Source organism: Alligator mississippiensis, chromosome 1, assembly GCF_030867095.1.
Source record: "Alligator mississippiensis isolate rAllMis1 chromosome 1, rAllMis1, whole genome shotgun sequence".
Lineage (NCBI taxonomy): Eukaryota > Metazoa > Chordata > Crocodylia > Alligatoridae > Alligator > Alligator mississippiensis.
Window position 1 is genome coordinate 191,572,182 of NC_081824.1, and position 253,277 is coordinate 191,825,458.

Sequence of the window (253,277 nt, forward strand, 5' to 3'; positions counted from 1 at the left end):
AACTGGGTGCAGAGAGGGCCACAATTTAATAAAACAGGAGCAAAATTAGGCGGATTGGAGATAATCCTGCCCTGGAGTAGAGTAATGGTTAAGCCAAATAAAGAGTGCTTTAAAACACTTAAGAGGTGCTAATGTGCAGACAGACCAGGGGTTAGGTGCTCCAGAAGCCACTTAAACTTACAATGTGACAAGGCCCTAAAATCAGAAATCCACACCATCAGTATACACATGTGCAAATAAACATTTGCATATAGGTCTTTATGACATTTTGAAACATTTTAAAAATAAAACTCTGTATGTTATTTATAAAAACTGTAATCCTTCAATTTATCATTAAAGCCATAAATGTTTGTCAAGCAGCATTCCCAGCTTTTTGCATTGTAAATTCCATTGCATCACTTTACAGCTTTTGTTCTTTTGATTGCAGCATTCACAAAGCAGGTTTAATTTGGATTGCTTGGAATGACAATGAACAGTTTAAGTGCATTCTGCACTTCACACTCTTGTTGTAATAGATCTTAGGCAGAGTGTCTGCCCCCTGAGAAAGCTTACAGTGAAACGTTATGCATAATTAGGCAGGGTGGGATATACACCAAGCAAAAAACAAGTCCTTAAAACATTTCTGCCTGTAAAAAAAATCTTTGCCTTAGGCCATATCAAAACACACAATAAAAGAAACATGTGAAGGGAGGCAGAGGAAAAATTCCCAGGGGGTGGGATAAGGTGTTTGGGCTCTACCAGCTTTGGATCTCAGGGGACTGTCTGGAGCCTGACTTCAAATTAGCTCCAGGGATCCCCTGCCTCCTCCAGCTTTCAAACTGTGTAGCTCCATTACAGCACCTAAGCCATGCACTGATACATACCCCCTCAAATGGTTCTCCCTGGAGCCCAAGCACAAGCAGGGAAATGTTCTCATCCAGGGATCCCTGTGTGAGATGGTTCCAATAGGCCACCTAGCCTCTTGTAAACAGTAGGGCTGTGCAAAGCTTCGGTCCCTGATTCGATTCAGTGGAGATTAGGCTCAATTCAGTGGCCGAATCTCCAAATCTGAATCGAATCAGGAGACCCTTTAATCTCACCGAATTGAATCGGAACCCTCCAAATCGATTTGGAGAGATTCAGAAAGATTTGGCCATAGACACAGCTTTAAATATTTTTTCTACATACCTCAAGGTACCAGGCAACTCATGAGTGCTGTGAAGCTGGGGCAGATGGAGCGGCCCACAGGAGTGCGGGGGCAGCAGACCCAGAAGTGGACCAGAATCACTTCCGGTCCACTTCCAGGTTTGCCGGGGAGTGTGCTGACCCCCCACTCCCATGCTGTCCTGGCTCAGCGACTGGTGCCTCCTAGGTCTGGGGTACCCAGGGTCCCCCCACAGCCAAATGCCAAGCTGGGGGGGGGGCGAGGGCCCCCCCAGCACACTCCCCAGTGGCTCCGGAAGTGAACCGGAAGTACTCCTGGTCCACTTCTAAGTTCACCACCAAGCATGTGGGGGGCCCATCCCATGCTCCTGTGGGACACTCCATGCATCCCAGCACTGCAGCAGTCACGAGCCACGCCTGGTACCTTGAGGTATGTCGAAAAAACATTTAAAGCTGTATCTATGACTGAATTGCTGATTCTCTGAATTAGCATTGAATCTTCAGATTCGCATTTGGCCGAACTGAATCGGGGACAGTGATCCAAATCAGCAAATCAAATCACTGTCCCCGATTCAGACCAAATCCAAATAAAAAAGGGCTCATTTCACAAACCCCTAGTAAACAGGTTGCAGGAGCATTGGTGTAGTAACTTCTAGAAGTTTGGGAGAACCCTTAATAAGAAAGTAGCATAGAACTCAATAAAAATAAATTAATCTTTCTACATTTTTAAACCACTTAATTTTAAATAGAGACGTCTACCTCAGCTATAGAAAGCTGTATGATGATCATACACATCAAATAGAATATCATTGTCTCAATTTTCATTGTGATTTCTGTCAGGCCCTATTAAATTTCTATTGGTTTAATTCCTATTAAGTTTATAGGACCTTTCTAGGAATGAAGCGCTACATGGATTCATTATAGGCAGCAGTCTGCAAGATACAATTTGTCCAAGTTAATACAGCGGGGATTGTAGAGTAGTTTTAATTGATTCTTGATGAGTCTGAGGCTTACAAAAGGACTCTATACTGAGCTATTTAGCATGATGGAAATTAATTTATAATTTGTATCTTTAGGCATAAATACATCTATGACAGCCCTTCCTTTTCATGCAATGGCACATAAAGCAGCTTTCACGTACAAATGCTTTACAGACATTCTCTCATTTTCTTGTGAGAATGGAAAGCAAGTGTAATTATGTCTATTTTACAAATATGTATAATAAAGCAGAAAGGTAAGGGTCTGGATCCTTGAGGTCACTGCCAAAATCCCTGTTTCCTTCGGTGACAGCAGGAACAGGGCTAAAGCAATTTACCAAAGGCCACGAAGTCAGTAAGTGTCACAGCGGAAAGTAGAATTGAGATGTGGCTAATTCCCAGTCACGTGCTTAACCCAAGAGATCATGTATGTCTTTCATCACACTGTATGACAGGTTCCATCCAGCGTTCTAGAGGGAACCAGATTAGCATTTTCAAGTCATTTCTGAAGGATATATATGCAGCTTTCGTCAATCATAGTACTTCATAGTGGCTGGCAAGTCATCTTATTGTTTTGTTGCTGCTTTTGCAATTTCTATCTTACTTTTCTGGGAAGTACAGTTGAGGTCCTGCAATGTGAAAGCAAAGGTAGCATAAAAAGAACCACTCCTAAAACTGGTATGAATTGTCCAGCTTGTACACACGGCTGAGGACGAGGAATGACTGGACTAGAGAGAGCAATGTGTATTTTATAGCTCTAAATATAGCCTCTTTCAAACAGGATCACAGCAGTATAGAAATTACTCTGTTTTGACACTGGCGTAACAGACCAGAATTTAATTTTTGCATAGTGTAATGAAATCATTGGTGGGGCTAACTACAATATCTGACACTGCATTTCCAGGACATGTATTACTTTCCATGTGATTTTATCCACTTCGACAAAAAGATTTTAAATTATTAGTAAAAATAAAATGTAAGGCTCTAATTAAATGGAAAATGAACCACTATAAACTACATTCACAACACATTAACTAGATTTTTGATTTAATAATAAATAATTTATCTAATTCTCAGTTCATTTGTTATATGATCTGAGTTGATGAGATTTATTTCATTCATACATCCTTTCTAGTCTCATTTATTTCCTTCCACCCTTAATATTTTAATCCTGTTCTAAAAATAAATTTGTTTTTATAATCACAGCATTGAAATTATCTATACAAAATGATTAGGCAGATAATAAAAGAGACAGTTAATGTTTCTTGTTGTTTTGGGGGAAAGGAAGGGTAATAATTAATCTACAAGTAAAATTAAATATATAATACTTATCAAGCACTAAATTAGGACTGCACTGGGGGCTGTAAAAAACAAACCACTAGAGGGGAAAATTACACTCTGAGTTTGTGCAATAAGAACATGTTAAATAGCCCTAAATCACAAGAGCATCTAGAACCAAGTAATTAGCTACTTTAAAAAGCTCTTAAATACTAACTAACATGGAATCCACAACATGATTTTTCTCGTTTTCCATGTAGAACATGCAGCTATGCAGAAGGTTCAGACAGTGTGTCCAAGAACATCTGTGTGTAGGTATGATTCATACTTTAGAAAAGTATTTAATAATTATAACCAGTGCACGTATTCCTGCTCTTGTACCTCTACACAGAGACTTTGAAATGCTGAACAGACATGACCAAAAGCAGAACTCTCTCTTGTGTTGGTATTTTTCTACCACTTAGTTTTCATGCTCTACTCCAGGGGTTGCCAACCTGCAGCATGGGCACCACAAGTGGCACAGGCAGTCCGCATGCGTATGTCTACATGAGACTTTTACTGTGGAGTTGACTAATTAGCTTCATAGTAAACATCTTGGCATCTACATCGTGGCCACAGGAAACTAATAAACTCCACAGCATGTTAGTACTACAAAAAAAACTCAGCAGTATGTGCAGCAGTGCATGTGTAGATGCTGACTCAGCTGGCTGGGGCACAAGGGTGCTTCAAGTGCAGGGGCTGCCTGCTGGCTAGCCTTGCACTGAACCACCCTCATGCTCCAGCCAGCCCCTCCACAGCAGGTTGAGCCAGGCTGGAGCAGCCCTGGGCTGGCAGGCAGACTGTCCCAGTGTGGACATGTCCAGTGCATTCAATGAGGCTTTCTTGTATGTCAATGTAAGATGAGAAACTTTCTTCCCCTTGCTGATTAGGTGGGAAAACCTTCGCTTATATTTGAGTATATATGCTATTTTCATAATCATCACAGATCTACTAGAACAGTGGTTGTCAACTGGGGGTATGCATACCCCTAGAGATACTTAAAAGGGTCGTAGGAGGTACGCAGAATGGATGTGGCTGATAAATGCTGCGTGCATGCACACTGCTGCAGCACAACACGTGAGGACCCCAGCCCAGCCCTGTGGAGAGCAGCCGGGTCCAGCTGGTAAGTCTGTTGTGAGGGAAAGGGTGTGTGGTGGGGGAAGAGGTAGATTGAGGCCCCCGCAGTGGGGGAGGGAGTGGGGCTGAGGCAGAGGCTGCACAGCAGGGGCAGGGCATGGGACAGAGCCATGAGCCGCTTATCCAGGGGGCCAGCTCCCACTGCTATGCACACCCCAAGAGGGCATGGAGGGGTGCTTCTGGATCTGCACAGGGCAGAGTGGGTTGCCCCAGTGGTGGGGCAGGGACAGAGGCAGAGGGTGTGGGACTAAGCCACACAGAGTGGGTGGGGGGCAGCTCTCTTTGCTATGAGCACCTCTGGGAGAAGGGGGCAGTGTGTGCCCCTGGATCTGCGTGGGGCAGGGCAGGCTGCAGCTGTGGGCTGGGGCCAGGGCAGCACTGGGCTCTTCCCAGAGGAGGGTGGGCTGGGCTGCACTCAGGGCGGGTGGCAGTGGTGCTGTGAGGAGGGTTTGGGGGGGCTATAGCAAATTCTGGAGTGGCCGCAGCCCCTCCTGTAGCCCCGCTCCCATAGGCCCCCATGGTGAGGGAGCGAGTGAGGCTGGAACTGGAGCTGAGGCAGGCACTGCACAGCTGGGGGAGCATGGGACAGAGCCATGAAGGGCTCAGCAGAGGGATGTGGGGGGAAGGGTGGCTCCCACCATTGCACACACCCCACGAGAGCATGGGGGGTGCATGTCCCCAGATCTGTGCATGGGGCAAGTGCAGGCTGTGGGCCACTATGGACTGGAGCTGGGGCAGTGCCAGGCTGTTCCCGGCAGGGGTGTTTGGCTGGGCTGAGCTGGGAGCAAGGGGGGAATTATGGCAAATTCTGGAGTGGCTGCAGCCCCTCCTGTAGCCTGCTCCTAGGGCCACCACTGCCTGCCCTGAGCACAGCTTGGCCTGGGGCCCCCCGCTGGGAAGAGCCCATGCAGCCCCAGCCTGCCCTGCACGCAGGTGTGGGGACACGTGCCCCCATGCCCTCCAGGGGTGCGCATAGCAACAGGAGCCACCACCCCTCCCAGCACCCCCCAGACAAGCTGCTCACAGCTCTGTCCTGTGCCCCACCCCAGCTGTGCAGCACCCGCCCCAGCCTCACTCCCTCCCTCACTGTGGGGGCCTCAATCTGCGCCCCCCCCCCTTAAAAACAAGAAAAAAAAATATAAAGACGTACAGGAGCTGAAACTGAGTCAGAAGGGGTACACATTTAAAACAAGTTGAAAATCCCAGTACTAGAAATTATGGAAATGACCATAATTATTACTGTGCATTAATATGCAACATGTAGATGCACCCTGTGTGTGGCATGCAGCAGATTGGGGAGGGCACAGGCAGCACAGAGGCAAATAAGGCAAGGAACAGAAAACAGAACAGCAAATCAGACAGGGAGCAGAAAGCCAGTTGGGCAGAGGAAGCGGGTGGGAGTGGCATTCAAGGAAATGACAGAACTAAGCTGTGAGACACATGCCAAAAAGACTGGCCCCCATTGATCCACTCATCTGCAAGACTGCCTGCTATCAGCATATTTCTGATGGTCCATGGTTGTATACCCACTCACTGGTTGTTGGTCTGATTTCCTAGATCCATTATCTCCATGTGGTTCTATATCCTATTCCTGCTCCTAAGCCCTCTTACTCCCCATTTGCCAGGGGTCAAGAAACCATTCGTATGTCCTCTTAGGCAAACATATGGCCTACCTTGTGGCTAGATTGTTCAGAAGACATGGACATGACGTATGCCATTCAGAAAATCCCTTTAACCCCAGACACACATTCTGTTGAAAACTGCAGCATTATCACAGACAAGGGAAACATTAACTTATTCAGAGAAGGCCCTATGGTTTGCAGATACGATTAGGTTGGGTTAGGAAAATGGGAATTGATGCAATAGAGATGCAAGTGGCTTCTGCACTCTCCCCTGCTTAAAGGAATCTGAACTGTGTTTCAGTCACCTGCAGAAATGGAGAATAAGGGCCCTCTATTACAGCTTCCTTGCTCTAGGTTAGAGGAAATTGTTTGTTCTTTATTTTAATTATCCTAATTGCTCCTTTTCACTTCCCTTTTTTGCCAAGTGAGCACTTCGTATAACAAAACATCCAGTGTACTCCTACATGTTCAGTTAATCAGAGATACCAGAAGGTTCACAGTTTGACTCTAATGTGCACCACAAAAATCAAGGTGTTGTAGAGTAGGGGTGGCCAACCTGCAGCACACATGCCACAGATGGCATAGGCAGCCTTTGTGAGTGGCATACAGAAGACTGAGGAGGGAGCACAATGGCAGATAAAGCAGGAAGCAGAAAGCAGAGCAGCAGAGAAACAGGGTTACAGTGGTACTCGGGGAAGGAAGGAAAAAAGGGCCTTACCTTATGGCACATCTGCCAAAAAAGTTGGGCCCCGCAGTTGTAGAGCATGTTTGTCAGGTTTTAGTGCAAATGTTAGTATTTGACTGCTAAGTCTGTTATGTGTGACAAGTATTTAAGTGTGTTATTTTAAAGCTCAAATACCTTAGGTTGTTTAAACATTTTATATAAAACTTGAGCATAATTACAGAGGGGGCAAAATAGAGGAACATTTCATCAGCTAAGTAAAGAAGATGCATAAGCTTTCATGAGCTGCAAAACCCAGAGAAAGTCTATAAAGTTCTTTCCAGAAGCCAAGCCAATCAAAACCATCACAGAAAACATCCTTTTATTTGTATTAGAAGGTACTCTGTTAATGGTCACATCATAAATTCCTTACTTAAAAGATTTGAGGTACAGGCAGAGACTGCAAGAGAAGCAAAGGGAACTGAGCAAACTTGGAAAGGCACCAACCAGAAGGAAATATGTTGTCTCCAGCTTAGTAAGAGAAGAGCTCATTCTTTCCTTGCAATTCAGACTGTCAACCTGCTCTCACCATCGACTTAACCAGTAACACCCAAACTTCCAGCCCTGTGGGCCAGATGAGTGGCATAGCATCGGTCCACAGGCTGGAGTCTGCAGTCAGCATGCAGGGTTGGCCCACTGGTGAGATCCAATGTGCTGGAAAGACCCCATACACTTGGATCTAGTTATGTGCCAGGGTGACCCCATGCGCCAGCCCAATCTAGCACACAGGGCCACGTTATTTTGCCCGCAGGGCTCCCGATAGTTTAGAAATTTGGTGATTGCAGAATAGCAATTAATGCTGCTACTTCTTCACCACCACTAAGTTTCCAAACCTGTGGGGAGCTATACAACCTGGATGGCAGGGCTCCATGAGCAGAATCTGGCCCCTGGGCCAGAAGTTGAGCACCCTATTCTAAATAATAGCTCATTATATTTGCACCGGACCTAGTGAATTCCAAGGTAAAAGTAACACAATTAGTTACTGCCAATGATCTTCCTCTCTTCCAAATCTTTTTCAGTAACTGAAGTTCAAATATAAAGTACTGGATTCCTTGGGTAGAAACTTAACTTTCAATTAACAAAGGAAACCCATGCAAATCCTGACTTTTGCAGAAATAGGTTAGAGTGATCAATAAGAACACCCCCCCCACACCCATAAATTAGTGTGTATGGTGTAGTTACAAGTACATGATGAAAATTTGTAGTCATTTTTTCCTCAAACTTGGAAACCGTTCTTTTAAAGCAAGATGTGTTAAACCACATTTTGCTTTTTATAGAAGGATAACAATATTTTTTGTACACTGCAGTTCCTCAGGGTTAATGTATGCTACTACCAAATGTCATAGTAGTTTTTAGCTAATGATAGGGGAAAGAAAACAAAGCAACAAATATCTGACAACACACAATTTGAGATGCTGCAATACAGTGTGACATTTAATTATAAATCCCTGTCTAACATAAAATGTAGAGAACACCCCACAATTGGACACGCAATATGGAGATCAGCACATTCATCATGAGAACTCCATTTTTGTCTATGTACAGCTCAAATGCCGTGACAAAAAATAGTCCTTATCTAGACGATAATGACTGTTTCACACAAAGCCCCAAGTATATACTAAATCATGTAAGCTTTTGAAAATGGAATCATTATTCTTTCTTTAGATGTTACCATCAAGAAAACAGAACACTGCTTTATAGAAAATATTAATTTCTGCTTATTCCACCTAAAATATCACATAAGAGAGAACATTGATGACAAGGGGTAAAGTCAGCTGCAGGCATCACTTAAAAGGTCCCTGTTTCTAGCTGAAAATCAAAGGGTACCGTTCAAGTCTACATTTCCAGTTTGAATATCAACAAAAAAGATCAACTGTTTTCAGGAAAGAAAAGCCCCTTTACTTTGACACTGATATCTCCTTCAAAAAAAATCATTAAAAAAGACCTCTCATTAATTCATGGAATTATAGATTGAAAGGTTAATGCTTATTTGATAATAATATTCTGATTTTAATTTTTGTTAGTTTTACAGTCTAATATTTAACATCCTCTCTCACATGCTGAATTAGTCTTGCATAGTATTTACTGTATGTTGTCTTTAAATTATACTTGTCTTAAATTTTTGGTAAGGGTGTGCAAACTATTTGTAATAAAAGCAAATGACAAACTTCCTGTAACTTTATAGACTGAACATCTAATGAAAATAATTTAAAATAGAAATAAAACAGTATCAAATTTGGTTATATTACTGGTATAATTGATAACAATAAAGCACACTTAATGTGAAACAGTCTCTATTAAGGTGTTATAGGGTCTATAGATACAATAAGTTATCTTGGCTCCTGAAATGAATGTGTGTGAATCTTTTGGGCTACTTGAAATTGCACAAACTAAGGTTAAGGATAAAACAAGGTTAAAATGATTGCACTATTTATGCTTTTGTTAGTGTTGTGAGCAGATTTGATTGATACACACACACACACAAAATTTTGCTACTGAAAATAATATACAACCAGTCAGAAAAAGGTATCGTTCATTCCCAGCAGTGAATCAATCACATTTACAGATACTGATTTTATATTTGTTCAGCAAGATTCATAATATCACTTCAGTCATGACATGGTAGCAAGTCCAAATGTTATCTGAATAAATTAGAAAAAAGGGTTGGTTCTTTGGTTAACACCATGTGACTAACATCAGACACGAGAACTGTAAAGTACAAACAATCACATGAAAAGGCTTTTCTGGGAGGGAAAATGAATAAAGAAGGACAACCTTTAACACAGAGAAAATGCATTATGTTAAGCTGAATTGCTGTTTAAAACCTCCTGTACTAGGAATAACCTGGTTAAAATATTATCAAATTACAGTGACATTGTTTACACTAGAACATCAGTTCCTCTACATCAGTTTTATACAAAAGAAACAAGGCACCGAGTGCTTCGGTGGTATACAGGCAGTATAAAAGTATGTAAATAAAATGCTATATACTGTATATTTAATACACTCATAAAAAAATTGGTGGATGTGTGCTATATCCATATAACATACTGCTTCACAAGCCCATGTTTTTATATCTTTTATATGAATGAATTAAAATGTGAAATACATTTTAATAACTGCTGATACCAGTATAATTCAATACATGTATTCAATAAGATCAGTTATTAGTTTATAGTCACCAGCAAACAAGTTTGAAATCATTTAATATCAAGAGAACTATAATCTATAACTATAATTCTGGGCAGATCCAGCAGCCTTAACTCCTGGGAGATACCCCATTGACATCAATAAGCTTGCTCATGGAGGGCTCTGTTCTGCCACTGTTTCTCATGTTAATAGTACCTTACTCTGCAAATAACATAGCTGAAATTGATGGAACAACTCAAGGAATAAGGTATTGCTCAAAAGGAGAAAGCGTGGTAGAGTCAGTGCCTGAATAGGGACGGCAGGTTCAGGCCCTTGATCAGTAGTATAGCACTTCAGATAGCTAACAGAGACATTGCTTTGCTCATAGAGCATTTAACTTTAAATTGTAAGACCAACTTTTATAAAAATAGGTAAGAAAGCTCTGTAAGAAAGTATACATACTGTGTAAGGAGAGATCTCTCCTTAAAAAAAACAAAGAAAGGGAAAATTGAATAAAAGATTTCACTAATTGCGCTTTATCATGAAAATTACATTAAAAAGAGTTGTAATAAAGGAAACAGTACCAAGCATTAATGAACCTTGTGGTTTACTGGAAAAGGACAGCAAACCAGCTGTATAGTAATAAAAGATCATTGCTTTTTTGTGTTTTCCTAATATTTCCTAAAACACTCAAACTGCTTAGAAATTTTTTTAAAATAAACAGTTGCAAAATTTACTATATCAAAACTTGTTCAAAGATCAGCTCCTTCAAAGCCTCAGCTCCAAGCTCCTGGGCCAGTACCATGGCTTAGAAATGTCCACGTATTTCAGTGCTACAGTAATGCTTCCCACTGTGCAGATTCACTCAAGTTCATACTTTGGAAATCAATCAAAAGTTACAAGTCAACCCATTTTAAAACTCTAGGGATACAGTGGATGATTGGAGGATTTGGGAAAAGCACATTGCTAGATTCACTGGATACAGGGGAAATTTGATTGCAATTTCCACACATATCCACTGGGGAAGGCAGATGATAGACAGCACTGCTACTTCCTTCTTGTCTGTTGGGGTTCTGCCACTGGTCACCAGTTTGATGGCTGGGTCTCCACAGAATCCCACCAGCAGATGCTTCACAGGAGATGGAGTGAATTAGATAGCTGGCATGGCTCGCTCCTACTGATAAGCCTCTCAAATCCTGGCAGATTTACTCCCTAAGATATTTACCCTCAGTCTAATTCCATGCTTCAAATTTACTATGCTAGGCAGTGGCCCTCAAACACACCATTCTACTCCATGACAGCTACTTCCCCAACTGGAAACAATGAAGTTACATTTGCATAGACCTGGATGGGATGGGGGGCTAATTAGCACTGTCACTCTGGAAACAGCTACATTGCTTTCACTTGAAGACCTAGCATGTTTGAGGTTTGAGGGCTACTGTCTTGTACAGTAATTTTGTGCTATAGACCTGCTCCTTTGACTGAGTTGTACCAACAGAACCAACATAATCCCTGGAAAGAATCCAGCCTAATCCAATCTAATCCTAATAATATATGGGATCATGCTATGTGTTCCATCACACCATTTTAAAAACAAAATTAGTTCACTGAAGTCAATGGAGCTGCTCCACACTTTTATATAGGGAAAACATAGGTAGCTAGCTTTTGGTCCAGGAACTGTATGCAGGACCTGTGGAAGGGAAGTATTCCTAGTCCCAAAGGGTAGCAGTGGGTTTTCAAGGCTGCTGTAATTCTTGCCATTTAGGTGACAAAAATGGCGAATGACTATATACACCATCCAATACATAAATGTCTGCCCTTCCTATATCCCTTAAATATGCTGTCTTTAGAACCCCAGAACCACCCCAGAGAGCAGGCCCATCGGGTATAACCTCACAAATCCTGCCCCATTTTGTATAGCAACAAAAAATTGTTCTTCCTGTGTATGGTTGGTTACCCATGGTTGTAAGATTTGATTGTACAGCAGAATTTGACCCATGGAAACAATAACAAAAGACCATTTACAAATTCTTTCTAAATCTTATGTGCATTGATGACATCATTTTATCAGGTTCTCATTTCTGTAGATCCTCCCTGCAAAAAAATACTAACAACCCACCTCCCCTAAAACTGACATCCAGCTAAAGTCCATTACAAAACCTGGTAACAGATTAAACAGCATAGAAACCTCAGTAAAGTCTTAAGGCAATATTTCAGGAGATGGAGGGGGAAAAGAAACAAGAGGAGAGAAAATTATTAAATACTTAAATTTGTGACTGAAACTATCTCCTGATAGTTGGATTTAGACACATTTGCTTGGGTTCCAAATACCATGCTTTTTCAGTGCTCTAATCTGATGATCCTATTGCACTTCTGGGGGCAGGTCTATTCTCCTGTTGATGACTATGAATTCCTCTCATTAACATTAATGGCAGTTAAGCATGCATATCAATGGGAGGATAGACCCCTTTTGAGTATATAAATGTCTAGCTGTTCCTAAAAATTCAACATAAAGAGGGAAGGTAGTCTGTTTTACAACTGACAAACCATAATATTGCAGAACTGCTTTAGACAAGAGAACAATCTTCCAGACAAGTGTGATGGATAGGTAGAGAGCCTGATCCTGCTCTCAATTAATTCAATGGGAGTTCTGAAACTAACAACAATTTAGAGAAGATTCAGGCTGAAAATAAGCTAAAAACCTATCACATTAGAAATTTCTAGAAGCAGGTTATTTTTTAGATTTTAATGCAGTTCCTACATGGAAATACCTTAATCCTTTTTTTTTTTTTTTAGATCAAGTTTTCCCAACTTCCATCCTTCTCCCCCATGTAAAACATCGGGGAGCTTTCTATTTCACTAGCAGTAATCTCAAAGGGCAGTATGCACATAATAGAAAGAGAAATTTATAGAAATAAAGAAGAGTAGTAACAAAGCTGAACCACTGAATCATCATAAAAGGAATTATTTGGTCATTAATCTAAAAAGACAATTTGGTGAGACATAATGTTTGATAAATGCAGATTGTCTATAGAATCTAATGGTGCAATGCACCTGAAACCGAGAAAAACATGGCATTTTAAACTCAACCTTGGTGCCTTGTTTTAATAAGTGCTGCAGGCCTTGCACTCCCAAAGTCCAAAACCTGACAAAACTGAGGGTGTCTCGCACCTACCTCACAGAACCTGGCCCTGAGAGAAAAGGGGGAAGGAATACGTTATACATAAAAAAAAGTGCAGGTAGAATAATTCTCTAGCTTAAAAATTCCCCAAGGCAGTTGATTTAGTTTATAAACAGAGCCTAAAATTGTAGTAACAGGACATATACTGTACAACAAATCATTGTTTCAAAACCTTATTAATGGGTTCAGAAGATTTTACTTAGATGTAGAAACTCTGCTATATTTCTCAAGTAGATAAACCTTTGGCTGTTGTACACAGCACAACCTTACCTAGCTGCTATACCAAGAAGAAAGCTTGACCTTACTGTGGCTTCTGTCATAAGACCTGAGCAAAGGGCAGTATATAAAAGTGTTTCTACAGGAGCAGTCACAAGTTATATCCGCCAGGTTGCCCCCTTGATTAAAGGAAAGTAATCTACACCAGACCTAGCCTAGGCTCAGATTACTTCCCCCAGCGCACCAGGTCAACTGAGCAGGCTGGCTAATTGGAAGAAGAAAGCCAAGGACCTGCAAATTCCTTACCCACAGGAACAGGGGTACAAGCCTCGTGGAAGCTGTTCTCCCTCTCATGCTTAGTTCACAACTGGCCTTTAATCTTTTGTGCAAATCCAAGTATGAAATTAACCTTTCTGTGACTAGGTCATGGGCTTTGTGGATACGGGGAGTGCAGTGGATATGATATACCTTGACATTAGCAAGGCTTTGAATGCTGTCTCCTGTGACATTTTCATTAGTAAGCTAAGGAAATTAAGCTAGATCAGGAGTGGACAATTACTTCAGCTGGAGGGCTACTTAACAAGTTTTGGTGAACTGTTGAGGGCTGCAAGGGTAGCCCAACCCCTTGACAGGCATCCTGCCCCCTGGTTGCCATCTTGGGACAGGAAGTCCCACCCTTAAAACATGACCTTTGCCACCAACCTGAGGTCCCCCTCCCCTTGCCCTGGAAGTACTCCTTTTGGGAGTTGGGGTTATCATCCTGAAACCAGGAAAAAAACCCCAAATCATATACTTAAAAAACCCAACAAATATCTACTATAGCTTATTTTATTTTTAAAATATTTTAGTCCTGATTTGTGTGCGTTTGTGTAGTGTATCTAGAGGTGATTGCATAATAGCTCAAAATACACTCTTATTGTGGAGGTGGGGGGATAAAGGGGTGTATGTGGGGGCTGTGTGTTTGGGGAGTGGGTGTAAGGGTTTGGTGGGTGTGGGTATGGTGGGTGGGGTGTGTGGTTGGGGTGAGGGTGTGTGGGAGGATGTGGGTGTGGGTATGGTAAGGGCATAGGAGTGGGAGTGTGTGTTGGGGGTATGGTGAGAGGTGGGGAACCAGCCCTGCCTGTCCTGTCTCAGCACATGGAGGCACAGAGCCAGAATCCCATGAGTCCCACGGAGGCGCTGGTAGTCCCCCCATCTGTTCGTATCTGAATTTCAACTCTCGGATGAGGGAGGGCTGCGGAATAGGCACAGGGTTGCCAGGGCAGAAGCCTCTGCTAGCCAGATGCTTCTGGTCTCCAGAAGCTTGTAGGGGGCAGGGGTGGTCAAGCTGGGGTTGGGTTGGTTGCACTGCAACCAGAGCCTGAGCTGCTTGCTGCTGCAGCCGATAGCTCATGCTGTCAGCACCTCATCAGCTTTCCAATAGGCAGCCACCGGGAGGTAATAATGGTGTAAATTTTAGAAGGGTGCTATGGGCCAGTTAGAATGCAGACCTGCAGTCTGTATTTTACCCACCCTGGTCCAGATGAAACTGTAAACGTGGATATACAACTGGTTGGATCACTGTATTGAACAGTAGCCAGGGTTTGTCCTGGGTCTGGTACTGCTCAATAGCTTCATTAATGATTGGGAGGGTGGGTTTGAAGACACACTTCATAAACCTATGGATGGCAACAAGCTGAGTCAAGTTGCAGACAACCTAGAGCAGCAGTTCCCAATCTGTGGTATGCGTATGCAGACAACCTGTCAGTGGTACAAGTTAACAGATTTATTATAATTATAGAATTTACATGAGCATAGTACATTGGATATTTGATTTCTATATATGCCCTCTTCCTCATTTGGTTTTTGGCACCATCTAGTGGTCATCGTAGAATGCTGCTCGTGTGACGACAGTCGAGTAGGACAAATCATAAAGGGGAATAATGTACACATAAATATGCCAGCACTTGAAGCCTTACATGTAGAATCGTCCATTTTCTCTTGAACTTGCTAAAAGGTCTGCGCAGGTATGCCATCTTGGCTTTGGTTGTGTGAGAGTAATTTTCTATGGTTTGAGCTCCTGTAGTGTTATGCAAAGCAGGTGTTAGAATCAAAAGCTGTTGCATAAATACTAGTAATACCACAATGGAAAGGTGGCTGACTTCAACTTCTCTGAAGTGAAAGTACACTGAAACACAGGGGACCTCTGAGGAATCAAGAGAGTTGGACCTATGAGAAGCTGCTGATTTACTGGGATGCTGTATAGCTCACATCATTGGATTAAGTGAGGAGGACACTCGCACTTCCGAAACATGCCTGACTGCTGCAACAGTTGATAAGCGCAAGATTACCAGAAGGTATGATCCCAGTTATTTGGATTTACCAGGAGTGGTGAAGAAAGTGAACCAATACCTCTGCAAGATTTGCTATGAACTCCTTTCAAACGATTGCATGAAACCTTCATTTCTTTAGCAGCATCTTCATACAAAGCATAACTTTTAAAGACAAATCTCTCTTGATTTTTTAAAAAGAAAACTAAGGCAGTTCCAAGACAGTAAGAAAACTATAACTGCTCTAAGTGGTGTTAATGCAAGGGCTTGGGAAGCATCATATAAACTAAATCTAAGGATCGCTCAGATGGGGAATGCACATACGATAGCTGAGACTCTCATGCTTCCTGCTGCAAAAGACATTGTTTAATCTGTTCTTGGAGAAAAATTCGCAAAACAGTTGGACATTGTTACTTTGTCGAACAACACAGTATCAAGAAGAATTGAATATAGGGCTTGTCAGGTGAAAGAAAAACTAATTGAAAGCATCAAGAAAAGCAAGTACTTTTTGTTGCAATTAGATGAAAGTACAGATATAACTAATTTTGCTCAACTTCTTGCATATGTAAGGTTTGAAGCAGATATGGCACTTAAGGATTTTTTTTCATTTTGTGAAGCTCTGCCAAGTTCTACAACAGCAGAACTGATATTCAAGAAACTGGATTGCTTCATAATCAATAACAGATTAGTGGCAAAATTGTATTGGCATGTGCACCAAGGGGGCACGAGCCATGTCTGACAAGTCAGGAGGTGTTGTGGCAAAAGTAAGAGAAGTTGCACCTGTTGCCAAATTCATGCACTGCAGTATACATAGCGAGGCTCTAGCAGCCAAAACAATGCCTGCCAATCTTAAGGCTGTTTTAGATCTGGTAGTAAAAGGTGGTCAATTTCATACAAGCAAAGCCACTCAATTCATGATTGTTCTCCCTTCTGTGCAACAAAATAGGGAATGAGTATGAAAAGCTTCTCCATACCAAACTGAGATGGCTCTCTCGTAGGAAGTGTTGACCTAGGTGTTTGAATTCCATTCTGAGTTGCAGATTTGTGTCGGTGACTTTAATTTTGAGTTTTCAGACCATTTCACGGATGAGCTGTCGTTGGCAAGGCTTGCCTAGTGCCAGACATATTTATACATCTTAACGAACTGAATGCTAGTCTACAAGACCTGAAAATAACCACTTTAACCGGTCATGACAAAATAAGAGCTTTTGTTAAAAAACTTCTGTTTATTATACAAGAGAGAATAAATTGTCAGTCATTTGCAACATCAGACTTTTCTCACTGAAAACGAACGCAAACTTCACCTTGACCTGATCGCTGATATTAAAGAGCACTGCCTTTCTCTGATCTCAAATTTTAGTGACTATTTCCCTGAAGATGTAACAAAAGAAAACTGGATCAGAGATCCATTTTCACTTGAAGAAAACTGTTTGCCCAACCACTTCTCAGCTAAGGAAAGGGAGCAGCTAAGAGAAGTTTCATGTGATGCTGAGCTTCAGCTGGAATTCAGAAGAATCCATCTTGGTGATTTTTGGCTGAGGAGAAGAGAGGATTATCCCCAAATTTCAGACAGGGCATTGAAATTTTTTATTTCATTCTGCACAGCCTATTTGTGTGAAACTTGACTTTCTGGATTGCCATTAAAAACAAATACTGGATGAAGCTAAATGCAGAATCAGACCTCAGGCTGAAATTAACCAAGATTTCACCAGATATCCGAATATTGTGCTCTGCTAAGCAAGCTCACCCCTCCCACTAAAGACATCTCCAAAAGCATCTCTTTTTTCCAATGTACAATTGTTTTATATGGCTACCATAACTGATAAAACATTGTTTTAGGGTTACTAAAAGGGTTTGATGTTGTTTTAATACATAGTCTGTTACCTATGTGTATGAAAAATTTGCTGATGGTACTTAAGGCTGTATCGTTTTAAAATGCTGGTGAGCAATCTGTCAGAGTTTGGGAACCGCCGATCTAGAGGACAGGATAAGGATACAAATTACTTTAATAAACTAGAAAAATGGTCCAAAATTAATTGAATTAAACTCAATCAAGAGAAGTACAGAGTCCTGCACTTAGGACAGAACAATCACATGCACAAGTACAGTATAAAGAATTACTGACGAGGCTGCAGTACTGCAGAAAAGGATGAATATGAACCAACAGCATGCTCTTATTGCAAACCGAGCCAACAGAATACTGGGTTGTATTAATAGAAACATCTCTTGCAAGTCCAAGAAAGTGATTCTTCTGCCCTATTTAGCACTGGGGAGGTCCTCACCTGGAATACTATGGGCACTAACAGAAGTGACAGTTTGTCACACGATTAGGATCCTGAAGTGCTGTACAGCCATGCACTGACAAGTGCACAGCTGCAGAACACTTAAAAAATGCTCAGTTGTGTGACAATCTGAACCCTCATTATATGAGGGTTCAAATGAAAGCACTCCAAAGCAAAGTGTCTTCATCAATATCTGTCAGTGTGCTCCAGTAGCAGGGCTGCGGGCCCCATGCCACAGTACCATCTTCAGAATGGAAAGGGAAAAAGGGAACAGAGGAAGCTCCATCTGGGGTTTGCCCAGCCTGCACTGGAGGGTGGGGCAGGTGAACTGGAGCTCCCCCAAGGTGAGGGGGCTCCAATCCACCCTTCCCAACCTCCAGCACAGGCTGCGCAACCTCCCTTCCCTCCCTCCCATTCTGAAGACAGCACTGGAGTTGGGAAGGAGGAGAGGCAGGGCTAGGGGTGAGTAGCTGCAGACATACAGTCACTCTAAACTAGAGCTTGATCCCCCAACCCACCAGACCCAACAGCCAACATCTGTTGGGTCAGGGGGAGTGCTATAACACACGGCGCTTCCTGCAAAGCACCATGAGTTGTACCGGGGAGCTGCATGTCTATTAGCACCTTGCGTTCAGTTTCATGCACTGCACTTCAAAGACGACATGAACAAATTCAAAAGTAGAGTGCAACAAAAGTGATTACAGGCTTAGAAAACATTGCATTTAGAAGGAAAGGCTGGAAAAAACTGGAATTAGTTACTATAAATAAGAGAATTCTGAGGGGAGATCTGATCAGTGTTCGCACATACCTGAAGGGTGGTATTATCACCATCCATAAAGTGGATGGTGGTAGACTATTTTCTGTAGCCACAGGAGATGGGACAAAGAGTAATGGTCTTGAATTGAAGCAAGGGAAATTTAGGTAGGATATTAGGTAGAACTTTCTTGTCACGAAGATGATTAAACATAGGAACAGATTATCTAGAGAGGTTGTGGAATCTCCATCCTTGGAAGTTTTTAAGAGCAGGCTAGACAAACATTTATCTAGGATGGTTTAAGATAGGGATGATTCTGCCTTGAGCAAGGAGTTCACCCAGGTGATCTCCTGAGGTTTCTTCCCACCCTACTTTTTCTACGATTGTCTCATGTTTTATCATTCTATTTGAAAGGTATAACTCTTAAGAACCAAATATATATATCTATATATACACAGGTGTTTGTGTGCGTGTCTATAGATAGATAGATCTATATAGATCGATAGATAGAGATCTATATAGATCTATATCTCTATATAGATCTATATCAATAGATATCTGTGTGTGTGTGTGTGCGCGCGCGCGCCTGCGTGTACGTGCGCGAGAGAGAGAGAGTGAAAGAGAGAGAGAGAATGGAGAATTCTAATTCATTCTTCATATACTGAATGTATATGAAAAGAAAATATATTTGAGTGCAGTTTCTGCAAAAAACCTTGCTGTTTTATGTCAATCCAAGGAGTAAAACACCATTTTGGTGCTTTATGAAAAACAACACCGATACCAAAACAAAGGTTGTAATCCGTACATAATACACTGAAGCGAAAATGACTGAATAATGCGTTAAATTCTTACAAGTACTAACTACCTTTAAAACAAAGATCTGCAAGGTAAGCAACAACAAAAAGAAGAAAGAACAAAAAAGAATCATGCATTATGAAGAAAGCACAAAGGCCCTCTTCTGATTTGTTTCTGGTGCATGCCAATTTTTTTGTTCTCTGGAATGTCTGTTCCTTGGTTGAGGTTTATTCTCTATGAATGCATACAAATTACTCTGCACACCAGTCACCGAATATATTAAAAAAGCTTCCTCTAAAGGCAGGTTTCAAATATGGAAGGATAATGTCATACAGAGCCAACAAATAAAACAAAACAAGCAGCACAAATCTTAACACTGACCTAGGAATAAAAAACAGCATGACAGGAATCTTGCTAGATGTATTCAACATGCACTGATGTAAACCTGTTTGTCTAAATTAAAATTCTATTACATATGTGAGTTGTGTATAAAAATGTAAATTCTAACCAATGTGATATACAGAAAGGAATTTTTGCAGTAACAGAGGTTAGTGTATTTTGGTTACTTTTTACACATTATTCAACAAATTAACTGAATTTAGTTTTATTTTTTAGAGGTGACCTGAGATCTCTCTGAGTCTCTGATGTAATGCCTTTGTTCAGAACTGATGACAAATTTCAAAATAATATTTCACTACTTTATAGTGAAACAATTCTTAATAGCCTCCTAAGACCAAAAGTTGTTTGTCTCAAAATATCCAGAAACGAGGACAATTTTTATTAGAACAGCTCCATTCGGCAACTGATTTTTATCTGAACCTTGTTATCACTTAAGATAGGTTTCACCGCGGTAACTCAGCGAACAACATATGCCTGTATTGCAAATAAAACTAGAATGAAATGGGAAGTGTGTAGGTGGGTAAAGAGTAGTCTTTATGTATATAAAGTTAGTACAGATTGTCATTTAAAAATGTTTAAGTTCACACACTTAGCAACAAGCAGAGCCAGAAGGAACATTCAATTCTGTACGATTACTAACAGTATTTCTGGTTAATCAATGATACTGGATTGTTTGTTACCCGTATCATACACAAAACAGCAACATGCAATAAAGGAAAATTGTGAGACCATTCTGAGAAGTCTTAACCAATAAAGCTGAAGGCCCAATTCTGCAAATACAACCATCAGATTGCATTAGCAACTTCAACTGGTATGGTATGAAAATGACAAAAAATTAAAACTTCAAGTGGAGATTCCTTAAGAAAGGGCTGATGAAATCACTGTGAGATTTTGAGAACTATATGAAAGAGCTTTAAAACCATATGCCCTCTGTATCCAATCACATAATACTTGACTGTGTATCTTACATTTCTTTCTCAACAAGTTTAGGAGAGTTCAAGCTAAAAATATTTATTTTCTTAACCTGAATACATTTCAATATATTGAATCACAAATTCTCACCAAAATTATCCAGGACTTCGCCCTACCTCTCACTAGGCACATCTACAAGTCCAATTAATTTGCAGGGGTAAACTCTGGTACAGTTCGTGCCAGAGTCAGCTGCTCCTGGGTGCAGCGTCTTCACGTGCACCTGGGACCACAGCAGTTAGAGCCGGGGCGGAGCAGCCCGAGCCTGGCAGGGACTCAGGGAGTCAGCCCTGGACTCCAGCTACTGGTGTTGAGCAGCAGATAGACTGGCCTGGGTACCAGGGTGCTAAAGTGCAGGGCTGGGCAGTAGACAGCCCCAGCACTTATGCACCCTCATGCCCCAGCCAGCCCCAGTCACTGTCTACACAAGCATTTTGGCAGAGATAATTACTCCGCCATAAAATAATACTGTCCCCGACAATACTACCTTATGGCAGAGTTAACATACTGTGCTCTAATACTGGCCATTTTATAGACAGTGGCGCTTTACTACAGAGCTCATTAATCAGCTCCTCAGTAAAGCACACCACTATGTGCTACAATGGCCAGGGAGGTTTCATGGTAGTAGGACTTCGTTACTTCTCAGAAATAAAGTAGGGTACATTTACTCACATACCATGTAGCAGCAATTAAAATTAAATGAACTTGTTATACTGGGAGGGAGGGGAAAAGGAGTAGAGCAATTACGTTTTGTGAATTCTGATTTTTTTTTAAAATATGTGTCAGTGCTTACTCAATAATTAACAACTTTCAGTAGTCTGAATTGGATCTGGCAGGTAGTGTGAATTAGTGAGACTTTACAGTACTAACAATAATTAGGCCAAATGCTACTCTCAGAAATAAATATATCCTCCTCACTTCAATGGAAGTTAGGAGTATTTATCCAAAGGCAGATTCTGACCACACTGTATAGCTGCTTTGCCAAGACAGTGTTGAAAAGCCAGTAGTGCTGGTCTTAAAAATGCAAGCTAAGCACAGTCTGTCTCTTGGGCAGCTCAGTTTTCCATTCAAGCCCTGACAACTAACAGGGAAATAACTCACTACTAGATTTTTATATCCCTTCTCCAGCAATAAGAGTGGAAACTCCAGGTTTGATCCGGCACACCTGTTCCCTGGAACCCAAACATGCTTATGACCAGTCACAGGAGACAGAAGTAACATACTTTTGCCCAAAATCATAGAATCACTCTCATCTTCAAACACTATTACTGTTTCATTTGTGGTCAATTAACATAATCTTCACAGTACTGACAATCTTCACTATTTCCTGAAAAGATATTTTAGGTAAAAACATGCCCTATGTGTTTCCTATATTGGAATACAAGAATACAGGAAATGCTTTCAACAGAAAGTTACATAGTTTTACAGTACAACCTGTCTAAGAAGACGTGCAAGGGACCAGAACAGTGACCTGGTCTCTTTGCATTAGGCAGAATCACAAGCAAACAGGGAAAACCCAATTTATGCCATAACACAGATCTTGCTCCTGTCAAACTATAGAAATATTTATTTTATTTCAAAGCTCACCCAATGCCACAGAGTCCTAGTGTTTTTCAAACTAACTTCATATCAGAAATGAAAAGTGAAATCAACTAAATGCCTTGAAGACAAAATCAATCTAAAATAAAATATTCATATATTCAATAATATTAAGCTTCCTTCCCAGTGGTGATTTTTGTTTCACAGCTTAATTTTTCTAGCATTAAACGTCAGTGTCCCTAAATCTGAACGTTAGCAGTTTTTAAGCTACATCAGAACACTAAAAACATGGTAGAAAGATTTTACAATGATTTGGAGATTTTTACATAAAATATTTCTGAATTGCTAAACAGAAAATCAAATCAACACAATACTGAAAGCATCAGATAGATGGAGGGATTCCTGTCTCGTCTGTGGATAGTACGGTTTATCTGACACCAGTGAGGTATCTGATAATTAAGAGAGAAAGATGTATAAGATGCTTTGCTCCGTAGCATGTTGTGCATTCTTTAAGGTGGAATGTTTACTTTTTCACTTCTGCAAGAGATCCCTTAGTCACGACTAAAGGACAATCTTGTTGAAACACAGAACTCCCTGGAACCACAACTGCCCCTTGTGCTGTCCGTTAAGATTCTAGTAACGTGTGCCATCTACATACTTGCTGTCCTTTCGATTCCTTCATTTCAGTCCAATGATTTAATTCCTCTTCTCCTGAGCTGTTGAGACCTAAAGAAATCCAGCCTATCATTTCTTTTCGTTTCATGCTGCGTTTATTGTACACAGACAGAATGAGCGTCACATCTGAAAGCTGAAATAGTGCCACTTGAAAAATGAAGGTTTCTTTATACACAGGGTTTGGCTGGCCTCGTCGAATCGACGTTTTGCATTTGGACATCTCCTGACCCATGGAATTCAGCAGAGTTAACTTAACGTATGTATCTACAAAATAAATAATATTTCAGAATGTCAGATATCTTTGACCCAAGAATATCTGCTAAAAACACATTATATAAGGATATGGTGTATACCATGTGGATTGAATATAGCTTAGTCTGGACACGTGTTGTTATAATGTGAAGATGATGCTAAATAAACAAAAATACTTTCAATATAACAACAACTTAGCAGGTATTTGTACTATATTAATGAGTGAAGATTAAGGTATACCTCATAATCCTTTCCCCTCCTCCCCTGCACCAGCATTCCCAATTTATTTGCACTAAGCAGATTTCTATAGCATTAACACTTAGCAAGCTCCAACCAGCCACAACACTGTAAAGCATACCATGGAGCTCTCAGATAATAAGAATAAACAAAATGGAATGAATACAACTAATGAAGAGGAAAAATGAATGTTGGTATGCAGCGATGACATTAAAACAGCTCAGGGTGAAATGCTTAAAAAAAAAATCTCTGCATGGATGTGGTTTCTTACTTAGAGCCTTTTGGGTCTGTTCACATTTAAAGACCAAACTTTAGCCAAATGTGTCAAATGGAGCATATCACTCTTATAATTCTTAGTTTCATGCAAGAGTACTCTGAATATACTTTGGGAGAGAAAATACATTTTAGCATAATTTCAAGCATCTCTTTAAGATGTAGCTTGTCTGGGGCTTTTAGGAAGCACTTTTAAAAATGATGTAATGTATAAAATATAAAATGTAAAATGCATTTTGTACACCATGCATTTGAGTGATAAAACCTCGTTCTTAAAACTGCATTTTTTCCTCATTTGTCTTAAAGCACCAACCAATGCTACTGGATACAGCATGTCCATTTTACAAAGTTATAACTGATTTTAAGAAATATAAAATTATCTAAAAAGTGTTTTTTTTATTCCTGTCATTTAAATGAAAGGAAAATTATTCAAAGACTATATTCCATATAGAAAAGAACTCATTGCATGTTTCCACTTTGTAGATACTCTGAAATACCATCATCCATAATCAGAGATAAGTGCTACCTCTACTTTTAAAAGTACCACGGATAATAAATGTACATTTTTTGGAAACCAACATAGACAGCCGTGGACAGCTTTACTGCTGGCAAGTTTTCTTTTGCATGAAAAAGACAACATCCAATTAGTTTCTACTGGAACTCACCTCGGATTATATAAACCTGTCCACCTATCAAGTGTTTTAGACAACAGAACAGTCCGTCTGACAACAGGGGGTGGAAAGCAGTAAAAGAAATAATGACCAGATGTCAATAGTTGGGTGAGAGAGGATCAAAGGTTAAAGTTTAAGAGGAAACACTATTCACTGGAGTAGGAGAAGACAAAACCTTAGCAGTTCAGTTTAGAAAGAGGGTTGAACAAAAGGATTGCTGGGTAAAATTTAATGAAATGAGAAATTTGTACGGTCATTGTGTAATCTTTACCAAAAAAATTACACTGCTTAAATAATGGGCTATCTTAGTATTAACAGCTGTTGGGTTTAAAGCACATTGAACATAGAAAGAATCATGCAAGTGATAAGGTTATAAAAGTTGAAATCACTGACTTTTTAACCAAACCTTATGCTTTTTCATGCAAACTCCAGCATATTAAGGAAAACTACATGCTGTTATGCTCAATATATACAAACAATAAAATGAAAGACTACCAAACTGAAAAGTTAACCCTACAGATGCATACTATTCTTGGCCAGGCATTATGTTAATTAATGTTATGTTGTTTGAATCAATGCCTTACAGCTTGCTTAAAGTAGCTGTGAGCTTCAGTGAATCTCACCTACATGTCTCTAAAACTGAAAGTTGCTCAGACCTAAGATTCAATTGAGGTTTTCAATATTGAAATTTTAAACACTCACCTATTCAACTGACCAATTAAAATCAATTCACACAGTTATTTAATATATCACCTTCTGTGTACTCATAATATTTTAGACACGAAATTTTAGACATGCATAAAATCTCATCAAGTTCATTACAATCTTCCCCATCAGACTACAGTGAAGACTACCCCAAAGTACTGCAACAGACCACGTTCTGAACTCAGCATTAATTGTTTGCACTAGTTGGTCTATAAGCTTGATGGAATACACTACAGCTCTTACACACAGTAGCAGAGTAGGCTACACAAGCTAGTAGTAGAAACATGAGAACGTATCCAAATTTGGTCTGAATGAAATTCACAAAAATTAGGTTTACAATCCTTGAAATACGAAGAGCCATGTGTGACCCAAATGCTGCTTTTCATAATTGAATCTTATTGCAACTTATCAGACAAGCTTCGACTTTACGAGATCACAAGGGGTTTTTTGTATGGTCTTATCAAAACTAGAAATGAGCTCAAGCCTCAGTTTTATGGAAACAACAGAACACTGATGTCATATAGATATACAGCTAAAGTTAGATATATAAATATACATATATCTCTGCATATATAGAGATAATATCTATATACACACATACCTGAAATACTAGGTTATCATCATTATATAAGTTAAAGTACTATAAAAAAGACATTTCCCAACCACTAGGGAAAAACAGAAGGTGGTATTACTATAGAGCTACCTGACTTGCCTTAAACAGCCCACTGAAAAATCCTATCTTCTACTTTAATGTATTTACTCAAATCCAAGATGAGGCTTTTCCCCCTCAGTTAGCACAGAGGAAAAAAAGGCCTCACCTTTGATTTAAGTACCAGTCCGGAGCAGACGGCAGCTCAGCTCCTGGCTCTGGCCCTGGGCTGCAGGCTGAAGCCAAAGCCATTCCACTACCTACCTCTTGCTGGAATGGCTTATTTGGAGGCGGAGGGGCCACACAGCCAGAGGGAGAATTTGGGGGTGCGTGAGGGCAACTTGCAGCCTGCCCCTCTACCCTTTTCCCGCAAAGCTTGTGCTTTCCCCTTCACCCTCTGGTCTTCTCCACCTCTTCCTCCTCCCTGAAGCATGCCCTGACCCTCCAGCTGCCTCCTCCCCACCTTACCTTCTACTCCATTCTGAGTCCCTCCATCCCTGACCTGGCCTAGCTGGGAGCTTTCGCCATTTCTCTGTGGCTTGGCTAGCCCTGGGCCAGGAACTCACTGCTGCTATTTCTGCTATTTGAATGCTCTGAAGCTGAGCAGAGCTGCAGCAGAAGGTGAGGTAGGGTGGGCAGGGAGTGGGGGGGAGGCAGGCAGCAGGGGTCAAGTATAGACATGGGGGGCAAAGAATGGGGCAGCAGGCTGCAGTGGGGACCAGTGGGTGGTGGAGGCAGGAAGTGAGGGGGCAGACACAAGCATGAAGGGCAAGGGTAGGGGAGTATATGGTGGGGCTCGGGCACGGGGGAGACAAGGGGCAGGAAAGGAGGTCAGGGGAGCAAAAGCATGGGTTTGGCCCCTTACCCCCAGCCACTGCTTTCCCTGCCACAGCAATAGAGGGGACAAATTTAAGATGATCTTCCACTAATTAGATTCTATACATGGAAAAGTATAAGAAAAATAGAGTCTAATCATGGGGGAAGGGGTGGTGTCACAAATGTTTTACATTTGAAGTCATCTTGGATTTGAGTAAACGAGGTGTATATTATTACATACCATGCTTTATAGTGAAATGTAGCTTATTCCATGCCTTTGGAAACTTCAGGGTCCCTCCTACTTATGCTCTTCTCCAGGTGAGCCTAGGGGCACCTCTCCCCTTTTCTTGATTTAGACATCCTCCTTCCTTAATTCAAGCTTTAGTTTTCCCTCTCCCATTCATCCTTCTCTTTTCTCTGAGATCCTCTGCCTCTTCAATTCTTTTTCCTCCTTTCCTGTCTTTGCATCAGGCTTCCCTACCTCTTACTCCCTAACTCCTAATAAACTCTACTATACGTTGATTCCAAACAGGTATGTCGAGAACAGTTATTTGGCAACAGGCTAACACTTCTCATCATCACCCTTCTCTAGACATGTTAACTAAATTCAGCTCCATCTCTGCAGAAAGAAAATGCCATGCAGAATGGTGAGCCAAGGTAATGAATGGGGTAAGTAGTGGGCCAGGGAAGGGAGAGGAGATTCTCAAGTCCTAGGCATACACTTTTAACTCAGACGTCAGAGGAGAGAACAACCCTCTGGGGCGAGAGGGTAAAGTGAGAAAGCTGCTTTTACACATTGGGAACCTGTTAGCTAGACCAGCAATGTAGCAAAAGGAAAATGAAGGACTCTTGGACAGAAAATCTGTCCAAAATCTGAACTTCCAGATAAAGCTTTCAAATAAACTAGACTAAAAATATAAATTTATAAAGCTTGCAAATATTTTTAGGCATAAATTTCTCTCAAACTAAATGTGACTGAGTGATTTTTATGGACTCAGATTGAATCCAAAAGTTTGCCCAAATGCATTTGGTGATTAATTTCCCAGTGTAAGAAGTGAAGTGTACAACATCCCATACCAAAAGTGAGACTTTGGTCTTATCCGATCCTCATCAGCATTTTAAAATTTAAATAATGCTTTTTAAAAACATTATTTACACATACATACACATATACAATTCAGTCTCCCAGTAACTGCAGTAACTTCACCAATTTTACATTAATATTAGGTTGGCGCACACTTTTTCTTTAAACACTAGAACTTGTATTTTTGGCCCATGATGCAAGGCATTAATAATTTAGCAATTAATCATTATGGTAAAAATAATTTATTAGGCAGTCATCGTAAAAAATTAAAATAGTCTTGTCAACTTACAATTAATATTTTCAGTTTTAGATTTGCACTATTTCCCAGGTGACTAGAAATATAAAACATGAAACAGATTAGTTGATTATAGCTCTATTTCGTTTTGATTGGGTAAGACTAAATGATAGGATTGAAGTCCCCACCACTGAGAGTGTCACAAGTGTTGAAGTATTAGGATGAAGAAAAAAAAAAAGATTTTCACTCACTGGGTGGTCTGTTTGCTGCCAAGTTTTTGAAGTGGCTGCCTTTTATCACTTCTGCTGATAGTCTTCCAGTTGTGGCATTATAAAGCAGGCCAATGAGGATTTCTGGAGCTGAGCCATGTACCAGAGACTGACAAGAGGAGGTACTTTCACTACAGGACATTTCTGACATGCTCATTTGGGAGTCACAGCCCTGTAAGCAAAAAAAATGAAACATTTCTATGAATTTTACAGAATGAAATTACTGTGGGAATTGTCAGTGTAGTGCATAGGACAATACGCAGGTAACTCGCAGTAACAACAACAAGAGTTATACAGCAAATGCTCTTAAGCACCACATGAGAAATGCGGCCCCTTTAGCTCAGGTTTATATTAGAGGTAACAAAGAAAAACATTCTGGAGTTTAAGTAATTATTAGTAGTGCTTCTATTGTTAACTAGTCATGGAGAATGATAGGCAGAGCATTTATGGTCTTTATTTAATTGGTAAGATAAACCAAAGCAGTTTGTTGACATCCTGGAGCCCACTAAATTTAGGGGTACTGGTGTTTTCACATAGATGGCAAAATGCCCTTGAGAATCTGAGAAATTATACATATATACATATTTCCCTCCTCCCCCCTTATAAAGGTTGTTTTCCCCATTGAAAACTGATAAGCATATAGTACAAGACTTGAGCAAAGCACAATATGAACACACACACTTTCAGGAAGTGTGTGGAACATGGCAGATTGAACCAGTCACACACAAGTGTAACATGCCTCTGTGCTCTGGGCAGGACAGAGAAAGTGGTGACTCAAATGGGGGTAGGCAGTTATCTCCGAGTGTTCTCAAGTATGATCCCTGCTGGGGGAGGAACCACGGCAGTTTTGGAAAGATGTGTACTCTCAGCCACCATCATGTCCTCTCCCTAGTAGGTGCTGCACAGATAACCTTTTTTTCCACCCCTACAATGTGTTTCCTTTCTGGGCCCCATGGGTTACTATCATCTCCCTGGGGTCTTCCAAACTCTGTACATGTAGTTACACCTATGAAAACAGGATCCTGAACTTAATTTTGGCTACTGACTAAACTATTTGCTAGAAGGCTAAGAAGAGAATGTAGAACCCCCAATATAACCCTTTAAACTTCTGCCACAATGCCCCTAAATTATGCTTATGGATGGATCTAGGATTTTAAGAAAGGAGGTACAGATGGTGAGAGGCATCAGTGCAACACATTTTTCTCCAGTTAAAGAGAAGCTAGATTTACTAATATGCTAGGGGCCCAGAACTATATTATTCAGTTTAAGATCAAAGAAAAACAAAATACAACTTGATTGGAATGTACACTATTTTGCTAGAATATACATTAAGTTTGAAAACCACAAAAAACTAGGCAAAAATAGTCAAAATATACCCTTTTTTTTTTTTTATTAGTCCTGTAGTCCATTATACTTAAATATACATCTTATTCAGACCTGTAATACAAAATCCAACCTCCTTGAGCATCTTGACAGTGTATTCAACACTTCACTGTTACTCATTTCTACACCTGAGTAAATGTATATCTGAATTAATATTACCACACCTGAGTTAAGGTTTTTAGCTAGAACTAAAAACAGTCTGCAGACCAGAGAGATATTACCAGGAATGGCAAAAAGACAGCAAAACTGCAGAAGAAAGGATAACTTGATCAAGACCATTAAAAAGGAGAGAGGGTTGTTAACATCTTTGGCATAAAGGGAGATTAGCAGGAATCGAGTACATTATAATGAGCCATGAAGCCAATGGAACCTCTTCAGCATTGCCCAAGTAGAAAAGCTGCTGTCCCTCCCAGGCACTTGGTTTTAAAGTTTGGGTGAAACAGGGTGGGGGGGGTGCAATTACACCCCCCGACCCCAGATTAGCCCTCCATTACGCTCACCTTTTCTTCAAAAATGGTTTGAAGCTGGTTGCTTTCAGAGTCTGGCCACATTATTATTTCAGGTGTCAGGGTGGAAGAAGAGTTACCCGAAATAACTGCTTCTTCAGGGTTAAACATACCTATGGAATTTCTAACAACTGCTGGTACACATGGGAGGCTAAAATTGAGCCTGGGACCCAAGTTGTGCAGTTTCTAGGTTAGAATTTGTTTTAAGAACAATGAATTTATTGTTTAACATGCAAATGCAGTGTGGAAGCCCAATTAATAGTACACAGTTATCTAGAGACTGCATTTGGAAGGAACTTCTTATCCTACTTGTACTTAAATGGAAACAGTACTGCAAACTAAATGTAAGTACCATAGCAAAGCTTCAAGTTGGGATGAAACTTATCTAAGAAGAATGCGGTGCCTTATAGCTCAATATACAGAGGTGTTAGCAAATGTACTCCCTGCTAGAGGGCCAAACAAACCCTCACACCCCAGTGAGTCCTGTTTATGCAATTCTGCATTTTAAATTCTTGACAATTTTTCCCAATGCTCATTATACAGCAAAAAAAAAAAAAAAAAAGAGCTCCAAAGTATGTTCTAATTTCATTTAAATTTTACTTCTTTGGTATACACATAAAAAGAAAGCCCTGTTTCTTAATTATAAAGAACAAATTATAAAACTGGAAAGATAACTCAATTCCAGCATGTACTACATACACTGTACACTCCAAAAGTATTAACCAACAAAGAAAGAATAATATCGGCTTTGGATCAGCATGGTTTTATAATGTGCTCTTACCACTGCAGGTGTGAAGAACAAGAACAATTTTTCATCGCTTTTAAAACTACATTTAATTTTCCATACTATGTTTATTTGTCATCTTATTTTGTTGGGACCAGAGTTTAATATGAGTAGTCAACACAATGCTAAACAGTTCTACAGCAACCAGGCAGAAGCAAGTCAATTCTTCATAATTGTATTCAAACATGGTATAATTTTGCAATATAGACACGGCCACAAAGAGTGCAACAACCGTACCTGGGTAACAACTTTACCAAGACTGCCCAAAATGCCAAAGTAGTTGTCATCTGAATTGGCTCACCTGATAACACACTGAAGCTGAGATTATCCAGAGATAAAATGTATAGAGAGAAAAGAAGGAAACCTAGGGAGAGCCCAGCAGAACTTCCACCAAAAATATAATGGGGAAAATGACAAGGATTCCTTTGGATACAAGAGCAATTGCAGAGGTACAAGAACCAGGAGAGGTCAGAGTAACAAAATCCAAGATTTCAAGAACACAGTTGACTGTGTCAAAGGCAGTTGGTGGGTCAAAGAAGGTGAAGATACAGTACTAGCTCAGAGTTTTGATTAAGACATGGTCATAAAAGACTTTGGCAAGAGCACTTTCAGTTGAGTGCAAGGACAGAAGCTAGAGGATCTGTGGTACATCTGGAGGAATTCCATGTGGTAATAGAAGATATTGCTTTAAATCAGAGATTAAAAGGAGGAGGGAAATGGGTCACAAATTGGAGAGATAATGTGGGTTTTTTTAGATGGGATAGGCCTTTTTATATTATGAGGGGAAAACAGAGATCGGTCCATTTTGTCACCATTTTTCTGCTAATTTAAATTCAGAAAAATTAGTATTTGCTGCTGAATTAAATTAGCAGAAAATGCTACTTTAACAGAAAAAATGAGGATTCCAAGTACCAAAACATTACACAAATTTAAGTCCATTTCACCTAATTATTTGGTCTAAAAAGTAGGGGAAAGAATTTAGAAACACTGCAAGGTTTTGTTTCAGTATGTTTCAAAACAAAACATTTTTTTCTTTCAAAACAGGGCTCTCATTTAGAAATTGAGTTTTAAGGTTTTCAAAAGGGTTAAATAACCTAAAAATGAAACAAAGTGGTTCATTTTATCTGAAACAAAATACGTGGGGTGTTTTCATTTCATCCAAAAGGTCCAAAAATCAATTCCCAATTTGTGTTAATGCAAACTAATTTGTTTTTTGTTTTGGCCATCAAGCCAAAAGAACCCACTTTGGCACAGCTCTGACAAAGCGAGCAGTTAAGGAAAAAAAAATGATGGAAGGATTAATTGTGGGTGCAAGGGATAGCAGGAGAAGGGACAGGAAGTGATGACCAGAAAAAGGAGGAGGGAGTTAAATGAAGAAAATCAGGTGAGAAAAACTTCTGGATCTAAAACAAGGAAGAAAGAATAGAGCTTTTTAGGAGTCTGAATGGGTAAGAATGGTGAGCCAAAGGGAGGGAGAAAAGATCGTATCACATAATGTCAAACTGTTTTTAAAAATCTTGAAAAGATCCTGCACAGAGACAGAAAGAGAAATGGGTGAAGAGGAGGTTTTGAGGAGTGAGTCAAGGGTGACCAAAAAAAAAAATAAATAAATAAAGGCCTGAGATTGCAGCTGTGGGATTTGAGTAAATTGGAACTACAGCCGTTTCCCTAGGATTATGACAGATGTGAAAGAGGAAATACTGTATTTGTATAAGTCAGCCTGGTCATAGGATATTCACTATAAACACAGCAGTAACGGAGAAATTAGATGTTTGGGGATGATTTAGGTCTGGTGTTTGCAAGGTGGACAGGTCAGGTGGAAGAGATACAAAAGACTCCAGAGTCAAGGAGTGCAAAGACAATAGTCAACCATACCAATGGAAGAAAGAGAACAGAAGGAAAAGAAATCATCATGCCTGATTAACTGAAAATATGGAAAACTTAGTGACAGGTGTGGGTTGTGTGTTGATTTGCAATGCTAAAGCAAGCCAGGTAATGGCTGGAGACAAGAATTTACTCTCAGAGAGGGATCAGTGCTTGTTGAAGAATAAGTCAAAAAACTTTCACAAGTTTAATTGTCCATCACAGTAACCTTTACTGGGAGCTGTTGCTCGATACCATAGTAAAAGCTATGCAAATTCAACAGATAAATTCATGGATATTGTACATTAGTGGGTACCTTTCCTACAGTTTTTTTCTCCAATGTATTTGTCCCTCGTTCAATAGAGTGGGCACAGAACTACATTAAAATTATTTTTAATAATTCATCATCTTCAGGGTGAACCTTGTTATCAGTGCTTATAACGTAGCTCTAGATGCGTAAAGGGACTCGGCATCTCCACTGCAAACTTTTAGGTCCTTGGCCTTATTAGCAGACTCCATAACCATGAGTTAGGTGCTTACTTGCCATAGTTCTCCCCAAGCATTATATTAAAATGGTATTCTTTTCAGTCAGCACACAAGATGGCAGAGATGTGCAACAAAGCCAGTATTGAAATTCCAAAGAGATGAGTGGGTCTGAATTCCTGCCTCTCTCCTAAATGTAGGTGCCTCCCTGAGTTACCTGTGATTAGGGTTCACAGCTCAAAATCCCTTCCCGAACTTAGGCTCCCAAATGTATGCTTTTGGAGACAACTAGATCACGCTTTTCTTTTCAAACACGCCTAAAGGAAGAGATGATGGTGATGTTGGGGCCCATCTTTTATAGAAAACAGTGTTTCATGTACTCTCTCATAAAGTGGTATACCCAGACTGAATGTTTTTTTCAGCCTGAAGAGGTTCAAATTAATCTCTCTGATCTCCCAGGAGAGTGAGTGCCCTAACCATCAAGCTGTAGGCTACTATGGGTAGGAAGGGACACTCTCACACCCTTTTGTTCAAACTGTGCCAGTACCCAGACAGAAATCCAAAATTTATTGAGTCACAAAGAGGAAGTAGACAAGGGAATATAACTCCTCACCCTCATGGTTGGGGTTTTCATTTGCAGGCGGACAGAACTGAATTCTGTCCCAGGACCATTTCCACATTTTACATTCCACAGTTTTTGGATAATATGTATATACTAGCCCCTGAAGAAGGAATCAGAACCTAGATATTCCCACTCCCAGCAATGGTCCTAACCACTAGGATATAAATGGCCACTCTTTCAAGCTGTCTCTTTTTTGGCTCACAAATCTGGACTCCCACAGTACCACAGCTTCAACAGGAGGGCTGGAGGATGTGTCCCCCCCCCCAGTTAGTTGTTAGGATATGTGATAGATAAGATATGATATTTTGAAGATAAGATATGTGGGTTTGATCCCAGTTTAGATTACAGAGAGTACTGAATTTAGATATCTTTTTCTGGATGATTTCTCTAACCACTAAGATAGGGTGGGCACTGGCCTTGTTACCTTCTTCTCCATTCATATTTTTGAACAAAGGTGGCTGAAAGTGCTGTGTTTTGTGTTAAACTCAATGCCCTCAGCGTGTTACATATGTTCAGAATACATTTACTAGATGAAACATCTCCCAGACATAGGTACTAGAACGTGAAGTTTGTGGATCCCAAATAGACTTAAGCCTGAGACAAAGGCTGCACTGTTCAGTCCTCCTAAGATGGCAGCAATGTTGACACACGCAGAAAGAGAATTCTAGGTACCAAAAAAACTTTACTCGTGAAATTTGGGTCCTTATTGTTTTCAGCACCTAAGTAGTCAGACAGACGTTTTGTGACCACATTCTTGTTTAGGTACCTGAATTTCCACTAATTCTCACTTTAGCTACCTCAATCCTTTTGTGCATCTGGGGCTTAATCTTCCTTCCATAGGCGACTTGACTACTTAAAAACATAGCAATATCAATGGGATACTTTCCAATTCCTCTCTTGCATTTTAATCTGCATACAAAGTAGAAAAGCCAAAAAGAGCTCTACCAGACTTTTTAAGAAAAGGGTTGAGGATTTTGTATTACCAGCTATCTCATGAGTACAATATTATGGCAACCTTATACACAAAATCATCAAGTGCCAACTTTTAAATATTAAAATTGAAACTGCAAACTAGTACAATTTGCTATAAAATTAGATACACTAAACCTTTCATTTTATGACACTACTGAAGGGCATCTCCATATTAATTGGACCCACTTGTCAAACCACCCTGCAGGCCACACTGACTCAGCAGTTTCATTGCGAGTACGATTGTAGAGTAAAGGTTATTATTTACCAAAAAATAAGCTGTCCTAAAAGTTTTTGACTGATTTGATAAGAAAGGGTTCCTCCCCTTCTGAAATACTGTTCAGGGATGGCTTAAGTGCATTTCATTCAATATCAGTGCAGGTGGCTGATCTAAATGACTCTTTGAAATACCCTCCACACCTATGCTTCAGTGATAGTTATTTTTCCTAGATTACTGACAAGAAGATATTTGTATAGTACACACAAAATAACAACATTAAGCAGTTAAAATCAAGCAGTGCCCTGGTATGAAGCTTTCCAGTTACATGAAACAGTTGTCCCTGTTGACCTAAGGGCACAAATAGACATTGCCAAATGAAGTGGATCAGCTGTGCCAGGGATGTGTCCTGCCACAGCCGATCCGCTTCACTGGGTGAAACATGTCACCCATTGTCCTGTCCACTGAACCTGCAAGACAATAAGCAACATGTTTCTCTGCTTGCAGAGATGTGCCCTGGGGAATCCCTGGGGTGTCTCTCTAATCTGGGAAAGCCAGGCGGCACTCCCAGGGGCTGGAGAAGCCCAGTCCTCCATGGGAATTCTCAGGGCACATAGGATTGGCCCCCTCAAGCCCCAGGACTGCCTGCCTGGGGTAGCTGGAGAGAGCAGGCAGCTAGCACACACCTGCCACATCAAAGCAGCAGGAACTATAACCACTTTTTGTCAGGGTCCAATCCCATTCCTTTGGGTATTTGTGGCGTAATAAATGGTATAGGCATCTGTTTGCTTTCCCTTTGTGCCAACATAAACATTGCTGTGTCTATTCATACTCTAAATCTTCCCTACATATACCACAAAACAGTCAGGATTTATTTGATCAACATCCTTAAAACAGGTACACTTGCTAGTAATTACAAGAATAAAAAGTTTGCATATATATGTAAGGCCCATCTGGGATTGTTTATCTCTATTAGTGTGTTCTAAATTGAGAACAAGGCTCCTTTTAGAAGTGGTTCAGGTAGAAAATGTTTCCGTTAAATATTATTCATTTGACAGGTTCCTACTACATAGCATTCAATACATACAAAGAAATAAAAGTTAATTCTTTTTTCCTCGTTTAACCAGTAAAAGAAAACAAGGACAGCAGGTGTAGGCAACCCCTGGCACAGGTGCCAGAGCATGTCACGTGAAGGCATTTTGCTTGGTAAGCACACCAGGGAAGGGGGTACACATGCCTCGTGGCTCCCCCGCTGTCTGCCCCTGGCGTGTAAACATCTTATAAGTTGAGGTTGCAGGTGTTTTTGGCATTCTGCTCAAAACTGTTGCTGACCCCTGAAGTACAGTGTTGGTGTTGCAGCACCTGACTTGTGGGGAATATTTTCTAATCATCTGGACCTTAAGACTAGGGCTCATAAATGATTCTCTTGGGGACTTAGTCCTGCATTTTTCCCCATCAGCAAACAGAGCTAATGGTGTGAAGTAAAACAGCAACATTTTGTCCCCTGAAAAGCATCTCTTTGTAGCTCTCATGCATCTCCTGCAATTGAGAATGACAGCAGAGGTGTAGCAAGGCAGCTCTGTGTCCTAGGCAGTGACAGCACACAGGGCAGTGCTGGCTGCTGCACTGTCAGTGCAGACAGCAACTATTTTTGTGCCCTTTGAAAGACAGTGTCCATGGTTGCTGCCCTAATTGCCCTCCCCCATTACTGGATGACAGAGTCAGGGTGTGAGAGGTGCACACATGATGGAAAAGGCCAGTATATGACAAACAGCCTCTTCCACAAATCCCACATCTGTGTGCTCTGAAATGAGTCCCCTGCCATTGTCATTCTTTTTGCCTTATGTATTTTTCTGTCTTGCAAACATGCCCCAGCTATGGACCACATGTATCTTTAGGTGTGATGCATCTCACTTTTTGCCCACTTGTCAGCAGTCAAAGACTCACAGGCCACATCCTGTGACGCACCAAAAATTCACAGGCCATGACATGAGCGTTGGACATTTGATTCCCTGGGGACAACTAGCGGTGGGACACCTTGTGCCGCTGCTGGCTGTCCTGGGGGAACGCCTTTGCCACGTGCCCCCTGGTGCACAGCAGGTTACCCCAGGTAAGGTAGGGGAGGCAGGGGACAGCACTACTGGGCTGGCTCTAGCAGCTTTACCTAGGGTCTTGGGGGCCTTCTGGGCCTACAGCAGCAGCAATCCTGCAACTCAGAGCATGGCTGGCAGCTGAAGCATGGCTTCGGCCAACCAGAAGTTTTGAGCAGCACGTGTGCACCACTCTGCTTCTTTTTTTTGTGCAGGGTTTTTTTTGATCCCTGGATATCCAGGGGTCAGAAAAACCTACCACACTGCTCCTTTGCAGCATGGAGAACAGCTGAATGTGCAGTCTGGGGTGCCACATATCGCATGGCCACACTTGTCTGAACGCAGCCACAGTGGTCAACTGGTATATTGCTTTGTGCCAGATGCCACTGGAAAGCATCCTTCAAGTGCTTCCTAAGGCAGCCATGCTTCTTTTGCCAAGTTCCAGCTCACCATAAAGCAGCTGCTCAGGCATTTAGGGCATTTTTACATGCGCTTTGGGATGCAGCACTTGGCGCTTTAATTAGCAACCCATGCTCATTAAAAGCGCCCGCACATCATGTGTATCAGCATCCTCGCACTGAAAAAAAAATGGTGGCGGAGCACTCTGAACTAAAGCCGATCAAACATGTTTTATTTCAAAGCATCCTGCCACCATTCTTTTAGCATGGGGGCACTGATACATGTGATGTGGAAGGCTGCCGGAGTGCGTTAATTTCCACGCTCCAGAAGACTCGATTAACCGAGTCTGCTCCAATGCGCTGCATTTCCCGCGAGTCTGAGCAGGCTCCCCACACATCTGTAGGAACCTTTATATATTATCCAACTCTACAACGTGTCCAGCACAATGCTTACTGAGTCGTCACAATGAATGCTTTGATACTCAAACATTTACAGCACACTGCAAAACCTCAGCACTTGACATTCTATCACATCCATTACCTTAAGGTAAGATATGCAGGAATAACTGGTACAGTCTCCCTAGCTTCTACGTATGCATTCTTTAGGTTGTTATAGAAAAATAGGAAGGAGGTCTGGAAGGCACTTCAGGTCATCTAATCCAGGGGTCAGCAACCTTTACAAGCTATGAGCCAAAACAACCTGGCTCCAAGGCCAACGTGGGCTGGGTGGCTTCAGTGACATGTCAGCAGCCAAGAGGTAGTGGGTATGTGGTTTGTCTGCACCCAGGCAATGGCCAAGCTGCTGAGAGCTCGACCCATGCTGCTGCCATTTCTCCCAGCCCCCTGCTCCCCAGCTGTAGCCCAGTTGAAGCTTCTAGCCGGTGAAAAACTGAGCTGGGGACAAGCAGCTGGAACCTGCTTCTGCACTGCTGCTGATTTTCCTTCCACTCTTCCCTTGCCTCTTGGCTGCAGCATGAATGCAACTGAAAGCTACCCAGCCCTGGCTCATTTCCCCACCAGCTGGAAGCTGCACTCATGCTGCAGCCAGGGAATAGGGGGCAGGGAAAAGCAGCAGCAACGTGGGCACATCTCCCAGGTGCCCAGCTCCAAAATAGGTGCAGGCAGGGGCAAGGTTTTCTGGTTCCACAGGCCAGATCCAGCCTGCTGGCTGTATGTTGCTGACCCTTGATTTAGTCCAACCCTCTGCTCAGGCAGGATCATCCCTATAAAAGTGTTTGTTAAACCTATTCTTAAGAGCCACACAAACAACCCTCCCACACAACAACCAGGCACAATGTTTGAAACATCAAAAACACCCTAGCACCAGCAGGAGGTCCAAGTGTCACATCCATACAAGAGAGGCATAAATATCATTCCAAATACAATATCACTTATCCAAATCCAGGTCTACATCATCTCATCAATACAAGTACAGGATGCTTCCAAGATAGGTTAACTCAGGAATGATGGGTTCCTGAGTTGGGTTCATTTCTACCTATCATGACATGTTTTGTTTTGTTTTTCCAGAAGCTAATTGGTACAGTACCTTGGGTTTTCTTCAAGATTATAATTAGACTAAAGCTGGCTGCACAGGCAGCAAAGTAGCCCTCCTCAGCACATGCTGCCAAATGCATAATTGTTAGCTTATAGGATGGTCCATTTGGTGACCATAGACCCATTCGGTCTGGAGCATGGATCAGCAATCTACCAGCCAGGGGCTGGATCTGGCCTGTGAAATTTTATCCATCCTGTGAAGCCAGACACCTCAGTAGCAGGGGCTGGCAGCAACTAATGCTAGAGGAAGTGTGCTGGTAGCAAAGGAGTGGCAGGGGAAGCAATAACTGGGTTGCACACACAACAGTGGTGAACATGTCAGAACTGCAGTGGCGGAGGGAGGAATTACTGGCAAGGGAGGTGGCAGCAGCCTGCATTCTGACTGAGCTTTTTTTTTTTGCCCCCCGTCACTGTTAAAAGACTACTGACCCCTAGCCTAGAGAGACCGAACAATTTCCAAGTAGTGCAGAAATGTATTTCAGAATCTACCAGAATGTCAATGTTTGTTACAGCTGCAAAGAACAGAAAATAAAGTTGGCCAAGAATGTGTCTCTATTTCACTCCACTCTGACAAGGGAAAGATTTGGATAAACCACAGTCAATCCCAACTCAGCCATCCATGTAATGTACACATCCCAATGGAATTTTTCATGTGCTAGCTAATAGCATGTTCAGCCCTTTCAAGTGTGAGGTGCTTCTGGGGATGTGCAAAAATAGAACTTCAAGACATCTGGGGATTTTTAATGCTGAAAACTAAGGCACCTATGGACTTCAGGAGCTTCCAAGGTTAGGCAAGGGCTGAGTGGGGATTCTGAGGATTTCAATTTTGTACTATGGTGCTTAAATCCTACTTAAGTTCCATGTTAGGTGCCTAAGTCCTTTTGTGGATCTGGCCCTTATCCTGTCTCAGTTCCCCACCTGTGAAGTGGGGACAACAGCACTTCAAAGCAGTGTTGTGAGAATAAATACATGAATGATCACATTTTTTTGCTAGGGCAATAATGCATCATGCAAGTATTGGAAAACTTCAGAAAAACCATTCTAGAAATCTTCTCTATGGTCCTATATGATGTATACCAAACCTCCATAGAGCAGGGAGAGAAATGTGGATAATATAAAGCATTTGTTGTTACAGAGAGAAACAGTTAAATAAGGAGAATATCTTTCAATGTTTTATATGGTTTGTCAGCAACTCATACCTCTCCTGAACACAATAACTAGCTGCTGGCTTAATGCTAATCCTCCAAAGTCACCAAAAATGACAGACAGGTAGGAACTTTCACCTCTTTGTTTCATGTCCCTCAATACTGTTGTGCCCAGAGGAGGACAAATCTAGCTTTTTCCAGGGCCCAGGGGCAAAATTTGAGCGTACATAACAATTCAGGAAATCCTCCAGATGGTACAAAATACATCAATTAATCATGGTATGTTTTACACAGGTAGCTCCCAGGAAGCCAGTTTAACCTAAAAATAATGAATGGCACTGACTGCTACTTAACTGGGACAGCATTTGCATACATTTTTTGTATCTGGAACACATTCAGCAGAGGCAAGGAGTTAAGCAATACTTAAACCTAATGTTAAATATGTATGAAATAATAAACTTCTCTATTTTAGTATGGCTGTTTCCATATAGCAGTTATATGAAGAAGGTGAAATCCTGCAAATATAGTTTATACTCTACGCGGGGTTTTTTCTAGTACAATCCACTGTCGTTTTAAAACTTTTCAGACTTAAAAATGACTTCTCCTGGTTGACTGGACACCAGGCTATTACAGTTCTGAAAATATTATGATTTTTATGTAGGAAATCACTAACAATTTCAAAACCATAGGAAGACAACTTCCCAGCACATGATAAACTACCACATATACTCATATACCACACTCAATTTCCCCCCCCAAAATCTGTCCACCAAAATTGTGCCTTAAATGGGGAAGCTGTTTTCCTTCACTGGAACAGAAGCATGGAGACGCTGCTACAAAAAGGTTGCCAGCTTCTCTCTCAGGCAGCAAGTAGGTGGGGTAGAGTCCAGTGTTAATCCTTTCACAGCTACTCTCAGACTGGCAGCAGTTTTTGGTTTAGCAGCCAAACCAAGCAGCCAAAAACAGTTGCCAATTTGAAAGCGGCTGTGAAAGGATTAATGCTGGACGCTATCCCTCCTGCTTGCTGCCTGAGAGAGAAGCTGGCAGCCTTATTGCTGTCCTGGTTTTCTATGAAAATGCCATGACTCTAGAAAAATCTTTTGTTCTGTATTCTGCCTTCCATAAACAAGATGCGCGTCTTATTTGGAAGGGGTGGGGGGATGAGAGAAAACACAGTGAATTCTGAAATGGCTGAGGACTAAAAGAAGCTTTGCAACTGACTTCAATGGACTCAAGAATTCATCTTGCGTCTAGGCAAAACCTCAGAGAGATTTTTTAAATATGGTTCTCTTCTGCCAGATACTTGCATACAGACCTATCTGAGGTCTGGCCTACAGCTTTTGCATTGATGTGGAACTGCTACTTCTGACTCACTACTAGATCCAGTCATGTGAAACCAGATGTAGAAGCAAACTATGAGCATGTCAGGAAAGGGAAAAGTTGGATGCCAAGCACTGAAATTGGACCAGCACATAGACAGATCCATTGGAAGCTGCCAGTTGGAGATGGACCACAGTACAAAGATAAGCCTCTGAACAAAGTGACTTAGAAGCTGGCAATGAGACAGGAACAGAAATTAGAAAGCATAGCCTCAGATAGATCCCTATGCAGTTCCATTGCTATCTCTGGCAGAGGAGGACTATAAGCATAAGTATCAAAGTTATTCATTTTAGGCCTCTCATTCTAAGAGGCTTTTTAATAGATGTTCAAATTGTTGAGTTCAAAGTTATTAATATTAAAATGTAAACACCTTTAGTGTCCTGTAGCATTAGCCTATACAAGCAAAGGTTTTCAGTGATAAGATACAAATGAAGGCAATGATCCTGTAAACATTTAAGCACACGCTTAACTTTAAGAACCAGAGTAGTCCCGGCAATTTCAATGTAGATAAAGTATAAAAACAGCTTCCATTTATGAAATTACAGTATGATAAAACTAGTAGAGTATATGCTGTTCCTATTATGATTCCAGCTGATTTAGACTTTTAATCTGCAAATATTTAAGCATTATATAAATTTATGCACAGAAGTTTCCAACTCAGGAAAACATTCTTGTTCAAGAAGGTCTGTAAACAGATGGTTACTGTTTTCCTGAAGTAAGGCCTAACTCAGTGATTCTCAACCAGGGTGATGTGGCACCCTGGGGTGTTCTGCGATCCTTTTAAGTGTGCCAAGGAATTTTAGCACTGTTAAGTGTGCAAATGATTCATGTGATAAACCAAGAGATTTCAAATAGGAACCTACAGTGTTAAAAACATCCTGCCCTGTTGTTATTTTCTTGAATTCTTTGCAGCAGAAAAAACTGCTGTTATATGTCAGTAGACAAAAAATGAATGAAAACTAAGGGATGGTATTTTCTGAGGGGTGCCTTGAGTCAAAAAAGGTTGAGAACAACTGGCCTAACTAAACTTACTAGTCATGGAAATAAAGTTAAGTGTTTAACTTTAATGTTTAAATTTAACTTTTGCAGAGTTGAAGCCTATATCAGTTTAAAGCATAATTATGATACCAAATATTTTACTGTTATTACCTTCCTGTAACTTCAGTTCATGAAACTTTTTTTTTTTAGTAATTTTTAACACACTAAATGTTGCCCTGCTTTCTATTTGTATATCCCAAAGAAAGCCTTTTGTCAATGACATTCTGTATTAATAACATTATTCACATTACGTGTGGAATGCTTTTGATCTTTACTAAGCAACTGGGTTAAAATAAAATTCAAATTTTTAAATTCAAAAATTCAATGTTTAAATAAAATTTAAAATAAAATTCTCATAATGGCTAGAATGAGAACTTCTCATTAAAAAAATCCTTTGTTTTTTTGCTTTCAAGAGAACAAGCTGAAATGCAAAGCAAAAGACAGCTTATTTTGTCATGCACAAAACACTAGGAAGGAATGACCAAATGAAAATGCAGTTCTTTCACTCAGTATTGCCAAGGAACTAAAACGTTTATATACAGCTTTAATGTAGCAAATCTCTTTAAATTTCCATCCTTAAATTTGAAATGGTATTACATTAATTTATCTATGCATATTTTTCTAACAAGAACAAATACAATACTATTCAAAGGTTAGTTTTGTTTCCAAATGTAAGACATTAATAATGTTATAAAATTAAATAACCCAATTGAATTTATACAAGGTCTGTTCAAAAAGTATCGAGACTAAACGTGTATTTGTGGTACAAAGTATTGGGTGGGAGGCATGGCTTTGCTGAACATGTCTGGGCATGTTGGGACTCCTCTGGACAGGTTTGCAGCTCATGGCATTTCCTGTTTTCTGTGGCCAGTGGTTGAAGTAAGATAGTTTGTGTCTCGCCTCACCTTTTGTTATGTCAGTGTCCAGAACAATGCATGTACATTAAATTTTTCATTAAAAAAAAAAAAAATCAGAAAAACGGCAAGTGAAACATTTGAATTACTTAAAACAGCATTTGGCAATGACACTATGAGCCATGCAAGAGTTTTTGAATGGTACCGTCAGTTTAAAGAAGGGCGATCATTGGTTGAAAGCAATGAGCGTTCCAGATGCTCTTCAGCATCACAAAATGATGAAAATATGACAGCGGTTCACAGTTTGGTTCGAAATGATATGCAATTGACTGTCCGAGAGATAGCAGAAGTTAGACTCCCTACACTGGCTCTGCCTTCTAAGCTAGGTGATCTGTTGTGGGCTGGCAGAAAGACATGGGGTCACAAAGCCACATTTTTCATCCTGGATCATTCCTTGGCCTACTTTTTTTTATGTAGCACCCAGTTAACTTGTGAAATTCACTGTCACAGGAGGTGGCAGAGGCAAATGGCATAGCCAGGTTAAAAAAGGGACTGAATAAATTCATGGATGATAGATCTGTTAATGGCTATTGAACAGAATGGTTGGTAATATTTCCTCTGGTATATCTAAACCAATAAGTGGTGGATGCCAGGGAGGGTATTGCATAGGGTATTGACAGATCACTCTAGAGATATCTGGTTCAGCGCTTTCCCTCTAGCATCCACTTCTGACACTAGAGACAGAACGCTGGGACAGACAGACCATTGATGTGGCCCAGTATGGCACATCTGTTGTTCTCCCATGGAGGCGGTGGGAGGGGCTGCAGGGGCAAGTGACCCCAGTTACTGACATGCAAGTTCCCAGAGGAGCAACTGCAGTGGTGGGGGCAGAGAGGGAAAAGAAGCTGGAATGAGCTGATGCCCCTGCCACCCTCACCTGGCACCAGCTTCTGCACCTCCCCTATCATCCACATCCCACCTCCTTCAGGGTTCTGATGACCCACACCCAAGTTCTCCAATCTGCCCATTAAATGACCCCTGCCAGCATCAAACACTGTGCACCACTGCTGTCCACCCTGCCACCCAGTGAGATCTTTTCAAGGGTGAGAAATAAATTAGTTTCCAAAATGGGGTGCCACTAAATTCAGAAAAGTTATGGAGGGGGTGCTTGAGTCTCCAAAGGTTAAGAAGTATTTGTCTAATGCATTTTTTCACAGTATAACAGGGAAAGAGCTTGATTTTGGGTAGACTGACACATTAATACTAAGCAAAATTTATGAAATAGAGATGAAGGTAACTGAAAGGGATGTCCTTCATTAATATTTTTTCTAGTTTGTCCCAACTCCCAAACTCAGAAGGACAAGTAATGGCAGACTTGGACCAAACCTTGGATGAAATCTTCCCTAATTAGTGAGAATGAGAGTAATTTTTTTCTGAATTTCAATTTTTGACAAAATTCTACTTCCTCCTGAACACAGCTTCAGAGCTTTGTTTCCCTTTCCTGCCTTTTCTCACCATCTGTGCAATCACTGATGTCTGTTGTTGCAGGGAGGAAAGAAAGAAAGCCAAAATATACTCAAATGTCCTTAATCCTCCTGACCAGTCCCCTCCTCACTCTATGAACTACTCCCACACACAATGGAAAGAATCAAAGGGCAAAAAATCTTGCTGCTTTTCTACCATTACGACCATTCATTCAAGGAACAAAAATATGACTAAGTGATCTCAACTATGCAGTGAATCCAGTTTACAGACAATCAATGAACTAACATTTGTTTGCATAAAGCATTCATTGTAATAATGAACAATTTGTAATGCTCAAAACCTGTTCACAATATGGAAAAGGGGGCAATATTTGTCAATTAAACTGTTTTCCATGAATAGTTCACCCAATTCTAATTAAGTCTGCTAGTGATGCCCCATATGATTTGTTCAGGTTGTGTTAAATCTCATGGCCTGGGGATCACCATATGTTTTGTTGTTTGAAAATGATCTGCTTTGGCTTTTACAGCTATCAAGTAAACTACAGAGAAGGGTAAGAAGTGGAGATAAGCTGGGTTCTCCTGGGACCCCGCTGCTAGCTGATTAAGCACATCAGAAAGACAGGAATTGTACAGTGAAACATGCAGCTCAAGGTCAGAACTAGATGAGTCAAAAGCACTGACAAAAGGCTAACCTGCTAGGGCTACAAGGACCTCTCTCAAAAGGTACCATATGAATAGAAATGTGCATCTGAAACTGGATTTAAAAAGTAAACACGGATTTAAAAAGTAAACACGCGGCTGAAAATCTTCAGGTCTGAAATGGAGAAAATTAAAGAGTTTCTGTGTTAGAATGTAAGATCCGAGGGAAAGAAAAGAACTCTAGAAGAAGCATGTACTGCAAAATAGAGTCAAAGCACAAGGAAGATGTGAATCCAAATAATGAAAGGCAAAAAGAAAAGAGCATAATATAATATCTTAGCATGTGCAGAAGTGTGCACGTGTGTGTGTGTGTGCACGTGTGCATGAGCGCTCTGTTAAATATTATAATCAATAAACACGGCATCTTGCCTTATCCCCCCCGCATAAGGTCTCGCTCATCATTTGAGCAACTAGTTATTTGTGCAACAACCTGAATCCAAGATGACCTCATTATAGACTTGGAAAATTTATAAATCTGTTACAAATTTTCCTAGGGTTGGTAAGCTGGTCAACTGACTTGTCAAATACTGTCAATTTGACCAGTCAATTGACTGCATATTTTTGACTGGTTAAAGACTATAGTAATTTAAAAAAAAAAAAAAAACCCCACATTTTTTTTTGTTGTTTTCTTGACAGAAATAAATTTATTTTTTTTTTAACATATTTCTTAAGGGAAAATTTGTGTATTTTCTATGCATTATTTGGACCTATTGGCAATTTATTTATTTATTTATTTATTTATTTTTACAAATTTTGAGCAATGTTTGACTAAACGTTATTTGACCAGTCAAATGCAACCCTATATTTTCCATGTGTATAATCCAATTATTGGAGGGTCATCATAAATTCATCCCCACCACCACAGCAACTGGGAAAGCTATGGCAGGGAGGTGAATCAGGCAGTGGGGGGAGGGGGGTAAGCAGCTTGATCCCTGCCCTTTGACTTTCCATGCATTGCCTTTTGCTGTCTGCCCCCCTGTCCTCTGTGGCCTCTGGCCCCCCCCGCCTTCCCCCCCCACACACAGCCTCAGCCCCCTGCCCCTACTTTCACTCATCTCCCTGCTTTCTGCAGCCTCTGCCTACCCTCCCCTCTCAAATCTCCCCCCACCTCTGCCACTTACCCTTGCTCTGGCAGACTCTGACCCCACTCCAGGCTGGGGAACGAAGCACATTTGTACTTGGCCCCAGTGCAACTCAGTAGTAGCAGCAGTAGCTGCAGCTGAGCCCCAGACCTGGTGGCAGAGCTGCCACGTCCCCAGCACTGCAGGAACGAGGTTGGAGCTACAGCATGCTTTATCCATGCCCCCGGCTAGAGCAGGGCCGGGACAAAGGTAAGTGGTGGGGCAGAAGGGGGAGGAAAGATAGGGCGGAGGGAAGGTGGCAAGGGATAGCAGAGGTGGCCCAGAGGTAGGAGCCACAGCAACTGCCTGCCCCTCTGCCACCTCATACTTGATTCCAAAACAAGGGGGTTCCACCCCAATGTTATATGGGAGAAAAGCTTCATTTTGGAATTGAGTAAATACAGTAATAAGCTGTTAAATACAGCCCTACCATGTTCTGTAGAGCCACTATATAGATGGTCATATAGGTCCGAGCAACATGAAACAGAAGCCTTAAACATGATGCATGGAGAAATTTATAATGGCTGAGTAAACACCAACTTCTAAAATGATCAATGTAAATGATCACTATCAGGCTTAACTGATTTGATTCAAACTGGTTTATGCAACGTCTGTCCCAGACCCCTTGATGGTTTAAGATAAACCAGACACTCCCAGCATCCTGGCATGCTCTCTAGGCTGGGTAGGGCTCTCTGCTCCACACCAGGGCTGGCTTCTCCCCTCTGCTCCCTGGCTGCAGGTCCTCTCCCTCCCCCATACCATTCCCTGCTAAGCAGGAATTCCCCCCCCTCCTCTGTGCCTTTCTGAGGAGGTGTCTGTGTATTAGCTACCAGACCACATGCTGGCTATGGTTGGTGCTGAATCAACAGTCAGAATCAATAAGTAGTTGGTAATGTTCCTCTGTTGTTTTTTTAATTAGGTGATATACACTGTTATCAATTCCCTGCTGGGCGAATCAGAGCTCCTGCTAGAGCCTGGCTACACCCTCCTCAGCTCCATGCTGTGGAAAGGAGGGCTGCTCTAGCACCCTCTGGCTTCCAGCCTGAGCCACTGAAGGCATGTGCCTGCATTTCTGGGATGTCAGTCCAGTTACAAAACTGATTTAGCTGGCGCAGGTTCGATTAACCTGCAAAGATTGAATCAATTCAGACTCAGGCTTTTTGAATGTCTGTCCCTAGTATAAAAGACAATGTGAACTAAAATGTTTCTTGGACACTCCAGATGCTGCATTAAGCACCTTTAACTAATACTTGATGCACATACCTGCAAATGCTGTCTAGTCAGTACCATTCAAATCACAGCTAAGAAATCAACATATTTCTGAAAGGAGAATGTCCTGGGGAGTGAGAAACTTAAAAACTGAATTCTTCACAGTGAGATGATTGGCACAGAGATAGAAGATAAAAGATCATTATGCCTGCTCAACAGCACACACGAAATGTATATGTACCAGAAAAGCTATTCATGTAGTATTGCAAGAGCTGCTACCTCTTCTACAAGAAAACTCTCTTTATGGAAGTAAAGAAAACTGATCATTTAGATTCCACATTCTGGATTACGTAGCACAGCAGTTGTGATAATTTCATGTGTACCACAAATACTTGCTATTAGCATGTGGAGATGCAACACTGAACCCCCCTACACAGAATATATACTTGATACAGAATTGATAAAAATAAAAAGAATGTATTATTCAGGTACGTGCTGATTTTTTATTTGGTAACTTCAAATGCTTTAAAATACGGTTCAAAACAAAACTGACTAGCCCCAAGGTATGACAGGTTTGGTTCTGGATTTATAGCCTACCTAGAAGTGGGGTTTACAAATTCTAAGTTATCCTTGCAGCTCCCCAAACTTAAACAGTTATTGCCCTGCTTCTAGGACTCAAAGGGCAGTAGAAAACTGAAATACATTTCTATTTAGTTTGATCTGAACCATTTTCCTCCTTTTCTCTTTGGTTCAGCCATAGAGCCAAACCTATTAATAATTCACATCTTCCTACTTCGAAATTTTTAAAACATGAGTTCAGGCCCCTTCAAGTTTCCCATTTTCTTTATCTATGGCAAAACATACACACCGTATAACAAATTGGATCTAATCAAAATGGAAAGCAGTGGAAAATACAGGTTTTTTTAAATGAAAATATACTGATTAATAGGATGTCTTACAAAAATCATACATCTTATTTCAAGGTGTTACAGTGATTTTATCCTACTCCTCATAGAAAGAACATTTGTACTGTGGAAGTTACAAATTAAAATGTAAAACTATGGGCAGCCTTTATAGGTGACAAATAAATGCAGTGATAGTAGCTATTTTGATGTTTGAATCTGTAAGAAAACTATTATTTTGCATAAGTACACCAGGGGAAAAAAGCTAGTAGATGCACCGACTATAAATATAGACAGTATTGTTACTAAATTCAGGACAATATATATAATATATACTTAACTCTGCTTTGTTTAATACTCACAGAAATACTGTAAGAAGGTTCCAAGATCACTGGTACTGACATCTTCCCTTGAAGATTCAATTTTGTTAAGTAAAAAATCTTTTCCCCCACAATCCTCTCTTTTTTCACACGACGTACACTGTACAGTCTAAAACGAACTGCGTAATTCCCAATCATCTCAGATTCAACATGATTAAATTTGAATGTCTCAGTGAAGACAGGGCATGGTCCCCGCTGGATGCTGGTTTTTGCTCTCTGTTTCTTTATAGGTAGAAGAACTAGGTGTACTTGCCATGAGTTTCCACCTGTCCTGTTATATGTTGGAATGTCTGTGACAGCTGTCACTGTTACCAGAAGCTTCTGTTCTTGTGAGTCATAGTCAAAAGTCACATCCAGTGTGCCATATTTAGCTACTGGCTCAGGATCAAAAGGTTTAGGAAGCTGTGAAGATGATCCTCGAGCTGACATATCCTAAAGAAAAATAGAAATGCTTCTTATTTATTTTTGGTATTTTATTACATCTAACATGGAAATATATGGCTTTTTCTAAGAACATGATTTGACTAGGATCTTTCTGTTCTTTTCATAAACAAGATAATTAAACATCAAAACAAAAAAACAGAGGTAGTTGACTTACAGCCAAGAAAAAACAAGTTACTTCTAGTTGGCCAAAACAGACTAAACCCAGGAGGGAAGAAGAAAAGCAAAAGTTAGAAATAAATAAAATGCTGTTGATGACATTTTTTCTAGCTCCACAGAGTTAAAATACATAACAGTTCATGGCGAAATACAATCCTAATATTTGAGTCCAGTAGGAAGATTTTCACAATTAAACAAAAAAATCCAACCACTTGTATTAATAAATGAGATTTAACATATTAACAATAATGATATCTTATTTGATGGTCAGAGAAAACAGAGAAATGGACATGACTAGAGCTAGCAATTGTTCATACTCAATGAAAAGTGTACATGTGCACAACTGAGCTAATATGGCCTATTAATTTAAGTATGTAAAAGCTTGATCTACCATATAGTCCTAAAGTAATTATTATGATGCTCATTTTTAAAGTCCCCAAGCTACTCTTCAGCTGTTCCCTTCAGGTAGGAATGGAAATTTTAATATATAATTATATGGGGAGGACATACTGCTACTTTAAACTTCAAATAAAATATTTTAATGCTATGTTTATGCAGTAAGCTTTTCTTCAAAAATGGAATAATTTCTTCTACCTAAGGTTAAGAGTAATTTGAATTTACTGTTTTTATACTGTATTGGTACTGTAGTGCTAAGTTACAAATACATTCTAGCTATGGAGCATGAATTAAGGCTATATTTTTTTACTTCATTTTTCATGGATCAACATGTCAGATTTCATGGAGCATAACAGGATCCACTGCCTTGTGGCCTCTCTAAATCCCCCCCTCCGCCACCCCTCTATGATGCAAAAAATGTTTCAATACATACATAAACAGATAAAACTTCTCTCTTTACTATGTGATTTGAGAAATTTCATTTCAGAGTTGTCAAGAATAGGGATAATGTGCATGAATCCCTCATTCAAAAGCACAACAGTTTCTCAGTAAAATCAGCCTTATGGAACTCCTACTGCAGAGGACTTTATTCTGATGTAGCATAATAGACAGATGAAAACCCTTGCATGTAGACCTTTGTATTTATTAGAACATAAGAGTATATGTAGCCCAGAAAGTGACTGCCACGTGTCAAATCACTTGTTTAGGAGAACCATGGATTTCCTGCTACATGTTTAAATTAAAACTGGAGAGAAACCAGCTATAGAATTGTTACACATTTTCAAGAACTAACTTTGTAGCTGGCTGGCTCTTTTCATAGCTAGATAGTCACTTTTATCATGTGATACAGTAAAATCTTTGTTATCCGGCATCTCCGGGGTAAGGGGATTGCCTGTTTTGTAAAAATTCTGGTTATCTAAAATAACCTGGCAGGGGTTTTCAGATAACATGAAGCAGGGGAGGGCGGGTGATGGCTGCATGTGGTGGGGTGGGGGTGGCAGGAGAGCTTTCCCCTGGCCCCTCCCCCCCGCATTGTCTGGCCGGCTGGACAACCGGACATTCCAGTTAATGTCTCTGTAAATTCAACCCATTCTAACCCATCTGAAAACTCACTCACCCCTTATCAACAACACTACCTGGTTCAATGACAATCCACATTTCCCAAAATGTTCCTTTGTGCATGAACAATTTATTTCTGCAAAAAATAGCAGAAAGTCCAAATTCATATAAATAATGGTCACTTCCATAGTTTTTTTGTAGCTCTGTGATGATCATAAAAATAGCATATATATTCAAATATAAGACAAGGTTTTTCCCCCCAGTCAGCATGAGGAAGAAAGTTTCTCATCTTACATTTCCATACAAAGAAACCTCATTAAATGATTGTCTATCATGAAGCTGATGCTAAAAGCAGTATGTGCTTAGTCATGGAAGCAAAATATGTAGTTGATTAAATGCAGTCAACATTGCCCATATTGGCCAAACATGCTGATGGGAACATTTTTTATTTTTTAGTGTGTGAGACTATCGAAAAAATGGACAGGCGTTCTCTCCGCAGGGAACTGGCATCGGGTCTGAAGGTACTACAATACCAGGCCAAAATAGGAAGGGCCAGAGCCAGCCCTGATACCTTTCCCTTCCAGAAAAAATGCTTGGTCTTGCCTAAAAAGGCCAAGACTACCAAAGATACATTAGTGTAACCCATCTGAATAAGAAATGTCATTGTAGTCACTCCCCTTCAACACTGACTTTTTCAAGTCATGGTGAGCTACTACATTACATGCATTTTTACTTCCTCTTCACTCCCACAGCTGAGCTATGCCTTTCCTTCCCATTTCCAATGATTCCTGTTTCTTCATCCATAGGCGCCAACTCTGTGGGTGCTCTGGGGCTCAAGCACCCACCGAAAAAATAGCAGGTGCTCGGCACCAACAACCTATAGCCATTTTGATTTTACACATTAGATTTCTGCTTGCAGACATTATATCATGCCCCCCCAACCCTGCAGAAATTCCACCACACTTTACCGGAAGAAGCAGCGTGTTACTTCAACACGGCTCTGCAGTGTCTGTAATTGGGTGCTTCAGTGGGACTTTTTGATGCTTTTAGCTAAAGCTGATTCAATCAGCTATTAGATAAAAGTGTCAAAAAAAGCCAGTAAAGTGACCAATCTTTACAGATGTCAGGTGAGCTGAATTGAACCCCATGATAGGCACTCTTCTGGGCATGCGCGGGGCTCAACACAGAAATGTGCCAAGTTTAAACTAAAGCATGATTTTTTTAATTTAATTTTTTACATCTGCAAACACCCACCAACAAAAACCAAAGTCAGCACCTATGTTTTCACCAGCCTTAAATGTCTGGCAAACATCACAAAACAGGGCCCCAAACAGTTTGCCCAGAATCCCTCTGTTGTCCTTTTCTTTCAGCCTGTTACATGCATTAGTGTGGCCCTGCCCTCCATGAGGTGGAGCCAGCCCAGATTGTCCTGCACCTCACCTACATATAACTTTTTAGAGGATCCCAGGACTTCACAAGAAAACCCAGTTCCAGTCATGAGTGGGGGGCTAATTAGCACATGGATCCTTTGTGTGCGTGTGGGGGGGCATATCTGGAATATACATACATACTGAGCAATGCTGAGCTATGGGGTCACTATCGCTTGAAACACTGATGACTGTGCTGGGGCCCACCCAATGGACAATATGGTAAATCATGAGCCTTTTGGCTTTGGACTAATATCATGCATAGTTTGTACTATATATAAGTAGGTACAAGAGTGCTGCTTACAAGGCTGTTTATGGATTACCTGTGCTAAAATTTGCAGAGTAAGTCTATGGGTACCCATAGTAATTTGCTTATGTGCAAATTACTACAGGCAAATTTATTTCAAAGACAGTATTTTCAAATTTGCTCCTCACTTTCACGTGCTCAGGAAGAGCAGCGTCTGACAAAGTGGGGGTGGGGGGATGGGAATGAGTTATAGGAGAAGAAGTTGGGGGTAATGGGCAAGGGGGCTATCTGACCCCCCAGATTTATTTTCCCTGCTGTAGAAGTTGGAGGGGGACAAATTCAAGGCAAACCTTCAATAACTGGAATCTATTACTGGAAAATTAACAAATTTATACATTTTCTGTATATAGAAACTAATTATGGGGGATCATCTTATATTCAAGTAAATATGGTAATACAGGCATAATCATGGACAGTGATCAACTTCTAAGAGACCAAAAGTAGTTTTAAGGGTATAGAACTTGGACCTCAAAACATAGTAGATATCAAAGTTGTATTTATTGCCACTTTATTTTTTTGGAGTTGAGGGAATTATAGACCACTGAGGGGGCTGTTTGAACAAAGGCGGAACCTATAAATAATTTCTAATACAAAGTAAGTTTGGCTGTAAGTGTTTTCATGCTCTACATCATTAACTTCAACTCAACGTCTGATACAATTAACAGCTAAATAAATGTAAGAGTTTGGTAAAAAGCTGTTGGCATGGAAGGGTTTTTTGTTTGTTTGTTTTTTAAGTAGAACAGATTATTACATTGTTCACATAACAAAACTTACTCTAAACATGTAAAACCACACTTTAATTTCTGAACTATGATATTACTAAATATGCGACTTGTTCATATAAATTAATACCATAACTTTCCATCTCAGAAACTGGTATGTTCTGTTTTAAGAACTGACACTGTTAGCTGAGTGCACATTTTAGACATCTACAATAGATATAGTAACATTCGATTTGTAAAGAATGGAGTTCATTCCTGTAGAAGTGATATGCTACAAAAGCTGGAAAGTCCCTATCAAGGGATATTAGGCCCTCTCAACTCGCTGATTTGAAGGCAGCATACTAGAAGTTAGGGATATTAGAACCTGGATGCTTAACCTCTTGGACTGTAAGTAGGGGTGCACCAATAAAGATTTTTTTGGCCAATACCGATGGATGATTATTAAGGAGTCATATTGGCGGATACTGATTCAATTGCCAATATGCAGCCCAGAAGCTTGGAAAGCAGCATCTGGCTGGTAAGTCTGTTAGCCGGGAAGGGGCAAGGAGTAGGAAAAGGGTATGGAGGGAGCAGATCGAGGCCCCTACAGCGAAGGAGGGAATGGTAATGGGGCAGGGGCAGGCGTTGCCCAGCCGGGGAGGGGAGGGGGGGAAACAGTGGGCAGGATAGAGCCGCAAGAGGCTTGTCTGGGGGTTGAGAATTCCAGAGCTACGCACACCCCCAGAGGAGCCATGGAGGACGTGTGCCCCCCAGATCCGTGTACAGGTCAAGGGCGGGCTGCTGCTGCATGTTGGGGCTGGGGGTGGCACCGGGCTCTTCCCAGCAAGGGGGTTGGGCTGAGGCTGCACTCAGAGTGGGCAGCGGCAGCACTGGAAGGGGGACTACGGGGTGGGCTGCAGCCACCCTAAAATTCACCATAAACCCCCTGTAGAGCCACCTCACAGTGCCTGGGCCCAAATGCAGCCCTGGCCCAGCCCAATACTGGGCTCTTCCCACCCCTCTTCCCGCCACTGGGAAGAGCCCAGTGCTGCCCCCAGTCCCAGCCCACAGCAGTAGTCCACCCTCGATCTGTGCAGAGATCCAGAGGGCACATGCCTCTAATACCTCCCCCAGGGGTGCATGCCATGGCGGGAGCCACCCCACCCTCCACAGCATTTATCAGCAACATTATTGGCCACATAAGCTAAAAAAAAATTTGCCAATACTGACAACTTTCCTTTTATCAGCGTCAATACAATACGAACCAACGTATTGGTGCACCTCTAGCTGTAAGTTTTAAATATAAATAGCCAACTATCATAGGACAAGGGATTTTGAATAATAAAAATAAATAGATTTTCTAATGAATAATCACTACAAATTACAAAAAGGGGAAAGGAGAAGTTTACCCCAAATTTTTTACATTGCTGATGATAGAAGTATACTCAAAATATATATTTTAAAATCCAGGATTGTTTACAATGTGCTAAGATGGCAGGCTGAGCCCTACGGCCCCCCTGTCAGTCAGGGGTGCACCGACCTGTCTCAAAATGCTGTGGTCCTAGGCATGAATAATATTAAAGATACTAAAAGAAATGTAATTTAAATCGATTTATTGCTAAGCTATAGAATGAAAATTGCAATAAGAACAAACTGTTTCTATTTAGTCCCTTTAAACAATAATATATCACAATGCAGTTTCTATTTTTTACCTAATTATAAAATAAGTCATCCTGAGGAGGGGTTGCTTTCAAATGAAATACCAAAAGATATCAGCACACAAATAAACTTAAAACTACATTGCTATATTATTTCACAAAATATATTCCTCTCTTTATGGGTGATTTTTGCAATTACCCCGCATTTATACGTTGTAAAATGTGTAACAAAAACAAGACAGTCTCAAAAAAATCTTACATTAAGATGCTAACTATATATGAACACTAAACTATCAGTTACCTCTGGGCTAAGGACAGCTGTACTATCACTGGGTACATCCTCTTCATATCCTTTATTATGAAAGCTTTCTATTTCATGTCCAGTGCTTCCCTCACTTGGGCACTTGTATGAACATCTTGGGCTGTTGCTACAGTGGGAAAATTCACATTTACCATCACCAACTTCAGAGGGTGTACAGGAGAGGTGAGGAGAACCACTATCATCCTGATATGGTGGAGGCTGCAGTTCATCCAGCGGAGGTGTTCTTCTCATTCTTTGAATGCAGTTTGCTGTAAATAAGGGACAATTCTTTACTTGCATATTTCCTGAATTGAAAAGATTTCTTGCATTTGGTTATTTACTGTTATCATATTTTAGAAAAAACAAAAGAATTCACATACCTGGACACAGCATTTAAAGGTTTCAAAATAGATACGATACTCCTGAAAACATTTACTACATTAACAACCTGATACAACTCATACATTGTAAAACAATTATTCTTCAGAATCAGTCTCAATCCATTCTGCAGCAAGTCTAGTTTATTTATGCCAAAGATGTTATAACGATATAAAAGTTCTAGGCCTGGTTATGAGAGAGGCAAATTCCTGCACCTGCCTTGAGTATAACCCATTTCATCTCCATGTAAGTCAGCTTAATGGCCTCAGTGCAGGTGGAGTGTTAAACGGTTCAAAAAATTAACCCCATTTTTTCAAGTCCTGATGGAGGACTTCTGGCTTTGAAGTGGCTGCAGCTCCTATGGGCTAGAATAATAACTGTAGTCCCTCCACATCAGCTGAGCAAAGTATGCGCAAATGGATTAATGCATATGAAGATCTGGAGTCCCCCTCCTAGCCTGCATGAAATTAAACTTAGCACACAGTTTTATCCAGCAAGTAATGAAGAACTTCCTTTCCATGGCTCATAGGGAATGCATTTAACCCCCTGAGCAGCTGCTCAGCCTCTGTGCAGAACACTGGGGCAGTTCTCACACAGAAGAATGTACCCACTGAATTTAACATGATAAATATCTTCTCAGGAACAGATTCCATTAGCTATTAAGGCCACAGACTTAAACTTGAGTATCTAGAAGTTAGAAATTCTGGTCTAACCACCAAAGCACACCAAAGTCAGCCAAAAGACTCCTGACTTTAGTGGGCTTTAGATAATGGCTCAATTTTGCTCAGCACCCTTGTATCTTCTGCTTCCACTGACACCGAATCAACAGATGGAATTATTGCTCAGTGGGCATGTCTACACAAGATGCTTACTGAGGAGTACACTAATCAGCTCTGCAGTAAATGTCACGAGTCTATATGTGCGCCCCTATTAGGCTGGGGTAAACTAATTAATAGGGCTGTGCAAAATGGCTGTGTCTTGTTTCAATTTCAGATTCGGCCATTTCAGAGGACAGTGATTAGTTTCAGTGTTTCAGATCACTGATCCATTTCGATTTGGCCAAATCTGTTTCAGACTTTCGATGTTGTTTTGGAGACTCGGATTGGCCGGGGAGAGGCAGGCATAGCTGGGCAGCTGCAGGTTCTCCTGTGGCTCCTCTGGCTGTGCCTGCCTCTCCCCAGGTGGGGGGAGCCACAGGAGAAGCCCCCATGGCTGCTCTGCCCGGCACCATCCCCCACCCGGCCTCAGCCTAGTCCCGGCACTTAAAAAAATTTAAAAAAATAAAAAAATAAGCCCTGCACTCACCAACTCTACCAGTGGGGATCAAGGCCTCTGAGGGCTCATGGCAGAGCCCCACCCCACCCCACACACTGTGCAGGGCAGTGGGGGACAGCAGGGATTGACACCCCTCCCCCCCACACAAGGCAGCTGCCCAATGCAAGTGCAGCTCAGCTCAGCAGGGCACTTCGGGTCTCCGCATACTGTCTGGGGGCTGGGGCAGCTCCATGTGTCAGCTAGAGCCCGGCACCACTTGGTCCCAACGGTCCAAGCTCCCAGACAACACCCTGCCGAGCCACATTGCACCCGTGCCATAGGGCAGCTGCTGTGCAGGTACCGGGGGGGGGGCGCGATCCTCACTGCCCCACGCTGTGCAGGAGGACTATGCCACAAGCCCTCAAAGGCCCCGATCCCCACTGCTGCAGCTGGTGAGTGCAGGGGTTTTTTTGTTGGTTTTTTTTTTAACGTGCTAGGATGCTGGGGCCATCAGGGGTGGGGCTGGGTGGTAGGGGGAAGAGGGATCAGGGAGTAGGGGCTGCGCAGAGGGGGCTCTGCCACATGGCCCTGCCACATGGCCCCAGAGCCCCCGCTACAGAGAGTGAGTGTGGGGCTTTTTTAAGTGCTGGGAGGCTGGGCCACACAGGGCAGCTCTGGGGGCTTCTCTCATGGTTCCCCCGGCTGTGCTCAGCGTGGGCTGCACCGAACAGACTCGAATGCTGGCACTGGCCCCAGCCAGCAGCATGCTGTCATCCCACACACAGATCCGGGGGCCTGTGGTTCCCAGGAGGGCTGCAAGGCTGTGCCAGACTCCTCCCAGGAGGTGCAGGCCCCCGGATCTGCGCACAGGATGATAGTAGGCTGCCATCCCTCCCCCAGAGCATTGGGATTGGAAGGGACCTCAGGGACAGATCACAGACACTGGCCAGCTAAGGATGTCAAGCTCAGAGCAGTCCTTCCTTACCCCACTCTTCCTCCTCACTCTTCTTAGTTTCTGTTTCCCTGCAAGCCCAGCTCCAAAACATTTCCAAAACTTTTTGGATGGGTTCGTTTTGTTTCAGAGACGTTTCCGAGCCTTCCGTTTTGTTTCGGTGTTTCAGGTGCTGAAGAAGGCCAAAACACCTCTAAATCAAAATGTCTGCCGAAATTTTGCACAGCCCTACTAATCAACACTGAGGCAGGTTAATTAATTCTGAATACAAGTACTATCTTGCTGTGGAGTTTCTTACTCTGCAGCAGCACACGTTCAGATGCTGCCCCAGGGGGCTGGGGCACAAGGGTGCTTCAATGCAAGGGGTGCCTGCCGGCTAGCCCTGCACTGAAGCGCCCTCATGCAACATGTTGAGGCAGGGTGAATAGCCCCAGGCTGGCAGGCTGAGCCCCAGAGCCCCCTGTCAGGCGGGGCTGCACCAAGCCATCTCAAAATGCTGCGGTCCCAGGCACACATTCAAATGGTTTACTGGGGAGCAATAAACTCTGGAGCAATAAGCTCAGGAATTCATTGCTTCACATTGCTTTAGTTGCATGTGTAGACGCTCAGTAAGTTGTAAATTAAAACCAAGGTGCCTAATTTTAGGCACTTAATTTTTTAATTTTGGTTTCATACTTTATTACTTGGCACTACAAAGCAAGCTGGTGGGGTGCAAATAAAATATAGCATACATTAGCAGAAGTGGAAGAAATCTCAAGCATACAGATAAAATATGTTCTGGAGCTGTTATGGGACAGTGAAGGCATTTTAAAGTGTGTATCACACCGGTCATAAAACTAACCAATGCAACTAATACAAAAAAAATAACGGAAGTCATGGCAACATTTTTATAATTCATTTTATAAGAATCTATCAGATTATGGGGTTAATGAGACTGCAATGTTAAACAGCACAAGCTTTAAATTCAAATGCAACCACCTTGGAGACTAGATTCTTCTTCACGTATGACTGTTTATCAGGGGACGTGCCTAAAATTAAACATCCTACTTTAATTACAAGGAAGCTAGAGACAGGACTTTTCACCAAGGGACTCTCAAATTATTCATAGGTTTCATACATATTAGAGCTGGAAGGGACCTCGCAAGATCATCGGGTCCAGCCTCCTGCCCAAAGGGCAGGAAGACAGCTAGGGTCAAAGGATCTCAGCAAGATAGACATCTAAATGTTTCTTGAAGGTGTCCAGAGTAGGTGCTTGCACCACCTCTGGAGGGAGTGTATTCCAGGTGCCGGGGACTCGGACAATAAAAAAGTTTTTCCTTATGTCCAACCTAAAACGGTCTTCCAGGAGTTTGTAACTGTTGGACCTTGTCTTCCCATGGGGTGCCCTTATGAACAGACATTCTCCCAGTTCCTGATGCATACCTCTTATGTACTTATAGGATGCCACCAAGTCCCCTCTGAGCCTATGCTTCTCCAGGATGAAGAGTCCCATAGCTCTCAGCCTCTCTTCATAAGGCCTGTTCTCTTGCCCTCTGATCATGCATGTGGCTCTCCTCTGGACTCTTTCAAGCTTCTCTACATCCTTTCTGAATTGTGGAGCCCAGAGTTGGACGCAGTCAAAATTATTATTTCTTCCTTCATTTACCAGAGCCTTAAAAATTGTTCACTTTTCTCACTACACAGAAATTTATTTTATGCTGTGAGGAAAGATAAGGCTCCGCTCAAGCTTCCTTTGGTGGATGCTTACCCAATTGCTATAAGAAGACTCAAATGCTAAATCCCACAAAATCTTAGCTTGTTCAAGGTGGGCAGAGTTTAGAGACTGTTCTTGGCTTTGGACTGGTAAGCATGCATGCCAGGTATCATTAGGGATCAGGGTGTGGGCAATCAGGGATGGACCCCTGACACACAGGTAAAGTCCAGGGACTGGGTTCCAAGGGAGCTGTGAGTCAGGATATGCCACAAGTTGGAACTTGAGTCAGGAGACAAAGCTGGCATCAGAATATGCCAAGAGTTAAAACCTGAGATCTATAAGTGAAGCAAGGAAGAGCACCAGGGTCAAGAGTAAGTGCCTAAATCTTTTCCTGGACAGAGTATTGAAGGCTGGATCTAGCTTTTAAAGCAGAGGTGGGCAATTATTTCAGCTGAAGGGCCACTTAATGAGTTTTGGTGAGCTGTTGAGGGCCACAGACATAAAATCTTTCATAAGATATCATTTTAACAAAGTATAGATAAAACACAAATCATATGCTAAAAATCAAACATCTACTATAACATATTTTAATCACCCAGCATGGTGAGCTGCCATCTGTGGGTGGTGGAGTGGGTAGAAGGAGGCTGGAAGCTGGAGCCCTGTGCGCTAGGGCAGTAGCCACCTGGCTGGGCATGTGGTGCCTAGCACATACCTCCACGGCCTTTGCCCTTCCCCATGCTACCTGCTGCCCAAAATGGCACAGCAGGGGCAGAAGGAGAAAGAGCCACTGGAGGCAGGGGGAACTGAGCAGTACCTGGGCAGCTGCAGCCACAGCAGGAGTAGCCCTGCCAGGAAGCTGTGCACACTGGCTGGGGCAAGGGCTGGGCTTCCCTGGGTAGTGCTCAACTCTATGGGGAGCACCGGGGGGAAGCTGCAGACTAGATACAATCAATTGGTGGGTGTCCAGCTGCAGGCCAGATCTAATCAGTTTGCTGGTCGGATCTGGCCCACAGACTGTATTTTGCCCACCCCTGCTTTAAAGACTACAGCAAGTGGGACCTGTTGCCTAAAGGCTCAGCAAACTGTCTGCCTTGATTGCCCTAGTAACCAGTGCCAGGGGCACTGATCCAAATTTGTTTCAGGTGACACCTGTTTCTGTGAAGCTTCATGGGATGAACTGCCCTGATTCTCTGATTGGGACCAGCTGAGCCCAGAGAACAGATCTGGCCTCACTAGAGTCATAGAGCTAGTGTCTGACCCCTCTTCCTGGCAGTGGAGATTCCACTGAACCAAGTGTTTAAGTCCTAGAACAGTCTCCCACAATCCCCTCTAGTAGTACCTGCATTTTCCATGAAAAAGGTAAACTCTAAACCAGAAAGCTTACATCTTTAGGGATGCGTGATATGTGTTTTCATCTATCACATACAGAGATATGTGATAGATGATCACATATGCCATTTGGATACCATTTTAAAATCTTAATTAATACTTTTTGAGTATTACAGTATTGACAAGCTTTACTATGTAAGAGGGCTTCTACTTTACAAGTGATGCTGCTAATACTATTCTATATCTCAAGCTCTAAAGTTTCTACAACTCATAGTGGCAAAAAGCCTATAAACAACAGGAAATAAGACCGTAATTACTATAGTGCTATGCCTCAATTTCTTTTTTCAAAAGATAAAGTCTATGATGATTTTTTTTCCTAAGTAATTCTTGCACAATTTAGAGAAATGAAACTCTCCATAGTCTGGGTAACTATCAGCACCATTATTGTCTTAAATGAGTAAATAAAATGACTGTATGACTCATTTTTTTTCAGTTTGATGAACTCCATTATATATCCCTATGGGAAAACTGCCTAAGACTCTGTGACAGAAGAGGTGCTCTTAACATATCTGGAGTAGAAGTGAAAAGAAAAAAAATCCTGTTCACCAGCCACAGTGATTCATATAGATCAGAAAAGCAGATGCTACTTGCCAGTAACCGTTATTTCATAAAACCAATTTACCACAGAGAAATACAATATAAACTATTAGAAAAAGATTTTGATTGTCACCATTGAGAATCTAAGGACACATTTGTCTAAACAGGGATAGACTACTTCAGAATCAAAGAAGCTGTTAAATGAACATGAAGGGATAACCAACACTTTTACAGAATTTTTTTTTTACAGTGAAAACGACTTTCAATGTAAATTAAGCCTTTTTTTTTTGGTAAATGATGAACTTTTGTGTGTTAAAAACTGTCTAATAGTATAAACCTCTTTTCAGTTTAAATTGTATGGAAATGATCAACGTTGCAGAATATATAGCCATGTCTACTGTTCAATTCTTTATCAAAGTTCCAGGAGTCAGAAAAGTAGAACTCCCTCCTCCTCTACTGAAAGCTAATTTTATTTGTGTGGCATTAATCTGGCTAGAGCTGGATTAGCAATGCTGCATCCTTTTATAACAACTGGTGTGAAAAATGAAGCCTTTCACATATGCTCACTAAAAACACTTCTCTATCTTTCTACATTTGACAGCAGAATTTTAAGATACACCCTCCTTCATGACTTCAGCTATAACTGTAAGTAAAATCCACTGCTTCTGAAAATCAGGCTGATAATCTCTTGACTGGCCACAAATTTCCTGATCTGTTAGGATAGAGTTCTGCCCCAAAAAAGAGACTGCAAGCAAACACAAGCATGCCTTAGCAACTGCTTGGCACTGTAGGCCTAACTCATTTTTGGTGCAATTCCACTAAATTACACGGAGATATCTCAGGGATAAATTTGGTCCTCTATTTTTCTAGTATAAGCGGCTCTTCCTGTACAATATATTAACTAGAGAATCAGCAACATAGTACTTCTGAATCATACACAGATCTGTAATCCAAATAATACTACAGCAGCAATTAAAGAGAGACAATATGGGCACTTTTCTCAGACAATGAAACAAGTCATTTTAAACAACCCCTTCACAAAAGTGTAGCAGAAACCATTAAAAATTAAGGCAGACCAACTGCTACCACACAGATTCTGCGGATATATCCTATCCTAGTGGCTGTATTTTTTTAAAATGGCTCTCCCTAAGTATGTAATATTGCAAGTCAGAAAGTACTGAGAGAGCTATATGAAGACAAACCAAGCACTGATGGATACAGATCACATAAGAAAGTAGTAGTATACAAAACTGAAAATAAGACATTGGACAATTTCTGTAGGAATTAAGCAGAAACAAAATCTTTATCATCACAAAAGTGCATCAGACCAACCAGATCAACATTTAATATAAAAACAACATTTTGGGATTTTGGCCATTCTTGAAGGATACCATTGAATGGACAATGCAAGAATTACGGGTAAAAGCAGAGAGCCTGCTGCTACAGTCAGAAGACACAGCATGTAAACGGCTATTTGCCAGCTAAAGTGAAAAATCAAACTTAAAAAACCCCAAAAACTTACTAAAGGTGAAAAGAACAGCTCCTGAATAGGCACGGATTCAAAACCAACCAGAATCAGCAAAAGTATTCCCACTGTCTTCAGTGGGTATTCAATACAATTTCGTGGTAGCAAAATGTGTCAGGTGAAATACTGCTATAAATACAAAAATTATAAATATTTAAAATAAGAAAAATTCCAGTTATTTTCCAGAGTGGGATTACACTTTCAAGTTGCAAAAACTTTCTGAATAAAATGCTTTTTTTGTTATTGATGTTGGTTTATAAATCTATCAGAGGTACACTGATACATCAGTCCCATTTCAGATTGGCACCAGGATGAGGAAAATTGACAGAATCAGCAACTGGCTTTTTTTGGTCTGGTGTGGCCAATAGTGTGGCCGATAAATGATGCGTGCATGCGTCCAGCCTCAGTGCAGCATGCAGGTGACCAAGAGCACAGCCCGGCAGCATGGAAAGCAGCCGGGTCCAACTGGTAAGTTTGTTGTCAGGGAAGGGGGGGGGTACAGATTGAGGCCCCCATGGCAAGGGAGTGGGGCTGGGGCAGGTGCTGCCCAGCTGGGGCAGGGCAGGGCATGGGTCAGAGCCATGGCTCATCCTGGGAGTGTAGCGGGGGCGGCTCCTGCCACTGCATGCAACCTGGGAGGGCATGGGGGGCACGTGCCCTCGGATCTGCACATGGGGCGAGGGTGGGCTGTCACTGCGAGCTGGGACTGTGGTAGGATCTTCCTGGCAGCGGCTAGGCCGGGCTGCACTCAGGGCAGGCAGTGGTCGTGCTGGGAGGGAGGGCTGGGGAAGACTGTAGCCACTCCAAAATTCACTGTAGCCCCCACTCCCAGTGCCTCTGATGTACACCGTGAGCACATCCTGGCCCAGCCCCCCTGTGGAGAAGAGCCTGGCACCACCCTGGCCCCAGCCCACAGCAGCAGCCAACCCACCCGGCATGCAGATCCAGAGGTACACGCTCCCCGTGCCCTCCCGGGCAGGGGCATGCAGCAGCAGGAGCTGCCCCATCCCCCCCATCCCCACGACCCCCAGATGAGCCACAGCTCAATCCTGTGCCCCACCACACCCAGGCATCACCTGCCCCTGCTCCACCTGCTCCCTCACCGCAGGGGCCTTGATCTGCCCTCCCACGCCCCTTCCCTGCCCCATGCCCCTCCCCCCACAACAGACTTACTGGCCAGATGCCACTATTCAAGCTGTGGGAATGCATATCAAAATTGGATCAGTATCAGCCAATATGGTTCATTAAACATTGGCCGTCAGTATCGGCCCAAAAAAGCTCTGTTGGTAAACCCCTAAAATACATTTCACCTCCTCATTTGTTAATAGTTTAACTTCCTCATGATCCCTGCCTTTCACATTTGTGTCTACGAAATTATTGGTAAGCTTCAATGTTTGCAAATGCAGAACTTCACAATTTCAACTATTTTGCACAAAGTTTTTCAGTATTTTATGTCCTATTACTCAGTTTTTCCAGCTGATGCCCAAAATTAGACAGACAATCCCTTTTTTAAAACGGCCCAAGCAATATGCATTTGGGTTTTTATTCATAATATAGCAATCTTGGGGAAAAAAAATTCAAATTTAGAGGTTTTTAAAATAAACTGTAATGTCCACATAGCCAAATAGGCATTTGAGATGTTTTAAGAACAATGAATCTTGCATTTGTGCAATAGGTTGAGTTCTCTATAGGACTACATCATTAATCTCCAAAAACTTATTCCTGGTGATTCCCTAGTCTGTAAATTGCAGTAAAGCACACTTTTGAAGGCTACTTTTGAGCTCCTCCTACATATTACTTCTTTAAAATATTCATAACATTGTGGGAGAGCTGCATTATTGTATACTACATAGTAAACCCAGTCCCATGATTTTTTTAAACAATGAACATTGTTTATAAATTCACAATTTTTTGCAAGTCACATTTCTATTCACACTTGGTGGCATCCAATCTTCCTGTAGTTTTTTGACACATGGTATTCTTCATACTTATTTATTTTTTATCTGATGCAAGTTTCAAATTTTAATCCTTCAAGGGGTTCTATGCAAATGTTGAGACAATTTAAATAAAACATAAAATGAAATACATGTTTAAAAATTAAAGAAACCTTTTTTTCACTCTGAATGATTAAATACCCTTAGAGGTTTCTGGTATGCAGCTGAGACAGTCCAAATGGAATTTTCATGTTTGAACTTTTCTCCCATCCAAAATATTAAATTGACTAAATAACCCAACATCACAAGCAGAATATAAAATATAAACATTAAATATTGAATGAAGACTTGGAGCTCTCTTCCTTTTAAAGACTACATGTGTGTATATGAAAAAAAATGTTGTTTCACAATGAGATGGATTTTCTTGGCATGTTAATTTTTACAAAAGAAATTATGTCCATGTAAGTTACTAAATTATAGAGAATGTAATGTATCTGGACATTCGAAAGCCATCCACTTGAACAGTTCTCTTCTGTTAATTGCAGTACAGTAACTACTGATTATCTTTATAAATTCAGAGGGTATTAATAGTAAATTAAAATGGATAGAACATGCATTTAATTGACTGTGCCCATTAAACAGTATGTATGAATAATTTTGGTGATGGCCTTTTTCCTTACCTCATTATTTAAAACATCTTTCTATTCATATATACACCTAAAGAAGAATGCACTGCATTCAAAAGCTTGTTTCAGTCTATTCCAACCATGCAGCTGGCACCATAGAAAAAATATCACTCAAAAATCCTCGCTTCTCAAATTTTCCTATTCATATTCATTCTGAATTTGACTTCCTACTCCTGGAAGTCAGTAGGCATGCCTAAGTTTTTCCTAATATCTAACCTAACTTTAAGACTAATCTATATATATCTATATCTAGATATAGAAATAAAATAAAGTGCATGTCTGTGTCTGCATGTATGTTAGCTTATAACTAGAGAATGGCTGGTCCTATCTACTCTAAACGGTCCAAAATCACTGAATACCACCTGAGGAAAATTATAGGTGGGTTATTTTTCACTTGACCCTTTTTGGGACTTTCAATGACTGGGATTACTTCGCTTCACAGATAAACTAGTACCACTCCATTTTGGATGCAATGAATTCAGTTCAACTGTCATTATTATAAAATAATGTCTGTATGTATGACTGTTCACTTATACCTCAAGAATGGCTGGTCCTATCTACTCTAAACCTTCCAGAATCACTGAATACCACCCAAAGAAAATTATAGGCAGGTTATTTTTCACTTGTCCCTTTTTGGGGCTTCCAGTGACTATTTAAGGGAGCAATGCTTTTCCCACAGACAGTTATATGTGGCTTGCTCCACAATTGGTAGTCGAAGAGGGTTGTATATACTAGTGCCAACAGGAAACACCACGAACATTGTTAACAAAGAAGTTCTACAATAAAGATCATTCATTTGGATGTCATTTGAAATGTCACTTCACATTAAATAATAAATGTTAAATATGTTGTACTATGTTCTTTAAAAATAAACAATATTTTTACCTTAATATGTTACACTAAGTTCTTTGAAAATAAACAAACAGTGCAATTACAAAAATGACGACCTGGGCAAAGAAAGGGTCCTTCCACTAGTCTCATATTATATATATGCAGTGTCCGTCTGTTCACTTATAACTTGGGAAAGGCTTGTCCTATCTACTCTAAACTTTCCAAAATCACTGACTACCACCCGAGGTAAATTACAGGCAGGTTATTTTTCACTTGGCCCTTTTTGGGGCTTCTATTGACTGGGATTACTTCGCTTCTCAGATAAACTGGTACCACTCCATTTTGGATGCAGTGAATTCAGTTCAAGTGTCATTATTATATAGATGCTTGCCTTTTTTTGCTCCCCGTTATATATTAAATATATAGTACTATGTTCTTTAAAAATAAACAATTTTTTAAATCTAAATATATTTTACTAAGTTCTTTGAAAATAAACAAACACTGCAATTTTGAAAATAACAACCCAGGTGAAGAACAGGTACTTCAGCTAGTTTTGTATATAATAGGAGACTATACTCAATGATGATCGTCATGCACATACCATATTCACTCAAATCCAAGACAAGATTTTTTCCCCCCCTAATCAGCAAAGGGGAAAACAGCCTCATCTTGGATTCAAGTATTGGCCCAGGGCAGGTGGTGGTTCAGCTCCAGATTTGGTTCCAGACTTGGGGCTGACTGGAGCTGAGCCACTGCAGGCCAAGATAACTTATTTGGGTCTTAAACACCTCCATGGATGAGGATTCCACAACCACTTAGGGTAACCTATTGCAGTATTTTACTAGCCTCATAGTGAGAATTTTTTTCCTATCTAACCTAAACTTCCCTTGCTGCAGTTTGAGACAAATGTTCCTTTTTGCCATCTGCCACCACTGAGAACAAAGAGTCTAGCTCCATCCTCCTTGGAACCATCCTTTAGGTAGTTGAAGGCTATCACGAAATCCCCCGAGTCTTCTCTTCTCCACCTAAAAACTGGACCCAGTACTCCAGATGTGGCCTCACCACTGCCAAGTAGAGGGGAATAATCACTTTCCTCAATTTGCTGGCAATGCTCCTACTAATGCAGCTCAGTATGCTTTTAGCCTTCTTCACAACAGGGTCACACTGTTGGCTCATATCTGGCTTACTATCCATTGTAACCCCACAGTGGCTTATTGTCCACTGTTTCCATATTTTCAATGTGTTATAATTTTCCATGTATAGAATCTAACTACTGGATGGTCGTTTTAAATTCAAAGACATCTTGGATTTATGTAAATACAAGCAAGTGTATCTACACATTCATTAATGCACTTTTGCTAATGTGCATTAAATTTAGTATCTCCACTGTGATGTACTAGAAAATGGCATATTAGCATACTTCAGTGTGCATTAGCAAAACCACAGTTTCTGTGATGCTTTAATGTGCATTAAAATAGGTTAGTGCACATTAAAATCACAAGTGTAGATACAATGTAATACCAAGAATGTTGATATACTGATTTTTTATTAGTATTAAATGAAAATGCTCAAGTAATTATTTTATTATCTAGAACATCAGATTCTTCAGAAATACTAAGTGTCATTTATGTAAATTCTTGAGAGCTGGTTTCAAATATTCTCTCAGAAGTGAAAGAACTACTACTACTAAGACTGTTATTGCTGGCATAATACATTCCATTTAGCTTTTATCTGTTTACTCTGCAAGCTTATAGAACTGTAGCTTGTTTTGGTTTACTGACAAAATGTGAGAGCCAGAAGAGTATGTTGTATTTTTCTATTAAATTCTGCAGCAACTGCTGCTTATTAAAGTGTTTTTGATTTGCCTAGATGGATGGTTTGAAACATATCATTTCTGTAAGGGATAAACAATGAAAGTGCTGAATCAATTAAATGATTCTAAGCTTTCAGATGCCAAAATGAGCTAAAACCAAACATTTTATAAGTAAAAATACATAATACAAGAGAGGAATGAAAAATAGTTATTTGGTACCCAGCCTCTTTTTAACAATTTTCATTACTATTGTCATGTTTTTTCACCATATCTCCTAATATCACTCTTCAGCAAAAATTAATCAAACTCACCTATATTCTACTCAACTAGTATTCCTGATAGCTTATAATATATACTTATTAACTTGTACATGACTTAGTTCTTGAGTTCTAATTTTATTCTTAGTTTTCTAAAAAACAGTTAACAATTATATATACAGTGCTTTATATGATCGAAGTCCAGCTAAGCACTGCCAGGACTTACTTACTTAATATCCAACCGTTTTATCAGTGTGAAATTGATGACACCAAAAAATTGGTTTGGAAAGTTATACAACTTCTATGACGTTATAACTTCTCCTCTTTGTCAATGAGGTTTATGTTCAAATCCTTAATTTTTTTCTAGCAATTTTCCAGATTGAAGTGGTGCTGTCTTACACAGCACCTTTAATCAGCAATACTCCTCCTTGGGGATGGTAACAAGTACTGAAGATAGTTCTTCCAACAATGCTGCCTTATGTAATAGCACCTCTTGTTTTATGTTCTTTCTTCAGTTGATACAATCTAGACTCTGGTTTCACCTGTCTTCCCTAGTGTTATGCACAGGACAGCTAGTTTTTATCGTTTGTATATGTTACTATTCAGGCATGCTGAATATTTGTCTATTAACATATAATGGTTTGTTCCAATACTAATCTTTTCCATCTTTTTTTAAAGATATTAGAAGAAAAATATTATTTTCTCCAAAAGCTACCAAATCAAAGAAATTCACAAAATGGCACAAAACACTTACAGTGATCAATAAATTTAGTTTCTGGTGTACGCTCAGAATTAGACTGAGGTGATGTTATTGCCTAAAAGGCTGTCCAGCAATCTCCAGCATTATGTCTGTTCTCATTTAAAACATGCTTTTCTGCATTGAAATTTTCCATCCCAGATCTCTGCCCTTGGTTAATCTTTTTATCTGGGGAAAATTTTAGCCAAATAATTTCTGCTATTTTCAACAATGAGCCTGTGACTCAAAATATGATGTTTTCCTATATTTTAGTGACCTTTTGTTTGAAATCCTCTAGATTTTCTATGCTCTGTATCAGGAAGTTGAAATTTAGTAGGACCAGAGTTGGCAACCTACAGCCCACAGAGCCATTGGATCCAGTTCACATATCCAGGGGCCTTCAGTGGTTGTGGTGGTGAGGGGGAAACCTTGCCTTACCATGTCTAGGCAATAGGCTTTATCCATGCCATGGCCAGCTAGTGGGGCAGTGGGTAGAAGTGGTGGCAGCAATGGCTGGGTCCTAATGGCAGCAAGCCTTGCACTCAAGCAAAATCATTATAGCCCACCACCACAAGAGTTGCCAAATGCTATGGTAGGAGATGGCCTTTACCCAAGGCCCGTCTTTTGTATCCACATAAAAATCAATCTTAATGCAGTTAAGTTACAAGCCTTGAAATTGCAATTTGCTGATCTTCAGATCTTACCAGCACTTACTATTGATGCTTACCAGCTAAAATCATTGAAGATTCTGTCCTCACTGTGAAGGCTCAGGCCTCTCATAGCTCCTGTGTTGAGAAGATTGTATATGCTCCATCCCTAGCATGCTAGAGCACAGGTCAGTAACAGATGGCCAGTAGAGAAACTGGATCCAGATGGAGGGTTTTGCCACTGCCCATGCATGCACCAGGGCTGGGCAGCAAGGAGCTGCACCAAGCAGCTAGAAGGTTCTCCCCACACTCCTGGGGCCTCTTAGCTGCAGTGGGGGCACAGGTGGGAAGAAGAGCAGGTGGAGAGCAGGGAGAAGTGGCAGTGGTGGCACAGATGCAGCTTCCAGTTGCCTGGGTGCAGCTGTCCATTGGCTGGAAATTGTACCTGTACCACAGCCAGAGAGCAGGGGACAAGGAGAATGGGCAGCAGCACCGGTGCAGCTCCCAGCTGCTTGGCCCCCACACCACTGACGTGCCATCAAACCCCACAGCAAGTATCAGACTGGAGCTGGGTTGTTCCAGCCCATGGCTTGTAAATGGTTGCCAGCTGCTATACTAGGGTATAAAAAACTTCCTTTGAAATGGCTGCTCCCAGCTGCCTCAGTGAAGAATGGGGTTAGACACTGGAACTGACAGCAGAAAATTTATCTTTCCTGTGTCCTCAGTGAATCCCTGGCTGGCACCCAGGCAGTATAGGGAGGAAGCTGTGAGGTTCAACTGAAGAGTGAACAAATTTTGAACCAGGATGACTGAAAGGAGTCAACTCGTATGACAGGAAAAGAAAGGACTGGGACAAAGTAAAAGTGTCCTTTTTGCCTCCCTTCTAATGCTATTCCACATGGAGCATGACATAGGCTGCATACACACATTCAAATCATCCAGGACAACTCTCCCTGGTTTGTTTTCCTGAGAAAAACTGACCTGTGCAGAAGTTCAGACAGAGAAGCCAAGAGCTTGCAGTGTAGACACTAGGGTGCCAGGGGTCCCTAGAGCTGTTTTTTTTAAGTGAATATAAGCAGGGATCATCAGGGTCAGAGGTGATGCAGGTAGAGTCTGCCCTACACAGAAGAATTTTCCAATCTTTTCTCTCCCGCATGCTGTTGGGAGGGGAAAGGGCATATGCCTGCATGCTTCCTGGCACCCAAGTGCTGCAATGTGATTCAGGCAGGGAACAAGTCGGGAGCACAATACACTCCCTAAGTACTCCAGTGCTGGGCTTTTCCAGGTCAAAGCACTCAAGGAGTGCATTCTCCTCCCTGCTTGGCTGAGACTGACAGCTGTCCCTCCCCCTGTGGGAAAGGAAGAGTAAGGAGAAACAAAGCACACTAGAGGTGCCTGTACACAAACGTGGAGGCTCCTCTGACATGCTGTATTTACAATGCATCGCAGCAGACTCTGTTAAATCGAGTCTGCTGGAGTGTAGTAATTACCGCGCTCCAGCAGCCTCCTGCATCTCATGCATCAGCATCTCTGCACTTAAAAATGGTGGCAGGGGATGCTTGAACTAAAGCCCATTGGATAATTTTAGTTCAAGCGGTGCAATTTTGAAGCGTGGGGATGCTGATACACGAGACACTGCAGCACTTTAAATTAGAACAGCTCTTGGAGCTCCTCTAATTAAAATGCCGCCTCTGTACCCCCAAAGCACACGTAAAAGTGCCCTGGGATTACAGAGGTCAGGTCTTTATCTGCTGCCTGTACAGAAGTTCTGTCACCAAGAGCTATTCTCTAAGAAACCACTTCACTTGGGTTGTTCTTGGGTTTTTTCCTCCCAGTGGCCACTTTTAATCTGGGAGAAAAATTATGAACTTCTATACACTCGTGGTTTCTCCAGAGAGAGCAGAGAGACTCCCTGGAGAAACCGAATGTCTGTCAAAGCCCATAGTCCACACAGAGCATGACAAATAACTACAATCAGTGGCTACAGTAGCTCCAGTAGCAAAGGTCAGTGCTGTGGTTCTAAAAGGCCCCCCATCTTCTAAAGGCTCCCACAAATCCTCCTATCTACAGAAGAGTTCATTAGCTGATTTGCTTTTCCCTTAAGTTGAGCAAGGTTTTCTTTCAACAGCTCAGAATCGAAAAATACAGACTTCACCACATGACATGAAGGGAGGGGTAGTGGGGAGAGGCATGGGGGTGGTGGCCTGGATTCTAATCCTTGCCCCCAACACCATTTAAACAACGTTTTCCAAAGATTGTTTAATGCAAACAACTCATAAGCAGTCTTAGGTGCAGGTATCAGGACCCAGGTCTCATTTGTCCCAAAAGAGTGCTCTCCTCACTGGGCAACAGAATTCATGCACCTCTTGCTTACTCTCTCCCCCAATAAAACTTGAATTCTTTTTTCCCCAGTACACACAGCTTCCAGAAGATGGATGGAGTGCATCTCCAATCCAGGCCAGCCATAACCAGATAGTTAAGTAAAAGATATGGGCTTGAAACCCCTTAGACAGAGGAGAGCCTAGAACTCAGGCCAAGGTGGGCTGTGACAGTGATAGCATTATGATGGCATCTTTAAAGAAAAGGCTGAGACAGTCTGTACCCAAAGGGACAATTTCAGCACCTGAGTCTTGGGCAGTGAACCTCAATCTCACTCACTTTGGCTCACAGCTATAGAAAAGCACCTAACTGCAAATAGGGCTGAGATATCAGAAAGTTTCCTGTTGGGCAGGTTAGTAATCTCCTTGCACAGTGTGATAGATATTGTAATTCCCATTCCAAAAGGCCTAACTCTCTCCATGCATTGCATAGAACAGGGGTGTCCAACCCAAATGAGTTGGTAGACATGTGAGTGGTTAAATCATAGCAATGGTGGCATTCACCCTTTCACCACCCATGCCAACACCCCCCTATTTTCATTCTCCAAATGAAGATAGAAAATTCCAAATACACATGAAAAAGACAAAAGAGACAGAGGAAAAAGAGTGAAAGAACAGAAAAAAACATGAGATGAATCAATGGTATAGAGCATGTAGATCAGTTATAAAAAACTTTTTCTAATCTAAGAAAGCCGGCACCTAGTCAGATAAGGATATATACAGGAGCTGAATATTAAGCAATAATATTGTTTAAACTCTGGTGCCAACACCAGTGAAAAGGTTTTTTTTTTTCCAAAGAGAAATCTGAGACACTTTTGATGGGTAGGAATATCACTATTGGTACATAATCAGCAGCCAGCTGCTTTCCTCTAGCATAGGCAGAATGATTCCTGTTTTGATCATCTGGAATTTACTTTTACTTTTTTTTTTTAAACACAATATTGATTCACATCTCTGATATTACAGATAAGCATGAACTTTCTTTTTTTTTAATTTCTTAAAAATATTATCATTTCAAAAGTTATTGTAAAAATAATAGTTAGCAAGACAGCATGTATAGATATAATCACAATATCCAAAGAGAACAAAAATCAGTTTTCAGAGAGAAGAGTCTTTAAGCCATCCTCAGGGATCTTGAGTGAACACCAGCTTTATAAATTGAGTTGCATATAAACAGCCAAGGTTAATCAGTTTATTTTAGAAAACTCTCTTGTCTACTTAGGCATGAGAATGTACCTACAATAAAACTTTTTTCCCCTTTCTCTCCTGGTGGCACAGCCTTGACTGCTGAAAACAATTCTTGAGAAAAGCAAGCTGGAGGATTCGATGCTCATTTTTTAAAGCCAGATCTGGTAGTCCCACCAAACAACAGCTGAGACCCAAATACCAGAGATGACTAGAATCAGCAGAATCTCCTGCTAACAGGAAGTTCCTGACAGACTACTGTTGGCAACACATACGCCCTTCAAAAAACCCTCAGATTTTAGGGCTGCAAAGAGGATCCAACATTTCATGCTGCCAAAAGCAAAATCTTTAAACCATCACAAAAGAGGTGAGGAACCAAGGGACAAGACACTGCTTGCAAAGAATGAAAAACCGTGTTAATTTTCTTTGCTCTACTCAATCTGGCCTCACACTGGTCCCCAAAACTAACTCTTTTGCACTAGGCATATATTTGAGCTTTTTGTGTGGTCAGAGATATCAGAAGGAGAAAAAGAAACTACATAGGTCCCTTCTCATAACCCAGATTTTTTGCACTTGCCTTTGGTTCACTTGACACCTCCCATTATCAAAAACAGGAAGTCCGATTACATGAACCACTGGGTCAGATCTGACATCATAAATCCAATATTCTCTGCCTATTTAAAGAAGTACTTCAAAACCTGAATCCTGATAGGACTAGACAAACCTGAACTTGCAAGGTGAAGATACCCAATTGCTGCATCACCCAAAAGGCTGCAATGGGGGGACTGCTGAGAATGTGGGGACAGTAAGAGCTTGAGCTTGTAGGGCTTAAAGGTGCTGCAAGAATGTTGCCTCAGCTTTCTTAATACTGCAGGAGATGGAGCTCAGATCACCAGCCTTCCCTTTACATCTAATGAAACGAGCAGGCATACTAGATAACCAGGAGTCACACTGCAGCCTTAATGCTAACCATTCCCTAAATTCAACCTTACAAGATAGAAACTGATGAGTGAATTTGTCAGAAGTTGAGAATATAGTTAAAATTTTATACTTAATATTCTGTGTAACAGACTACAATCATGCATGGACATTAAAAGTTGTCTCTGATAGAGCTGTCTTAGGTTAGCAAAACTGTATATACCTAATTTGAAATTATTATTTGATGCCACTTGTTAAATAAGAGATTTGAAAGTGGTGCACAAACAGCTAATTAGTAATCAAAGTCTGACAGTTACAGCTGCAAAATGTTTGTATGATAATTTCAAAATTGAAAATGGTTTATTGCACTCTACATGAAATTAATGTACACTCGTTCAGAAGCTAAATGATTATCTAGAGAAATACCATTAAAACATTTCAGTATTTGTTACAAAACTTTTACCATAACATCATTTTGGCTCAATCTACACATACCAGTTTTATCCATTTTCTACCAATCATCAATTTGACGGCATAGGTAAGACTTAAGATTCAGTCTACAGCCAAACAGAGACATTCATTTGCTCTGGGAGAGCCCCTGCTCCCATGAATGTACCAATGTTCAGAACATTTTTCCCAGAGCAAAAATGGCCACTCTAGGAGAAAAAATAACCTGGGAACAACTAGGGCTACATCACTCCTAGAAGAGTTTCCCTTAGAAGAGCAAATGTCTATACATATTCTCTTCTGAGAAGCTATGGCACAGTGCTTCAGCATCCCAGAGGGCTTTGCTCCCAGTCCCCACCCCCAGGAGACAGTTCATTCCTTGGTGGACTCTACCGCTCCAGTCAAGCAGGGAGCAGAACACACCCCCTTCAGAATCCCACACTGCGCTACAGAGAGATAGTCTCTGGAGACTATTACACACATGCAGGAAGCCTGTTCCGATGCAGTGGAAACCCAGAGCATCAGAGCAGACTCAGTTAATGGAGTCTGCTGAAGCACTGAAATTGATGCACTCTGGCAGCCTCGCCCCAGGTATCAGCAGCGCAGCACATCTCAGTGCTGGGGAAGTGACGATGGTACTCTTTGAAATAAAACATGTTCAATGTGTTTTTGTTCAAAGCGCATCACTGCCATTTTCTCAACCTGGGGATACTGCGCTGCTGATGCAAGTGACGCGTAGGCGTTTTTAATTAGTCCAGCTTACTAATTAAAAGCACCTGGCACTGCATCAGGAGCACATGTAAAAATGTGCATCAGGAGCACATGTAAAAATGTCCTGGGTCAGAAAATCAGGACTGCCCTGTGCAGTGCTGCCATTCTATCTCCAGCCAGACTGAGGAAGCCTGCAGAGCAATCTGAGATGTATGTCCCTACACAACTTATCACAGCAGTTCACTTCTGATATGCAATAATTCTAGTCTGTTCTTGAAACTGCCAGGAGTGTTGTAGCCTACCAGTCATATTGGTAGATTGTCAAATGAAAAAGACAAAACCAAACAAACAAATGAAATAAAAACAAAATGTGGACCAGAAAAGGTTCACTTGATTCATTAACATATGTGATATAAACTTGGATTCTGCAAGGATCAAATGCAACTGCAATAAATCCTGCTACCACCTAATTTTAGATTGAATATATAGTGTCATCAAGAATTTCATTTCATCAAAATGAACAAAAGCATACTGGTTCCAGGTAACAATGTAATAACTCTATAGATGCGTGTCAGTGTAACTATAAATTCACTACAAAACCAAGCCCTTCATAAATAAATTTCAGCTTTAGAAGCAATTTAAGGTTTATGAAGCATTCTGTGTAGCTAATATTAGACATATAAAGTGATATCTATTACAATATGTTTATATTGGATGGGAAATATAGATCTTTAAAATTTAGCAGATAAAACAAAAAAAACCCCTTCATTTTCTTATAATTATACAATAGTATGGTAGCTTAGATTGCAAAGAAAAAAACCCCACAAAAACATCAACAACATTGCATTAACATTTTGACCAGTCAACAATTCACCAAAAATGAAATGTTTAGTTTAACTCAAAATAAGATAAAGCTATTAAATAACTCAAAATAAGAAATGGGTATTGAAATGTTAGAATTTTGATAAGCGATCACAGCTGCACTAGAATTAGTTTCTATAGCAACAGAAAAGAAATAGTGTGGTGAATTGCACTGCAATACAAGATGGATTCCTTAAAAACAACATAATTCAAACACAAAACTTTAGAAGAACTCACTTTATTGAAATGTTTTTCTTAAAAATATTCAAATAACATATATCTTACATTTCTGTCTGTTTTTATTTTATCTCGTCTTGGTTCCAATCTTGGTTCCAATTCTAGTCTATGCATTCAAACTTTCCATTGTATTTTCTCTCCATAATTTCTAGCCCTCCCTTTTTCTATAAAACAAAAAACTGAAATCACGTTCTAAAAAAATAATGGATTTGGGGTTTTAAACTGATCTGTATTTTAAACCACCTCATATCGTCCTGCAGCAAGACACATAATAAATTTATGTTTCCAGAGGTGCATTTGTAAAACACAATCAAAAGCTCTGCAGACGATATTCATAAGAAGCTTCATCACAGCTACAGGAATGATCATTGCTATGCAACTTCTAAAACTTATAGTCATATGAGAATTAGGCTGGCTTTTATCAGCATGCTCTCTCATGTACTAAGCATGATTAAGAAACCACAACAAATCTATTAGTATTCAGAGTCTGCCTACCCATAAGATGGCAAGATAAAAGTCAATCAAGCGCATCTTAGATTTCAAATGTTGCCTATTTCTAACAGTAAGAAATATTGTTTCATTGCATCTTCTCTGATTCTAGCTATTTTTAGCAACTAATTAAAAGCATATGCCTGAACCTTTTATGTATTTTCGCCCTTATAATGAGACCTATTACTGTGGCTTATTCTATCCCTCCGAGTTCCAAAATATCTTAGGAGTTACCATGGATACAAGTGACATGCTTTCTCTCACAACTGCTTTGTGTGTCTTATCAAATACCAGAAAACTGACACCGTAGGAATCTGAGCCATCTATACAGGATGAATTTCTAATCTCTTGGTAGCATTCCTCATGTTTTGCACAAAAAAACAGCAACCAAAAAACAAAGAACAGTATACCATTCATACATTTCTAATGAAACACAACAGTAAATTGTTTCCTGTTTTAAATCTACCATTTTAAATGGCACTGAAGCAAAACTGTTGATTATATAATGCAAACTTAATTATGAGATAATGTTTGCAACTAGTGTCTAGTAGAGATTTCATAGAACAATTTTGTATTTGCTGTCCATTTTGAACGTAAATTTCAACATCTATGTCAGGAATGGAGCTGCCAACATTGCACTACTATATGTAGTATCTTACATATAATTTCTGAATTTAGCCAAAGCTGATTCGATTCAGCAGAGATTCATTCTGATTCGGTGACTGAATCTCCGAATCCGAATCGAATCAGGAGACCCTTTAATCTCTCCGAATTGATCAGAACCCTCCAATCCAATTCAGTGAGATTCAGAAATATTTGATGATTCGGACACAGACACAGCTTTAAATGTTTTTTCTACATACCTCAAGGTACCAAGCAGCTTGTGGATGCTGAGATACTGGGGCAGAAGGAGCCTCCCACAGGAGCGCGCTGGGGGGGCAAGTGTCAGTGTGCTCAGCAGCAGACTCTGAAGTGGACCAGAAGCACTTCTGGGTCCGCCGGGGAGTGCGCTGCAGCAACCTCCATGCTCAGCGACTGGTGTCTCCTGGGCCTGAGGGGAGCACCCAGGGTTCCCCCATGTCCGACTGCCAAGTGGGGAGGGTGCAGGGGGGCCCCCTGTGTGCTCCCCGGTGGACATGGAAGTGGACCGGAAGTACTTTCAATCTACTTCTGGGTTCACCACCAAAAACACAGGGGGGCCCCTGCACTCCTGTGAGATGCTCTGTCCGCCCCGGCATAATAGCGTTCACGCCTGGTATCTTGAGGTATGTAGAAAAAACATGTAAAGTTGTGTCTATGGCCAAATCACTGATTCTCCGAATCAGCCTTGAATCTTCAGATTCAGATTCGGCCTAATCGAATCAGGGACAGTGATCCAAATCGACAATTACATGCTGGTGCTAATTGCGCATAAGCTAATATAATACATACTCTGTCAGAGGCCAGAAGACACTATCAATCATACTGACTTAGACTTACCAGTGACCTAGTATAATATGGATAGAAAAGTAAAAACATTTCTAATCATCCATCTAGGGTGACGGATGGATAACAGCTTTATTCCGAATAGGTTTTGCATAAGAGCCACCTGCAAAACAGGCAGAGGCACAACAGGATCTGTTCCCAAATTCCAACAATCATATCTCCTGTCATGTCACATATGCACATACAATTTGGGGATTACAGCTCAGATCCCAATCATGCCTTTACCTGGCAGCACCAAGGACCAGAACCCTGGGCTTCCCCTGCACTGGCAAGTTGAAAGCTGGGTACCCGATAATCATCTGAATGAATGAACTGAGACAGGGTCCAGACCCCAATGCAGTCCCGGATCCAGCCACCTAAAGCTGTTCAGCATGGGGTTTTAAAGTCTCTAGTGGGGGAAGTTGAAGTCTTCCTCACTCCTTACCAGAAGCCTCTGCTTCCCAGAGCTGGACACCCAATGCTGCCCAGAGCAGAGTTTAACACCCTCAGAGAGAGAATACCTTTGGCTTCCCTGCATCCAACCTCTGACAGGGCCAAATGTCCACTGATTGTCAGCCACTGGCCACACAGTGAATTTAAGGCACCATACAAAAGTAAGCCATAAAATTGTTCTACAATATATGGAGCTCACTCCCCATTTTATGGCACCTGAAATTGGGTGTGCATGTAGCACCTTTTCTATTTATGTTGCAATTAATACACTAATCACAGAATATATATATAACGGATTGAAAGGACCAGAAAAACAGGAATTTGATCCGTTTGATCTGTCCCTGGTGTTTTCTGCTGCAAAAGACGCCTCAGCAGAAGCTGGGGAAGTGGATCTAGTTCTTGGTATTTGGCCACCTGAGTGGGCGCGCTGCAGTTGATGCCAATGTGTGCCTCCCGTACTTGTCCCCATATTTCTTAGGCATTACCAGGGGGGTTTCAGTAGAATCAATTGCTGGTGCCCACACTTCAGTGCCAAAATACTGACAGGTAAATGGTGAAGACTGCAAATTATGCATTACGGCTGTGCAAAGCTTTGGTATCCGATTCGATTTGACAGAGATTCAGCCCGATTCTGTAGTCAAATCTCCAAATCTGAATCGAACCAGAGGACCCTTCAATCTCTCTGAATCGAACTGGAACCCTCTGAATCAATTCAGAGAGATTCGGACTTAGACACAGCTTTAAATGCTTTTTCTACATACCTCTAGGTAGCAGGGGCTCATGAGTGCATCCCACAGAAGCACTTCCGGTCCACTTCTGGGTCCGCCAGGGAGCGCACTGGGGAGCACCCCCTTGCCCCCCAGCTGTGACTGGTGGGGCTCCTGGGTCGGGGGGGGGGAGGGGGGCAGGCAGCAAGGGTCTCCCTGTGGCCAATTGCGTGCTCCCCGGCAGACCCAGAAGTGGACCGAAAGTACTTCCAGTCTACTTCTGTTTTTGCTGCCAAGCACGTGGAGGGCCTCCCTCCACTCCTGTGGGACACTTCATGCACACCAGCATCACAGCAATCAAGAGCCACACCTGCTACCTCCTCAAGGTATGCGGAAAAAACCTTTTAAAGCTGTGTCTATGTCTGAATCACTGATTCTCTGAATCAGCATCAAATCTTCAGATTCGGATTCGGCCTAATCGAATCAGGGACAGTGATCTGAATCAACTAATCGAATCACTGTCCCTATGCATCTTGCAGGTGGTTGCCATTGGAATCTCCATCAGAGGATTCCCATGGCATGTGTACTTTGCTGCCATGCCCCAATTTCAGGTGCACATCTGCAAGCAGAGAACCCCGATGGAGGTTCCCCCATTTACAGACCCACCCTATATCAAGATGTAGCACTTAGAGCTGTTGTCCTGTAGGATCAGGCCCCTGAAATCACAGGAGCAGCAGGGGCCCGAGCCTGCAAGACAGCAGCTCCACAGAATGTCTGCAAACACCAATGAAGGGGATCAGCTGTGCTGGGAGTCTCTAGAAGTATAATACATAGGTTAAATAGCTCCAAGGAATAGAATTTCACAAGTTCACCTCCTCATTTTTCTTAAAGACACATAATTGGGCCAGATACTTTAAAATATATAGTTAGGATACCAAAACAATTTTAACTGAGTGCTGTTAATGCCTTCGATATCTTAAAACTGTGCAATAACCATATGATTATAATTAATGCATGCAAGAGCTTTGAGATGGCAGTAATCTCAAGAAGACTAAGATCATATACCAAGGGATGAAAGAACCAATACCTGACATCACTCTGGAGGATAAATTTCTTGGGGGTGTTGACGGTTTTTGCTACATGGGTTCTACGATCAGCAGGAATCTTGACCCTCAGACTGAGCAAACAGAGTTGGAAAAGCAGTTAATGATTTCAGGCACTTAAAAAGACACATATGAAATAACAGCAAACTATCACCTAAGGTGAAAATATGAATCTGAGACCTGTGTGCTGTCATCTCTGCTTTATGGTCCAGAAATGAGGACAACATATGCTAGCTGAATAGCTTCCACAGAAGATGTCTGCATAAGATCCTGAAAATAATGCAGGAAGACAGAACACCAAACACAGAAGTACTGGAGTGTGCAGGACTGATACACTTAGAAACCACTATCAAGAAGAAAAGGTTGCAATGGATCAGCTACATCAGGAGAATGGGAAACCGTATTCCCAAGAATATTTTGTATAGTGAAATTCCAGACGGCTCTAGAAAGCAAGGTTACCTTCTAGGGTGGTACCACAATGTGTGCAAAATGATATGAAGTCGTTCAACATCAACATAGAAAGCACGCAAAATCCCATCTGATCTGGAGGAAACATCTGGCACTGAGTGCAGCTCAACATGAAATGACTGATCCAGAGGATGGAAGCAAAGTGCGAAAGAAGAATGCAGCATGCTGTAAATTTGAACTCCAAATTAGACAATGTATTGACCTGTGAAACCTGTTACAAACTGTGTTGCTCTAAAATTGGGCTTGTCAGCCACAAACAGATTTATCAGGTATCTGACTAGACTTCTTATGCATACACCATGATTCAGAAGGTTGACGGTTGTCTATTAGTCTTTCTGGTCCAAGTTTTTAAAATTAAATTCCTCTAATATTACAAGTTTTTACTTTCAACTCACACTTTCAGTGTACATCAGAGTTAAGGCTGTGTGGGTATCATAGGTGAAATACTCTTAAAAGAAATTCAACCTAATTTTCAACCTAATTTTTCAATGCTTATAATGCTCTTTTTTGGAAGAGCTCAACCTCCATCAAATGCTTTTATACCAGGTAAAAGACACATGCACTTAGTTGTAACCATTTTAGCATAGCCTGTTGTCTAGAAATGTCCTTATACTTTAAAATTATTACAATTGCATCAAGTTACGTATACACTAAACAAGGGACTCCAAGTGAACACTACTATAAAATATTTCATGTAAACTGAACAGGTGTGGTACCAATAAAACAATTTTTTAATTTTTGAGTTTGAGGATGCAACAAGAAGTAACTGGAGCATGCTGAGAAGTTGAGATGGATTTACAAAGCTAAATTGCCCTCTTATACACACACAACTATCTCCCCTCCCTACATCTACAAACACTTGTATCAGTTTCTCTGTCCTACCCCGACTATTGAGTAGAACTGCCATAACTTGTAATTTTTTAGAAAAAGTATTTTTGCACCATTATGCTTCAGACCAATACTTATTCTCTAGCAGAAACTAGCATATAAAACCATCTCCTGGAAGAATCTTTCAAAACAGCAAGAGCTTTCCACCATTTTCAATAGGTCTAAGGTAACAAACTGCCTTGAGCAAAGATGGCAACTGTTTCAATTTGTTCCAAAAGGGACTTGAAGCTTTTATGTGCGCCTCTTTTGCTGTCACAAGGCAGAAACCACTGTGAACAGAGGAGGAACATAAGTAATGGACATTGCTAAGGATAGGTTGTACCTATGAAAATGATGGACATTCTTGAAAAGGAACAATGTTTATGGGTTTTCCTAAAGGAGATTATTATTCTTCTGTTTTTGTTGATGAATACATTTATTTTCTGTTATGCTGAATAATCAGCAAAAAACCTTTATTCCAAAACATGTTTGCTAATGCTACCAATTTTACTAGATTTACTCAGTATTTATTTCCTTGCTCGTATCTGTATAGATAGAAAATTCCATAACCCAAATTATTCAGGGTAAAATATCTGACACAGGGAGCTAAATTTCTTGAAAGAGCCAAATGTAAATTAATAGTAACTCCTTAAATAATTGACAGATTTAACTGCAAATTATTATAAAATAATTTTTGTAACAAAAAATTAAGCACTTTTTTTTTTTTTTTTTTTTTTTTTTAAGTACACTGTATTCAGTATACATAGCAAAGATTCCAGCCTGACATCAGTAAGTGTAACAGTGCAAATAAATTCACTCAATAATATTGTTGAGTCAAACAGGAAAGATCAGAAACTGCAAAGCAAATCTAGTTTAAATATAATCAAGTATCAATTCTAAAAATCCGAGGCTCCTTGAAGATCTAGAAAAATACTATTCAAGACAACAAAGTTACTCTGGAGTTACACAATGTCGAGTGACAGTAGAATTTTGCCTTCCGTCTACAAATAGGGAAAATAAAAGTATAAGTGTTTTACCTATTACAAGCGTTTTTTTCACATATTGAATGGTCAACGAGTTATAATATGTGGCAGTAACCTTTTCACCCAGTGAAGGAGAGTGGCACGTGAGCAGTATGTGTTTAGTTTTTTTAAATATTTGTCAACCAGCATGCATTACAAATTGCACCTGAAGTCAGCCTTTTGGAGAGTTCATTCTTCTATAGTTTTATTCTGCAAGATTCACAGTTCCCACATACGCACTCTTATCAGCTCTATTTTTAACCTGTCGCTCATATAGTATACTTAAAATTCTGAACGTGTTTACATTATCCATCCAGCAGCCTAATGGAACTGCACACCAGACAGTCATGCATAATTCAAGTCAATATCCTCAGGCTTGCAACTCCAAGTCAAAGCTGCCTTTAAATAAGCTGGGGTGTGACTTTAACACAAATAAAGTGCATCTAATTTTTACGTTTATCTGACAAATTGATACATTTTGCAAAGAAATGTCATAAGTGTGCTGCTTTTGTATAATAATGCATTTGTAAACCACTGGAAAAAAACTAAAGTACAACAAATACAAATAAGCAATATACCTTTAAAATAATTTTAGAAAAACAGCTTTTAAGGCAAAAAATAAAGTGATTTAACAAGATTCAAATACTGAAGACCACAGAATATAATTTTTTTTTTTTAAAACAAAAAAGTACTAAAATTTCGATAATGGGTACAGTGGCAGAGAAAAAGAATTCAGTAGGATTTCCCAGACCAGGGTTCAAGCTCTCAAATAGATTGCATTTAATTTAATCCACATAAAGTCAATTGGAGTTTAACCACTTGTTTCCATAAGGTCATGATTTCATTGCACGGGAAGATCTTCAGATGGTGTAATTAGTCATCCAGCATCCATAGGGTTCTTATAAATTATCTATCTAGGTTGCAGAAAGAACTGCTTTATCATAACAGATCTTGGTCTGTGGGAGATATGCTGGAAGTCTCACTTTACCAGCAGAAAAATACACCTGCATTCCTAAAAACTAGGATAACTTTCTAACACAGAGTACTGCATCCAGGGGTGTGCAAAATATGGAGCGATTTTACCCAGCTCATGGTGGGTCCCTCAGCCCTGCTGGGTCACCCCTGTCCTGTGCAAGCTGTGGGGTGTAAAGCAGCACGGAGCAGGGGCACTGACAGGAACAGAAGTCCCAGACTCCCTTCCATGCCTGCGGGCCAAGGGAGGAGACAGGCAAAGGAAGTTAAGTTGCTCCTGAACCTTCTCTGAAGGGCTTGCAGCCCTCCTCTCCCCCTCATAGGTGCTGCAGCCCCCCAACAAGGTCCAGCAGCAGCTTCCAGCTCTGCCCCAGCCCCTCTCTATCACAATCCCAAGATCTCAGCCCCAGCCCTAGTCACAGCTCCAGACACCTGTGTAGGCAGGGTGTGTGGGTGGGCAGGGAGCTGTGTCCAGACCCAGAGCTGGGATCATGGGGCAAGGCACAGCTGCAATTCACTCCCTGCATGCCCTTGACCACAGAACCCACATCTGTCACAAGGGTGGTGTGGGCAGCAAATTGTGGCTCTGACCTGGTCCCAGCTCTGTGCTGTCACCATCTCATAACACCATCCAGTTTCTGCCCAGTGCCACCACTGCTCCTGCTGCTCAGGCATGGGATACTCTAGGTCAGGACTGTGTGCATGGGTCCCTGACAGTACTATGGGGCTGGGGGCAGCGGTAGCTGGAAGGAGCCACCCCTGCCCAGGCTGCCTAGAAAAGCAATCCTACCACGGAGCTACCCCAGCCCTAGTGCATGCTCAGGGGCAGGAGGACACACCACAGCCGGGCAGTGTGGAGCAGGCGTGGGGCAGGGCTGGGGCTGCACACTGTTGGCAGTGACAGGGAAATGCCACAGGGTGTGCAGGCTCAGAGCTGTTGCAGGGTTGACCAGGGCTGACCAGCTCCGGGGGGCAGGCACACACAAGGGTTCCCATGCACACCCAACCATACCCACAAACCCTCCCCTGCAAACCCACAACCACACCCTCCCCCACACACAGTCACATACCCACAAACACTGCATTCACCCACACCCTCCCCCACAAACCCCACTCACACCCGCACATCTCTGGGGAAAACCTCACTCACTCACTGCTACACGTATGCATATATACACATATACAAACACACACACCCAGCCACCCTCCTGCTCCACACCCCACAGTCCCCCCGGGGATGGGCCCAATGTCAAGGTGCAGGGCCACTCTTGCAGCCCTCGACAGCTCGATGAAACTTGTTAAGTGGCCCTCTACCCAAAATAATTTCCTGCGCCTGATCTACTAGATAATGATGGCAAAAAACCTGACAAATCAAGACACAGAAAGAGACGTATTCAATAAACATGTCTTTGTTGTATTTAACAAAAAGGAGTCATATTTTCCATGATAATGAAATACTTTCAATTTCTTTTGTAACTATATTAAACAGCAACTATTAAATGCTATTAAAAATAGAAAACCTATATCCAAGAAAATGAAAAGAACTGGACAAGGATCTCTCTGTCTCACTAATGTTGACATTTAAATCTTGGAGCACAGGGAACAAACATTTCAGAATACTGGGAAATAAGATAAAACTGTACCAATATTTTAAGAGAGTAAATGGCATGAGATTGGTAATAATGGGCTGGTTAGCTTGATATCATTTCCATGCAAAATCAGAGAGACTGACATGGGATATGATTCCTAAACGAATTAAAATACGGTAACATAAATTAATGCCAAATGACACAGATTTCATGGAAAAGTACTCTTGTAGAACAAACTTTTGTTTTAATTAGATCACACGTTCAGCTTAGTAAAGCAACTAGCTTGACATAATCTACTTAGTCTCACATAATGTTCTGATAAAATAATTAACACTATAGACAATCTAATCGTCTTATTGAACAGATTAAACTCTGGTTAACAGACAGAAAGGCAGGCAGACAAACACTGACAGACCAACATTAGGAAACTGTCACCTAATATTAGTGGCTGCTTACAGATGTACTCCCCCCCCCCCCCAAAAATGAAATAAACCCCAGCGCTTTACTTTAAACTCCGAGTGCCCCTGCATCAAGCCCAGCACCAAGATATTGCATTAGTTGGACTCGGCTTGCCCAACATCTGTATAGGTTTCCCTTGCCAACCTTGGGGGTTAGGTTCGTGGAAGTTCCTGTGGCTGGCAAAACTGTGGTTGGTAAAACCAGAGGCTTATGGGGAAATTGGGGTTAAAGACTTGAATGGGGCTCTGGATGGGCCAGGTCGTGGGACCATCCGAGCCCAGCAGCAGCGGGAGCTGCCCGCCCACACCCCTGGATAAGCCAGTAAGTGCAGGGAAAGGAGGACTGAGGCCCCTGTAAGGAGGTTGCTGGGCAGGGCTGGGACTGATGCCCAGCTGGGCGGTGCCTGGGGCCAGGGGCTGCAGTGGCCTAGCAAGGTGCAGGACGGGGCTGTGGGTGGCTAATTCGTGGGAGGGCCACTGCACTCAGTGTAGCCCTGCACAGTAGGCGCATTGCCGAAGCAGTGCAGGGTGAGCAGCAATGGGCAAGGAGATCCCCACTCTGTTTCTCTGCTCCCTGCCATGCTGGGTTGCAGGGGAGGGAAGCACAGCAGCAGGGCACAGTGGCAAGCAGGCAGTCTGGCTGCTGTTCCTTGTCACCGCAGGTAGGGCAGCTCTGGCAGCAAGGCTCAAACGCAGGGAGCAGAGGCTGAGCCCAGCTGCAGCCCACCCATGCCCCGTGCAAAGATCAGGGACCCACGTGCACCCCCCAACACACACACACACACACACACACACACACACACACACACACACACACACACTCCTTGGCTCCGTGGCACAGCGCGGTGCTGTCTCTGGAGGAGCCACCGGCCTCCGATTGCCCCACAAGCTGACCCGGCCGGGGCCCGATTCACCATGAACAGCAGTCCCCCCCCACCCATGGCACTCCCACTCCCCGGCTAATGCTTGTAGGGGGGGCACTGGCACTCCTGCCTGGCCCCCTGCCTGTCACCTAAGCAGCAAGCACAGCTAGTCAGGGGGTGCACCGCTGCTGTCAGGGGATGCACATGTACCCCCTATATGTCGCCACTGGCTGGAGGACTACAACCTGGGCGGCTCAGCTGTAGGGAGTGGCCACACATTAATGGAATATGAGCTGAATAACATGGATGAGGGAGAAACCTGCCCTGGAGTGGTGTAACTGCCTAAAGCATGCTTAAAACTAGTTTCAAGTATTAATGTGTGGAAAATCCAAGAGTTAAGAGCTCCAGGAGCCGCCTAAAAATAATGTATAACAAGGCACACTTTAGGCAGCTTAAAGTTACACAGAAGTGTGTGTTGTGTAAACAAATATTTCCTTTTTTTTTTTTCTTTTAAACGTCCAACCTGATTAATTTCATTGGGTGTCTCCATCTTCTATTCTGAGACAAAGGTAATAATAATTCCCTATTCACTTTTTCCAGACCATTCATAATTTAATAGACCTCTATCACACAGGTTCTCAGTTGTCTCTGTTCAAAGGTAGTATCTTAGTTTTTTCAGTTTCTCCTCAAATGGAAGATGTTCCATACCCCTGATCATTTTGCTATCCTTCTCTGTACCTTTTCTAGTTCTAGCATATCTTTTTGAAATGGGGCAATGCTGTCATAGGGATAGCAAAAAAGGACTTTTCCAAGAGCTGGGTCTGCTGATTAAGTTGGTACAGTCATACACAGACAGTATTGGTTAATAGGTTCTTCCACCAAATTGCTATATGATCTTTTTACAAAGAGCCACTGCTACAAATTTGATTGAGCTTAAAGAAATTAAAGTTCTTCTGCTGATGGACTCCTTGAGACTACAGACAGGTGCCTCATACCCAAATCATTATGACAACAGCTAGTATTTTTTCTTGTAGTATCTTCCAGGTACACACCTCAAGCTTCTCATGTTAGGTGATATAAAACTGATGCGTAACTTTCTCCAGTACCTCTAATGTCTCTTTCCAAGTTAGGCTATTATTTGTTTTCAGCTGCCCAATTACCCCCCCCCAGGTACAGGTAACTTCCCTCATGTTGGGGTCTGATTTACTACACATACAACACAGGCAAAAGCAGTTCTTCCCTGTGCTCCCACTAAGGGTTTCACAAATAGTCTGGTCTTTATTAACCTTCTGCCTGGCTATTCAGGAAAGACCCACACCAGGACTTACTTCCTCCAGGGCACAGGAGGGGCCCATGTAAAGTATCTTCACACAAGTCCTTTCATGATTCTGAACCTTTTCCTTTTTTTTTTTTTTCTCAACATGCACAACACCTTAATATATTGTTACTGTTAGTAAGACATTTACTTCTAGATATATGCTCTGAAACTATGGAGTTCACAATGGAACATGTATTTAGGTGCACATCTCTTTCATTATTACAGAATTAAACAGAAGGGAAAAAATACACCAAGTTGAATTTCCCATGAAATGCTATATTGGCCACTGCATACAAACAGTTAAAATCTGAAAAATAAATCCACTGCTAGCAACATGTTTAAGAATAACAGAATCCTGGTTACTTACTTCAGTTGGTATTACATGATAATTAACATTTTAATGGCAAGTAGGTCAGCTATTTATGTTCCAGGGTCAATAAGCACAAGAAGAGCCTGTGCAGGGTGGGCAGCAGCATTGGTGCTACTGCTGGAAGGAGTGGCTACAGGGAACTCCCCCAGCCCCCCCCCCCCCCCCCCCGCAAGCACTGGCAGGGCATGCAGCATGGTGGGGAGCTGCTGCAGAGCCCAGCTGGGAACTTGCAGCAACGACAGCATGGTCCAGAGCCAGGGCAGAGCAGCCTTCATACTTTGGGCAGGGGTGTGCAAGCAGTGGATCAGGACTCTGGCCCAGCACTGGACCATACTGTCACTGCTGCAAGGAACCGGAGCAGAGCCCTGATCCACTGCCTACACATCCCTGCCAGAGTCATGCAGGCTTCAGACTGCAGCTCTGCCCTGGCTCTGGACAATGCTGTCACTGCTGCAAGATCCCAGCCAGGCTCCGGAGCAGCTCCCCACCCTGCCACACACCCTGCCAGTGCTGCTGGAGCCAGTCTTCATGGAAACCCTGGCCTTGCACTATCACAGCGCAGCTGCTGCTGGGGTCTCTGTGGAACCTGGCCCCAGCCATGTGGGTGGGGGCTGCTGAGAAATGGAGTCCAGCCACCAGCCGAATCCGCCATTTTGCCCACCTCTGGTCTAGCTGGTACACATGACTACCCAATTTCTCCATGTCTCAGGTCACCAGGCCTATACTGAAGTTTCCTTAGTGACTTACAGTAAGCTTCAAACCCAGTTTAAGTTCTTGGTCTCACTTTTCAAAGCAATTAATGAATCACGTTCTACCTACATCAATGGGTTAATTTCAACCTATGACCCCCTTCTACAGCTGTGCTCCTCTGAAAAAATGCAGATCATAAAGCATGTGATTGGTAAGAATAAAGCATGGAACAAACTTCCCCGGGAGACCAGCAAATCCAGAGTCTAACCAACTTCAGAAAATTTAACAAACCCTTCATTTTTTAGAAAGCCTTACCATCGCAAGTGCCAAAATACAAAAATCCTTTTTCAGTCCCAAACAGCTCCTAAATTCCACCTCCCACCTTCCCCCCGCCAACCATTAAACATACACATTATTTGTAGCAAGTTACAGCAAGGGAAGTTCAGATTAGATATTAGGAAGAACTTTCTCACTAGGAGGATAGTAAAGCACTGGAACAGGTTACCCAGAGAGGTGGTGGAATCACCATCCTTGGAGGCTTTTAAGACCCAGCTAGACAAACCCTTGGCTGGGATGATATAGCTGGAGATGATCCTGCTTTAAGCAGGGGGTTGGACTAAATGAGACCCTCCTGGGGTCCCTTCCAACCCTCATTTTCTATGATTCTATTCTGTTACTCTGTCAAGGCAGAAATGTCAGAGATCTCATGAAATCCATTTATAGACTTTGCTATTTAATTTATATGGGAAGCACTCAGATATTACAGTGACACCACAGTGAGAAGTGGCAGTATCCAATTGTGAATTAGATAAAATATACACTTTCACTTCTCCTGCAACAGTGCTTGATGCCTTTATTGATTTTAGGTTTCTAAACCACTGCATGATATTTTGCTAAGTACAATAAACCAAGATCTTTCCAAAAATCAGTGGATTGATTTAAGGACCAAATGCTAAAAGCAACTTTGCATCTTTCCATCCATGTAAACTGTGCTGAAAAATAAGAGACATTTAAACTGCATCTAAAGTTTTACTGGACCTTTATATCCATTAGCATTTTTAAAAAGTTTCTCACAATATTGCCAATTGTTACAAGCTCTTATTATCACACCAAGAAAACCATCTAGTTCTCACTGTAAACTTAAAGCATCAGCAAAAGTTCTGGGTTCACTGAGCAAATATTCTTTTAAGTGGATTTTGTACAATATACTATGTTTACATTGCACATGATTTTTGTTTGTCTTTTTAATAATGCTATATGTCCACATACAGTATGGTGTTAAATGAGCTTACATTTTTAGATATAATTACACACACTGGTTTTGCCCAGTTATTTACAGAAATCATAAAAAGATCTTGACCCTTTAAAAAGTCTTGGATCCAGAGAGATGAGACACTAATTAAACTAACAAGTTTTAAGCTAAATGAAAACCTTCCTGTAATTATTAATACATGATTTCCATCACTTCAGGGATGAACACTGCTAGGGGTGACTTTCTTCAAAGCCTCTGCATCATTACAAAGGGTGCTTCTTCAAAGAAGCAAAAATTGCTGGCAGGGGAGGCCTATTTTTTTAGATCACTTTGCTCACTTGTACCCGTCAGGAAGAAATCTTCACATGGGAAGGAGAAATACCCTTCAGAAATTGTTGTGTTGAGAAGGGGGAAGTCTCTTTTTGGCAATTTTTCATATCTTCATCACAAACTTTGAGCTTGGTTACTAATCTTCCTTTGATAGTCAGCTGTAAATACTGTTCAATACTTTATAATGACATATTCCTTTACCATCTCTCCTGTTAATGACCAGATATGCTTGTTGCTTCAGGGTACACTTTTGTATTCATTCAAGTTCTTTCACACATATCAGTGAGAGACATGCTATGCTTGGGGAATAGATTTTTTTCATGCACAGCTCCATATCCTCTGTCTCATTTTTCAACTCAGACTTCTCAACTTATCTTCACTATCTTCAACCCTAATATAAACCTGACCATGAAGTCCCCTTCATCTTTCTCCTATGTTTGAAAATATGTCTGATGCCAACTCTCCAGATACCTAGATATAACATTATGTAGCCACCCCTGCTGCAGTACTTTTCTGTGCATTCAGGTACTTTCTCAAAGTATTTCAGTTCAACTCTCATTCACAGACTATACATTCTAGATCTCCAGCCTCCAATACATATACAACATACTTGCCTGCCACTCAGATATCCAAAGAACTACAATCAGAGTGTAACTAACCATATCAAACAACCTGTGTACCTTTCTATTTGTTTTAGACTCAATTTTAGACACCCCCCCACCCCCCCGAGGCAAATGATGTGGCTGGTCAGCCGTGGCAGCTGGATTTGGACTGCCACTGCCACCACCGACAACTGTGTGGCTGCAGTGGCAAGTTTTTTTTCTGCTCCCATCCTAAGTTGGTGCCCAGGGCAGCTGCTCGGTCACTCTGCCCTAATTACAGCACTGTTCCTCTCTCTTTTAAACACCACATGGACTTGCTCCAGTGTGCCTCATACACTGCTTCTCTTGCTGTCCTCCTTTTAAATCATTGCTTTCACCCAGCTCTAACTTCTTCTCTATAGTCTCTATCACTTGGCTGAAAATATTTTTTTTAATGTGGTAGCTCCAGAAAAGACAGCACAAAAACCCAACTTTTTCTTTTAAGCATTCTCCGTTTCAGATCTCAGCATGAAACATGTATACAATGAACATATTTACTGTGAAAGTGACATTCCATACCAGCATATTCAAATTTATACTTAAACTTCATGAAGAGACTTGCTTCACTCTATTAAACCGAATGAATATCAATCTTTTACTACAATATGAGGACTAGGAATAGTTCTAAAACAGGGGAAACCTAATATTTTCATTGAAACCAGTAATGCCATTGTGCAAGTATCAAGAATATTTTACAGTACTGTATATTGATTTGGAGACAAAATTGCTGACAGTGCAACAGTATTAGTGTCCACACAGTGCCAATGAGATGGCCTATGATAAATATCAAAATGTTATCACTGTATTACAAACACGTTTAAATTGGAAGAAGGAGTAAGTTCCTGAATTTGCTGAATAAATTTTTAATTGATACATTTTCACTACTGCTATCATTTGTCATCCAAAGTTTTCTCTAATTATTTTCCTTTTGCAAAACAGAGCACACGTTTAATACCTTTATACATCACAAATAAATGTAAAGTTGTTCGTACACTTAAGACTTGGCAGAAAGCGCCACCAGAGAAACTGATGCCCCCTTTCCAAAGGAGAGGGGGAAGGGACAGTGTACTTAGTATCCTCTTCTTTGTAGAGGCCAGGAGCAAGTGAAACGGAAGCAAAGGAGGGGGAGGAGTTGAGGAGGAAGAGGCTGTTCAAACAGACCTTCACTGTATGAAATACAGTTCATGATCCTAGCTCAGTGGCAAGCTCATGAACTGTGTGATGTCAGCCAGGCGGGTACCTGGCTTAGAGAGAATCCAGTTCACCATATAATCCCATCCTCATATCACAACACACACAATATAGTAGAAAAATATTTTTCAGTTAGTTTTAGCTAAATATAAACATACTGCAGACTTTAGACTTCTTCAGGAGCCTAGAGTCTGTTGCTGCTTTTAACTTGGCAGCTTGCACTGAGAAGGCTCTGACACTGGCAGTGGAGTGTTTGAAATGGAGGCAGCTGGAGAAGAAGAGAAGACATTGACAAAAGCCTTTTTTTCCTAAGCTGCTTTTTTTCTTGTTTTCCAAACTCTGCTGACAAGAAAGCTGCCTTTAAAAAAATACTCTATTTTCTCCAACTGTGTCAATTTCACACACTCATTAAAATCAGAGCCTTTCTACTTGAAGCTGCTACCAGGCTAAAAGCTTCTGCATACTCCAGACTCTTGGAGGATTTTAAGACTGCTCAGAGCCTTTATTAAGCTAAACTTATTTCTCTGCTATTTTTAAACTAGATTTTAATGGCATACATTTCCTGAAATACAGATAGTTTTTTTCTCTAACATTTGCTACCTGGGATAGCAAATAGACCATGTATTGTAAGGAAGGGTGCAAAGGCAACATCACTGATGTTTTCACAAACAGAGCAAATGAAACAATGAGACTAAAATTCTATCATTTTTACTCCATTGACTTTAACAGAATACTTCAGCTATAAATTTGCCCTTAAAAGCAGCATTCTAACTTTTTGAGGGATTTGCTTCCCTGACAATTTCAGCAGATTTCTATGTACTGCTTTTATTAGACTGCAATCTACAGATAAAGATCACTGGGAGCAATCCACCCAAGTTTCCCAGAGCCACACTACTGGGGAAGAGGGGGAGAAGGAAACTTTTTTTTTTTTTTTTTTCAACCACACCTTAACTGAAGACTTATTCTTGAGACTGCTCTTCTATCACATGCCATCAGGACTATTCTATAAACAAACACTGCAGCCCCTATAGGTAAGGGCCTAAAGAACTTCAATTAAGTATGTTCCACCAATGGGACATTGAGGAAAAAAATATTTGTTTGAGTCTTTTCTCTGCTTAAACTTCAAACACCATTTTTTTTTCATCTTCGAAACAGAAAATTTTCATGGAGACATATTGACATTTGAGAGAGAAAAAAAAATCAGACATTTTGGACCAATGGTTATAGCTTTTGACATGAAAAATATAAGTGCAACACCATGTTCTCCTGCCTGATTCAGAGAAGACTCTTTCATCCCAAATCACAGTGATGATCATAGATTCATAGATGTTAGGGTCGGAAGGGACCTCAATAGATCATTGAGTCCGACCCCCTGCATAAGCAGGAAAGAGTGCTTGGTCTAGATGACCCCAGCTAGATACTCATCTAACCTCCTCTTGAACACCCCCAGGGTAGGGGAGAGCACCACCTCCCTTGGGAGCCTGTTCCAGACCTTGGCCACTCGAACTGTGAAGAAGTTCTTCCTAATGTTCAATCTAAATCTGCTCTCTGCTAGCTTGTGGCCATTGTTTCTTGTAACCCCTGGGGGCACCTTGGTGAATAAATACTCATCAATTCCCTTCTTTGCCCCCGTGATGAACTTATAGGCAGCCACAAGGTCGCCTCTCAACCTTCTCTTGCAGAGGCTGAAAAGGTCCAGTTTCTCTAGTCTCTCCTCGTAGGGCTTGGTCTGTAGGCCCTTGACCATAAGAGTGGCCCTTCTCTGGACCCTCTCCAGGTTATCCGCATCCTTCTTGAAGTGTGGCGCCCAGAATTGCACGCAGTACTCCAACTGTGGTCTGACCAGCGCCCGATAGAGGGGAAGTATCACCTCCTTGTGTTAGGCCCCAACTCAAGTCTGGGTTCGTGCCCGGTATGCAAAGGCCAATAAAGATACCAGGGGTGAAAGTATAAAAAAGATTTATTGCTAGCAATAAAAGGTGCAAGCGGAATAATTTCACAAGACAAGCACACACATATTCAATACTGAGCCCCTTATATACAAGAGGTTGAATCTTCATAAGCATCCTTGTTTGCTAATTGGTTATAAAGGAGTGACGCAAGGAGTTCTTTACTGAGCATGTCTCTATACCTGTGTTTTAGCTATGTATCTCATTAACATACATATATGTTTCATTAGCCTATATCTTCCCCGCCTAGGGGTGTGATTTTTAGTATTATAATGAGCTCTTTGTTCCAGTAACTCTGATTCTGTTTTTTGTTTTCAAGCTTCCTCTATCTAAGACTGTCTGCTCCTTATCATTGCAGATGGGCATTCGACACATAACATTCACTTTTGCTTAGGCTTTGCATAGTAGTTTCTAGGTCAAACCTTACACTTGGACCTATTCGTCATGCATCTGCTGATGCACGATAAAGTGCCATTGGCTTTTCTGATGGCTTCGTCACACTGCCGACTCATGTTCATCTTGGAGTCCACTAGGACTCCAAGATTGCTTTCTACCTCTGTGCCACCCAGCAGGTCATTCCCTAGGCTGTAGGTGTGCTGGACATTTTTCCTCCCTAGGTGCAGCACTTTGCATTTCTCCTTGTTGAACTGCATTCTGTTGTTTTCTGCCCACTTGTCCAACCTGTCCAGGTCTGCTTGTAGCTGTTCCCTGCCCTCCGGCGTGTCCACATCTCCCCATAGCTTTGTGTCGTCTGCAAACTTGGACAGAGTACATTTGACTCCCTCGTCCAAGTCACTGATGAAGACATTAAAGAGTATCGGTCCAAGGACCGAGCCCTGCGGGACCCCACTGCCCACACCCTTCCAGGTCGAAACCGACCCATCTACCATGACTCTCTGGGTGCGACCCTCCAGCCAATTCGCCACCCACTGGACTGTGTAGTCATCCAAGTCACAGCCTCTTAACTTGTTCACCAGTATGGGGTGGGATACCGTATCGAAGGCCTTCCTGAAGTCCAAGTATACGACATCCACCCCTCCTCCTGTGTCCAGGCGTTTCATAACCTGGTCATAAAAAGAGACTAGATTGGTCAGGCACGATCTGCCTGCCACGAACCCGTGCTGGTTTCCCCTCAGCATAATTTGTCCTGCTGGGCTCTCACAAATGTGAGTCTTGATAATTTTTTCAAAGACTTTACCAAGGATGGAGGTGAGACTGACTGGCCTATAGTTGCGTGGGTCCTCCTTCCTCCCCTTCTTGAAAATGGGGACCACGTTGGCCCTTTTCTAGTCCTCCGGGACTTGGCCCGTGCGCCACGAGCGTTCGAATATTCCCGCCAGTGGCTCTGCAACGATGTCGGCCAGTGCCTTCAGCACCCTCGGATGGAGCTCATCCGGGCCTGCCGACTTAAAGGCATCCAGTTCTTCCAAGTGACTCTGCACCATCTCAGGGTCTACGCATGGAAGTCTGGTGCCTTGCTGCTGCCTCTCTACAACCCCAGTGAGAGACTTGTCGTGCCCCTCGCTTAGGAACACTGAGGCAAAGAACTCGTTGAGGAGTTCAGCCTTGTCCCCCCTGTCCGTCACCAATTGTTTCTGCCCTTTTAGCAGGGGTCCTATTCCTCCCTGGGCCTTCCTTTTACTCCCTACATATCTAAAAAACAATTTCTTGTTGTCTTTTACTTGGGATGCCATCCTCAGCTCCATGGTAGCTTTGGCCCGTCTAACTGCCTCCCTACAAGCATGAGCAGAGGAGGTATATTCGTCTTTGGTGATCTCTCCCTGTTTCCACTTTTTATGTGCTCCCCTTTTGGCCCTTAGGCTGCCCTGGATTTCTCTGGTCAGCCAGGGAAGCCTCCTGGCCCCTTTCCCTCTTTTGCCTCGCTCAGGGATCGTCTTGCTTTGTGCCCGAAGGATTGTTTCCTTAAGGCACACAATGATACACGAACACAAAGTTTTGTTTCTACAAAAGATATTTGTAAAGGTTTTGTTTGGTTCCAGTTTGAAACAGAAACAAATTTTGAAACCTCAAAAATCGCCTCAATATTGAATTGTTCTCCTCTGCTCAGCTCAACTGAAGTGTTCTTTTGTTTGACCACATACCCAAAAAGCAAAAAAAAGGGCAAGAAATTTGTATATGCTGTTGTACTCAGTGAAGTCATATGCAGCTTTTATGCGCTTCTCTCACTACCCTGATCATCAGATAACTAAGGCTCAAATCCAGTTCACAGCACTTATTCAGCTAAAGTTAGATGCATTAATAGCATTTTAGGCAACTCCTGCAGATTTTAGATTCCACTCCCTGCTGTGCAACTGCTTTTGCCGTTATGAGCATACTCAGAAGCAATCCACTCCCACTACTTACACTCTGTGATGATACTATTCTGTCCAGGAAAGCACATAACTCTGTTTAAGTTGCAGGAGCACAGAAAGAAAAAGAGCAAAGAAACCTAGGTAGGATGTAAGGGAGGATCCTCCAGGCTTTTGTCCGGGAAGTGGGAGAACCAAGTTTTAAACTGTCTTTGGCCTGAGATTGTTTAAGCCTACATGCTGGGGAGCCGCTTCCCAGCATAGGCCATGAGCTATGCAAGGCCAGGAGCATCTCTACCTATCCTGTTGAGAGTGTTCAGCTGGGCAGCCAGTAGAGGAAGATATGTAATGCCAAGAAAATAGCAAGCGAAAGAGTGCACTGACCAAGTGAGATGGTTACCACTCTAAGAGAAAGGTAGCCCTTGGTTTTGGCTTCCATCACTGACTGCTTCCACTCCCAGTGGTGCAGAAGCTATCCCACTGCTGTCTATTTTGTTCAAGATATTAAATACACAGTGCAGAAATACCACTGAACACAGGAGCTCTCTGTCAAAGATTTTTTTTTTGACAGAGTGCTCTTTGCTCTCCTGTGTATCAAAACACCTGATTTTGGATCATAGTGTCTAACTCCAAATACTCAGCAATCTGAACCATCAACTCTTAAAACCGCCAATCTCCTTCAGGAAGACACCATCATCAGAAGCAACAAAAGGCGCTGTCTTCCAAAACAGCCAGATAAACCTGAGTTTAAAAAAAAGGATAGAAAGAAGAAAAAAATAATAATATAAAATTACCCCAGAATGACAAGAACCCCGAGGACAATCATAGGAGGTTGAGGAAGCACATGAATGTCTAGAAAACTTCAGCTACCTTGTCCAGACCGCTACTGATCCAGGCAGCCTCCAGAGCTGCTATCAAATCAAGACTCAATTACATCCTCCAAATTAAAGGAAGGATATCCAGTTTGTCCCTGCAGCAAGAAAGAGGCATAATACAGAAAAGTGATACCACTGGAGGGACAAGAAGAGCCTTTAGAACTACAGAATCCACCTGAGAAGTTCCTGTGTTCATGGCAATGCTTTTCACTCCAACTCAAGGTACTTCTTTAAGGATTCCCAGGATCTGAACTTCATTTCTACAAATCTAAGGGCTGTATAGCTGACTGAAGCTGATGACACTCCACAGTTTAATTTAGGAAAAAATATTTATAACAAACTAAAGATATGGGCATACAAGAAAATTACTGTCAAGTAAACTAGGGCACGAACTTAAAAGTGATTCAGCTACTTTGCAATAACTCGAGGCATGCACATTCTTATCCCAAGGAAAATGTGAGGGAGCTTACTCCTCACTAAATGTAAGCCCACTCATGGACAAAAAATCTGGTTCGTTTGTGGAAGGGGTATCTTGCTCAGTCACAGGACTCACAATGATGAGAGCAGTGTAAAACGTTCGGCAGACTGAAAAACCAAAGCCCTGAAAATGACACCATCAACTATTTTTCATCCTATCCTGTAGTACAGGGGTTGGCAACCTGCAGCCCACAAGCCAGATCTGGCCCACAAAGAGCTCCTATGATTGTCTTATCTAGCCTGCAGGGCAGCAGCAGGGAGATCAGCAGCATGCAGTGGCATATACACTAGTTCCTTAGAGAGGCCATGTTTTCAAGTTACCTGTTACCTCAACGCTCTGTGCTGAGGGATGGTCTGTCTTGCCCCCCTGCAGCTCCACTGACCCTTACCATCGAACTAACCATTCTCCACCTGCGTTGGCCAAATTTTCTGGCAACTCCAGTTCGAAGCTATGGGAAACCAGCCCTTGGCACAGAGCACGGAGAGCTGTGGCACTATGGAAGGGATGGGCAGCCCACGATAGCAGCCAGGTCATAAGCACTGGCCTGCTCTTCTAGAAGGTTGCTAACTAGGGGTGCACCGATAGAGATTTTGGGGGCCAATACCGATAGGTGATTTTTAAGGAGGCATATCAGCCGATACCGATTCAATTTCCAATACAGCTGCATACAGCTGGTAAGTTCATTGGGGTGGAAGGGGAGGAGGGAAGTTAGGGGTGGGGGGGAGGGGCAGATCAATGCCCCCCATGGTGAGGGAAGGGGCAGGTGCTGCCCAGCCAGGGCAAAGCGCAAGACAGAACCACAGCTTGGGGGGCGAGGGGGGGCTGGCTCCCGCTGCTGCACACACTTGGGAAGGACACAGCAGGGGCGTGTGCCCTGGTAGGCATGTGAGGCAAGGCAGGCAGGCTGCAGCCGTGGGCTAGAGCCAGGGCTGTGCTGGACTCTTCTTGGCAGGGCCTGGGCTTGGGGTGGGGGCTACGGAGGGCACTGCAGCCACCCCAAATTTTGCTGTGGCCCCATTCCCAGTGGCTATTGGTGTGGCCTGCAGCACGCTCCATTGCCCCCAACCTAAGCCCAGCCCCTGCCGAGAAAAGCCTGGCACAGTCCCGCCTCCAGCCTGCAGCTACAGCCCAACCACCCCACCCCACACAGATCCGGGGGAATATGCCCCCCCCCATGCCCTCCCAGGGTGCAAGCAGCAGCAGAAGGTGCCCCCCCCCCCCAAGCCACAGGAAGCATTGATCGGCCCCCCTCCACACCCCTTCCCTCCCTCCTCCCCTTCCACAACAGACTTACTGGCTGCACACAACTCTCCACACTGCTGAGATGTGCTCCTCACTACCTGAATGCTGCACTGCAGCTGCGTGCTGCACTGCAGCTACATGCATGCACAAGCATTAATTGGCCAAATTATCAGCTGCATAGGGCCAATTTCTGATACAGCCAATTTTCTTTATATCGGTACCGATCCGATATCAGACCAATGTATCAGTGCACCTCTACTGCCAACCCATACTACAGTAGTAGTTAATAGTCAGAGGGACATAGCAATCAACACTTGTCAGCTCTGGCAGCACTACTTAGTCCAGGGGTGGGCAATTATTTGGATTGGAGGGCCACTTAAAGAGTTTTGGTGAATGGTTGTTGGCTGGTAGGGGAAGGGGGTCAGGGGTGCTGACTTGACTGGGGGGGGGGGGGGGGGCCACTGATCCTACCTGGTCCTGAGTCTAGTCGCCCCACACCCACTGCCGGGACCACTAGACAGAGACCAGCCTGGGACCCTGCAGGCACAGTGAGCTCAGCCAGTCAGATAGGGCTGCAGGTAGGCAGACAGCAGCATCTGGAAGTGAGATCAGCAGGCTGGGGCTTGGACCCAGGACAGAGCCACAATTCGCTCCCCACAATGGGCTCTGGTTTCATGGGCAGGGATATATGGGGAATGGATCACAGCTTTGCCCTGGGCCCTGGCCCCACACTGTCACGACCCCATAATTCTGGCCCTGACCCAAGCCCCGACCCCCCCATCCCACTCCTGGACACTGCTTCTCACTCACCCATGACCCCATCCCATCTACTTGGCCAAGTGTACCCTGCACACAGGGGTCCCAGGCCAGTCTTCCTGAAGACCTCACCCACCTACCCTCCCACTCCGTCTGGCACTCCCAGGAGTGGGTGCAGGGCAGACTGGCAGCAGTAGCTGGAGAGAATGACCTGCTGCCACCACAGGGTTTACCAGGAAGCTGAGTTCGACCACTGTGCCGCCCTGCGCCCAGGAGTGGCAGAATGGGCCACAAGTGCCTGGGCTAGGTAGGGCTGAGGGACATGCCATGGGCCATATTTTGCCCACCCCCAGATTTAGTCTCTGCCCTTTCCCCACTCTTTGAATTTGTTTAAAGTTATTAATACATTTTAATATTTAATAAAAGATAACCAGGAACAGATTTCAAAAGGAGCCCAAGGAGAGCATATGCCAGCTTAAAGTGAAGGTTGGCAACCTTTAAAGGCTGCAGGCCAGATTGACCCAATTCAGACTGGAGGCAGGCTACCAGGCAGCCAGAATAGTGCTAAGATGTAACCACCACTGCTGCTTTTCCCTGGTGGCAGCATGGGGAAGTGCTTGCCACTACCACTTTTCCTTATGATGGCACAAGGAAAGTGATTGCTGCTAAAGCACCAAGTCCATGGGCCAGATCTAAAGGCTCAGCCCATAGGGCCATAGATTAGTGACTCCTGACTGAAGATGTTTAACTAAACGAACTCTTTGTTGCTATCACTGGAGACATCCTGCTGTAAGGAATCTCCAGGTCTCTTCACAGTGGTCCAGCCATTACACATAAACCAATTTAAGTGATCACAAACTGGTTTAAACCTGTAACAGAACAAATGTTCAGTGCACATAAACCAGTTTGAAAATGGCTGAAACTGGTCTGAGATGAATCTGGTTGAATATAGGATCAGACTTAACTGATTTGGGTCAAACCAGTTTATGCAATGTCTGTCCCAGACCCCTTGTTGGTTTAAGTTAAACTAGACAACCCCCAGCATCCCAGCACGCTCTCTGGGCTGGGCAGGGCTCTCTGCTCCACAGCAGAGCTGGGCCCTCCCCTCTGCTCCCTGGCTGCAGCTCCAGTAGAGACTTGCAGGCTACTCCCCGCATCCCCCTCACCACCCCATGCTAAGCAGGAATTAGCTGTGGCGGGACCCCAGGTGCTCCACCCCAGACCCAGGAGGCACCAGTCGCCAAGCCAGGGAACGCGAGGGGAGCCCCCCAGTGCACTCCCCAGTGAATCCAGAAGTGGACCAGAAGTGCTTCTGGTCCACTTCCGGGTCTGCTGCCAAGTGCGCTAGGGAGGCCCCGGCGCTCTTGTGGGATGCTCCATCCACCCCAGCATCATAGCATTCATGAGCCACCTGGTAGTTTGAGGTACGTAGAAAAAACATTTAAAGCTGCATCTATGTCCAAATCTCCGAATCTATTCAGAGGGTTCCAATTTAAATTTGGGGAGATTAAAGGGTCTCTTGATTCAATTCAGATTCAGAGATTTGGCCACTGAATCGGACTAAATCGAATCAGGAACCAAAGTTTTGCACAGTCCTAATGAACTCTGTTATCAATTCCCCACTGGGCTAATCAAAATGTTCTTCCAGAGCCTGGCCACACCCCCCTCAGCTCAGTACTGTGGAAGGGAGGGGAGGACTGCTCTAGCACCCCCCAGCTTCTAGCCTAAGCCACTGCAGGCATGTGCCTGCATTTCTGGAATGGAAAAGGAATGTCTATCCACCTGCAAACCGGTTCAAGCTTTGCAGGTTAGAACAACTTGCAAAGCTTGAATCAATTCAAGCTTAGGCTTTCTGAATGTCTGTCCCTAGCTATGAAGACATTCTCTGCAAGCTAGTGATAGGAAGAGACACTGTAAAAAGTTATGTGATCAGCCAGACCTCTAAGATCAGATTCTCTGCTCCCTATGCAGAGGCAGAAAACAGGAAGCGAGGAAGCCACAGTCCAAAAAACACACCAGAAGGTACTTAAAACCTAGCTAGGGATAAAGGCTAGGAAAGGTAAACTACAAAAATAACCCCTTGTTCTACCTTCAATGTATGGAAAATCCAGTAGTATCTGCTTGATGGAAGATGGAATATCAGATTCTCGTTTAAAAGAGCTAAAGCTTCCACACTACAATATTTTGGTACTCCCATATGTTTCAAAAAAAGTTGAGAAACGTAAAGCAGTCAGACTCTAAACACATGGATCATTAAGGACAAGGCAGGGCAGGGTGGCACCTTAGAGCATTTAGACACATACTTTTCCATGCTGCAATGTGCCGGAGATCTGACACGCTGGAAACTTGATTAATCTAGTCTGCTCCACATGCGACCTGATGTGCATCGCATTGCATCACTTGCAGTTGTACCAGTGGTGAAATGTGTATCAGTGCAGAGAAAATGGCGGCAGTACACTTTTGAACTAAGACACCTTTGATGCATTTTAGTCAAAAGCAGATTACTGCCATTTTCTGCATACTGACACGCATTTTGCCAACTGTATGCGACACAGCTCTGGGCAACAAAGTGCCTGGTGCTGCAGCATATACATGTGTAAAAAATGGCCCTAGAGACTACCTAATTCAGAAAGGCTTGAGTCATCATAGGTGATGAAAGTAAGGTACAAAAGCATGCCCTTCTCAGCCAAATAGTCTCTAAAGTACTGCCCTGCCTTCTGCCTGACTTCAGGGTGAAATGGCTAACCACTTCTCTCTATGACTGAATCATTTGTCACAGAACTCCACTGAATGTGATGCTATCAAAAATAAATAAAATAAAAAGGAAACGGAATCAGTCATTGTATTGCACATGGTAATCTACAGCTAAGTAGATAACAGTTCTGACTGCTTACATTATCTGTTACACTATGATGCCAGTGGCTTCATCTCACACCTGGAACCACACTCCAGATTTGCTGCCTATCATTTGGAGTTTTGCACAACTGATGAAAAGATCTGGACTAGGGATGCTTAGTCAGAGCCAGCCCAGGGGAACTTAAGACACTTCTGCATGCTGTCATGAATATAAAGAATAGAATCTTTTTTCTCCTCTGGGTGCTAGGGATTCAGAGGATTTGTTGCTTTCAGAAGCAAGGAAAAAAAAAAATCTACAACTAACATCTGTCTGCAAAGTCTCACTTTCAACATGCTTGTCTTAATAGCCTCAACTAAAAAAAAAAACCTCTCATCTTCTGGATCCCTCAAAGTACTGTTTTTCTGAAGAAAAAAAATGACCTCTTTTGTAGAATTGTTAGAAGAGAACAAAGGCATGGGAATTTGCTTGTATGAATGTGTGCAGGTTTTAAAGTTTAGGAAGGAGCCATCAGAGGCAGTAAGACATGATGGATTAGACATTATCTGTTAAGAATTCATATAGTATAGTCTCTGTAAAATTATGACTAAGATATCAACAATTTGCTTCAAGTTTCAAAATATAAATTTTACTGTAAATTTGAAACTTGAGTTTTGTGAACAAACCCATTTCTTCACCTACAATACCAGTATTTTGGATTTTTAGAAATTAAAGTTTTAAAGATCTCAGTTATGTCACTATTTCTGCTATTGGTTTACTTTCTGCAAAGAAACATTAACTAAGTATGAAATATTTACTCTATATTTTGAGATAAAGGATTCCTCTCATGTAAACATGAGCCAGACACAGCAGCTCAGACAATATCATGTAATTAAGGCAGAATATTTTGTATTTAATAGGGTCATAAGAGCATTTGAAATAATTTGGAAAGTAACTACTCTTTCAGGAAGTGGGAGGATATCATCAAAGATGAAATGGCAATCATACTAGGATAGGAACAAAGAAGAAAAGTGATTCCACGCTCTCTGAGTTTACAGTTACTAAAACCCCAGATGCTCTCTCAGCTAATATTTTAATGAGCAAGTTGGAACATAACTATATCCAAAAAAGGTAAAGGATATTATCTGATCCTGAGCTGAACCAAGACATTGACACTCAGGAAAAAAAGAATAAGTGCAAACACAGAACTCTAGAACAATTTAACTTGACTCTGATTTGATCTTCTCTTGATTTTCTACTAAACTAGACTTTATTTAGATATTAAGGAATCTGAGGCTGTTTCTAAGGTAATTTACTAAAGCCTGTCATAAAAAGAAAAATCATCTTGTGCACTCTGAAGGTAAGCATACCTCTAACTGCAATTCAGATGAGAAACTTTCATTAAATCAAAAGTAAATTCAGATTCTGCAGAATTTCAATATAATATATGCTACAGAAGTGATACAGATCCAGTTCCTAGGCAGATGGCTGACATTGCAGAACTAGAGAAATATTTACTAAATTGCTTAATATAAATGTAATGAAGCAAATGAAGAGGTTTAACACAGTACAAGGAAAATATATCATTAGAAAAACAGCAATTGTGCAAAAATATTGGTAAATTATTACTTGTTTTCTTTACTTAAAGATTAAATGTTATATAATGATGCTATCAGCCCTATGCTGCTAGGTAGAAAAGAAAGATTAATATGGCCATCTAGAGGACAAAAGAATAAAATGAAAACATGACACATTTGCTTATGTTTTCAAACTTCAAAATAATGCATTTTGAAAATATTTACATCCTATAAACCTGAAATCAAATATGTTAGCTATTAGCACATGTTTTTCCATTGGCAATAAGCAAATTTTAGGTTATCATGATTGAGTTTTCGTAATTTGCAATTAGAAAACCAAGTAACGTATCAAATAATTCAATTGGCCTTAACCTCATTTGCTCAGAAAGCAAGATTCTGTTTATTATCTATTTTATTACAACTTCTGTGCATGCTTTATTGTTGGGGTTTGTTTGTTTTTTAAACAAAAAAGGAGAGTTGTCAAGAAAAAAATTAAATAAAAAGAAATGTCCAAGGTACAGGAAGATACAGTTATGGTTCCCTTCTTTAAAAAGAAAAGTATGACATGATGCAGGAAAAAGGACAGAACTTCAGATTAATACCAAAAAGAAAACCAGATAACTGCTTCGAAAATGGAAAACCATGGTATTTTTTATCAGCTCGTGCGGTCTTTGATCTGGTGTGGAATTCTTACTGATGTCAACAGGAACTATACATTTTAACGTTTGGAAAATATGACCATAATGTCTAGGATCTAAACATGGGAAAAATAATTAAATTTATGAAAAATTAAGAACATGGGGAAAAATATATTAATAAGTACTACAACTATTTCTTTTATTACACTTTCCCTTTTATACATAGTGAGATGTTTTTGCCCAAATAATTTTTAAAAATCTCTATTATTTTTCTTTACACTTTCTGTAAACTATCCACTGAAAAAAAAATCTCAGGATTGTTATGATGCCTCAAGTGTCAAGGATTGATATTAAATTTCAAGAAACAGCAAAACTTGGTATTGTAAAATTTACAATCAAGCAGCTAAAATGTTCCTTAATGTTCTTCATTTTTAATCTGAGATTAGCAAATTGCTTCTCTGAAGTTGTATGAACTAGCTGGCTACGATCTCCAGCCTCTGTCTATGGATTGCAGATTTGCTTTATCAGCTGCCCACTTTCTCTGTCACTAAAGTTCTAGGACGCATGGCCTGCCTTCCAGGGCGAATAAAAAGCAATCAGGCATACTCTTCCTTATTTTTTCCTGTAATCAAAGCAAATATTTATGAAAAAAATTATTAATGTGGGAACTTTGCCATTATATTTGAAATGGTTTTTGGAGAACTAAAAAGTATCAACAAATTATATATTGCAGTGTACTAAAGCAGTATAAAAAAATATGCTAGTTTTTTACTGCCTTGAATACTATTATTGCACAGCATCTTGGAGACTAACAATAGATCAGTATAAAATAAGGGCCTGATTCTGCAACTGCTTTACACACAGGTGTATCAAGAATTGCAGGTAGATTTCCTGGAACTCCAAACACTGGGATTAAATGTCCACTTACATACAACAGCTAAAGCAAAATAACCAGTCCAAAAATTATAGCTATTATAGTGACAACTGTAAAACTTTTTGTTGTAAATAAAAATATAGAATATATATAAAAGAATGTGAGACACTAAATGTATAACTATTTAAAAAGTTAGTTTAACACTTACATTTATGAAATTTAAAAGTTAGACATTATATCTCCCCTGCCCTTTTTTGTGCATTTGTTTGAATGGAGACAGGATCTAGAAGTGTGGGCATTGATGGCATTTGCAGCAGGACACAGGAAACAAATGGCTGACAAACTCTTAGCTGCTGCACTTTGAGTCTCCTACCACAGACTCCAACCATGCTCAAAAATTTACCAGGATAAAAGGGTAGCTTGCATGAGCTGCAGCAGTTTTGAGGCAGAGGATAAAAGATGATGATTTTAAGATGGAATTTAATCTGCCTATTCACATAGAGAAATTTGACAGCTCTGCAAGACTGAAGCTCAAGAGTAGAGAAGGGAAGATGGAAGAAGAAATTCAGGAGATAGTTTATGATACAAATACAAGCAATTTTGAGATGGGAGGAAGAGGAGTAAGTGTATGAAGAAGTAGCCTCCACTAGTTAGGAGACAGGCAAACACTGCTGGGGCTATAATAGATTCTGCATCTCTTATTTGTTCTTATTCCTTGGTACCAACATCTCCCTTTCTCAACCCATCTAGCATCTCTTAACCTTCTCCATGAAATGGTGTCAGATCAAGCTGGCTCCCCACAAAACTCATAGGAAGGTGGCAAAGAAGAAAGTGTAGATGCTACTGTTGACAAGTATAAATAGATAAAGGAACTGAAACAGAAAGTATTTAGTATACCCTCTGCCCTTATTCCCATAAACCTTTCTTCATGCAAGTGCCTCTTAAGTAGCCAGTACCCATCACTTTCCCATTTTCATCTGTATTGTTGGAACTCGGGCTCACCTATCTCCTAAAGTCCAATTTCAAAGACGAAAAGGCACTAAGGAGTTTTGATGACAAGTCTGATGAAAAGGAGTCAGTCTTTAAGATGGCACTCTGCCCTGCCTTCTGCCTGAACAAGAAAAGAGAATCAACTTACTCTGTTTCAGGCTTCCAATACATGTCATCCATTTTGTCTCTGTGATAGAGATCATCAGTGATTGCATAACTAGTCCCTGTTTTCCAAACCAAAATGTGGGAGAGATCATAAAAACAAAATCCTTAAATTAAGAGATAAACAACCTTTTCAATAGGGAAAAGAAACAAATTAGACTTTCAAACCAGTCAGAGAATCACATATGAGATTTCCAAACTTTCTACATAGTTAAGAGCTGATACTAACCTAGTCTGAAATTAGATTCACTGTTTTGGAAAATACACTAACAATTTTATTATGTATACAATTTAAAATGTAAGATTTCTTATCCAAAAAAGTCTAATTAATGCACCCATGTAAAAATCAGTACCTGATTTTTTTTTTTTACCTGTATCTCAAACAAAACTCCCTTCTTCTTGCTTGTTAATAAATATAAATAAAGTTTTTCATCTTCAGCTATTTTCAAGAATAAATGGTGCTTGCATGCCAACTAGGTCAACTGAAAAGAGGAACTTAGTAGAGATTCACTGATATATCACTTCAGTTTCAGATCTATACTGATATAAAGAAAATTGGCTGTATTGGAAATAGACTCGATGGGGCTGATAATTTGGCCGATAAATGCCCCTGCATGCACACAGCTGCAGCACGCAGGCAGCAAGGAGCACAACCCGGCAGTGTGGAGAGCTGGCTCCAGCTGGTAAGTCCATTATGGTGGAAGGGCAGAGGGGAGGGAAGGGGCAGATCAACCCTCCCCCCCATACTGAGGGAGGGGGAAGAGGCAGGGACAGACACTGCCCAGTCAAGTTGGGGCGGGGTGTGAGAGACCCGCAGCTTGTTGGGGAGGAGGGGGTGGCTCCCGTCACTGCTTGCACCCCGGGAGCTTGCATGTACACGCTGCTTGCATGTACCCTCTGGATCTGCATGGGGTAGGGCAGCGGGGCTACAGCTGCAGGCTGGAGCTGGGGCTGCACCAGGCTCTTCTTGCCAGGGGCTGGGCTTGGGGCAGGGGCTACAGCCACGCCAAATTTTGTTGTAGCTCCCTCCCAGCGCTGCAACTGCACACCCGGTGCAGCCCTGGCTCTTCCCGGCTCAACCCCTGGCTCCCCCCACATGCCGGCAAGAGCCGGGGCTGTGCCAGGCATGCGGCGGTGGCACTGGGAGGGAGCTACAGCGAAATCTGGGGTGGCTGCAGCCCCCACCCCGAGTCTGGCCTCTGGCAATAAGAGCCCGGTACAGCCCCAGCTCCAGCCCATGGCTGCAGCCTACCCACCCCACTCTGCACAGATCCAGGTGGGACATGCCCCCCTGTGCCCTTCCAGGGTGCAAGCAGCAGTGAGAGGCACCCCTCAACCGACCTGCAAGTTCACCCTGCCCCACACTATGCTCCACTCAGGCACCGCTTGTCCTTACCCCTGTTCCCTCCCTCACTGCAGGGGACGTTGATATGCCCCCTCATGCCCCTTCCCTCCCACAACAGAGTTACCAGCTGAAGACAGCTCTCCACACTGCATCAGAAACTGGGTCAGTATTGGCTGATATGGCTCCTTAGAGATCAGATATTGGTATCGGCCAAAAAAAAAAAAAAAAATCTATCTGTATACTCCTAGCACTTAGTTATTTCCATGACGCACTGAGGTTTAAAAAAAAATGTCACGAGAAAAGTAGGGCTGATTTTCAAAAGAAAAGTGACCTTCAATGCCATGGCAGAGTTTTATTAATAAAACACTAACTTTGCTGACCTCTCTTTGAAACAAGAAAGAGGAGGTATTCCTGTAATTTACATAGTAAAAACATAACAGAACAACTTTACTGAATAATAAAACCAACTTCAGAGTTATGGCAGCCACCGAGTGCATATTATATACAGAATCCCGCAATGTCTCATACTTCTGCATTTACACTACCTTAAAATTCATCAGGATTTCCCACAATACAACTTAAAGGCAGTTTTTCAAATAAGTTATTGCTGATAAAAGTTGCACAATATTCTTTCCTCCCATATTAAGTTCCATATGGAGTACTTCCATGAAGGACAAGAACATACATTTTCATCTATTTTTGTAGTGTATTCTGATACAAGAAATATTTAGGAGTCACTAGCAGACAGTGACTATTTCTAAATAAGAGTCTTTAAAGGCAGTATTCTGATCCACATTATAACTTGAAAATGAGGGATGAAGAAAGGACTTTTGTAAACTATACCTTACCTTCATCTATTGAAGCTTCACTACTGTAACCATCATACTCTGCAGACAGAGGGCTATATTTTTGTCTGGTTTCCCAAAGGTAATTTTTCTGCTGCCTGCTATCTACCACTGTTGGTCTGGAACTGTGTGTTCTGGACAAGGCTTCATGGTATTTACCCAGTGCCTCATCTTCACTTTCAGAAGATGAGCCATGCTGGTCTTTATTCATGTACGAGTTGTCTGTTTGGAGAAAACAGAAAAGTAAATGATACACTGTAGCTCAAGAGGAAGTGCAATAAATTAATCAATAAACAAATATTTCAAAAGGTTACAGAAATTTTAGACAAAAGCATAAAATATATTAACAAAGTGGTGTTATACATGTGCCAGACTAAGGGCCGTGTTGCACCTTACACCGTGAGCCGCACAAAAGTCAATTGGTGTTAATGCTAGATCAAAGTCACGCTGCAGGCAAGCAGGGGCCTGGAGGACTGAAAGGTAAGTCTCCCATCTCCCATTCCTACCTGTCCTCTGCTCCCTAAGGTTGCCCCGGTTTCCCCTTGACCTCAGGCCATTACTTACTTATGGCTACCTGTGCTGTCTGTCCCAAGGAATCATGCAAGGAATGTTGAAACTGCTTGCCCAGCCTCTGCTGTTGCTGGACTGTTGCTCTTCTGACTCAGAGAGCAGCAGCAGCAGGAACAGGCAGGCAGTTTAGCCCTTCCCTGCCTGCTCCTAGGGGGACACAGCGTGGGCAACCACCAGTAACTAGGAGATGAGGGAGGCAGTGAGCAGAGATATGGGGAACTGGGAAGGGCGATGGGGGGGGGTAGTGGGCGGGATGTTACTAGGGTTCGAATTATGGGGGAGGGCGAGAGCCCCCTGTAAGATTTGAAAATCATAACCTGAGGGCAGGTCTTCAATTTTATTAGGGCATCGTGATGGGCAGCATTTTTTTTTTTTTTTTGGAGACCCTCCACAAAAGTCAAAGTGTAATTTGAACCCCGGTGTTTACATTTCGATGTAGCCTAGTGTACCTGCAGCTTTGTGTTACATGAGCTGTGTAGAACAGATCAGAGATAATCCTGTCTTGGATTGGTGTAGCTTTGAGCTGCATAACAAGTACTTAAAACTAGTGTCAGGTATTAATATGCAGACAATTTAGGGGTCAAGAGCATCAGGAGCCGCCCAAAATTACTGTGGAACAAGGCCCTAAATTTGTAATAGCTCATAGGAATTTTTGTTATTTTTTGGTAAATGCAGAATGGTTGTACATCTCTAGACAAGAAATAATATTTAATAGGAAATCTAATTTTTACTAAGAAGCAGACATCCAACTTCTAAAATCAATTCTTAATTAAAAAATAAAAAGCTCATTAGACTTTACATAAAGTAATTAGAAATCACACTGCAATGTCATATTTTGGAGTATGGACTGCTGTCTAAGTCAGCTCCCAATTTTCCAAGTGATTTATATCATAGTATTAAGTATAAATAAAATTCTCAAGTCAAAAGGAAAATCTATGACATGATTACTTTAAGCTTTTCAGGTTAACACCACCAAAGAATCCAGATAACTGGGGGGAGTGGGGGGGTGGAATATAGCCTTACTCTTTCAATTCATTTGTTTTTTAAATATAAAATAATCTATTCAGAGTTTAAAACAGGTGCTTACAACACACACAAGAATAGATGTGAAGCTTGTAGGAAAGCATTAATTAAAATGAAAATTATAAATAGATATATAGGACTTCAGTTAATTTACAATGATTGATCCTCATCCAATTTCTGCAATTAGAAACAAAGTCTCCCAACAGGCATTAAGTAACATCTAAGACTATATAATAGTTTATATTCTTGTTTTCTGTTTTTCACCCAGTCTTTACACCTGAAATCCTCTCCTTGATAGCTAACACTTTCCATATTGTTCTCTTTCAAATGTTATTATTTCTGAAAAAATGAACAAATGTTCAGATTTATTTTTTTTAGCCTAAGTTTATTTTTCTACTACATTTCAACTTTCAAACTACAGCCACTTAGTTTTAGGGATATATTTTAAACGACAATTTTTATAACAGGACTCTAACTTGGGAGAGTGCAAACTACATACCACAGAAAAAAAGTTACTTTGATTTTTAAAAGTCACACTGCAATAGACTGATTCCTTTTCATTGGGCTCAGAGCAAAATTATACCCAGTACGCAGCAGAGCAAAATTACCCATTTTCCAAGGGCTGGGAAAAGACTCTTGTGGCTTTTGAAGTAGGCTGGGGCCTGATGCATCATACAGTATACAAAAGACTTGAAAAAGAAATATGGCCAAATCTGTATGGTATGCAGAAACGGAGGAAAAGGAATTCTGTGACTGGAGGACCTATGGAGAATAAAGAAGGGCAGCAGAATCACTGCATGCAACTGCACTGAACTTCATTAGGGTGCAGACAGAAGTGCAGCTCCCTGCTGTGATTGAAAAGGCTTTGCAGGAAGCATTCCGAGTTACCATGATCGTCCTGAGCAAACAGAAGTTTGTTGTTGGTTTGGGGTGGGGGGGGGTAGGAATGGAAGGATGGAAATTAGCTGCTGGTTGGGAGCCTGTAGCCAGTTTTCCCTAGCAATGACCCTCCCCTCTCCCAGCCTGTCCATTTGAGAATGGGAGGGGGAGAAAGGGAGGAGAGGGAGCTTGTTTTAGGGGTTCACCTGCCCCAGCCGACTCTGGAGGGTGATGCAGGTGAATTGGAGTCCCCCCCACCTCAGGGGGCTAGGGGGGCTCCAATACACCCATCCCACCCTCCAACAGGGGCTGAAAAACCTGCAGACTGAACTCCGTCTGCTCCCTTTTCCCCCTCCCATTCTGAAAACAGCTCAAGGCTGGCAGAAAGGGAAAACAAATTACAGAAGACTATTTTGAAACATCTTCATCTGACCTCTCATGCAATGAAGGGTCAGATTTTCACCAGATTGGCCATTTTTAAGCTGTCTGCTGCAGTGCACTTGTATTTGGTTACAACTATAAACTACTTTCTGTGGCCAGTTTGGGCGAACACAGTTACATCTGTCTGGGCCCTAAGTCTTTGTTTTTCCCCATGCTCGCCTTAGTAACTTCATAGCATGAGAAGACACATAGATGAAGGAAATGTTGAAAGGGGTTCTTTTCCATTTTCCCTTTGCTACCATAGACAATAAATTTTTATTTTCCTTATCCAAGTGCCAGAAATTACTTCTTCACAGCAAACCATTTCCAAAAGAGAATGCTGCCAATCACAAACATATAGTTCTTAAAGTGCACAGGAAACAAGCTCCCTCCCAGACTTTTTAATTGCTTCACCAGAGCTGTACCAATAGGCTGGCTGAGGCTGTTTGCCCAGGTAAATTCAATGAACCCAAGCTCCTTAAACTGACTACAGCTTAAAGTTTATAAATGTAAATTGGTGTATGTAGGAAGGTGGTTCCTTTCCCAACAACACCAGTTTTCTCCCAGTCTGAGTGTAAGATATGCACCCACCCCCAAGTTCCTTTTTTCCCCCTCTCATTCTAGTTAGGCATTTTCTGCCTCCACATTGCATGCCAGCTAAGGGGGTGGCAAGTACTGAAAGCACAGGAGAGAGAGTTCCCCTATTTTCTGGTCTGGTGCTTAGCCTCACAGATGCTCCCCAAAACAAAGACCGTCAATTGCGGGGGGGGGAGATCAGCCCCACTGCATACAGCAGGGTACAGCAAGGGGTCACAATGGATAGCCCATGGTTCATAAGGAGGTTGCCAACCCCTGTCCTAGGGTCTAGAAAAAAAAGATCGCTTCCCATAAAAGACAAAATCCTTTTACTGAACCTAAAATCCCCTGTGCTTTATGCCTCTAATTTTGCCTTTGCCTTTTCACATTTCTCTACTCTCTTTACCTGACAACTTACCCAAAAGGTCTCATGTACTTACTGAAGAACTTCCTTTTACTTTCCCCTTTTGCTACCATAGGCAATATATTTTTATTTTCCTTATCCAAGTGCCATAAACTACTTCTCCTTCACAGCAAACCATTTCCAACAAGAGAAAAATATACGTTGTGTTTATGTGGTGCAGTATACTATAATCAAATTCTATATTAGTCGCTTATTAATTCACCCTACAGATGCAATATGAATGGCTGAAATTAGCAAATCAATAAGTGAATACCCACTGAAAAAGTAAGGATAATGCATCAAAAAATTACTTCATTCATGTCCCTGAGGACACAAAGCCCCAAGAGAAGGATTTTGGTCTCACAGCACAGAAATATAAAGCTTAATGCTAATTTTATTAAAACACCAGGTTTTGTCTGTTGCATTCAATCAATACAATTATCATATTTTATAAGCTTACTATAGTAAAAACACTTTGGAAAACATATTTTATGTATTGTTGGTTTATATCTTTCCCCTGTGAGATCATAATCTTCCTTAAAAGGGGGGAAGCTTTTTCACTTATTTTTATTTCTAATGGTTTTTAATTGCCAGTCTTCAAACATTATTTTACTCTAAAATTACCTCCTTGTTAAGCTAGAAACAAGACTTTCCATCCTAAAACAGAGGTATAAGAAATTCACGTTTGTGTGTCCTAAGTAGGGATCCTGCTTTTATCTGGTAAAAAATCCAAAATTCTGATGAAAGGACCAAAAATCTCTGTTTTCCTGCGATTAAAATGAAACACCAGTGTGTGTGTGTGTGTGTGTGTGTGTGTGTGTGTGTGTGTGTGTGTACGTACAGCCCAGCAAGTGGGACTTGGCACAGAAGGGCAGAATGGGACAGAGTGAAGCTCAGTGCCACCACCACTAGGAGCCACACACGTACCTCCCCCACCTGGCTCCATCCTGCTCCCTCAGCTGGGCCCTGTAGCTGTGCATTCCTACCCCGGCCCCTTGCACCACCCCAGCTGGGCAGCGCCCCCAGCCCCAGCTGCCAAACCTACTCTAATCCCTCCCTTACCGTAGCTGCTACTGCCGCCTCGGTCTGTCCTCCACCCCTCCCCCACGTTGCCTATGCCCACCACATAGACTTACCTGCAGGCAGCTAGGAGCATGCCTGCATTCCACCACCCCCAGCCCCAAGCAGCCCCCTGCAGACTGGAACTCTGCCAGCCTGCAAAAGGAAACTTAGATTTTCCTACGTTTTTGTCCTTTAAAGGAGAAAATTGCAGTTTTTCTGTGGCAAGGAGAAAATTGGAGTTTTTCTATGGCAAATGGAAAACCCAGATCCCTGGTCATAAGCTTCCAAAATCCCATCTTAGTCTTTTTATTTATTTATTTAAGTCCTCACATACTATTTTCTAGACAGCCATTTTAAAGACATGGTTGCAATTGCTTACAAAGAATAAATAAAATATATTCAGTCTAGAACTTTGTTTTGAAAAAAAATACTATAATTAATCTCAAAGCTTAAAAACCATATGCATATGGCTGATCCATATGCAATAAGAACAAAGATACTTTGAATACATCCCTTAAGAGAGTTCAGATGACTATATCAAATGTTATATAACTTTTAATCCAGGAAACTGACATGGTAAAAAGAATTTTAGAAGCGTTCTATAACAAAAGCAAAGACTTTCATTAAAAATTTCAGTATCCAAGAGAAAGCACACAAAGCACTTGGGAAAAAGAAGAAATAGTTTTTATTTGGGAACAAAGCAGATTTAAGAATGAGGAAAAGTATTTAACCATGAGTTCTATAGACCAAAAACAAACAAAACTAGCTAGGGTTTTAAGAAACATCATGGCAATTAGGCAGCAAATAAAACATATTATAAAAGATTCCACTGACAAGAAAGAGGTGTTATAGTGAAATCTGTAAATTGGGAAGTAATAGTAGTAAGCAGCAAAAGGTGCAGAAAAGGCCAGGAAGACAATTTGCTGAAAGACTCCTCACCTTTTTCTGTTGTTTTCATACTACTTACTTCTCTTGCATTTTTTTCTGATTCTTTATAGTTTCTTTTTTTACCTTCTTTTGATAGGGTAGTTGAGGCATTTTCTTCATGCTTCATTAAGGGTTGTCCTTTGCCATCAGAAAAAGCTTTACATTTCTTTTCTTTCACTTCTTTAACACGATCTTTTTGTGCCTTTTTCAAATTAGACTCTGAAAAGCTTTGCTTTTGTGCTTCATTTACTTTTGTTTCCAAATGCTTGGACACATGTGTACCATGAACTTCTCTGTGGTCTTTAAAATCAACTGAGGATGATCTTGGTTTACCTTTTTTAGGCAAGTGTCTCTTTGAATTCTCCGATATGACTTGCAACCCACTACTGGGTTTCTTAATGACAGATTCTTCTGCTACAAGTTTACTACTCTTCAGACTATTATCCTTTGAGAACTTCTCATTTACCAAGTACTCCTTTCCTTTCTCTCCTTTGCTTTTAACAGGTCTTCCTACTTTTTCCAAGTCTTCCTTATCACTGAAGTGTTTATTAGCATCACCCTGCTTTAACTGATATTGGTGTTTGTCCTTGACATAATGGGATGATCTGTCTTGAGCTGTATCTTGTTTTGCAACATTTAATGAATTATAATTAGTTTGTTTATTTTTATCTTCGGTAGCACACAAGTTTTCTTTCATATTTGTCTCCTTAGAATCTGGTAATGACGTTATAGCTTCATCTTTAACTGGCACTGCTTTATCTTCCTGTGTTCTAAAATTTTCATCTTCTGTGCGAAAGCCATTAATCATACTCGTTACCTGCTCTGTGACTGAATCAGCTACACAGTAACCAACTTCTCCAACAGCACTGGTCAGATCATCTACAGCACTGCTAAGCGTGTCAACCAGAGAAGACACAGAAGGAAGGTTCAGATTTTGATGAAAGTTTTTAAAAAATGCCATTTGTCTAATTTCTTTATTCACCAAAGCACTTTGTAGAAAAGTCTTTTGTTTTGTGAATTCTTCAAGCACAGCCAAATTCAATATTATGGTGAGTTAGCTTTGTTATCTCAGTTACATAAACCAGGGCCACAGCAGCTTTGCTCTTTCCCCAGATTTTGTAAGCACTGAAAGAATTAATAAATCAAGGCAGAAAAATCCTCAAAATGAAGTGAAAAATCTACTAGCGTCATACAATATTTTTCCACTGTAAAAATGTGAAGTCTTTTGCCATAATTCAGGAACAACTAGCAATAATACAATGGATTACTGGAAAAAAAGAAAAAACAAAACAAAAACAAAATTTGTGGGGAAAAAATAAATGTGTACTTTTATTCTATACCTGCAAAGAAGAAGTTTTAAATAAATGTAAATAATATGGATTAAATTAATTAAAACAACCATGAATTACTTCAGATTAATATAATAGCACAACAGCACATGCCCAAAAGAATTATTTTTAACTTAAAATATTTGTTGATTTTCAAAAAAGGAGGATGAATTTGGCTATGAATACTTGGTCCACAGCAGGCCAACTTGTTAAAAAGAAATGTACTGGTAGCATCCTTGTTTCTCCTGCACTCTGTGGCACACCTTAGAGTTGCTGGCCTTTTTTATATCAGTTGTTTTCTGGCTGTGACCTACAAAAAGAGCCAGAATAGATTTTTTTGTAGAACCTTTGGGACAAATGTTGACTACACCTGGTTGTCTGTGATCACAGGAGACTGGAACAATGACCCAGAAACTCCTTCTCATTCTGTGTTCCTATGTTAAAAGGTTTGACCGCTACAAGAAACCTCACTCACTAGCTCAGAAACCAAAATTAGCCCTGCCTTCTGAGAAGCAGCTGTGAAGGAGGTAGTAGAGAAGAGTCCCAGTAAGCAAATCAATCACTTAATACTCCATAGTCCCTTATTTTAGGCTGGTCTCTTCTTCAGAAGTGAGCTAATCTCAGCTATCAATGGAATAATCATAGCCTCAAAGTAGAAAGGTATCCAGTTCACTGACCCCCAAACTTAGGTATATACAAAACACATATTCCCAACCCTTGAGAAAAGTTTGATAGGTGACATTTCTAAGGGTTTTATTTATTTTGTGTAATATTATTGGGTTATTTGGCAGAAGGAGAGGGGAGGGGCAGGAGTTGGTTGGTTGGCTGGTTTTGTACTAGTCTGGGTGCTATCTTAGCTAAATAGGCGCTTTCTTCCAAGTAGCAAAGGCCTAGAAATAATTTATTAGTCAGTAAAGAGACATATTTCAATTTCTGGTGTTTGATTTCCTTTAAAATCCTTCTCTAACTATATAGCCTTCCTATTCTGCAAAAGCATTAGAAAATTAACTTGGTTTGTTGTGTGCATCCCCCTCAACAATCCTGTTACCTAAATCTATTTTTATTACCGACAACCATGCAGTATTTCAATGTTTCAGGAGACATAAGGAAAGAGAAGCATCTTCTCACATGGAAAAGCCATGGAGACGTGTAGAGTTTCTGTAGGTCAGTAATCAAAGAGGCGGTCTTTCTTCCAGATGGTACACAATTCTCAAATTCATTTACATACAATAACATGCATTTTCCTCCTGTGGACCACTTTATTTACACTAAAAAAAAGTGTATATTAACTTTCCATACATCAAAATCAAGTAGAATAAAGTTCATATACTTACAAATTTTGTCTTGTGAATTCTTTCTTGCGCTGTATCCTGAATCAAGGTCTGGGAAGCCAGCAACAGTTTCAAAACACATTTTTTTATTAATATATAGGAAAAGGAGTAACATCAAGATAATAAACACTCCAACAGCTGAAAGGAATCCCACTGCCTCAGGAGAGACTGAAAGAAATGGAAAGAGAAGAAAAAATACTGCAAAAACCTACTATAAATTTCAAAATATAATGTGTCAACAATAAAATGCTTAAAAATATTTCAATTTTCCAACAATAAAAAGTAACAGAGTTTCAAACATATATGTAAAATATTTAGGGGTGCACAGATAGAGATTTTTTGGGCCAATACCAATGGCCAATTTTTAACAAGCCATATCGGCTGATATCAATAAGACTGCTGCGGCCCAACCGCATGGAAAGCAGTGTCCATTTGGTAAGCCCACTGTTGGGGAAGGGCCATTGGGAAAGGAAAGGGCATGGGTGGAGGGGGGGAAGACCAAGGCTCCTGCAATGAGGGAAGGAGTAGGGCTGGCACTGAAGCTGGGGCAGGAGCTACACAGCCGAGATGGGTTGGGGCACAAGACACACAGCTCATCTGGAGGATGGGGGGGGGGGGGGCAGCTACTGGATGCACCCTGGGAGGGTATGGGGGGCGTGTGCCCCCTGGATTTGCATGCAGGACGAGGGTGGGCTGCCGTTGTGGGCTGGGGATGGTGCCAGGGTCTTCCCAGAGGAGGGCTGGGACAAGGCTGCACTTGGGGCAGGCGACAGTGGCACTGCAATGGTGAAGGTTGTGGCAAATTCTGGAGTGGATGCAGCCCACCCTGTAGCTCCCCTTCCCAGCACCACCACTGCCCACCTCAAGCACACTCCAGTCCAACTGCCCCCCACACCCACCAGGAAGAGGGCAGCGCTGCCCTCTGTCTCATGCCCCGCCCTGGCTGTGCAGAGCCTGCCTCAGCCCTAGCCCTACTCCCTCCCTCACTGTGGGGACCTTGGTCTGCCCCACCCACGCCCCTTCCTTCCCCCACAACAGGACTTACCAGCCAGACATTGCTTTCCATGCCGCCAGACTGCACTGCGGCTGTGCATGCATGTGACATTTATCAACCACATTAATCGACCACATCAGCCAAAAAAAGCTGATTGCCGGTAATGTCAATTTTCCTTTTATCAGTGCCAATATGATATGGGACCAATGTATCGGTGCACCTCTAAAAATATTGTTAAAACAAAATTATACTATGTCAATTTAGATGCTTCGTGCTTATGGTGTTAAATTTCAAAACAGATAGTTTTAAAACCAATGGAACAAGTGTTTTTCTATACTTATCCAATGCATTCTAAACTAGCTCTTATTTAAAGAGGAGTTACAAAAATTTGATAGTAGTTATAGCGATAGCAAACTAGGGTATCCAGATGTACACAAAATTAGTATGGGGTGGGGGGGGAGGACTGTTTCTGCATTTTACATTAACCAATTACTGGCAAAAAAAAATTTCCAGGATTCATAGAGGACTACCTTCTTCAGAGCAAAGTCATGCTCTTTTTTACTTGCTTTCCTTCTGGCCCCATGAATCTTGCCCTCCTATCTGCACAGTGGACTACCCTTAAAAGGCTGGGTGGAAAATCCTGCCTATTCTCAAGCCTTATGTTAGAACACTCTCCTGGAAGATGTTTTGAGTCCCCTAAATTCTGCCCAAGTCCTGTTTAGGAGTCTACAAGATTGATCTACATCTGGCCCTTGATGTCTATGGTATAATTTAGAATTGCTGCTGCACCATGTCAGTGTTATTCAATGTTTTATCAAATCTTCAAAGAACCTCAAACTAATCTACCAAAAATTAGTAGCAAAATAATTAGTTCTTTGGACAGTACACACTCAAATTTGATTTTATACTGTATTCAGGTTGTCACTAAGAGATACATAGATACATGGCAAAGTCCAGAACAAATGCTTTCTCAGAGAGGAGCCTTGGGGGGTGGAGGGAGGCAGCTAAACTTCATGAAATCCAGCTGCTGTAGTTCAGCAGTCAAGATACTGTAGATGTACAGATTTATGATAGATTAATCTAGCAAAAGGACATCAACATTTTTTCTGAGAGAAGGTGGATTTCATGACTATACTACCCAGAGATGGATTTATCAGTTGTAGGCTCCCTGTTAACCATATGCCAAGAGAAACATTTACTGACAGCCAAAGACAGTTATCTGCAGCCATAACAGAAAAAAAAACCACTATAGGTTTTGGATCCAAGTTAATTTGATCCAGAAAAAAAATTACAAAGAAAGAAAAAGAAACTAGTGAAGCTGTTACTAGATTTTTAAGAAAAGAGAAAGGCCATTATCTAAACATATTCCCCCAGCTCTCTTCCAAATAATTGTAACTGGTCTTATAAAAGGTATGAAAGGGTCTTGTTCAAGGGGAAAAAAATCTTTTACTGAGCAAATCAGATGTCTAAGATACTGTCAGCATGAGAGGTGCCTATCTTGCATTATCTTGAATTGAGCCTGAAGTGTAGAATAAAGGAAATTATTATTCAACTAGATAGCAATCTATACTTTATCTGAAATGTACCTGCCAACACTCTATTGCATTCTATGTAGATTCTTACAGAGCACTCATCACAACAGTATCTTAGTGTCTTGCAGCAGTACATTAAGAAACCTGAGTAGTGTATCACGTTTGCTCACCTTCTCTTCATGAAGAGAAGTATTTGAAGTAGAGTGCTTTGTTCTGGGAGATTTTGGTAAGCATTTTCTGTCCATTTGTTTCCTAGCTGTATGTTTGTTTGTTTTTTGGAGGGAGCTGGGGGAGGGGGGGGGTAGTCAGGGGAACAGAGGATTTGACTGTTCTTGTTTTAATTTGGTGTTATTTTTCATAAATATATAGGTTGTGGTATATTAATATATTACCAAGATGACCAAGGCAAAGAAATGTGCCTTGCAGTTGGAATGGAAGATGGAAATGTTTTTGATTCCTGTTTTCAACTGGACAGTCAGAGTGGTAGCCTGAAACAGCCTGCCTTTCCTTGTCACCCTGACAATTTCCATGGGAAAAAATAAAATTCAAGTCATTTCAATTCATCCCTCTTCAGAATAGGTACTGAAAACAGGATGGTTGGCATTGAAGGCAGCAAAGAAGAGAAGAAGGAACCATGTAATGTAAATATATTCCATGAATATACAAGATTAAGGAGAAAGCAGAACTAGCAAGACACTATACTTATACTGTCACACTTGTGAGATTTTATGGAGCCCAGACCTGTTTAAGATAGCAGGTGCTGTGTGGAATACTGTCATAGAGCCTTGTAGAGCCTCCAAAACTGTGGGGGAATATTTTTCTTAAGGAATAACTGAAACATGGAATTCTCTTATCATTGGGATTATGTGTATATTTCCAGATTTTGCTAAACCAAAACACAGTGTCATTATGGAGAATCATGAATATATATTATTAAAGAAAGCATATCATTTAGTGGATTTGAGGTATGGTAGGATAGTAGGACTCTGAGAAAAGTCAAAGAATTATGGTTAAAATGCATTAACACTGAATATAGGATGAGTAATCTCAGTCTAGTTTGAGTATGTTACTACTAAAAGTGATTTCAAAGTCTGGGAACTACAGTAAAAATGCAGATCAACACTCTCCAACTGATCTTGGCTTGCTGTGGTTCATTGAAACAGGTAGCTGGGGAAAAAGTGGTACATGGACCAAAAAAAAAAATTATGGCCAAATGCTAGCGGGCTATCCACCAAATTTCATTGTTTGAGGTTCAGTGGTGTTGAAACAATTGTCTAGTTTTGATAACTAGCCCAAATGCAGCCAAAACACAGGCTAAGGCAGGGGCAGGCAATTATTTCAGGCGGAGGGCCGCTTACTGAGTTTTGGCAAGCCATCAAGGGCCGCATAACAGGCAGCCAGGGGCAGATAAATATTAATTTTCTACATTTTTTAGGGGCCTCGCAGGCTGGATAAAATGGCCTGGTGGGTCGCATCCGGCCCGCGGACTGCATTTTGCCCACCCCTGGGTTAAGGGGTAAAAATGGTGCTCAACTACTGAAGCAGTCAGGTTCTAAAAGTAGTTCTACAAACAGGAAGAACTGCTGGTTTCCCAGAACAAGCCTCTCTGCAGTCATCAATTACTTGCATCCATCAGAGCCATACACCTTTCAAGGAGTTAATAATGGTGCTGCTATTGGCACCATTATCCACTCTGATACCTGTGCCCATAGATCTGAAAGACAGTGGGTAAGCCAAGGAAGAAGATGTAACCAAGGTAAAGACATAGGATCAAAGGAAAGTAGGGATGGAAGGGACCTAACAGCCGTGTCCAGACAAGCCGGGACATGCGGAATGTGGCATCACAAACCTCTTGGCGGTGCCACAAACCACACACATGGAACGTTAAAACATGCCCAATGCTGCAGATTTACAGTACAGGGGCAAAATTTGCTACTGGGATTTCCTGGTAACAAAAAAAAAAAAAAAAGTGCTAGGAAAAAAGTGGTGCAGCACATGCTAACCAAAACAGAGGTTTGGTTCTCCAGTGAGACGCCCTAGTTGATGGCCAGTGTCTCTATGCTCCATCTGTGCTGCAACTGCTCTGCTCCAGCACACTAGGAGCCAGGAGGAGCTGGGCAAGGGCAGCTTGCCCACAGCAGGACGTGGCCCACAACAAAGAGTACATGTAGGGGAGTGCACTGCAGCACAAATTTGTACCACTACTATTCGTGCGACTGCAAGCACACACCTCTGCTCATCTGGACACGACCAATGAAGTCATCTAGCCCAGCGCCCTGTTCAAGGCAGGAGCATCTCTCATTAAACCATCCAAGTCAAATGTCTGTCTAACCTGCCCCTGAACACTTGCAAGCATGGAGATTCCACAATCTCTCTGTGGAGCCTATTCCAATGCTTAACCTTCCTCACAGTGAAATCGTATTTTTCTAACATCCAACTTAGGTTTTCTCTATGGCTTTAGGAGATGGCAGTAGGAGCAGTGGACTCGCACTGCAGCAGAGGAAACTTATTTCCATCTTCTTTATATAATCACCCTTTGGGTATTTGAAAACTATTATCAAATCTCCCCTTAGTCTTTTCTTCTCCAGACTACATAATTCTAATTCTTTCAATCTTTCTAAATATGTCCTGTTTTCCAGTCCACCAATCATTTCTGTTGCTCTCTGCTGGACACTTTCTAATCTGTCCACATCTTTCCTTAAATGTAGGGCCCCAAAATGGACACAGTACTTCAAGAGGCCTTACCACTGCCAAACAGAGCATAAAAATCACTTTGCTTGATTTGCAGATGTTAGTCTGGTTAATACAACCAATAGGATGTTGGCTTTTTCTGCAACAAGAGCATACTGTTGGCTTCTATTCAGTTTCTGATCCACTGTAATATCCTGGCCCTTCTCTGCAGAACTGCAGCCTAGCCAGTCATTCCTCCAGCCTTAAAGTAATGGATCAGAATAATAATCTATTCCATGAAGTGGCTGTCAGTTGAGAACCAAGATTAATACCCTCTCATATCATAATAAAATCTCTCTCAAATAAATTTAGAACAGGTTGGTACAGACTATGGCTGGAATTATACTGTTTCCAGAAGCTACAGGTTCCAACCCAAAATCCTGGGCAAGTGCCAAAATCCCACAGTACTGGTCAAACTTCTTTGCCTAGTTGTCAGAAGTAGGTAAGGGAACAGCAACAGACTACTGCATACAGCACTATGCAAGATGCAAGGGTTTTTTGGTGATATCCTTTGTTGGACCATCCTTATAATAGGGAGAGATGTTAGACAAACTTTCAGGGCAGGGACAACTGCAAAGAAAAAGATCAGATGAGGAGCTAGATAAAGAAGAGAAACTGACACTAATTGGTTGAGAACAGGACAGGGAACCTGGAGAGAAGCAAGACAAATCTGAGGAAGAGCCAGAATGAAGAAGAATCACTTGAATCAGTTGGGAAAGGAGACTGGGAATGGGATAAGGAGCTTGAAGAGCGGAGACTGGGGCTGAAAAAATAAAATGGGACTGAGATAAGGAGACAGGGACAAAGAAGAAGCAGGACAGAAGCCAGCTGAAGGAAACTTGGGAAGAACCCAGGTACATGCCCACTCAAATACACTGCATTCTACAGAAGAAAATGACACGGGAATGACACCAAAAGATCCCGAGTCTCAATTCCAGCAATCACCAAAGGAGATCATCAGTCAATACAACTCTGGTCATCTTTGTTTTACCCAGATCACTAGCCAGATTGAGGCCACTAAATACTGTGCAATAATTGTCTCACCATAACCTTTTCAATAATCATAACCAAACATGAAAAAGTAATAGAACAATACTTGGAAAGATATTGTCAATGATTTCTTGAGCACAGAGTGTACACGAGCTTCTTTTTAAAAAGTAGATATCCTGCCGTCCATCAAGTTGGCAGTGACAAATCTCTAACCACAACAGTCTAGCACTTCCCTACAACTCTTACCCAGCCAAGTTCTGAGAGCTGCCAAGACCACAAAGAATTCAAAGAACTACACACTGGCTAAAACTCAAGAAGAAAAGATGTACATTTGTCCCTTAAGAAGCTGTTTTGCTATCAGACAAACAATCAGATCATTGGAACCAGATTTTATTTGCGAAATAAGGAGAAATTCTTATAAAATGAGGCCCCCCAAACAGTAACTGTAGAAGCAATACAGAATTTCCACTTTCTACTGCTGAAAAGATTGACAGAGCAAGATTTTATGAATGCCACAATAGAAACAAAGAACCACTCTAGGACTCCACTCCAGGACTCATATACAAGGAGGAATCACTGTGATTCAGGCTAGATGTAAATAGCACAGCAATTCATTCTCTGAAATGATCCTTCTTCAGTTTGTACTGTACCAAGTGCCCAGCCAAAAAAACCCTGCACTAAAGCTGGTTCTGCATGCTGGATGTCAGTGACTCATGCAAAATCAGATGCCTTGTTTTACAAAATTAAATTATTACATTACTGGCCACTGGCCCTCCATTAATCAGTCTTCTAGTGCCCTACCTATTCATACAAATTGATCTATTTTCACTTCATATAAGAAAACTGCATAAGGAAAACAAGACAGGCAAGGAGAATGAAAAGGCAAAACAGATTCAACATTACTTTCACTATCATTTCTATACTTTCCCTTTCCCTCCCCTGTTGCGTACCTTGCATGAAAAGCACATAGGTAACTGTCTTATGTCTTTTAGTGTTTAAACATATAGGTAGAATACCCATGCCAACAGCAAAAGCAAAGCAGACTTTTGGGGCCAAATCCTGTTCTATCAATTAGGCATCTCCTATTATCAACATAGGAACGTTTATTCCACCCTGCTCAACACCCTGAAAAAACAGCTTTACTTTTATCACATACCTTCATTTTAAGGTTAAGTCATAAAAAGAGGTGAGGAGAACTCACCTACCTCTTCCACTAATGACTGTTCAGGGGCTTAAGCAAGATGAAATAGGAACACTCTTTTGATACATAAGCACCACTTACTTATACAGTACATCTAATAGTTGGATTAAGATCTAGCCCTTGATGACTAAGTCTTGTACTGTTTCTAAATTACTGAGTGAGGTTCTGATCTTTCCTCCCACATACAGAAAGGAAAGGGATATGAAATTTGTTTTTAAATCAAAATTCTAACCCTCCATGTTAAATGCACTGACTTCATCATAAAAGTGAGGGACAATTCTAAATATTGTCCATGCTGACATTTAAAAATAAAACAAACAAAGTGGCTTACATTATTAACATATTTATAGTTCTCACAATTCAAAGCTGCTTTTGATTTATTCACCATGAGTCCTGAAAAGAAATGAAGCTATAAAATGGTTTGCTCCACAGTACAGTAGGCCTAACATTAAACTAATTAGTACCCAAGAAGTACTCAGGAAAGAATTAAAAAAAAAGTCTACACATGAGCTGTTCAGTTCTCTATGGATACACAATATCTGATGACAGTAGTCTAAAAAAAGACATTGAGAAAAAACCATAGCAGCCAATACCTTGCAAAAAGGCTGAAACTTTAGTCCCAGCAAAACTAATTAATTATTAATGTAATTTAGTACCAACATGGGACTTTAGAAATTATCTTTGTATCAATTTGCATATATGAAAACGATCTTAAAACTTGTACACACAGACTAAATACAATATCAAGTTAAAATATTTTACTTTTAATACCATTAGAAAGCCAACATCATATAACACAATACATTATAAAACAAGTAGCAAACTAACACTAGCAGTACCATCAGTTCTATACTGTGTATGACCATTGGCAATATAGTATATTATTGTTTGTACTGTATTAATCCCTCAATTAGCTTTGTTTAGTTCAAGCACCAACCACCTGTACTCCTTGGACAGAAAAGAATAAGAAACATCTTACCATTATATCTTTGCCACATTCAGCATTGGGATTTTTTTCATTCCAAATAAAAGCGTTAACTTAAATTCTAAATAACAACCTAAAAGAATGTTATTTATACTATGAAAAAGCATAAATAAAAAGATCTGACAGATTTCCAGTACTTCTAGTAGAAAGTATGTATTAAATGTATTTTTACTTGTGATAATTTTGGTACACTGGTCAAATTCATATCTTCTGTTTCACCAAGGTTCTAATTATCCCCAGTTTACAGACTAAACTAATTAGAATATCTGAAAGGTACAATAATTAAAGTTTTCCAGGTATTAAAAAAAAAAAAAAAAAAAAAAATGAACATTTACCACAAAGTCTGTATTAGGCCTAGTGGATTAGATTAAAAAGTTAAAGAGTAGGTACATTTTAGAATATTACAGATATATTTAATTAATATTATACATGTGGCTACAGAACAACATTGATATTTAATTAACACAATTTGATTATCATATTAATGTACAAACTTACCGTCTTCTAGGTGATTCGTATCTTCAAAATAAAAGTTAGTATCTCTCTTTTAAACCTAGTTTCCCTGTTATTAAAATATTTTTGTTACAAAAGTAGTTTCTAATTTACAGTAATTTTCTTATAGTATATGTAAGCATCCTTAGTTATCGTGACATCAAATAAAAATGCCAGATCCTCAGATACATAAGGCTACAAAAAAGTACTTAAACTTTTTCTTTAAATATTTAGTATTTATAATATAAGGCCAATTACTTCCTGGAGCTCCTGAAATGTACTACAGTGCTCATCTGCCTAGTAATGCATGAAGCCATATGGTTGTCTGGCTATAGGTCAATGATGTTTTAATTATTTACTTCACAGATGCAATCCTATCCACCTTGTGCACAAATTAAGTAACTTTGGGCATGATCCAAAGCTTGCTGAGTCGCTATGTGAGGCTCTGTGTGAGAAGTAGCTTGAACAAGAAAAGAAAAAAATAGAGCTGCTCTCTCATTTAGACACTGACTGCCTTACAATTGATCTCAGGGGTTGGCAGCCTTTTGCTATCAGGGGCCGGAACTTGCTATCTGGCCTCCTGCTGAAGACTACAAATCTCCCTGAGCTACCTGTGCTTACCTTTGCCAGTGATCCCCAACCCCTCTGCAGCAAATGTAAGTGCAGGGAGAGAGTAGCAGGGAGAGCAGTGGAGGGGGGCACTGCAGAGGGGACAGGTGGCACAGAACAGCTGCATGCCACCTGATCCCGCATGCTGTCCCAGTCTAGGTCAGAGCTTAATAGCTTAGACCTGGCCAACAGACCATAGGGTACTAACTCCTGAAGGATTCTAGCCTCCGTTTCCCTTATCGTTTTAAAATAAAAATGATAACTGCTATGATAGCTGCACTGAACTAGTTCTGTGGAAGAATTATGCATTGTATCAATTATTTATTAGGGCTGTGCGAAGCTTTGATCACCGATTCGATTCGAAGGAGAATCAGCCCGATTCAGCGGCCGAATCTCTGAATCGAATAGGTAGACCAATTAAAAGACCTGAGTCGAATCCAAAGCCTCTGAATCGATTTGGAAAAGATTCGGAGAGGTTCAGAGATTCAGACAGGCCAGAGAGAGGCAGACAGCCTGGCGGCTGCAGGTTCTCCCACAGCTCCTCCGGCTGTGCCTGCCTCTCTCCAGGCAGGGGGAGCCACAGGAGAAGCCCCCACAGCTGCCCTGCCCAGCCCCAGCCTCCTGGCACTTAAAAAAAAATTAGGCCCCACACTCACCGGCTGCAGCAGCGGACATCAGGGCCTCCGAGGGCTCATGGCAGAGCCTTCCCACGCAGCACGGGGCAGTGGGGATCGCCCTTCCCCTGCACCCCCTGGCACCCGCACAACAGCTGTCCCATGGCATGGGTGCAGCGCAGCTTGCCAGGACACCATGTGCCATCTGGAGGGGAATTCCCACTATTTAAAGCATTTACATTTTAAATACTCCAGTATCATCTTAGTACTTAAAGTTTTTTTTTGCTCTTACTTGCAGAAGCTGCATGTAGGGGACATTACATTTTTACTTGCAAATATATGCATGTTTAATCTTGATTTTTATGTATGAAATAGTAAAAATACTTACTCTGATATTAACTGGAGTTCTTCAACATGTTTTCTCCATGTATATTCCACATCTGGCGCACAAACTCCATACACTTGAGAACATAATAATTACCATATTTTCCTCACATAAAACAGGCACCTTCCCCGTACCTCTCCCACCCCAAACTGTAGTACATGTATTAAGCAGGGAAGTTGTTTCTCTGACCAGGATAGAAGCACCCTACTTTTCTTGCTCCACTGTGCAGCAGCTGTGATTTTACTATCCAGACAGCTAAGGGAGCCAATTGACTTAATAGTTCATTATTCTCCATTTGACAAGTGTTAATAACCGTCTCTACTCAATGTCTCAGTGTTCTACTAATCAAGCTAACCTTTCTTAGGGCCACTTTACTGTCTGCTAGCTGCTCCTGGTCTCTCTCCTCCTACTTCAGAGCCTAAGTAGGAAAGGCAGCTGAGTAGCTGAACCTTATTGTTTCTGATCAATGTAGCCATAACTCTGGAAACATTTTCTCCAGCCTGCTTAACAAGTTGTGTATTATATTCTGGGGCATGTTACAGAATCATAGAAAATTAGGGTTGGAAGGGACCTCAAGAGGTCATCTAGTCCAACCCCATGCTCAATGCAGGACTACTCCCAACTAGATCATTCCAACCAAGGCTTTGTCTACCTGGGTCTTATAAACCTCCAAGGACGTAAAGTCCACAACCTCGCTGGGTAACCTGTTCCAGTGTTTTATTACCCTCCTCATGAGAAAGTTTTTCCTAAAATGTAACCTAAACTTCCCTTACTGCAACTTGAGACCATTGCTCCTTGTTCTGTTATCTGCCACCACTAAGAACTGTCTAGCTCCATCCTCTAGAGCCAGCTCCCTCAGCTTCTCTTCAGAACCATTTTCGTTGCCCTTTGATAGGATATGGACAAATTGGAGAGAGTCTTTCTGTAGTGGGAAGGCTAAAACTGGACACACTACTCCAGATGTGGCCTCACCAGTGCCAAAGACAGGGGAAGAATCACTTCCTTCAATCTGCTGGCAACACTCCTACTAATGCAGCCCAGTATTCTGTTAGCCTTCTTCTTAACGGTGGCACACTGTTGGTTTATATCCAGCTTACTGTCCACTGTTATGCCCAGCTGTTGCTTACTTAGTCAATCCCCAGCCTGTAGGTGTATGGGATTGTTCTGTCCTAAAATGCAGGACTTTGCACTTGTCCTTGTTGAACCTCATGAGATTTCTTTTGGCCCAATCATCCAATCTGTTGAGGTCTCTCCAAATCCTGGCCCTACCCTCCAGCATATCTACTAGTCCCCCCAGCATTGTGTCATCTGCAAACTCGCTGAGGGTGCACTCCATCCCATCTTCCAGATCATTAATTAAACTACTGAACAAAACCAGCCCCAGGACTGACCCCTGAGACACTCCATTTGATACTGGCTGCCAGCTAGACACTGAGCCACTGACTACTACCCTCTGAACCAGATGATCCAGCCAGTTTTCTATCCACCTTATAGACCATTCATCTAACCCATACTTCCTTAGCTTCCTTGTGAGAATGTTGTGGGAGACTGTATCAAAAGCCCTGCTAAAGTCAAGTTATATCACATCCACTGGTCTCTCTGCATCCACAGAGCCAGTCATCTCTCATCATAGAAAGCAATCAATCTGGTTGGTCAGGCATGACTTGCCCTTGGTGAATCCATGATGATTGATCCTAATCACCACCACTTCCTCCAAACACTTAGTACCTTGAAGACCTGCTTTATGATTTTTCCAGGGACTGAAATGAGACTGTAGTTACATGGATCCTCCTTTTTCCCTTTTTTAAAGATAGGCACTATTATTTGCCCTCTTCCAATTATCCAAGACCTCTATTGATCACCATGAGTTTTAAAAGATGGCCAGCAGTTCTGCAATGACATTGGCCAATTCCTTCAGTACCTTCAGGTACATCCTGTTCAGCCCCATGGGCTTATACAAGTCAAACTTTTCTAAATAGTTCCTAGCCTGTTCTCCTGCCACTTGGCTGCTCCCCTGCTCCCCACACTGTGCTGCCAGGTACAGCAGTCAAAGATAATGGCCAGTAGCTCTGCAAACACATTAGTCAACTCCCTCGGGTGCATCGCATTTGCCCCTATGGACTTGTATGTATCCAGATTTTCTAAATAGTCCTTCATATGTGTGAGAAAATAGGGTATCTGGCCATTAATATTTTTTAGGGCTACCCGTTTGTCCTGAGTTATTTCTTCTGTCTATCTAAGGGGAATAAAAAACAGAACGGGCTTACTCTCCACTATTTTGTTTCCAGTGAGAAATACAGGTGTGAAAAGGAGTAACGTCACAGCAAGGAAAGAAGGTAAACCGCAGAATAGATGTGGACTACACACTTCAAAGAACTCCAGTTAAACTAAACCTAATCGCTTGAAGAAGAAATTGCTTTTTATCTCAATATATATTCCACTCTTGACAAATCCTAAACAGTGGCCAGATGTGAGGAAGGAGGCTCCTAGAGGCTACTTAAATAAAGATTGTAATACTCCTCTTTCAAACAAATGTAAAAGGCCTCAATGCTTCCATTATGGTACAATGGTAGAGACCAAATCCTAACATTTCCCTCCATCCCCCTGCAGAAGGTATGGACAAATATAACACTGTAGCACTCCAAGTGCCTTTAAAGTACTCTAAAAAGTGGAAGTACAGAAGACAGAGTAATTAAGTGCCCCTAACCAACCTGGAACATATCAAAACCTGGATGAAACAGGAACAACTTTGAAGTGGTTCACTGGAAAGCACTTCAAGCTACATTTGTATTTTCCAGCAGAGCACAACAGGAAGTTGTTTGTCGACTGGCATCCCATAGTACCCTGCTTCCTGCCTCCCAAATCACCAAGGTGGCTCCTCTGACTTATTCACAGCTCCACTATTCTGGGGTCACTATCCCTGCCCCTGCACATGGGCTCACCTTTTTAAAGCTGGGTACAAAGGCAGCCATTTTCTGGATCACAACCCAAGCATCTGGGCTTCTTGAGTGCAACCCACTCATTCACATTAGACCACCTGCATCTGCAAAATATTCTAATTGGAGGCGAGTGGAGCACTCAAGCATCCTGGGGTGGGTTGCTACCATCTCCAAGGCCATTAGGACCTTGAGCTACTAAAGCCTATTGTGGTCTTTATTGTAGAGAGTTTGGTTGTGGGTTAACTCTTCTCCAATCCAGTCCATTCATATACCGCAGGAGCAGAGAGGGGAAGTCCTTTCAGGGGTAGGAAACAAGAACCATAGAGAATGCTATTAACTTCTTTGGAGTCATTAAAGACTCCTCTCAGTCCATTTTGTCACCGAGTCCTCATTGTAGCAATTTCAGATGACCAAGGAAAGTTTGTAGGCTTTAACTCAAGCAGGACAATATGCAGGCAGGAAATGGAAGTTTCTGGGAGCTTCACAGTAGTAGGTATGCTGGGAGGGTGGCCGAAATGCAAGTATTTCCACAGAGTTCTTGCTGGGGCAGAAGCATAAGTTTTCTGTGGAGCAACAGGAAGGTCAAGCTTCAGGAAAGAGAGACTTTGCAGCAAGGTACCTCAGGCAGCAGTTCCTTGAAAATACTGAATCATACTTGGGATGGAAGGGGGTATAAGGGGTGGCACCCCTATCTTATACCACAGCAGGGATGTCAAACTCGCCTTGTATCCTGGGTCGTTTTCACAGCACAAGGCTCTTTGCAGCCCAGAACCAGCCTGGGGCACAAGAAGCTGTGCAACTGTAATGGCACAGTACTGGTGGTGGCAACAACAGTTCTGGTGCCAACCCTGACCTGTCATACAGCAGCAGCTCCAGCCCCCACTATGTCCTGTGCTGCGTCAGCAGCTCCAGCACAAGGCATGTTGTCACCCAGCAGCCAGAGAGGTAGAGCCACAGCAGTAGCAACAGATGAAGCAGCCAGAAGGTGACCGAGGCTGTCAGACTGTGCTCACCCTTCTGCTGCCAACTGCCATGTCCACTGGGGCCAAAAGGCCCTGGATTCCTGAGGGCCCTCTGGCCATGTCCCTCAACTTCTGGTGATCCACTGGTAGTTCAGTGTGCCAAATAAAACGGCACCAGGTATTTGACATGCATGCCTTACAATGTTAGTATAGCACAGGTGCAGGTAACTGGATAGATAACTCCCACTGTCACATCTGGCACTCCAAGACAGACAAGAAACACATCAGTGTAAAAAAAAACATGGATCCCACTGCTCTGCAGCCTGCCATCTGTAAATGCCAGGGGAAGGCTCCACAGAAGCCCAAGAGAAAAGTGCCTTCCCCAGGCTGAACATGCACTCCGAGAACACCCTATTTGCTTTAAGTCAACAGACTGGGATTCCCCATTCAGAAGCCTAAGGAACTGGTATACATCACATTTGTTGTAGGTTCCTGAGATGGTAAGTGGCTCCCAAGATGGAATACAAAACTTTTATTTTTTTTTTTAGTTTATCACTCATCACCAAGTCACACAACTTTAAAAGTGCCTCTTTCAGTCTGTCAAACAGCCCTCCAGGCATTCCATAATGTAATGCCAGAGCCGCTCCTCCAGCACAGAAGGGAGCTTCTGCATAAATTTATTCCCAGGGGAAGTTTGGCATGCACGTTCAAGAGCAGGACCCCTTGACTTCTCCTGTTCTGCCCTCCTCCCCTCTTCACACTGCTTCTACCACCCACAGCCTCAGGTCCCTGTACTGCTTTCTCCCATCTCCCTACCTCTCCCCCAACACCCAGTCTCTCACCCCTACCTGCCTGCTCCCCAACCCTCTCCCCCTCAACCCTCTCACCTTTGCTCCACAATGGCAGGCTCTATCCCCTGCTGCAGCCCAGGGAATGGAGCACGGCTCCAGCTGGGCCCCATAGCAGTGGCACAAAACCAGCACTGCTATTCCAACTTGACACCATGCAAACAGTGGTGGGGATGGATCCTGGTAAAAAGGAGCATGGCAGAAGAGGAGAAAGAGGGAGAAGCATTACAGGGGTGGGAGGAATTGGGAGCTACAGGGGAAGAGTGACAGGGTGTGCAGAGGCCATGGGGGTGGAAGCAGGTAGCAGCTGTGGCTCCAATGCAGCTGCTGCCCTGCCCCCCCACCCCGCCCACTGCCTCGTGCTCAATTGTAAGGCAAGGGGCTTTTCCCCCTCCCATATTAAATGGAAGACAAGGTTTCCCCCCACCAATCGAAATAAATACAGTAGACACTGCTTCCAGCTCTGTGCTATAAGTACTATGGACAAACGCTCCCATTTCATCAGGGACAGTAAGCTAGAGTTCCACAAGACACTGATATGATGCACGCTTTGCTCAGCTACCCAGTGTTCATATCAGTGAACTCTCCCTGATAGTCCAGGATACCCTGCACCACATTGGAGAAATATTTCTAGCAGTTGATGTACTGCTGGTGCCACTGAGCACAGGATGGGAATGTGAACTCCACTTATGACCCCAGTGTAGTTCAGAAAGGCCATCCAGGCAAATCTGGTTAGGATTTTCTGTAGGTTAGAGGCAGAGAAAGTACTGTGCCAGCACCTCTTGAATATCTGACATAGATGCTGCTGGCATGAGACTGGAGGCTATTGGAACTGCTAATCCTTCATGGTGCCCCTAGTTTCTTTCTCCTCTGGTACAGCACACAACACTGCTGGAAAGGCACATTTTGACTGCCAGGATCATGTTGCTTTCAGTTTCCATGCTGTGGAAGTCTACAGTTGGTAGACATGCTGAAAAAGGATGGAAAGCATAGGGAAGTACACAGACTCTACCCCAAGCAGGAGAGCAGAGACAGTAGACGAAAAAGAGAAAGTATGTCCATTCTCTGTCCTGCTATGAAGGTGACAAACCTGAAATTTATCAGCCATGCAATGACAAGAAGCACAAACTAGAAGACTGAGGGGGCAAATATGCAAAGGCTCTGCTGTGACTTTTCAACTATCCCTCAGACGTCTCTTGGAGTTCACAGGCAATAGGCATCCTGGGATGCCTACATACCAGCCCTCAAGCTGTGGAGGAGCACAACAGCATCACCTCTGTCACACTATGAAACACTTTACTTGGGAAAGGCCTGAATGTCTGTACAGTACTGAAGCACTTGAAATTAGCAGGGAATTTGAAGCACTCAGCATGTACATCTGTCCATACCTTGAGAGGTTTTGGGGGGTTCTTTTCTGCCTTCCTGTCAAGCACTGGGCACACCCAGAGGCAGGAATTTGGCTGGAGTACAACAATGCTCTAGCTGGTACTTACTCCTTTTATTTTCAAAGCAAAAACAACCTTGAAACTATTGGAAGCTTTGCAAATTAGGGAAAACTAGCCATAAAAATGACTAGCTCCCATAAATTTCAAGGCTTCTACTCAAAGCCCTTTGACAGCTCCACTCTTTCAGTTGAAGTTAAATGTAATACAGTAAGTTGCGCACTAGACAATGGACTTGAAAAATGTTATGCGTTTATGTAGTTTATTCATTTAAATAATATGAAGGTAACAATAGTTTGCTACAATGCAAATCAATAAGGAACAAATTGGGACTGGCAGCATTACACAGTTAAGCAGACTGTACATTTATCCAGTGTTTCCCAACCAGGGCAGGAAACAGACAGGGAGCATGGCTCCAGCCAAGCATGGGGTGTGGCTTCAGCCCAAAATGCCATCCAGCTGGCTACACACTACCCCCACCCCCCTCCGCTCTGCATCCGGTGTGTTGCGGTGCTTTTTTATTTAGGTAAGTGTACTGTGGGGTGAAAAAGGTTGGGAAACACTATATTTATCCACTGCACACTTAAATGGACTACACTATATATAGACTCAGTCACCTCATGATCCTGCAGCTTTTTTTGCTTTGCTGGGGTCCAGAGGTGCTCTTCACCCCATAAATATGTAATCTGTCACTGAAGTTTTGTTAGAGAGTGGAGAATAGTACTCCTTTGCACACATAATGGGTGCTGTATGAGCAACCATTGGAAATTATATAAGGAGAGTGAAAATACGTTTTCAGAATCATCTTAGGATAGAAAAGCTCTACAACAATGAGCGGTTATCAACAACAGCTTTTGTGTCAGTGTTCTCCCTCTTGATTTGAAAGCTGAGGGCAAGACAAAGCTAAGACTGATGGATGGATTTTCCACCTCTTGTCAAAACTTTCCAGAGATGAGTTAATTCAGATACAGGTAAACTATTATTCCCCTTCTGGATTTTAGTTGGGCAGCAACAATAGCCCATATGTGAATATTCCCATGCACTACAGACAGAGAAAAAGGGCAGTATAACTTGTACCTAAATCAATAATAGTTCTATGCCAGTGATTTTCAACCAGAATGCTACAGCCCCTGGGGTGCTTTGAGATCCTTTCAGGGGTGACACAGGGTACAACACAATGTTATCACTGTTAAACTTACAAGCAGGATTCACAAAATAAACCCAGAAATTTAAAATAGAAATCAATAGCTGTGGTTTTCTCTCAGTTCTTTGCAACAGAAAAAAATGCTCTATTAATTTTTTGTAGGCAAACAGTATGAAAACTAAGAGATGGCGTTTACCTAGTGGTGCCTCATCTCTAAACAAGCTGAGAACTACTATTCTCAGCCAATTAAAAACTTAGGCACACCTTTTATGCATTAGGTTTTAGAGATGAGACAATAAACATTGTATAGATCAAGAACCACAAGCAAGACTTAAAACTAGAGATGAAAATCTGTTGGCTAAGATCACCATTCTGAATTAAAAGTGGTAAATGAAGATACTAAGTCCCTCCAAATCAGATGCCATCCTTCCTTTCTTCCTTAGAATTAGGAATTAGAAACCATTCCTTTGTATAGTAATGGAATCCAAATAATGCTTCAAGACTTGGATGGTTACTTTTTACTGTAACAGTCTTAAGTACTAAGGGTACCTGAAAAGAGACAAGACAATGGAGTGGGAAACGATTATAGAATATACTGCACAGTTCCTTTCTACCAAGGGTATGTCCAGTAATCAACAGTCTATGATTCCTGGAAGAACTAGAGACAGCTCCCAACATGTGGAGGATGAGGGAAAGGGGGAGGGGGACAGAAGGGGAGCAGGCAAAAGGATAGATCTTCTGATAAACCAGGGCTTTGCAGACAGCAAGGGGCCTTGCTCCAGCTGTGCACTGCCAGGGGAACAGGGGGCTGTGTGCTACCTACATGGTATGGATGGATCCTGGGGTGTAGGAGGGTACCCCCACAATGTAAGAACCATGGCTGCACCCAAATTGTGTTAAACTAGTCATTATGGAACTGCCAACAACCAGTCAAAATGACTGCTTGCAAATGGAGAGCAGGGTGATGTTGTGACCACAGGAGAAAAACTTTTTTCATCATGTTGCCTCTCTCTAAAAGGGCTCTGGAAGTTGTCTGATGGAAGAAAGGACCTGATAAAAGATCCTCATTCAGACTAAGTATGATCATCTTTTCTTCCCTTTCCCCCCTCTCTGGAAATTGATACATAACAAAGAATAACTAAAGAGATTGTAAATGCAATCAAAAACATTGTTAGTCTTCATGCTTACAAGGTTTAGGTCCTCAAAAGAAATAATCCAGAGTCAGCTGCCTCTTTTTTTGGAATAACTTAACTTTTGAGCTAGCACGCTCATCCAATAACCACTACATCCCAATTAATGGCAATGATATTGTCAGCAACGTTTAGTGTTACCTGCAAGAAGGTTCTAGAAATCAGCTGACTTCCTATAATTATTTAAAATTCTCTCCATTCTCCTTAAGTAATTTGCTAAGAGAATCCCAAAATATTCTTATTTAAATTATTCTAACTGGCCAATAATTCTTTATAATTTGAAACTTTGAATTGTTCACTAGCAGAAAAAACAATATTTACCTTCAAATAAATCAAGAGTTCCAGGTTCCCTTTCTCTTGGAGCTACTTTTAGCTGCTGTGAGGGAGTGAGCCAGGTAATGGGTATGCATGAAGATAGTTCATCCCAGTACAAGCCTTCTGGTGCTTCTTGCCAAACTTTTTCAACATAGGAGTGACAATCTGGCGTTTACTAAATATGCTTGACATGATCCAAGTCATTAGTGGGGAGTGCCACAAATTGAAGCATAGGCAAGCAACTTATGTGAAAGTGAGTGCTTTTGTTAACCTCTTCTAATGAAATCTGGAGGGAACTGATTATATAGCTGAGAAGATCTTGACATTCTTGTAGTTAACTGAGTTATATAAATGTAAAAGGAACCTAATTCAGGCATGAGAACAAATCTCAACAAGGGTGCCATGACACCCTGGGATGCCTTGAGATCCTCTGTGGTCTCATATTAGTTTGCTGCATCTTTAGCCAATATTTTTCTGTCATGGAGTAGAGCAAGAAGTTCTTATCCTAGAAGGTTGTGCAAAGGGCCAATGCTTTAGTAATCACCCAAACGGTCCACTACTGACTTGTTGGAAAACTATGGTGGGCAGCAAGGAAGTATACCAGGATCTAGGCCTACCTGCTAGGAGTGCACTAATAAAGATTTTTCTGGCCAATTGATTATTAAGCAGCCATATCGGTCGATACTGAACTGATAGCCAATATGTAAGTCTGTTGGGAGGAGGGGAGGAGCATGGTGGGGGACAGATTGAGTTCCCCATGGTGAGGGAGGAAGTGGGGCTGGAGCAGGTGCTGCACAGCAAGGGCAGGGTGTGGGACAGAGCAACCGACAGCCTGTCTGGGGGCCAACAGGAGGGCTACAATGTGGCATGGGGGGCACATACCCCCCCCCCCGTATTTGTGCATGGGGTGAGGGCTAGCTGCCTCCTGCAGGCTCAGGGCCAGGGGCTGCACTCTTTTCCTGGCAGGGAAGCTGGGCCGGGGCTACACTCAGGGCAGATGTGGCTGTGCTGGGAGCGGGGACCATAGAGTGGGCTACAGCCACCAAAGTTCCCTCTAAACTGTGCATATGCATGGCCATACACAATAAAACATCTTGCTGCATGTTAGCTTTTTAATGCCATGTACCTGCCTGGAGAGAAGCTAGGCTGCAGCTTCCTGGAAACCTGGAGTGTGGCAGAGACACCAGGGCCGGCACAGGACACTTACCAGTGGTAAGTTTCTGCTCGGCTGTGCTCCAATCCTCACTGCGCTGGCATCCCCACAGGGAGGGAGAGCAACACAGGGCAGGCAAAGGCTCCTCCACAAGGCAAGGTGCAGGCAGGGCTAGGGGCTGGGCAGAGCCAGGCACCACGTGGGCTCTGCCGGCTCTGGGGAGCTGCTCTGCTCCTCAGCCCCTTCCACATGCTGGCTGCTTGTGAGCTGCTCCACATTATATCCTTCTGCATACAAATGAGTTTGTAGAAACAGACTATTCTGTCAATGCAGCTATTTGACAGCACCAGTCCACATGGTGAAAATTTACTGTATAGATGTAATTTAAAGTGGAAAAAGTCAGGCTGTTTCTTCACAAGGATATACAACTGTATTCAGTGTTTCATGATTTTTTTATATTAGACTCTTATATGGATATTTGTAATAAAGACACTGAAGAAAGAGAAAATGAAGTATATTTTAATATATATATATATATATATATATATATATATATATATATATATATATATATATATATATATATGCACACATGCATACACATGCGTGTATAAACCTTGAAATATAAAAATGTTAATTTTTATATATAGTTTAATAGAGAGAGAAAGAGAGAGAGAGAGAGAGAGAGAATTTAGTATTTCAAGACTCTTTCCTCCCAAATAATTCAGTTTTGTAGTATTTCCAAGAGTGCGTATTTCAAGGTTTTTAAATAACCAGGTGGGCATAGTGGCAGCAGAATCAGTTGTTAATTTATGCAGGCTTGACACCAGGGTGTATGGAATTCAAGAACTCTATCCGTGTGAAAAAAATGAGACCAGAATCCTGCTCATCTTACAGTTGATAAGATAATTTATCAATAGGAGACACTATTGTCAGTTGGCCCATACAGCCCTCGTACATTCCAAAGCTTCCTGCCCTTGGTGCTGCATGAGCATTTTTTGTTGGGCCCCCCATCAGAAATTCTCAGTGGGAATGTAAACCTGCTCAGTCTCTGTTACTCAGCTTCTGGCTCAGCTGTGAATCGCCACAGTGTGAATCACTCAGTTTTAGCCTCGGTAATAACTCATCGTACAAGTTAGTTTTAGAGGCATCTGGCCTTTAGGAGATACCTAGTGCTAATAAAGCAGCAAGCAACATTACTGTGAAGAGATATTCATCCCAAAGAAAAGAAGAGATTCTAGCTCCTCTAATTCATGAAGCTTCTCAGCACCAAATATGTCCCAGTACTGTCTGTCTGTCCGTCCTAAAAAAAAACCATATAAAAAACCACTCAGTGCAGGAGCAGGGAGCATAGGGAGTGGATAGGGATTAAACTCAGTATCCATACATTCAGCACCCAAGTAAGCATCATAGAAGAGACAAATCAACAAAACTACCACTGTAAAAGTTAGTACAATGCTCTGTCCTTGGTACTGAAGGTGCTGGCTGGATTAGCATCCCAGAGCGATACTGCACACTCATTACTCATGCGGTACCTCATTCAGACTGGAAGCAGAGAGGCAATTTCTTTTTCATAAGGATTTCCATAGGAGATCTGCCCCCCATGGCTTCCTAGAGCAGGGGTGTCAAAGATACAGCATGTAAAGCCCATCACCTTCCCCCAGTGCTGCCTCTAGGTCTGACCCACACACAACACTGCATGCAGCGCCCACTGTTCATGGGTCCCAGAATAGGTGTTGCAGGTGCTGAATCCAGTATGCAGAAGGTGGAGGAAGGTTCCACAGGTCTGATCCAGCCTGTGGACCAGCCCCATGCTATTCATCTAGACTGTGGGACACAAATGAGTTTGACACCCCTGTATTAAAGAAGCAATGCTCCTCTTCCTCTGGGGACTAAATATTAACACTCCTGCTACAGTCTGAATCTAGTACTTTTGAAGATGAACATGGGAGCTAACAGATCCAGAATTTACAGCGCATTTCTGACTATTCAGACCAGAACCAAGTTTCATGGAGCAGTCTAACAAAACAACATTAGATATAAAATATGTTTCTCCAACCTTCATAGTCCCATTAGAAAAGTACAAGCAACATGCTTAGTAAGAATGAAGTGGCAAAAAGAGACATCTGGTTTGCCCATCACTGACTTGAATTGACACATTGAATGATGACAGACACCTAAGCTATTTAGGAAGTGACATGTCCAAATTCCAGTATCATAACACACAAGTATGTAAGGATTCAGAAAAGATGCAGATACCAAGAAGCTGACTGGTGAAAAAGAAATGAGTGTCATTGTCCCTTAATGTCCTCAATATAGGAACACGAGGACACTCAGGGTATATGCATATGACAACAAATACTGCAGGCCAAAAGACTTCAAGTCTTGGTGCATGTGATGCCACGTACTCGAGAGTGAAGTATATAAAGACAAGTACTTAAATAAAGTTATGCATTCATAAACTGTTCCAAAATAAATGTAAGCTCTGAATACAAAGTTATAATTAATAGGTACCTCATATCCCACAACAAATATAACCTATTTGAGAAAATGCATCAGCTTGGTGGTTGAAAAAAGTATCAGCTTGATGGTTCAAACAGGGATCTCTGAATTTCAGCTGACCAAGCCACTGAAGCTTAAATTCTGCAGTATTATGCTTTCCAAGAGACCAGAATGAAGCAAGAGAGATTTAATGTTCTCCATGGTAAATGCAGAAGTTTTCCATGGTAAGTGCAGTATAGCTCCATTTGCTGGAGCAAGGAAGTATGGCAGAAACCAAATGAATGAAGGCTAGAATAATATGGTAGATTAATGTATTTCTGCTACTGGTCAGGGTGAATAAATACATGCACATACACATATAATTTCTAACACTAGAATACAGGCAGGAAGAAAAACTAGTTGTCATGGATTTTTATTACAAAAACTATTAAAAAGTAAAACTAAGTTGACATTAATCAAATTTAACAAAAACTTAGATCAAACTTAATTTTAATGGAATTTATTTACATTTTGTGAAATTCAATTTAGAGTTTAATTTGCTTCCTAATTTAATTTGGAACTCAGCTTGCTTATATTATACATTACAAAGGCTTTGATTCAGCAGATTAAGCACATGCTTAACTTCAAACATCTAAGTCTCAATAAATGAATTGAGAAATCCACAAGTTTACTGCTTTACTGAATTGGGACCAGAGACAATATATGCAAGAAAAAAAATGCAGCAGTGTCTCCTACCTACAGCCAACAGGCCCAAACTGGTTGGTAAAAGATATTGGACTCTGTCTCCCCATTAGCCACACACACCCCCCAATGCTGCAGGAAAAGTCATCAGCTAGCATCCAGGGGGTTATCACAGCCTCACACTGTAGCTGCTGCCTCTCATACCATCAAAGTGGCTGTTGCTGATTTGGGAATGAGAATCAGTGGCAATTGGTGACAGGGGTGAGGGGTAGTGGCTGCAGTAAGGGTACACCAGAAGGTCCCTCTACCTGGCAGCTGCTGTGTTAACTCTTAGGCTGCTGGCTGCACTGATACCCATCAGTGATATCTCTGGGGGAGGGTCCAAGGAGAGGGGGGCAGGTGTTAAGACTGAAAAGGGAGGGGGCTAAATCCAGCAGTGTACCAAGAGGGGAACTGGAGCAAAAGGAAATCTCCAAGCAAAGGAGTGAGGGGGTGGGGGGTTAAAAAGCAGAACATGACAGCATCCAGATTGGGTCACAAAAAGCAGCCCACTATTGTTAAAAGGCTGCCAATACCTGGAATGGAACATGACATACATTACATAACTACATCTGTTCTGACCATATTTGTCATTTTAAAATCTCTGAAGTTACTAGTTACTTGATCTGTATATTTTGCAACTTCTATTCATGAAAGCAAATTCCCATTAGCAAAATGTGTTCCTGCAAATGAGTTTTTAAAAAAATTGAGTAAAGAAAAGTACAGAGGTAGAAGCCAAAGTCTGCACATGGAATTTAACCTTCTGATATAGCTTTTCAGTCTCCTCAGAGGTATGACCAGGAAAAGGCTGTTTCCTCTAGAACAGTGGTCTCCAACCTTTTTAAGGTGAAGACCACTTTTTGAAGTAAAGGGGCAACCCAGGATCTACCGCCCCCCTCCCCTGCCCCCCACTCCAGCCAACCCCCCTCCCATCCTGCCCAGCAAGCCACTTCATGGGGGAGGCCCAACTGAGGCCCCCCACAGTAAGGGAGGGAATGGGGCAGAGGCAGGGATGAGTGGGGCCCTGGGCCAGCTGGGTGGTGGGAGGGTTGGAGCCCAGACAGGTCACCAAGGTACACCGGGGGGGGGGGGGGAGGGGGGTCCCGCAATGGCATATACCCCAGCAGAGGCCCGCCCGATCTGTATGTGGGTGGCTGTGGGTTGGGAGTGTGGGGCATCTGCAGGGCTGGGGCGGGATAAAACTGTGGATCTAGACTGTGGGGTGGGCACCGGAAGGGCCAGGGTACAAGGGCTGCAGGTTCAGAGTGAGAGGCACCAGCAGCACTGGTAGGGAGGGGCAGGGACTTGTAAGTGAGGGACAGAGGCAGGGCACAGGCACATTACTGCCCCCCATCACTGCCCCCACCCCATCTACCGCACCCCTTCCTCACCTCCCCTGCCTCGTCCCTTGCCCTCCCAGCAGCATGACACATGTGGTGCCGAGCCAATTGGCCCATCCAGGGCCGTGTGGGGCAGGGCTCCCACCGCTAGGCTCAGCCTTGTTCCCTGCCTGCCCAGGGCAGGACAAATCAGCCCATCCAGGGCTATGTGGGGAGGCCCCAGCACCAGGAGCCCCCTCCACCCGGCCCCAGACAAGCCAACTGCCTCAGCCCCTCTGCCTCACATACATATTAACGTGCAGGCTTCTGCTGCAGGCTCAGGCTGCATTGGGCTCTTTCCTGCAGGTGTGGGGTGGAGGGGCTGGGCCCAGCTATGCTCAGGCAGTTGGCAGTGCTGGGAAGGGGGCTGCAGCCACCTGCCCTCCCCCCCACCTCTCCCAACACCACCGCCCACCCCAAACACAATGTGGTCCAGCCTCTGCCAGGAAGAGCCCAGCACAGCCCCAGCCCAGTGGCAGCCCACCCTGCCCCGCATGCAGATCTGGGGGCACACACCCCATGCCCCCCACAGGGTGTGCTCCCCCGGGGCCCTAGGGGGGGTAGGAGGACTGGGCACAATTACCTGACCCTTTGCTTCTGCCTCACTCCCTCCCTCACTGTGGGGGGCCTGATTTGGCCCTTGCCCTTTCCCTCCCTACCTGCTGGATTGTGGGGGTGGGGCTCAGCCCCCCGCAGACTCAGATCGATGCTTTGAGTCTCCGGGATCGACCACTGCTCTAGAATAAGGAAGTGCCTTTTTCTCTTTGCTTCCTCAGCACTATGTTAAAAAAAAATCATCCTTAAAAAAAAAATCTCTCTCTCCAAGAAGGATCTCAAGACAGAAATCTCTGAAAAGTAAAGTAGCAAGGCACTAAGGATGTGGCTTGAAGTCGGACTTGATCACGTAGCCAAAACTGATTATTTCTAAAGTTCAGTCTATTGTAATTTATCTGTCAGATTGCAAAGAAATTAACAAAATTTTCCCTTATTGGATGGAAAAAGATACAAGCGACTGGAGTGAAGACACTGAGTGGTACCTCACAAAACTTTCATTTAAGAATGATGGAAGACGTGCTTTATAAGCTTTAGTGAAACGTACCAGTACACCAAGCACTTAAACAAATGAGACAACGTGCATCCATACTCTAGTCCAGCAGCAAGCGACCATTTGGCGCCACAGACCATAACAACTTGGCTCAGCTCCATGGCAGGCCAATGTTCTGACCTGGCTGCGGCTTCTCTGGGCCTCCAGGCTGTGGTGTGGATAAGCTCCTCACTATGCAACTCCAGTGTGGAAGCTCACAAAGCCTTCCCATCACCACTGCCCTCCAGTTCCACAGGCCAGATCTTGCCAATCCCTGCTCTAGTAAAATGAAGAGGCAAAAGGAAAATTACTTAAAACCAGATGTCTTGGTAGCAAGTGAGCTGTGACCTCAGAAGTGAACCTGAGACAGACCAAGAACTAGCATACTGCAGAAAAGAAGGACCTAGAGATCACAGTGGACAATAAGCTGAACATAAGTCAAGAGCATACTCCTGTTGCAGGAAAAGGCCAATAGCATATTGGGCTGTATTAACAGGACTGTCACTTGAAAAATCAAGGGAAGTGATTCTCCCACTATATTTGGCATTGGTGAGGCCTCAACAGGAGTACCACATCTAGTTTTAGGCCCCATACTTCAAGAAAGATGTGGATGGATTGGAAAGAGTCCAGGAGAGCAACAAAAATGACTAGACATGGGGAAACATGACTTACGAGGACAGGCTTAAAGACCTACAGTTGTTTAGCCAGAAGAGAAGACTGAGAGGGATTTGATAACAGTCTTCAAACACCTGAAGGGTGGTTTAACAGAAGATGAAAATAAACTATTCTCTCTGGCCACAGGGGACAGAACAAGGAGCTACGGTCCATGGATATTAGGATATGTAAGTTGGATGGGGAGGGGAGGGGGGGGGGAAAAAGAGTTGGGACTGGACTTCCTGACTACAAGGGTGGAACAGTCTACGCAGATAGGTTGCAGGTTCTCCATTCTTGGACATTTTTAAGATCAAGTTAGACAAGCACTCAACTAGGCTGGTTTAGTCAGGGGCAAACCTGCCTTGACCAGGGGGCTGGACTACACAGCCTCCTAAGGTCCCTTCCAGACCTAATGTTCTATAATACTCAAAAGCATAAACACAACCATACGTGAGAGAGAAGTGAATAAGAACTATTGGCACAAGCACATTCTAGGGAAAAATAGGCAGGAAGTCAGACTCTGGCCACAGCAAAGTTTCTATACCTGAAACTTGCTATAGAGAAGATGGAACTGCAGTGATTCTAAGAGACCAAAAGTGACTCGAACATATACTGCTTTCCAGAAGTCTCCAATCTCAACAGCATTACCAAGCATTTATCTCTTAAGTAACGTGTAAGGGTCATTTCTAAGTATTTTTCAAAGTAGTTTTTGTTTCAAGTGCAACTTTCACCAATCCAAAGACTTCTGGATATAGTTTTTCCACAGAGGTAATTTAAATAGTCAACACAAAAAAAAAGTTTTAGGATCTAAAAGGTGTCACTTCATTTTTTAAGACTTTGAGACACTACGTTTCTACAGTCAGTCTTAGCTGTACATTTATTTCTCAAGAAACAATTATGAGGTTACAGATACTATATTGACTGATTGCAAAAATAATATACATTATCATCTTCCAGTCATCTTAATGAACAGATTATTACTGTTTTATTACAGTATTATAAAAATTATTTTAATAAATGTTTTGTTTTTAGCTCAAACATTTCTGTCCACATTTCAGCAGTAACCGAAAAGCTGGTGACCTTCAGACGTTCAATACCTGATCTACACAATTAATATCAATGGATATTTACATTTTATTTCACTTGAGGTCATGTTACCTAAAGTAAAGAAGTTCGTCATGTTCTGTAGTGTCCTCTTGTGCTCTAACTATAAGCACCAGAAGTTCTAGCAACTAGATGAGAGGGAGGGAAAAGAGGAAGAATTATTTTTAAGTCTCTTTGGCTGTATCACAAAATTTAAAATGTTCTTTCAACTTTATATGAAGTCTCTAGGAATGAACAGCAACATTTTAAATTTTTTTTCATCTGAGCAAAAAATAAATGAGGGTGCATATTGGTAACTTAAAAACCACACACAAGTATCAGAAGCAAAAATTGCCAGGAACATTTAAAAGGAGTCTACTCACTTAAAAAACAGTACTAAAAAAACCCGCTCCCTTGTTTGTTGTTGTTTTCATGTTATTGTTAAAAGTGGCATTTCAGATTAGGTTGTTAGCTGAAAGTTGAAAAAGATAGTTTAAAAAGTTATGATGACAATATAGTATCTGCTTTCAATGCATTTTTCATGGAGTAACCATTTGTTACATATATTTAAGCTTCCCCCCAACATTTAAAAACCATGTTATAGTAAATACTTACCATGTGATTCTCTACCATCAGTGCAAGTAGTACATGAAACACACTTATTTCAAATCTTAATTAAAATACCAGCTTATATAAAAAAAATCCAACAGCAAATTGGCCCAGAAGCCTAACTGCAGAGCATAGCACAGCCACATAAGTGTCCAAGATTTTCACAAACTTGATCTTGAGTTCCCTAAGCTGGCAACATTCTGAGGACTGAGAAAAAAGAAGCATCTTACATACTTTTCAAACAGCCACCTGTCTATCCCAAAAACCTTAATGCTGGGATTTAGAGGGAGTTAGCAACAAAGTCCCCCTAGAACCAAAGCACAGGTATTTAATAGGAAGAAAAAAGACCCTCACAAATTGTCACCTTTGTCTCTCATCTTAGGCCCCCTCTAAACATTACAGGTATCACACAATTAACTGGTTAACTGCGCAATTACCTTGAGGCCAGCCACATGTGCAAAGTAGCTATCATGCCATAAAAAGCTCCAACCAGCTATAAAGTAGGGATGTAAATATTATTTTTGAAACATTTGAAAAAAAATATTCATTTAACCTCCTCTAATTATATTGGTTAAACAATTAACCAATAACACAGCAGCTTGGACACAGCTTTTGTTGGGAGCCCCTCTGGGCTCTTGGGGCCCTCTGACTGGGTGGAGTGGGGCAGGAGGCAAGCCCAGCCAGACAACACAGCTCAGGTGAAGCCCCGCGCTGGGAGGGAGGGAGCACATGCAAATGAACAGCCAATTGCTTAACTGATGAGTCACTAGGCTGCTTGCTGTTTTCATCTTAAGCCAGTGGTTCCCAACCTGTGGTACGTATTAACAGATTTATTATAATTACTTTATATGACAAAAAATTGCTGGAGGTACTTAAAATTGTATCATTTTAAATTGGTGGTGCACAATCTGCCAGAGTTTGGGAACTGCTGTTCAGGCTATGGGTATTACAAGAAAATATTTCTTGTAATATATTGCAAGAAAATATTACAAGAAATAATGGGGGTTATGGGGTTTACAAGAAATAATGGCCACAAGCTAGCAGAGAGCAGATTTAGACTGGACATTAGGAAGAACTTCTTCACAGTTAGAGTGGCCAAGGTCTGGAACGGGCTCCCAAGGGAGGTGGTGCTCTCCCCTAACCTGCGGATCTTCAAGAGGAGGTTAGATAGGCATCTAGCTGGGGTCATCTAAACCCAGCCCTCTTTCCTGCCTATGCAGGGGGTCGGACTCGATGATCTATTGAGGTCCCTTCCGACCCTAACATCTATGAATCTATTAGTCTCCCTTGATCCCTCCCCCACCCTCCCCTTCTCCTCTCTCCCTCCGTCTGCCCTGCTACCTTCTGATTCCTGCTGGGACACTGCAGTGCTTCTTTTCCCAACCCTTCCCTCCCAGACGGTGTTCGCCCCAGAGCTAAAGGATAATCAGTAAGCTAATCGGTTATCACTGCACTTATCGGTTTAACTATAAAATTAAACCTCAAAAACGTGCATTAACTTTATAGCTGGTTGCTATTGAGCTTTAATTTGCATGTGTAGCAGGGTCTCCCCTGCAGCTGAGAGCCCCATCAGCTGACAGGGCATGCCGAGCCAGAGCTGAGAGGCCCACGCCAAGGGGACTCTCAGTCCCAGCAGCATGGGGACCCAGTCCCACAGCTGTGGATGCTGGGACCCAGTTTGGTCCTGGAAGCCAAGGGACATGGCTGTCTTGAAGATGCATGAAACCTCCAAGGGATTGTAGCTGCCATGATCTCAGCCCTGGGGGTGGATAGGGCACCCCCACAGCTGGGAGCTCCTCACCCGAGTGGGTTCCCAGGTGCAAGAGCTTGCTAGTGCAGAGAGAGCCCAGGATCAGTCTTCTCCTGCACTGGCAGTAAGGCACAACGGGATCTAATTGGAATCCCACAATCATGCTTCTTGCCACACACATGGTATTACAGCAGGAGGCATGATCATGTAGATCATGCATTAGATTCCATCATACCTTTACCTGTGTGTATAGAGGGGGCCTTAGGAATGGTACTGGAATTTCTGATGTACAGCACACCCAAGTATACAATATGCACTTCATTTTTCAAACACAGCTTAAAGAAAACAAAAGCTTCCTTGTAGAAACTGAACAGCAGCAGCTAAGAATCCAAGTCTGCTCCCAACCCTGCCACTATTGCTACGAGCCAGAGCTGTAGATCTATGCCACACACTGGCCAGATCTCACAAGCTGGGTGACTACCCATAGATCCAGAAATTTGGCAGCAGAGGAATAATGACAGCATTAATTGCCACAGCTCCCAGAGCTGCAGCAATCAACATTGCCACCATTCCCCCACCACCAAATTTCTGGACCCATAGGGAGCCATTTCTATCATATAATGCACACTCCAATTTTCACCAGCTATTATTAAGGGGTGGAAAAGGTGCATATTATGTGAGAAAACATGGTAACTGATTTTGCGAAGAAGCAGTAATAGCAACCTTTACACTGTAGCTTAAGCCAGAGCAACCCCCCTGTATTTCTGGACCAATTTTCTCCTCTTTGCACTGCCAGGGAAACAAATATTAATAAGTAACTATAATTAATTTCATGAGAAGTAGTCTTGGAAGTGAATGTAACCCAAGTTACATATTTAAAAGTCAAATACCTGCTTACTGTTTTTTTAATTTCAATTCCAGAATAAGACAGTGTATAGCTACACTAATACATAATAGCTCAACAATTTAATTATAGGTCCATGCATGATTTAAGTAGTAGGATAATTATATTCCTAAAAAAAACAACATTTATTTACATGTACCTTTCTTTTCTATTAACTAGAAAGTGACTTGTTCCATCATGTGCAGTCACTTAAGCTTTCATACCATTGTGATAATGTGCAAAATTTTACACCACAGGATATGGGCAGATGAACAAATCATACCAAGTTAAAGGAGGCAGAAAGATGTAAATCACAGAGCGCTTGATGGATAGAAACTGTTTCATACATCTACTGCTATTCCAAAGAAAAAGGAAATTAATCTGTGTCTGACGTTATTCAAGAGTAGACTGTCCAGGTTTAACTACAGCTTACTACAGGGTAGGAGCACACATTCAGTATTTACTATGAAACAGTTGGTTCATGGTAAATGAACAGTAGATGACCCTTCTACCCCCCTCCCCCTTTTAGCTATACCTTGCTATAATTAGTTCATCTGTCCTTACCAAAATACAGTCTCTCTCTTCATATGTTCAGAGAAAGTTGAAAATAAAAATAAAATGTAAAATAAATAAATAAATAAAAATCAATGCACATGGGTCAGTAAGATTTAGCAAAAAAGCTACAAATCTTAATCTATATTAGGTTGCAGTAGCTTTCTCTCAAGCAACCACATATCTGCACTGTCTGAAAAAACCCAAGACTGAATGAAATACCATCCAAGGGGAGAGAGACAAAGTCTGTGTTTTGTGTTGCTTGAAATTCCGTTGATCCCACTTAATGAAAACTAATATTGCAAGCTAGTACATAGAAATGTTTGTACTGTTTGTTTGAAATAAACCCACAAACCAAAAAGAATATTTTTTCTTTGCATTAGAAATGATTGAAGATACTACTATTCAGTCTGATGGCAACCAATGAACATTTCCTTTTGCTGTGCTCACAATCCCAAAATTGCAACAATGGGAATCTAAATGTGAATCTGACTTTTTTGTATTTCTCAGATTAAACACTTAAAAAATACTGAACAGTAAACTAAGGTTTCAAATTTCTTCCAGATTTAATAATGGAATGTCTTTTTAATGTAGGTTATTAGAAAGCATTGTTCTACCACTTAACACACTTAGCAAGAAAAAGACACTTAATCTTAAAAATCATATAGTAAGGTAGATGCCTTTATACATCTTTGTAAGATTTATGCTATTTCTGAATGTCAGTACTTTTGAGTCAGTTGGTGGTCTGGCCATACACATTCTCTGCAGAAGTCCAAAGTGGGTTCAGACCTCCCCCTTAATCCCTCCTTTACCCCTCAGATGACTGCTTTTCACTTCAGAGTTGTTATCCCATTCCACAAACAGATGGGCAGGTTGAGGACAGTGAGAGAAAAAGCTCAGGACAACAGCAGTGTGCCAGGCCAAAATGATCCAGGATGCAAGGGGAATTATGCTCTGGCAAGAGGATGCAGCAGATTACTCTGTTTTAGGATCACAGGAAAGTCAGTTTGAAAGGGAGTTTACAAGGTCATCTAGTCCAGTCCCCTGCTTAAGGTAGGATCATCCCTGACTAAGCCATGTCAGTCATGTGCCCATCTAACCTACTCTCGCAGACCTCTAGGTAGCCTGTTCCAGTGCCTGACCATCTTCATAGTCAAAAAGTTCCTCCTAATCTGCAACCTAAATTCCCTATTGCATCTGGAGGCCACTGCTTAGTCCTGTCCTCTATAGCCACAGAGAAAAGCCCTTCTCCAAATAGCTGAAAGATGATTACAGAGAGGATGAAGACTGTTCTCAAATCCTGCCTCAGTCTTTTCTTTTCCAGACTTAATTGCCCTAGCTCCATCAGCCTTTCCGCATAAGTCTTGCCTCCTAGGCCCCTAAAGATTTTTGTTGCTCTACACTGAAGACTTTCAAAACCATCCACATCCTTCTTGAAATGCATGGCCCAAAACTGGACACAGTACTCCAAATGAGGCCTCACCAGCACTGACTAGAACAGAAAAATCACTCCCCTTCATTTGCAAGTGACACTCCTGTTGATACAACCCAGTATGTGCTTTGGGCTTTTTCAACAAGAGCACACTGTTGGCTTATATTCAGCTTATGGTCTACTATAACTCCCAGGTCCTTCTTTGCAATACTGCAGCATAGCTAATCATCCCCCAGTCTGTTTCTGAGCATGCAATTTTTCCATTCCAAATATTGTCTTTGTTGAATCTCATCTGACTGACTGTGGGACATTTCTTCAGTGTATCCAGGTCATTCTAGATCCTAGCTGTATGCTCCATCTGCAGTACCAACCAACTTCGTGTCATACATAAATTTGTGATGCACATACTCAATCCCAACATTCAAAGAATTAAATGATGATACTAAACAATACTAGACCCAAGGCAGATCTCTGGGATCCCCACTTGATACCTCTTGCCAACTAGACATTGAGCCATTGATGATTACTCATGGAATACAACCACCTACAAGGTGGATAGTTATGTATCCACCTTGCAGTACTTTCATCTAGTCTGTATTTCCTCAGCTTGTGAATGAGAATGTCATGAGAGACAGTTCAGCAAGGCTTTTATTACATCTACTGTTCTCCCCCACCCCATCGTCAGAGCCTGTCACCTTATCATAGAAGGAAATCAGCCTTGTGTCAAAATTCCCTCCCAGGGCCTCAGTTAGTAATTTATAAATCACAAAAGATAATAAAGATTCCATTAAACCATAACAAAAATACAGTTTAAATTAACTTAAAAAAAATTAACCATCAAAATTGCAAAATTAGCTTTGATTTTGAAGCACAAACATAACAGTTTGCATCACACAAAAACGACGGGGGCTGCGGTGGTGCGAGCACCCAGAAGTCACAAATTCGAAGCCACAGCAGAGGCACTCATGGCATGGCCTGTCAGATTCCAACAAAATCTGCAAATTCTGCTAAATACCTTGTCGCAAAGGCACAAAAAGGAAAAGAAAGGAAGGACAAATTAACCAAAAACCACACACACTTCAGAAAGAAGCATATTTCTTCAACACAACTTTTCTGTAATATTCAAATAAAAGTTTTGATTACGTCAAAAAATCCCTCTACCTAGATAAGGCAAAAAGAAATTATGCAGGTGTTTTAAATGTGTAGTGATCAAAAAATAAATCTGCTGACAAGGGTAGGATATGATAAACCCTGAAAATTTGATAAATAAGAGAATAAATACTTGCATCTAAAGTACACACACTACAAGTTTTGCTGTACAATTTCAGCATTTAATATGCAACCTTTTGAAGAATGGGACATAAGTTTAACAAGTACTATGCTGTTAATATAATAGATTTTGGTCTAGGTTTCTCTACAATCTTCTACCAAATTGACAGTGTCGGACAGGCCAATATACTTATTTAATCCAAGCTTTGTGATAATTCTGTATCTTTCACTTATAAACAATACAAAAGAAAATCTTATGCAGGCATTCTCTTGTTGAAAGGGACTGAAGGATAGTTGTTTAAATTTATTAAAAATTACTGTTCTAACAAGTTGCTAAATAGAATGTCAGTCAATTGCAGAATGGATTAATGTAACCTAAAAAATGATCCTATTGTATCAAAGGACATGTAGGTTCCATTTTAAGGCAAATAAAACAAAAGGAAAGAAAATGTCTTTTTCCATAGCATCTGAGTCAGATTTCTGAACAGTCAATACAGACCTGCTGATTCTCTTCAATTTTTGTTGAATTATGTCCAAACATGCAGAGCCTTACTTATCAGTGCTAAATGAATTACATGTCACTTAATGGGTAATATACGTATCTAAAAATCAGGAATTTTAGTGTAGAAAATAGTTGGAGTTTCTCCTGGTAATGCATGCTTATTCCCATTCTCTCTCTCAAGTAAAACCATTTTCTCTCTTATCAGCATCCTTCCAGCTCTCACTCAGCACTACTCTATCCCTAGCCTGCTGTTTAGCTTTGCCAGGTTGGGACTGCTGCTACTCGGTTCTTCAGTCTCACATGACTGGGCTCCAGGAAGCTACTGGATTTTCCTTCCTCAGCTTCTCCCCAAAAATCAGCTTCCTCACTTGGGAGGTGGCAAAGAAAACACTGAGGTCCTAACCTAAAATTAATGATAAAAGTGTGTAGTGGTACACAAATATTCTGAAGGTTTATCGCAGTTCTTTGATGCAAATACATTGGGAACCATTGCTACATGTGATGTATTTCAAGCTAATACACAATTCCCAGCTTGCCATAGGATACAGCACACCACAAAAAACAAAACAAAAAGGGAAAACCAAAAATTGTTTAGATAAACTGAAAATGTACGCATTCTTGATACAGGATTGACCTAAATATTTGTTGCAATTGTTCACCTTCTTTGAGTGTGTTATTGCTCACTGTAAGATGATCCACTTAAGAAAACTATTATGTTCCATCTCTGAATAGTTTTATGGTGTACAAATGAAGTCACACATGGTGTATTTATTTGGCAAAGAAATTGGCTGACATGGCCAGTCATCAGCTAATCTTGAACAAACCATCAGCCAGCTCCTGAGTGACAGAAGTCTTACTCTGAGGAGCAAGTTCTGCTGGCCAGGGGAGTTAAGTGCATTTTCCCTGACAGACCTTAATTTTGTAGGGTGTAGCAAAATCTGTTTAATCTACCACAAAGACTAAGGATTAAATGGACTGGGGATTGATTCTGTGGAATTCTAAATTACAATGCAACTAGCCCTAATTAGGTGCTAACAGGGAAGCAGACACTAAGCATAGTGCCCCTAGATAAAATAGCAAGCCAATTGAATTCATTTTAAACAATGCCATTAATAGTGAAATCAATACGATCTGGCAAATAGCTTGTACCATTTACACAGTTTAAACAGCTGCCCATGTTATCCACAGGCATATTAGGTTGCTCACAGTACATTTTAATGGGGTGCAGTGTAACAGCCTAATCTTGAAGTAAAATAAGCATAAATAAATTATGCCTCCAAAGAGAAAGCCTGTAACTTCTTAATCAGACCTAGATGGTAAACAAAGCTGGTGAGGTTATTGCTCAATATGTTAAACTGCAGCTCTAAATTATGAAACTTATGGCTGATGCACTCCCTTGATCTAGAGTCCTAGTATTACCCCTGCTGTTTTCCTATGGACACAGTCATAAACAAAAATAAATGCTTTATAAGGTGTTTAAGGAAAAACACTACTTAAAGACATTTCAGTTTAAAGTATAGCATAGCTGAGACAAAAAAAAAAAAAGCCTTCATAACTTTTATTAAGAAAAAATTTGCTATATCAAGATTCTGAAAGCTTGCTAAAATGTTTTTAAATATTCAGTTAAATGTCTAAGACTTAATTTCATTCAAATAAGTTTATCAACTACACATCATTAAAAACCTACTGAATTTGACTTACTAACGATAAAACATTTTCACAAAAAAGTGCAGATTTTAAAGTGATTGCATTCCTTTACAACCCTGACCCAGTTCCCATTGGAAAGTAAAAGAAAACAATCTCTTGAATTCAGCAGGAAGAATTCAAACCCGTAAAAAAAATAAAGACAGAATTTTTATTGTATATTTCCATTTATTTTTAGCATAGTTGTTTACTTCTGAAGTGTGGATGAAAAGAAGGATATATAACCAAAAGAAAAATTAGGTGGAAAAATGTCTAAATTCAATATAATGATCTAACGTATCTATAGATATTTGCATCTTAACTGAAATATAAAAATCAGACCCCTGCTCTAAGTTTCAGGCTCAGCCTAGGTATCCCCTACAGCAATGACATCAAACAGCCTGCAGAGTGGATCCAGCCCACTGGGCTACCAGAAATTGGGGGGAGAGGGATGGGGGAAGGCATGACCTACACCAGAGTTTGAGGCCCTTTGGCCCCGCTGGCTATGGCCACTGGCAACAAGCTGAGCTGGCCACTGCCATCTCCAGACTCATTGCTACTGCCAGGCTCCTGTTACCGTCAGCTGTCCCTGCTGTTGGACCCCACACTACCTCAGACCCACTGCTGACACTGCCACAGCAGTCATTCCCATGAACCAGGCTGAATCCAGCCAAGGAAGAACCCCACAATCCAGATGTGGCTCAGGGCCCTGAGTGAGAGTTTGACCATTCTGCTCTACAGGATTGTGGGGCAATGGATTTTTTTTATGCATACAATACTTTTATGAATTTGTAGTCATGTACATTTGACATTCTTGTTTTGCCCTCTGCAAACTAATCCATCCCAAACCTCTAAGCAGCTTTCAAACACAGTACAACCTAATACATACACAAATAAATACATAGATAAGTAATCCTCATCACCCGAAAAAGTCACAAATGGAAAATTTTCCTTTGAAACCAAACACTTCTGGACCCATGACATGTTTAAGGTACAACTCAAAACCAGAAAAGAGCAGAAACAGATATCTGTTACTGGAATAAGAATCCCAGCTAACAGGAGAGTCTGAGAAAGATTCATGCTTGGTAAAAGAGGAGGAAGATTCATGCTTAGCTGCCTGTGGGGGGTTTTAAGTACATGTCTCCTTTAACTGAGTTTTGTAATCTGGGTTTGGCTGTCATTTTGCCATATTAGGAGCACCAAACTCTTCATAGCTGCTGAACATTAACCACTCCTAATTAGGTGATGAGGCTATGCTACACAGCAGAACTTGACCAGCTAAGTTTAGGACAGACATTATCCATAAACAGGTTTAAGTGATCAGAAACTGGTTTCAACGTGTAACAAAGCAGATGTTCAGTGCACATAAACCAGTATCAAAATGGCTGAAACCGGTTTGAGACAAACTTGTAATATCAGACTTAACTGATTTGGGTCACACCAGTTTATGCAATGTCTGTCCCAGACCCCTTACTGGTTTAAGTTAAACTAGAGTCCCCCAGCATCCCAGATGCTTTGCAACCCTGGACCAGGCTCTGCTCCATCCCAGCAGGGCTGCCCCCCTCCCTGCCAACTCCCTGACTGGAGCTTCGGCAGAAACTGCAGGTACAGAAGCATCTGTCTGGCTTCCTCCTGCTCCCTCCCCCTTCCACCACTCCCTGCTCAAGCAGGGATTCCCCCCTCCTCTGCCTTACACAGACACCTCTCAGCATTACCTAGCAGACCACACGCTGGCTATGGTCCATGCTGTGGGAGATGGGACAAAAACAGACAGGCTTTGGCTTAGGGCCTTTTGTGTTGGTTTAGGACTTTTTGTGCTGGCAACAGTGTTGGCTTAGGGATTTTTGGAGCTCAGCAGCAGGTAGCTGGTAATGTCCCTCCATTGCTTCCTTGGAAAAAGTTGTTTAAGAAGAGCTTGAACTAATGAGAGAGCCTTTTGTTTTGTTTGATGGGCTGATGAATGTTAACAACTCCGTGTGTAACTCCCCGCTGCGTAACTAAATGCTCCGTTATCAACAACGAAGGGAAGGAACCCCACCCTTATAAAAGTATCCTGCCGGAGCCTGGCCATGCACCACCTCAGCTCAACATTGTGCTTCTAGCCTGAGCCACTGCAGGCATGTGTTTGCATTTCCTCAGTCCATAAGGGATGTCTATGCAGTTACAAACCAGTTTTGCCTAGCCAGGTTAAACTAACCTGCAAAGATTAAATCAATTCAGTCACAGGCTTTGTTAATGTCTGTCCCTACACCTGGAGTTCAGAAGGCAGCCAACAGGGCTGTCTAAATGGGAGTGTGCAAGGAATGCTTCCCTGTTGCTTAATGCAAGTTAGCTGAATTATCAGCAAAGAAAGGAAAGAATGGTGAACTTGTTTTTATCCATGAGGGTACTAGAAAAAACAAGACTACAATAGCCTAGGATATCTTAGACAGGGATGATCCTAACTGGAGCAGGGGACTGGACTAGACAATCTCCAAATATCCCCTCCAGTCATATGATTCTACACTATTTAGAAGAATTTAGAATTTGTTTCTAGCTCTGGTAGTATATATGTAGCAAAAACTAACTCATGTTGAGAATTTCATAATGAAAGATCTCTTCCTGGTAAATATTATCAGCACATTTTTTAAAATGTCTTAATTTCTAAGTTTTAGTCTCTCTCTCAGAAATAGTTGTCTTTATGGTCATAAAGACAGCTTTATGGCCCATACACCACTGTTTTGTTTCAGGGTTTTTTTTCTACTAATGTACATGCTCATGGACTTGAAAATTTTAAATCAATTTAATGTATTAAAATACATTTTCAGATATGGAAATAAAATACAAATAAGCATTTTAAATATTGAAGGTAAACAAGTAGAAAAAGAAATGAAAAAAACTATTGGAGGCAAGTCAGAAAGCACACTATAGGAAGAGAAAGTTATCAGTTTAGGGGAAGTAGAGAAAAAAGAGGAAATACAAGACATTCAAAAAAGAGTAATGCAAAAGAAAAAAGCAATGAGGAGACCCCAAAGTATAAAAAAGTTAGTTATCAAAAGCAAAACAAAAATTGGGTTACATTTAAAATAGAAATGAACAAACAAGACAAACAGCTGGCTGGGCTGATTGTATTTAGCTGCAACACTGGCAAAATGAGATGGAGGCAGCACAGCTGTTCTTCATCCTAGCTAGAAGTCTTAGCCCTTAAGCTATTGGGTATTGTGCAAACTTGTCAAAAACCTGTATTTTAATCTATTTCTAAATTAATTTAGTGTTTATGAAAAGTGCTGGAAGCTAGGCCTGTGCGAATAGGGAAGTATTCAATTTGGATTTGGCTGATTCGGAGGTTCAGATCACTGTCCTGAATCAATTCAGCCAAATTAGCTTTGGAAGATTCGGTGCCAATTCAGAAACATTTGGTGATTCGGATCGGCCAGGCTCCTCCCGCTGTGCCTCTCTCCCCCCAGGCGGGGGGAGCCATGGGAAAAGCCCATGGCTGCCCTGCCCCAGCCTAGTCCCAGTACTATAAAAAAGCCCCGTACTCACTGGCTACAGGAGTGGCGATTGGGGCCTCCGGGCACTTGTGGAAGAGCTCCCCCCAACATAGCACAGGGCAGTGGGGGGCAGCAGGGAATCACCCCCCCTCTGCTTGGCACCCGCATGGCAGCTGCCCCATGGCACAGGTGCAGCGCAGCTTGACAGGGCACCACGTGCTGCCTGGGAGCTGGGGCAACTGGGGCTAAGCACTGCTGGACTCCAGCTGACTGCTGGAGCTGCCCCAGCTCCCAGGCAGTGCATGGCAACCTGCCAAGCCACGCTGCCCACACCATGGGGCAGATGCAATGCGGGTGCCAAGTGGGGGAGGCGATCCCCGCTGCCCCCACTGCACAGGGGGGCTCTGGCATGAGCCTTCAAAGGCCCCAAACCCCACTGCCAGAGCTGGCTCTGACGGAGTGCTTTTTTTTAAGTGACAGGAGACTGGGCCAGGTGAGGGATGGGGCCTGGCAGGGCAGCCATGGGGGCTTTTCCTGCAGGTCCTCTAGCTGTGCCTGCCTCTGGCCCAGCAGGGGGAGCCATGGGGGCTCTGCCCTACTGCTACTTGCCCAGCCAGCGTGGGGGGCTGTGATACAGGCACAGCTTGCTTTGGGCAGCAGCAGGGAATAGCCTCCACTCCAAGCACTGCTGCACCTGCATCAGCACTGGGAGTGGGGGCTCTGCCTTGCCACCACTTGCCAGCCGGCATGGGGAGCACAGGATGCGGGCACGGCAACGCTGGGAGCGGGGGCTGTGCCCTGCAGCCACTTGCCCCCTTCCACCTGGAGCGAGCCACACCCACAGCCTGCCCCACCCCCCTACCCCAGCTGGGCAAGCGGCAGCAGAGCAGAGCCCCCGGTCAAAGCGTTGCCGCATCTATAACCCGCACCCTCTCCCTTCTCCCCCCTTCCCTGCCAGTAACACACCCCCTGGCCCCTTGTCCCAGCCCCAATCCCTCCCCCACACCCCTTCTTTCCCCCCTCCTCCAACCCCAACAGATTTACCAGCTGGAGGCAGCTGTCAGCTGCCTGTTTAGTCCATGGCCCAATCTCCAAATCGATTCAGATGCTTCAAATCAATTTGGAGCTTTTACTTGGTCTCTTGATTTGGAGATTCAGTCCCTGAATCAAACTAGCTACTGAAGCTTCACACAGCCCTACTCAATTCAACCTACAGTCAACACACTTCACCCTTGACAGGAAAGCCATCTTCAGAAGTGATAAAATAGCTGTTTTTCATGCTGTCTTGTTTTTATTACAAATAAAACTTTCCCCCCCGTTGTGATTTTACATTGTTTGTGACCTATATATTAATAGCTGAAATATTCTATTTTTAAAATTAGAAATTCCAATGGTCGTTTTTAAAAGGAAGGAGAATATTCTATTGTACAGTTTCATATTATAATGCTAGGGTGAAAGTACTGAATAATGTACTTCAATACTGACATTTTGCGATTTACTATAACAATAAAAATGTTGTTCAAATTCAAAACAAAATTTTGAAACCCCAAAATTAAGTTCTGCAAAAAACAAAGATTTTCTTAAACTAATTTGTTTTGAAATAATTTCCACACATTTTTTAATCCGCAAATTCACAAAAAAATCAGTTTTGTTGAAATTGCTCTCTGATGAAACACTATTTTGATGAAAATTTACTAGCTTCCATTAAAGTAAAAATTAACTTTTAAGAATTTAAACAATCGTAAAAAAAAATACTTACCCTTTCTAATGCAGATTAGCTCATGTACGCCACAAGTTCGTTCTCCACCTATTACAAAGTAATGTAAAATTACATGAAATTTAGAAATCTCAACAAAATAATTCACTTAATAAGATAATACACAAGATTTTTTCCCACCCAAAGGACATTTTATGCAAGTAGGAAAACTGATAAATCAATAAATATTTCTTGTGGTATCATTTCCTTTGGGGAAAAATAGTTATCTATTCATGAGGGTCAATACACTGGATTACAAATTAAATTAGCCCCAGTCTTTCCCTATGGAATGTATACACTGAACTCGTACTACAATTTTTTCCTAACTATAATCTATAACCTTCAATTCTGCAAATTTGGAGAGCCACTCTGCCATAAAGTTTCAAGTAATCACAAAAATTTAAGAATACCATCTTATCATTCCGTTATAGTGGTAGTGTCTGCACCATGACTGTTAAAAAGCTGGTGTAAATCAATACAGGGAAAATGAGAGAGGAAAACAGGATTTATCAGGTTTTTCCATTAAAAAAAAAAAAAACTTGCTTCAAAATATGTCCTGTGTGGCAGAGCACAGGGTGTGCCTGACACTTTAAGGGCCTGGAGCTGGCAGCCTCCAGATGCCCGATTAGGGCAGCCATTTTGGAGACAGCGGCTGCCTATTTAAACAGGGCAGTTTGGCTGCATGAGGCCAGGCAGCAACATTGCCTGGCCATAGGGCTGCTGTGAACGACCCGGAGATAAGGGGGAGCTGCAAGGGGTTGGTAAGGAGGCTCCTGGTCCTGGGCATGACCTGAAACTGCACCCTGCTGGGAGTGGGTGGTCTGGTGGGGCTCTCAGTGGTACGGGAGCCCCCAGGAAATGCCAGGCCAGTTATCACCCCGGTGAAAAGTGGGTCGGGGTGCCTTAACCCCTAGTTCCCACCACCACCGGGTGGGTTACCCTTGTGTTTGTTGGGGGGCCCAGAGGGCCAGTGTTGTGAGGGGCCCAGAGAGGGCGGACCCCAAGAGCGTGATTGAGTACAGGGTGTGGTGCTGCGGTTGCCCCTAGGAGAAAGGGAGTAGTGGCACGGTGAGGCCCGAGGATGTGAGTGAGCGGCTAGAGACCCAGCCCGAAGGAGAGCACCCTCGACTGGCCCAAGCTGGGGCCAGGACTATGGGAGTCAAATAGGATAGGAGAGGATCGTAGAGGGGTCCTGTGTGGATGATTCTGGGGCCATGTGGGGCCGGTGATTATGGGAACACCAAGATGCCATCTGCGAGGCTTGGGCTGCGGTATTAGGGGAGGTCGGAGCTGCAGAGCGCCCCCTGGCATCGGAGCATTACAATGGGTAGCCTCCTGCTTAATTGACGTCGGATTGAATCAATTATCATCAAAGGCGTGGTGGGCGAGATAGGCGGGCGGTTGCCCAGAGACAGGTGGGTGGGCCACGAAGAGCTCGGCCCTAAGTAGGCCCCCTGTCACGGTGACAGGCGGGCGGGCCACAGAGCTCGGCCCCAGGGAGGACCCGTCACATCCACATTGGCAAAACAGATATAAGAAAGGCTGAAGGGTTTTTTAAAAGCACTAAAAATATTAGGTTTTAACTTCAATCTCTGAATGAAAATTTGGGGTGCCTGAAGACATACCAGGAGGCTACTCTGACATGCTGTAATTACAGTGCATTGGAGAAGACGCGATTAATCGAGTGTGGATTACTGCACTTCAGCCAGTCTGTCTCGCATATCAGCATCCCTGTGCTTCAAAATGGTGACGGGACACTTTAACTAAAACAAAGTAGTCATTCAACCAGCTTTTAAAAGAAAATCATTCAACCAGCTTTAAAAAAGTGCCCCCAGTACTATGTTGAGGCATAGAGACACTGCTGCACTTTAATCAGCTGCTCTAATTAAAGTCTCTCCCTCCCCCACCTCCTAGAACATGTGTAAAAACTCCCAACTCTACTGCTGTTAAAACAGAAGTGATGAGATTATCATTTACAATTTACAAGGGAAGATTTAAGAACTGACTAGAAGCTTCGTGAGAGAGGAAAAAGGGTTTGAGTGGGCAATTATGAAATACAGAAGAGTTTAATTTGTTGGGATCTAGAAAAATATTTAGAAGGTGAGCAATACATCTGATAGTATGATTTATATTTTGATTATAAAACTTTATTTATTCCCTTTTAAACAATGTATTTTTTAGTGTGACAACCATCAAGTTCAAGCTAAACTAATGCCCACTCAGCCAGCAGTTCCCAATCTTCTTCCATGGCAACCCCACTTCTGCTCCAAGCTCAGCTACTACAGCCGAATTTCTATTCACCTTGCAATCCCTAGTCTAACAAATGCTGCACTAAGCCTTTTTCCATCAAAAGCAACAGACTTCACGTACTCACTATGACTGTCCCGTCTGCCTCAAAAAAAAAAAATAAAAAAATTATACACCATTCATTAATCTTCTTCCCATTATGATGCAAAATTTTAAATGCCCCCACAGTAACTTTGGCAAATAGTGAGTGATAACATAATAAACAAGTTAAGAGTATAATGTATCATGTCTAGTATATATGAGATTTGCATGAGATTGTAATTAAAGACACATTATAAGGAATATTACTTTGGAATAGAGAGTAGATTTGTTTATGTCAAACAGACTAAAGAAAACCAGTAAACTGTAAACGCTGTCAAAAGTTAGGTAGAAAATTAGAAACGATCCATCCTCAACTCAATTCAGGAGACAATAAATTCACTTTCTGTTACTGAATTGAAATGTGTTACTGAATTGAAGCAAATCTAATGAATGGGGAAAACAGACTATGGATGAATTGGATGATCCTGCAAGTGATATTATTTTCAAGGTCATAATCAAAATATATATGGGAAGGTAATGTAGGTTCCTATCCCAGGCCTTCCAATAGCTTTTCAGGATGAGCTTTGTTTAGTCATTGTCACTTCTTGCCCTTGATAGAAGCAAAGGAAATTGGCTGTTCTTATAGCATGAGGACATACAAATGAATTTTGAAAGAAAGTTACAATGTTTTTTATCATCAACATAATCACCTTCAATAAAATACAAACAAGAAATTTAAAAGGAGATTGAAATACTACTCCCTAGAAATACTTGACCAGACAGATTTAAACTCACAAGTGGAGAAATAAAGAAAAGCTACAAACAGGAGTAAATAAATATATAATGACATAAATCAAGACAATTAGCTGAACATGGAAAAGTCACTTAATAATGATTACAAATCGAATGAGTTGATTTAAATTGCTGATATGAATCCTGATTTAAATCAAGAGTTTCCTGTTTATTGAAAGGTGTTTTGATTTGTACGTTTTAATTATTTGCATTTGTATATTTTTCTTATTCACGCAAAGAAAAAATTATTCTCATGGGCTTGTAACATTACAACATCTAGATTTTCACCTAAATATAGGCTTTACAGTAAACTTCGTGCTACTTAAAATAAGGCTGCATTACTTTTTGCTAAATAAGAACAATTATACACATATGCAAGTAATTATACAACTTAACATTCAGTTATATTCTTAAATTTTTACATTTTAATACAGTAGAAGGGGAGATTCACTAGATTTTTTTTACTTGTGATTTGTCCAAACTCACATTTGGAAGGAAAATGGGATTTCATTAGAAAAGCATAAAATCAACATTTTAACTGACAAACACCATTAGGTTAAATTCATTGCATACATAGGAAAACAACATTTGTCAAACATGTTGTATGCATGATTTATTAAACAAAAGCAGCAGCATATGTAGTAAATGACTTAAGCTGATTCTTTTTTGGCCACCATGACCTTCAAAATTTGAGAACTAGTAGAGCTTAGCCTCTCTCACCTAGGTTTATTCTTAGATTGAAAGAAGACATTTTTCTGCTTTTTCAACTCCCAGTAGTTTTCTGAGTTTTGAATGAACTAGTCATTGAATGAGCTAAACTGAACGAAACTGGAATGAAGAAGATACAGTACTGTACACTGGCATAAAAGGCTAACATTGTCAAAAAGCCTGTTTAGGACTTCAGTAAACTCTGGTTCCAGGTGTTTCACCAGAAATCTAACCCAGTTAAACAGTTTGACTTTCTTTAAAAAAAGGTTCAGCAACAAACAATACTATTTGGACGTTACCTCCTATTTATACTTAACTGTTATTAACAGGTTATAGTAAATGTGGATGTTAAATTTGAAGTTATGACTATATCATATATAAATTATGCTTTAAAATAAAGTTATTTTTTAAATGAAAGATCTTTTAAAATAAAATAATCCAGTAAAATAAAAAACACTGATTTTCTATTCTTTACAATTCTGACCATCAACTACTGTTTAAGGACACTGATCTACATATGGAAACACAACAAGAGGGTTGAACTGAAATAGCTGAAAATGTCATTTAAGAAAACAGAGGAAAATTATAGACATGATGGTCATGTTAATTTCTAGATAAAATAAAAATAAAGAGATAGAAAGCTGAATTCCTCTTAGAGTAGCACACTTATAAATCAGCAGTCACAAACCCTGTCATGGAGGGACCAGAGGCCCACAAACCCACCTCCACTGGATCATGAAATAATTTTTTTTTAGGTCCCCCACTCCATGGAGAAGGCTAGCCTGGAAAATCACTCTTTCCTCAGGCAAACAACAAAAGTTTATTACACAGGACAGAGGGATTATGCAAGCAAAACTGGCAATAGCGACAGAAAAACAAACCAAAAGAAGTTCCTTACCCTCTCATCTAACTATACCTCAGCCTTCCTGAGAGTCTTGCCAGCCTGATGTCTAGGGTCTCCCTGATTCTTCCCAGCCCACAGCTAACTACCAATAAGCGATCTCAAAAGTCACCAGAGCTCTCTAGAAAATTCTGGTTTGCCCAAAGTACATGATAAGCATTTGGCTGGATGGGCTATTCCTAACCATATGCAAAACCATTCATCATTGGTTGGATGAAAAATAAAAAATAAGAAAACTGATGATCCAAATTTTCAATTACATTTATTCTTCAGACTAGGTACAGACATTCAAAAAGCCAGAGGCGGAATTGATCTAAGGTACATGGGGTGCAGAGAGAAGTGAAAATTTTTGCCCAGTCTGGCCACAGAAAGCAATTTATAGCCGTGACCAAACACAAGTGCATGGGTGTAGACAGCTTCAAAAATGGCCGTACTGAGTGAAAAATCTGACCCCTCACTATGTGAGGAATTGGATTAAGATGTTTCAAAACGTAGAGACTTTTTGTAACTTGTGTCTGCAAAGCTCCCAACCTGTCACTGGTTTCCAAATGGGAGGTGGGAAAAGAGACAGGAGGGAGTTCAGTCTGGGGTTTTTCAGCCCCCCCTCCCAGAGGGAAGGACGGGTGTACTGGAGCCCTCTCCCCAAGGTGGAGGGGCTCCAATTAATCCACCCCACCTTCTAGTGCTGGCTGGGAAACCCCTAGAATAAGCTCCCTCTGCTCCCTTTCCCCACTCCCATTCTGAAAACAGTGGAAATTCTGAAGGATAGGGGGGTATAGGGACACGACACCCCCCCCCCACACACATACACACACACACTCCCCTCCATGGTGCATAGCCCCTGCCATCCGCGGCAACAGCAACAGCAGGCCCTCAGGGCACTCATGGCCGACACAGGCGCTGCTGCGTAGCAGCACAGCTCCAACCAGAGCTGCACATAGTGGCAAGAAGCCCAGGAAGGTCAGCCTGCCTCTATCGCGATGGGCTTCCCACAGCACACGTGCAGCTCCCAGCACTTGCACACCACTGAGGAGAAGCCCCACTCAATGAAGCCAGCTGCTTTCCCTACCCCCTGCTGCCACATACAGCTGCCAGGACTCCACCGGAAGTGGTGGGAAGCCCCCCACCTGCTTCCATGGCAGCAGGGAGTGGGGAAGGCAGCTAGCTCCATCGCGTGGGGCTTCTCCCCAGCGCTGCACAAGTGCCAGGAGCTGCACTTTTTCTGCAGGGAGCCCCGTGTGATAGAGGCAGGATGACTTTGCTGCCACATACAGCTCTGGCTGGAGCTGCACGTTGCCAGGCAGCAGGGCCGCAGAGAACATGAGAGCCCTGAGGGCCTGCCGCTGGCTGGTGCCACTAGCAGGGACTATAGCGCATAGGAAGGTCCCCAGACTCCACCCCCACCTTCTGTCCCCACAACCATCCCACATATACACACACACCTGTGTATGCCCCCACACACCCACAGCCACAACCTCTCACAACCCCACTACACACACCCCCACTACCAACTATACCTCACATACTCCACCCATGTACAATATACAAGACTAAGGCTTCATTTTTTAACTATTATGCAAATCACCTCTATATACAACACACAACACGAACACAACTGAACTCCAGCTAGCTTTGAGCATCAAGGACAATAAAAAGTCCTTTTTCAGATATGTGGGGAGCCGGAGGAAAAGCAGGGGCAACACTGGACCCCTGCTGAACCAGATGGGGCAACTGACAACTGATGCCCAGGAAAAAGCCAACCTATTAAATAGGTACTTTGCGTCAGTCTTTCATCAGCCCCATGGGACGCCCATGCCCGCTACAGGGCCAGGAAGTCCAAGTGAGGGTGATCCCCTGCCCTCCATTAATGCTGACTTTCTGAAGGAACATCTTGAGAAGCTGGATACCTTCAAGTCAGCCGGCCCTGACAATCTTCACCCCAGGGTACTCAAGGAGCTGGCGAGCATCATAGCCCAGCCTCTAGCACGGATCTTTGAAAACTCTTGGCGCTCTGGTGTAGTGCCCGAAGACTGGAAGAAGGCCAATGTGGTGCCTATCTTCAAGAAAGGGAGGAAAGTGGATCCGGCTAACTCTAGGCCCATCAGCCTGACTTCTATCCCGGGGAAGATCTTAGAAAAGTTTATTAAAGAGGCCATCCTTAATGGACCGGCTGACGTCAACATCTTAAGGGATAGCCAGCACGGGTTTGTTGCGGGTAGGTCTTGCTTGACCAATCTCATTTCCTTCTAGGACCAGGTGACCTATCACCTGGACAAGGGAGAAGAGATTGATGTCATATATCTTGACTTCAAAAAAGCCTTCGATCTGGTGTCCCATGATCGCCTCTTAGAGAAACTGGCCAATTGTCGCCTTGGGCCCTCCACGATCCACTGGCTGGAAAATTGGCTCCGGGGTCGGACCCAGAGGCTAGTAATTGATGGAAGTCACTCATCATGGTGTCGTGTGACCAGTGGGGTCCCCCAAGGCTCTGTCCTTGGACCCATACTGTTCAACATCTTCATTAATGATGTGGACACTGGAGTCAGAAGCGGACTGGCCAAGTTCGCCAATGACACCAAACTTTGGGGCAAAGCATCCACACCAGAAGACAGGCGGGTGATCCAGGCTGACCTGGACAGGCTCAGCAAGTGGGCGGATGAGAATCTGATGGTGTTCAACGCCGATAAATGCAAGGTTCTCCACCTTGGGAAAAAAAAACCCGCAGCATCCTTATAGGCTCAGCAGTGCTACGCTGGCTAGCACTATGAAAGAAAGACTTGGGGGTCATCATTGACCACAAGATGAACATGAGCCTTCAATGCAATGCTGCGGCTAGTAAAGCAAGCAAAACGGTGGCTTGCATCCATAGATGCTTCTCAAGCAAATCCCGGGACGTCATTCTCCCCCTGTACTCGGCCTTAGTGAGGCCGCAGCTGGAGTACTGCGTCCAGTTTTGGGCTCCACAATTCAAAAAGGATGTGGAGAAGCTTGAGAGAGTCCAGAGAAGAGCCACGCGCATGATCAGAGGTCAGGGAAGCAGACCCTATGATGACAGGCTGAGAGCCCTGGGGCTCTTTAGCCTGAAAAAGTGCAGGCTCAAGGGTGATCTGATGGCCACCTACAAGTTTATCAGGGGTGACCACCAGTATCTGGGGGAACGTTTGTTCACCAGAGCGCCCCAAGGGATGACGAGGTCGAATGGTCACAAACTACTTCAAGATCGTTTCAGGCTGGACATAAGGAAGAATTTCTTTACTGTCCGAGCCCCCAAGGTCTGGAACAGCCTGCCACTGAAGGTGGTTCAAGCGCCTTCATTGAACACCTTCAAGATGAAACTGGATGCTTATCTTGCTGGGATCCTATGACCCAAGCTGACTTCCTGCCCTTTGGGCAGGGGGCTGGACTCAATGATCTTCCGAGGTCCCTTCCTGCCCTAATGTCTATGAAAGTCAACGATAATATTTTTGCAATAAAATTAAAATATATGTTATTGTACATGTTTGACTTTTAGTTTATAATTTTTTTTTCTGGTTCAAAGAAGGCAGCCCCCCACCCCACCCCCAAAAGGAACTCTTCTGGGGGCAAGTGAGAGACTTCCAGTGGCAAAGGTCAGGGGCTAGGGGGCAGGACTTCTGGTCCCAAAATGGGGACCAGGGGGCAGAGCACCTGTCAAGGGGTGGGGCTACCCTTGTGGCCCTTGACAGCTCAACAAAACTCATTAAGCAGCCCTCCAGCCAACATAATTGCCCACTCCTGGTCTATACCCTCATAACAGATGAGCTGTTGAAAAAAACAAGTCCGGAAACATCATTGTGAAGGCTTTACATGCAACCTTAGTTATGTTTGCATGCACTACATTCTGCAACTCCTGCATTCATAGTGTGTTGGATGAGAAGGCCTTTGAGATCCCTGCTAACCTTATGATTCTACAGGATATTATCTAGTGAATCTTTCATGATTTAGACTTCATATATAAACGCATTATATTCTTTCTGATGGATGTATTTTAATAAGACAGGACCTAATCCTAAAAAACTTATAGCCATGGAAGAACCTTACTTATACATTGAGCATCCATATACAATGACTACAAACACTAGACTGTGCATAGTATACTGTTATATGAAAACTACAGTAAGTCAGACTCACACACATTTAGTGTGTATGATATGTATTCCAATATTTCAAGACATATAGTAGTAGAAGCCTAGCACAGAATCATAGAAGTAGGGTCGGAAGGGACCTTGTAAATCTTCAAGTTTGATCCACTGCCTGGGCAGGAGGGAAACTGGGCTCAAATGACCCCAGCCAGGTAGGCATCAAGCCACTTCTTAAAGACCCCCAGGGTAGGAGCCAGCACCACTTCCCTTGGAAGTCAGTTCCAGATCCTAGCCGCCCTGTGAAGTAGTTCTTATGGATGTCTAATCTAAACCCACTCTCCAACAACTTGTGGCCATTATTCCTTGTTATCCTGGGGGGCGCTAAGGAAAACAAGGTCTCCCACAAACCCTTCTGGTCCCCCCTAGTGAGTTTATAGACGGTCACCAGATCCCCCCTCAGCCTTCTCAAGAGAAGGCTGAACAGGTTCAGGTCCCATAGCCTCTCATTGTAGGGTCTGCCCTGCTGCCCCTGTATCATGCAGGTGGCCCTCCTCTGGACCCTCTCAATGTTGTCCACATCCCTCTTGAAGTGGGTTACCCAGAACTGGACACAGTACTCCAGCTGTGGCCTGACCAGTGTCACAGAGAGGGGGAGGATCACCTCCTTGGCCCTACTTGAGATGCACCTGTGGATGCACAATAGGGTTCAGTTAGCCCTGCCGACCATGACCTCGCATTGTCGGCCCATGTTCATCCTGGAGTCAATAATGACTCCAAGATCCCTTTCTGCCTCCGTGCTCTCAAGAAGGGAGTTATAAGTCTTATTCATAGATGTTAGGGTCGGAAGGGACCTCAATAGATCATCGAGTCCGACCCCCTGCATAAGCAGGAAAGAGTGCTGGGTCTAGATGACCCGAGCTACATGCTCATCTAACCTCCTCTTGAAGACCCCCAGGGTAGGGGAGAGCACCACCTCCCTTGGGAGCCCGTTCCAGACCTTGGCCACTCAAACTGTGAAGAAGTTCTTCCTAATGTCCAATCTAAATCTGCTCTCTGCTAGCTTGTGGCCATTATTTCTTGTAACCCCCAGGGGCGCCTTGGTGAATAAATACTCACCAATACCCTTCTGTGCCCCCGTGATGAGCTTATAGGCGGCCACAAGGTCGCCTCTCAACCTTTTCTTGCGGAGGCTGAAAAGGTCCAGTTTCTCTAGTCTCTCCTCGTAGGGCTTGGTCTGCAAGCCCTTAACCATACGAGTGGCCCTTCTCTGGACCCTCTCCAGGTTATCCGCATCCCTCTTGAATTGCGGCACCCAGAATTGCACGCAGTACTCCCACTGCGGTCTGACCAGCGCCCGATAGAGGGGAAGTATCACCTCCTTGGACCTATTCGTCATGCATCTGCTGATGCACAATAAAGTGCCATTGGCTTTTTTGATGGCTTCGTCACACTGCCGACTCATGTTCATCTTGGAGTCCACTAGGACTCCAAGATCCCTTTCCACCTCTGTGCCACCCAGCAGGTCATTCCCTAGGCTGTAGGTGTGCTGGACATTTTTCCTCCCTAGGTGCAGCACTTTGCATTTCTCCTTGTTGAACTGCATTCTGTTGTTTTCTGCCCACTTGTCCAACCTGTCCACATCCGCTTGCAGCTGTTCCCTGCCCTCCATGCAGCTGTTCCCTGCCCTCCGTTATATCATCTTATAACTCTTACAACATCTTATAAGTGTGCTGCCGGTTACTACTACCCAAACGCAGCACCCTGCACTTGTCAGTATTAAAATGTATCCTGTTTTTGTTAGCCCACCCTTGCAACCTATCCAGGTCTTGCTGCAGTCTTTCCCTCCCTACTAGCGTGCCCACCTCACCCCAAATTTTGGTATCATCAGCAAATTTAAACAGGTTGTTTTTCACCCCGTCATCCAAATAGCTGATAAAGAAATTGAACAGTGCGGGCCCAAGGACCGAGCCCTGGGGGACTCCGCTGCCCACTTCCCCCCAGGTCGAATATGACCCATCCACCACCGCTCTCTGAGTATGACCCTTCAGCAAATTTGCTATCCATCTGACTGTGTAGGCATCAATGCCACAGTCGCCTAGTTTTTTAATGAGGATGGGGTAGTCAACAGTGTCAAAGGCCTTGCTGAAGTCCACAAAGACTACATCCATGGCGACACCTGCATCCAATGCTTTTGTGACCTGACTGTAAAAGGCAGTCAGGTTGGTCTGACATGACCTGCCCCTAATGAAACCGTGATGGTTGCCCTTAAGCATCATCCCTGATGCCAGCCCATCGCAGATGTGCTCCTTGATGATCTTCTCAAAGAGTTTCCCCAGGATTGAGGTAAGACTGACAGGCCTATAGTTGCCCAGGTTCTCCCTCCTCCCTTTTTTAAAGATGGGGACCACATTGGCTATCATCCAATCATCTGGCACCTGGCCGGAGCACCACGAGCGCTTGTAAAGCCGTGCCAAAGTTTGTTTTGACGTTCATCCCATGAACTATTCTTAAAGGCAACAATGATATCATTAAATTTTATAGGTGTACAAAACCACATCCTGGAACTTAAAGGCATGCAGCAGTAAATTGGAACAAAATACCATGCTCTCCTGAAAACTTCACATACTGTATAACACAATAGACATTTAAGAAGAGAATTCCTTTACAGCCCTCTTTATTAAGTTAGCAAGAAATCCCATGCAAAATGCACTGAACATGCACAAGATTATGTTTTTCAGGGGTAATAAACCCGTCAAACAAGCAGAAAATTTCATGGCAACTTTTAAAAGGCATGTCTTCTTAATGTGGGTTATATAACTTTCAAGTTTCCACTCATTTTTAGTTTGGCTATAAAACCACTAAAAAATAGAAAGAAACTTTGCAATAATTTATTTTGTAAATTGGAAAATAATTGTTTCACTCCCCTTTTGCTCAAAAATAATTGAATGCTTTTGGCTCAAATATATTTTAGGAAGAAAAAAACCTGGACAATTTCAGCCTTCAAAAGTACAAGATTCAAAGCATCACAAGCTGATTGGAACATAAATACTTAGCAGCGGCAGTCTTTTCCTTTCATACGAATACTATGTTTTAAAACGACTGCTGTTTATTAGCTTCTCAGCTTTAAGGATTCACGCTCCTCCTATTCCACAGGCTTTCATCACAAATGTTATTATCTGATCATATAAGTAGTAACAAGCACTAAAATAATCTCTTCTGTTTGGTATAGGGGTTTTTTTTTTTCCCCAACTGAAACCTACAAGACAATGGTGACCCAACAACAATGAAGTAGCTGAGAAACGCCAAATTTCATTTGTTTTTTTAACTGTATATTGGGTTTGACCCTTCTTTCACTGAAGTAAATGCCAAACTTCCATTGAGTACAACAATAACAGAAAGACCCCAATTGACTTAGCATAAGTGTCCCAAAGTGCACACCGTAATAGATTAATCTGGTACAAACCTGACTGCAGGAAGCCCCAGAGCACCAAGTTTCTCCCTATTATGCTGAAACTTGCCCCAAGGAACAAACTGAGGATGCCCTGGGATAACCCCAACAAGTCTCAGCTCCACTACCCCTATACCAGACCCTGTAGGGGCAGGGAAGGAATCTCTGCCAGCCCCAGGTGGCCACCCCACTGAGGTATGAAATAATTTTTAGGTGCCCCTTCCCATGGAGAAGGCTAGTCTGGAATATCACTCGCCTAGTAATCACTCTTTCCAGAGGCAAGCAACAAAAAGGTTTATTACCCGAATAGAAGGACTACACAAGCCAAACTAACAACAGATTTGGAGATTGAAAGACAAACCAAGAGAAGGTCCTTATTCTCTCATCTACCTACACCTCAGCCTTCTTGAGAGTCTTGCCAGCATCACCAGAAACCAGCCTTTCTGACAATTTCTGCCAGCCTGACCGCTGGGGTCTCCCCGACACTTCCCAGCTCACAACCAACTGCCCAACTCCTTCCAACCAGCCCAGCCCCCAGTCACAACAACTCTCTAGAATGCTTTCGTCTGCTGAGGTGTGTGGTATTCATTTGACTGGATGGGCCTCTCAGGTGCTTTTGCTATGCAGGAATTGATTTTCCCATTACAGGTAGACAGTGCTCTAGGGTCCAGCCTCTTCTGTCCATGTCTGAGAAAGGTAAATCTTCTTGCCCTAAAGTCACAGTAGTAAGACAGATTTAGCTGTTCTGCCCAGTCCCTTTCCCTGGTTAAACCAAAATTATCCAAATATCCAAGATTATAAGATATATAGATAGCGGTGGTTTTCAACCTTTTGGTGGGGCCAGTCCATGAGCTGGATCAGACCCATACACCTGGATTCAGACCACACTACCTCTGCCAGCCCCCACATGCTGGGCTTGGGAGCCCAGGACCCTGCACCGCCTCTGCCCAGCCTCACATGCCAGCATTGGGCTCCAGGCCTCCGCCAGGCCCTATTCCACCCTGTCCACCAGATCCAAGAGCCCCCAGGGCCATGGTCTGCAAGGAATCCTACAGAACCATGAGAAACCCACAGGGTGGATAATAAGGTGCCGCAGGCTGGAGCTGGCCCCTGGGCCAGGGTTGAACACCCCTGATATGTATAGACAGCATAATATAATATCTACAGTGATGATAGTAATATAAATGGATACAGGATAATAGTGACTTTCCAGTGACACCACACATACCATATCAGTACAACGAAACACACAAGAAACCATTCATGACACTGAACTGACTTACCATAAGTTTCCCAAAGTGCATACCGTAAAAACAAATGGTCTGGTAGACTGTCTCTCCTGTCTTGTTCATGATCATATGTCCCACTTTTCCTTCTATTCAAGATTCCATAATGATATAGCCTTTCTGTGATAACTACAACTTGCATTACAAAATAGTATCAGGACATTATTTTAGCTTTAAGACAGGAGTGTCAAAGTCATCCGGCCCTGGCACAGGGCCAGAATAGGGGCCCAGAACCTATTGAGAGCTAGATCAGGCCCAAAGATCAGCCCCCACACACCACATACAGAGTGCATACCAGAGATGCATGACCGCAAAACTAGACTGGCACATACTCCACGTGGTACACAGAGCTGGAACTAGATGCATGCTACACAGAACACACAGGCCCAGTCCAGGGTGCACACTATATACAGGGCTAGTCTGGTGATGGCACCACATACATCAGGAACCCCAAACTGGTGTTATGTGCTGCCTAAACAGGCTTGTGTCCCATGCACTATACAGCACATGCCAGACCAGCCCCACATGCTGCATGCAGCACATGGGGTCTGAGTCAACACATGTTGCACATGGAATGCAGGGCTGGTCCAAAACCCACAGGCAGCATCACAGGGCCGATGGGACGCATCTTTGACACCCCTGGTTTAACAACCTAGTTAATACTAGTGTGATTATTACAAGAGAAAGGATGAGATCTAGAACACATTATGAGTAAAGAAACTGTATATCACACCACTGGTTCATGAGCCAAAAATTCTTATATAATAATAAAGGGCTTAGTCTGTCTGTCTGTCTAGCCATAACACTCTTGGAGCACATTGACTGGTTAGTGAAACAGCCAATCAGAGTGCGGAGCACCGCCATGACAGCGGGGATGGAGCAAGGGGGCAAGGCCAGGGGCACTGGCCTCACCTCCCCCCCCCAACTCCATCCCTGCCATCACAGTGGCACTCTGCTGCCTCCAAGAAGCAGGACTAGGAGGGGGGGAATGGCATGGCCAGTGGCACTGGAGGCGGCAGCAGCACGGGATGCTGGCACAGGAGGACAAAGGGACAAGCTTCCCCCGCCTGCCGCCCCCCGAAGCAGCAGCAGCACGAGGTAGTCAGTGGCAGCGCTCCATCCCCGCTTGCCCCACCCTTCCACCGTCATTCTTGACAGGCAATTGGCTGGTAGTTTAAGAACTTCTGCTCTAAAATGGGGCTGTCCAACTTCTGGGCAGCCAGGGACTGCATGCCAAGCAGACCACAGAGGCCACACAGATACCCCCCCATTCAGCTTCCATCCCCTACATAGCACAGGCAGCCCAGTGCACCCCACTCTGAGCTTGCACAGAATTACCAGAACTACCTCCCCTCTTTCTTCACCCAGTGCACACCACCCAGCTTCCACCCACATGCTGTGCAGGCACCCCACCCCCAGAAGAGGCAGCCTGGTGCAGGCAACTGGGAGGGAGCAGTTGCTGCATATAAACCACACACAACTGGGAGAGGAAGCTAGGAGGTTAGCATTCCCTGCCCCCCGCCCCCCCCTGTTCTGCATGAGCAGATGCACAGCACAGGCAACTTCACAGGACAGGCAGCCTGATTCCCACCATGTGGCTGGGAGGGAGGAGGTTGCTGCACATGCAGCAAGAAAAGCAGGGTGCTAGGCCACCCAGACCTTTCCCAACAATGTACGCAGCAGAAGCAGTCCAGCTCCCCAATCTCCTGCCTCTGCACCCAGCATAAACAGCTGTATTCTCTCCTCTAGGCACACAGGACACTTTTACACATGCTAGGGGGTGGGGAGGGCTCTAATTAGAGCAGCTCCAAGAGCCACTTTAATTAAAGTGCAGTCGCATCTCATACATCAGTGTTCCTGTGCTGAAAAATGGCTGCAGGAGTGCTTGAACTAAAACTCATTCAACAAGGTTTAGTTCAAGAACCCCCACCATTTTTCAGCATGGGGATGCTGATGCACAAGATACAGAAGGCTGCTGGAGCACAGCAATTGATTAATCGAGTCTGCTCCAACACTCCAGAATTTCAGTTTTTGGGAGTAGCCATAGTAGTCTCCACCACAGTTGCATGCACTACCCCACCTGCGTTGAGGTCAGCCCAGCTCCATTTGCTGCAGGTGCAGCTCAGGCACTCCAACCCCTTCCCAGCTGCTGGAATAGGAACAAATGGGGAGGGAGAACAGCAGCTGGGTGGGAGCCCACCAGCTAGACAGATCTGCTCCAAGATATGTTTCCACATATAGAGAAACGTACTATTTCTTTCCTTTTGTAATAAGTAGAAATTTGCACATTTTTCAAAGGCTTTCTGCCTTAATGCATCTAAAAGGAGGGAAAACAGCAACAATAAGGAAAAAAAATATCTGAATTAGTGGGTATGTGTGTTCAGCTACTTAACATCACTAAATCACCAGTCTTTATGTGAAAGTACATTGAGTAATACTCTGGGGTACCAGGATTTCATTATTCTTAGTACATATTGGAATAGTTTTGTTCTTTTTTTAATGACATTTTAATTATTTTTTCAAACCATTTTCAATTATTCCAAAGAAACAAAATGAACACATGGAATCCAATTTTCTATGATTAGGAGAGACTTAGGGTCTGATTTTGAGAAGTCCCAAACAATCATAACTCTTAAATGAGACCAGTAATAATTCCTCCTTGGACAGACAGACTTCATTTTCTCAGATTTGGTATATGATATAAATAACACTTCTGGTCTCAATCTAGTTTCCCATTTATCAATATGTAAAATGGGGATGCTACCACTAGTTCAACCCAGGGATGCTCTCAAACTTGTTTACATTTTTTAAAGCACTAAAGATTGGGTTTTTTTAAAAATACTTAGGCTATCTACAGATGGACGTACTATTCTGACCTCAGTAGAACTTAGGCACCTAGTGGGATTTTCAAGTGTCCAAGTACCTGCAAAAACCTGTCCCTAAAATGTTACAATGACAGCATGACAGAAAAGCCAATAATAAAATTAATAATACCATATTCAGTGCACAGCTTGGATGCTGCATCTTAAATAATGCATGGGATCACACACAGAATGAAAGGGATAAAAAATTAATATGCCACTCTCCAAACAGTGAGCACTATCCACCCTGTGCACTGAATAAGGATGAGGCCCTATTAGGAAAATAAGATAACAACATGATTTAAGACTGTATCCTAACGTATATGTGCAAGCAAGCCAATTTAAGATTGTACAAGCAGCATTTAATATGGCATTCCCTTCCCTTGCTGACTTTGCACTTAATATAGTCTCTTTGGATGCAGTACATCACTTTTTTTTCAGGATTTGCTAGCATTTGTTTTGTAGTTTTAGAAACCTTAGTTTTAGAAACTGCATCTAAACAATGCAGTTCTTTTTGTCCAGCTTTTGAATCACAGTAGCTATGTCAAACTCTTTCCAATCTATGAAAACCTCTGCTTCGCATAGAATCAAACATTAGGATCAGAAAAGACTATTTCATCCACCCTACTAACCCATCACATTTTACAGAACTAAGCACTTCATCATTCTACTTAGACTGTATCTACAAAGATTCTGGGGGGAGAGGGAGTTCTGCAAATAACTTATTATAATGGTTAAAAAACTGCATGAGCACTATCACTAATGTAGAATAGCTGCTCCTGGTTTGTTTGCTTTCTACCACCTTATTAGCCAATCCTAAAAGATGTAAACACCTGAGATATATGACAAGCACTCAAACCACTGGTTTCACAGCAATGTCAGAAGACTTAAAAAAAAAATAAATAAATAAATAAAAAATCCAACACCTCAGGGTAGCTAAATATCACTAACCTGCCCTCAAATATCTACCTATCTCCTAGCAATCTAGGTCATTACTAAATTGCTCTTTACCATTAACAACACTTTCCTATTGACCAAACTGTTCTTTCCTTCCCTTAAGGATATTTAGCCTCTTCCTAACACTTTCATTTATACTGTTAAACTATAGACATGCATAAACCGTAGCATGTCTCTCTCTAAAGTCCTCTCTAAATTTCACTATATGTATTTACCCCCAAAGCACTTCCTCATATTTTTTTTGCTCTTGTCCTAGCTTTATTTTTATCCTTCCTAGATTATACAGGATCAAAACTGGACAAGATATTCCAAGTGTAATCTTGCCAAAGCTAAGGAAAAAGCCATATTATTCCTCAAGTCCTTTCTTTCCGTCTACAAGTGAAAACTGCATTGTCTACAAAATTTACTATATTTTTCTACAAAAGATATTTGTCAAACTTTCTAACTTCTAAGCAGTGATTCCCCCAATACATATACGTACACTATTTACCTCCTAGTTATAATCTTATACCATACACCACAATCAATACTGAACTAATCTCCCTCCTCAAAGTGAAACCCACAATAAGGAGCATATAATCAGAAACTCAGCAAGTCCAAACTGATGAATTCCAAACTACTTGAGGAAACAAATGTATACCTTCAGAGAATGGATGAGAAGTGTAGCCCAGGAACCTCACAAAGGCAGAGAATTCACAAAGATATTCAAATCCATCACCTCAGACTGTAAAGCCTTCATTCATTATGATCTCTGTACCATCCTCTTCATCTTTCATGCAGCACAGCTGGGGACTTCCTAGCACTAGCTCCTCAGCCAGACCCCCAGTTCACCCTTGGTTTAAGGGGCAAAGGGTGTGGAATTGTAATTAATCCTGCTATGTATGAAAAACAAATTAACTTGCACTGTGAATCTGAAGAAATCAGTGTTTCCTGGGATCTCCCAGTCTGAGCACTCTGCCTGCAATCACAGAGCCATAGTCCCACAACTTGCAGCAAAGTAGTTGCAATGGATTCACAGAGCAGTGTTCATATATGTTATTTTCAAAGGGCACTGCAGAGGAATTGTGTGTTCCAGTTTGCTTTCAATTTTCTAAGCCCACAATTCTAATCTCTTGATTACTTTTCAGTGTGATACTACCCTCACCTGTGTTTAATATCCCTCCAATTCTGGTGGGGTCTACAATTTTTTAGTTAAATTTAACCTCTTTAGGGTTGGTAGAGACACTGAACAACACCTTTCTTGTATAAATCATCCATATTGTACCTTGCACTTGACATGCTACTCATTTTGTAGACAGAGAAAGAAAATATACAAGCATGGTTGTCAAAAGCAATGTTTTAGTCTCATGCAAGCCAACATCTTTCCTATTTAGTTGCCCTCTGTCATTTCTTGTTTTTAAGGTTGCATATGACAAACCCATATTATCCATCAAACATTTTTTTTAAGTTAATATAACTTTTTAATGACATCTACCCTCCCCATAACCACTTTGTATGATTATTTTAAGGCAGCGGTTCCCAAACTCTGACAGATTGCGCACCACCAATTTAAAGCAATACAACCATAAGTACCACCACCAAATTTGTGTCATATAAAGTAATTATAATAAGTCTGTTAACGCATACCACTGACAGGCTGTCTGTGTACCAGTGGTAGTACCTATACCACAGATTGGGAACCACTGCTTTAAGGAGTCATACAAGCAAGTTTTATAATGGCAGTAGAAAAGTTAATTTCAACAGGAGGAACGCTTTTTCAAACAAGTTTGGGTTTGTTAGTAACCAAGAAATTACCGTATTGAAAAGAGGAGCTGTAACTATTTTCACTGACCAAAACGTATTTCACTGGCCTTGCTCGCAACAACTCTTAATATAGGGGCTTTGCTTTACAATAAGACCTGTACTTCTTCCTGCCACAGTTAATAGGAACTTAAGTGTCTAAGAGCAAGGGACAATTAATTTCAATGCCACACAGTACAATTGCCACACTGGCTTTAGGACAATTCATTTCCACTCCAACATACCAGAAAAGAATCTAATCAATACTTAGCATCTCAGCTCCATGACTAGAGTGTGTGCGTCTGTGTCTGTCTCTCAGATGTAAATGACGGGCCAGATTTTCAAACGTGCTTAGGCCACTTCCTACAAACGCCTAAATGAGAGCTGAGCTCTACTGAACAGCGAGAGTCACAGCCAGAAACACAGTGTGCATGTGGGCATATAACGTTTTAAGTAGTAGCATCCCTCCTCTTCCTACCAAAAAAACAAAACAAAACAAAAAACACCCCAACAACCACCACCACAGGTAGAGAGATCAAAGGGCAATCTTTTCAGATATAACAATTTCTCGCAAGGATGGTGAGGATGCACTGGCTCCACACAGTCAAGTCTGGGGCACCACCAACTAGTTGTATCCAAGCGGATTTATTTATTTTCAAGATCCACTTTACCACACCACGTTGGAAACATGGGCCCAAGTCCCAGGGGATAGTTTTAAACAGACTTGTGGAAAAGTGGGCTCCCTGCTGTTACACAAAAGGGGCTTAAGGTGCAAAGGTGGGGGGTTGGGGCTGGAAGCTGACCCATGATTCCTCTCCCTCCAGCTCTCAGCCTCCAAGCTACATTCCGGCAGGGGCACCGGGGCCTGCCGGCCGGGTGGCAACGGCAGCACAGCAGCGATGCCGAACTCCTCAGGGAGCAGCTGCCCCGCTCCCTCCTCTGCCGGGGCCGGGCGGGGCACAGGAGCCGCCTTCGCCTGCTCCCCGCCTCAGCCTCGCGGCCTCCAGCAGGACCAACAGGTGCCCCCCCCGGCGGGTCCTGCTTCGGTCACGAGGCGGGGGAAAGCAACGGACCAAGTGCCCCCGGGGCCGGGCCGAACCGAGTCCCCCACCCCCGGCCCTGCGCGCCCCCGGCCCAGGCGCTGCACCCGCCTTCACCGCCCGTCCCCGGCACAGCCCCGGTGGCGGGGGAGCCCGTTATTGGCCTACTTACCATCAATCGCCATGATCTTCCAGGTGGGCCGGCCCAAGCGGCGCGCGCGCAGGAGACACCACGCTGACAGGCAGAGCCCGGCGCTGCCGCGGGCGACGAACAAGAGAAGGGGGAGGCAGCGCGGCGGGGCTGAGGAGCGGCGCGTGGCTCCGCCCCGCGAAGCCCGGCGTGGGGCGGTGGTTGGCCAGCGCCGTTAGAACCCAACGGCTGCCCCGCGGCGGTTGGGCCGGCGTTCCAGCGCCCCGCCCCCTTTCTCTCCCCTTCGGGAGGCACGTGCGGGCCGCGCGCGTCGCACCTTGGACAGCGCCGAAGCTCTTGTCACCGGCCTCGCCGTTTTAGTTTCCCACCCCTGCTCTTCAGCGCGGACGCCCTAAACTAAAAGAAGTTTAGCCCTCTTTTGTGCCAGAGCGAAAAGCAGCTTCCCCACCTCCACCCCCCAGCTTTCGCACCCAAAGCAGGCTTCCTTCCCACGCCCCAAACGGGCAGGCTTCCCAAACGCTGCTCATCTGGCACCAGCAGCTCAGCCTCCTAGAAATTGTTGGGCGAGGGCCAGGGTTTGTTAGAAAATAGCGATATTTCCAAGGGCGGGGGGAGGCGGCTTGTTTTTTTCCAGCTTTTCTGTGGTTTGTTTTCATGCTAGGATGGCTTCCAAGAGAAAACAACTACGATTTGTTTTTAAGCTTCGAAGGAGTGTAAAAAATTGATGCTGTGGCCCCAGCAGTCTGGAAATAACGGGAGAGGCAGGGATTTCTTAGGGTAATAGCTTTGGTTAGACCTACCCCATTGCTGATGTTTGTCAAACTAATCTAACTGCTCATGTCAAGTTTTCTTCAGTTCTAGGGAAGCCAGTCAGTCTCTGACAGTTGCCAAGGCAGAGGCAGGACTTTTGGCACAGTTACTCCTGCTACAGGCTGTTGTAGCACTGCACAGTTGGTCCCATAGCAGATACCACCCTTCTTGCCTCTAGTGTAAATTTTAAGACCTAAACAAGTGCATGTCTGCAGGAGCAGTGCCTAGGAGTGTAGGCATGTGTTCCCCACCTCTAAATAAAGGACTGGAGACACTTGCAGTAGTTTCCACAGCTCCACAATAGGCACTTTTTAAGATGTATCAGGGGAGTGACCCTTCCTTGTCCACTCCTACACCTAGCTTTCACCCCCATCTTCTCCCCTGCTACCACTTCCCCTACCAGCTACTGCTCCTACTCTGTCTCCTTCTGCTCTATCCCCTACATTGCCCCTATTATCCAAACCCCCTTTCCATAACCTTCTAGCTTCCCCTTTGAGTTCCTTTCCACCACACTCTATTTGAAGAGATTTGTCTTTTTCAGTTCATGGACATCAACAGAGGTTGTACCGAGAGAGAGAGAGAGAGAGAGAGAGAGAGAGAGAGGTACAATTTCCCTGTTCTCAGTTCCTATGACCAATGGCACAGGCCTGTGCAATGAGTAACTGTGGAAAAAGTCCTGCCTCAGCCCTAGCAACTTAAAGCTGAACTATGAGAGACTCAATGGACTTCCTAGAACCAAAAGAGGATCTGATATGAGCAGATCTGTTATATTAGTTTTATAAACATCAAATGGTATATTATATAGACTGTGCATATGACATTATAAATACACACACACACACACACACACACACACACACACACACACACACACACACACACATTATATATATAAATGACATAGGAATGTCATATGCACAGTCTGGTCCTCATGAAGGAACAGAGGGATCGGAGCATGCCTATTAAAGACTGACTGTTCAGAGAATTTAGCTGCCAAACTATAGCAAGTTGCAAATTAATATATTTGAAGATATTTCAAAAGCTTAAGTTATCCTAAAATTCAGAGCTTCTAGTATTCATAGGGAGACTTACCACTACTGTGCCTGGGTGAGGTCAGCACAGTTAATATCTTACTTGCATGAGTACTATGTTTACAACTATTTTTTAATTGTGATTAAAACAAACAAGATTGCACCTGTACAATCCCTGTCAAATGTATTTCTGTCCCAAATCCTGGGGGCACTAATGCCGCTCTACTAAATAGCAGTAAGAATTTGGAAAAAAATCAACAAACAAACGTTTCCAAAAAATGAGGTTTTGCCCATAATTAGAACATTTTTTCTGACACATTTGGCCAAATAATAAGCAACTGTAAACAAGGGAAAGTATCAGGCAACCTTCTCAGGTTCTCCTACACACTCCTACAGAATCTACCAGCCTTGAAGTTTTCTATATACTTTGCCTTGTCCCTAACCATCATCTTGTCAGATTGTTTTAGAGCTGGTTCAAAGCTCAGCATAAAGGAGTCCACTGTTTCCAAGCATTTTACCTGCTTCGTCTCTTGTTACTGATTTTTTTGGGGGGGGAGGAGGGAACTATATCCAAATTTTGGGGGATAATTCCATAATCTTGCAAGCCATCAAAAATAAGACTTTCCATGGACACAGAAGTTCACCCACACAGAATCAGGGCTAAAGTTTGCAAGACATTTCTCGGTCATCCCAAATTAGCGGAACAAATGTTATTTCATTGAGGCACCCATGCATACTATTAATATTTTGTGAACGCAAGTTTGTATCATTGGAAAAACTGCTGAATGTATAGAATTAATGTTGCAGGGATTTAGGTTGTAGCTGTGTTGGTCTAAGGATATAGGCAGACAAGGTTCCTTGGGTGAATTTGATATCTTTTATTAGACCAACCCAAATGGTTGGAGAATAGTTATTAAGCAAGCTTTCAGGTTCAAAAACCCTTCGTCAGGCTAAGGAAGCTTCAGCAGTTGCTGTGCGCTCTTCCTGGATGGAATGAAAAGTAAACAAGCCAGGGGCTGGACTGGGCTGGGCTGGGGAGTCAGTTGCCAGGCAGATTGTAATGTATCAAAAATCCAATGTCTATGTTTAGTCCCTGATCTCTAGTATCCAGCAGGTTGATGAAATGGAGCTCATAGGCTCGTCTCTGGGAAGTGTTGTGTAAGTTTCCCTTGAGGATCAGGACTGAGAGATTGGAGAGAGAGAGTGGCCCTCCTGTGAGAAATGTGCCGCCACCGGTAATTGGGTGTTTCTGTCTTTGATGGATTTCCGGCGTGCATTCATTCTGGTGCGCAGTTGTTGTCTGGTCTCTCCTACATATCTTCCATCAGGGCATTTGGTGCATTGGATGAGGTATACTACATTCCTGGAGGTGCAGCTGTAAGATCCTGGGATGCTGATGGCTCTGTTGTGGGGTGTAGTAATAGTGGAGGTGGTGGAGATGTGTGGGCAGGTTTTGCATTTCTTGTCATGGCACCGTCTGGATCCTTTTGGTGTGTTCTGGGCTTGAGGAAGTTTGCTTCTGGTGATGAGGTTGGCGAAGTTTGGTGCTTGTCTGAAGGCTAGGATGGGTGGCTCTGGGAAGATCTTTTTAAGAATAGGGTCTTTTTCTAATATGGGTTGCAATTTTTTGAGGATTTTCCGTACAGGTTCAAGGGATGGGTTATAGGTCATAACCAGCAGTGTGCGATTTGTGGATGTTTTTCTTCTGTACTGCAGCAGTTCTTCACGTGGTATCCAGGTGGCTCTTTCAAACGTGCGATCTACCTCTCTGGAGGAATGTCCTTGCTGGGTGAAAGCCTTTTTAAGATTGGTGAGGTAGCAATCCCGGGTGTTCTCTTCAGTACAGATGCGGTGGTATCTGAGGGCTTGGCTGTATATCACAGCTTTTTTGGTGTGTTTCGGGTGATTGCTGGTTCTGTGCAGATATGTATGTTGGTCTGTGGGTTTCTTGTATACTGTGGTCTGTATTTTACCCTTCTGGATACTGATCCTTGTGTCTAAAAAGGGGATGTTGGTGTTGGAGTATTCTAAAGAAAGTCGGATGGAGGGATGGTGATGGGCCACTCTCTCCAATCTCTCAGTCCTGATCCTCAAGGGAAACTTACACAACACTTCCCAGAGATGAGCCTATGAGCTCCATTTCATCAACCTGCTGGATACTAGAGATCAGGGACTAAACATAGACATTGGATTTTTGATACATTACAATCTGCCTGGCAACTGACTCCCCAGCCCAGCCCAGCCCCTGGCTTGTTTACTTTTCATTCCATCCAGGAAGAGCGCACAGCAACTGCTGAAGCTTCCTTAGCCTGACGAAGGGTTTTTGAACCTGAAAGCTTGCTTAATAACTATTCTCCAACCATTTGGGTTGGTCTAATAAAAGATATCAAATTCACCCAAGGAACCTTGTCTGCCTAGAATTAATGTTTGCACAAGTGAAATGGTAACTGGAGGTTTTGGTGGAGTCCCCATTTTTCCAAACACTGTGAGTTTCAAGAAACTTATCATTTGGCTTAGGAAGGAGTCTCATGACTGGACTCATAGGGTCATGCTACTTTCAGGAAGACGTGTTTTGGCACAGATTTGAGAGGAACCCTGCACGTGCTGCTTGCCAGCACACTCCTGTTAGCATCTTACTTTCAGGAGTACTGCTATTACTTTTGACTGAAGCACAATAATTGGACGCTGCTACCACGCCCTGTACCTTATCTTTTAAAATGTAGTATTGAAATCTGAAAAGAAACACAGCTTGAAATCAATTTTTAACATGTTTTTGTCCCTATAAATCAGATTATCCCTCAATATACAATGGATAAATTTGATAAATTGAGCCCTATAATATAATTGCATATAATCGCCTTCTGTACTAATACAACTGGTCTTGTATGTCAGATTCTTTGTATTAAAACTGAGCCATTCAATCAATCAATCTAGAATGTTGTTCTAAGATGTTGTTAGCCTGTCATTTGTACAAGAAAGCAATAGTGTACAATATCAAGCCAGCTCATCACATGATCTTGTAACTATGCAGAGAAAAATTCAGTGATACACTAATACATTAATAGAAAGTTGATTCATAAGTGAGCAGTAAGCTTTATTTTGAAGGGAAAGAGTACCATGTATGTGATAAATACTTGACTCGTGGCTAGTTTGCCACGATGATATAACTACCTGTTTGTAAGTAGAGACCTACTGAAATTGCAATTTTGCAAAATCCACCATTGCCCACGAAATCTGAGGACAAAAGAAAAAATGAACAAACAGAGAACTTACTGAAAATAAAATGCTGGCACCTCCGAGGGAGCCAGCAGTCCTTAGGTCACTGAAGCCTGACTGTGCAGCCCACCTTGGGGGAAGGGGGAGAGGGAGCTGCCCATTCAATGGGCTGCTGTCAAGATGGACCTAGTTAAAGAATTGCAAAGTAAGATGTATCACCCTACTCCATTTCCTATACTGCATCACTTTTCCTTGAAGATATCCTATCCAGGTTATTAAAAAAAACAACAAAAAACCTGTTCTGCATAATATCTGAATTCTGGTTGGTTTTCAAAGGTAGGTAATTACTTTCTGTGTAAATTAATAAAAACCAGCAAAATATTTTATGTGAATTGAATTATCTGATCTTTGCCCTCCCTGTCAACTGACTGATTGACTAAGGGGAACAAGAATCTTTCTATGAAATTATGGATGCAAAAAGTAAATAAATTGGTACAACTGATAATGCAAATAGAGAGGCTGAAGAGCTACAGCAATAATCTGATCATTCTGAATAAAGGACAAAAACCGAACAATGCTAGGCATGCTACTTAATCTGTCATTATTGTAGATACAGTGGGTGCATCCAGATGAGCGCAGATGTGCAGTATGTAGTGCACAGACCCATCTGTGGCACCACACATGCAGGCATTCCCTGCAATGCTACTTTGCAGTGCGGAGGGGTTTTTTTTGACCCTGGGAGATCCTAGGGTCAAAAAACCCATGCCAAGGAAAAGCAGGGTGGCACAAGTGGTAGCAGTGCACATTTCCCAAAACTAGAGCCTGGCCAGCCGGAGCCACACTCCAGCTACTGGCCAGGCTTCCTGCCACAGCTGCAGGCCTGGAAGGCCCCCAGGACCCCAAGTAAGCTTGCTAGGGCTAGCACAGTTGCTAGCCCTAGCCTCCCCTACCCCACCCCACCCATGGTAACCTGCCGCGTGCCAGAACACACATGGCACAGGCGTTCCCCAGGGACAAGCAGCAGCAGTACAAGGTGTGCCACTGATACTTGTCCCCAGGGTAACAAACATCCGCACTCATCTGGACACACCCAATGAGTACATTGCTCAGTGACCAATTGATTTTCCAGTAGAACATTTTTGCTGCAGGAACATGTCAATTTCAATCATATTTTTCTTTGAAAAAAAGTTAAAGGGGTTTTGATACAGTATAAACATAATGTTCAGATTAATTCATTTTTAAATTATTTTTATTTTTTTATAATTGCACTTTAAATATTGAAATTGGAATTAAACAAGTTTATATAAACTGATTTGTTTAAAATTTAATTTCAGGAAAAATTTAAAGTTTCCTCCCTCCCCTTCACATTTGGAGTTAAAATAAGTTTTGAAAGTGAAGAATCCCCCCAAATATGGAAGTTTTGGTTCTGCATAGATCTTCTTTTTCAGAGTTTCAGACCGAAACAGAATCTGATGCAGTTTTGAAGAAGACATTACATTTCTGAACTTTTCTGTTGAGGTGGAAAGGTTGATTACAGAGGCTTGAAAAATATCAGGGTGCAGTAATGCCAGCATCCGTATATAATGTAATAAAGAAAATATCCAGAATTGTTCACCATAAACCTGTCCTCTGGGATATCTTCAGAAACATTCCTTCCACGGAACTTACCATTCTACCAAATGAAGAGATGGTTGAGAAAATAATGATATAGTGCTATGTCATAATTGATTTAGGTTCTCAGTTTATATCTTTTATCAAGAAGTGTTGGCAGCAATGTTGCTAACACTGCCAACTGGAACTGAAACGTCTGTCTATCCTGATTAGTTTTTCAAGCAAAGTGTTCCCTATTAGGGCATTAAATACCCAGCCTTCTAATTTGAGACTATGCATTATCATTTTATTGTCACTTAAAAAGTTTGGCCCATTATCAGTCCCCAACATATAAAAAACCCTTAACTCAGTCTCTGACTATGTGCATTAGAGTTTGATCTAGCTTCTGTTGAAATTGCTGGTAGTCCTTCCATTGATTGTTATACCAAATCAACTCATGAAAACTGAACCGTATCCTTTTATCCCTTTAAACACTTTTATATATGGATAATTGTATAATGTGACTATTTGTTCTGCTTTCGGGTTTTACGGTATTGAAAAATTATTCTTTAAAACAGAAGATGTAGCTTTATTAACTGGTTTATATTAGTGAATACATTAGTCTTTTTTCACAGAAGTGCTGTATCTCTAGTATTCATCCAGTTAAAGGTACATGTTCAATAAGAAAATCTTGTCATTTGGATATGCTTATACACTATAGAAAGGGATGCTATTGTGGCATCTGGTTTTTAATGCAAAACTTAAATATTATGTATCATTTTGAAAGTTGAGATGGTTCATTTAGACACAGTTACTGTATTTTGAGGTTTAAAAAAAATACAGGGGTTTTTGAGAATTTTTTTCCCTATATAATGGTACGTATGTGTTTATGGTGTCAGTTTGGTACCAGTATTATATACACAACCTTAGTTTAATCTTTTCTGGGAGAGTGGTGAGGGAGAGGTATATTCATTGGCACCTTATCTCTTGTATTGCACCTAACAGGCTTAGATAACATAATGAAGTATTTGTTTTGGAACCCTATAAGGTAACTGTGGAGTAAGGTTTACTTCAGAAACTTGAGCAGTTCTGACTTTTTATAAATATAATAATAAGCTTAATTATCCAAGCCATCTCAAACTGAAGTGTGTTTTTTTTTTAAGAAAAACAAATCTTCAATCTCAGACATTATGGATAAATAAGCACCAAGTAAAATGATATAATGCAAAAATAAAGTTTTACTATTCTGTTTAATTTCACTTTATACATTTGTAGAAGACAAATTATGAAAGTTATTGCAATAAATAGTTTACAGAAGATTGCTCACCAGTATGACCAGTACTATATTCTAGCTGGAAACCTGACCATATAGAGCCTAGGATGTTGGCAGAAGTTGGGTGTTATTGGAAATATCTTTTCCCATTTCTCAATCATTTATTCATGAATGCTAAATTAGACATGGGGCAGTAGTTGGCCAGCTCATTTGCTTCCAGAGTTGGCTTTTTGAACACTGTCCAGAATGTTGCACACCTTAGGGTGGCTGGTAGATTGCTCTTACCAGATGCAGCAGACTCACTAGTGTGTCAGAGGGTCATGTCTGAACAAAATCTAAAATTTCTGTTGAATTGTCCCTGTGTATGCAAATCAGGTCGAAAGCTTTGCAGCATATATGTAAAAGCTGACCACAAAACCATGAGGCTTTTTTTTTTTTTTTTTTAGCCTTCAAATGTAGGCACTGTTTGAAAGGTTATCTGAACAGTTTCTCTCTTCATGCTTTTGAAAATCTATTTCTTTCTTTCCTTAGAATATTCACAGCAATAGTAACAGCCCCATATTTCCCATTTGAGCTGAAACTGATATGGATATTTTCAAGTTACTTATATGTGTAAAACCTGCTTACCTTGAACAGTTTTGACTAGTTCTGCATGCAGGCTATACAACTTGCACAAACCTCAATTGACTCATTACTAAGTCATCCCTGTTGCCAAGGAACATGTTCCTTCAGCCTCCTTCTTGATCTGTCTCATTGTTTACAATGCACTGTTTATTCTTATACCTTGCTTTCCTGATGCCTACCTAGAAAACTGGTTAGTCCAAAGCCACTAGATCTGGTATAGTGTGTGTAGAGCTCTATGCATAAAGGTACCTCAGAACAGTCTATGGACAACTTGCTAGTATCTATTAACAAAAAAGAGAAAATGATGAACTCACACGGTCCCCTTACCAACCAGTTAGGTGCAATTGCAGGAGCCAGCCCTTTTGGGTCCCTCCAGTAATTACTTTTATAATTAACTCCTTCTATGCAGATGTTTGTGTATTCATATGACCCCATGACCTATATTTAATTAATTATTTTCCGATAATAATTCAATACCTTAACTTAAACATACTCCTGACCAGTAAGAGGCTCTCTTTAGGAAGTGCAGAGTATCTTCAATTCCCCTTGAACTGAGGCCCCATGAGGAAGACTAGCTCCTAAAATTGTCCCAGAAGGAACAATGACTGCTGACAAGAATTCTAACTTTTCACATAGAGTATTTCAGAGGGCAGCAGAAAAACAAATGCAGTATATTTTGATAAATGAGCCTTAGTATAAATATTTTAAATGTTGTTTCTTTTCCCAATAATAAAGTTGATTTTGAAGTAGTACAGGATAGTAATCCTGATGACAAATCATTAGTTACATTGATGAATAAGCATAATAAGCTCAAAGAAAAACTTCTCTGAAAAATTACACAATTAATCTACAGAATTACATAGTATATAATAATAGGCAGTCTAGCTATTAATATTTGCATAGCCAAATTGAAGCTGGGTTCTTCTTATAAACATTTTATAAAATATTAAATGTAAATTTGAGGATAGATTGGTTCTCTTAAGCATAATAAAATTACAGGAATATTAAGGATTATTCAGAGAGGTTGTTGAACTATGAAATTAAAATACTATTTACATGAACAGTTCCGGATTTATGTGCTTAAGATAATTAATAAAAACAATTAAGATACATTCATAAACTATATTGTAGATTTCTCAGTTTTAATATGGTGTTTTTTTGAAGTCATGGCAAATTGTTGCACTGGTAAGGCCACACCTGAAGAACCGTGTCTACTCTGGGCACTGCATTTCAAGCAGACCATGGGCCTGATCTAGCCTACAGGCTGTATCTCTGACACCCCCTGGTCTAGAGAAAATGCAACTGCAACTCCAATGCAGCACTTATATTCATCCATAGAGCTCCAGTATGAAGCTGGAGACAGGCCTATTGAGAGTCTCTCGTTTAGTCAGAAGGGAAAGCAGCAACAAGAGCGATGTCATGGTGGAGGTCTGCTATAAACCACCAGACCAGCACCAACAAGATGATTGAGTTTGGGATCCTGAGGAAGGGAAGGAAGGAAGGAGAGCAGCAGAGTAATGACCCTAGACTTCAGTAAGCAGACTTCGACTCACTTAGGGAACTGATGGGCAGGATCCCCTGGGAAGCTAGACTGAGAGGGAGAGGAGCCCAGGAGAGCTAGCTGTAGTTTAAAGAAGCCTTACTGAGAGTGCAGGAACAAGCCATCCTGATGTGCAGGAAGACTAGAAAACTTGGCAGAAGACCAGCTTGTCTTAGCAGGGAATTCTTCAGTAAACTAAATCACAAAAAGGAAGCTTATAAAAAGTGGAAACTTTGGACAAATAACTAGGGAAGAATATAAGAGCACTGTTCAGGCATGCAGGGATGAAGTCGGGAAAGCCAAAGCACATTTGGAGTTGCAGCTAGCAAGGAATGTGAAGGGTAACAAGGGTTTCTACAAGTATGTTGGTAGCAAGAGGAGGATCAGGGAAAGTGTGGATCCCTTGCAGAATGGGGCAGGCAACCTTGTGACAGAGGATGCAGAAAAGGCTGAAGTGCTCAATGCCTTTTTTGCCTCAGTCTTTACAGACAAGGTCAGCTCCCAGACTGCTGCACCTGGCAGCACAGTCTGGGGAGGAGGTGAGCAGCCCTCAGTGGTAAAAGAAGAGGTTAGGGACTACTTAGAAAAGCTGGATGTGTACAAGTCCATAGGGCTGGATGGGATGCACCTGAGAGTGCAGAGGGAGCTGGCTGATGTGATTGCAGAACTACTGGTCATCATCTTTGAAAACTTATGGCGATCGGGAGAGGTCCTGGATGATTGGAAATGGGCAAACATAGTGCCCATATTTAAGAAAGGGAAAAAGGAGAATCCAGGGAACAGACCAGTCAGCCTCCACTCAGTCCCTGGGAAAAACCATGGAGCAGATCCTCAAGGAATCCATTTCTAAGCACTTGGAGGAGAAGGTGATTAGGGACAGCATGGATTCACCAGGGACAAGTCATGCCTGACCCCCCTGATTGGCTTCTATGATGAGATGACTGGCTCTGTGGATGTGGGGAGACTGGTGGATGTGGTGTACCTTGATTTTAGCAAGACTTTTGATACGGTCTCCCACAACATTCTTACAGGCAAGCTAAGGAAGTATGGGCTGGATGAATGGACTGTGCGCTGTATAGAAAACTGGCTGGAGCATCACGCTCAGAGAATAGTAAGCAATGGCTCGATGTCTAGTTGGCAGCCAGTATCAAGTGGAGTGCCCCTGGGGTTGGTACTAGGGCCAGTTTTGTTCAATGTGTTCATCAACGACCTGGAAGATGCACAGAGGGCACCCTCAGCAAGTTTTCAGATGACACCAAGCTGCAGGGAGTAGTAGATACACTAGAGGGTAAGCTAGGATTCAGTGTCACCTAGACAAATTGGCAGATCAGGAAAAAAGGAATCTCATGAGGTTCAACAGGGACAAGTGCAAAGTCTGCACTTAGGACAGAACAATCCCATATACTGGTGTAGGCTAGGAACCGACTGGCTGGGCAGCAGCCTTCATGCTACTCCTTACCAGTTTGGGCCAGAATACCATTATCCTACAAGGAATCAAGTGCTTTAGGTCTTATTCAGCACATAATTTAAATCTAGGGTCAGCAACCTACAGCTCTTAGACCAGATATGGCCCACAAAGGTCAGGGCAAAACAAAGGATCATACAGCACACAGCTGTCCATGCCCTCTACAGCCCTCTCTGCTGCTCTCTCCTACCTAAGCTTATGTTGCTACAGGCATCTGTAGCAAGGGTAAATGCAGGCACTTTGAGCTTCAGGGGTCTGCAGGCTCAGTACAAACTTAAGTACTGTGTTGGATCAGGGTTATAGTGCTCAGAAGCTGGCAGGCACACTCAAGAAAAGCCCTAACCTTGATCATTCCATTCAAATCTCTTTGAGCAATACTAATTTCAGAGTTGGAGATTTAGCTTGCAAAACTATAGAGGTTGGCTGAATGATTCAGAGGCTGATGCAAACCCTCCAACAGCTTTGAATACTTAAAGAATGCTGGAAATTTCAAACTGCTGTTCCTTTAAAAAGAAAGTTACCCAAAAAAGTTTCATGTTTAAATTATGAATTATAATTTCAGTATTACTGTATTTCATAGTAATGCATTATGTCCTAAATGTAACTGTGGCATGTGCATCTTTGTAGATGACACTGATTCCTTATCAAAAGTATTTTTGGTGTGTTAAGTTTCACTGGTCTACTCCTTGCCAAACAGAAGGCAGTTTGAAAAAACTGCCTTTTTTTGGCCTACCAAACTTGCTGTGGAGTAATTATTTTGAATTTTAAGAGAGTCTTACATTATTTACATGAAATGTAGTTATAGTGGGTGCCTAGTCCTGCCACACATAGTTAAACATTTCTATTAAAAGCAATGGTTCTCAGACTCTGATGACTGAAATACAATCTGAAATTAAAAATTTTCACAATTGGTCTTTGTGTATGTACAAAAATTTTAAACAGAAATTTATCAACCATTTTCCACTTATGGGAAAAATATGGAATTGCACTCTTCCCATCAATAAATCAAGCAGTAATTAAAAAAAAAAATTAAAAACCCACAACCACAGCAAAAGTTTCTGAAGTTTATCTTGTCAAGTTCCATAATGTTCCCTGCGGATTAAAACTTAGCTCTAAAGTACAAAAGAAGTCTGCAACACAGGATGGCACTGAACCAAGGTCTCACGAGTCCCAGCCTAGTCAACAAACCACTGGACTATCTTTCCTTTAAGAAAAGCCTTCATAGGAATGAAGGGTAATTTAGTTTCTATGACAATTTGTTCCTTGGCATCTCTTCTGAGACTGTCAATATGGGGGCAATTTGATACCAAATGTGATGGTGATTTTTTAAATTAGAACATCTGTCACTTGGGAATGGAACTGAAACAAAAATGCCAGTTGCACTTTATAAAAAGTTAGTAACAAGCTGATCAGCGGTTTAGATTAAATCTGAAACCACTGTGCCTCTCTGAAATAAAGCCCCAGGTATCTAGCAGGGTTTTCAAGCACTGAGGGCCAAATACAGATCAAAACAGAGGTTTACTTATACTCATCATTTCTAAATATAGTTTTGGTACCTCATTTACCTATCTGAAATGTTTATACACTAATGTGAGAAATATGGGGAACAAATGGAAGGAATTACAGATCCCAATACAAGCACAGAATTATGATATAACTGGGCTTACAGACGCACGGTGGGTGATTTACATGACTAGAGTATGTGGGTATGACTTCCATGGGTGGGTATAGCTTAGTCAGGTAGAAAAGGCAGAAGAAAGAGGAGGAGGTATTGCCCTACATATAAAAATCAGTGTACATGTATGTGTTCAGAGGTCCTGTATGAAGTGGAAGGCAGGCCTGTTGAAAGCCTCTGAGTAAAGAGCAGAGGGGAGAGAAGCTGGCGGGGTGGGAAGGTCATGGCTGGTGTATCTGCTGCAGGCCACCAAGCTAGGAGAAGACAAACAGACGAGGCCTTCTTTAAACAACTCATGGAATCTTCCAAATTGCAGGGCTTGGTTCTCATGGTGGGGCATTTGCTGGCTGGAAAACAGAATTGCACAAGCAAACTAGCAGATTCCTGGAGTGTGTTGGGGATAACTTTTTGATACAAATGGTAGAGAGGCCCACTGGTGGCGGGGGAAAGCTCTTCTTAATTTACTGCTCACAAAAAGAAAAGAAGTATTTTAGAATGTGAAGGTTCTTCTCTTGTATACTTCATTTCCCCTTCTACACATCATTAATGTGGCAGAGCCACACAACTGCTTTATTGTTGTGCTTGCCAGGTCCTTGTCCTGTGGGTATACTGCACGTGAGGAGGTGGTCAGCAGTCTGTGGTACATCACCACACTCACATACTGGACTGTCTTTTAAGCCAATCCTATAAAATGTGAAGGTGAAAGGTAACTCAAGTGATGAGGATGGCAAAATGATAGAGTTCAAGATCTTAAGAGGAAGAAGGAAGGAGAGCAGCAGAATAAGGACACTGGACTTCAGGAAAGAAGACTTTAACAAACTCAGGGAACTGGCAGGCAGGATCCCTTTAGAGGCAAGTCTGAGGCGAAAAGGAATCCAGGAGAGCTGACTGTACTTTAAGAAGGCCCTCTTAAGGGCCCAGGAGCAAACTATCCCAATGAGATGGAAGAACAGGAAGTGCCACAGGAAGCCCACCTGGCAATCTCTTCAATGAGTTGAAACTCAAAAAGGAAACCTGCACAAAGTAGAAATTTGGTCACAGTACTAAGGAAGAGTGTAAGAGTATTGCACAGGCATGCCAGGAGAAAATTAGGAAGGCCAAGGCATGATTTGAGATGCAGCTGGCAAGGGACATTAAAGGCAACAAAAAGAGCTTCTACAAGTATGCCAGAAGTAAGAGGAAAACCAAAGAAACCATAAGCCCTTTATGGGATGTAGAAGGTAATCTAGTTACAGATGATGCAGAAGAAGCTGAAGTATGTAATGCCTTTTTTCAGTCTTCACAAATAGGGGCAGCTATGACATGATGAGTGCAATTGGCAGCAAAGATAGGAACAAGACAAACAGCTTAGAACAGCGATGCTCAACCTTTTGGCCCTCTGGGGTGGGGCTGGTCCATGGGCTGGCTCAAGCCCCACATACCAGGATTGGGCCCTGGGACCCAGCATACTCCCTCCCTGCCCCTGCATGCTGGGATTGATCCCCTGGCATTGCCTCCTCCTTCCCAGCATGCCAGGACTGGGGACCTGGCACCTCTAGGCCCCTCACACATTGGGATTGGGCCCTGTGGCTGCCCCCACCCAGCCCTGTGCACTAGGATCAGATGCCCAGTTGAGTACACAAGTAGGGTGGCCATCATAGAGGACATTCCAGTTTTCTGCTACTCTGTCCTCTATTGATGCCTTGAAGAGAAAAATAGAGGACATAAAGGTGTCTGGTTTCATATCAAGAGAGGACAGAAGATCACCAGACTGTCTTCTATGGCCACCCTATGCACAAGACCCACTCCAGATATTTGGTGGTGGGGAAGCAGTGGCACCATTCCCCCACCAAATTTGCAGACCTGTGGGAAGCTCTGCAGGTTGGATGACATGGGGCTGTGAGCTAGATCTGGCCATAGGCCAGGGGTTAAGCACCACTGGCTTAGAGTGATAACAGAATAGGATAGGGATTGCTTAGAGGAACTAGATGCTTTCAGGTCAGCACAGCCCGGATGGAATTCATCATACAGTACTGATGGAACTGGCTGGGGGTAATTTTAGAACCACTGGCTGTCCTCTGAGAAGATTTGTCAAGGTTGGGTGAGGTCCTGGATGACTGGAAAAGGACAAATACAGTGTCCATCTTTAAGAAAAGGGAAAAAGGGGGATCTGGGCAACTACAGACCAGTCAGCCTGACATGAATATCTAGAAAGATCATGGTGCAGATTTCTCAAGGAACCTTTTATGAAGTGCCTAGAGGAGAACAAGGTGATCAGGAACAGCCAGCATGGATTCACCAAGAACAAGGCATGCATGACCAACCTGATTTCCTTCTATGATAAGGAAACAGGCTTTGTGGACAGGGGGAGAGCAGTAGATGCAATATACATTGAGTTTAGCAAGGCTTTTGGCCCTGTCTCTCATGACATTCTCATTAAAAAGCTAAGGAAATACAGACTAGATGAATGACCATTAGGTGGATACATACCAGGTTGGATGATCATACTCAATAAGTAATCATCAATGGCTCAATGTCTAGTTGGGTGGAGGTATCAAGTAGGGTTCCCCAGTGATCTGCCCTGGGTCTGGAATTGTTTAGCATTTTAATTCATTCTTTAGATAATGGGATCAAGTGTATATTTAGCAAATTTGTGGATGGCACCAGGTTGGGTAGTTGTAGATACCCTAGAGAGTAGGGCTAGTATCCAGAATGACCTGCATAGACTAAAGAAATGTTCCACAATCAATCAGATAAGATTCAGCAAGGACAAGTGCAAAGTCCTGCCCTTGGGACAGAATAATTGCATGCAAAAATACAGACTGGGGAATGACTGGCTAGGCTGTAGTAACCCCCAGGGCTTTCCCTGCAGTACAGTAGACCATAAACTGAATATGAACCAACAGTATACTGGGTTGAATTGACAGGCATGTCACTTGAAAAATCCAGATAATTAATCCTTTTTCTATATTTGGCATTGGTGAGGCCTCATCTGGAGTAATGAGTAGTTTGGGGCCCTACGCTTCAAGAAGGATGTGGACAGATTGAAATGAGTGCAGTGGGGAGTGACAAAAATTATTAGAGGGCTTGGAGGCAAGACTTATGAGGAAAGGTGGGAAAGCTAGGTTTACTTAGTTTGGAGAAGAGAAGACTGAGTGGGGATTTGATAACAGTCTTCCAACACTTTAAAAGTGATTACAGAAAGGATGGAGATGGGCTTTCCTCTGTCGCCATAAGGGACAGGACTCAGAAATGCCCTCAAGCATCAGAAGGGTAAATTTAGTTTGGAGATTAGGAGGAACTTTGAGTATGAAGATGGTCAAGCACTGGAACAGGCTACCTAGAGAACTTGTGGAACCCCCATCTTTGGAAGGTTGCAAAAGCAGGTTAGACAGACATTTGGCTGGGATAATTTAGTCAAGTGTTATCCTGCCGTGAGCAGAGGGCTGGACTAGATGACCTCATGAGGTCTCTTCCAGCCCTACTTTCCTATGATTTAGACATGCATAAAATGCCACAAATAATAAAAATCACTAATCTCCTGCCTAAGAAATAAAACAGAATAATATACCTACCTAGGATCAATCCATCCACAATAGTAAAATGACCCATATCCCAAAGATGGTTTACTAAGGACAAAATTACAGTTCACAATTCTAATATTACAAACAAATACATTTGTTATAAGTGATGGAGATTTCCCTGGGGAAATTATGCCAGCCCCAAAGCAGTAGGAAATAAAGATTAATCTGACTGAAAAACACTAGCACCAGATTTAAGGTAGTTTAAAATGGTCTGAGCGTGATCTTTCAGTGAGGGATAAACTACTGTGGATTAATTTAATCTAATCTACCATGGGGCAAGAGCATGTACAAGGGCAGATACAGTGGACCAGCAGATACATAGGAAATTCCCCACCCCCCCCCGTTTCCTCACAGGAACTAGTTTGTATGTACATTAGTGACAATGGCAGAATAAGCTTGATTTGAAAGGGAAACAGATGATGAGTATTTGGGAGGCTAGGTCTGCATGGCACAGCAAGCTAGCTTGGGTACTGTAAGCAGTGTCACCACATGACCACAGTGCTCTGCTCAGGTTTAAAGCTAGCTCAGGTATTTCTGCACTGCATTGTACTGCATAGACAGTGTCACTGAAAGTATGTACGGCAAAGCAAATAAGGCATACAGGCCACATGGCTTTAAACTGTGTTTTCTGGTTTACGTAGATTTGAGCATGGCAAAATTGTGCTCTAGCAAATTTAGCTTGTTCTCACAAAACATCTTTTATATCTGAATTTTCCTAGTTCTTTTTAAATGTTTTAAATAATTTGAAGTTAAAACAGATATTAACAATGTTTCAAATTCTTTTATTTCCAGCTGAAATGCACTTTTTTCCTCTTTTCTAAGAGAGGCAAACAAACCAACATTTTTAGAGATGGATTTTTTTAGTTTAAAAGTGCATGGGGTATGGAAAAAAATTCTGACTCCATGATAGCAATTGGAAGCTATTCTAAGATCACATGACTATATTTATATTTTGTTGCAGCAGTTGGTGGAAATGTTAAATACAATAAATTTTCAACAATTAATCAGCAATGGTTTGATCTAATTAGAGAGAGGTAGTTAGCTGTGAAGTCATCTGATGAAGTAGACCACTGCTTACAAAAGCTCATGCTATACATCTCCAATTTAGTTAATCTGTAACAGTGATTCTCTACGAGGGTGGTGGGGCACTGTGGTATTCCACCGATCCTTTGAAGGATGCCACAAGGTTTGAGGAGATAAGCAGGTAAACACAGGCTCAGACTTGTCCCTGCCTGGCTAATCACCCACCCCCACTACCCAGCCCCTCTGCAAGGAGGTAAGTACTATAATATAGAAATTATTTTTGATATTGAGTGCCACTCAATTCACAGGAGTTAGAGAGAGGTGCAATGATGCTGAGAACTACTGGTCTACAAGGTACAAGTCTACCCTGTTTTCTGCTTGATGTAATTACCTGGTGGTGTGTCCCTTTCAACCTGTTTCATCCTTCCCAGGTGTAATCTTTTCACTCCTAACCCCATTCTGCCTATTTGCTCTGCTTTGGTAATCCTTACTGGTTCCTCTGGTTGCTTTGAATCCAACAGGGAGTCCAAGTAAATGTTGTATTCCCTATCACTGCCCTCTCCCCAGGTTGCTGGGTTCCTGTTCCTGGCTGTCCCCACCCACTTGTAGGCCTTAGGAAGTCATTCCCTAACTTTCCCTTCTACAGGAACCTCACTGAACTTTTTCCAGCCTTAGATTGCCTGCCTCCCCAGAAAGGAAAGTATATCAGTGAGATTACATCATTGTAGCTTGGGGTAGGATTTAGCCCTTCCTCTTTAAATTTAGCGATGTATTCTCCTGATTAATCATCTGTATCATAATGCAATCTTTTCACCCTGGAGAAAACAAATTGAGTTCCTTTGGTTATAATCCCATTACAGGCTGTTTCAGCCTGCAATAACTGTAGATGTATTAGTAAAACTCAACAGTAGGCAAGCAGTTTCATAATTTCTTCAGATTCTAATTGGCTTGTTTTCTTAACTCAAAAGGCAGCACCATCTCTGCACACTCCTATATATGTACCCTGAATTACAGGAGGTAGAGGTGGCATATTCTTCAGGATTTTGTTAAACCTCTAATTTGTACAAAAAAAGTCACAAAGAATGGTTCTGCTAACAAGAAGATTTTGACCTTCCAACAAGATAAAATTCTACTAGATCAAAAAATGCATTGAGAAAGAAATGTGTCATGAATCAATTTGTCAAGACTAGAGAGAGAATATATTGCAGGGAGCAATCATGTAGAAAGGGAGTGGGGGGAGGGCGACAGGACCTGCTTCCAAGGACAGCCATGGCATCCCCTGGCTGCTGCACGAATCCTGCTCTACTGCCCTGTCCTCATCTGCCACAACTTTTGATGGTAAATATTAATTTTGGAGGATGCCCTCAGAATACCAGAGACAGTCTTGGGTGTTTCACTCTGCCCCACTTTGATTTGGCCTAATCTCTGCCTTGAACAAGGTTTTGTTCTTTATGACTGCCCTCAGCCATCTACTTCTGGTTATCTTTCTACACTGACAGACAAGTTCATCTCTAAAATGTAAATTTAGGCATTAGTGTTCAAATCTCAGGAATACTGCTGATAGAATATTACTCTTATATAAAGCAACAGTGTTGCTTACATAAAAAACAATGTTGTAAAACTTCTCTAGTGAAAACAAAGGAATGTAGCTTTCATATACTAGGGGTTTTATTTCTAAACAGATGCAATCTTAAATGGTATGTGTTTGCTTAGCTGAGCTTCAGGATTTTATATTTACTAGTAAATATTTTCTGTGAAATGTGGTTCCCTATTAGGCCGACACAGTTTAATACTGATACAAAGTCTCCAGGATATCCCTATAGGTATTTTAAAAAGTAAGAGCACAAGATTCAGAGCTACATGAAATATGTTGTTCTAGTAATATACATTTAGGAAGGAGTTAATATACTGAAATCATTGTGGTATAGACACATTCTTTTATTCAGCTGCATTTTAGCAATGCTGGCAAGAAGACAAACAAAACAATTTATTGCTGTATCAGACCAGTAGGATTCATCATGTCCATCCAAATGACTAATACTCTTAGATATTTCCCTTGACACAAACACAGTGCCATTCTTGTAGGTGAGGATAATCTAGCTAAGTCTAGACAGCCAACATTAAAATGGAAACTTTCACTTCAGTTACATCATGCTAAACAGAGGTCACAGCTTGCACAGTCTGACAAAATGATGGATGATAAACTACAAAATACAATTATTTGATGCAAAAAATTAGTTCCTAGCCAGGGTGCGAGATAAAAACATATTTCAGATGCTTCACAGGCTACACATTTAACCGTACATACTATCAATCAAATCAAGGTTTAGCTGTTAAGCAATGTAAAAATTTCCTATCTTAATAATTAATATATTTGATGCTTCTGCTTAACACTGGCATTATACAATTGGTTCCTGTTTTATGTCAAGTGCAATTATTTTGTCAGCTGTTCAGGGCAAGGACCGTGTCTTTCCACATTCTCTATACTGCATAGCACAATAGGGCCCTGGAGCCTTTATCCTAATAAATCATGTCTAATTTTGAAGGATGGCTAAAATCATAACAAGGAAAGGTGGTGGGATATTTTTTGAAGAAGGAATTAAACAGAATGTAAGCTGAGGTCTGCTGTTTACCCATGGCCAATATATGCTATTGAAGGGAAAACTGATAAATCTTCCCATCCTTCTTCCAGATTAACCTTTTCTAGGAATGGGAAGACGTCTTCCTGGCTTTTCTTTCTTAAGTTATTCCTCCACACTGGGCATGTCTACATGTACATTAATGTGCCTTTGCTTCTGTGCATTAAGTTTAGTACCTCTAATATGAGGTCATGCCAAAAACTGTGCTAATGCACAGTAGCAAAGGCGAACATTTTTTGTGACTTTTAATGAGGAGTAGACTAATTCCACTGTGCATTAGCACAGTTTTTGGCATGACATACTAATGTGCAGTAGAACAGTCCACTGAGCATTAAGACATCTTATGTAAACATGCCCACTGATGACTAGTTCTTTCCCAAAGACCTGAGGAAGGGTACTGTGGTTCCTGACAGCCTAAGTCTATCCATACTATGCAGTCCAATAAAAAAAAAATAGCACCCACAAAAACCCTTGCCTCCTACAAGCAGTTTTATATAGTTATACTAATTAATAACAACATTAATATTGTAGAAAGCTGGAGTCAGTGGAGTTGCACCTGACAAGTATTATGGAGCTAAAACCTGCTTCTTTCTAGGCAGATGTATCAAGACACAAGTGTAAATAAATTGACAGCCTGCATGACAACAAGACTGTACAGGAATTTAAGCGGGAGGGTGTTCAAGGTATAATATACACATATGAGATAATCTCAGTCCTGAACATTAAATTTAGCTTTTGCACAAAGGGATGCAATTCCCCTTAAATAAGAGTTCTGTCCATTTATTCCAGGACAGAAATTAGCCCGAGGGTGAGAAACATATGAGTGCATAGCACACTAACCAGGAATCCAAGAAGTGAGCATGAAGACAGGGAGAAGTGGTGGGACCAACCAGTAACCCAAAAGCTGCCTACACAGCCATATGAAGGCTGGACAAGATAACCACAAAAGCAGCAACAAGAGGCACCCTGTGGTTTCTATGCTGCCTCAATGTGCCTTCCTGCTCTGCCCAATTAGGACTTCCTTTGGATAGAAGGAACCTGCTATCTCTTGAGTTCCATAGAATAGCAATGGTCCATGGCTAGGCCCTTGCCCTGGTCTGGGGTGTGATGGCTGGGGTCTTCCTTCAGGAACAGACATGATCAAAGTGAGCTAGTTCATTCATAACAGGAGGCTGCATTTTTCCAACATTTTCAGAAGTCATGGAAATGCACTAATACATTGCGCACACACCTAGCAGTCTTGAGACTTGGCCTGTTACTGCCTGTGACTTCCTGTGTAACCACAAGCAAGTCATTAAACTTTTCTGTGCTTCCATTTTAAAGAAGGAAGAGATAATTTGCCAGCTTTGTTTGTGTTAAAACATTCTAACTTGTTGTGGGGTTTTCTGAGTTCTTTGCAATAGAAGAATTACTTTGCTCCATTCTGCCTCTAGAGCACCTTCCCTTCTTACTCACCGTGCCTTGATGGAATAATACTGATAGGGAGGATGCCCCAGGCCTTCACACGGCCCCATTCCAACTGGATCCCCCACTGTGGTTCCTCAGCACCCTAATGGTCTCTGCCCTGCTACTCCCAGGCCCCTCACTGGGCTGCTCTGGGCAACTGTGCCCTGCAGGAAACCTAAAGCCTTATAGGCCAATTGTGTGGCTTCAATCCTCCCCTAAACCACACCCCAAGCCTTGTGAGTGTTATAGTATTATTGGTCACTTAGTTTCATAGTTGGTAGGGTCAGAAGGGACCTGAGCAGATCATCAAGTCTGACCCCGTGCCATGGCAGGAAAGAATGCTGGGGTCAAATGACCCCGGCTAGGTGTCTATCTAGCCTCCTTTTGAAGGCTCTCAGGGTAGGAGTGAGCACCACTTCCCTTGGAAGTTGGTTTCAGAACCTAGCCGCCCTGACTGAAGTAGTGCCTTCTGATGTCTAGCCTGAATCTACTCTCAGTCAACTTATGGCCGTTATTCCTTGTTACTCCCGGTAGTGCTTGGGGGAACAGGGACTCTCTCATTCCCCGCTGATCCCCCTTGGCCCGTTTATAGACAGCCACCAGATCCCCTCTCAGCCTTCTCTCGTGGAGGCTGAACAGGTTCAGGTCCCATAGCCTCTCCTCACAGGGCCTGCCTTGCTGCCCCCTGATCATGCGAGTGGCCCCCCTCTGGACCCTCTCGATGCTGGCCACATCTCACCTAAAGTGCGGCGCCCAGAACTGGACGCAGTGCTCCAACTGTGGCCTGACCAGTGTCGCACAGAGGGGGAGGATCACCTCCTTGGACCTGCTCATGATGCATCTGTGGATGCATGACAAGATGCAGTTAGCATTCCAGACCGCATCCTCGCATTGGACAAATGGGCAGAAAACAATAGAATGTAGTTTAACAAGGAGAAATGCAAAGTGCTGCACCTAGGGAGGAAAAATGTCCAGCACACCTACTGCCTAGGAAATGACCTGCTTGGTAGCACGAAAGCAGAAAGGGATCTTGGAGTCCTAGTGGACTCCAAGATGAACATGAGTCGTCAGTGTGATGAAGTCATCAGAAAAGCTAACTGCACTTTATCGTGCATCAGCAGGTGCATGACAAACAGATCCAAGGAGGTGATAATTTCCCTCTATCAGGCACTGGTCAGACCGCAGTTGGAATACTGCGTGCAGTTTTGGGCGCTGCACTTCAAGAGGGATGTGGATAACCTGGAGAGGGTCCAGAGAAGGGCCACTCATATAGTTAAGGGCTTGCAGGCCAAGCCCTACGAGGAGAGACTGGGGCACCTGGACCTCTTCAGCCTCCGCAAGAGAAGGTTGAGAGGCGACCTTGTGGCTGCCTATAAGTTCATCATGGGGGCACAGAAGGGAATTGGTGAGGCTCTACTCACCAAGGCACCCCTGGGGGTTACAAGAAATAATGGCCACAAGCTAGCAGAGAGCAGATTTAGACTAGACATTAGGAAGAACTTCTTCACAGTTAGAGTAGCCAAGGTCTGGAACGGGCTCCCAAGGGAGGTGGTGCTCTCCCCTACCCTGGGGGTCTTCAAGAGGAGGTTAGATAGGCATCTGGCTGGGGTCATCTGAACCCAGCAATCTTTCCTGTCTATGCACGGGGTCAGATTCAATGATCTATTGAGGTCCCTTCTGACCCTAACATCTATGAATCTATTGGGGGCCCATGTTCATCTTGGAATCGATAATGACTCCAAGATCCTTTTCTGCCTCTGTGCTGATGAGAAGGGAGTTCACTTGTTGGGGCTTTTGCCTCCTTGGCCTCTGGCCCCTTACTCTCAGCTCGGCCTTCTAGCCCAGGCCCCTGTATTGGGCCTGGCTTTGAGGCACTAGCTCTGGTCTAGCCCTTAGGGGCCAGGGGCCCAGTGCCCAAATCTGTTGGGATCCTGACCCCCATCTGTCTGCATCTCCCTCAGGTGCCAGGCCCCTGTCTGGCTCTGTGACCACAGTCTCTGCCCGCTCCGGACTCAACAGTTGCTTAAGCCTTGAGCCTGCCCCTGGCAGGGCTCAAGACAATCATGTGCCCCTCAAGCGCCAATGGGGCCTCTGTTTTCTGCCCCTACAGTCCCAACCCAAACCACCGGTATAACTTCAACGTAAACCTAAGTCCCCCAGCTATAACATAAACATCATGGGGAAACAGCTCTCTGCCCCTTTAAGAGGGAAAACCTTCCTTCACCTCTAGCTAGCATACCTTCTAGCCCTGGGATCCTTGTGTACTCCCCGAGCCTGACTGTTCCCACAGGCAGCATAGCAGTCAGTTTAGTGTCCCCAGGCAGCTCTCCTGAACAGGAGCTCCTTCCCCTGTGGCTGACAGGGAAAGACTAGCCTGCTAGCTCAAGTCTCAGGCCTATATCCTCCCAGGGCCCTGCCCACTTCCTATCAGCACACTGCCTGGGCTGCCTGCTAATTGTCCAATTGCCCTGCAGCAGCTGCATTCTGCCTACTCGGCAGTGCTTCCCCACTGGGCTGCTTTTGCCTTAAAGGATCGGAGAGCCATAGACACTCTGTTACAGCCTCGAATCTAGGTTGAGAATCATTGCATTAGTACATTTCACTGTGTACACACACACACTCTAAACCCTAATTTTGTAATGAGTTCATGTATATATTCTCTATATACAAAAGCCTTAGTCTGTCTGTAAAGATTTATTTGCACTCTGATTGGCTGAAGGAAACAACAAATCAGTGCTCCAAGAGCATCTGGACAGGAGACAGTGCAGTGGAGTGCTGCCGTGACAGCGGGGACACAGGAGACAGAGCTCCCTGCTGGCAGCGCCGATGGAGCAGAGGGGAGGAGGGCAGCAGGACTGTTCCCCACCTCCCCCGACCAAACGAGAAGTGGGGGCAGGGCCAGATGCAGGGGGACATGGAGCCACAGGGCCCTGACAAATGCTGGCAGGGAGGAGGAGGGAGAGAGGGAGGCACAGTGCGTCTGCCACCACGCCCCAACAACAGCCCCGAATGGGGGGAGGAGGGTAGTGGGCCCGGCCCCAAAGCAGCAGGGGCAAGGGGAGCATGCCTCCGCCACCCTGCTGCCAGCACTCCCCAACAAGAGCCGACAGGGAGGGGGAGGGAGTGGCATGCCCTGCCACCACCAGGCTCTGACAATAGCCAGGAGGGTGGGACAGGTGCAGGGTGGGAAGGCAGGAGGACACAGGCCAGGTGGACCTGGAGCCCGGGGGTGGAAGCCAGACACAGGCCTCTGTCTCTAGCACCTCCGCCCCCCCGCCCCACCCCCAGTCATTCTTGATGGGCAATTGGCTAGTATGCATGTGTGTGTGTCATTATTTTATTTTATTTTTTTTTTTTTTTTTTTTTTTTACACGCACACACACACACACACACACACACACACACACACACACCGCCCCCCACAAATCCTACTTTTGTAATGAGTTCATGTCCAAGTTTTCTAATAAGTAAACATACCAAGAAAAAGTACAAGCTATATAAAAGTGAGATATTATCATTTCCTCACCAGTCTTTTTCCCCCCTAACTCAATGCCACAGCAGTATACATTTCTGGAAGAACAACAGAATCATTAACATAAAAATGCTGAGTTCAAGTAACAGTTTATAATAGTTCATCAGATAAAGTAAAAACACAAACTCATATAAAATAAGCATTAATTATGTGTTTGCTCTGCAACTGGTTTGCAAATATTATTCACTCTGAAAGCTTGAGGAAAATTCACCTGGATATATGACATTGCTAGAGTTCATAGGAGTGGCAGGAATCTAGCATTTGGCAGCATCAAATCCAGATCATGTGACTCCCATGCCAAAGGTTCTGAATCAAAATATAAACGTCCTCCTAAAAGTCTGTATTTGCTTCATGCCAGCATATAGCAACCATACCAGTCCAATCAGCAAAATTAATCTAATTTATCTTAATGACCAGACCTTTATTTCAATAGATAATATAATACATGATGTTGCAAAAAACACCAACTACGTGATTAAGGCAAAAGTATGTGCTTGTGTATTAGTATCTAGCAGAAATAGACCATGGGTCTGCTTTTTGAATTCCAAATGTATATTTATATTAAATGTATACTAAATGCATTGGGCCATAGCATCAAAATTAAAAGTCAACCATTTAAAATGTTCTGCTTCTACATGGACAAAAATATACATTTTCTACCACGTTTGAAAGCTGAGGCTCTATTTTTAACTCTTTAATGAGAGGATATTTTTAATAAATATTCATTTTATTATTAAAGCTTGCTAACGTTTGCCATTATAACCTGGCTTCATTTGCTTATCACTGCAAATTTCTAAGCATTTGGTCAAGACTTTCATTCTTTGGCCTCAGCTTTAAGTTGACTAGTTTGAGAAAATATTAAAAATGGTTTAGCTGTTTTTCAGAATGAGAAAAAAAGGTTGTTTCAACAGTTTTAATAGATTTTCTGACCCACCCACAACTTTCCTTTTTTATGGAGCAGTGACAAAACCATTAGCAAAGGGCTAAAGCTGGGTTCAAGGATGCCTTTTACTGCCTTTTCTGACTGTGGCCGGTTCTAAGCCACACAATCACCATTTGCACATGCATGAGAAAGTGTGGATACTGGCCATGAAAATCTGTGTGTATATTACTACAAATGTTACCCAGCTCAGAAAGCTGCCGCAGTTACAAGCACCATACCAGCTCCTCTTCTCCTGTTGCCTCCCCGCCATCACCTGTTTTATTAGCACACAGATCAGGTGGTACTCTGGAATCAGAAACAGAGCTGTATTATGAAGGCAACTCTTGTATGTAGGACCTTATTCTATTTGTTGCAGTAGTTGGAAGATGTATAGTGTACGAAGCAAAGAACTGTGAGAAGAGAAAGGATAGTCTTGCATTTAACACACACCTCTGAGAGCAGGGATCTGTTTTGTAGTTATGTTGGTCTGAGAAAAAAAAGAGATACACAAAAAGCTCTTGCTTCAGAGGTGATCTCTTTTATTAGACCAACTAAACAGAAGCAAAAAAGTCTTTCTTTGCAAGCTTTTGGGTGCACACATCAGGCTGAGGAGAATTCAAAGACTTTAAAAGTCCTCCTAATTAGAAAAATAAAATAATAAAAGATACCACCTCTGAACCAAGAGCTTGCCTATCTCTTTTTTCCCAGACCAACACGGCTACAAAATAGATCCCTGAAACATGGAAGATATAATATTTTAGCCATTTGGAAAAATAAACTTCATTGCTAAACAAGAAAGAAAGATTTTTTTTCACTTTGGCTGCCTCTGACATCGGACACCTCCAGGGAAGAAGACAGCTAACTCTGCACATCACAGAGCAACACTCTCACAAAAGGACTCCCAGATTCCCAGGGGAATAGAAGCTGGAAGTGTATCTCCCCTGTGTAAAATGAAGTTTATCTTCTACTTTTGACAAGGAGGAGGAGGACTCTGACAATCTTTGAATTCTCCTCAGCCTGATGAAGGGTGTATGTGCCCAAAAGCTTGCAAAGAAAGAATTTTTGTTGCTGCTATTTAGTTGGTCCAACAAAAGATATCACCTCTGAACCAAGAGCTTTGTGTACCTCTGACAGAAGGGTTTTATCACTGGCTTATGCCCCCCACTTCTTTTCCAAGGGTGGGCATGTCACTTAAACCAATGTTTTTGGAGGCAGCCATTAAGGGGCAGATCCTAATCAATCTCTAAGATGCACGCACTTAGACTGTGCAAAAACTAAAATGCAGCCTACCTGTCCTGTCTTAAGCCTAATTGACAGTGTTAAGCCCTTAGGTTTCTTATGCATGAATGGGGAGTCCCACATGATCTGCATTGCCTCATTGTCCAACAGGAATGCTAAGCAGAGGGGTATGACTGAATTCCTTTTTCCTCTTGAAGCATAGACATCTGTCTTAGAGCTGTAAAGGAGGCACTCTGTTCCTATCACAGCCCAGACTTCTCAAGGGGAAGAGATCTATTTAAAACAGGATGCCCTGAACAACAAATTGAGTCTCTCGTTCATACTTGAGTATACCTGGTGGTGGTGCAGTGCTCACTTTTCCCCCAATAGCCTAGTGATAGGGACACTTGCCTGGGAAATCCAGAGACCTGAATTCCAGATCTTCCTCACCCAGACAGCATTCAAACCCATCTCATACTTCTAGGAGAGTGTCCTAATCAGCAGGTGACTTTTATGCATTTCACAATGAACAGCTGCTGGTTAAAAAAAAAAAAAAACAACCAAAAAACCCAAACACACCAGAAATAACCCTGGTAGTCGGGGCCAGAACCCAGACCTCTCTCTTCTAGGGAGCGCTGTAACCACTGGACAACAGGGCCAGACTCCCACTTGCTTACTGTCCTTCTGGCCTCCTTTGAATCGCAACAGAGCTTAGGCAGGAATGAGGCATCTGGGTGCCTGATCTGCATAGTTTATAAGCAGCCCCAGTATTTGAAGCTCGGGCAGTTCTAGTGCCACTAAGAGGGATCAATTTGAATAATTCTTTACGACTTAAGCATCTAAGAGAGTCCAGCGAAGAGCCACACGCATGATCAGAGGTCAGGAAAACAGACCTTACAATGACAGGCTGAGAGCTATGGGACTCTTTAGCCTGGAAAAGTGCAGGCTCAGGGATGATCTGATGGCCACCTATAAGTTTATCAGGAGTGACCACCAGTATCTGGGGGAACGTTTCTTCACCAGAGCACCCCAAGGGATGACAAGGTTGAACAGTTATAAACTCCAGCAAGACTGTTTCAGGCTGGACAGAAGGAAGAATTTCTTTACTGTCCTAGCCCCCAAGGTCTGGAATAGCCTGCCATCGGAGGTGGTTCAAGCACCTATTTTGAACGCCTTCAAGAGAAATTTGCATGTTTATCTTGCTGGGATCCTATAACCTCAGCTGATTTCCTGCCCCTGGGGCAGGGAGCTGGACTCCATGATCTTCTGAGGTCCCTTCCAGCCCTAATGTCTATGAAATCTACATTTTTATATAAGCCTTATTTAGGTGCCCTGGAGATCTGTTAAGATCGGACTACAACTAGCTAGCTGATAGGGAAAAAAAAGCCTAGTTTTCAGTAAATTTCGAATGTGTTTTGCAAAGTATGAAACACACCATTTAAAAATATATGTTTATATTTTTTCAAAACTTTCCCAGTTTTAACATTACATTTTTTTATGCAAGAAAATGACAGAAAAAGAAAGTCTGGTAAGGGAGAGGGAGAGGAAGAGAGGAAGGGAGGGAGAGAAGAAGGAAAGAAAATTGAAATTCTGCTTCTGCAAATCAAATTAATGTCATAGGGCAAGATTTTCAGAAGCGTCTAGAAGGCAGGAGCCCATGGCCAATGACAGTCAATGAGATCTAGACTCCTAAATTTCTCAGGGAGTATCCACACTGATCAAACTCTGAGGTTTGCCCTCAACCAGACCAAGCCATGTGAGCTGCTCTCCCCATCTACATCTTACCTTATGGCCAGCACCAAGATTGTCCTCACTGGCCTTCCTCAAGCAGAGGCCTCTTAGGAATCAACCTGATCACTATCTGTCTTCTGTACTTGGCTAAGATTTTGGAAGGTAGAGAGAGGAGGTAGGGTATAGAAAGGCTGGAAGAGGACTGTGGGATTGTTGCTGGTGGGTTTCCTGTGCTCTGTGCCTGTGGCACCCAAATACACTTCAAATAGGGGTGGGTTGGGAGCAAACACAGCATCAGGCTTGAGGTTCAATTCTGAGGTCACTGGGAGCTGAGCTTATAGATGCTGGCTGGTATGGGCTGAAGGGTGGTCTTCCAGCAGTGTAGATGTATCCTTCAGTGCTTATGAAGATTTTGTCCCATATCATTTTGGAAGAAAATTCTACTTAGAGGAACCAGTCTGATTCTGCCGCATGAGATTTGGGAAGGGACAGGGTTTGGGAAGTTTGTACTGGCAGCCCTGAACAATCTGGCTCTGTGCACCTGAGCTTTATCGACTTATTCATCACAGTGCAGAAGAGTATGCAGAAGGCAGGAGTGTATATACTGATGATAAATTCATGATCATGAAATTCTACTGGCTTAATCCTTCCATGTGGGAGTGAAGATGTTGCAGAAGCTACTGCAGACCAGAAGCTGCTGGAGTAGCCATATAGTACCTCTGTTAATTTTCTATAGCATAAATGGGATGATTTCATCTTCCACAGAATTCTTTTGGGTTTGGCATAGTGGAGAGGATTTGACCCTGAGCACAGAATCTATTGGCATGAAGAGAGAAAAGGCCAGTACCCCCAGCAGAATATAGCTTTGAGACAGCAGTATCTTTCTGCTGCCCTTTAATGTAGTGTTGCCATAATAGACATAAAGGTATCTATTGCTGTTCACTAAAGAGCCTGGCTCTGAGGAGATACAGAATAGCAGTTCAACACAGAACATAAAAACAATTACAGAAGCTGCAGGGAAAATAGATAACCTTTCAATCCATTTATCACAATGCTTGCAGTTTCCATTTAAAGGCTGGTAAAACAATACTAAATACTGAACAAAGGAAGTTAATCTATATCTAAAAAATTATATTTAAAACAGTGAAACTGTATACTTTGCTCTTCCCGACAGTTAGGCAACAAGTATTTGCCAACCCAGCTACCATTTCTGTCACAATTGTCAAAGATTAGAACCGTCACTTGCATTTTACTTTTAGCTTCCAGAATTGCAAAACCTGTATCTTGTTCATTCTTAAGGAAAGAGGCAACAAGCTAAATCTCTCTGACCCCCAGTTCTCAGTTGTTGGAGGTAATTTATGCATCCACACACGATGAATATGTATTTTTACCTACAGGTTTTTTTTATAAAATAATTACAGCCTGGCATACATTTGCATTGGAAAAAAATGTTGTTATGGAGCCATGTTGTTGGTTTGGGGAGACAAAGGCAGAAGTCATGCTCCTGGTTAAAGGTGTATAGCTGTCTGAGTTCCTATGCAGGATAACCCACTAGTACAGCAAGTTACATAGCATTTTGTTTGATTTTATTTTTGTTTTAGCTTACATATAAGTGATATGCCCAACTTTTGGGGAGCAATATCCAGGACACAGTCTCAGATGCCTGACAGAACTCCAGACTCAGAGCTCCATACCACTGCTAGTTCCAGTTAGAGTAGCTGCCTTAGTGCCAAGAAGCAGAACTATGCAGCCTGCCCACAGAGCTGTGTGAACAGGGCTATGCTGCTTCTGCCTCAAGAATCACCAAATGGCATTGACAGGAATACAGTTGACTTTGTCCTGATAAATAAATGATGGAAAAGTGCACTGGTAGATGTCTCATTGGATGAGAGTCTAAGATGTAAAGGCCAGTAAGATCTATTATGGAGGTGCTAGAAAGGCCAGCTATAAGGAAGGAATAGGAGGAGAGGGTCAGCTAAGAGCCTTGAACTAAGCACTAAGGTATGGCTAGAAGAGATTAAGTGAGCCTTACAAAGTCAGCTGCCTCAGGTCTACTAAGGGGTAAAAAGGCAGCTAGGTAGCCTGAAGTATATCAGAAGAAATCCTCCATGTGGCCAATGAAAAGCAAAAGCTAAAGTGAAGAGGGTCCTATTAGTCATATGTAGCTGTACCAGAATGCCAGACTAGTGAAGAGGGCAGTTAAGTTGGACAAGGAGACCTAGCTCAAAGAAGAGTACTGCAGCACTGAGAAGTTTGTAGGAGAGCTCAAGTCAAGAGAAGCATTCATCATAGTTAGGATGGTGAGGAAGAAGAACCAGCCTAGACTCTGCACCATTAAAGATAATGATGGCTCAGTTGTTTCAGAAAAGAGCGATCCTAAGCAATGAGCTGAATATTGTGAGGGCCTTTTTAAGTTTGACAGAGTGAAGATAAACAGGCTCTCAAAGACCTGGAAATTATAGCCTTGCCAGGGCAGAGAGACAACAAGGATGACATCTTGATGGAGTTGAGAAAATTATCAGAAGACTAAAGAAAAAACAAAAGCCCAGGAGTGGATAGCATATTTGTAGGGCAGATTGCAGAAGGAAGCAGAGATTTAATTAGGAAGCTGCATACAACAATATCTGGAAAGAAGAAAAGACCCCTGAAGAATGGGGAAAGTTTATCTGGGTGATGAGAGCCAAGAAAAGAGACTGCACAAATTACAAGATGATCTCTCTGGTCACCCACCTGAGTACAGTACACCTCACAGTGTTTCTTAAAAGCTTCACAACCTAGATAGTAAAAACTTATTGTAGGGGCAGGCAAGTTTCCACAAAGACAGCAGGATGGAGCAGCCCAGAGCTGATGAAAAAATAAAGAAAGTTTGATAGGATGTTCATCAACCTCAAAACAGGAATGTCAGGAGCTGGGAAAAAATACTGTTCACTAGGGCACCCCAAGAAGGACAAGGAACAATGGCCATAAACTGTTAGAGGATAGTTTCAGGTTGGATGTAAGGAAGAATTTATTTACAGTAAGGGTGACCAGAATCTGGAATAGACTTCCCAAGGAGGTGGTGCAGTCCCCAACCGTGCAAGTCTTCAAGAGAAGACTGGACGGACACCTTGCTGGGATCATTTGATCTCAGCAGTATTCCTGCCCAGAGCAGGGTGTTTTGACTTGATCTTTTGAGGTCCCTTCCAGCCCTTAATGTCTATGATTTTATATGATTCTATGAAAATAACATCAACTCAGTATGGTACAGTGTGGGCTGTGAGCAAGAAGCTGCTATAGCCATGATCAAAAACATTTATAAAGAGGTGATGTTTGCAATCCTGGTAAATAGTGAGCTAAGCTGTTGTTCAAGATGATGATCAGCTACAGAGTGAACAGAAATCTCCTTCCTGACCTGTCTTGACAGATTGATGGATGGAGTTGAAACAACCGAAGGTGTTGGGATAAGGTTCATGGCAGAGAGACTATGGTCTGATAGACACAGAGAACAAAGGCTTGCAGAGCCTTATTGATGCCTCCACAAGACTGTCAAATGATTTGGGCTGTTTAACAACATGTAGAAGACAATGGGAAAACAAATACTCTAAGGAGATTGGAAGGAAGATACAGCTGGTGTAGGCAGCCCTGAGTGACCTGAAGTCAATAAGGCGAGATGAGGGAATCTCCCAACACACAAAAATCAGAATGCTCAAGGGACATGTACGCTCAATCCTGCTCTATTTGACAGAAACATGCACCTTTAGGAAGGCTGATGCACAAAGACAGTTGGCCTTTGAAATTAAATGTTATGATGAGAGCACACCAGAAGTGAAACAAGCGGAAATGGGATCACAGTGAAAGGAAAAGTCATTGCCTCCATAATGAGAAGGAAGCTACAGCTGTTTGGAAACATGTGTCAAGTAAAGGATGACCACCTGCTAAAGACCATGCTTTTCAGCATCAAAGAGGACCAGATCAAGAAACAGACTATACAATGGTATAGTGCAACAAGGGCTTACAGACACTTTATGCTGAAGGGTGAGTCAGAGCATAAAGGAGATGTAGAGAACAATGCGTGACTGACCCCTACAGATGCTATAGGCTATGGGGTGGGGGGTCAGGAGGGAAGAAGATTTAGCTATTTATGACTGTGGTTATCTTCATTCTACAATAAATTCTTCTGAACATTTCATAGTATTATTGAAAGTGACTTTATTTATGTGGATCAAATAATGAATGGCTATGTTCCAGCACATGCAATGGGCTATTCACTATTCTGTCATTCATTCTGCTAGTCTCAGTTCATTGACAGCATATCCATTTTGGTGGTGTTAAAGACAGAGCTGTCCTGAGTTGAAAATGATCTATAGTAAATGCTTTTGGAAAGGCAACACATAAAGACTCTTGTAAAATTTTGTTTAAGTGGCACAATCTTGGGGATAGATTTCTTAAAACTCTATCCAATTTCTATGTTCCAAAGACCCCATAAATACAGTATATTCCAGTTTTCATGCTACTCCATATCAGGAATCAGCACATGGATAGAATTTTTATTGACTGACCTTTGGAAGAGCAGGAGTTGGGGGGGAAGTGGCAGGGAGAGAAAGCCGGGGTAGGCAGTGGGGGGCAGAGGCAGTGGGGCCCAGTGGGGTGGAGCAGCAGCTCCAGCTCTGACTGACTCCAACCTTGAGCCCAGGTTAGGACTGAAACCACCCCTGAGCCACAGCAGTTGCCTTCTTCCCCCCTCCTCCCCTCCACCATTCCAACAGCTTGTACTCAAAATTCAGCATCAGGAATTTTTCTTGTGCATGTTGAAAAAAAAAAAAAATGGTCTTGGATTTGTGTAAATATGGTACATTTAATTACCACAAATGTTGTTCCCTCACCCTTGATCATGTTCAGGAATTCCAACAATCAGCACAGTGCCATCACTGACACCCTCAGCAATATCAACTTCCCATTTATAGTATCTAAACTATGACCTCTAAGCTTCTGTAAGGTGATTGTTTTATGTCTGTAACTACTAAGTATACATTATTGATTAAGACTGCATTTAAAATGTTAGCAATATAGATGAAGGTACACTTTGGAAGAGTAAATATCAATTCTGGTACTACTTACCATGAAGAAATACAACTCACTTCATTCAGCATAACCACAAAGGCCCTAAATTTTAAGTTTAATCTGTCTTGAATTCAATTTCATTGTAAAAAAAATGGGTAACATAACCTCAAAGATGAGCATTTAAACGTATACAAGTCAGAAAACTGAATTGTTAAGGCTTCTGCAGCAGTGCTATCAGAAACAAATCACATTTGTGACATATGGTTAAAACCTATGGTGTTATTCATGCAAAGGTCCCTTTGACTCAGGAAGCATAGCTATTGTAATAAATACATTGTTGTTCAAAGGGTGTACTTGGTAGCCATGTTGGTCTGAGACAAAAAGACATACAAAAAACTAGAACTCTTGGTTCCAAAATGATCTTTTATTAGACCAACTGGAAAATGGCAAGAAAATTGTCCTTTTCCGCAAGCTTTTGGGATCAAAGTCCCTTCGTCAGTGTCACGGCAAGGTCCTGCAGGAGGGCCGTGATCTCCTTAAGGCCCCCTCTCCGTGTCAAGTTGGCCCAAGGGCACCCTTTGTTTCTCGCCCGCCACGTCTTTGCTGTTAGATAAGGTTGGGAGGCTGCCTTATGCCCTCTCGGACACGACTCTATGTTGACTCAGACCCCATGGTTTTCCCGGACTCCTTGTGGGTCTTCTCCTGCAAATGGGTGCTTTGGGGCACCCTAGCCTTATGGACTATGCGTGGCTCCAACCACCCCTGATACCACGCCCCAAGCCTCGCAGTTGGAATCGACGTTGGTCTGTCTCTGTCTATATTCACGCCCGTAACCCCGGGCCTTCTCTGAGTGCTGCCCCCTTCTCTGGGGCCTTCTCTAATAAGGCACTCCCCTCTTCGGGGCTCGCCGTGCCCATGCTAGGGCTTCTCAATAATGCCCCGTCTCTGGGGCTCGTCACGCCCGCACTGGGACTTCCTAATAGTGCCCCCTCCTGGGGCTCGCCGTGCCCGCACTGGGCTTCTTAAACGGCTGTCCCCTTCCCTGGGGCTCGTTGTGCCCAACTTGGGCTTCTCTAAGTTGCCCCCTTCCTGGGGCTCGTTGTGCCCAACTTGGGCTTCTCTAAGTTGCCCCCTTCCCTGGGGCTTGTTGTGCCCAACTTGGGCTTCTCTAAGTTGCCCCCTTCCCTGGGGCTCGTTGTGCCCAACTTGGGCTTCTCTAAGTTGCCCCCTTCCCTGGGGCTCGTTGTGCCCAACTTGGGCTTCTCTAGGTTGCCCCCTTCCTGGGGCTTGTTGTGCCCGCGCTAGGGCTTCTCTAGGTTGCCCCCTTCCTGGGGCTCGCTGTGCCCGCGCTAGGGCTTCTTAAATGGCTGTCCCCTTCCCTGGGGCTCGTTGTGCCCAACTTGGGCTTTTCTAAGTTGCCCCCTTCCTGGGGCTCGTTGTGCCCAACTTGGGCTTCTCTAAGTTGCCCCCTTCCTGGGGCTCGTTGTGCCCAACTTGGGCTTCTCTAAGTTGCCCCCTTCCTGGGGCTCCTTGTGCCTGCGCTAGGGCTTCTCTAGGTTGCCCCCTTCCTGGGGCTCGTTGTGCCCGCGCTAGGGCTTCTCTAGGTTGCCCCCTTCCTGGGGCTCGTTGTGCCCGCGCTAGGGCTTCTCTAGGTTGCCCCCTTCCTGGGGCTCGCCGTGCCCGCACTGAGCTTCTTAAATGGCTGTCCCCTTCCCTGGGGCTCATTGTGCCCAACTTGGGCTTCTCTAAGTTGCCCCCTTCCTGGGGCTCGTTGTGCCCGCGCTAGGGCTTCTCTAGGTTGCCCCCTTCCTGGGGCTCGTTGTGCCCGCGCTAGGGCTTCTCTAGGTTGCCCCCTTCCTGGGGCTCGTTGTGCCCGCGCTAGGGCTTCTCAAAAGTGCCCCTCTGTAGGGCTTGTTACGCCCACACTAGGGCTTCTCAAATGCCCCCTCTCTGGGGCTGGGGTCTAAGCACCCCGTAAGCTGCGCCCCCACTGGCGCTGGGGTCCTCACACTCCGCTGTGAGTCCCCGATGAGTACGCTGCGCCCTCACTGGCGCTGGGGCCCCCACACCACTGTGGGTTCCTATGAGGCCTCCTCCAACCCCTAATAGCCTCACCCAAACCACCGGTGTAACATCAACACCAAACAAAAACTCGAGCCTCCTGCCTATAACATAATGTAAAGCCACCTGGCTAAACCACGTTGCACAAACGCCCTAGAGCTGACATCTATAACTCTGCTCAAACAGTACCTGCAAGTCTTGCTGCTTCTCGCATCCCCACTCCCAGAGCTCCTGCCTCTCTGGCTGCTGGCAGGGAACTGCCAACCTGGCCTCAGCCCTGGGCTTTATAAGAGCCCGCCTCTGCCTCCTACAGGCAGCTGACTGCTGGCAGGTGTGGGTCATTTGCTCCCTCCAGTTGCCCTGGCAACCCACAGGTGGGCTCCTATTCCCTGCTAGGGCTCCCTATGCACTGCCAGAGCTTTTCCTCTGGCAGTTTCTGCCCTCTAGGAGCAGGGCACCTCAGTGCTCTGCGACAGTCAGGCTCTGGGAAAAGTGTAGATGGTATAAGATGGTAAAAAGTCCCCATAGGCAGGAAATAAACTTCATTTTGCACAGAGGGAGCTGAAGATGGAAGTCTGTCCCTCTGGGTCCATGAGAGTGTCTTTGTGAGCTGTGTTGAGTAGCTCTTTGATGTGTTGATCAGGTAGAATTCCTTCCCTGAAGGTGTCAGATGGCAGACAGGGAGGCAGAAAAGCTTCCTTGTTGTTCTGCAATTAAGTCTAAAATCCAAAATCAGCTAAAATTCAGCATCTTCCATGTTTCAGGGGTATACTTGGTAGCCGTGTTGGTCTGAGACAAAAAGACACGTTGTTCAAAGGCGTATATGCTTCCTTTGGACATCAGTGTGTTTATTTTGCACCTCTATTTGTCTGTGCAGCAGTGGCAGATTTTTGCCTAAAATCATGCACGATCATCCCTAAGATGATCACATCAGTTAGCAGGGCCCTCCTGTGGCACAAAGTTGACATAGCAATCCTTTATGCCAGAAGACTAGGGGCTAAAGAAAGCAAATACAGGTTTCCCTCTATTTATGCGGGTTCTATATATGCAATTTCTCTCTTATCCAATGACCGTTTTTATACCCTGGAACAGGGTGTCTTCCTTGTCAGCTCTCCGCCCTGCTTCTGGGGTAACTGCCCGCTTCGCTTGCCTTCCACGCCTTGATGGAAAAATTTGAGAATTGTTACTAAGGCAGGAGGCTACCCATTACTCACCCTGCTGACAGGGCCCTTAATCCCCACTCTGACCTGCCCTCCATGGGTCCTATGCCTCGCAGATGTTGCTCTGTGTGTTACCTCTCCAGCTTACAGCCGGAGCAAACTGGGCACACAGTTATAGTTCTACCCTGCTTCTCCTAAGGGCCACTTACACACCACCCCTCTCTCACCGGGGTCCCCTTCACTCTGCTGGCTCTCACCCAGCCTCTTTCATGCTGCCCTCTCTCTTGGGCCACAACCATACCACCCGGCCTCGCTGGGCTTATCTCACCATGCCTCAGTCAGCCCCGGAGCGGTCTGTTGAGTGTCCCCCGCTACCCTCACCTGAGTGTTGACTGTGCAATTCTACAACTGCTGGCTTACTTCGCTTCTGGCCCCTCACTGGGCCACTATGCCCCCACTGGGCCTCTTCAATCGCCCACACTCAAGGGGTCTCACTACTCATCGCCCCTCTCTCAGGGTCTCACTCACGCTCCCAGGCTTTACCTGCCGCTTGGGCATGGCCCCAGGTCCCTCCTCCAGCCTGAGCTCTGCCTCAGGGCTCCTTAACGAGCCTGGGCTCCCCCTGCTCATTAGATCACCAGCAGGGATGTAGGGCTGGGGTTATAAGGCACCCTGCCCCACCTTTCACCAGGGAGGTAACTGGCCTGGCATTTCCTGGGGGCTCCCACACCACTAGGAGCCCCAGCAGGCCACTCATCCCCAGCAGGGTGCAGTTTTATGTATTATGTCTTACCCAGGACAAGGGGTCACCTCCTCCCCTGCCTTCCTGATACTCTCAAAGCAGCCTCTCAACCTGATGTTACCTCCTTCCTCCTGCAACAAACTGCTGCCCAACTTATATCCCTGGGTCCAAAATGGCTGCCCTCCTCAGGCACCTGGCTGCTGCCTGTTTTCTGCCCTTAAAGTGGCAGGCACCAAAAGTGCCCTGCCACATACCCAGCTTCATTATATATGAAGTAAAGTCACTCTTATGTGATTGGCTCCGAAGCGCCGCTTGTCCCCACTCACCCCAGCTCCTGGGCTGCGCCGTGCCGTGGTGCAGGCAGGTCGTGTCGGCTGCTCCCAGGGCTGCTGCAGCAGGTACGGGGGTGAGCGAGGAGAAACGGAGGCCCAGGGCGCGGCAAGGTAAGTCTGAGGGGGAAGGGGCAGGGGAGGGACACGGTGCAGCCCGTCAGCTGCTCCTGGGGCTGCAGCAGGGACCAAAACAGAGGGAAGTGTGAATGGGTGTGGGGTGTGCCTCTTGCTGCTACACGTACCCCGGGAGGGCTGCAGGCTGCGGGGTTGCGCCAGGCTCTGCATGCAGGATGAGAGCAGGTTGCCGGCTGGGCCCAGCAGCAGCACCGGGCTCTTCCTAATGTTCAGGGCTGGTGGCAGCCTACTCTCGTCCCGCTACAGACGGGCTGCAGGCCGCAGCAGGCTGGGGCCAGCGGCACTGGGCTCTTCCCGGTGCTCGGTGTCGGCACTGGGAGGAAGGTTGGGGGGGGACTATGGTGAATTTTGGGGTGGCAGCAGCCCCTCCCATCACTGCAGCCCATCCTGAGTGCCAGGAAGAGTCTGGTGTCACCACCAGGCCCAGCCTGCAATGGCTGCTAGCCCCAGCCTGCTCTCATCCTGCTGCTGGCTGCTGCCCACCCCGAATGCTGGGAAGAGCCCGGTACTGCCCCTGGCCCCAGCCTGCAGCAGGATGAGAGCAGGCTACCACCAGCCTCAAGCACCAGAAACAGCCCAGTGCCATCACTGGTCCCAGCTTACAGTGGGATGAGAGCAGGCTGCCACCCACCCCAAGTGCCAGGAAGAGCTGAGTGTCTGGGAGCAGCTGACACTGCCTGCTTGCAGCTGCTGGGCTGCACTGCACCCCTCTCTCCACCTCTTCCCTAGCCCCAGACACTGTCCCTCCCCCACTCCCCGCCATGGAAACATATCCCGATTTGTTACATTATAAACTGGGTTCCCTTTATGCAATTTTGATTTATGCAGTTTTGCAGGAATGCATCTACCATATAAATTGAGGGAAACCTGTACAGTAGAAGAGCCTTCCTAGGTTTAGGTTACTGATCCCACTGTACAAATGAGGGTTTGCAAATCAACAGCAAATGGAGCTGCCCAGCTGATTGCACAGGACTGCTGAGCTGCCCAGCCGATTGCTATTTTGAAAGGCATCACTTCTCTGATTAGCTGCGCAGGGCTGCTGATGAGCTCCAGCTGCATGGAGAAGCAGCACTGCTGAAATAAAAGCCAAAGCTAAAAGCTGAGCAGGTTAGTGTTAATTTGGCAACCTTCTGTAAATCAAGCAGGTTGTGAATCACCCTGATGCAAACAATCCAGGTTCTACTGTAGAATTAAGGCCAAGCTGCAGCCCACAAGCCCCCAGCTGCCAGTTTGGCCCTTTGGGGTCATTAGCAGTAGCTGTAACTTAGACCATCTCTAATTTATATCAGGAGTTTAGACAAATCCACCACTGCCCCTTTGACGAGAGAGTATTTGCAAGCCTTCCTAAACTGTGCTGTTAGCTCCTTAGCAGCAGATGATTTGAATTGTGGAATCAGAAAAAATATATGCCTTAAACTTTGATTATTTTAGTTATAAGATGACATAACCGCTTTGTGTAGAATTGCTGGCTCGGTACAGTAGAACAGATAAGGGCAAGTGTTTGTTCTTTGTAACTCTTCTGCAAATGCTTCTCTCACCACGGCCTTGAAGGTAGAAAAAAAAAGTATGTACAAAGTAGATTTCCAGGTGCAAGAAGGAGGTTTGTGAACTAACCCTACCTCCCCCATAATTCCCATCCTGATAACAGCAAAGAAATAATGAAGTAATATTATAGCTGCTTTTCATGCTAATTTCACTATATGATCACGTGAGTTGTAAGCAACTGTTAAAAAGTATATAAGCCTCCTGATTTTGCTCTTGGGGGGGGGACCCCTTCCAAGTGCTTGGGAAATCCATGTCACTTTGGAACTCCCCCTACAGCTGTAGTTTCTTTTGAATAAAAGCTTCTGCTGACCTGACCCAAAAGTACTCTGTGTGTGTTTCCACGACAGAATCAAACTGTTTCTGTTCCATTGGAATTCAATAGCAAATTTTGCAAAGGACCAGTATCCTTGCTACATAAGAACAGTAGCAAGACATTTATGTATTTAAAAAATTATACCATTGGGAAGGGTTATAATTCTTTAACTGAGATCATAAGAATGGTTTGTATTTACTTATACCAAGGAAATGCAATAAATTCCAAGGCTTTTTTTTTTTTTTTAATAGTTTTATTCATTAGATTGGCAAGAAAGAACAGCAATTTAAATTGGCTTCACCATAATTTGGAATAAAACCAGACAAATAAAATTCACCTTATAATTCACCTTTTGAGTCAGCATCTTGTTCTGTACATCTGGTCACAGCATCTTTCAGAACTTTGATCTGTATATATATATATATTTTACCCTCTCAAATCAAAACACAGATGGTTGGAGCCAGAATGAAAAGTTTTGGTTTTTGTAACAAAAGTCCTTTATTTTTTTGAAATTTTACTTGTATCACTTGCCTAGCATATTTCTCAGCAGGAGATTGAAGAGTTCTCTTTATAGTTAAAAATAAGACAGCTTACTCACTGGAAATAAAAGAAAGAAATACAGACCATAAAAAAAATAACAAATCTCAATTACTAATTGAAATTATTTTAACTACTAGCTAAAATAAATAGATGCAGATATAATAAAGCAGACTATAAATAACACTTCTTTAACTATAATTATAGGAGATGGATTATAATAGTACAACAAAGGACCCAATCCAGCAAACCTTCAAGGAAAATTCTCATTGAAACCACTGGTGCTAATGCTAATAGAAGATTTTCCTGAGAAATGATGAGGCCTACAGTTAAGCACACTGATTTAGAACTCAACCTCTAGAAGAGCCGAACAATCCAAAGCAAACTGAGGCCAGCTTGGGTATGTGTTGCAACTGATATTCGTGGGAGAGTGTAATTTAATTCTACCTTGTGGATGTGTCTTCAAGTGCCCCTGACTGTGCAGTTGCTACTGCAGAGTCATTTAGTACTTGATAAATGTACTAAATGTAGCATTCAAGCAGACATTGGGGGACGCTGTCCTTTTGCAACTATCTATGTAGTGCAAAGGAGAAGAAACAAAAAATCTGGATAAAGTTGTTCAGTCTGGAACTAATAATGCCCCTTTGTAAGATGCACATAACCAACAAATAACTAAGTTCCTAAAATCCACTCCCTGCCATTTTACCATATGCAAAGGGTTTAATCTGGCATGAACTATGTCTGTGTTATCAAGGTTCTCAAGCATCTTTCATTTCAAGGAATGCCATTCATTTGAGTTCTGAAGTTACCTTTATTCCACATAAATGTGATATCCTCTCACTTTATAACTGAAAATGACTTTGAGTAGAAATGCAGAATAACGAAACTACATTTATATACCATTTTAGCCTTATGTGCATCCTGCAGCCTTGTAAATTTTGCAAAGTAGGGGCCTAATTCCAATGAACTATCAGTGGGATTAGATCCTGCAACACTGCAGATTTAGAGCCATGGGCATTCACTCCCAAATATCTTCCTACTCAGAATTCTCCACTGTTTGTTGATAGCTTTCTCTCTTTCCTGCCTTGTGTCAAGGCCCTATGGACTACAGCCAAGCATTTCTCTCAATTTCTTATAACGAGAAAATTCTTTAGACTTGGCATTTTTATGTCTTTCAGAGATTACAAAAGAAAAAAGAATCATTGTACTTTAAACAATCTTTCAGGTTGAGGCAGTAATTATTTATATGGGAAGGAAGGTTTTACCAGTTCTTAAAGACTGCAAATGGAATCAGATTTCCCCTTTCCATTAGATGAAGGGCAAGAATGAATACCACAACTCATCCAGTGGGTCTATTAATGGAGGCTCTGTTAATTTGCAGTTGATGACTGAGCTTAAGAAAGCCAATTTGCTTTATATGTTCATCATTCAGTATGCTTTCCAAGCATTCAAAAATGGGAATAATAATGATGTTGCACCTTTTTCCCATCATCCCATATCAGATACAGCTTGATTAGCTTCTGTGCAGGTGGATATTTATGTATAGATGTTATTGAAGGAAAGCCTTGGAAAAAAAAGTTTATGATTTTTACATATATTTTGGAGAGTTAAGGTGTGCAGGCACTTTGCTCTTTTGAGAAAACAGGTTCTGTAGTGCACATCGAGCTTCTGCCATAGCTTTCCTTTCACTCCTACTCAGGCACCCTCCACTGACTGGTTGATAATTTCTTTGCTCAAGCAACATGCAAATGCCTCAGGAGCCAATGATTACAGAGGAGAAAGAAATCTGTCAGGTAGGTAGGACTAGTCACAAGGACAACCTGAATATCAGGATACAAATCTTGATTTACACTCTTTAGTCATGTTGGAGCTGATGTAGAGAGAAGAAAGTTTAGAGTAATGTGCTGCTAAGCAGACGGGCTGCTACATTTTGTAGCATCTGGATTTTTTCAGGTGTAGAGTTTTCTAGGTTGAGTCTAAAATGGCCAGTATCTCCCAGAACAAGAGGTAAACCAATGTTTCCATTTCCAGTTCTATGGCTCCCCTTTCTCTTTCAGAGCTGCCTTGTCTTACTACCTTTCTCTAGCTTTTCATATTGCTGTGTGACAGGCTGGCTGGCAGTGACTTAGCTCAGGGGTTTTGAAGAGGCAAAAGATGATTGGAGGACTTGGGATTCCCTTTCCTCACCAATCAGGCCCCAGAGACTCACCCTCCATGTCCCCTGATTGGCCCCTTGGGTCACCCAGAGGGGATAAAAGAGGCAGCGTGGCTGACTCAAGAGAGACCAGTGAGGGACCACAAGGAAGGAGCTTCAAAGAGCTGGCAAGAGCTGGGCCAGTGCAGTGGAAGCAGTTGCCCCAGAAGAGCCTGAAGGAGTGGGACCTGCAGGCAGCAGTTGGACCCTCAGGAGTGCGGCATGCGGCCAGCAGGAGAGGCTCCCCACTGTGCTCCAGGATCACCTATGAGAGGCTGTGGCCAGCAGGAAAGGCTCCCCCTGCTCCAGCAAGGATCTGAACAGTGACCTGAGAGGTTCCCAGCTCTGCTTCCAGTTCCTCCAATAAGAGACCAGGCAGTGCAACATGAGGCCGGGGTTCTGGGAAGGTCAAGACCCCTAGCAGCTTGTAACAGTGCCACCAGTAGTGGCTGTATAGCAGTGTTTCTGTCTACCATGTGGGAGACTTGAATTCAAGTCCCAGCTAGGGTGATTTGGGGTGAGTGAACTACCAAGAAGAAAATCTTCTTGCAGTGGAAAGGGGCCCATTGTGTTTTCCCCCTTTCTCCCCCTCCAGGTACCTAGGCCCTATACTTCCTTGTCATTTGACATTTTGTATTTGTGCCTTTTTATATTTCACCAACCAGTATTGTTTGCTCTGCTGTTTTTTGTTCTATATTTTGTTAGCCCTTTTGTCAATGATTGTAAGTGTCTAACCTTTGTTGAATCCTGCCCCCTCAGGGTGTTGTAGTGTCCCCTATACCCCCTGGTTTATGGCTGTTATGTTCCCAGTACTGTTCCCTCATTAAAAGGTATATGGTTAAGGTCCACTGGTGGTCTGGCTATGCTCTATAGGGGGGAGGACAGTCCCTACTCCTCCCACAGCCCTTGTGCACCTGCTTTGATCCCTTCAATTGGAGAGGGGGGTACCTCTTGGAGTACCACCTGGGTTACAGCTGCATTTCTGGAAATTTGATTAGGGCTTTAAACCAGGACTAGTTTACTAATCCTGAGGCATCTTAGTCACTCAGGACCATTGGAACTCATTGGAACATAGTTGGTAAATTTGCTCTGACAGCAGCAGAATTTGTCTGCTTTATGCCTGGCTTATGCCGGCACTAGTAATCCTCCACTTCCATGAGCAATAAACTCCCTTCTAAATCTCAAAGAAAAAGAATCTATTGCTGAAAGAAGTGTCAGAGCACAATGCACAATTTTCTATAATTAATCAAAAGAACATTTGTGAGACCAGTGCTGTGGATGTAGGGCAATCATGCCCTATATCTCAATATGTCATCCATTTTGTTGAAGTTCTCCTCAGGGACTGAAACTGCCAAAGTAAAGGCACCATGTTTTCAAACCTCAATTGCTCCAGTTGCCTGTTTTGCTTTTGATGATGACAGTAGTTGCCTCTGAGACTGAGCATTGGCTAAAAGACCTACAGAACTTCCAAGTTCCTTGGAGGACAGTCTGTGTCACAGTAGTGACTGTTATTCTGTAACTCTTTTTATTTTGGCACACATGCACAAACCATTGTCATGAAGGAACTTAAAATTCCAGATTTTTAAAAATAGTAAAGAAAATTAGTGCAACTGAAAAGTGACCACAGTAGTCTTCTGTTCATATCCTGTCCTGCAGCTGAATTGAGCTTAGTGGAAATCACAAGGAATGGGTGCAAAAAGCAACCTTGAGGCACCCTAGGCACATCTACACATGCTATTAATTTGACTGAATAAACTCTGGTACAGTTTGCGCTGTAGTTTATTGCACCTGGGTGCTGTGTTTACATGTGCACACAGGACTGCAGCACATTGAGCTGAGGCAGAGCAGCCCCAGCTGGCAGGGGTTAGCGAAGGGGCTGGCTGAGCCGTGAAGGTGCTTTAGTGCAGGGCTAGCCAGCAGGCAGCTCCTGTACTGATGCACCCTTCTGTCCCAGCCAGTCCCATCAGCATCTACACGTATGCTGTGATGGAGTAAATAATGCTGCCAAAGAACAGCACTTGGGTTGACAAGTACTATCAAATGGCAGCATTTATTAGTTTACCGTGGCCTAACAGGGCCGCACATGTAGACACTGAGACTTTACTGCGGAGCTAATTGGACAACAACACAGTAAACATCTTGTGTAGATGCACTCCGAGTCCTTGGAGAAGCTAATTGCTGGTGTAATTCCACACAAGCAGACCAGCTGCCAAAGTTTATGCAGAAATGTTCCCATCATGCCAACTTTCCCTTGGAAATTCCATCTGCACTGTGGGCCTTGAAGGGAAATGATGGGGTTACAGTGCATTTTTTATTTTACACACACACACACACACACACACTTCTTTTAGATAGGGAAAGGCTCCATTTTCAGTTGAATTAAGTTTAAGATTTCTTTCTGCTGCTCCACTCCTCCCCTCTGTGCCTTCCCTGCAGCAGCTCTAGCAGCAGGGAGAGCATAGCAGCAGCGGTGGCACACGGTGTAGGAATATAACAAGGTGAGAGGGAAAGGGGAGAAAGTAAGTCTGCTCACACTCTCCCCCAGACCATGGGTCAGGGCCTGCCTCCATTGTGAGTGGCTTCACTGAGATGCCACCCACACTAGCACGGAGCCAACGACTCATGCTATCCTGGCATGAAACCCAAAATAAATGCTTAGAGTGTCCAGCAAGGGAAGCCCCAAGTGGGGAACCAGTGAAACCCAGCAAGGCACTTGGAACTTGAAAGCCCCAGATTCCCATCTCTACTAGGAGCTTTCCCCACTCAATGAAGGCATGCTCACCTGCAGGGGACTGGAACACCACAACGCAGGAGGCTCTCATCCCTGACTGGCTGGTCACTTCATGAGGCTGCAGGAAGACAGGAACAGGCATGAATGGAAAGACCCCTGGGTGGAAGACCAAAAAACATGCACCAGAAATTGGAGAGGGGCAGACGCTCTGCCTGTATTTTTGTTTGTTTGTAAAGAATGGACTTTTAGGGATCCTGAGCAGAAAGATGGGAACCGACTATTAGCATACACACCCAAGCCAGGACTGGAAGGCTTGGTGTCCTATCAGATCTCCTAACTCAAACACAGGGCTTGAGTGACTCAATATAGACAAAGACGTATAGCCTCCCACTCGGGATGGTGTCAGCTAAAATGGGGTAGAAGATTCCCCAGATTGCGTTGTGGGGTGGAATACCTGGTCAATGGACCCCAGATGGCATGAAAGCAGCAAGTGGACTAGGTGACAAGGAGCGATGTGAATAGTGAGATGGAAAAGCAAAGCCAGAGATACCAGCTGGGGAAAAGGGGAAGACTCCACTGAAGAACTTCTGTCTTTTAACATTAGGTTGCAGTGAGCGAGTCAGAAGGTGGGACTGACCCCTTTTGTCTGAGGATGGTAACAGGGGAGCCAGCTGGCCTCAGCCGTGACCTCTTACAAGGAGCAATGGACAGATTCACTGCTGTAAGGAGAAAGATGTCCCCTCCTTTTTTCTTAGCTGCCAAAAATCAGTATTTAAATGGCTGCTTGACACGTGTCAGCAACAAGAAAAGCTGTAGCAGCAAACTTCTGGCTGCTGCTCTTGCATCATGTGTTGCTGGCACCCAGTATTATATGGTATCGACTAGTTATACCTCTGCTCCGTTTACTTGTACTGATTTAAATGCGATCATACAATTCAATATTTTTAATACATAAGGGGGTGTGTTTCAGTTGATTGGTTCAAGTAGCCAGGTTTACTGTGGACATAGGAATGTTGAATTGTAAGGGCAAGAGGCAGCTGGAGTGCAATGACTTCCCTACTACCTTATGGTGACTGAAAACTAGCCTGTGGTCCTGACTGTGCTGACTCCCTGAGACTAGGCTTTTCAGTATAACAACGCACCATCCAACAATGATTTGTGCTGCAAATTAAGTTTTGGTTTGTAACAATGCTTATGTAGGTGGCATACTTGGTATGACTGGTTGCTTAGCAACTTAATTTCAGATAGGGAAATTTAATTTCTTTTATTATTATTATTATTCCTTAACAGACAGACACAAGTAATAAATTCTTCCATTTGGCTACCCGGGAGGAACTGCACATCTAGCATTTAAACTTTTCCTCAGAGCTAAAGCGACAGAATTCTGAAGTTACAAGAGAAAAAATGTAAGGAAAATACAGAATGTAGGCCAAAATTCAGCCTACCTTTAAGTTATAATTAAACAGAGGAATGTCCCAAAATTCTAATCATTTAATTTAAGAATCCACGGCTTTTCTGCTGAAAATAATAAGCCTTGTTCAATGGAGTATAGAAATAATGCATGAACATCACATCTTTACAAAAAAAGCAGTCCCTTTCTCAAAGCCCTTACAATGCCCTTACGTCTTCCATACGTAGATCCTGAGGTGGTACAGAGTCATTTGGAAGAACTGGATGCCTTTAAAATCGGCAGGCCCGGATGGGCTCCATCCGAGGGTGCTGAAGGCACTGGCCGACATCATTGCAGAGCCACTGGCAGGAATATTCGAACGCTCGTGGCGCACGGGCCAAATCCCGGAGGACTGGAAAAGGGCTAACGTGGTCCCCATTTTCAAAAAGGGGAGGAAGGAGGACCCGGGCAACTATAGGCCAGTCAGTCTCACCTCCATCCTTGGTAAAGTCTTTGAAAAAATTATCAAGGCTCACATTTGTGAGAGCCCGGCAGGGCAAATTATGCTGAGGGGAAACCAGCACCGGTTTGTCGCGGGCAGATCATGCCTGACCAATCTAGTCTCTTTCTATGACCAGGTTACGAAACGCCTGGACACAGGAGGAGGGGTGGATGTCGTATACTTAGACTTCAGGAAGGCCTTCGATACGGTATCCCACCCTATACTGGTGAACAAGTTAAGAGGCTGTGATGTGGACGACTGCACAGTCCGGTGGGTGGCGAATTGGCTAGAGGGTCGCACCCAAAGAGTCGTGGTGGATGGGTCGGTCTCAACCTGGAAGGGTGTGGGCAGTGGGGTCCCGCAGGGCTCGGTCCTTGGACCGATACTCTTTAATGTCTTCATCAGCGACTTGGACGAGGGAGTCAAATGTACTCTGTCCAAGTTTGCAGATGACACAAAGCTATGGGGAGAGGTAGACACGCCGGAGGGCAGGGAACAGCTTCAGGCAGACCTGGATAGGTTGGACAAGTGGGCAGAAAACAACAGGATGCAGTTCAACAAGGAGAAATGCAAAGTGCTGCACCTAGGGAGGAAAAATGTCCAGCACACCTACAGCCTAGGAAATGACCTGCTTGGTAGCATGAAAGCAGAAAGGGATCTTGGAGTCCTAGTGGACTCCAAGATGAACATGAGTCGTCAGTGTGATGAAGTCATCAGAAAAGCTAACTGCACTTTATCGTGCATCAGCAGATGCATGACAAACAGATCCAAGGAGGTGATAATTTCCCTCTATCGGGCACTGGTCAGACCGCAGTTGGAATACTGCGTGCAGTTTTGGGCGCTGCACTTCAAGAGGGATGTGGATAACCTGGAGAGGGTCCAGAGAAGGGCCACTCATATAGTTAAGGGCTTGCAGGCCAAGCCCTACGAGGAGAGACTAGGGCACCTGGACCTTTTCAGCCTCCGCAAGAAAAGGTTGAGAGGCGACCTTGTAGCTGCCTATAAGTTCATCACGGGGGCACAGAAGGGAATTAGTGAGTATTTATTCACCAAGGCGCCCCCAGGGGTTACAAGAAACAATGGCCACAAGCTAGCAGAGAGCAGATTTAGACTGGACATTAGGAAGAACTTCTTCACAGTTCGAGTGGCCAAGGTCTGGAACGGGGTCCCAAGGGAGGTGGTGCTCTCCCCTACCCTGGGGGTCTTCAAGAGGAGGTTAGACGAGTATCTAGCTGGGGTCATCTAGACCCAGCACTCTTTCCTGCCTATGCAGGGGGTCGGACTCGATGATCTAGTGAGGTCCCTTCCGACCCTAACATCTATGAATCTATGACTCTACGAATGCAAAGAATTCCTGGAGTCATGTAAGCAGGTGTCCCCACATTAGAGAAGAGAAACTGAAAGGCAACAAAGATCCGTGGGACAAATATCCTATAATCTGGCCCAATACTGCCTGTGGATCTTAGACTGGACTAATACACTGCACATGGCATACCTCCGCCTGGCCCCACATGCAGCATGTGCTGGCCCCAGCCCCATGCATTATATACAGTCCATGAAGCAGGTCTAGTGCACAGGGCTGAAGCTGGTGCATATGCTGTATGTGGAGCTGGTCTGGTGCGTGCTGCATGCACTGTGTGGGGCTGCAGCTGGCATGTGTGCTACAAGCATACGCTGTATGTGGAGCTGGTCTGGTGCATGCTGCATGCACTGTGTGGGGCTGCAGCTGGCATGTGTGCTACAATGCAGCCAGTGTAAGGTGTGCCCTGCATGCAATGTCCATGCCAGACCAGCCCTGCACACTGGATCTGGCATGTGGAGCGGGTCTGTGGACTCAACCAAGTCCGCAGACCAGCCTCACACCCCTCATCTGGCCCACAGGCCTGATGAGCTTGATACCCCCGTCTTACAGTGAAAAAACATTCAGTAAAGATGCCCTGTTGGGAAAATGCCGCTCCCCTCTAATGAAAAGCTTCTGTAACACAGCAAGGTATCGGGCAGCAGCAGTGGGAAGGGCAGGAGCTTGTTGTTCAGGTTGCTCTCATCTCTTCCCAGTAAGCAAAGATCTCTCTCTCCTACAAGCATCTCACACAGAATGAGCATGTGGGTGGCTCGAGGCTCCAGCCAGTGTTTAGAGTGCCACCCAGTGTTGTGCACAATACTAAATGGGGACAGGGATACCAGTGTCAGTGTAACAGTTTTCACCCAGAGAGAAGGCTCTGCTATAGAACGCAGATCTAAAATCTAAAAAATTACCGAGGCAGAAAGCTCTATTTTTGCAAGTATTTCAGAATGCAATGAGTAAAGTCCACATTTCTAAGGGGAGAGCAGTTTCTTATGCAAATTATACCTCAATGGAAATTTCTAAGGAGAGGAAATTGAGATAACTGTCTAATGCAGGAGTTTGCAACCTGCAGCCCACAAGCTGACTAGAGTCTGTGGACATGGGGCTTCAGCAACATTCAGTGGTAGGGGGCTTTGGCTGTGGGCACTTCCCTCATGCCACCAGAGAGACAAGTGACAGTGGCAGCCTCGTCCTAGCATCCAACCCCCCACCCACATACCTCTGGCTCAGGGTGGGTCATTCTGGTTCACAGAGATAACAGGTTGCCTACCTCTGGTCTGATCAGACTAAGGGCTGATGCACACACAGATTTGCACTGTGAATTAAAAACATATTAATCATTTTAGTGTAGACGTTATTTTATTTTGGAAAAAAGTAGCTAAAGCTAATTTATCTAAAGTCATTAGTAAAGCAATTGGCACTAGCCATTTTTATTCTAAAAAACGGTCATACACATACTTGCACTTGAATTAATCAGAGCAACTTTGTAATTTTGTATGTTTGTGGTAAGTCAGTGCTAAACAGATATAACACTGAAAGTATCACCGGAGATATCACATAACTGCAATGTTCAGTGTCATATCTATGTATGACATGTTAAGTCAAGTGTTAGCCACTCCTAGAAGCCAAGTCTAATCCAGTTAATTGGATCAAATAATTATTCTAGTTGATTTGTCAACTCCTAAATTTTTTATGCATGCATGATGGAATTACCTGACGTACCAGATAGGCAAATATAAATGAAATCTTAGAACTATTACTTACCAGATCTACATTGAACAGCACCCCAAACCCAAATACAGTCATAAGTGTGTAGAGCTGGATATCATGCAGATTTCCCACCCTGTGGGAATTCTAAAGATTTTTAATTTTTTGCCCACCCCGACTTGTGACAAAAGGCAAAAATCTAAAAAATGTTTGTAAACCAAAAATTCACTTCCAGTACATTGAAATGGTTTCTTCTGACAAGTTTCAAAACATTTTGTTTCTATTTTAACTTTTTCTTTTTAATGGTAATTAGCCTAAACGTTTAAATGAAAAATCATTTTCAACTGGAAAACAGGAATTTTTTTTTTTAAATATCAACACAAAATATTTAGAAACTTTTAAAAAAATGTTTCAGTTGGGCTTTCATCAATGCCAACCTTTCTTGCAAACAGTCCATTAGCAATGAATTGGGATGTTCCAGCATTTTGTCAGAAAATTCCTAACCAGCTCCAAATATAGGTAGATGTAAATACCAGGCATACCATAGCAATGCCAACAGCAGTGACAGGCAAAGTTTCTTTAACCGCATTTTGAAAACAATTTTGAAAAGTTTGGATAATGTGATCGATCAAGCTGACTTATAGTTTCCAGTATCTTCATCCACACTCTCTGCAAATGTCATTACCCTGCCTCCCACCACTGGGGATACACTTTCTTTCCTCAGACCTCACAAGGGAGCTTTGTTACTACATGGCAGCAAATACTTAATTATAGAGGGAAATAATCTGTTCAAATATACTGCCAGATGTGAAAGCAAAGGTCACAATTACACAACCAAATGTAAGAAGTGAAATGTGCTACATCTTTTCACAAGAAGTTCCCATGCCGTGGCATAATCAATTTCACAACAATGTCCTACACGCTACTGATTTGTTTCAGTACGCATTCATAGAATCATAGAAAATGAGGGTTGGAAGGGACCTCAGGAGGTCATCTAGTCCAACCCCCTGATCAAAGCAGGACCATCCCCACCTATATGATCCCAACCAAGGCTTTGTCTAGCCAGGTCTTAAAAACTTCCAAGGATGGAAAGTCCACAGCTGCTCTAGGTAACCTGTTCCAGTGCTTTACTACCCTCCAAGCGAGAAAGTTTTTCCTAGTATCTAACCTAAACTTCACTTGCTGCAACTTGAGACCATTGCTCCTTGTTCTGTCATCTACCACCACTGAGAACAGTCAAGCTCCATCCTCTTTGGAACCACCTTTCAGGTAGTTGAAGGCTCCTATTAAATCCCCTCTCAGTCTTCTCTTCTCCAGACTAAATAAGCCCAGTTCCCCCAGCCCCCTAACCATTTTCATTGCACTCCACTGGACTCTCTCCAATTTGTTCACATCCTTTCTGTAGTGGGGCCCCAAAACTGGACACACTGCTCCAGATGCGGCCTCACCAGTGCCAAATAGGAGAGGAATAATCACTTCCCTTGATTTGTTGGCAACACTCCTACCAATGCAGCCCAGTATGTTATTAGTCTTCTTGGCAAAAAGGGCACACTGTTTACTCATATTCAGCTTATTGCCCACTGTATCCCCCAGGTCCTTTTCTGAAGAGCTGCTACTTACCCAGTCAGTCCACAGTCTGTACTAGTGCATGGGATTGTTCCCTCCTAAGTGCAGGACTTTGCACTTGTCCTTATTGAACCTCATGAGATTTCTTTTGGTCCAATCCTCCAATTTGTCTAGGTGACTCTGAATCCTCACCCTACCCTCCAGCGTATCTGCTATTCCCCCCAGCCTGGTGTCTGCAAGCTTGCTGAGGGTGCACTTTATGTCATCTTCCAGGTCATTGATGAAGATATTGGACAAAACTAGCCGCAGGACCAACTTGTGGGGCACTCTACTTGATACTGGCTGCCAACTAGACATCAAGCCATTAACTACTACCCTTTGAGTCTGATGATCCAGCCAGTTTTCTATCCACCTTACAGTCCATTCATCCAACCTGTACTTCCTTAGTTTGCCTGCAAGAATGTTGTGGGCGGCCATATCAAAAGCCTTGCTAAAGTCAAGGTATGTCACATCACATCCACTGGTCTCCCTGCATCCACATAGCCAGTCACCTCATAGTTTCATAGTTGGTAGGGTCGGAAGGGACCTGAGCAGATCATCAAGTCCGACCCCCTGCCATGGCAGGAAAGAGTACTGGGGTCAAACAACCCTGGCAAGGTCTTCATCCAGCCTCCTTTTAAAGACCCCCAGGGTAGGAGCCAGCACCACTTCTCTTGGAAGTTGGTTCCAGCTCCTAGCCGCCCTGACAGTGACATAGCACTTCCTGATATCTAGCCTGAATCTACCCTCTGCCAGCTTGTGACCATTATTTCTTGTAACTCACGGTAGTGCTTGTGCTCGGGGGAGCAGGGACTCCCCCAGTGCCTGCTGGTCCCCCCTGACTAATTTGTAAATGGCCACTAGATCTCCCCTCAGCCTTCTCTTGTGGAGGCTAAACAGGTTCAGGTCCCTTAGCCTCTCCCCGTAGGGCCTGCCCTGCTGCCCCCTGATCATGCGAGTGACCCTCCTCTGGACCCTCTCGATGCTGTCCACATCCCTCTTGAAGTGTGGCACCCAGAACTGGACGCAGTACTCCAACTGCGGCCTGACCAGTGTCGCATAGAGGGGGAGGATCACCTCCTTGGACCTGCTTGAGATGCATCTGTGGATGCACGACAAGGTGTGGTTGGCCTTCCTGACCGCGTCCCCACACTGTCGATCCATGTTCATTTTGGCATCAATAATGACTCCAAGATCCTTTTCTACCTCTGCACTGATGAGAAGGGAGTTCCCCAGCCTGTAGGTATGCTGCTGGTTCTTCCTCCCCAGGTGCAGTACCTTGCACTGGTCAGTGTTGAAACCCATCCTGTTCTCATCTGCCCACCCCTGTAACCTGTCCAGGTCCGATTGCAGCCTATTCCTTCCTTCTAGTGTGCCCCTTTCTCCCCACATCTTAGTGTCATCTGCGAATTTGAACAGGGTACTTTTTACCCCTTCATCCAAGTCATTGATGAAGATGTTGAACAGTGCGGGCCCGAGAATGGAGCCCTGGGGGACCCCACTGCCCACATCCCTCCAGGTCAAATAAGACCTGTCCACCACCACTCTCTGGGTGCGGCCCTCCAGGCATCTGGCAGTAGGTATCGATGCCACAGTTTCCTAGTTTTTTTTAATGAGGATGGGATGAGAGACAGTGTCAAAGGCCTTCCTAAAGTCCAGAAAGACTATGTTCACCGCGACACCTGCATCCAAGGATTTTGTGACCTGGTCATAGAAGGCCACCAGGTTGGTCTGACAGGACCTGCCTCTAATGAACCCATGTTGGTTGCCCCTAAGCATACACTCCCCTGCTGGCCCCTCGCGGACATGCGCCAGGATAATTCTCTCAAAAAGCTTACCCAGGACCGAGGTAAGACTAACTGGCCTATAGTTTTCTAGGTCCCCCTTCCTCCCTTTTTTGAAAATGTGAACCACATTGGCCCTTTTCCAGTCCTCTGGCACAACGCCAGAACATGATGGGTGCTCATAAAGCTATGCCAGGGGTTATGCAACCCTAGAAGGCAATCAGGTTGGTCGTCAAGCATGACTTGCCCTTGGTGAATCCATGCTGATTGTCCCTAATCACCTTCTCCTCCAAGTGCTTAGAAATATATTCCTTGAGGATCTGCTCCATGATTTTTCCAGGAACTGAGGTTAGGCAACCAGTCTGTAGTTCTCTGGATTCTCTTTTTACCCTCTTAAATATGGGCACTATATTTGCCCTTTTCCAATCATCCATGACCTCTCCCGATCACTTATGAGTTTTCCAAGAGGATGGCCAGTGGCTCTGCAATCACATTGGTCAACTCCCTCAGCACCCTTGGCTGCATCCTGTCCAGGCCCATGGAGTTGTATATGTCCAGCTTTTCTAAATAATCCCTAGCCTGTTCTTTTTGCCACAGTTGGCTGCTCACTGCACCTCCTCCCCAAACTATGTTGGTGGGCACAGTAGTCTGAGAGCTGACCTTGCCTGTGAAGACTGAGGTGAAGAAGGCATCAAGTACTACAGCCTTTTCTGCATCCTCTGTCACTAGGTTGCCACCCCCATTCAGTAAGGGACCAACACTTTCCCTGATTTTCCTGTTGCTGACATACTTGTAGAAATCTGTTTTGTTACCCTTCAAATCCCTTGCTAGCTGCAACTCCAATTGTGCTTTGGCTTTCCTCATTTCACCCCTGCGTGCCCGAGCAATACTCTTATACTCGTCCCTAGTTGTTTGTCCAAGTTTCCACTTCTTATTATAAACTTCCTTTCTGTGATTTAGTTTACTAAAGAGTTCTCTGCTAAACCATACTGGTCTTCTGCCATACTTGCTAGTCTTCCTGCAGTCAGGATGGTTTGTTCCTGCACTCTCAGTAAGGATTCTTTAAAGTACAGCAAGCTCTCCTGGACTTCTCTCTCCTTCAGACTGGCTTCCCAGTGGATCCTGCCCATGATTTCCCTGAGCAAGTCAAAGTCTGCTTTATGAAGTCCAGGGTCCTTACTCTGCTGCTCTCTTTCCTTCCTTTCCTCAGTATCCCAAACTCAATCATCTTGTGGTCACTGCTGCCCAAGTTGCCATCCACTACTATGTTCCCCACTAGTTTTTCCCTGGTTGTGAGCAGCAGGTCAAGAAGAGCATGGCCCTTAGCTGGCCACTCCAGCACTTAAACCAAGAAGTTGTCCTGAATACTCTCCAAAAACTTCCTGGATTGCCTGCACACTGCTGAATTGCCTTCCCAGCAGATGTCAGGGTGAAGTCCTCCATGAGAGCCGGGGCCTGTGATCAGGAAACTTCCCCTAGCCATATGGGAAACCTTCTAGTAAAGTACTGTGTGCTCTTCTGGCGAGCACACTTAATGAAGGATATGAGGATATGGCAGGACTGGCAGTGCCACCAAAATGATGCATTTGCTGGAAAGCAAACTTTACTCTTTAAGGCTTAAGAAGGTCAGTCATTCAGTTAACTGAAGGCAAAGTTGAGCAGTACCTTGATCAGTTTTAAGGATCTAAGGATAGAAACACTTAAGCCCAATACAAGTCCAGTTCAGTATACAGATAACTGGATAACTCATCAGCGACTTGGACGTGGGAGTGAAATGTACTCTGTCCAAGTTTGCAGATGACACAAAGCTATGGGGAGAAGTGGACACGCCGGAGGGCAGGGAACAGCTGCAGGCAGACCTGGATAGGTTGGACAAGTGGGCAGAAAACAACAGGATGCAGTTCAACAAGGAGAAATGCAAAGTGCTGCACCTAGGGAGGAAAAATGTCCAGCACACCTACAGCCTAGGGAATGACCTGCTGGGTGGCACAGAGGTGGAAAGGGATCTTGGAGTCCTAGTGGACTCCAAGATGAACATGAGCCGGCAGTGTGACGAAGCCATCAGAAAAGCCAATGGCACTTTATCGTGCATCAGCAGATGCATGACAAATAGGTCCAGGGAGGTGATACTTCCCCTCTATAGGGCGTTGGTCAGACCACAGTTGGAGTACTGCGTGCAATTCTGGGCGCCACACTTCAAGAAGGATGCGGATAACCTGAAGAGGGTACAGCGAAGGGCAACTCGTATGGTCAAGGGCCTGCAGACCAAGCCCTACGAGGAGAGACTAGAGAAACTGGACCTTTTCAGCCTCCGCAAGAGAAGGTTGAGAGGCGACCTTGTAGCTTCCTATAAGTTCATCACGGGGGCACAGAAGGGAATTGGTGAGGATTTATTCACCAAGGCGCCCCCAGGGGTTACAAGAAACAATGGCCACAAGCTAGTAGAGAGCAGATTTAGACTGGACATAAGGAAGAACTTCTTCACAGTTCGAGTGGCCAAGGTCTGGAACGGGCTCCCAAGGGAGGTGGTGCTCTCCCCTACCCTGGGGGTCTTCAAGAGGAGGTTAGACGAGTATCTAGCTGGGGTCATCTAGACCCAGCACTCTTTCCTGCTTATGCAGGGGGTCGGACTTGATGATCTATTGAGGTCCCTTCCGACCCTAACATCTATGAATCTATGAATCTATGGATTAAACTGAATAGCCTGTAACATGGAAGGCAAGTCTGTGTGTGTGAACTCACCTCTTTTTTAACTCTCAAAAACTATAACATTAAACAATTAATAAACTCATTACTTGCACATACTCCCACTTTAGTGAGTTGTGCCCTTTTTCTTATATCTATGCTTTCTTTCACTCAATAAATACTAACAAACAATATTGTTTACTCCATGAAGTCATTGCATCATTTTCAAAGGACATCCATGTAATTTTTATGTGTAGTTCTCTAGCACACATGATTAAGACAGTGAATATTCTCTTAAATTACTGCTCCAGAGGTTGAAAAAAGTCAATTACTAAACACAGTTGGTCTTATTGAATCTCACACAGTGTATTCTTCAGAGAAATGTTAAGAGTCCATAGAGAGGTAATTTTCTTGGAACAGGAAGCAACAAGCAATATAGTAATTCATCAGAAAAATCTTCAGAGAGCTTTAAAGTTTCTGAACAGATTTATTGAAAACTGGGTATGCATCTGGGGAAATACATATTGTCTCCAAGAAGAGAAGCAGAATAAAATAATGAATGGAACAGGCTCTCTTACTTTTCCCTTCCAAAGATGGCAGAAGCTTTTAGAAACCATGACTTGCACAGAAATGTTTCTAAGTAGTTCTAGCTCTCCTGAAACACCCTTTTGACTACAGCAGGGGCACTCGATCCCACCTTCAGACCCAACTCTCTTTCTGTTAGAGGAAAAAATAAGGGTAGAAGAGGATGAGGCCAAAGCCATGAATGATTTGTTGTGAAAGTCTAGCTTCGGAAAAGTGGCAGCAGATCCCTTCAGCCTGTTGAAACAGTACAAGAGGAAACATCCAGAATTCATTGAATAGATCTATTTTAAGACTGTTCTATGGTGGATACCAGAGAGACTACTTCTGGATTAGGCTGGCAAAAATGATTGATTTATTTAGGCAATGAAAGCAGGATATAATTCAAAGAGCTGGAAATCCCTGAATTTAACTGCATCCAAGGTTTACCTTCTGTGTCTTTGTCCTTTGTGGAGTACATAAGTTTTGGAAAGTGAGCTTCCTTCTCCTCTTCACAGGTTTGCATGAGGCCATGGACACGCCGTCAGAGGATGCTGAGGTTACCACTACTGGATCTGGGAACAGTGATCACTTCCAACAAACTGTATTTTGCTCTCCCTTAATAAATGGGACTACTTGTGAAGAGAGGTATTATTCAGTAAGTAAAAGTGGAAGAATCTGGCCCACCGTGAGTGTACATTACCTGAAGCAGCTGTGAACAGGGTCTTCCAGGACCACAAAAAATACTTTCAAGATTTTGTCCCAATTTTAACTTTTTCAGCTGCATGATATTTCACAAGAAACCAACATTATGACACCACACAAGCAGGTATTTCTTCCCCATTTCTCCAGTAAGACAGAAATCAACTTCCCAAATGAGGAAAAGCTACTAAGGGTTATAGTTTGACTGGTTCATTCCTTTTCTGTTGCTTCATGTCCCTTTAATGTACTGACCTTACATCTCTGTTATGCACCCCTGGCACTAAAGATTCGCCAAAGCACAGTCAACATAGAGTTTAACTTGGAATACATCTCACACAATTCAACTTAACTAAAATCTAACTTTATTAATACATTAAATGCATTGATAGTTTCTAAATATAGGAGAAAAATATTTAGTTCAATGGTCTCACCCAATCCCAGATGTTACTCTACTTCACAGAAAAGGTGACCAATCAGTTCCTGAAAGAAGAGGGTGGTCATCTGTGGGTAATGGCTGTTTTTCAGTCCAGATGACACACCCAACTTCCTTGTTGCCCCCCTTTTATGCTCTCTCTTTAGCTTTACTCCTCTGATGATTCTTCATTTCTGGGAACCATTGATTGGTTTCCCTATGATCATCATACTGTTCATGTTTTTATCCTGTCAGCATATTTCTTTGTTTCAATAAACCCATCACATGGACACATCTTAACTGGCCTTTTACCGGTGTCTTAATTTAGGCATGCCCTGGACTCCTAATTTGGTCTGTCCATCAACTCTGGGAATTCCAAGGGCTCTGCAACTGGGCAATGTCCAATTGGTCCCCTCTTATCACTCTTCATTAACATAACCAATCATGTCATCCCTCCAATTCAGTTGGTTAATGCCAAATTCAGTTAATCTGAGCTAGTAACAAGGCTTACATTTTACATGCCTATGTTGATAATGTTAGACAAACAAACTGCTTCTCAATGTGCAGCGAGCTCAAGGCAAGCTCAGAATGCAGAAGTTCAAATAATAATAAGGCTATACAAAAACGTAAGTAATAGTTAAATAAGGCCGAATATAAAAGAAAAGTTCAAATAATACTATAATTCACCACTCAAGTAAGTGTAACTACAGCTAAATGCGACAGGCTACCCTAACATTTCTTCCGTGGGTTTTCTTTTTGTTATTGTTGTTTTGTTTACCTTTTTTGGGGGGGGAGGGAAGAAGTGAGCTAAGGGAGGAGTTCATTTATTCTATGTTTTAAAAAGAAATAACATAAAGACTGTGTAGCAGGAACCTAGCCAAGCCCCGCACATAATGGGGTAATGGCTGCCAGAGTGCTTCACAGGCAGTGTACTCCCACTTGGCCCTGGGCTGACAGCACACTCCTCAACATCCCCACTCCCTGGGTGGGATAGGTAGCCCCCTCCATGGGCCCATTCCCTGGGCCAGAGTGAGAGCTGGAAGCTGGGCTCCTCGTGGGCCTAGGACTCAACCCAAGAGGAGGGCAGGTGGCTGGCACAGCCAATGCTACCCAGGGCCTGGAAGCTACAATTGCAGGAGCCAATGAACCCCTCTGAGGCTCTCAGCACCTGCTGGTGGCTGCAGGGCAAGTGGGGGAAGGCAGGGGTCCAGGTTGGCTCAGGTCAACCCAAAACTTCTTGTAAAAGGCAGCACTGGCTTCAGAAATGGGGAAACATTGGTGTAGGCACTGTCCCACATCACCTTCCTCCACTAGCAGAGCCATGGACTTGTGCTTGAAGACCAGCTCAACACTGGCTCTCCCCGCAGAACCCTGTCACACAGCTGCTGGAGGCCAGGTACCTGCAGGGGTTCATGATACCCATGGCCCCAGGATACCCAAAGGCCTCGGTTCGAGACAGGTCAGGCCACTCAGATGGAGCTCATAACAGGGGGTGAACCCTGAAGAGCCCTGACCACCTGGAGAAAGGTAGTCATGTTATTCTACTGGGCTGAGGCAGGGCTGAAGCAAACACAGACATTATTATTTAAGTTATATTGGTTTATTCATTTTCTTACACAGCCTGGATGCCGTTGACCACAGACCTTTAACAAGACCCCTGGGCTCAGCCAACTTATGCTGACTCTGGGCCACTTGGTTTTCTTCCTAGAATGGACCTGTCTACCTAGCACATGAAGCTAGGTACCCAGGAAAACCAGGTGCCTACTCTAATCACCAACAGAACACCCAAGTGGGAAGGGGTGGGGTGTAGGAGAGGTGGAGCCCCATGGAAGACTTGGACATTGTGACCCACACCACTCTCACCAAACCCTATATGATCAGGTACCACCTCCTGATATCCTTTATAGTTACACCAAGTTATGGCAGGTGAGATACAAAAGTAGGGGAATAAGACACCCGTTGAACATGCAGCACCCAGCTCTACCCCCGTGTGGCTGCTCAGCCTGGGTCCCTCTACAACAGAGAGATCACAAAACCATGCTCTAAGAAAACAGTAGGGTGTTATAGTGAGTAATGTTATAGCAAACATAGAAGTAAGAAAATGCCTTGTCCGCCAAAGCACACAGATACTCTAATACAATAAAATATTTCTATTCACCAGGTGCTGTCATTATTTTTGTAGTGTCATTTTGTTCATATACCAGCAACTGCAGACCTGCAATGTAAAATGGCACATCTGTGTTTTCTTACTATATTTTTATTTGTCTGTATCTAATATGCACCATATCCTTTGAAACAAAACAATGGCATCTGGGAGATTTTACATTTCTCAGCATTTAGTCAGTGGGCATCTGGCTAAGACCAACGTGCATAGTGCACTGTATAAATAGCAGAGAGATGACTTTCAAGGAGAAATGATCATGGCATAACTAGATCAAATCCATTCTGGTGTCACTTTATGGGAGCCAGTGGGCTTTTGTGCCAGGAAATTGATCTGCCCACATGCACGGTCTGGAATACAGGATGTGGTGCTGAGATTATTAAGCATTTGAATATAAGTGGTGTGTTTTTCTTCCATATTTTTTGTGCAAGTGTGGCCTCAGTTTTCATATCTGGTAGCATATTTGACAGGTTCTGCTCCTTTATTATCAAGGATTTGCTGATACAAAGTAACATGAAGCCCTCTTGCAAAGTCCAAGGAAAACAAGTATAGGTCTTTCTTATCCCCAGGGGTTGGAGGGAGGGTAAGTGAGGGGGGTTAAAGAGAGCATGGCTGGGAATGTGGGATTTGGGAAATCAAATAATGTCTTAGCCTTAATAATCATAATCAAGAAAGAAACCAAAGCTACTTGGAAAAGAAACCAAAATTTCACTTGACATTTTTTTAAACAGAGAAAACATTCTTGATTAGAAACCTTTCTAGAAATCTTAGGCATACCCTTCCCAAGGACTCAGTTAACCATCTTCCATTTTGCTTAATGCAAAGTCAAAGCTTCTTCTATCTCAGGATGGAAGGGGAGAGTGAACAGCCAGACCATCTGTACCTCTCAATTCCTCATGTTTTCAGATGCTGTACAGATCAATGTAACTAATGACCAGACAGATTAGATTGCTACCTTCATCTCTCTCTTTTTAGCAACAACCAAATCACTACTAGGAAAACCTGTCTGGGCATCAAACTAATGTTACTGTATTGTCCTCCAGGGGTGTCCAGATGAGCACACACATGCAGTTTGCAGCACCTCAAAGCTGTTTGAGGTGCTGCAAACTGCATGCAGTGCATGTGTAAGCATTCACCTTGCTGCTAATTTGTAGCTTGGTGCCAAAATTTGACACCAGGAGATCCCAGTGTAAAAAAAAATAGCTGCAAAAAGTGGTGTAGTGCACATATCAGCAGTGTGCACTGCCAGGAACAGAGCCTGGCCAGCCAGAGGTATGCTCTAGCTGCTGGCCAGGCTCTGAGCATCTGGATCGGCTCTGTTGGTGCCCTGGAAGGCCCCCAGGATCCCAGGTAAGGCTCCTGGGGCCAGCACAGGTGGGAACACACCCCAGGTAGCTACTAAGGAGTGGAAACATGGATCTAACTACCCATTCCTAGACATTTCCTCACTGTCCTGTTATTGAATTAATTTGACATTTGCCTACAGTAAACACAGGTCAACTCATAATATTAATAAGTTATTACAGGCAACTCTAACCACGATGTCATGATTCAAGGCTGACTCAATAGCTACAAAAGGGTGAGGGGGTGGAAGGGGTGGGGTGTGGAAGAGAGTCCTTCCTTATCTGAAGAGGCTGAGAATTTCTAAACTAGATGTGGCCATTGCTAGCTACTGTTCTCAAGGGAGACTCTTTATGGGTCTCTCAGTTCAAGATGGAAGTATGCAGAAATGAACAGGACAAAAGGAAAACCACATTGACAGGTGTCAATGTTAGTAATCCAGGTTAGACTGGATAAGTGAGTCTAACGAAGAAAAGCACCAAGTGCCTCTAAATCCCACTGAAGTCTCTCACAAACATCAGTAAATATTAGGGGTGCACTGATAGAGATTTGGGGCCTGATACCGATAGCCAACATTTAAGAAGGCATATCGGCCAATACCGATCCAATATCCAATACAGCTACGTGCACCTGGTAAGTCCAGTGTGGCGGAAGGGGAGGGGGGAGGGAAGGGGCATGGGGGGGCATCAATGCCCCAAGCAGTGACAGAGGGGGCAGGGGCAGGCTCTGTCCAGCCAGGGTAGGGTGGGGCATGAGACAGAACCACGGTGTCGGGGGGGATGGGGGAGTGGCTCCTGCCGCTGCATGCACCCCAGGAGGGGGTAGTCCCGCCCCAAACCCTGCCCCCACTGAGAAGAGCACTGCGCAGCCCTGGCTCCAGCTCACAGCTGTAGCCTGCCCACCCCACAGATTCAGGGGCACACCCCCTCCTCCATGCCCTCCCAAGGTGCAAAAAGCAGTGGGAGCTGCCCCATTAGCTGTGGCTCCATCCCATGCCCTGCCACACCCAGGTTGGGCAGCACCTGCCCCTGCTCCCTCCTTTACCACGGGGCATTAATCTGCACCCTATGTCCCCTCCCTTTCCCTTCCCCTTCCATCACAACGGACTTACTAGCTGCACGCAGCTCTGCTCCTCACTGCCTGAGTGCTCAGCTGTGGCTACATGAATGTATGAGCATTTATGGCCCAATTATTGGCTGCATTGGGACAATTTCCAATACAGCCAATTTTCTTTAGATTGGTATTGATCCGATATCAAACCAATGTATCAGTGCACCTCTAGTAAATATCATAGTTGAAGGTTCTCAGTAGCGGACAGAGCCTTAACTTCACTTCTCCTGAGTCATTAGCAGAAGCCCAAAAATTATCTGCATATGTTCTGAGCCAGAGGTAAGCATGAAGAAAAGACTGTTCTAAAGATTACCAGAGGGAGGCAAAGAGCCAATCCTGAATTTTCTTTAGTGACAACACACTGCTTCTATCCCAGAGAAATATAACTGCTGCTCTTAACATGCGTGATGTCAGCTGGAGGAACAGATGGCTCAATGGTTCATTTCAAATGGTTCACTCAGTCAAACAGCACAAATTGCATTAATTGCCTCACAGTACCAGAAAAGAACTGAATGCTCTGCATATCCGCAGCTGTGAATCACTGAAACTTCTTAGCATTATTCTAATTTGACAGGTCAGTTGGGAACTTATCTACACATTCAATAAAAAGCCAAGTGAGAGAGGTAGAACAAGCACATTGCAGGAAAAAAATAAGATCTGCAACGTGACCTCTGCAGGTGATCAGAGATTCTGTACCCAATTTTTTTTGGCAGCATGAAAGTTGTTTGATAAGCAAAATGCCCCTTTGGGAGCTAGATTTGTTTATATTAAATATGCATAAAAATATGCTTACTGAAACATTTGGCGGGGGGAGGGGGGAAGAAGGCAATTCTCACTTCTTGTCTCATTTCATCTAAAACAAACCCAAACCAGGGAAATATCCTCCTGGACCGACACCAAGCAAGTGTGACTACTCTTTGAACATGATTATCCAACCAGATAAACATCTACCTTACAGTAGTTCTACCTAGACCAGAGGTCAGCAAACTATGGACTGAGGACCAGATTCAGGCCATGACAAGACGGGATCCAGCCCATGGCAGGTCAGGAATCAGCAGCAGTCCAAGCAGCAGAGGATGCATCCCAAGGGTCCTAGTGCCTGCATTTATTCCCCTCACATCATCTGCTGATTGTTTGGGGGGAATGCAGAGCTACAGTCCATGGTGAAGGTTTGGTTACAAGTGGCAGCCCATGGTGGTAAAAGGTTGCAGATCTGTGACCTAGACCACATCTCTTTACCTTATGTGGTAAAAAACAGTGTAAAAAAAGCCTTATTAAAATCAAGGCATACACGTCTTCTGCTCTCCACACATCTACAAAGCCTGTAACCTTGTCATAGAAGGAAATCAGGTCTATTACGTATGCCTTGCTCTTGACAAACTCATGCTGGCCGATTTTCCATCTTGTTATCCTCTGTCCTCATTAACCATTTGTTATCAAATCAATACAATGCTGAAGAATCTTTCTAGGTATTGAAGTGGGACTGACAGATCTATAATGTCTGAGGTTCTCCTTTTTCCTTTGTAAAGATAGGCACTATACTAGGCCTTTTCTAGTCTTCTAGAATGTTACCTTTGCCCCATAAATTCTCAAAGATGATAACCCATGGTTCTGCTCCAGCCAGTTCCTTACACACTAGAGAATAAATGTCATTAGGCCTCATTGATTTGAAAACATCCACTTTTTCTACAAGTAAGTTAGCAACAAGAAGAAAGTTAAAGAAATTGTGGGTCCCTTACTTAATGGGAGAGGCAATCTAGTGTCAGATGATGAGGAAAAGGCTGAAGTACTCCATGCCTTTTTTACTTTACAGGCAAGGTCAGCTCTCAGACTACTGCAATGAATGGCACAGTTTGGGGAGAAAATGAGCAGCCCTCAGTAGCGAAAGAACAGGTTGGGACTATTTAGAAAAGCTGGACATGTACAACTCCATGGGGCCAGATGCAATGCTTCCTAGGCTGCTGAGGGAATGGGCTGATGTGATAGCAGAGCCTCTGACCATTATCTTTGAAAACTTATGGTGACTGGGGGAGGTCCCAGATCATTAGAAAAGGGCAAATATAGTGCCCATCTTTAAGAAAGGGAAGAAGGAGGATCCATGGAACTACAGACCAGTCAGCCTCACCTCAGTTCCTGGAAAAATCATGGAGCAGGTTCTCAAAGAATCCATTTCTAAGGATGGAGGAGAAGAAGGTAATAAGGAACAGTCAGCATAGATTCAGCAAGGGCAAGTCATGCCTGACCAACCTGATTGCCTTCTATGATAAGAAAACTGGCACTGTGGATGTGGGAAAAGCAGTGGATGTAATATGTCTTCACTTTAGCAAGGCTTTTGATACCATCTCCCACAGCATTCTTGCAAGCAAGCCGAGGAAGTATGGGTTGGATAAACAGACTTTAAGGTGGATAAAAAGCTGGCTGGATTGTTGGGCTCAACAGGTAGTAATCAATAGCTCAATTTCTAGTGGGCAGCCAGTAGCAAGTGGAGTGCTCCAGAAGTCAGTCCTGGGGCTGGTTTTGCTCAGTATCTTCAGCAATGACCTCAAAGATGGCATAGAGTGCACCCTCAGCACATTTGCAGATGACACCAAGCTGGGGAGAGTAGTAGATATGCTGGAGGGTAGGGCTAGGATTCAGTGACCTACACAAATTGGAGGATCGGGCCAAAAGAAATCTCATATGGTTCAACAAGGACAAGTGCAAAGTCTTGCACTTAGGACAGAAGAATCCTATGCACTGGTACAGCCTGGGGACTGACTGGCTAAGCAGCTCTGTAGAAAAGGACCTGGGGGTTACAGTGGACAATAAAATGGATATGAGTCAACTGTGTGCCTTTGTTGCCAAGAAGGCTAACAGCATACTGACTGCATTAGTAGGAGTGTTGCCAGCAGATTGAGGGAAATAATTATTCCACATTATTCTGCTCTGGTGAGACCACATCTGGAACACTGTGTCCAGTTTTGGGCCCCCCACTATAGAAAGGATGTGGACAAGTTGGAGAGAGTCCAGCAGAGAGCAATGAAAATAATTTGGGGTCTGGGGCACATGACTTCTGAGGAGAGGCTGAGGGAACTGGGTTTATTTAATATGCAAAAAAGGAGACTGAGAGGGGATTTGATAGCAGCCCTTAATTACCTAAAGGGTGGTTCCAAAGATGTGGCTAGACCAGGGGTGGGCAAAATACAGCCTACAGGCCAGATTTGGCCTGCCAGGCACTTTTATCTGGACCAGGGCACCCATCAACTAATTGTACCTAGCCCACGCACCTCGTGCAAACCCTTGTGTGGAAAGACCTGGCCCAGCCACAACACAGCTTCCTGGAGGGGCTGCTGCTGCCACTGCTACAGCTGCTGGGGGACCTGCTCAGGTTCCCTGGCATCCTGTGGCTCCTCCTCATCTCACTGCTGCAGCTCTCACTCCAGGCAGCAGCAAGGAAATGGTAGAGATGGGAGGAGGAGAAGCTGCAGCTGGGCAGGAGCACAGAGCTTGTGGCTGGTGGAAGCGCAGAGCCCACACCAAGGGAGCCGGTAGCATGGAGTTTGGGTAGATAGGGTGTGGGTGAGAGAGGGTGGGGAGGTGTGGGGCCCCACCTACACACTCCTCCTCCTCCCCATGGCACACAACCCCCGGTGGCGGTGGTGGTGGTGGCGGCAGCAGGCCCTCGGCGTGCTCATGACCCATGCAGGCACTGCCACCCAGTAGCACAGCTCCAACCAGCACTGCACATGATGGCAAGGAGTGCAGCCAGGCCAGCCCGCTTCTATTGCACAGGGCTCCCCTTCGTGTCTGGCAAAGTCCCAGGACCTGCACAGCAGGGGCAGGAAAGTCAGCTGGCTCCATTGCACAGGACTTCACCCTGGTGGGGGGTTTTTTCTGGTTCAAAGATGGCAATCCGCCCCTCCCCCCAGGAGTACTTCTGAGGGCAAGGGGAGAGACTTCTAGGGAGAAAGGTCGGGGATTAGGGGCAGGACTTCCAGTCCCAAAATAGCAACCAGGGGGTGGGCCACTTGTCAGAAGGTGGGGCTATCCTTGTGGCCCTCAACAGCTCACCAAAATTCAGTAAGCGTCCCTTCAGCCAAAATAATAGCCCACCCCTCAGCTAAACTGTTCTCAGTAGTGACAGATGACAGAACAAGGAGCAATGGTCTCAAGTTGCAGCAAAGGATATTTAAGTTGGATATTAGGAAAAACTCTCATTAGGAGGGTGGGGAAGCACAGGAACAGGTTATCTAGAGAGGTTGTGGAATCTCTATCCTTGGAGGTTTTTAAGGCCTGGCTCAACAAAGCCCTAGCTGGATGATCTAGTTGGGGATGGTCCTGCCTTGAGCAGGGGGTTGGACTAGATGAGCTCCTGAGGTCTCTTCCAACCCTAACTTTCTATGATTCTATATAAGTAATCCCTAACCTATTCTTTCTACTCTAGGCTGAGTAACTACCTGCGCCACTCCACCCAGCCCCATTGATGATAGCAATGTTCACCATTGCTGTTTGTGAGGACAGAACTAAATAAAGGCATTAAGCACTTTAGCTTTCTCTACATGGCCCATTATTAAATCCCCCTCCTCCATTCAATGAGTCCCACACTTTCCCTGGCTTTCCTTTTGTTTCTATCGTATTTCTAGAATTTTGTTGCTTTTTGTTTCTTGCTTGCTCTTAGTTTGTGCCTTGGCCTGTCTTGTGCACTATTCTCTTCTATTCATCCTCAGTAGTATGGTCAAAATTCTGTGTTCTGCAGGATTCCATTTTTTGTATTGAGTCATCAAAAATCCCCAGGTTTAACCAAGCAAGTTCTCTTACCATGCTTCCTAGCCTTTCTTCACATTGGAACATTATGCTCTTGTGGCCTTAATATAGTCTCTTCAAAGAATAAACACATGCCCCTGGACTCCTTTTCCCCCCTAAAGTTGGCACCTAAAATCATTGGACATTTGTGAAAATATCAACCTGTGTCTAAATTGACAGGAGTTAATGACCCTCTCTCCTTATTAACGGTATTAGTATTCCAGTAATCAATCTATTTTCTTTTGCAATTTTGGTATTTTAGATTCTCCTGGTAGTGTAGTTCCTACTTCACAGCCCTGCAGACTGTTTTCTTAACACTCTAAGAACATTAACTTGGGCGAACAGTAACTTGAGCATGGAAATAACTTTCAGTGAAGTACTGGATGCACTGTCAAGATGCTCAAGGCTTGATTTAGTTTTATGAATCTGAAAGAGATGAATATTTAATTATAATGCTGACAGAACTGAAGGAACAACCAGTTTTGATTATTTTTGCCTAATTTGTTGTTTCTCAATTCAAAATGTATGATATAGCAAATTAATGCACATTCCAATAAAGCTGTATTTGTTTTTGCTTTGATCTTAAACTGAATAATATAGCCCTAGACCCCAAACAAGTCATAAAGTTTCTAGTTTCTTTTTACCTGGAAAAAAAATATGTAGTGTGTTATATGTGATAATGCACCATATCTATACCCCACCCCCTTTCAAAATTCTAGATCCACCCATGCCTCCCCTAAAAGTGTTTCTCAGTTAACATGGAACGTATTAATTTCTTCTTTTTACTGATTAAAAGATTGCTCCAAGACTTGCATACAAACCATCTGGAGAAAAAAGCCAATAATTTTGGTTTTATCTTCTTTGATGTCTCTACTTTGACGTGAGATGCAGTTCTGGAAGCTAATGGCTTCAGCCAGCTCTACTAGATCTCCAACAGCAAACCTCTTATTTCAGAAAATGATCAATTTGCATCTCTATCCCTTGAGCCATCCTGTCGTTTAAATGTTCATTCCTTACTCACTTGCATCAGCATCAGTAATGTCATGGATCCAGTGTTCCTTGAACCGACTTGCCACCTCCCGAAATCAATGGCTGTAATACCACCTTCAGCACCCTCAGCAACCTTCAAATGCTTTCCACAGCTTTGCTTTGAAAACACACTGCTGATTCAAAGTATTTTCTTTAATGCATTTAGATGCACAGAGCAGGTGGCCCATATTCTCTCATATACGTCTGTTTAGAATCAAAATCTTATTCTGCTTCTGAGGTCCAGCTCCTCCTTTTTTGTTCATTAAAAACACAAGCCTAAAGCCAAGTGGTATATTAAGTGTAAAACAGGTACCAATTTCTGCATTCACTCATGAAATAGGCAACAGTTCCAGCTTCCTACGAAGTTTCAAATGTTAATGTATCAGCCTCCAAGCAGAGCTGCTTTGTGTGGGCTGGAAATGTTCCTCTGGGCCACTGCACAGGAACTAAAGACATGTAATGACACCTTCTTTCTATAGATCTAATCACAATCCCACTGAATTTACTGGAAACCTTACTGTGGAGTTTAATGGGACCTAAATCAGGCCCTAAATCTGGTCTGGGTTTTTGCTTTATTTATAAATTTCACCTTAATAAAATCGGCTCACATCTCCAGAGGTGGATGAGTAGCAAACACTGCAGAGACTAGAATCAAACTACAAAGTGACCTGGACAAATTAGAACAGTGGGGACTTCAGACAACAAAAGGAGATTATGTTTATTAATACCCAATGTCCTGCTCTTAGAGAGGAAAACAAACAGCACAGCAAGAAGAGAGTGAGCTATAAAGCTGCATGATAATTACATTTCATCCCCTTTCCTTAAACCTGGCATATTTATATGGTCATATACCCAGATACAAGGACTGCATCAGGAAAGACTTGGTTTGGGAGGGGAAACTATACCTTTAAGACGCAGCCCTTGGTGGGAAAATATTCCAGCCCTACCACGCAGCAATTACAATAGCACCAAGTGCTTCAGGGAAGCCCCAGGATACCTCATTTTAGGCTGAGGTGGGATGACCTGTCTTCCATGTTGAGTTTTTTAATAGCCCAAGGTGAGAGAAGGGTTGAACGTTTGAATCGGGTGGTTTAGGGTCTTCTGGACTGCACGATCATACTAACACTCATCATTCTGATTATTCTTGCTATCCATATAAATATCTAAACTTCTTTGAACCTTGCTAAATTGTTGGCTTTAGGGCCATTCTGACAATGAGATCTGCAGCCTCATCACACTTGGGAAGAAGCATTTCATTTCTTCTGTTGGCTCTGAATTTCTCACTTGTTAATTTCATGGAATGCCCCCCTCCCTGCCCCTTCTCCCATTGTACTTGGGAACAGAGAACAGAAGGGGCTGATCTACTTTCTCAAGGCCATTTCTTCTTTCATATACCCCCATTCCTTTTTCTCATCTCTTCTTATAGGCAACTCTCTCCTTACAATAGCTCTCCCAGACCTCTGATCCCTTTAGTCACTCTTGACATGTCAAAAAGAATGAGTTCAGGGAGACTAATAGTTCCTGGTGAAGATCCACCATTGATTTATATACAGGTGTATAATTTCAGTATTAGTTTTCATCCCTTGATATATCCTATGACTGTTCATTTTTATAACCCCAGCTGCAGAGACTGAGCTGTCTGTTCAGGTCTCTTCCTGAGCTGAAGCAGTTAAAACAAGAATGAACTGTTTAAATTTTGCTTTTCAACATGAACTACTTTTGTATCTGTTGACACAGCATTCTGTGTAACCCATGTATCTAGCTCTCCGAGACTCTCATAAAGTTCCTCATATTCTTTACTGCACTTGAGTAACCCAAATAGCTTTGTCATTTGCAAATTGTGCTTCCCTGCTGCAAAACCCACTTTCCAGGGAGTTAAAATACAGGACCAAGTACTAAACTTTGAGGCACCCTCCTAGTAACTTTTTGCTATTATGAAAATTAACCATTGCTCCTGCTTGGGTTTAGAAGTGAGCTAGTGCTGAGCCTTTCAAGTGACCTAGTGCTCAGACCTTTCAAGAATGGGACAGTTCTGAGACATGCACGGAAGTGCCATTCAAGGCACCTAGGGAACATCAAGGAATGAATCTCCACTGAAGCATAACCCTCTCCACAAACTACTGGAAGCTGAATAGGGGTTTCTGGATTGCCATTTTGAACTCAGCTGCCTTATACAGACCAGGCCCCAGAGGCAGCTGTGACACCACCCGGTGGTCAAATAGCTCTTGCCTAGCTCTGCCTCTAAGCTACCCTCCCTTTGTTCTCTCCTGCCATGTCTTGCTGTTCGTAATAGATTTGAAAAGGGAGGCTGTCCAAAGGTCTTAGAGTGAACCTTGGCCTGCCTTCTGGCCAGTGGATTCCTCTTGGATCTATCTTTAATGCTACATGGACCATCCTGGTCTGTACAGGCCCCCAGGACACCAGATGCCTCATGGGCTTCCATGGCCTCCAACCTCCCCTTCAGCCATACCCATGCCTTGCAGGTGTTACCAGCCACTCATCACTGGGTGCTCAGCCCCCAATCTGTGCTCCAGCCCATTCAGGCCTCCTTACCTTTTCTCAGGCTCTGTCCCTCCTGGGGCTCAGGCTTCTGAGCATCAGCCACTGCCCCTCCTAGGGTTCAGGCTTCTATTTCTTTGTTCTTTTGCCCCTCCTGGGTTTCTGGCCCTAGTTCTCACCCCTTGGGCTACAGGCTCCCTGGCCCTGTTTATTCTCACCCAATTTGTGCAAAAAGCCCCCAGGCCTAGTCCTTGCCCCACTCAGGCTGTGATTTCACCCCTTGGGGCACTGCTCTCTAGTTTCTCTCTCTCTCTCTCCCCCCCCCCGCCCCCCCCCCTCCACTTTAGGTTCCTGCCAGGGGAAGTAAGCCTATTTTGCATCTTGGCCCCTGGCGGGGCTCCCCAAAACCATTGTGTGCCACTCTGGCACCACTGGGACCTCCTAACCTCTCCCATCAGTCCCACCCAGTCCAC

General features: G+C 43.0%; 1 protein-coding gene across 9 annotated transcripts; it reads right to left on the reverse strand.

The window, feature by feature from the left end:
* Positions 1-7,222: 7,222 nt before the first annotated feature.
* SYT14 (synaptotagmin 14) lies at positions 7,223-217,742 on the reverse strand. 9 transcript variants are annotated; one of them, XM_059718210.1, is made up of 8 exons: positions 217,690-217,742; positions 160,754-160,801; positions 118,898-119,062; positions 110,379-110,597; positions 55,887-56,155; positions 49,420-49,869; positions 28,339-28,528; positions 7,223-23,429 (listed from the first exon to the last, which is right to left on the reverse strand). In XM_059718210.1, exons 1-8 carry the CDS (start codon positions 217,712-217,714, stop codon positions 23,116-23,118), a joined length of 1,680 nt encoding a protein of 559 aa, XP_059574193.1. In that variant the 5' UTR covers positions 217,715-217,742; the 3' UTR covers positions 7,223-23,115. The 9 variants fall into 9 exon arrangements, with proteins under 9 accessions (XP_059574193.1, XP_059574199.1, XP_059574213.1 ...); XM_059718216.1 differs by lacking the exon at positions 217,690-217,742 and adding an exon at positions 181,123-181,296; XM_059718230.1 differs by lacking the exon at positions 217,690-217,742 and adding an exon at positions 178,772-178,850.
* Positions 217,743-253,277: the final 35,535 nt, after the last annotated feature.

Excerpts from the sequence above, each read along its gene's own strand:
- SYT14 (XM_019483224.2), bottom strand. The coding sequence starts at position 117,196 with ATGGCATTTTTTAAAAACTTTCATCAAAATCTGAACCTTCCTTCTGTG. Across the intron at positions 49,870-55,886 it reads CAGCTGTCCTTAGCCCAGAG|GATATGTCAGCTCGAGGATC; the intron begins GTAACTGATAGT and ends ATTTTTCTTTAG. Across the intron at positions 28,529-49,419 it reads AACCTTCTTACAGTATTTCT|GGCTGTGACTCCCAAATGAG; the intron begins GTGAGTATTAAA and ends TTTTGCTTACAG.